The following is a 263,312-nucleotide window of genomic DNA, read 5'->3' as shown; positions in this document are numbered from 1 at the left end:
GCTTAAGTTCTCCAAAAAGTTACTTTGATGATCCAGCACGATGCTTCAAAAATGCGGGATGCTTGACTTTAGCAAAGCGCTCACCTGTGAGCAAGAAACTGGTGCTTTGCTCCCTCCAAGGAGAAGAACATTCTGGGTCTCTAAGCGTACATGGACACTTTAAAATCTGTGACTTCATTTCATGTTACACTCTGGGTTGTAGCAGGAGAAACAGGTTTAAACAGAAAACAAGGTGTAAAATTGGAAACGCTTCTTAGCTGTTACCACATTAATTAAAAAACTGAAAAAAAAACCCAAACCCATACTGCCTTTTTTTTTTTTTTCTGAAAGGAAGAAAACCACAGCCCTCATTTACACACGTGGCAAGTTGGCAGCTGAATTGACCTCGAGATTTTTAACAGTAACAATTAAGGTCTGAGGCTTATTTAATATGTTTTTACATTCCACTAACACCATGTCTAAGGGGAGAGAACAGATGCTATTTGAAAAATACATTTATTTGAGGTGTGGTTCCCCCCCTCCCTGCCCCGGTAGCGTTGTACAACCATGTGCAAGGTAAGTTCTAAGCAGTAAGCCCGATGTTCTTGGAAACAGGTAGAAGTGTTCCTATTTCTGGCCTTTTCTAACGTATTTTCATATTCATCTCTCCTGTATTGTTTATAAATCTATTGAGTAGTTAGTTCCAGTTTCTCTGGAAATCCACTACCCTGAATTTCCAGGGTTGAGATGGGTTTCACCTACTTGATTATCCCTAGTATTGCAGGAAGCACTTGCAGTTGAGATTTTAACAGTTCCTGCTGAAACCACCCTGCTTGTGGGAAGGTCGAGGGGACCAGGGAGCCATGGAGGAAGGAGGTAAGGACACTCCGCCTGGCTGTTTAACAACGAACAGACAAAAAAAACCAAACCACGCAGGACTCGCTCTCCTCTGCCTTGGTACCTGGTGCCACAAATGCTTAAGCACGTGAGAACCTTCACAGGCTTGATTAATTGAAGACCCAACTTACCCAGGGAAGCCTGCAGATACTCACGTGGGTAAAACCATTTTGCACGTGACGTTGGCCTCGGTGAAAGTGTTGGCTGTGTTGGGTGTCAGGATTCGGGACTGAGCACACAGCTCCTTCACAGACGGGACGTGTCCCTGGTACAAAGATGTATAGTCATATCACTTGGCTGTGTGTCACGTCTCAAATCCTCTCTGTCCCAAAGCCAGTGTTTTTGGTACTTTTCTGTTCCCGTTTTACAGTTTCCATGGAAAAGAACATTGAGAATGTACCCAAAATAAGAACTTGCGTATTGTAGTCAGATGTGAAATTGTTTGCAGTTTCTGTTGACTGTAAAGAGACCAGAAACTGCCTTTGGCATGACCTAAGCAGTGCTGGAAGGCACAGAGGTCTAGGGGGCCATCAGCTCCATCCCGCATGGCTCATAGTTGCCCATGGCTATTGAAGGCCATGGCTATTGAGGACGGGTGTTCAATTTCTAAATAGCATTGTTTTAAAGATATTTGTCACCTAAAATGAACTCTTTTTTTTTTTTTTTTTTTTTTAATGAGTTCCCCATAACTTCCGATTGCAAGTACTTCCATGGCTGGATGTTGAGACTGAAACAAGAAAGAAAATTGATTGCTCTCTGTCACGCTCAAGAAGAGCTTCTGAATGCTCTTGTCACCCTAGGCATGAGGTAGCTAGACAGCGCTTTTGATTTTACATCCTAAATGTAACAATGGCTTCTATTAAAGCCAAACTTCCGAGTGTGCCTGGTTTTTTACCATACATTTTCACTGTGTTCCTCAAAATTTGCTGCTGCCTAAAAATTACGCATGTGGAAGCTGAATTCTGGTGAAGAATGGAGATTGGGCTAAGCAGTGAGTCTGGGCTGACGACTGATGCTTTTATTTTCATATGGTGTGAGAATTAAAATGGTGTACAAACCTGAAAGCTTCTGGTATGTTTAAAAGACCCGAGGAAATGCAGCCTGATGACTTATTTCTGAAATTGTGAATGACTGCAGTAGGTAATTACCTCTTAAAACCACTTTACTGTTGGGGTTAAACTTTTCTTTTTTTTTGAAAGTAATGTTAAAACACATCGAACGGTAGTTTCGAATATTACTGATTCAACCCACTTCAGAATTAGTAGTGCTAACTAAGCTCGCGTATTATTTTCCTAGACTTCGTTTTATCGTTTGCATTTCTTATTCCTTTGTTGCTATTAACATGCCGATACTGGAGGTGGGCACGCGTCAGAATTTTCCTGCTGAAGCTGCCGGAAGAATTTTCTGCAAAATCACTTCTTCGAACTCCTGCTGGTTTCCCAAACAAACAATCTAGGGAAGTGGCAGCCGATTTTCGTGACTGCAGGGTGTTGCACCACCGGTAAGGCAGTCCCCATGCGGAGCGAGGGGAAGGCGGGCAGCCCTGGCCTGCTCTGCCTGGCATGGGCATTGATGGCGTTCTGTGGAAACTCCTTCGGCTTTTTCTACAGCTCTATCTTTGGGACAAAAGAGCTGTTTTGCTTGTTCCCCTGCCCCTAGGCGTGTTTCTACCAGCTGCCTGGGATCTCCCTCCCTTCGAAGGCCAATTTACTTTCTGGTGGGCAGCACAATATTGGTTTCAAAAATTATTGTGTGTATATACATTTGCTATTCGAAAAGGTGGTTTGTTACCGGAGTTTTCATGGAAGACAGTGCGAGGCACCTCCAGGATGGGTGTTATGAGGACCACTGCTCGGCTTCTGCAAGGAAACGGGGATGTGTGAGCCCATTCCCGTCGGCTGGCCGCTCTGGGCGCGTGGTGACGGAGCCCTGCCACAGCCCCTCCAGCCCCGAGGTACGCGACGCAGGTGGAGGCATCCTCGCCACGGGCCGCACGAGGTGCCTTCAGGTGGGTGACCAGCGGTTGGCCACAGGTCGCGGGGCAAGGAAGGGCCTGAAAAAGCAGGGAGCGACCAGTTTTTCTGCCGTTGAAAATTTCATACAGACATTTAACTTTGTACATCGGCTTTCTCAGCCCCGGCTGCTCCTGACGCAGCCCATGGCCATGGAGCCAGCATCCCAGATTCTGACCTCAGCAGGTGACAGCAGATAAAATCTTCACAACAGGCCCTTAGTGCCCTGCTTTACTCTCTTACAAATTGGGCATTGATGATCATTTTTCACATCCAAATGATCCAAATAGACTTTGAGTCCTGACTGGGTTATTTGTGCAGAACTTTAAAACCAATGAGATTACCTGGTGAATGTTAAACGCCGTTCCCTGTCAAAATACAGCCTCAGCATCTCCTCCGACCACGGATGATGCAGGGGTTGGCTGCACACAGGCAGACTAACTCTCAAGGTTACTGTGTCACCCAGTGAGCTGTTGCCTTAAATTTCAGCTGACGGCACTTTATGTACAGGAGACAGCAAGGAATTGAAGCATGTACTGACCACAGGGAGACTCAACGCCAGCTGTTTGGAAGATAAAAAAGACGAGAAGTCACAGCTCACCTGAGCCGGAAAAGCGGGGCTGGAGCTTCCCTTCAGGTGCCAGGCAAAAAATCTACCTTGAGTAAAAATTGGGTTTTTATAATAAGAAAGCTCTACGCAGCGAGCCCCACCCTTGGAGAGTGCCGTCATCACAAGCGCTGGCAGCAAAGCCGGACTGATGGGAACGAATGAACGGAGCCAAGGACTAACCAAGATGAGTTCTGTGTCTAGTGTAAAAACCTATTCCATGTTTAAGCCTGGGATTATTTTTATTTCTACTTAGAGCTAGCATACCTTATCTGAAACCCTTTGGTATTAGGAGAGGCTACTACAGAGCAGCTGGCCTGAGGGCAGCGTGGCAGTGCACAGGTGCAATCAAGGACGATATTTGCATCCATTTATATTCATGTCACAGCATGGATTCTTAATAGCCTTCCTGCCAAACCTTGCTCAATAGTCCATTTGGAGAACCTATGGATCAACTTTATTTTTAAAAGTTGGACGTCGCGCTCTGCGGTGGGAAAGTGATTGAAAAAGGTGGCCAGAGGAAAGTGCTATTTCCCATATTTATTATTTTTTTCTATTATTTCTGTACCTTCTTGCCTGCTTGTGTCATCAAGTTCAGCTATCGGCTCTGAAACTGTCACACTGTCTACGATAAAGACTAAGGAATAAAAATAAAACTATTGCTTATGGTACTTTGGCACCGAAGACCTTGTTGTGTTGTGATGCCACGGTGGGAAATGCTGCGTAATGACCAAACTTCATTTGCAAAATAAGTGTATTTTCTTGGACCGAGTGCTTTTCTGCAGACCTGCTTTGAAGAGGGCACTTCTTGGGGTGAGCTTTCAAAGGTCAATATCTTCCTGTTGAAAGCAATTCCTATGTAAAATGTTTTGCCAGCTGTCATGCTCACTTACTATCTTCAAATAATGATGAAAGAGGCTGGGTCTGTCCGTGCTGGATGCTGGATTTGGGGCTGGCCAGAGCAAGAGCACTTGCCTTACACCCCAAAAAAGTCCTGTTGAGGCAGGATAACGTTCAGCCAACTCTCGTTATTTCCCTTCTCAGTTAATAAGGAGAAAAACGGCCCCTGCTTCCTCACTTCCAGATACTTAATTTCTTTAATTTCGGCTCTGACTCCGTGTGTGCGTGTGTAGAGTTTGACGCAGGGGGTTACTGAGCGTGACTTCACATGAGCTCTCCGCGACTCAACCAAGCCGGCGGCGAGAATTGGGATGCGCAAACTATGTTTCGAGCCGCGATTTGATTCTTCTGGATTTACCCGCGGGGTTGCTACCCTGTCATCATGGGGATGCTGGTTTAGAGGGGGGTGGGCGGGTGGGGGGGCCGCAACGCGCCCCTTAGGGCGCGTTGCGGCCCCCCCACCCGCCCACCCCCCTCTAGACATCGCACCTTGCCCAGTACCCGCTATTAAGCTGGACCAGCAAATCTCCCGGGCCAGATAATCCCGTTGCAAGCTGTCCCTTCCACCCCTGGAGGGGTTTGAATTAGGTCACCCGGGTTTCCATTTGCATTTTATTTATTTATCCGGGGGGGAGGGGGGGGTGTTTTGGTTTTTTTTTTTTCCTCTGGATACACACACCCACACACACACACACACCAGTGGCATCCCTCAAGGAGGCGGGGATGGAGGCGGGGAGCGGCGGGAGCTTTAGCCCATGGCAGCGGTCTGCCCGGCGGCGGATGCCAGCGGCGACGGGGCGATGGCGAGGAGCCGGGCGGCTTACGAGTACACGGAGGCGGAGGACAAAAGCATGCGGCTGGGTTTCCTCCTCATCGCCGCCGGTTTGCTCTCCCTGCTGGGTTTGGGTTGTTGCTGGCTTCGCCCGGCGCTGCAGGAGAGGGGAGGAGGCGGCTCCGCCAACTGCACGGTGCTGGCGGTGCGGCAGCTCGGGGAGCGCTTCGCCTGCACCTTCTCCTGCGGGGCTGCCTGCCGGGGAACCGCCCGCTACCCCTGTCTCCAGGTCCTGGTCCGCACCTCCCGCTCCTCCTCCCCTGCCCTGCTCCATGAGGACGAGCGGCAGCTCCGCACCAACCCCAAGGTGAGACCCCGCGCTCACAAAGTCCGGGGTAGGCGTGGAGGGTGGGGGGGGGGGGTTAGACGTCCCGTAGGGCAAATCCTGACCCCTCGCCGCGGTGCTGGGTGCCCTTTCGCTGCCCCTCGTTGCCCTCTTTTGGGGTCCGGGTCCCCTGCAGCCGCCCTCCGTTCGGGGTGCGGGTTTTTCTCTGATGGTGGGGAACGGATGAAGTCGCGGAGCATCCCTCCGAAATGCCCCTGTGCTGTTACTCAGCAAAAAGTATATGTATATGTATAGTATATATATATAAATACTATACATGATGCATGTGTATATATATGGTGTGTGTGTATATATATAGTGTGTGTGTATAAATATATATACACGCTATATATAGTATAGTACTACACTATACTTTATAATATAGTATAGTATAACACTACAAACAGACACTCTCTCTATATATAGATATAGATATATGTATATATTTGCCCCGAACAGCCCTGGGTTATCCTTCCCCCGGGAGCGCTGCTGCCTCAGCCCCAAGGCACCCCGCGGGCGGCTCCGCTGCCGGTCCCCTGTCCCCAGTCCCCGGTCCCCTGTCCCCAGTCCCCGGTCCCGTCCGCCCCGCCGGCAGCCCCGGGACGCCGGTGGGAAGCCGGGGAGAAACTCCTGCTGCCGGCGAGGAGGTCTGTCCCCCCGAGCGGTGACAGATGCTGATGCCCTGCGTGTCCCGGAGGGTGAGGGACTTCCCGGAGCGAAGAATGGGGAGCTTCCCTGAAACGCAAGCAGAAATTTTAACGGAGCCGCTGTGGATGTGGCGCTGGGGAGAGGGCTGCACCGGAACAAGAAGTTTCCTCGGTGCTCTTTTGATTCTTGAACTTCTCCATCACCCACATGAAAACAAACTGACCAGAAGTGCCTTTAAACTTGCACCTTCTAGCAAACTAGGGTAGCCTGAAGGTAATGCGCGACTTCTGCTTTTTCTTTCTTTAAAGGCGGTTACTCTGCTTTCTCCTTTTTCAGTTCATGCTGAGTAAAGCCCATCTTGCCAGCACGCTGCCTGAGTGGAAATTTTGTTAAATAGTTTCCAGAAAATAAAAAATGCGGCAGAACCACCCCCCGCCCTTCACCCTGAAAGAACCTGAAAATTGGGAGTGTATTAGAAAAGCAAATTTCAGCTCTTTGATTCAACCGAGATGTGGATGTAGCTCAGCGCCAAGGGTCACCCTAAGTGTGAGGCAGGGGTCTGGGGTGCAGGGCCAGGGGAAAGACCCAGGGATGCAGTGCCACACTTGCGTGTCCAGTTTGGGATGTGCAGCCTCATATCTCCGCAGTCATCGTTACACCAGCGTGGAGCAGCCCCTTGGAAGGTGGATTAAGTTGCAAGCTCAGTGTTTGCAGTTTGCTTCTCCCCCCCGCCCCCCCCCCCCCCCCCCCCTTGGCAGCTTGTGGGCTCAGAAGGGTTGCTGGGGCAAAAATTAGCAAAGCGAAAAGCAGGATAATAAGTCAGACAGGATTTGGATTAAATTGTTGGCACCACTCAGAAGCAATAGCGATGAAGCTGCAGTGCTGGATGCTGCCTGACAGCGAAGCGAATGAAACCTTGGCCTGTGAGGGACCTTTGCAAACTTCACCTTTCCCTGGGGGTGCTGCTGGCAGGCTCCCCACGGAGAGGGCTGTGGTTATGGAGAGGGGCACCATGAGCACCCAGTTGTCCGAGCACCAGCGCTTCTCTAAACCTCTCTCTGTCTTCGGGTGGGCTGGGGGTAGTTGGTGAAATGCCCTTTGGAGGTGGGGCAAAGGTGCTGTGTTGCTGCAGAGGGTGCAGCACGGCTGTGGCTGTCCCTGGGCATGGCCTGATGTCCCCGTTCTGGCCATCTCCAGCAGGGATGAGAGGTGGGAGGTGGGTTGCGAGCCGGGCCACCAGCACACCTGGGCTTGGCAACTTTTGCAGCATCCTCAGTTTCAGCAGAGGCTTTCAACTGCAGCGTCTCTCTGAGTAGTTAGAGTTTTTTGTTTTTACTTCTTGATCCTGGAATTCTACAAGTCTGGGTGGGAAGTGGAGGATTGTACCTGCCCTGGGGCTGGATTGCAGTTTCTGCAGGGAGGCACCCAGATCTTCAGCAGCAATGGCCCTAAATGTCACTCAGAAGCCTATTTTAATTTAGTAATTGATAAGGAAACACCTTATTAATTGTGTGTTGGCAGCAGGTTGGACTCGCACGCTCTTGCAAATATAATCTGTTTTCTCGGGCTTGCACCTTCTGTCTCTAGGTGTGGGCTGTTTACCCGGGGATATCGATTGCTGGTGACTGAATCTGTTTTACCAAATGAGACCAAGCAGAAAGGATGTAATTTTATTTTTTTGATGTAACTGCATTCTCTGGTGGTAATTGAATTTAACTAAGTAGAAAACAACATAGAAAAAAGTGCACTCCAATTATTTTCCTTACCTTAAGGAGCTTATGTAAAACCAACACAAAATAAGAAGAAAAGTTGTTTGGGTCTCATTAGGAAAACGTACTCTTTTAAGTATGTTTTAATGAAGTACGTATAGCTGTCGCTTCGGTTTTCCCTTTTCCCCCTAGTTTAATGTCTGTGAGCTGAGCAGTTATACTCTCCTTTTAATTTTTGTATTAAAGTCTCACCGCCTTTAAAAGCTTTGGGGATTTTATGCTGTAACAGGTTAGTCATAGCAACGGAGTAGGAATCTGCTGGGTCTAATGCTCGGGATCCAGTATGTATTTATGAATGAACACTTAGGGAGCCGTTTAACCCTTCCTGTTTCCACCACCTTCTCGCAGCACACTTCCTTGTGGTCATGCAATTAGACGTACAACACGTTAATCAGTGCCGACTAACTGGAAGGAAAAAAAAAAAGAACAATTTTGTTTTGAATATTCTTAAAATTTTACGTACTGTCTAGCCGCTTCTCTGTGTGGGGTAGCAATTCTTCCTGTAAATCAATAGTACGGAAAAGGCATACTTCAGGCTCCTTACACCGTGAAACAATACTGAATCAGCTGGCAGCTTCATTCTGCCCCCAAAATCCCCAGTGTATTGGACTAAAAATATTCTACTTTCTGTAGTAGAGCGGGCTGGCATATAAACATATCGGCAGCTACGAATCCGTCTGTTCTAGCGAGGTTTAGCTGCAGGAAAAAGAAATTTATTTTTGTTTCTCTCGTGTTTCCTAAGATAATCACATCATTGTACAGCCCAGGATTCATTTGAGCTCTTAAAAGATTATATAGCTGGGTCAGAGTTAATCCAGAAATGTATATATAAAGCACCGGGCATGATGACATTTGGGTTCAGTCTGAGTGATTTGTGGGTTTCTTTTTTTTTTTCTTTAATTGTTGTCTCAGAGGAAGAAATTTCAGCAGAGGGATGGTAGCCTTTCTTCAGCTGCCTTGATAGCAATAATAATCTCTGAGATAAGGTTTAAGGGGGATTAATTCCCAATTTGTCACTATCATTCTGGCCATCGAGTGCGTCGGCGGCACATAGAGCCAGCACGGGGACCAGGCTACAGGTTTGGTTGGGTAAAATGAGAGCGGAGTATGTCAGCTGCTAAAAAGATCTGCTTTCTGGCTTTTTAGACTTTTCCCTTTCTATGCTTAAAGTTAAGTGCAGGGCTCTTTTGATGAAGAAACTTTTAGGGGAGTGACTGGTGATCCTGATGTTAGCAGCTGTGTAGCAGGACCTGGTTGTCCCCCTCCCTGTCCCCGGGCAGAGGTGCAGAGCATCCAGCCGCTGCTCCTTGTCGGCGCTCTGCATCCCGCAGGTGTTCCTGATGCACTTCTTTCTGTAACCACTCAGCCTGATGAGATGATGTACGGTTACCCCGTCTCTGCACTTGTAAATAGAATTGGTTTTGGGGTTTGGACTCTCTTAAATACGATCAACAACAGAGGAAGTTTAATACCCAACCCTACAATAATTTTGGGATGGTTTGGTGCATCTGGTGAAGCATCAGATCTGTGTTCAGGGTGGTGCCCATGACGGGCAGACTCTGCAGAGGCTGTCTAGCGATTCCTCTGGAAGCAGCCCCAGGTGCCGTGGATGAACCCCACCACCCTCCCGTCTCACCTGGGGCACCCCTCGCTGCCTTGAGCCTCTGTGAGGGGTGGTGGGTTTGGCCACTCCCGGTGGGTTTCTCCTTGCTGACGGATGCAGTTGGAAACCAGACATGATGCTCAGCTCCAGCTCCCTCAGTACAGTCAGCTGGGAGGGGGGCATATTTTGTACTGACCGAGCGAGTCCCCCTGCTCATCTCCTGCCACCCTGCTCGGGATGGTTGTGGCAGTGCGTCCTCCCTTCCAGGACATGAAAATAACCGAGTAATGTGAGGAGATGCTCCCATACAAAGTTTGGAGAAGCTCATACATTGCTTGGTGTGGTGGGTTAACCCTGGCTGGATACCAGGTGCCCACCAAAGCCGCTCTGTCACTCCCCCTCCTTCAGCTGGGCAGGGGAGAGAAAATATAATGAAAGGCTCATGCATTGACATAAGGACAAGGAGACCACTCACCAACTACCGTCATGGGCGAACCAGACTCAACTTAGGGAAATTAATTTGATTGATTGCCAATCAAATCAGAGAAGGGTCGTGAGAAATAAAACCAAACCTTAAAACACCTTCCCCCCACCCCTCCCTTCTTCCCGGGCTCAACTTCACTCCTGAAGTCTCTGCCTCCTCCCCCTGAGCCACGCAGGGGGACGGGGAATGTGGAATGCGGTCAGTTCATCACATGTTGTCTCAGCTGCTCCTTCCTTCTCAGACTCTTCCCCTGCTCCACCATGACGTCCCTTCCACAGGAGACAGTCCTCCATGAACTTCTTCAACATGGGTCCTTCCCATGGGCTGCAGTCCTTCACGAACTGGTCCAACGTGGGTCGCTTCCACAGGGTGCAGTCCTTCAGGAACAGACTGCTCCGACATGGTGTCCTCCATGGTCTGCAGGTGGATATCTGCTCCACCATTAACATCCGTGGGTTGCAGGGGGACAGCCTGCCTCACCATGGTCTTCACCATGGGCTGCAGGAGAATCTTTGCTCCGGTGCCTGGAGCACCTTCTCCCCCTCCTTCTTCACCAAGCTTGGTGTCTGTAGAATTGTTGCTGTCATATTCTCACTCTTCTCCTCCAGCTACTGTGTCCCAGCAGCTTTTTCCCCTTCTTAAATATGTTATCCCAGAGGCTCTACTGTTGTCGCTGATGGGCTCAGTCTTGGCCAGCAGTGAGTCCCTCTCAGGGCTGGCTGGCATTGGTTCTGTTGGACATAGGAGAAGCTTCTAGCAGCTTCTCACAGAAGCCACTCCTGTAGCCCTCCTCCAGCTACTGAAACGTTGCCATGCAAACACAATACACTTGGAGATCAGGAGTCGGCAATTGGTGGCTTTAGTGGTGCGTTGTACTTTTGCAATGATACTTATCTATAGTGTCCTTTCCACTCCTTCATTTCATCACAAGCTTCCCAACCTGCACAGCACACCATGTGGGGGCTCTCTGCCGTGCCAAGCGAATGATATGTGCTGTGTCCCATAGTTCACCAGCAGCCAGGAGGACTGTCTTTGACAAGCTGCTTGGAGACTGAGGCTGGAGACTTGCTTCATAGTGCCATTGGTGTGTCTTCTGATGGGCTGACTCGCTTCTACTTTGGGCCCTTACGTCTGTTTGCGTTTGAGACTTTCTTGGTCTCATCTTGTAGACTGTGTCTTCCAGCCTTCAGACAGCTTGCCTCAGAGCCTACCAAGTCTGGCTTCCTTTTCATAAAAATGTAACTGAAGAAGGCAAGAATTCATCTTTGAAAAGCACACGATGCAACCTGGAAGCTAAACCATGGTCAAGAGTTCACACCTCTGTCCATTCTCTGTGATATGGAAGAATACCTGCTCTGATGAAGTGTTCAGAAGGACCGGGAATCTTCCCAGGCATCTGCAGAGACACTGGAGTACAAGAATCCAGCAGCAAACACAGATACAAATCGTACAAAATCTTGGTGGAAAGGTATATTAGCTGACATTTTTACTGAATTGAATCCTGAGTCACCTATCCAAACACCGGCTTTGATTGAAGGGGGAATATTATTAGCCTAATACTGATTTTGAGCTGTGTAATTGAGACTGTATTTGCGTTACATAATAATTTTATCATTGCTATGACATAGCGTAGGAGGTGCGATTATGGCACCAAGTATCAATAGATCCGCTGAAAAGGCCTCCGCTCCATTAAATTTATGCTGAGTGTCTAATCTTAAGTGCTATTCTCCAACTTCATTGTAACTTTTTTAAGAAAAAAACATCAAAGAAATATAGAATGGGACCCTTCCACTGAAAATGGATGTTGCTGCACGAGCTGTAATTGAGCACAAGACGTCCTAGCTTGCTCTCAAACACTTGGCATTTGTGTATGTTTTCATGGTAGGATTTCATGCTGTGTCTTGTGGGGGAGGACTGCAGAATTAACCTTTCAGAAACTGCCTGTTGCCAAAGGGGGAGGTCATTTCAGGCTCATACATCAACTGACAGCAGCGAAAGTTGCCAGGTTGTGATTCCCTTTTATCCGTGTGCTGACTGTGCTTTGGAGGGCGATAGAGCTGATCAAGCAAAGTCCCCAAGAAGTGCGCCTGGGATGCTGACAAAAGAGACATCCACTACCTACATGGATCAGAAGGGGCCAAAATGAACATCGGGTCAGTGGGAACTGTGCTGGCATCCTGGAGAGGCAGTCAAGCTCCAGTGTTCGTGCAGCAGGTGATAAGTCCACATTGGAGTTGGACTTTGTGCGTTCACTGTGGCTCAAGGCCTTCATGATGTTGAGGACATGATTCAGGGTGACCCTTGGGATTCATATGATGATGATTTTGGCTTGGGCAGGGACCTCTCCTCTCTTCAAGACTGTTAATCCTTGACAGGCTCAAGCAATGTGGTCCCACAGATTTATGGCAAGCTCCTGTGTGTCTCCTTTGTGTTTTCCACATGAAGATATGCAAATGAATCCATCTTGTTTTCTGTCAGCTGTCATTGGGATTACTTACGTAAAGAGTCGTGTGAAGTTTGAGTTATGGAGAGTATATTCACTGCTTTCCCCAACTTCCAGGTGTCCCTCCCACAGGTGCTGGCAGTTCTCCCATACACTGTCTTGCCTTGGCATGGGGAAAGATGGACATGTTGATCAGGGAAGCTGTCTGTAGAGCCCTTTACATCTTCCAAATCAAGCAAAATCCCTGACCTGAAAAACTCCACTTTTAATAGCTTCCATTGAGCTAAAAGAGTAGGGACTGATGTAAAAAATTGCGAAGTCCTCTGTGATGGAGCTGTCCTTGGAGACTTACAGCCTTCTACTTGTCTGTTCAGATGGACATGTCTTGGGAAAAGAGATCTCTGCAGTTGTTTCTAAGCCTGAAACTCAGGGTGGGGATTAACAATGGGTCACCAGGTTGTGAATTTTGTGAAGGATTCACGTAATATCTGGGGGAGGTAGAAGGTCTCTGAAGGATCTGGAGAAAGTTTGGTCAGCAGAGTAGTGGTAGGGTGGTCACACTTTCACAGCAGAGGACAAGAGTAGGCTCAGCCATCAGGAAGAAGGATTTCAGAGGAAGCTGTGTACTGGAGCTGATACCACAGGAAAAGGAGTTCTCAAGATCACTGAGGAAATTTAGGCAGAAGAATGTATGGTGGTACCTGGTTGTTTTGTCTAGGTCTGCATTTTGTGTGCTGGCAAAATAGTGATTGGTTTGGGGGACTCTGAGTAAAGCCTATCTAATTCTGCTCTCTTGTATCCCCGTATGGCAAGAGTGTACCTAAAAGTTGGGGGCTTGAGGAAGAGCAAGGTGTAGATTACAGTCAGACGTAGGTAGTGAGAGAGATTGCCAGCAGTGCTGACAGAAGTGGTCAGGTTTAACACGATCAGGCCAATAAAACCCTGAGATTTCTCCCATCCCCCTGCAATGGCAAAGGTTCAAGCTGTTGTACGGTGGAGATGGGTTTGTAGGTCTGTACAGGTTGGGTATAGCATTCAGTAGGCCCCTGAAACCTCACCAGATAGAGAGGGAGAGGAAGCGCTCACCAGGCACAGTGAGTCACGGTGGTCTTTATTTTCAGGTTAGAGAGGGTATCTCTCTCCTTCTTGTTATTGCCTTCAGGATATTGTGAAGAAACTCATGTTGTGGTCATATGTGTGGATCCCCTTAGGGGCTTCCCACGCCCTGCACCTCCTGCTTCCTCATCCTGCCTAAGTAGGAGGCTTTAGCTACCTTCACAGTCACTTTTTTCTGCTTGCAGCTCCCAGTTTTAAAGGAATTAAAAATCTGTGTGTGCACCTTGAGCCTTGCTGTCCATGCATCCTCCCGCGTAAAAAGCCTTTGTGTTATTCAAGGATCAGTTAAGCTGTGTTACTCAGTTTGGTTCAGTATCTCCTGTAATGATCTCCTGTAACGATCTCCTGTAACGATCTCCCATATGGACGCCTGGTGACAAACGGAGGGATTGTGCTTGGACACTGAGATCTTGATACTGCCAACACTGGGTTCAGTGGACTATTTGTTTTATCTTGTTTAGCTCCCCGTGGCTGGGAGGGAAGGGCGGTATGTCAAAGACGAGACTTGGAACAAAGTTGTGTGCACTGTGTGTGACCCAGAGTGGGGTCTCTGAGAGGCCAGTCCCAAGTGCGCCGAGCTGGGGGAGGGATTTCCCTTGATCAATTTGGGCTTTGAAGCAGATGTCTGGGCGAGATCTGCAGATAGCTCAGCTGCACACTCAACTCTTGTTGACTTCTCTACAGCAGAAGCAGATGCTGAACCTTTCTGCTGAAGTGGGGCTTTGAACTTTCTCTGCTCGTTTCCCCGTGTTGTAACAGCGGAAGAATACTTGTCTTTTGTCAAGGGAAATCAGCTAGGTATCACATAGCCCATCATCCAGGAAAGCTTGCTGGAATATTTTGGTTATTTGGTGCTAAACAGAATTTGTGATTATGTGCTTCACTGAAAATAGGAAGTAATTCAAATCCAAACCATGCAGCTGGCTAGGAATACGTCAAAATGAAAATGTCATTTTTACATTCATCATGCAAAACCCCAAGGTATTATGTGGCAGGTTGGTTTGATAATGGAACAAAACATGATAAAGCCTTTATTTTGTTTCTGAATGCTGGCATATTCTTTTCCAGTACCTGCAGGGAGTAACTAGCAATTCAAGTGAAGTTCAGCTAACTTTTCTTTTTTGTTTCTTTGAACCTTGTACTTACGCTTTTTTGCCCATTTCAGTCACATTGGTATCATGAGGAAAATGCGGAGGAAGTAATGCCCCGTGTTCTTGAGTGCAGAAGTAACTCTGTTTTGCAACGTGTGTTGGCAGTGTTCGTACATCCCACCCTGCGCAAGAGACGATCAGGAGAACTCTGAGAATGTCACGTACAAGCAGAAATACTGGAAAGAGAAAGTGGGTTCGCAACCATTTACGTGCTATTTTAACCAGCACTTGAGGTGAGTAATCTACATTTGCATAGGCAGAAGTGCTTATGCATCTGTTTACCAGCTGTCCGTTGGTTCTGTTTGAAAATGTATATAAACGCATGCATATGTGTATACACACACACTCAGATAGTGATGTGGTTTATCACACGGAGTTTAGTGCAGAACTTTGCAAAACAACTCCATTGATGAAAAGCTACATAGAAAGCAGAGAAGCGTTTTTACCGCTTGAAGTAAAAATATAAAACTCTGAGGAAAGTTTCCCTTAAAACATGTCATTTTAAGGCAAAAAGCATCTTGGCTTTTAACACTCAGATGGAAAATTTATGGCTTGGATATTAGCGTTCCTTCCCTCTGTGGAAGAGAAATCCTACTGTGTTCATGAGGGGCTGGAAGAAAAGGGGAGATCAGTAAATAGTACAAACCAACTCAAGAATTGTGTTCATGGAGGATTAATGAATCAGATACGTGTAATAAATGCTCACAGAACTGCCAGTTTTCGTACGTGCTTGCGGAGTAGAAAGTTGTAACTTAAAGCATCTCCTCTTCTGTTTCGATTCTTACTTTGACTTCCGATGTCAATGCGACTTATGCGTGTATAAGGGTGACGTGTGGTTTTCTTCCTTCAGTAAATGGGAAGAGGAGGGTGACTTTTTGCCTGTCTCTTTCTGATGATGATGTGCTGGGAAATAAAAAGTGGTGTGGCGGCAGCATCTTACTGTTACCACAGTGTGCAGGCTCCCTGGGAGGACTTGGAAGAACAGCAATGATTGGGATGATGGGTCCATGTAGACAGGGAGGCGGAAAGGGAATATTTAAGATCTCCAGATGAGCCAAGGTTTATATTCCAATTCTGGAGGCATGTGACACTAGCTTAATTTGATCAGCATGAGTAATTTTGGTAGAGCTAGGGAGACTGCTCTTGGTTGCTAAGTTAAGCACTCAAATGAATGCCACATTGGGAACTAAAGGAGGAGGTTGGTCCTACTCCACCAGCACCTGGAAGTTAAATAGATGAGGGACACCTAGGCGGGAATAGCTTGGTGCTTGCTAGTACAATTCATGCCTCAGTGCGAGAGTGTTGGCTTCAGATATTTAAGCTTATTAAGACACACAGGAGGAAAATGGATGCCAGTGTGTACTTGGAGGAACCAGGGAGCTGAAGGAGGGTGGCAGGCAGAGACATGCCCAGCTCTCTTGTCGGTGGCCCACTGAATGCCTTGGGGGTTTCAAGTTTGTCTTAGGCTGGCTATGATTGTTGTCCCCTCCCTGGAGAAACCATAGATCTAGTGGGAGTGCCCAGGATGACAGCTTGTTGTCCCTGGTTAACTCTTTGCACAGGGAAACCACCAATGCTTTGTAGCAAAAACTAGTTGTTTCTTATAGTGGGGATGGAAACATTGTCTACAGCATGCAGGAGTTAAAACTTAGGGCACCCTGTGCAGTGACATCAGACCTGGCAGGGACCTTCTTGCTCCACAAGGTGCCAATGCTTGTGTCTGCTAACCAGAAGCTGCGTGATGATATTGGCTTCTCTGGGCACGCAGGTGCTGCCAGTTCCCCACGCTGCCGAGACCTGGGACCTGCAGCAGCCACTGCCGGAGTGAGCAGGATAGTCAGAAACATGGGATCTTCTGCAGGAGACTTCACAGCTGGGATTCATCTGAGCTGGGGTGGACAAATGCTGTGAAAGTCAGCTTTTATAGTCAGTGGAGAGAAATAGGAGCCTTTTATCTTACCCCAAAATAAACACCTAATACAGGTCAGATGCCCAGAGATGTTTATTTCTCGCCTGTAAAGGAGCTTATGGTGATCTGATCGGGTGCAGGCACCTAGGTGGTAGGTGTCCAGAGTTAGGTGAGCTGGTTTGCACATCACATCTGTAGGTGAAGAAAAGGCAAAATTTTCTGAGGCTACATACTGCCTAGGGTCTGCCATTTTTGTAGGTTGACGCTGAGGAACTGTGCAGCATTTGGGCAAGGATTTTTCCTTACAGTTGCTGCATCCTATACTGTTAAATGTTCTTGCCAAATGCAACGGCTGTCTTGAAATGCTGCCTTTTGCTGATCACACAACAATTTATATACAGCAGAAGAGAGACTCACTGCCAGAGATACTTAAAGATAGTCTAAGCTGAAATGTGTACACCATCTATTTTCTTCTGGAGATAGGAATAAGCTTTGAGAGATGAGTTTTGCTGACTAGGAATGTGCTTGCTTAGGTATACTTTTAGAGCTATGATGACTAAACTGCTTGTGAAGCAGTAAGAAAACACACAAACTGAGGAAAAAATCTGTTAACTTCAAAACAGAAGTGTGCATATTTTCTGTCGGTATTTTTTAAACTGTGTGGATGAGCCAACTCTTCTGTGTCAGTCTGTATAAAACACATAGAATATAGTGGTAGATTCCTCGGGGGGCTAGTACTTGCAATATTAATACTGTCTCTTTTGAAATGGCAGAATAAAATTCTAGGTATATATCTAGGCAAGGAGTGGACATCGTCTCCTCTTCATCAAACTTACTTTAGCACCATTGTCAGAATTGTTGCTGCACGCAGAGCGCACTGTTAGGTGACACGTCCCTTCAGTCTGGTGATGCACGTTTCAACAGGCTGCTTTGAAAAGCAGAAGTGATGCCGCTTGTACAGCTCAAACTTATACAAAATGGGTAAGAAGCAGACTTAGCAGTTTCCTTCGTTCTCTGTTAATATAAATAGAGGCCCAGCACAACTAGCCATCTGACATTTATCTTAGGGCACCAAAGCATATCTTAGGTTGGAGCTCAGCACTTTACTGAAAAGCGAGGTTTTGCTTTTCCACTGTAGGTGCGTACCTTTAGTGTCTCACTCTTCTCTGGCTAGCCTTGGGCCAAGTGGTGCAAGCTGCATGGGAAAGTTGCTTTTCCCGACCTCTGGTGAAGGTGCCTGTTTGTTGGCACGATGATACTCTGGTCTGTAGGGAGCCCTGCCCAGCAGAAACCAACCCGCAGTGTTTCAGAGCACAAAATAAATGGAAAATTCAGGTAAAGTTCTCAGGCTGTTGCCAAAGGTTTGGGAAGGTGCTGAGGTCTAGTGCTTCAGTTTTCATCCAACTCACACCAAGTGTCCCAGGGAGTCTGTAGTCACAAACACACGCAAACAAGGGTCACAGCTGCATGCCCTGAAGTGGGAGGCCTGCGGGAACGGGTGGGATGGGGGACATCCTGTTGCTTTATTTCTTCGTGTTCCAGGTCTCACTGGCATCAACAACAAGAACAAAGAGAAACCAAAATCTACGTCAGCTCAGACCCCTCAGTCTCATGCCATGCAGAGATAGGTAGAGCAACATATCTCACTTTATTTCTCATTAGTGGCTCGTTTATGTGGCATTATTGCTTTTTAGCTCTGGGTTTGTCCAGTACGGCAAGAATGCTCTGGGGTTCCTTTGCTGCAGCGCAGCAGATGAGCCAGCCAGGCTTTATACTTCTCTGTGTTTGCTGCAGGATGCTGTACACAAATTCACCTGGGATTTGAAGAGCAGACACTGTCTGGTGATCAGTGACCCCCTGTACGGTGTTGGGGTACCCTGCAGGCCATTTATCTGGGAGTAATCCTCTGCAGAAGCCAAGGGTGCTCAGGTAGTAGGGCTGCTCATTCATAAATGGTGGAAGAGAAATATCGGTTTGCTCTGGTAATTCACAAAGTTTTCTAAATTAATTCCCTCTGGTCCCCCGAAGATATTGTTGCTATTTCCTATCCTTTCTGTTAGGATAGCACTGCCCCTGCGTGCAGCCGTCCAGCTGAGGATCTCTGTCTCTTGAAACAATAGGGGAAAAAAAATACTGATGAGTGCTTTTCATAGTGAAGGGATGTGAATAATTGTGGGGAAAATAAGCGTATGCAGATTGTAAACATCTTTAAATCCAGATCATTTGAATACAAAAAGCTATTTGTAAGGTTTCCCTGTCCCATGCCCCCGCCTCTGCCAGCTTTCGCTGTGTCACATAAATTGCACAATGTGGTGCACAAGTGATGACTGGAATGTTTACATGCCTGTAACTCTTTGGTCCTACATGACTTCCTGGTAACCCTTGCACTGCAATTCTTACCATGATGCTCAGTAATTGCTCCGAAGGCTCTGATGGAGGCCTGCTTTATCCCATGTCTCTTTGAACTGCTTGGCAGCGCCTAACAGGGATGTGTTGTGTAATGCAACAACTAATCCAGTTACCCCTGGTCAGAGCCCCACGAGGCTCCAGCCCTGAGCTCAAAGTCCTGCTAAAAATAAGTACTGGTTTCACCTTTTAGCAATGAAAACACAATAGTTCCCTCCTTGTCTGTTCAGTGAAAGGGAAAGGTATGTGTTCAGAGTTAAGGTAGAGACTTCTTTAAGGCTTCTTTTTAGTTTGTTTGTTCTTCTTTCGCTGTGGGGCTGCTGCTGGGCAGTGGTGGTGGTGGTGCACAGTGGCCATCACCATTTGCAGCAGAACCAGGTCTCGATGCCTGACCAGGGCTTGAAAGTATTCAGTATTTTTTTCCCCCTTTTCCCCCACTAGGTCTCTCTTTTGCCCCTGCCACTGTTTTGTGCACGGATAACTGGTGTTAGGCGTTTGGGTGCATCCCCTCGAGAGGCTTTGCATTTACTGGAGAGCTGAATGGCAGCATCGCTAGAAACAAGAGATGGTCTGTAACCGAGCTCAGGGGGTAGCTCATCCCCTAAACAGATGCTGTCAACGTGATGGATAACAAACAGCCTGGAAGGAGTGAAATACAGCCTCTGTAGGCTAACCTGTTAGTTAATCACTAATGACTTTGCTGTATTTAATTCATCTGACTAATTCTGACTCTAACTCCCTCTATCTCCTCCTAATTTTTCCCCAGTCTTTAGTTTAGGACCTTGCAGATCTCCCATGAAATACCTATGGTTTTTAGCCTGTCACAGATCACCTGAGAACAAATACAAACATGTTTATTCTTCAGGTTTTTAGCTAGACGGCCTCCCAGGCCCTCACTCACACTGCCCACCATGACAGTCCCTGGCTGGCAAGCCAGGACTTGTAAGTCTAGCTTGCAAGATACCCGTCTTGTGCCTTCCTACCCCTCTTTCCAAGGAACAAGTGGAAACCTGGGGATGAGCCCAGTTACCTCATTTGCAGGGCACAGAATATGGGTCCATGATGAACCCCCAAGCCCCTGCGGTTACCTCTGCACTTCTCCTGCAGAGCTGCAATGCCGTCAGGGCTGCAACGTTCCTCCTGCAGAGGACATTTGGCTGCCCGGCCCCCACTCCTCAGGCTGCTCTTACCATGGACTTACAAGTCCAGTATAACTCATGTGCCGCTGGGGTGTTTTTCCTGCTCAGGGGTGTTTTTCCTGCTCAGGGGTGTTTTCCTCTGCCTGGATGGTCCTTTTTGGGTTGCATTGGCCAGCTCGGTTGCATGGGCTCCCTGCCAGCACCAGCCCTGGGCTACGGCAGCAGGGCAGAGAACTCAGGGTCTCATGCACATCGTGAGGCTGCAGCAGGGCTGATTTTCCCTCCTTGCTTTGGAAGCTGTTATTTGCCATTGTTTGCAATCTCAGCACCAAAAAGCAGATGTAAAAGGAGTTTTCTTGTAAAAGAAAATAGTAAACATTTTCTTTTTCAATAACGCTTCTTCAGGTATTTCCCTCTGCTGTAAAAGCAGCATCTCAGTGGGACCCTCTGCTGCCATTACACCCTCTAGGCTGTTTTCCAGAGCGCTTTCCGTAACTGCTGTCAGCTCCAGTGATGGATCTGCAGGGAAGGGCTCCTCAACAGGGCACTGCCAAGCCCAGGCTCCCGTCCTCCACTGCCTCCTCCCGCTGCCCCAGCACTCCCCAGTGCTCTCCCCTGCGCCCTGCAACATCTCTGTGCAGGTCAGCAGATGCAGGAAAGAGGAGCTGGTCCTGATGGGAGAGGGAGGAAATCGTATGGATGCAAAGAAATGGCATTACACGCTGCCAAAGTTGATCTTTATAAGTTTCCGTGGGCTGTTACAGGCAGATAACCAGGACGTTGCCATACAGGAGTGTGCCGTCTGCCATCAGCGCTGTCTGCATTTATTGGCTTTTCTCATTCAGTCCTGGGGTCCAGCAGTGCTTATCTTATTTGGGATAAGATAAACACCAGCTGAAAGCACAGTAGCTCTTCCAGAATAACCACAGTGATTAAACCAAGTAGAAGCAAGGCTGACATTCTTCCCACCACTTTTTGGCACCCAGAGTCACTACTGAGAGGCTACATCCTGGAGGGTCCCTGAGCTCTCCTGTGTGCCGGGTCACCCTTCAGGAGTTCTTCTCCCTCCCCTTGACTAAAGAAGGGCATTTAATGTCTTAAATGGGGTGCCAATAGTCATTTAATGACATCTGAGGGGAGGACCCAGTCACAACTTGATACATTGTCTGAAGAGGTGCTGCAAGCAGCTGACAGTGCAGCTGCAGTTGCACACCTTCTGCCATGTAGGAATTACACAGGGATTTTTGCTGTAGCTAAGAATAGCGGTAATATCCATCGGAACCCAGACCTCATCCTGAGGCTTCATTAAATACCTCTGTAAGTCTTTGACTCTGTTCCAAAAGGGAAACTCTCTTAAATTACTAAGTTGCAAGAGTTACAGTCACACCTATAATGAGTGTTTGGCATCCGTCGCTGCTGCCTTTGGTGCAGATGTTTTCCAAAATATCTAAGGTTCGATAAAAGAATATCTTGCTCTCCTCAACCATACTTTCTTTTCTTTAACTGAATCAAATTTTCTGCTTTCTTCGCTTGCCCCTTATTTTTGAAATCTTTGATTAGTATCCATTTTAAAAAAATACTTAAAAATCACTGGTAAGCTGAGAGCTGCGAGGACTGAATGCTGCCTACTTATGGCCTCCTTGCCATTTAGCACTCTGTTATTCACAGAAGATGATACAGTAAATATGAGGGAAGCAGTATTATACCTCCTGTGAAAGGATTTTTCTGTTTAGGTGCTGTCATTTGTATGGCATAGACTGGTGGGTTTGTGCCCATAAAGTTAATATTATTTTATTCAATTTATGGTCTCCACATGTGCCTGATTATGTGGCTGGAGGATTTTGGTTGAGCAGACTTCACGTGTTCCACTATTGAGTACACCTGGGTTTCTTTTGATCATTTTTTATGTTGCTGAGTTTCAATTTTTATATAGCTGAGCTGCTCATAATCAAAGTCTTATTCTGCTCCTTACTACACAAATATAGAGAGACAGGTGATTCTGGCACCGGGGACTTACAGACTGGCACGGCACAGAGGAAGCTCCACACAACAGTTCTGGGGGATGTCGTGGGCGGAGTGAATAACTTCACTTGTAAGAGAGTAGTGAAATGTTTATTAACATAAAACAGTGATTTAACAAAGTTAGTAGTGAATGCGACAGTGTTTTACGAGATTCGATGCCAGGGTACACTTGATTATTTACTGCATAGAGGCCAGGGTCAGACAAGCTCTCAGGGAGACCCTCCCGTTGAGTCACGAGGTTCGGAAAGGACTCCCTTGCTTTCTAAACTCCTTCTCAGAGAGGAGTCTAGGTGCGGCTGGATCCAATCCTAGTCCCAGACTTGGTCAACGGTTTATGTCTAAAGCGCAATCAATCCTTGTATCACTTAGCTAAGATTTCAAAGTTTAGCATGCTATTAGTCACTTACCGAGAATCTGCTGCGGCAAGGAATCTCTCAACCTCGAGGAGAAGGACCTTAAGCGAGCATCCCCACTCAAGGGGAGACCCTGTCGTGCAGCCTGCTGCCGTGCAGGAGAGCTCAAAGGTCTCTTGGGCTGTCCGCTATTTATGGAGTAAGGGAATTGACCTAAAGTCATATTCGCATGGGAACAAGATACCTAGGTTCCCACTCCAGACAGTGTTTTGGTTATGTTGCCAGCCATCTCCCACAGTTCAAGTGCAACTCATAACAACTCCTGCTGATGGCCATGGCTTGAGCAGGAGCGGGGGGGGGGGGGAAGGGGAGAGCACACCGCCACAGGGGAGAGACCCGCAAATGCAAATGAGAGTGCAATTAAAAGCGAGGATCAGGTGTAGCCTGGCGGTCTGGCTCCACCTACTCCGTAAAGTGGATAAAACCCTGTAGATTAGCAGGTATCTCTGTTAACTAACTTCTCAGTGAAGGAAAAAAGAGTGTCTTCTTGTTTCCCCTGCAGGGAATATTTTCTTAGTGCTTCTTTCTGATCAGGACCAAGCTTTGGGGGAGAGACAGCACAGTCATCGCACAGGTATCTGTTCCCATGTGCACCATCTTAGGAGAGCTTGACAACCTGGCTGGATGAGCCTGGGTTGCCAGGATTTTAGGCTGTGAGGCTTGTTGCTCCAAGGAGTGTTGGGTAGCATTGATGAAGCAATGTGGGATGGGAGTGTTCAACGTGAATGAGGACCAATATGAGTCAGGACTATATATATTTTCCTAATTAGAGAAAGTTCTGTTTCCTTCCTTTGCAGACAGTTTTCCAGAGACTCTGTGCCTCTGGCTGTAGATGGGAAAGCAGCAGCAAAGTGCAAATTCCATGAGACTGATTTATTAACTCTGTTAAACTACAGGGAGAGCGGAAAGATACAGAGACGAGGAAAGCCTGCCATCAGATTTCCCAACCAACTTCCCAGACTTGGAGCAGGCAGATGGACACCTGATCTTTCAGGCACAAGGCATGGCTGAATTTCCAAGCCTCTTGAGATGCCTCCTCCTTGCTATTCTCCTTCTGCCTCTGTTTCCCTTTGGAAATGCATAAATTCATTACAGACCCGGCTGTGATTGTGCGTTAGATGATGCTGTTGGTGGAGACACTGGAGGTCAGATCTTCAGGGGAGGCTCCCCAAAGTGTCACTGTAGGAGCGTACTCAAGTCCACTGAGCAGCTGGTGTTTGCAGTACCAAATCGCAGCTTATTGCTGAAGTAGCTTCTGCTGGGAAGAAGCTGAATCAGGAGCCTCTGGTATGTAGGGGCCAGACAGGAGTGCTCCTGGGGGTAGGTTTTGTGCAGACCCCTGCTTGCTGGTGGAGGGGTTAGCCAGCTGGGTTAGCCTGGGCCACCAGCAGTGCAGCACTTAGGACCTGGACTGGGTCTCCATCCAGATCCAGACCACAGCCAGGGCTTCATCAGGAGCCTCCATGTAGCCCCATGGACACATCAAGGCTCGAAGCTAAAAGGGAAGTTTAATTGCATTTTAAATGCATTGCGCGGTGTCTGATGCCATGTGAGGTAGATATGTATAACTGTTGCCTTGGATTATGTTTTCATTGGAGTAGTTTTTCAATCCACAGTGTGATATTGTATCTCTCATGGCTATTTATGATGATCATAACCCCTGGAAGATCTAAAGTAACGATGCTTTTTTTATTTTTTTTTTTTTTCTGAACGAGCCTCTTAGCCTGTAAAAGCTGCAAGTGGAAAGGCCTCACAGCCTGCTATGAGTGCTGGTGATAGATGGGCAAAGCAGTGAATGAAATTGCCCACTTAATCATTTTCTAATGCTGTTGCAAATAAAACATATTGTTTCCAAGGCAGATGCTTTCCACTTATGATGAATTGATGATGTCAAGTTGCTTTATATTTTCATTGATGATGTCAAGTTGCTTTATATTTTCTCCCTCTTCTGTTCCTCCTCTTCACAGGCCAGATGACGTGATGCTGAAGCGCACCCATGATGAGACAGTCCTCTTGCACTGCTTCCTCTGGCCTCTGGTTACATTCCTGGTCGGAGTCCTCATCGTGGTCCTGACCATCTGTGCCAAGAGCTTGGCTGTCAGGGCAGAGGCAATAAAAAAGAAGAAGCATTTGTAAATGGCAAGGCTGCTGATGGAAAAAAAACACCTGCAAGAAGGTCTCAAGTGGGGCAACTCAACACACCTGCAGGTCTGCGGGGCACCCAGCTGCGCCTCCTTCCAGTGTCTCATCTGGCAGTGGAGTTGCTCTTGCCTCAGGATTATTCTTGGGGAATGCCCCCATGAGGTGTCAGCTAATTGCTTCTTCTGCTATGACAGTAAATAAGTATATTCTACCAAAAAAAAAAAAATAATCTACACTGCACCAAATATCCTGTGCGCTGTTAGTCCTGAGCAACAGCTACCCAGGTCCCAGTGGTATTAAGAGACAGTTTATAAAACCCCCTGATGTTGCTCATATCATCTCCACAAAGTGATCTTTAGTATTGTTTAATATTAAATATTTAAAATATTTACTTTATGATAGACTGTGTTTCCAAAATAATAAAGTTTGGTTGCTTGGGTTTTTTTTTAACCTTTGTTTTGTTTGTGGTTTTTGTTTATTTTTTTTAAGAAAAAAGCTTTAAGACAAAAATAACTGTGCTGGTTTTGTTTTTTTTCACTGTGTAGAGCTTCATTTTGAAATTCAAACTCTAACTTCTGTCTAGACAAAATCCTTCATCATCACCTGTTCATTGTGAAGAAATGTAGAAATCTGTCAGAAATACACCTCCAAAAAACGAATCAGTTATCGGAAAAGGTGATTAAATACTGGACCTAAATTTATTGCCTCGGTGGTATTCAGTCCCTAGTTTTTCTTGTCCCCTCTCAGTTACCCTCTTCACCAAAATGCTCTCAAGAGGAAGGATTTGGAGTCGTTTTATACGAATGTGTTTTACACGAATGTGTTTTACCAGTGATTTCCCCAAATAATGGAGTGTCTGAGCGCTTGCCAAGGGGAGCCTGTGGGCTGTGGTGTGATGGATGTCATTGGGCTCCAGGGATGGCTGGAGAAGGACATCAACTGTTAGCAGGGCTGTGGGTGTTTGCTGCTGAACTCGCCATCCCAGTCACACCAGCTCCGGGCAGGGTCCCTCCAAGGGGATGCTCCAGAAAACACAAGGCAGAGTGGGCACAGTGTCTTGCTGGGTGGCCTCTTTCTCCTTGTCCCAGCTCCTTGCTGTGTGCAATGAGAATACTGGCCCTAGCCTTCAACTCGATCAGGTTGCTCAGAGTCCCATCCAACCTGACCTTGAATGTTTCCAGGGATGGAAACCACCTCTCTGGGCAACCTGTTCCAGTATTTCACCACCCTCATCGTAAAAAAACCTGGCCTTGGAGCACAGTTTCCCAGAGCATATCCACTGTGAGCTGTAGTCAGGGGGTGAGACCAGAGAAGCTTTGTGGCACCCGTCCTCGCCTCCGAAGGGCTGCACGCCCCTGGGACCAGCTGTGCGGCTTTGCAGGGCTGGCACACAGCAGAGAAGAGAAGCCACGTGGCTCAGTCAGGAAAGTGAGTCCCTCAGCGTGTGATTACTGGCACAGCATTTTAATCTACATTAACAATTCTGCAATTCTAACCATACTGTTCATTGTACTAATCTCTGATATTCTTAGTATTATGTTTAAATACCTTGTGTTTCGTTGTGCTTTTAACACATAGGAGAGGTATTTCTTCAGAATGTGAAAAATGCTAGATTTGAAAGCCTGAAAGCTTTGTTGGCATAAGCCACAGTGACAAACCTGCTTCTATTGCCCAGTCTCCATCTCAGATTAATTGTATTGTGTGCTTATGAATTGATTTCCATACGGCTTGTTATTTTGTAAACTTGTGTGTGTTGTGGTGCCCAGTGATGAGGGTCGTTCCCCACTCCTCTGCTTACTTCCTATATGACTTTTGGAGAGTCCTCTGGTCCCAGTTGACACTGGGATAGCAGTTCCTTTGGAGGAAGTTAAGGAAATCTGTTTGTGGAGGTAGGACCTTGATGCTTCTTGGCTAGTTACTCTGTATGAAAGATCTGATTAATGTTGGTTGCACATGTTCAAGCACTTCCAGTTTTGTGGGTGAAAAAATGCTGCTTGCATGAAAAATTCCCAATTCTCTGTGTTAAACCTCACCCCTTTGGAGGTGCCTGTTGTCAGGATCACACAGGTACCCTCTGTCTCAACCCCCCGAAAAGGACAGCACTGGGTATATTGGATGAAGAGAGGTAGTGACTTCTCAGCCTGTCAAATGAAAGCTGGCCAGCTTCTGGAAGTGCTGTCCTGCAAAGGACACAGCATTTGGTTTCACTCGTGTCTCACTGCTGTGGCCTCGCTTGCGTCCTCTGTGATTCTCTTGCCTTGGCAACCCACAGGACTATTGCACATGTGCATCTGGTTTTGGGGAGTTGATGACTATATTTTATATATATATAAAAATATATATATTATTTTTTCACACTCTGTAAATCATAGAAAGCTGCTGCAGTGGGGTGGTTTCGTTGTCTGGGTAAGGTGGTGGCAAGTTCCCCTCATCTATTTCACCTTGGTAGCTTCTTATAGGTAAGGGGAATAACCCTGGTTTTCTGCATATGTACATCCTTTGTTTTCCCAAGGGAGAAGGAAATAGGCGGTGACACAGATTCATCATGGATTTTTTTAAGCCAGTAGCTTGGGGCTCACAAATCCAGATTAACGAAATCCTCTCTAGCTTTTCTCCAGAAGCTTTTGTGACTGAATTGTGCAGCTGGTTTTCCGAGCAAAACGCAAGAAGCACATTGAGTTGATGCAGCTCGCTTGATCAGCAATCATATCTTTAAATCTGTTAGAAATGCTGTTTGCAAAAGCCTTTGGAAGCAAGTAATGGTTACGGAGATGATATGAAATCATCTTGCAGAGAGATTAACATCCCAAGTTAAACGTCTAAATTGGTGTGCAAAGACAGACAGTAAGTACCTCCCTGGCTTGGCAGTGTGTGATGCCGAGGGGGAAAAAAAAAATCCTAAAATTCACTCTTCTGTCCCAGCCTCCACCTTGCTGATTTAGAAATGTCTTTCTAATCCCCACAGTCGATCGTGGAAGCTGGGGATTTCCTTCTAGCGGATTATTCACTGATTTCCCCCTTGGCTTTGTGGATTTCCAGTTTTTGCGGCATATTCTCTGAAGCGTATTTGCAGCCAAAGCGGCTGCAATTTCCAGACCCATCTGCAGAGTCCATTTTTGCATTTTATTCAATATTTATGTACTATTGGTTTGAGGAATTTTGTTCCATCATGCTGTCGGCTGCTCCGCTTCAGTAAAACCTGCCTTCTCTTTCATGTAGTGCAATTAAGTCATTTTGTTTATACAGTATCTTTCTCTCTTAGCTTCTTAGGCTCATTTTAAAAGTTGAAGTAACTGGACCATTTTTTGTTGCACCTTTCCTGCTTTGTGTGTTTCTGTTGTTGCAGGAACTCACAATGCATTGGAATATTTAGCTACTGAATTAGGAAGTTAATTCAATGCCATGAGGAATGTCATGGGGGTATCCAGGGGCATTTTAAAAAGTCATTACCCATTATTTCTGGTGTAAACATCACCTTTTGACACAGGTCCAGCATAGTCTGCTGGATTTGAAGGACTATTGTCACCTGGGCTTTTCAGTAAGCGTCACAAAATGCAAGCTGGGAGACGTGGTGGAGAGGTAGTGCAGGTCGGAGTTTCCAAATTCGCACTTCCAGGTGTGTTTTGAGGGATTTGTCCTAGATCAGAGCAAAGACATCTGCAAGGAGTGAGAGCGCAAAGCTCTCCATGCATCCTTCACTTGGGCTCAGCCCCGCGGCTGCTGCCCGCAGGGTTTTCCCGGCTGCCGGTCACCTCCGGGAGCCCTCCACTCCCGAGCCAGGGCTGCAGTGTCATCCCCACAGGAGCAGGGATGTCTACAGACAGCCATCAGGCATCTCGTCTCATTTCACGCCCTACATGAAAGGATCCATTGAGTATGTGTTATCCCGTCGGAGTCCAGCTGGGAAATGTGAAAGGGGAAACACTGGTTAATGTTTAAAACCCCGTCATAGGTAAGGATTAAGTAACCTTAAGGAAGCACCTAGGGGTTTGCTAAGGGTTTAGACCTCACTTGAAAAATTAAACCAATTTTAAATTGGGCAGTCGAGCCCTGTGTGGGTCTGGTATGATGGCGAGACAGTGTGGATTGCCTGTTAACTGAAGGAACGTGCTGCGCAAACATCTTTGCTCAGCATTGCAAATACGGGAGGTGCCGGCTGAGCCTGTGCTTCTGCAAGCTTTAGCCTAAATGGCCAGAAGTTATCTTGAAGCCAAGAATAAACACGTGAAAGAGGAGACACCTAGAAGAGTGTTTGATAAGAAAAGAAAAAAACTCAGGCCATGGCTTATATTGAAGTAATCAGATGAAAGGAAGCACGGCAGAATTCTTAATTATGAAGCCTATTGTATCATGTGAATATTTTCTTGCAGTCCCTGACAGAAATCCTGTAGCTGGAGTTATCGAAAAATCAGCTTATTTCTGTGTGTGATTTCTTCGAGAATCAAAAGCTGCATTTTTTTTTTTTTAATTTTTTTTTCCTCCCTCAGCATCGAGCAGCTGCTATTCCTCCATTAACTTTCAATCAGAAACCAACCCCTTCCCTTTCTGGCATCTTAAGAGGTTGCTTCACTGATCTGTCAAGCTAACAATCTTTGTTGCAGAAAGCATGAGCGGGAAAACCTCCGAGGGAATATGTATGCAATTAATCATACTGCCTTGTCAGGTCACAGACCCACTGAATGAATCAACCCCAAAGTTTGATATTTGAGAGGCTGTGCAATTTTCTTTTTGGTTTGAGATGTTAGCACGAATGCTGTCATTACTTGCACTGCGTTGGATTCGCAGCTCTTTGGTGGTCTAATGCCTGTAAGTCTCGCAAGCCAAGAAATTGCTTTGCATGCATTGGATGCATGGCTGGAGATGCAATAAGAAGAGAAAGAATAGCCCATTAAATTACATAGCCCTAATTTGGATGTAAAATTCTAATATAAAATATGTTGGCGTAGCTGTAAAATTACGTACACACCTTCAATACACAAACAATTTCCAAACAGCACGTACAGCAATCAGCCTGAAATAACTCTCCCAGAAATCCAGTAAAAGTTACTTAAATCTCCTTTGATATTGCATTGAAAAAAAAAAAAAAGCATTCTGCCTGTAATTTAATTTAATGAGCTAATGCAGTGTCAAACATTACCTTACATAACATAACTTTTTCATAACTTTTCATCTAACACAAGGTTTATCTCTTTATTTATTTGCATGCCAATTGCCATTCACTAAAAGCAGTTGGAAAAAATCAACTATTAAGCTCTTCCCTATAACTGCTTGCTCAGCAACTGACAGCAACTGATGGTTTCTGGACAAAACACTTCAACTATTTGGACCCCATACAGCAGGATCAATTAAAAAAGAGATACGAGCAGCTAACGTTTTGTTTCAAAAGCCCCAAAGAGCCAACTTTTAGGACATTTCCATTCCCTCACTGTGGGATTAGGACAAATGAAGCGTTCAGATAAGGAGCAATTTCTGATCGTACCTATCAGAGCGACACCTGCCGAGGTCGGAGGCAGCATCATCTCTGGAATGTAATATTTGGTGTTTCCTGGAGGCCTGGATAGCCCGAACCCTGCCGGGGTGTGAGGCGAGAGTACGACCCAGGACCATCACAGAGAGCGCTCCCACCTAAGGGCAAATGCGAAATGTTGGAAGGGGCAACCAGTGAAACCTTTTGTGGAATTAAAAGGGCTGAACTATCTTTTCCTGCACTATTCCTCTGAAAAATAATGCTTGAGATGATTAAAAATTAAATGCAAAACTGTCAGGAAGTCTGGTTTTAGGCAGGGGGAGACTAGTTTGGAAGGACTGGACACACAGCAGTCAGTCCATCTAAATGGCAGGTAACCTAGATCCTAACCATTTTTTTTCTGAAAAATCATGAAAAATCGGTCTGATACCAGAGGAAAAAAAATTATATGGGAATTCTGAAGTTAGCTAGCGTCTCTTGCTTTTGATAGATTAATTTCCCATCCTTATCGAAAATAGAGAGCATATGCTATGAATCTACAAGTGTCCAGACAAGTGAATCACAGGCAGTAAATGATTCTGGTGTATTTAAAGCAAATGGTGTCCTGTGAACTTTGCTGCTTTTTTACAGCCAAACTGGAGACTAATGGAGACATATACGGGAAGCAATACACTGTAGGAAGCATTTTAAATAATGCCTCGAGATCTTATTAAAAAAAATTAATTCAGATCAGGCTGGCAACAAGCGAGGGGAGATTGAAAATGGGCTGAAGAACTGTCAACACAAAGCAATAATGAACAGCGAGATACCGAGCGCAGGTGTAGAGCGAGGTGTCTTGGTAGGTTTATTCATGATATGAAATGGCAAGGTAAAGGGCAAATTAATTGAATTTTTAAAAATATGCCAGATTAGGAGGTTTGAGAGCTCCAGTTTGATGGGCAGGTGATTCAACAGCAAATATGAGGAACTAAGAATATTAGTGGAAGAATAAAATGTCTTTTCTATTCCTGAAAAAATACAAGGTAATAAATGAGGACTGAAGGGACAGAGCAAATATAATGTTTGGTGGGAAGAAATGTCTTGGCAAGCAAAAATGTGACTGTAAAGCCTTCAGATAGATGCTAGACAGCACGCTGGTGTGATCACTGCTAGCTAACCTCGGCTTTGATGGCATTTAGGTGGTGTTTCGGGCTGAAACCGTAGCCGTTTCTTCAGTAGCTGTCACTTAATGACTTCTTGGGGGAATGTGGGGGTACCACCTCGTGGTTTTTAGTCTTTTTGTCTTAACCTATTTGTTTAATCTGTTTTGCTCAGGGCAAAGTGTATTTCCCATTCTTTTTACATTGAAATTTCTGGGTAGTTTAGACCATTGTTGCATGGGATTTTTGCAGCAATTTGAGCAGTTTCTGGTGCCTGAAGCTGCATGTTGAGGACAGAATGGGGGAAATGGAGCTGAAGCCATCGCCGCTGGGCTCTGCTGGCTTCAAGTCCATCATTGCAGCACCAGGACCATCACACTGACTTTTCTTTCCAAAAAGCGATGTGTTTGTGCTGCAAATTCGTGCATGGCTGCAGAACCCCTGCCTAAATGCATCCCCGGGGGAAGGAGTTTGCATGGCTTGATGCAGCAGGCAGGACATTGCCGGGGCTGGACATCTCAAAATTCACTAGTGTAAATGTCAACGGGTTTGAAGTTAGGTTGGTTTTTCCTCCAGAGATATTTTGGGCATAAAACACAGTCATGCACACAAATTACTTGACAGTAACCTGGTTTCCTCGCTTACAGGAGGTGCATGCATGCCCAAGGAGTTCTTGCCATACAAAGTGAGCAAAATTAAAGATTTAGGCAAAACCCTATATTTCAACACAGTTTTTAATGACCTGCTCTTCAAATTATGTCTTGACCTATCTTGAAACTTTGTGGGAATTATTTCTTTTTGCCCATAATTCCTGTACAGATTTACAGCCCATTTGGTAGCAATAGGGCAGCTACTGTATGGGTGCACAGTGGAAACTCGTTGCAGCGCTGTGTCTCCAAGATGGATTGGGAGTTGTTCCTTCCTTCCATCCTGCTATTGGAGTGACACACATACTCTTTGATTTCACTCTGTTGTTTCCTTCTTAAGTACCCGTTCTCCAGGCACACAAATACATATGTATTGCACGATAAAGGTTTACCAAACTCATCATTATTCTGTATTCATGCACATTGAGCTGTCTCTCTCAGTAATTAGCTTTATAATGATCGAAGACATTCTGTACCAAGTTGCATTCCTCTTCATTTTATTGTTCGTCTATCACTCCTGTCTAATGCTTCTTATGTTGCATTTTCAAGGTTGCTTTTATTGATAACCCAAACAAAAAGGCACAATAAAAGTGAAAAGCCAAATTGATTAGTTTTATATTTATTTCGCAAAGACATATTAAAATTAACTTCTTTTTTGTGATGTACATTCTGTGCTTTGCTAAATAACCTTGAAGACTGTGTTGCCAAGTCAAGCATTGCTATTAGCAGTACTCACTATGCAGCTCAAAAATGTTCTGATAATTTGGCCCTCTCCATTTGAACACTACCTATTATCCCCTGTGAAATCTGAAAAACCCAAGTAAGAAATGCTGCAGCTTTTCTGACAACGAAGGGTTTGCTTCCCCTTTCAAGACAGTACATTTCTGGCAAATGTACAGTATTAAAATCTGCTCCATCCTCAGGTGAGGAAGAAGAGGGCTGGCAGCATGATTATTTTTAATAGCATCTTTCAAACAGGGATTTTAATTGGACTGTAGGTCTCTCCACATCCAGGGGAAGCAAGAATTTCTTTTACCGGCAGCTGAACTGCTACCTGCAGAGGTTAGGTGTTATGCACAAGGTTGGACAGTGAAACAGAGACGGATACGAAATACAGGGATCCTGGTTCCTCAGTCCCTACCCCAGCTGCCAGCCCAGTTCCTCCTGCTTTGCTGAAAACATCCGCAGAAAGATGCAGGCATTTCTGCACATCAGCAGCCCCATTAAGTGTTAATAATGCTCTGGGGGAGCCAGCTCTGCAGGCCTGGATGTGTGATTGCAAGTGACGGTGTTTGCTTCTGCTTCCACCACAAGCGATGGATTCTAGTTTGGTGATGAAGCAGCAGTTGGCCGTGCTAGCTGGGGATGGTACTCACACATCCGAAGGAAGGGAGACAGCTTTTCCTTCCCTTCCTCCCTTCCCCAGTCGCTTTATCCCTTACTGTTCCTCTGAACAATGCCCTCGCAGTTTGATCTAATTTTCTTTGAACTGCAGGCACTGCATAACTCATACTTTTGCCTGTTATTGCTTCCCTAAACATCTGCCGTTATTTATCTGGATGGTTTAAACTCTTTATGTTCAATTTATTAGTCTCCCTGAGAATTACCTCCAGCTTTGTGTGGAAATATACTCAGCGGTGGAAACAGCTGCCAGCCGTAGGGCCCCTCTAGCTCCTCTTGTGATGGTTTCCATTACAAGGCGATCTCCAGCACTGTTTCAGAGGGTGGGATTTGATGACCACGTTATTTTCCTGGAAAGAGGCAGCAACCCCATTCAACACAAGCTAGCACAATCTCTTTTACCATCTAAGTTTTGAGTGAAGATATTTTTAATGTGCATCCAGAGGCAGATGCCATTGGCAAACCCCTTTCCTTGGCTATGCTGCCAAAAGAGCTCCCCTTCTCCTTTTCTGCTGGGCTTGCAGCAGCCAGGAGGCAACAGTGGGGTCCCACCACATGGTACTTTGCCAGCAGGTCTGAGGACATGGCAATCATGCTGCCAGCAGCTGTGGCACCTGGTCCTCACCAAGCCCTGACCCATCAAATTCATGCCACGGTCTTAAAAGTAAAGCAAGGAGGAGAGGGGAATGGACTTATAGCATCACATAAATTAATTAATGATCCGCTCTTTTTTGTGTCATTCTCCTTTAATTTTTAGCCTACTGCTAGGCTAAACTCGTGCTCCAAGATCCCCATCTTGCCCAAATCCCATATTTCCTACCACTGACGTTTACCAGGAGCCATGGTCAGGTCATACCAACTTGTGTGGCAAATTAGACCAGACACAATGTTCGGTGAAAAGCTTGATTTTAATACTTAATTGTGAGTTTCAAGTTGGAGGCTGGAGGGCCATTCATTTCTTCTGGTTAAAGGCCATTGCACAAGCAGTCTTTGAAGTTCAATTACTTCAAGGCCCATATACCACCCAAATCTGTCTGTGTCTCCACTGTAAGGTTTAAAATGCACCACTGTTTTCTATAGCATCTTGCATGCCATCTGTTTTCCAAATCACTTTCCTCAGCTGCATAATTTAATTACTGAGATAAGAACTAGAGGGGGGAGGATATGGAGGTGTAGGTAAGGGAAATTTGTGAAGTCTCTGCACTAAATTCTCCTTTTCAGTGTGTGGGTACTAGAAGATGTAAAGTGGCATTTCAGGAGCAAAGGGGACCTGGTCACACTAACAAGACCCTCAGCTTCCCCATTTCCCTGGAGGAGGCCCATGCAGGGAACAAAATCCCACCACACTGGGCTTTCATACACTTGGCGTAACACAGGGTATGAACCAATATCCACCCTCCCGCTGCCCAGAGCTTTTCTTTCTCTTTCTCTGGTCCCCTTTTCTTCAAGGCTGGTTCCCAGCCATCGGTCATACTTGCACCTATGGGAAAGCCAGGGTTAGACTCACTTTTTTTAAAATCCATCATTCCTGTTCTTCACAGGTGGAGGTGGCAGGCTGGGGACTGAGCTGGGTTTGAGCTTTGTTTTCTTGGGCGCAGCCTGGTGGGACTTGTGAGGGGCAGGTCAGGCTCTGCCGGAGTGGCTGGGCTAAGGGAGTGGGGAAAGATCCGAGAAGCAAAAAGAACGATGTCTGACAACCTATGCCTCGCCAGTCTGCGGCAGCATGAAAACCTCAGACGCTCTCTCCTGCAACAGACTGGGGAGATTAAAAATAACCATTTGTTTTTGTTGATGACAAGGTAATTTTAACACAGATCACTTCCCCGCTCTGTTGTGCCGAGTGGCAACAAGCAGAGGGATGTGGGAATGAGTGGGCAGCACAGGGGCTGGAAAGGAAGAGGCGGGCGAGAGCTACTTCCTCAGGGACAACAGCAGCTTGCACAGACGATTCAAGTAGGTTTTTCCCTGGTGAGGCTGAGTGGGGAAGGAGGAATGGGTCCCACCTCAGCATAAGGACCTCCTGGGCAAGGTGCACATGCTCCTGCTTGCACTGCATGGTCTCGATGGCTCAGCCCCCTCCTCAGAGCACAGCCATGTCTGGCCCCTGTGATCGCACTTTTTGGTCCTTCACAGGCTTTTCTCTCATCTGGTCTCAGACAGCGTGTGAGATGAATGTGTTTTCCCTAGACAAGAACAGTAGAAGTTCACTCACCGTATTTTCTGTCTTTTCTCCTTTTTCTCTGATGGACTCAGTACAACAGGATGTTTAGGTCTAATCCCACCAAAGCAAACAGAAACCCATGCTGAAGAACACTGCCAAGTCAAGCATCTGAAATTTTCCTACCCACCCTGGTTCATCAACCACAACATACTTGACATCAGCTCTTCCTTTTGCGTTTTCCTTCCTCCATTTTTGCCATTGAAATTCCAGGCATCTTAAAGACCACCACCACCCTGGGATCTGCTGGAGAGGGCTGGGGCAGTTGCTTGTTCACCAGAATGTTTACAGAAAATTTGTGACAGCCTGACTGGATCTAATTGCCATGATGTGTAAGAAACAGGCTCCTCGGATATTTTTAGTGCTTTCCAACCTTTCTAGCAGAGATCTGTAGGGCATTAATTAATTCCAGTTGTCTGCCAGTTCATTCTCTCAAAGTCGGGCTCTCACAAATAATTTGGCTCCAGGTGTCTTTTAGATCCAGTGATAAGATAACAGGATGCTGGCATTTATCATACGTGGTGTCTTAAGCATATTTTTTCCGATCTTTTTGATACTTTGGGCATTGTATACCTCTTTATTGCCTTTACAAGTACCCATCTTTTTCTCCTAGTGTTTTCATCTCTGCTACTTTAGTCATTGACGGGCAGGAGAAATGCCCCCAATTAACACGTGGACCTTTCTGTAGCTGTCCTTTATTTGCATAATATTTTCTTCCCTAGCCAAGCTGCATGCAGCATTCTGACCACCTTCACTTTGCTCTCTGCATCCAATTATTTTTACCCAGTGTTTTTTACAGTGTAGCTCAGCTACATACCGAATCTATTTGGGTAGCTTTACTATGTGCCATCTGGTCTGTGTTTGATTTTTCCAGGAAGTTTGGGCTTTCTTATCCATAATGCCACTAGTCTCTTTTTTAATTTCAGGATTCTTTGCTCTCTGTGGGATGGAAAACAAAATTGAAAGGCATTCTTTCTGTGCTGGCTGTGCTAGAGTCTCAAACTTGGTCCAGGCAAAAATGAGATGCATTTGTGCCATGTATCCAATGGGAGCAGGAGACACCTTGGGATTACAGTGGGAACAGATAGTTCTCAGAACTTCTTATAATAAGTTTGCAAAGTGGAAACAATTTTCATAATGTTGCATCTTCCAGCAGAGGTGTGGCAACACAACCAAATGGATTCGCAGAGATCTCGCAGAGCTGCCAGGGTCCGAAGCCCCTGAGGACGCTCCAGGACCACCCCCGTTGAGTAGGGTGAAGCAGCTCAACTCCTAGTCCATCCCCAAGTGTGACCAGGATAGAGGGACAGTAAGCAGTTAATTTAATCCCATGAATGTCTACATTAGGCACTGTAGAAGTCCACTAAGACAACTGCTTTGTCAATTTAAGTGCTTTCTGGGTCTTTGATGAGAGACAGACACTTCTTCTGATCCCTTCTGGCTGCCTGGGGATAAGCAGTCCTAAGGCGTGATTACCCCAGACAGACATCTCTCTGCTGGAAGTGTTTGTGTGTGGTCTAATGGAAACACTCCCAGTGTTTGCTCTTTCTCCACACCCAGTGAGCTTCTCCAGAAGGTACTTCAGAGCTGAGATGCCAGAGGTGGCTGCCACAACAGGTCTGAGGAGGTGGAGAGAGCCAGGGTTAGGCGGCTTGGTCAGTGTCTCTTGAGTGCAGCCTGTATATGGCTCATGTAACTCAATGGTGTCTCAGTGCCTGGCTCCCACGTTGATCATTTCTGAGCTGATGGAAATGCTACAGCTCCACTAGAAGCGGGGACAAGGACTTAATAAATGTATTTTGTTCTCCACAAGAAGGAAGGACTTCACCAAAGCCAAATTTATGCTCCTGATAACCCACCAAACAGTTTTTATGGAGATGTCATATTAGCCCTACCATCAGCTTTCTTCTGTCCAGGTTTTGGACCTACACAGGAGGGTGCACTTGGGCATCACTTGGCAAAACATGTCTATTTTTAAGGCCTGGTGCAAACTAGCCCAACCAAGACAAGTATGTAGAAAAAGCTTCCCTGAGAGGCAGCAGGTGAAACAAGGCTGCTGTGATACACTTCCCCGCAGGACTGGCTCACTCAGCTCACCCCTTTCTGCCTCTGCCCCATCTTTTAGAGAGGACATTGCCTCTTCTTGAGCAATGGGTGAAGATTTGTGGGGGCGGAAATACCTGGGTTTGGGCCCCTTCTTGTCTTGAGAGAACTCAGATTACCATTCTCAGGTGGCACCTAATCACCAGGTTGTGTGGCCTCACCATGACGGGGAGAGCAGGAAAACTCTGACTTCTACCCTCAGCAAGAGGTAGCTGCTCCGGCTGCTCTCCGCTATTGATTTGGCGCATAAGCAGGCCTGGGTGCTTGAACACCAAAGACAAGCAAGGACACGGCATGTAATTTGGCAGGGATTTTGGCATGAGCGCGGGGAAGGCTGTGTACAAAAATGTCTGGCCCAGTCGCCGCACCGCTTGCCAGCAACGCTCGGTGCCCGGCATTCAGCTGCTGCACAAGGCCATGGCTGTCACGCTCTTGGCCTAGCTCTTGGCGTCCATCTCATGCTCTGGGCCCTCTGGAGCGTGCAGCCTGGGGACGGGGGCATCTGGCAGGGTGGTGTGCCCCCATGGGAGGGGAGGCAGTGGTCCCACAGCACTGCTGGCTGGCCGAGCTTGTGAGTCCCCATCATGTGCCTCTGTAGTCACCCCCATGTGCCACGGCCCCACAGCTCAGGGATGGAAGGCCTCAGCACGGAGAGATGAAACCTGGTGGTGTTGAGCACCAGCTGACTTCCTCATAGTTTCCTCTCTCTTTGACCCGTGAAGCTGTGTGCGCCCATCTGGAGTATCTCTGGGGGCCAGGACAAGCTTCTGCCACCCTTTCCAGCTAGGAATTTGAGTCAGGAGGGGTGGGTAGGGCAGCCTGCAACTGGGCTCAACTTGGACCCTCCTCGTGCTGATGGTGCCTGGTCAGTGACAGCCCTCAGGGGCTTTAGCCTCTTTTGGGGGCCGCAGGACCTCTGCAACAGCAAAGCTGAAGGTACTAAGGCAGCGTTTTGCCTGGAGACTTCAAGACTTTGAGGTCTGCAAGAAGCTTTGCCCTCTTGGACCTTGGTGCCTCTACGCCTGCTTGGTGCTGCTGACTACTCCAAGCTTCTGGGAGCAGGGGCCATCCCTCGTCCCAAGTAAAGCCACTTGTTCTGGCAAGGTTTCACATGCATGATGCAAATGAGTCAGCATCTAACTTTGGTATAAAGGTGTCAGGCACCTGCAGGAGCCAGAACCCAAAATGCGAGGCACACAGAATCACAGAATGGCAGGGGTTGGAAGGGACCTGTGGAGACCATCTAGTCCAACTCCCCTGCCAGAGCAGGGTCACCTAGAGCAGGTTGGGCAGGAACACATCCAGGCAGGTTTTGAGTATCTCCAGAGAAGGAGGCTCCACAACTTCTCTGGGCAGCCTGTTCCAGTGCTCTGTCACCCTCACAGTAAAGGAGTTTTTCCTCATGTTCAGATAGAACTTTCTGTGTTCCAGTTTGTGCCTGTTGCTCCCTTGTTCTGTCACTGGGCACCACTGAAAAGAGTCTGACCCCACCCTCTTGACATCCATCCTTTAGATATTTATAAGCATTGATAAGATCCCCTCTCAGTCTTCACTTCTGCAGACTAAACAGACCCAGGTGTCTCAGCCTTTCCTCATAAGGGAGTTGCTCCAGTCCCTTGATCACCTTCATAGCCCTCAGCTGGACTCTCTCAGGAGTTCCTTGTCTTTCTTGAACCAGGGAGCCCAGAGCTGGACACAGTGCTCCAGGTGTGACCTCACCAGGGCAGAGTAGAGGGGGAGGATGACCTCCCTTGACCTGCTGGCCACACTCTTTTTAATGCACTTCAGGAGACCATTGGCCTTCTTGACCACAAGGGCACATTGCTGGTCCTGCAGATACAAGCAGTGATGAAGGGCTGTTTGTGTTCAGAGACCCTCACCTGCCAATGCTGCTGGGTCCTGCTCTGCCCTGGGCACTCCTGGACGTGCACACCCAGCGTGGCTGCACACCCAGCAAGCAAAGACAGTGCCCACGGCCGCTGCATGATGAAAACCAGCAGATCAATTCAAAGGGGTGTCCATCAGCAGCTCAATAATCGATACAGGCCAGCCGTGGTGGTGACCATGGCATTCCTGCCACCTCCCTCCCAGCAATCAGGCGGCCATGCATGGCCTGTTGGCAGCCGCTGCAGAGCACATCCCCCAGCCACATGCATCACTGACCCCGAGAACAGGAAAAGTGGGTCTGGCTTTTGCAGCTCCTCCAAAACATGACATTTTCCACAAATTAATTGGAATGCTGTTTTGTTTCTCTCTCTCTCTCTTTTTTTTCCTTCTTCTGTTGTTGCTGGGGTTTTTTTGCACAGGTCAGGACTGGTACCATATATGACTGATGTGCAAAGTCTTGGTTAATAACACTTGAAATTTTCACTTGTGGTATTTGCTGACATACTGGTATTGCCACGTCGCGCCTGCCATAGGATGTCTGACACCAGCAGCTATTTCTAGGGCTTAGGAAACCAGCTGATAGCGAAAAAGGGGACTGGCAGAAAACGGAAATTATTATCTAGCACTGGTATAGGAAATGACTTACCAGACAAATCAGCCAGGTCACAGGTATGAAGCCCAGGTACAAATCATGACCATTGTATAAAAATAACAAGGTTAAAAACTTGCTTCTAGCAATATCTTAACAGGAACCAACCACCCTGTTCTTGCTAAACTAGAAGAGAACCCTCTGTGTTGCAGTTTCCATGCTGTACTTTGTAAAAGCCTTTGTATTTCTTCTTGCCTGCAATGCTGGCCATGTTTCTCCTGTGTGGAGATATTAACTGCACATTACTTCATATTTATTACTGCTCTTTTGTGTCTGTGTTGGCTTCAGGACAGAGTATGGCTCAGAGGTAAGTTTTTATATTGCAAAGAGAAAAATCTAACAACTCCCTCAGCCTTCAGTACACGTCCCCTCAGCAAATAGCTCACAGTAGAAAATATAAGCTAATAAATCATTCTTTTAAATAAACAGCATTAACTTGTCCTAAAAACTTCTGATGACAAATAAGGAATAATTGAGACACAGAGCGTTGGCAATAAGAACGCTACTGCCAAGCACCCTGAACCCACAGGAATGCTAATGGTTTTTAAGCATTGTGGAGAGCAGGAGGGGAAGAAATATATTTGTTAAAAAGCACAGTTCACATCCTCGGGTGGTAGGCAGTGACGGAGCTCCAGCGCGGTGTTAATTGGTACAACTGCCTGGCAAAACGTCTCTAAAATAACAGGCACTCACGTTCAGGATGCGCTGTTGTTTCAAATACAGATTTTATAAGCCAGACAGTTATTTGGTTTATTAAAGGAGGAGGGCAGAGAACCGAGGAGGTGAAGAGAACCACGGTATCTTTCCGCATGGGCACTAATCTGGCCAGCAGGCAACAGCAGAGCCCCTTTTCCCCCAACAGGCTGAGGCTTCTGATGAATTTAATGTTCTCTGAAGACCGTCTCACTTGAAATCAAACTCACTTCTGACCTTTTCTCTGAGCAGCAGGACAACAAAATCCATAATGCAAAGGCAGTCAAACAGAAGATTTTTTCCAAAGGAATGTTTTATTCATGAACTATTTATAAAAATGTGTAAAATACACTCAAATATATTTGATTTGTTGACTGTCGCTAAAAATATAAAAATATAGTTAACAAATGCATAAATTAAATTGACAATAGTGGCACAATTCTGTGTTCACCCAGTGTTTGTTAGGAACACAAATATAAGTAATTATATAGCATATGAGAATGGAATATGTGCTGAAGATGTTTTTCAGACACTTTACTCCAGGCACTGGCAAAGAATTTATGGCGAGCCACATTTCAAAATTGTGGAGTTTTTCACTATAAGATACTGCCCTGCTGTAGAGCAATATATATTTAGCTACTTGACGTTACTTACACTATTTCTTTAGCTTTCAAATAAACCAAGAACCAACTGAATCATCATGCATATCAATCTACCAGCATCATTGACACTGTATGTGCCCAAATTCCACACTATTTGCTAAATTTAGCCAGTCCCTGGTCTCCAGTATTTCCTGCCAGTCTTAAAAACCAAATCCCAGTCTGAACCAGCTGTTGATCTGTGAGGTCATTGATAACAGACCAGTTTGGCCATAGTGGTGCTACCAACAGGTCAGGAGTTTGTCAGCCTGAGAGGGACAGCTGAGGGCAGGGCCTCCACAGCGAGCTGCTAAAGTACGGGAGCACACATTCATCTTCTACTCAAAGTTGCAGCCTTTACTCTGGACCACGGGCCCCAGAGCTCCCAGCTCCACAGCCTGCACGTCTGTGATAGGGCCATCAGGGAAGCGGTTGTCATCTTATGTTGCATTATATTCACACAAACTGCACATCTGAAGTATATTGCAGGAAATCTGAATAAAATGTAAGCACCTGCCATGCCACCGCTTGGTAGTGAAGCTGTGGCTGCAGTAGGCTCTATCTCTGAATGTCGGATCGTTTCTCCCATCTGTGGCCCTGGGGGAGATGCTAATAAAGTGATTAGGTGGTGATTGTTCTCATCCCTCCAGCCCATGTATGAACTCCCAGGCTGAGGAGCACGCCTAAGTGCTCATGTACTCCTATCGGTCTACTATTTTTTTGCTTTCAAAGTCAGAGCGTAAATAACTGTGTACAATACAAAATATAAACTTAAAGCTCACACGTTTTCTTTTCTCTGTTCTACAACTGAAAGGAAATTCATAGTATACCATGGCATAAAATAATACTTCTGGCAATTTTAGGCACGTATATAAGCTGTATAAATAACCATAGCAGCAGAGAAAAAAATGTATAAAGTTGCACTTTTATGACATCTTCACAGTATGCCTATTTCTCTCACCCACTTTTGTGTTCCATTAGTAACAAAAAATATCATTTATCAACTCCAGCTATGCAAAATCTTTTTTTTTCCTACAATCGGTAGTGGATCTTGTAATTGTATTGCACAGATTAAAAAAAAAAAAAACATTTATTACAATTTTTTCATTATTAAATATCTTTCAATACAAAAATTTGAATTAACCTAAAAGCCCAACCCTGCAAGTGCTTCAGAAGTGGAATGGTATTCTTCAGGCAAGCATTCCAGTTGACTTTCATGAAAGTGGTCAGGTAGCTTTGTGGACAATGCAGAGATTCACAGGACTGGGCTCCAAGTGTGCAAATCTTAGCTTATGGATCAGCGACAACACTAGCCTTGCTTTATAACATTATTATTGGGAAACACCAAGAAGGGAATTCTGAACACCATTCGTGGACATTCAAAAGAGAAACATCCTCTTCAGCGAAGGATGTCTTTTTCCTTAAGAGTTCTCTTTGCTCCTTCAAGTCCGTTCTCGTTACAATAACAATTTCCCATCAGTCCTGTTATTCAGCTTAGAGGCACAGTAAATATAATTAATTATACTGATAAGTAGGTGTCTTATATTAATGAAATGCTACATAGATACTTTTTACTTATTCTCAGTGGATTTACACTGGTTTCATACGACTAGAATTGGCTAGAAAGCAGAACCAGAGCAATAATGTGTGTGTACAGTCTCATGCGTGACCTAGCTAGGCAGAGATGTAAAGCTGCTCAACAGCGTCGTGCCAGAGTGTTTAAGGTCATCTGTCATGTTATTAAGTGATGAGGAGGAAGAGGCTTATGAACTGTGTTCATTATCAGCTGAGAGAAAAGATGAAAATAGCTGTCCGCTACGACATCATCATTTTGGGTGCGGATTTGTGAGCTCTGTAGGTGCAGAGGAGGGAGCCGAGAAACAATGTTAAAATGAAGAGCAGAACGATGTGTGTCTTTCTGAAAATGATGAACAACTTGCATACATAGTAAACAATCAGACTTTTGCCCTCAGACCGTATATTACTGAGTGAGTTCCATTTCCCTCAGCATAAAAAATGACACAGTGATATATAGCGTGAGATAATTTATAGGGTACATATGGTACATCTTCACAGCATAATTGTACTGCTGGTAACTAACATGGTGATCTTCACTCCTCAGCCACCGCTGCAAAAAGAAAGGACTAAATGCAGCGCACGTAACGCAAGGGCAATTTTCATGATGCCCTAAGTTCAGCTGTTATTAGCAGGGTCAATGATCGACCTAAAGCTGCCACGCTTGTTTGTCCTTGCTTGCTAACCTAGAGTCTGTCTAGCAAAGGAAACAGAGAAAAAAGGGGCCTGCAGAAAATGCGCGCATTTCTTTGTGGTTTTGCTTAGATTTCCCTCTGCGAAAGTGGCTCCCACTAAAATGCTGCTTCTTCAGATCACCACTAAGGGTGGTGAATCTTGAGGTTTGCGTGGGGCCAAAGAGGATGTACAAGAGGAAGGAGCCGTATCTTCATACAGAGACACCTCAAAGGTTAACCAAGCTTATGTGTTCTGAGCATCTGTGAAAGCTGATATGAAGGGTGGCTTCTGAGGCAGGCAAGGATATTTGGTCAAGAAGGCTGAGACTCCAAATAGAGTAAGAAGGAAGAGGGACTATCAGGCTCTTTCCTTTTCTCTAGGAAAACCAGAGTGACATGGCTGTGCATAGTCCTGCTGGTTCAGCTGTGGAACAATTAAAGAAAACTATGTCAGAGTTGCCTTGCAGGTTTCTTCAGCCATCACCGGGAAGCTGTTCCTACTGCAAGGAGGGTGCAGCTCCAATAACTCATGGTGAAATCATAGTCGTCTTGGCCCAGGGCCACAGCAGTTCCTCACTTAGGCACTTAGGTGTATTGGCTGGTTCTCTGGAGGTATTCAGAATTATTTATTTCTCTTCAAAATAAAAGTGGAATTTAGGCACTTGCTTTCAGCAGCAGGCTGTTTTCTCTAGGTAAAGTATGGGTAGATATATAAAAGGAGAACTATCGAGCCCTTCTTTTTGTGATGGAGAAGGCCTCTTCTCTATTTGTTTGAAGAGCATTTTATAAAGACAAAGAATAGCTGAACAGAAGTGTTCAAATCAGTCCCTTGAATGAGAAACCTCTTTGCAGAGGAGAGAGGATGTGCCTAATCCGCTTGGCTGGGCAGGATACCTGGTGAGTGCTCTTCGATTGTACTTCTTGCTAATCACTAAATGCTTTTGAGTCATCCGATGATTAGCAGAGCCCTGCCAGCCTACATCCCCTGGTTTACTGATGAGCCTTTTTCTGTTCCAGCTGCCCTTGTGGCGGTGACATCAGGCAACATCTAAGTGGAGCAGTCTTTCTACATGGACATGCTGGGCCATGCTTTCCCTTTATGAAAGCAAGAGGCATTCGAAGGAGTTCAATCCTTAGGCCAAGGCAGCTACGCTGCTAGCAGCTTAAGGCCGAAGCCAGTTGTGTAAACTTTATATGTCTTTATTTCAATATGTTAATAATCCATTTTTTTAGCTGTCGTGGTACAGCATTGTTTTTAATGAGCTATGGAAGTTGCCACATCTCACATCCTTACAGGTCTGTTAACCTGAATGTCTGAGGCGTTTCCTTGAACACCTTTCTCATTATAATTGTACGGAAGCGAAAATGCACAGACACAGCCTGTGGTCTGATTCTGCTCTCTTAAACCAGTGTAAAGAAATCAGGATGTGACCTGTCTCCCCTCAAGGCATGTAGAGGGAGGAAAAGGTCTGCTAGACTTCACTGCAGCGTGTGTTGTTTGATATTTTTCTACTATGTCACATTAGACTGAAACAGTTGCTTCTAGTGAGGTGGACCCTGTTTTGCTTGGCTGTTGATGAGTTCTGTAAAAAGTATGTCATTGTGTTATGGGTTATACCCATTTTCTTCAGATCACAAACAGTAAGTTTAAAGTGTAGAGTAGCATTGTAATTCCTATACAGGACTACTGTTCCCTTGCTTAATAGTAGCTTATTTCATCTCACAAACACTGAACTAGTTTAAAAAAAAATAAAAAATGAGGTTCTTATAGGATTTTTCCTGCGTGTTACCTGCCAATACATAACCTGCCCCAAACGCAGCAGTCCTGTTAGCCATACAATTTAAAATAGTTTATGTAGAACAGTTCATAAAAACTGTGCTAAGAAAAAAATAGTATTATCTGAAGCTTAATATTAATATAAACAATATAGAAAAAATACATATTTACATAATGCCAAAATACAATTATATACATTAATATCTATTACACTTAAATTATATATCTTTTTAAAAAAATCACCAGACCAATAAATTATACACAGTCTCAATAGAAAGGTCTGGTGCCTTTCTAGTGCATGTAATACATACGTTAAAAAACCCAAACAAACCCCCTAGTTAACAAATGTGGTCACAAAAGCAGTTGTCTGTAACATTCTTAGTGCCTTGAATAAACAGCATCTGAAAGCAAGGAAAACTGGGATTAGAAAAAATAAAACAACCCAGGTGGCTTCACATTCAGCTCTGCCAGCTGACTACAGTGCTCTGAAAGGTGGCTGTGTGACAGCAGCGCTGGCTGGTGACTGATGCGACAGCTAAAGAGCAGATCCCACCTCTGCTTTTGCTAGCACACCCAATCTGTGGGACTGGTTATTTCAGTCCTTGGCCTCCTCCAAGCCTGCTCTACCTGTTGATGACAACTCTGATTTCTACGGGCCAGATCAAGAAAATTATTTTGATCTCTCATCGTATAATCTCAATTCCAAATGTCCAAATTTGAGGAGCTACCGAGATCCTGCTGTCTGACTCTGAAAACTTCTACAGCCCTTAGGAATGAGCTCTACCAGGACCATACAGGCCACCTTTGCTTACAGCTTCTCCAGACTGGTCCTCCAGCCGTGAGAACAGGAGGTGAAGGGCAGTGCTACTGCTAGATTTACTACTCCTGCAATTCTTTTCCCCAAAGGACTGGATACAGGCTAGGAAAAAGAGCCTACAAGGATAGAGAGTTGAAGGAGAAAGAAAGGGCACAGCCTTGGACACCTACATTAGCCAGTCAAGGCAGATGGGAAGTCTCCTAAGGCCGCTTATATGATCAACAGCAAATGAGGGAGATTCAGGAGAGAAACTGAACTCCACGAATGACAGAAGAGCCCAGTGAGCCCAGCCAGTGGCCTCAGTGTGGTGTAAACACTGGTGAAGGTAAAGGAAGGAGCCAATATCATGATAGGGAAGGGGTTCAGTTTCCCCAGCAGCATAGGAATCATGAAGTGTGAGAGAAGGGACAGCATGAAGGTAAGGCAGGTGCAGGAAGAGACGTTATAATGGCTACTAATGGAGGAAATAAAGATGCAATTGCAAGAGTGACAAGAGCAGAGGAGAGAAGAAATTAAGGTCCACGAAGGGAACAAATATTGATGGCAAGGGATAGCACAATTTCCCCCCGTCAATTACATTGTCAATGAGCCTTTGAAACGCGTTACAATTTGATAAACTTGCACTGACCTCTGTGATACTCTGGATTCACATTTTCATATATTGGAAACAAGGGATTTTCTTGTTCACTGCGAAGTTTTCTGGCTCTTAAGACATCTCTCACACATTGATGTAGATACACATACTGACACTGCAAAAGAAATTTTTTTCAAGTCACTCTGGGAAATTTTGTAATTTAATTTTCTGTATTGTGAAAAATCATTACAGGCTAACTCCGACATACAAAATCAAGGGTGGTGTTAAAAATGAAAATATACTTCTAGAATTAATCTCCATTTCACACTAGTAAAACAGTAAACTTCTGTGATCGCTTGCTTTTAGAAATGTTACCAGTAAAACGTAAATGAACATAATATGTTTTGACAGATCACGCCATGAGTGAAAGCTCTATCAACTATAAGGCATAATTTGACAAGACGCTGTGTTGGATGGTTACTACTTCTGAATGCTTTGGTATAAAGTCTGGGTAATAGAATTAGCAGGTACAGGGAAGCACGCAAACAAACAATTTCCTGAGTTCTGTTCTGAAAAGAAATATTTTCCATAAAATTTTATCACTATATATAGATATTTTATAGCACTCTGATGCACCCAGATTTTCTGACAAAAGCAGCATTTATTTGATGCAGTATATGTTATAAGATTGCTTCTGATTATGCAGCAAATGACAGACTGTCTTTTCTGAAGAGTGCCTTTCATAGAAAGGCGCTAAGATGACATTCACAGTCAAAGTAGGCAGGGTCAGCATGTTATTGACTATTTATCAAACTACCTTGATAGACTAGATTGTTAAATCCCCATGCTTTGCTGCTCTTTGTGGTTTATGACATGAGTCATTATCGTTTTTTTGATTACATTAGCGTAGCACGGTACCCCCAAATTAGGCTGAGCATCTTTATATATCAAGGTGTACCTTTTCAATATTACTTTATCTCAAAGACATAATTTCTCCAATAAGCATATACATTTTCTCCCCGCACATTTATCTACTTGTTTTTCACAAGAGTCATTGCTCTGCATTTTTCTCAGTGCTCCGGCTCTGGGAAAGTGAGGATGCCTGCCGTTATGCACATATAGCTGCTGTCTCTGCGGAGAAATCCTGCACCCCACCCACCAGTTTGGTGGAAAGTTGGCCAAGGCATGGAGACTTCCTTTGGCAGAGACCGTTTGGGACTGAAATGGTAGACAGGTTCTCTGCCAGTCTTACAGCTGCCGTGCTGAGCCCATTGCCTTTTGAGCTGGTGGACACAGTTTTCTACTACTCCCCTTCATGTCTCCAGCTGCAGTTTCTTGTCTTAAACAGCTTTCAGCCAAGTCTGAAGCAGGGGCAGCATTTTGTTGCTGCTGTTTTACTATGACTGCGTAATGTTGAGCAGGACGGTGCTGTGACCTTTGGCTGGAGCATGTCATTGCAAACAGTCCTATCTGCTGGCCTGTGCTCCCCAGTGGGATCTGGCTTCCACCACATCAACAGATGGGGACCTAGCATTTATCTCAACCCCCGAACAGATTGTGGAAGCCAAGACAACGATAATACAATGATAATACCAGGAACTAGGGTCCTCACACACATCAAATGGAGTTTGTGGAGATGATCTTTTCTTCCCCCTCTCCCCACCTCCTCTACTTTTTCTTAAAAGATGTGTAAGAATTACTTCATAATTCACAGCTCATTGAAAACTTTGAATCATCAAAAAACTCCAGGATAAATTTACTTCATTTTTCTTGCAGGAGGATGAGAGATTATCTTGCTTTTGTTCTAAGCTACCTTGATGAAAGACAGTTCCAAATCAGAAACCATATACAGATGCAACTGACAGTTCAGATTAATAAGGCTTGCTGAGAACACAGCAGCTCAGTGGCTGTGCACTGACACAGCTACACGGTCAGTCTACAAGCATGTTACAGCTCAAGTGGGGTGAGCACGTGTGAGCTGCACAAGCTTTCTGTCAACCTGTCTCTGGGACGCTGCTTGTGAACTCTTTCAGGGGCAGGACTGGTTACAAGAGGGATCTGGGTAAGCCTTGATCCACTGCTGGTTTGGGGCAGAAGTGCATGTAGTGCTGGTAGTGGCATAGTGGAGTGCTTCTCACTATTGCTGTAGGTATTTTGCTTGGGTCTGGCTGCCTTTTGACTTAGATGTCATGTCAAGCTTGTGCCAAAGGTGGGCTTTGTATCACACAGCTTTAGTTGTCCATAAGCCTGGTGCCAAATTTAGATTCTTGAGGCAGTTGGCTCCAATTAGGGAAAAAGAGCCACCCCCCTGAAAGCCTGTCTGCCTTCGCTGGCTACGGCTGACGGGAATGTAGAAGATGAGGTGGATCTGTTTCCCCTCCAACAAGAGGTCTTCTGTGACTAAGATAGTTCCAGGAAATCTCTCTTTTGCATTCCCAGCTAAGCCTCTCCTTATACCCATGTGTGACTTTTACATCTATCAGGAAGCTCAGTCATTGATATTTCTGTTTCCAAATTACAGCAGAGACCTCCATTAGTATCAAGCTACAGGCAGACACATCAAACCCGTTCTGATTCCTCTATTAACAGTTCACAGGGAAAATGTAAAGACTGCCTCCACAACTCACTTTTATTAAATCAGCTCCTAAGTGTTTAGCTGCTATTAGTGTAAAGTGATTCTCTTGCAGTTTTAAAAGCACAGAAAGAAATCCCAAACACGTACGTTTTCTGCACTTTGAGAATAAATGTACTCGCTTTTGCACGGTATGTTAGGAGAATGCTGATCAACTTTCCAATACCATTAATGAAAATGGACAGAGCAGCTCAATAAAAAATGAACTGCAAAGCCACAAGGTCACAGTGCCTAGAGTTTTAAAATTGTACATCTGATTTTCTCTGTCCTCCATTTCTTCTCCCTTTTATGTCGAGCTATCTGTCTGGTTTAGGTTTGTCTTCCAAGCTGATCCTTGAAGGACCTATCTCTCCTCAAAGCTCACTTACTGGACATTTCATTAACACAACAATGTGCTGTTAAGTGTCTGCTGCATAACACTGCTGGGGCGATTGTGGGCCAGTGCCAAAAGAAGAAATCTACAGGAAGCACAGCTACCACCTGTTTTGGTTTGGACCTTCTATATGAGAGCCAATGGAAACAATCCTGAACTAGAAATTCTCCCAGAACTAAAATATATCTAACTAGTATTTTACAGTGGAGTAACTGTGAAGTGCTTTGAGAGCCTTAAGACGAGAGACTAATTAATTTATACTGCAGCTGGTGTTGCTGTATTGTCGGCTATCCAAAACTTACCTCTGTCTGAACCATGTGAACCCGGTGAAGCCTTAGATCATGCACTGCTGCATAAATGTCGACAGTGTCCTTTGAATCCAGCTGCTGTAGAATTCGATCCAGTGCAATGAATGTGCCAGTCCTGCCAACACCAGCACTGGAGAAGAAAACCACCCAAAAGATTTAAAAGGAGATGGATCAAAGCATTCACTATCTTCATGCGATACTTTTGTAAAGTCCAGATCTCTAAGGCGAGAAGCTCATTGTTTGCATGGCATCTCTGGGACTTCAAACACTTTATAGTGAAATTTGTTTAGGAAGGAGGAAAGGATAGTGATGGTACAGGTATCTCTGCTACTGCCCATACTGCTTTTTGCTTTGGACTAATTCAGTCATTGAGATACACTGAGGCTCTGCACCTGACTGTAACTTCTAAACTCCTCTGTCTAGGGGTGAACCAGTAGGCTTGCTTCTAAAAGATCGGTTGACTTGTGCCTTGTGAAAGGGCAGGGTAAGGCAAACTATCCCAGGGTCCTCATAGCTGAAATGCTGGGAGGTGGGGTTTGGAGGAGGCCGGGAAAAGGAAAGTTGACCTGCTAGTGATACAGTAGATAGACGTCTAACATGTTGCAGCAGCACATGATGTACAGGCAGACACAGGCGGTGTCATGCAAGATACATGCCTCAGCCCATATAAAGGGTGGAGGGGTCATATACTGCATTCAGGTAGTACCAGTGACCATATGGCTTTATCGGAAGATACTCAAACACCACACCGCACTCTCTCTCTCACTCGGTAACCCCATGGCCTGCTGCAGCTGGCCAGGGGATCACAGATTAGGCAGTCCAGTTTTGCCTTTCTACATGTTGTAGGGTGTGGATCACGGAGTAGAGGAAAAACTGCAGCCCTACAGCTGCCAGAGATGGCACAACAGCAGAAGAACATGAGAAGAGAGTAAACAAAGGCAGTCTCGGTCAGAATAGGGGGAAAGATGGCTCTGCCAGCTAGTCTCAACATCCATATGCAGCCAGATTCACCCCTGGGCATATCTTATCTTTTCAAAACACCCTTTGCTGATCCAGATGTTGGGCCACAACAGCAGCACACAGGCAATTTAAAAATGCAAAAGCATGTGAACAGTGGCAGCTGCTGACAGCTTTAGTGCTGTCCAGTGGTCCCACAAGAGACGCAGTGGTTCCCTGAAAATCATTTTCAGTGTATCTCCAGGGTGAGGTTGTGAGCAAGTGCACGTGCCTTGGGAAGGCTGCTCTGATGTATCCTGAGACTTAAGCCCATCAGCTATCTCTCTCAGGTTCTGTGACTGCCCGTGGCCTAACGGGGATGAACATTTTGGATTTTCCCAAGGGTACGCACAAAGGCTCTGTGCCACTGATGTTTTGCTGCTGCACACACCTGCAGTGCACGATAGTTGGTCCTGTGTCTGGGGTCCTGTTGATATAATCCCTTACAGTTCTGACAAACTGGATCAGGGACTGGGTGGTCTCTGGCACGCCATGATCTGGCCACACAGTGTAGTGGAAGTGACGAATGAGCCTTGTTGAGTCAAGCTGCTCTTCCTGTCAGGATACAAAAGTGTGGGTCATCAGAACAGACGAGAGAGGAGGGGACACAAACAACGTGCACCTTCAGAGCAAATGCTACTGCTGCCACCAGAGATGGGCTGGGCATGATGCAACCGTGCTACAGCAGAAGAAACCGTCCTAATTTAGCTTTGCAGTTGTTTTTGAGCCAATTAATTACCAAAAAAAAAAAAAAAAGATGAACACAAACATACACTGCAGATTTTAAACTCCCGTATTGTCCATTCTGGGAGCACTGATTCAGAAAGCATCTCAACGATCAGGTCTCCGTAGTACAAGGAATCTTGGTCAAGGGGCCAGTAGTGATCACACTTCACCTGCAGGGACACAGAAAAAGAGAGATTTAGTGTCAGTAATAGCTTCAGACCTCCTGTGCCTGAGGATGAAGGAAGAACTGCAGCAGCTGAATTCAGAGAGTGATGCCACCCCCTGCTGTGTCAGCTCAACAAACAGGGCCTGGGATGGGAACGGGATAGGATGAGGCTGGGAAGTGGAAGTTCTCATAATACGCATTTGGGATGGGGGGAATGGGAAGTCCTGATGCCCTCTTCTGGATGCCGCAACATTTTCTGCGCCAACATTTCTCAGAGCTCTGCTTGGATGACAGCTAGGCCTACAGTGCCCACTTCCCCACCTCTTGCTGAGACATGACAGTGGGGTCCCACTCAGAGCCAGTGAGGTGCAGGAGGAGACACGTGGCTGCCTGTCCTGCATCCGCTTTCACCATCTCCTCAAGAAAAAATGGTAAGCTGAAAGGAAATATCCCCACCCCCCCCCAATATGTTCCACTAGATGATCACTACTTCAAGTTGGGTGCAGGATGTGGTCATACTTGGGGAAGTGGATTGTTGGGACAGCTAAATAACCTACCTATGCTTGCAACCAGTGAGTGCGTGAGCAGTCACTTTGCTTACTGCATCAGGGTTTATGCATCAGAGAAAATTCCATGTGTTTAATGATCAACATTTGCTCTCTAGAGCCTATATTTAAAGCAGTAGTTGATTTGAGTTGATAAATAGGCATTTTTTGCTAGTGTTTGTCTTCTACATGCTTAAGGGGATTATATTAGTACTCGCGAGCAAAGTGAAGGGTTAGAGACCAGAAGCACTGAGCTCTGTTCCTAACTCTAGCCTTGACGTGCTCCATGATCTTGGGATGGTCACTGCATTCTCACTTCTCAGCCTTAATCTGTCTCCAGTCTTTAGATTATAACTCTTGTCTCTTACTGTACATCTCCTTGACTGAGGCCTTTGGCATGCAAATAATAAACATAAACTTTTAATAGATGTCAAAACAGTTATTAATAATAAAGAAGAGTCACTGCTCACCCGGCCTTTCTCAACACACTGGGTTACCATGACAATATTGTGAACATTTTGCTCCCATGCCATCTTCCAGAACTCATCTTTGGTACCAGGCAAAGGGCCCTGAGTCGCTATGTATTCCCTGCGGAAATTATTGCCCTGCAAGCAGAGAGAACTCCATTAGTTTCCATAAAGGGAGAAAAAGAAAAAGATCGTCTAGCAACTGAACAAGCCATGGGGTTGCATCTAGGGCTCTGCAGCAACAATGCCCTTGCTGGGACAATAGTTTTGAGAGCTAAATTGTTGTCTTGGACCTGGAAGCAGAAGGCTGGCTGGAGCAGAGGGAAGGAAGAGACTGTGGCAGTGTATCTAAATACTGTTTCTGTTGTGGCAGTTTCTTTGTTCTATTGTGTTCAGCACAGTCTCAAGCAATTTTGGATCTACTAGAGGTTTTTGTTTTATTTACTGTTTTTAATAAATTAGATGAATTCTGGCTTGAAATCTGGATTGCTAAAGCCACTGCTATTATCAATCCTAACTCTTTGGCAAAGGGCATTATTGTAATCTCAGCCAGTTTCACCATCATGCAAGGTGCCAACACTGTCAGGATGAGCTACAGCTCCACAATGAGGATGCCACCTGCAGTGATAGCTACAGTTGTTGTGGACACTGTATGAAATCAGTGACCTTTAAAAATGTGTCCTTGGACAATTAGGCGTGCTATCTTACATAACTATAGCAATCCAAGAAAGTGTCCTTAAGTGCTGGCTAAATCACTCACAGTTAACTTAATGGCAGTCAGACACAGCCTTTCAGCACACCCACAAAATGAGCTCTCAGACATTTAGCTCAAGTGAATAAATGAAGGGGGAGGGGAGCCTTAGGCATCCAGCTTTATATTCAGTTTTAGATGAAGGACAAATTACCACTGGAGGGAGGACTGTAAAACACCATCCTTGAGTCACTTACTGGTATGTAGCTTGCATTAATATAGTCTGAGCAAGGGTCATCATCCACATTGGAAAGCTTCACTCTTGATGTATCATCTAGGAAGAAATTGATTACAAGAGGCTTACGGCTAGGTCTTAATTTTCAATCCCTCTCCCATTTGCAGAAATGCATTTGTGAAAGGACTGGCAGCATTATTACAAGGATTTTATATGGAGGGCTAATTTAGAGGAATAACTGTTTATATTTGTATGCTCTCTTTCACCTACGAGTGCTGTGGAGTGTTCCAAAGACTAGGAGATGGACGGATGAGAAGGAAGCAGTGAATATCCAAAAATTCCTCTTCTGAGTTGCATAGGATTTGTTATGGCAACAAAAGAATCACAAGAGCATCCTCCTCTGATCCTGTCAGCAGTGTGCTGTACTGGAGAGCAGCTCAGTTAGTCCTGAGCTAACATGTGTGAGCAGGCCAACCCCCTTTCCGAGGGCCAGTGGCATCTCCAGCACTACAGAGTGGTACAGAGTGCCTAAGCCACCAGGTCACTGATTTGTGAGATAATGCCATGTTGGATCTCAGTCAGGCATTTTCTTGTACATCGTGGGCATGCTCCCCAGCCCAGCACGGCAGGCAGAACACAGGAGACACTGTGAGGCTGTGCTCCAAGCGCACGCCGCACTCAGCAGCAGGGCAGCATGTGGAGCAGCGAGTCATGTGGCGTTCCTCCCCGAGGCACAGCGTGAGTTACCTCCCAAACTGGCAGAGAGGAGATTAAAGGGGGCAACTCTCAATGAGAGGTCTTGCTTCAGGAGAAGGGAGCTAACCTCACGTGTGTCTCACCATGCAGAACCACACTGGCGCTAGATTGCATAGTAGGTTTGCCATGTCCTCTGAAGAAGTAAGATTTGGCACGGCTGTCAAAAAGCACTCAATGGATGACACCCTATATGTAAACAAGCCCACTGTTATTTCTACTATCCTTATTATCAGCAGTGACTGAATGCTGGGAATAGCTGGAGCTTTTTCTCTCCAGACTGAATGCTAGTCATTACATCTCTAGAGTGAAATGAAATTACTGGCCTGTGTGAAACCATCCAGGGCCATACATCATCTGCCTCCAAGCACCAGAACCTGAGCTGGCAGAGGTATTTCATCTCTGACAGGAAGGAGGGAAGGGATTGGCTGCACTCTCTTTTCCACTAGGCTTGCTGAAAAAAGTGAAAAATAGCTGCTGTGATGTAATTTTACACAACCAAACCTAAAACTCACAGGGCAATATATTATTGTATCGATTCTTCCCTCTGTTCTCTGGCAGAAGTGCTATGTCACATGCCTGGTTTCGACCCACATCTTTTAAGTCCTGCAAAAAAAGGTAGGAATAAAATGTGAGGTGGAAATAATTAAAGGACGTGACAACACAGGGGGATGCAGTGCTTATCAGCTCTCAAAGGCCACCGACAGAGAATGGATGTTTTCTTACAAGAACAAACTGAAATTAAACAGTTAATCATACTGGTTTAAAGTAAGCACAAGGCCGGCAGGTGCTTTCCATGCTTTATGACACAGATGTCCCACACAAATGAATGCTCCTGACCTCAGCCAGATAGGTATCAGCAGAGGATGACAACCAGAAGATGCTATGCCAAATTAAGAGCTGCTTTCTGCATTAGCTCAAGTGGAGTTCAGGTGAGACTCTCAAACTTATCTGGATTTGTGTGAATAAGACAAACAAATACAGGCCTTTCTAACGCATTAACACATCGATTCAGCCAGCCCGCCCTTTCATAAAGCAAATCCTTTGCCTAGATTAAGATCCCACCTCATACTCCTTGGACAGGAGGTAGTTGGAGTCTGCTTGAAGTTTGGTGAAGTGTGCTTCAAAATGACTGACTTTGATCGGACTAAAATATTCAACAGGAGGAAGAAAATCACAGGATGAATCACAGTCATAATTTATCCAGTTGGTTATCAAGAAGCTTTTTTAGGTATTAATTTTTTCTTTTTACCTGGAAGTTCTCCGGTTCCTAGAAATGATTTCAAAAAGAAAAAGAAACACTTCATCAGTGAGTGACCAGATGTGACTGTTCATCCATGATGCCATATTAAAACAGTACTCTTAGAAACAAAACTTTTGATTTTACCCTTTTTGCCCCAAGTTCAGATGGACTGAGAGTGGCCTGTCCCTGCGAATGCTCAGCCTTGCTGTAGATCTTTCGTGGCCGTTGCTGGAATAAAAAGGAAGGTATTCTGTTTTACCATCACGTTCTGATACTGATAAGAGCTACCAATAACCTAACTTACATTATTAAGTTGGTAAAAAGGAATTTAAGAAAGTCTGTTTGGATTTGTGGCTCTGATCATGTGAAGTTCCTCTTAGTTGTGGCACAGAGTTTTCTTGTATTTTGGTTTGGTAATAGTGATGCGGAGTGTACGCCTGTGCACAGGCAGTAAGATATTTGTCTTGCTCTGAAACACTCACAACCCAGCCTATCATTAAGGAGGGTGTCCTATGTTAAATTGCTTGATTCTCTATAAGCAGAGAGGAACGTGAAGGTAGATTTTTCAGACTCTGCAGACCAGGCCTCTGGGAGATACCTAGTTTCATTGGAGGAGTAAGTGGCAGCCCCACAGTGGGCTTTGGGAAAGCCGCAGCCCCTTTCATCCTTCCATTGCCATCTCCTCCAATATACCTCCCTTAAAGAACATTTTCTCTTTATGTATGATAAGGGAAAACCATAGTGGTACTTGCAGTCCTGCTGGCTATATAACTCACAACAAGAAACCACGCTCTATCTGAAGTTTATCTACATCAAAAAAATGCAATGAGATGTGCAAGGTGGAAAACACACGAATCTGCACTCCATTCATGCTCTACATGTCACTATGTACCGAGACAGTTAGAAGTGCACAAGTCTATACATGCAAAAGCAGACTTTATTTACTATTGCCACTGATTTATGCCTCTTTTTTTGGAAGGCATAAAGAGGAATACACTGAATTTGTTCATAGAGCATAAGAATAGCTTTGCAAAAGGGTAAATCCATTCTGGCTAAAAGCTACGACTAGTCAGAAAACAAGTTTTTTTCAATGTGAAATTCTGGCATCTGAAAAGCAAATTCAAAATAAAATAAACCTAATCTTGTATCAGGAATAAATCAGGAATAATCTTGTATCAAGAACTGAATTTCAGATTTTTAGTTTCCCATATAATGTTGAAATTTTTTTATTTCAGAAACCACAAGGAATTTCACACCAATAATGTCATATCTCTTTCAGTCACGCAAAATGGTTTAAATGCATAATGCTTCTCTCAAAGTTGAGCAAAGTATTTCACTTTTTAAAAACATATTTAAACTTCATTATTTAAGATTCATCTATAATGTGAAATACACAACTATGACAAAAAAAAAAGAAGTAACATTTGAACTAATCTTTTGGACACTGAGGTAATGTCACACCTTAAGATTTTTGAACTGAAATGATAAAGTCTAAATGAACAGTTTCAAGAGCTTCCCACCTACAATACAGATGAAATTAATTTGAAACATTTCATTTTTGACAAAAGACATTCAGTTTGAATGATAAACCAGTTTTTCAGAAATACTCAGATTCCTACTGAAAACTAAGAGCTACAGGGACCTTCTATGACATAATTCTGACTACCATCAGTAGGTATTTGAATCAAGAATATATACATCTCTTAAAATGTAAGTCATTAGTTCTATACTTAGTGCATACAGATGTTGGGGGACGTAGATTTTACCTGTTGAATAGTTCAGTGCATTCCACCAATTTTACAGTTACACTTTAAATATTGTATTACTTAAATGAATATAATTTGACCTGACTTCAGTGACAGAGACTGATAAAGGGACTCAACTTACCTGACTTTTTGTCTGCAGACAAATAAAGCAGTAACAGCCACCAACATCACAATCAGAAACAAGCCAGCACTCACACCTTCAATAACTCCAAACAGAGGCTCTAGAAACAAAACAGTGTATTTATGTATCTTGAGGAAAAGATATGAAGAATCAAAGAATCAATATCGTTCAGGGGATATGTCATTATAAGCTAAAGAAAATGGTTAAATGCCAGGAAATGTAAGGCATTTAAACACTTAGCTAAAACCTGGCCTTGGTTTTCTGCCCTTATTTTTTCCAAATGTTATGCAAAATCTTTCACTCCCAACCACAGCAAAAGAAAGCACAGCCCCGTTACATGGGAGTTTGATGCTCTTGCACTTTGAACTTTTCTTGGTGGTAGCTTCACTGAGAGTTCACCCTTTCCTCTACCGTCAGCAGCTCCATCAAGCAGTCCTCCGAATTTTCAAAGCCATGGCTCCAGCCTCGTTTCACAGCAGCCCTCAGGCCATACACAACAATCTGGTTTTGTTCCACTCCTTGCAAATAGTTCTATATACTGGAGCATTCTGAGGCATAATATATAATCACGTGCTACAGTCATTGAAAAACAAGCCTGAAACTAACCTGCCTCTGTAGTGATAGGTAAAGAGAAGAAGGTGTCTGCAAAGAGAGGTTTAGGGAGTTCCTTTGGGTCTTCACTGAAGAGCTGGGTAAAAGCCCGTATGCTGATCCTAAAAAAACAGCACTGTTAGAGCTCATCAGATATTCAGAACCAACAGCAGAAAAGTAAGAACTCATTTGCCCCTTAGAGACAACTAAACCCTTTCCACTGACCATAGAGAGTTCTTAATGCAGGCGCCTGAGTTAAATCCTACAGCGGGGAGAGCCCAGTGAGTACAGATGGAGGCTCTGGGGTACCCCGGCAGAGGTAACGGATGGGGCTCTGGCTGCTGGCACACACAGCCTCGCCATGCCTGAAGGCAGGACTAGCAGAAGCTGCAGCGGGGAGAGGACTCAGAAATGCTTCTCAGTGGGGAGATATTGTCCCTCCTCACGGCCAGATGGGGCTGTGCTAATGGAGAAACGTTCAGTCCTCTTGGTTCTCCCGGTAAGGTGGGTATTTCCCAGACTGCATTTTTGGGAAACATGCCCTAATGAGAGCAGACTGTGGTAGATGAAGAAGCTGAGAGGCGTGATGTGCACTGCCTGGCACGTGCCTTCTGTCCATGTGTCTGGCCGGTGAGCAGCTTGCAGACTTCTTGGGAGAGTGTTTGCCTGCAGGAGGAGGGTGACTGAGCTGCGCTGGAGCTTGGTCTCACAGCCTGCCTAACTGCGGAGCCTGGTCTTGGCAGTCGCCCTCATCCACACCCTACAGCTAACCCTGACCTAGGTCTGGAGCCTGGGGATGGTGCCACAGGTTAGGATAACCTCCAGGTCTTTCTAACTTGTTCCAAAGAACTGGTGTGGGTCAGTGGTGTCAAACAGACTAAGTGAAGTGTGCTTGCCTTCTCCTGTTATGTATTCTTCTGACTTAGCTGATGGTCTTAAGTCATCTTAAGAAAGATCTGGCAGCTCTACGAGAGCTCCCCATCAAGTCGAGGGAACTAAATCAGCCTATTCACTGCACTGAGTTTTGTGCATAATTAACTGTACCATTCCCATGCTAGTGAAGGACTGGTTCATACCTACGGAATGGGGGCATGGATAAAGCTTTTATAAATTCACAGTGAAACAACAGGACATTGTACAACGCAGTTATTAACCTACAGAAGCTCAACTGTATCAGGCATCCAGACTGCACCATGCCTAATAATGTGACAGAGCAAACCAACAACACAAATCTAACCTATAAGCAGTCCGAGGCTTTAAAGGTCCATCGCAGAATTTATGCTGATCTGGATCACACCTTCCTCCTAGATTTTCCATTTCTCCTCCAAGCTTAATGTCAAAGCTTTTATAGTCGCTGTCAGGGTTTTCAGCACATCTACTGGCAAAATAATTTGTCTGGTAGATGCGTATAGAGTCGTTTTGTTTGTACTCCAGGTAGGAAGGTAATGGGTGCTGCTCATCAGGCTTCGGTCCTTCACTACCTACATCATGTGCAGAGAAAGACAGAAGGTTTACATACCACAGTCATTAATGCAATGCAATTTATAAGTTCAAGCTGTTGACAGACACATTCTTATCCAACTTTCCAGCATTTCTTTGAGGCTGCACAGGTTACCTTGTGAATGCAAAGCTACAGTGGTTAGGGTGCCTGGTTTCTAGTACCAATCTTGCTATGACTTTTCTGGGGAACTTCAGACAGATTTCCTCACAAGACCTTAGTGCAACTTTTCCAGATATGATGCTGCAATAGGCATACACACGTTGAATTCAATGCTATGAGATTTTTTCCTGTGCTGTTGGTGGGAATCTCTGTGATCCATAATCCTGCATCCTACCACCAGCTATTTCAAAATGCAAGTATAAAAATAATATAAATCCACACACTGACAAGTCTTCTGTATAGAGAGAAAAGCTGCAATAAGAAATGACAGGAGTCCCCTGAATGGAAACTCACGATAAAGTGAGTGTAAAAGGCTCAGGTAGGCAAAACCATGGCAATGAGCAGTCCCTTTCTCAAAGAGCTTTATAATCTGCATAAACAGAGTAGACAGTGGAAATATTATCTGTGCTTTTTTTTCCCCTAAGGGCTGATGGACAGAAAGATTAAGAAACTTTCTCAGGGGTCACAAAATATGTCCTGGCATGCAAGTAAATGAAGCCACTTCTAAAAACAAGGTATTAATTGTTGAAACATCCATCTGTTTTGTCACATATAGGTCAACTGCAGAAAGGGAAGTTTACATGCAAGCTAAAAGAGCAATTTCTATTCTATTTCACAGTACTGCATGCAAAGTTATTTTCTTCAGTAAGCAAACACCACCTGGGAGATGCTGCCTTTGCCTTCTCAGCATGGCTTACTGAGGTTCTCCAAAAGACTTGCCTTAGTGTTCTCACCTAACATTTAAACTACCTTTTGAGATCTGTGCACAGCAAGGCAGTTTCTTCTGTGTCCACTGCCAATGGCATCCAACATAAGTCTCCTACTGTGCAAATTTCCTGAACATACATGAGACCATTAACCTAAAGTACAGAAGCTAACTACTGCTTCTGGCTCTGCAGTTCCTACTGACCCTCTGAGGAGAAGACTGAGTTCCTAAGTCCTCAGGCTAGGGAGCAGGTATAGATCCAAAACCTCAATGGAACTTAGCCACTAGATGAGGAGAAGCTCCTTTGCTGTGTAGTGATGCAGGTGTACCTCCCAGTGTAACTCCTGTAGGCTACAGAGAGAATGGTATTAAATCATGACACTTACCATCAGCCTCTCTCACAACCACAGTAAAGTACTTCACAGCTCCATTAGTATCACTAAACCAGCTGCAGTTAAAAGTAAAGTTGATGGAGGATTTGGTAATCAGCACCTCTTTTTTGTTCACCCGTATGTCTGGAGGTGGCTGAGGGGGACCTAAGTAATTAAAAAAAAAAAGAAAAAAAAAAAGAGAAAAGCATTATCTGTGTATTTGCTGTGAGCTAGACCTAGTAAGGGAAATGCAATTCTTAATAAAGCTCAGCTGACTGGACCCAAGTCTCTGATTCTATTCTCTTTGCAATCAAGAAAGTGTCTTCACCTCCCACAGGGAAACTGCCAAAGGATGAAACAAGCCAGCAGTGAATTAACTGTAATAACAGTGGCAGCTCCTCAGTAGGAATTCCTGCAGAAGCCCACATGGAAATGTATTAAAGTCTTGCTAAAATCTACGAAATCAGAAATTGTAGCTGCTAAAAATGACACAGGTTTAAGCCACGTATTTGGAGGTCACGTAGCACACTCACTACAGGAGGTTACCTATTTTAAACATCTAAATTTCTGCTTCCTTTTCCAGAGGAACAGCCCTGAGTCAGCCAGATGCAGCATTCAACTATAGAGTACCATCTTCCAGACTGACTGCAGAATTTCTTTAGGAAATATTCTTCATATGATAGAAAGCTATATCTCAGTGACACAGCAGAACTAAACTGGAAAGCGAAGTACACAGGGAAAAACCTTCAGAGAACCAGTGCAGCAAAAGTGGGGATTTTAAGGATCTACATCGTTGAATCTTTTAAAAAACTGTATTACTGCAACTATATTGCATTCACCCTATTTTGACAACCAGATTACCAGTGCCACACACTGGCAATTGTGGAGTTCAGAACTCCTTTTGCTGTCTAACCAACACAATCTATTGCTTATTCCTGCTCAATGCCTCCCTTCACAGCAACTCGGAATTCCACTTACGGTCGATCATTGTGATGGTGCTGTCTTCAACTACTTCACTCGTCATGTCTGCAGAATGCACCTTGATGGACACCAGGTATCGCTTGTGGGGAACGAGAGTCATGATATTAAGCAGAGATTTGTCCTTTTCTATCCTTTTAGAAAACTCCACTTCGCGGGTGTCCAGTTTTTTGCATTCAACGCTATACCCATCAAAGTCAGAATCAGGAGGAGTCCAGGAACACGCAATGGCAGTAGAGGTCTGGGGCCGACAATGAAGGCTTTGTATCTTGTCTGGTTCTAGAGGAATGTTGAGAAGTTGAAGCTCAGTGGGAAAAGGGACAGGCACCCTACACTCCCTGCTCACCCTATGGCCCCTAGATTCTGCATCAACCATTTGATCAGAGCAGGAGGCTGGGAGACAGAACTCTCACCTCTTCTGCAAAAGGGCTGTGTAACTCATTTTAGCCATCTGAAATCGGATCTAGTGACATCAGCCTCACCAGGTTTGTGAAGCTTTGGTAATTAATTGTGAAAACAAGCAAACAAAACTACTTGCTGAAGCCTTAAGAACAGCAACACTGGAAAGCAACACTGAATTTCTAGAACTCTCTTACAACTTTTTTGGAGGTTACATGCAGTCAACAGTATCAGTCAGTTCTGATACTGTCATCTCACGACTGATCTGCTTTCCTGAGTAGCATGTGGTGTGTCCATATTAGTAAAGCATACCACAGAAGTATGCTTTAACCACGTAATATTGGAGCACCATTCATAACATGTGACGTAACAAGGATGGGATTTCACTTTCAGATGGCAGACATCTACAATTAAGTGATTAAATACAGGTGACAGAGGTAGCTATGCTCTCATTTTAATGAATATGCTGAAGGAAGTCTAAAGAGTTATTCAGCTTACTAAACACAGATGTCAATTTGAAGCTGAATCCCACCTCAAGTGACACGAGGGTGTGCCAAGTCTCAGTTATTTTTATGATTCCAGATCACTTTTTCAAATCAGCCTGCTGCTGAGGTTGCTAGAGACAGTTAGAGATGATACGGATCCACAGACACAGAGAGAAACCCAGAGCGGTGGAACACACTGATTCCAGTTTCAAATCTAGTACAGCAGGGTTTAATTCATCCTTCCTGTCTGATTGTTCAGAAACATTTTGATTATTTCAGTATCCTACTGTCAGAGAAGTATGGATATCCAGACCTATTTTACCCCTGAAACTGATTGATTCAGGCTCTGCAACCAACCAAACAGCCCCACTCTGGATGTGAAGATTGCAAATGTATGTCCATTTTCAATCTTTAAACAGTTGACCTTGCGCACAGCAATGGCTTAGAGTCTAGCTGAATTCTTTGCCAGTCATTCATTAATTTACTAATGGAAATTACTGACTGTGAAAGGAATTGGTAAGATTTAACAGTTCTGCATCTTCTGCAGCTGAGTGTCAGGGTGCAATGGAAATCGTTACTTACTTGTTCTGACACTTGCAGCCTGTGACTGACTGTATGTCTTCCAGCTGTCGCCACTGACCGTTCTGACACTGAACTCATAGAGTCTTCCTGGTCGCAGGCCGTAGATGATACGTACTTTTGATTTGCTGCTGCTGTAGGGATTGAATACTGTGAGGGGATCTTTTGGAAGCCATTGCAACTCGAAATCGTCATAGTCTGTCCAGTCTGGAGGACCCAGCCAAGTGATTGATAAAGAAGTATTTGCAACATCGGTAAACGATACAGCATTAGGAGGGCTGGGTGCTACACAGAAAGGGGGGGGAGGGGAAGAAGAAAAAAAAGAGATTCTTAACAAATTTTTACACAAATAAGATGAAACATGAGCTATTTTCTTCATGCATCACGAAGTGGTTTACATTATCCTGTGTGCACAGCCAGTTACTGCATCTGTGCTGATGGTGGTGCCTTTCACAGACATTACATATTCCTGAGCCTTTGAAAGAAACACAGTGCTGAACAAAATCACACTCTATTGGTTTAATACCCTTAGGGATATCATTTATCTTTACACCTTCAGTGACTCTTATAATAAATCCTCCCTCAGAATAAGCCTGTTACGTAGTTGTAAAGTAATATGAATTCTGACAGATGGGACTAAACAAAAATCCCAAAGCTTTTGTGTCTTTTACCTGTTCTTCCTTCAGCGTTTGCTGTGTTGGTCAGGTCACCACTGTGAGTCACCACAACCAGAGTGTACTTTCTGCCAGGAACAAGCCCCTGGAAATGCCACTCTTTCAGGTCTTTCCTGTGCCATGTTTCTTTCTGTGTCCCATTTGGGTTGTAAAGATTCAGCTCATAGAAGTCAACATCTCCTGCTGCTGGACTCCAGGTGAACCACAGACTGTCTGTCATGTTTCGGTTGGATGCCTTGAGACCAACAACTGGGGCTGGTACTGAAAAAAAGAGGATGGGTATTACATTGTGTAGAAGGTTGTTAGGGTAAGAAGCAACGACGTCAAGCAGACCTTATATTTATCGCACAATGACGGCCACATAACAACCTAGAAAGCCACCACAGCTGGCCAAAAAGCCAGAAAGCATCAGGAAGCATATCTCAGTAGTTTGCTTTCTTATTTTGAACTGACGTTGTCCCCAAAAGCAGCTGAAATGTTCATAATAGACAGTTTTGCAAACGTCAAGCAGCTTTTTCCCACTCAGTGTCTGGAAACATCCAATTCTGAGGTAGCTGAAGAAAGTGCACCACTATCCAGAGGCAGTGGTATACAGAGGTTACTATATGGTGCCTCAGAGGATACAGAAAGGTTTCACAGAGTGTCAGAGCCGCTGGAGCTGCTTAGGAAACTGCTTCCCATACACAGCTGAACAAACATGGAGCTGCAGCCAGAGCTCCCCGTGGGAAACAAGTTTTATTTCACTGGTAGATTGTCTACCCCATTAACCCCACTTGCTTTGCTTTTTTGTCTTTTCCACTCATAGACAAACATTGCTTTTAGGATGGGAGGCAGCTGTTTCCTTTAAGGATTATGCAGCATACATTGGGATGTTCTTCTCCTGACCTGAGGACCTAGGAACTATTGCTTCATTTTTCCTCTTGTAAACACATCATTCAGAATTTACCTTCTTTTTCTAATGCTTTTCATGTATAAGATCCAATTTTGATATTTCTAACAGTTGCTCTAATCTAACATGAGTACCAGACCAGCTCATTGGTGTCCCTCATTAGCACTACACTAGAGACATGATTTTCTTAGATGTTCTTGCCTGTTCTTCCAAAGACAGACGACTCATTAGTGAGATCCCCGCTGTGGGTAACAATCACCATTCGATACATCCTGCCTTGACGGAGGTTCTGGAATGAACATTTCTGGAGGTGCTGCTCTCCTGAAATCCTGTCATGAAGGGATTTGTCTGGGTTGTATAGGAAGATGTCATATGAATCAAGCTCCCCTTGCGAGGTGGTCCAGCTGAAGGACAGTCGGTCAGTGGTGTTCTCTGTGACCTTCAGATTTGTGACAGCTGCTGGAACTGAAAAGAAGAATAAATGCAAGAGTAAATATCAAAATGTCTAGCCACTAAGCTGAACCTTTAATAAAGCAAGAACTCATGACTGGAATACATTTCAATTAAGCCACAAGTAGCTAAGTACTGTCAACAGCAACTTTCAGAAGCAAGGGGAAAGCATTTATGAGGTGCTGCTGAGTGTCTCCAATACAATGTTTGTATTTCTCAGCCGGCCTGGTTCTCCAGCCTGTGCTCACACAGAACTGTCCATTAGTTTCTACACAAAGCATTAATTGAGTAAAGACTGCAAGACTTGGCTCTAAGTTTAGAGGTGTGTATTCACATCAAATCCTGCACTAAAGAGATTTAAGACTGTGAACTGAAAACTTGATGACAATAAAGCATTCATGTAACTCCATAACAGACAGACTGAGGGAAGCATTCAGCACTTTGGTTTAAAATGCTTATTATGAACCATGGCCACATTATTATGCTAACAAATTTCAGATTCACATACCGAGCACAAAACAGGAAAAATGATGCATAAATATCTGGAGTCTATCCTTACTGGAATCATTCCAGAATCAAGATACAAAGATGATTCATGTATTTAATGATATCTGACTGTGGGAGCTATAAATAAACCAAGATGTTCTAATTACCTGTTCGGCCAACAGTTTCTGCTCGTTTACTGAAGAGCCCGCCACTGACTGTCAAAACTTGTATTTTATACTTCTTGCCGGCTAATAAATCTTCAAATCTGTGCTGTTTGGCAGTAGCTGGCTCTGATTTGTTGCTCAGGAGGATTCCTTGCTCATTCAAGAGCAGAATGTCGTATCTTTCAGCTACACCAGGAGCTTTCTGCCAGGTTACTAACAAGGAATGACTGCTGTAAGCATGATGGGCTAATAGGTCCTGGACCGAGGCTGGAACTAGAAGCAACAATTAAAGGCAGAATGTTACCAGGTGAAATATGGACCATTCAATACACAACTGTGAATACAGTAATTAATAGAGAATACCTTTATATATTTGCATATTGGCTTGTGGGAAAAGGGATATCTGTGCATGTGTTTGCACAAGCAAATAATTCCTAGACATAAATACAGTCAGATTAAGTTGCAGAGCCTCACGGAGAGCTGAACTGGCCATGGAGAAGCAAGAAATATAAATACATTGTCATGAAAAGAGGGAGAAGGAGAGTAAGATGAACTGACCGAAAAAGTTGAGAAAGGCATGTGGAAAAGAACTGAAAAATAAAGAAGTGGTAAATTGGTGCAAAGTAGTGGCACAGAATAGAAAACGTTAGCTAGGAGCTAAAAGTCAAGGCCACAGCAAACACATGCAGGTGCTAAAGGGAGAGGACGGATTAAAAACAAGGTATTCCACTGTTTGTGTACCCTGACATGCAGGTTACTGGGCCAATACGTTGTCTAACAAGCCTTGACCATGCAATGGGCTCTGCTAGAACACAGTATTTGACTACATGGAGCCTTGCAGATGTATGTGTTGTATGGGTACAGGCACAGGGCTGGGGAGGGTGGTAATTGCATTTGTCACATAAAAGCACACTTTGGGCTGGGACCTGAATTCCAACACATTTACCCAGTAAAGCTACTCACATGACAGATCTCACTGGCATTAACAGAGCCATGCCTAAGTGTTTGCAAGAGGACCCATGCTCTTTGAGATAAAACCTTCTTGTGAGACTGGGTCTTCCCCTACCCAATGGTATGTTCATAAACATTATTAAAAAGGGTCATAAGACGCAATGCGACTTGCTCCTTGTCTCAGAAGAAACGTACTTGTTCTCCCAAAAGCTGCTAAGCTGTTGTGCAAGGTGCCACTGTTAGATTGCACCACCACCCGGTACTGCTCCCCAGCTTCCAACTTGTGAAACATGTGCTCAGAGACGTGTTTGGAGACACTCTGGGAATCAAGCTGATGGTTTTGCTGAAATATAGTCACTGTGTAGGAATCCACATCTCCACCTCCAGGAGTCCAGCTCACTTTCAGGCTGTTTGTCAGGCCATTAGGTGACACATGAATGTTTCTGACTGCACTTGGAACTGGAAAAAAAAGGAACACAAAGGCACCCGCTCACAAATTTCCTGTTTGAATCAGACCTTTTAATTCCTACTTTTTTTATGGTGACAGCAAATGATTCAAAGGACAAAGAGCATTTACATGTACAAGTAACTTCACTTATGGGTAAACACAAGTAAAGCTGAAGACATTTGTGTAGGATTGTGCCATTTTAGAAAAGTAATTCTATGTGTTTACAAGAAGAAAAGTAAAGAAAATCTAAGTCAAACGGAAAAAAAAGTTGTGAGTTCTTTTACCTGGATAACCTCCCTCTTCTCCAAATGATGCTTTGGAAACACCTCAGAAAATCAAAGCTCTTTATGTATACTTACTTAGTAGACATTTTGCAGTCTTAATCTCACCCATTCATCTCAGGCGTAAAATAGCTTAAGTGATTTAGCTAGAGATACTAAGCAAACAACTGGCATGCATGGGGATAACAGAAACCCAAACACTGACATCTCAATACCATTCCTATGCAACAAATCAAATTATCTGCCAATAATCAAATATTGGTGCCTGTGACATTTGTTTATTAAGCACAGATCGAGTTGGCTGAAGTACTACTGTGATTTTCAATGAGATCTGCTGTCTTTGTGCCAGTGTTGCAGGAGCTCAAACAAGATCATGGTTCTCCCTTGATTTTTCTGCCCCTCATTTTTTCCTATAGAGAAGACTCAACACATTTTTAAATACCACATTATTTCTTACTTGTCAGGCCTTCTATGAAAGTAGCACGTTGTGCATCTCCACTGATTGTCAAGACAAGAATTTTGTATAGACGTCCTGGAGTCAGAGCTGTGAACCAATACTCCTCAACCGTGTTCCCAAGGAAAATGGGTGGGAAGATCTTCATATCATTGAAGAGGAGCTGAATCTCGTATTTATCAACATCCCCCTCAGCCTTTGACCAAGTTACCTGCAGATCTTCTGTGCTCCTGTTACTAAGAGTCAGTTCCTTCACTGACTCTGGCACTAAAGAGGTGAGAAGAAAGATAGGAAACTTCTCAGTACTTATTACCACATCACAGCAAAAAGATAACAGCTCTGAAGCCATGCTCCTCAGCAAAAACTTTTCATTCAGTTCCCGAGGAAAAGCAGTAGATTGCACTTATTTGCAAGGGTTGCTGTTTGTGGTTTGCACCATATCTAACATTGGAAAGTCCTATTTCAGAACAGGGAGTCGACAATGTATCAGCATAAAAATAATAAACAAATAATAACCGAGCCTGCAGGGAGTTTGCATAGCCAACAAAAATTGACTAGGATCTGCATGTACAACAAATGAGGTGTGAAGAGGCCTCAGGTAGTGGAGACCTGAGGCGAGCTGTCTGTGACGCAGCACCACACTGCGCAGTTCCCAACTCCTGCCAGACACAGGTCAGTTGTTTTCGCCCAGCGCTACAACTGTGTTAATAAACTTGGTTTCTTAGCATGGCTCATTAGCTTACATGCAGTGCCAGGTGAAGACAGGCAGATTGCATCCAGATCCCTGCTGGCTCACAACTAGCCACCTTACCACTCTGCCCCATGCTCTCCAACTCCAGTTCTCGGAGTAATTTGAGTAGAGTGAGTTCTAGCCTCTCTTCTTCCTTGTACATTTCCATGACCAGAAAAAAAAAAATGTGTCTTGCACATTCTGGCCTAGCTTAAGCCTAAACACTAAGCTGATCTGGGAATCTGTACAATTCTGGTTTTCCATTTTCCATGTTTCAAGATTCAGCTTTCCAAGCTCACAGTACAGGTCTCTTCTTTTACTTTCTATATGTCTGTAACTTTAACATTGGTCATAAACTAAATACTGCTTTCCATATTTAGAATGAAACACATTTGAAGAGTCACAGTCAACATTCTATGTTCAAATCATGCTAGATTTTTGAGCCCAGGTAAACAGAAAAAAATCCTGGAGTGTCTCAGGATGTTTCCAGGGTGTTTACTTACTTGTTCTGCCATAGACTCTTTCACTAGTTTCATATTTCCCACTCCTTGTGCTGACCGTGACACTGTACTGCCTCCCTGGGACCAGATTAGTGAACACACATTCATTTTCATCCTTTGGGACACTTTTTGTTTGGATGAAATCATTGTTGTTCTTGATGATCACTTCATAATTATCAAAATATCCAGAGGCATGTAACCAGGACACCTTCAAGTAGTCACTTCTGGCTGAATTGCTGACAGTAAGTCCCTGAACACTTGAAGGGACTGAAAGAAAAAAACACAACTAAAGATTCAGAAAGCAATAACTTCCTGAAGTAACAGGAGTTTCTGTAGTGGACTATATTTGTGGTAATTACCACTTTTCTGAGGAAGTTGCAAAAAGACCGCAATGTGGATTTAAGCAATACCCTACCCTCTAAAATAGTAACTGCAGTTTCCAGGCTGCTTTATGTCATATGACAATAGTTTGCCTTTCCAATTTTTGGACTTTCAGAACTTGGTCAGTTTTGCTTATAGCAGCGAGTTCCACAGGTTCACACTAGTCCTGAATTTGCTTCTCCTCATTTAAATGTCTGTCCCTCGGATTTTCACTTACATCATGAGAAGAGTAAAATTGCACTAACTTGATACTACTCATTTATCAAGTGCAAAGTCTCCAGCTTTTCAGTCTTTGAGGAAGTTTTAAAAAGTTTTCCATCATTATTGCCACCCTTCTTTGAAATTTCTCTATTCCTGTTATAATCTCCTTGAACACTGCATGACCAAAACCATAGACATGGGTGTTACGTGACTAAAAAGAACAGAAATGGATGTTACTCATTTATGCGACAACTTACTAATATTTTAGGAGTTAGCTCCTACCCCATTCTTTCAGTGTTTGAGTAATTCTTTTTGGATGCTCTGCAGGATATACTTGAAGAGACAAGTAGAGGGGTTAAGGGCAGGAAAATGCATTTGAGTCAAAAGGGATACCTGATTTCTGCTCACTCACAAGGATTGATACATGACTTTTATGCATGCTGAAGTAATTTTGTATGACATAAAGCAGCAGTTGGGGCATAAGAATAAGTCTGTATATTTTATGGTTTGACCCTTCAACCCCTGCTCACCCATCCCAGTTTGGTCAGGCATTGATAGTTCATTGACAATGGCTATACAAAATGGTTACGGCAACTGGATTCGCTCAGAGGCTCTCTTTACCTGTTCGTTCCTGGCTGAAGGAATAATTTTCATACTTCCCACTCTTCGTGGTTATCATCACATTGTAAAGCGTCCCAGGAGTAAGGCTGCTGAAGGAGCATTCACTGAAGGATTTGGAAATGGTGAGAGTCTGAACAATCTTGTCATCGTGAGAGAGTGTTACCAAATAACTGTCTACATCTCCAGAAGCTGGCAGCCAAGAGACACTGAGGTAGTCACTGCGACCTGAGTTATTTACTGTTACTCCAGTCACGCTGGAAGGAACTGTGCAACAAAGAGGAAAAACCAGAAGAGCTTTAACTAGCCAATTCCTACTGTTGTGAGAATGTCTGGAATGCCATCCTGCAAAATAAGCAGCCTGGGATGCCTGAGAAGCTCTGCACTGACTCCACTCAGCAGTAGTCATCTGCTTTTTGGAATACAATGAAGGAAGCTGTCTTCGGTGGAACCATCCCAGCACTTCTAAAATCCCAGAAGATGAGTTATGCTCTCAAGTTGCCATTCATCAGCAATAGCAATAACTACTGAGGCTTGTACGAAGCTGAGGCTCACAGAAGGATGTGTTTCATTCACAATGAGTTCTCTGACGCCTAGTGGCCAAAACACGAATGCAATTTGTTTTTCAAGCCAGCAAGGTGAGCTCAAAGGCTCCACACTGCCAGAGCTACCATCACTCAGGTACAGAATTATTAGGGTTATTACAGGGGCAGACCTTAATCATAATTAACTGCCACATTTTCACTGGACTCTGATGCACTGAAATGACTTATGTCAGTAAAAAGGCTGCCCATCAGCTGTCAGAGTCAAAATATTAGAAGATTTTACAAAATATGCCTATGTACTTTAAGCCTTTTAGAGTTATTCTTTGCCAATTGTTTTTCTTTTTTCTTTCTCTTTTTTTTTTTACCTGAAAATAGTTGTTTTCAAGGAGAACACTGGTGCAAACTGCAGAATGCCTGGCCTTTGCCAAATCCACATAAAAGGTGAAATTGCAATGTCTTGTGAATTTTTCCCTCTATTCAAATATCCAAAGGACTGGTATTACATCTCATGAGTCGTTAAACTTAGAGAATCTGCTGCAATAGTAAATCCTGTCCTGTGCAATATAGAAGGGCCTCATAACGAGTAACTAACCCTGGTGGGCATTCTTTGATGTTGGATTGGAGAAAAAGAATGGATCATGAGAGACTGAGACACAAATTCATCCCACCACCTTTAGGCAGCTACTTTGCACACCTAAGTAAGGAGCAATCACCCTGTGCTGCCATCTAGTCAATGGAACAAGAAAGTCCCTTCCAAAGAGTGATGCGCTCACCACAGCTGCGCATCACTCTCGGGGCATATCTTTGTCTTCACTACAGAGTGATCCTGCTGTACAGAGTTCCTATGAATGCACAGCAGTTAGCTCCCTAAAGCTATGTTAACATCAATCTGGACCCACAGTGTGCCTGAGGTCACACGCAGGAATTATATGGCTGAAACTCCTGTATTTCTGAATTCTCAGTCCAGTGGCTTAATCACAAGACCATTCTTTTTAATAAATTCAGCTTTTAGGAACTGACAAAAGACATGCTGGAGTATTTCCTTTTTACCTGTCCTCCCCTCTGCGATCGTTTGCCTTGAAGATATCCCCCCGCTGACAGTGGTGACAACAACTGAATAGAGTCCTCCAGGTTTCAGGGGATAGAAGTGGTATCTGTTGGTTTCACTGGGAACAGTCTCGTTTTTAATGACAACATTCTCGTGAATCAGTAGCACTTGGTACGAGTCTACATCTCCCAGCGCTCTTGTCCAGTTGGTGAACAAGCTGTTGGTTGATCCCTGACTTGCCACAGTCAGACCAGTCACTTGGGCTGGCACTGCAAAGAAAATTGTCATAATGTTACTGAGGAGAAACAGAACAAAACAAAACAAAATGCCCCAAATAACCCAAGTTTAGTCACACTGAGGAAGTGCATCAAAACAACATTCCAATTTGCAGCCAGACTCAACAGGACTAAAAATAATCTAACTGTGGACTGCTTCCTGTCTGATGGGATGTGGGCTATGGGAAACTATCTAAGGCACTGAAAGGTCTTTCGGGCTTTAGCACAGCTTTTCTCAGTCAGAACAAAATGATTCAAGATCAGTGAATGGGAAGAGATGGCATTTTATAAATACCATTAAACAAAAGCCATCAATTTAGGAAATCACTTGGGTTTTCAATAACTATTTCAAATATAGTCTGCGTTTTCCATTCTCCCTTTCCTCTCCTATTCCCCAGCTCTCATTCCTATTAAATGGCAAACTAGTTTAATAAACACCTCAGGCACCGTCATCTATACCTCAGAGAAGTGTCAGACCCTTTAATTTTGGGGGTAACTGAGATGGATGAGTTTGGTTCTACTTTTTATGTCAGAAGACCTGCAGGATACTAATTTTTCTGCCATGATTTTACCCAAAATCCTTTTTTTTTTTTTTAATTTGACAATATTTGTTCAGAGAAAGGGAATACAGTTACTTCTTTCTAAGTATTTCTGCTTACATGACCAAGCACAGATGAAATCAAGAAACACTCTAACCTTACAAAATGTGACCGCAAGCTTCATCTCTTGTTTTTGCAAAACTATGTTTGCAAAAACTATGTGGTTTTGCACACATAGTACTGGATTAGCAATCATTAACAGACACTAGAAAATTAGGCACATAGCTGAAAAAAAATGTACCGTTGATAAAAAAAAGAATCAAAAATCCCACCTGTTCTATAATTCTGTCATAACATAGCAAGCTCCAACAAGGCACTGAGCTGTGCTAAAGGCACTTTTAGTGATACCTCAGGCTTCACTAGAAGCTGACCAACCTGGGATGCATCCAAGACCTATTTCTGTCACATTTACAGCAATATTTTGCAGGCCTAGTAAGCTCTCCTATTGCAAAGAAGATTCAGAGGTTTGGAATGCTTATTAAGACCCACATTCAAATTCACTGATGTTTGTTCTTTATCACTTTGAATGTAATGCTGGCATACTACTCCAGCCTGATGTGTTCTCAAGCACTGATTCATACTAGCGAAGCGTGATGCTGTAACCTTTATGCCTGAATAGGCCTCCTAAAGGGGCATAAGGCAGAAGGAAGTGAAATCCCAGCTATCTAATCACATAGCAGAGACATGAAAGTGTAAGTCAAACTTTTCAGGCCTTGGAAGCAGTTACAACATTTAAGTAAGGACCACTATCAAGCCATAGGCATGATTAGATTCTAACACTGGCAGCTTGTTTTCCCCTGTGCTGTGCCACACCAGAGCTGCATTTTAAGACTTTGCTTGCACTGGAGATTGCGTAAGTCAAGCAACACATATGGTTTAAAACTTGCACACGTGTGCAAAATTAGCACCCTGCAGGGGGTGGGAATGGGACCTTCCTTGTGTCACAATCATCATCCTAAGTAACAGATACAGATGCTGGAATCAGAAGAGCAGAGAAATTCAAAATAAATTTTGAAGGTCACATATGTTTTGTGTCTGTCAACCTTGGAATGTTCCCCCTAAAGCAACATTTTCCTGTGTGGTTGTTGTTTCCCTTTTTTTTTTTTTCCCCAGATGATGAATGCTTTGAATCAAGGAAGTGACCTTCCTGATGATACTCAGCGAAAATTGTTCTTATATGGAATCTTGTGCTAATGTAGATTGATCAGACGTGACATAATATTTCAGAAAACTGTTTTGCCGGGAATTACATATCCATTTCCCCAAAACCTTAACTAAATACTGTAAGATAACTGACAGTCAGAAATGACAGACTCAGAAACATAACCTTTCTATTGAGGAAACATACGTAAATTCAAGACTTTTGAGATTTAGACACTGAGTTCATTCAGTTCACTACAAAGCAAAGAAAGTTGTTAATGGTTAACAGAAGTAAAGATTAAAGTAGTTTGACAGGATGATACCTGTTCTTCCTTCCACTGAAGTCCAGTTGCTTAAAATCCCACTAATGGTAGTGATGGTAGCTGTATATTTTCTTCCAGGTACCAAGTCAGTGAAAGTGAATTCCTTAGCTTCTTTTGCAAGCCCTTTTTTAATGACAGTAAGATCCCTGTCTCCCAGTGAAACCACATAGCTGTCCCATTCCGCAACAGGGGTCACCCACATGACGCTAAGTGAAGATTCGTTAGCATGCTTCACACGGAGCTGGAGAACAGGCTCTGGAGCTGTAAAGGTACACAAATATCACAATGAGAACACGACTTTGTAGTGAACTCTCAAGCTGCTGTAAGGAATCTGCTCTGTAAGACAGAAACGTGACAGCAACAGAGTATGTGTAATCAAGAGGAGATTCTTTACCTTTCTCTAGGAAGCCAAACTTACAAATCTAGTATTTGTGCTGCTCTTCCAGGAAAGGGCTGTAGCAGCAGATTTCAGCAATGCATTATGGCCGTAATGCTCAGGTTTAAACTTACATCAGGATATATGTTTTAGTACGAATGGAAATGCAGTGAAGTCAGTGAGCTTTCTCTTGAACTGTGTGTGCTAAACAGGGATATAAAACATTTGTACCATAAAACAGATCTACGCCAATTTAGCTATAACAAACAAGGACGCAAATTATAGGGTCAGAGTGACATTGATTTTGCACTGGTTCGTATCTCAGTCGAGTTGGGAGACACTCCAAACTCACAGTGGTATAAAAAAAAGAATCTGATCAGTGAATTTCTGTGTGTGTTCATGTGTGTGTGTGTGCATGCATGCGCACAGAGGGCATCTGTCACCTAACGTAGTCCCTTGATCTGATTTTGTCCCTGTTACATTGAAATACAACTCACTTTCCAAGACTGTGTGTTTATGTAAGAGAAAATTAGGTCAGAATAGGGCCTAATACCTACGCTTCATAACAGGTACATTATGTACCCGACTGTGGGTCAAACACACTTGTGATGCACCCACTGTTAGATATTATTTTTTGGACCATGTTCTAACTGCTTAATGGCGTCAATTAAAAGTAACACCATAAACTTAAATTATTTGTAATGTACATCAAAGTAAGCAAGACGAGAATGTGCCTTGCGCTGATCAAGTTGGCTAGAAGTTAGAGAAAGCTTAATTTCTGGAGCTTTTACTGGTCTTGCCATTGTGCAAAATTAACAAAACAAAGCCCTCAAGGAATGACAGGTAGGGGTGTAGCAGGAAAGGCGGGCACAAGGAAGGATGAGGATAAAGTAGGGTGGCCCTTTCTTATCTCACATTCTCCAGTGAGATAAGGCTCAGGATTGAGCCTTGCCTGATACTCCTCCTCCAAGTCTTCTTTTCCTCTGAATTGCACTTATTTTGCATTCCTAGAGCAGAACCATTAACAATTCCATTGCAATTATTTTTTAAGTTTAAAGCAATCAGATGTGGCTTTGAGTGACATGCTGCAAAACAATTCCACTTGCGTTCCTGCAGCATATATGGATTTCCTTTGGAAAGGCTGACTTGAACAGACTAACCTCATTTTCTTTCCAGAGCGCAGGAGCAAGAACTGGGATGTTATGGAACAGCCACACCAACACACACCTCAGCCAGCTTTGGTTAACACCGTTGATACTCTTTACGCAGGCTGGCAAGGAAACCAGTTTGCCACTGAAAATACTGATGAACAACACAGGAGGATCCATATTGCTCTCTTTAAGAACTATATAGGGCGCCTACAATCAGCTACAGAATATAACAGTGAAATGTTGTACATGAGGTGTAATGCCTCAGTCATGACAGAATGGTGATACAATTGCCAAAACTTTCACTAACAAAAAATTTACCACAAAAATAACCCTGAAAATTTTCACAGAGCTGCTAAAAATAATTATTCCCGTTGTTTGCAAGGGAGATCCTTTTTACTGTCTTACTAGTGAAACTCACGCGTGGATTCCCGACTACTCTTCCTTTCTCATTGTCCCCAGAGCCCAGCTGAACATTTCGCACTTCCACGCTTCCCGGAGGAGCCCGCTGACCTGTTCTCCCCGTGCAGCTGCTCTTGCTCTGCAAATCGCCACTCTCCACAAGGACATCCACGCCGTACTGCCTCCCCGGGATGAGGCCCACGTCGTGGACGAGGTACTCCGTGGTGTCCTTCTCCAGGCTGGCGTTGAGCACCAGGGCCGAGCGGTTCCAGAGCAGCAGGCGGTACCTCTCCCAGTCTCCCGCAGGGGGCAGCCAGGTCACTCGCAGGGACCTCAGCCACCCGCCGCCACCGGCCTTCAGCTCAGAAACCTTCTGGGGAGCTGAAATGCAGAGACAGCCAGAGTCATTCTGAAGTGGGGTATTTCTGGCAAAACCTGTCTCGCAGCACAGCTATTGCAGAAGTGCCTGGATCAGTTCGAGCAAGGTGAGGTATCTTGTTACAAAGGTTGGGCGTTCATTTTTACCCTTCCCCACACAAACCACTCCCCTTTTCACTGTTGGTTTCTGACATCAGAAATGGGGAACCCTTCCTAGGGCAGGCAAAATCTCCCCCATGCACTTCTCGGGTGCATCTTGCAGTTTTCGGTTAGCTTCCCAGCTTTTTCCTGGACTTAAGTTCACTTAGAAACTGCCAATCAGTTTCTCAAAGCTAAGAGCAAAACCTCAGCCGCTATGGGCCAAATTCTGGTCTCAGCAGCAGAAATGCAAAATCTGATGGCTTTCTCCACAAAGGCCTTGTATGTCCTTGTCCCTCCCAGCTGTAAGGCACCAGGGCTCAAACTGAGGTTGATTAAAGCATCCACTCAGTCCTGTCCTGCACTTCAAGGATCCTGAATTTACATGCTCAACCTTCCCACCTACTCCTGCAGGTCACACTGGACCACTGAAGCTTTTCTGATTTTCATAGAATAATTAAACATCAACCACACCAAGCAGAGATTGGAAGACAGATGCAGACCCTTAGGTTAGGATACTTATAACTCAGTGTTAAGACACTCTATGGGAGATCAGCATTGTAGCCCTGAGACCACCAGCAAGTATGAACTGTAAGGCTAGAACCGTGTTCTCATGTTTTCTCTGGCTTAGTTAATATTTAATTGGTCAGCACTCAGCAAAGGATTGAGAGATTTCTACCAGCACCACAAAATACCAGTTTCACTTCCCACAGGCATAGCTGGGTATCAAACCTATGTCTCCCTCATGCCAGTCAATATAAGAGATGTGTTTCAATGGTGAGTCAGTGGATAAATGCACACAGTGTTTTGTTAGGAAACACAGATGTTCTTACATCATAACAGATAAAGTTAGACTGGCTGGAGCTCATTACACCCTTATGTGCAAAGTTTCAGTCCCTGAGATGCCCATATTCCTTGCCACAACATTCCTCGGCAGGTTCTGCTGCCGTAGGCACCCTCTCAATACACAGTGATGTAGATTATGTTCTTGGGCACCCGTCTCTCTCTACGAGTTACAGGGGGATCCTAGGAGTCTAACCCCTTCAGCATCTGTAGACCTGACAGCCTGGATTTAGAAATTCATCTTTAGGCCACAAAGCTTCTGCTGAAGTGACTCGGTTTTCAAAGCTCTTGGTATCTATGGAAAAGTCAAGGGAAGGAATTGCACATGATCAGCATCCTTGGAAATTGGACTTCTAGATCCCCAGCTTTGAAAGAACTGGGTCTAGGTCACAAATTTGGGGATCAGTGGTTTGAGTGAGGGCCTGAAGCTCTTCTTTCAGATGGAAATGGTAATCTTAAAGGTCTTTAATGGTAGGCTAGACAAACAAAAAAAAACCCCACATACGTAACCAGTCCAGCTTTGTACTTACTGGACCCGGAAGGCTTGTCAGGTCTCTTACAGCCTGCACTGAGAATGGGGCAGCAGCTAGATATGTCAAGGATGTGCCTTTCACGTGAGAGGTTTAGTTGCAGATGATGAATAGTCTCTAAAATAAATACTCTGCTCTCTCTCTCTCACACACACACGTTTTACACTTTTTGGCTCCGAGTCTACTAACAATTTATGTATGTATTCTTCACCCACTTATATATTTTTTCCCATCTAAATTTGTCCTGGGCTAGGCTGCTGTGGAGAAGATGACATGCCTTTGTGGCCAGTAGTGCTGTGGGAGAATCATGCCAGGATTTTTCAGGTTCAGAACTCATACAAGAGATACTTGGAAGAAAATTCTACTTCTGAAAGAAGATAAACAAAACATAACCCATCTCTACCCAGGCTGCCACGTGCCTGCCTTAATCCATGCTGTTGGTAGTAAAGAAATCCGAGACCTAATCTTTTCCTATTTGTAGATTTGTGTCTGAAGCAAGGGATAATATCAGACCTTGCAAAATTACTTAAAAATCCGTTAACAATTTGACTACATGCAGACTTCCCCATAATGTAACTCATTTTATATACTGTGCTGAGTTGAATTCAAGATAATAAAGTTGGTCAGAAGTGGAGTAGTGTGGAACAGTTTTGTAACAGACTCACCCAACTATAAGGTCCAAAATGCATTATTGTTTCCTGCTCCCAAGCTATGCGGGAGCTGCTTTTGGCTGCCAGATTAACTGTTGCCAGAGAGTCAGGAAGGGGTACTCCCGGAACAATATTGTGCTCTTTATCTTATTTTGCCTGGAATCCAAATCACTTTGTCTCCTACAATGATTTTCTACAAGGCCAGCGTAGGCAAAAATAGCATCGGTTACAACGTTCTTGCTGAAGCAGAAGACTTACATGTCCTGCCAGTTGCCATCCGATCAGTAAACAGTTCACCACTGATTGTGCGGGCAGTAACCTGATAAAGACGTCCTGGAGTTAGCTTGTCAAAGTGAGTCTCTGTGACCGGTGGCTGTAGAGTTTTGACTTCTTTAACTGATCCAAGATGAGACACAGTGATATTATAGAAATTGAGGTTTCCCGAAGGTCTTCTCCACTTAACTTTTAAAGTATCTAAGCTGTCATCGTTAGTCACCGTCAAATCTAAGACTTCAGCTGGGGCTAAAAAAAGAAAATGAGAAAGAGAATGAAGTACTTCCAACACAGAACATGTAAGACCTGTTGCCTCCAAACTGCAGTAGTTAAGTTTTGCTTTTAAAATGGTTATATGAGATGGAGTATGAATGACTGTGCCTGAACAGTGAAAGGGCAAAGCCTGGTCACAGTGAAACTGAACTCGGCCCTGCTTAAGATATTCTGCTGCTGAGAGAGACGCCCCTCATGGTGACCACTCTCACTTCAGAGAGTAGAAAATCTGTTAGCCATGTCTGCACTCACGCTGGTCATTTTGACTGTAGAACAGACCAGGCACATGACTATAAAACAGACCAGGCACAGAACAGAGATGCCTGTGTACATTTTGGTAGAATAAACATTATAGCATCATTGGAGCTACGCCTGATTTACACCTGTGTAGATGGGATTGGAATCACACTCCTTTATTCAAATGCTCCACCAAAAGAAAAGCATAGCCACCTCTAATATCTTCATTTTTCAGGCTTGGGACATGCTAGGTACTGAAACGCAGGACCATGCTGCAAGCTAGATGGAGTGCTTTTATGTTGCGAGAAAATGTGAGATTTAAAATTTTTGCACCCCACAACAGGAAGAAAAAAAAAATCTGAAGAAATAAAATGAGTATAATCCCCAGAACAGCCAGTGCCAGGTGACAACAGCACTCATCCGTGTGCCCTAGACATCACAATATTGTTCATTTGATATTAAAATATGTTTACATGGTAAGAATTGTGTAGAATAAACTGCACCTTACGCTTACCAGAAATTAAGGAAAGCCAAGGCATGACCTTGTTTTTGCTTACATGAGTGTTTTAACCACTGGGCTTTAGTAGGATGTCATCTTTTTCTCTCTGACCACAGAACTCTATTCTGAAAAACCTTCCTGAAAAAAACCTTCATTTCAAAAGCTCTGGTTTTGCGAATCAGTACCTCTCAGGGAAAAAATAAAACAAAAACAACATTCAATTTTAAAGTTCTTAACCTACTCTACATTTTTTTTTCATTTCCTTTTCAGAAGTGCAGCCATTTTGCAATCCAGAGAAAAAAAGACATAAAAAATATTTTTTTTGCAAAACTCACAAGCTCTACACCTCCCATTCAGCTAAGTAAGAATCAATGGAGTTAAACTGTCTTTAGTACTGTGAAATAACCAGGCTACACGCTGCCTCAATTCACTGAACAAGTCAGATGAACCCCTTTCACAGGCCTGAGGTGATACCAGGGCACTGGGGCTCAGACTGTTAACACCTAACTGTACATGTTTAACGGAGCTGCCTACATTAAGCAGCGCAGCTAATTTAGCTGCAGGCACCCTAAAAGCTAATGTAGTTGCGAACTTCGCTGCAATGGTAACTCAGGGAACCAAACAAACTTATGGTGTCTCTAACTCCCTCTACAGCCTTTGGAGAGCAATACCTGCCAAGGGTAATTCAGCCACTGAAGTCTGGCAATACGAATTGGAACACGAATCATTTATTATTCTGAAATATGTCCTGTAATATTATTAGATTATGGCCTTAGCTTGTTGTTCTATTGTGACGAATTCTGAAATCATACCTGTCCTGACAGTTTGAAAACTGTTGCTCTCCAATCCTGCAGCCTGGGTTATGATAGAGAGGTTATACACGTGGCCTGCTGTAAGTCCTGAAAAAGTGTAGGAGGTCAAAGGGTCTTCTTGGTGAATCTCATGAACTGGGGAGTGGTTATCCAGCAACACCAGCCTGTAACAATCCACGTGCCCAGAGCCAGGAGACCATGAAGCATGAATACTGTCTGTCGTGACACTGAGCTGAATATTTTTCACCGGGGATGGCACTGTTGGAATAAAAACCACATGCTTGAGGCCTAATGGTTTCTCCACAATTTCAGCAATTTTGAACACATGTACTTCTGAAGTATGTTGAGTTTCTTTAGGGTTGGTGAAAATCCAACCCCAAATTTATGTCCAAAGACATCATAATGACATTGCTAAGAAGCAAACAACTCTTTAAGTTAGACATTCATGCTTTATTTATTTCTATGTATAATCAGTAGATACTTACGTATATATATCTTCCCAGGTAGAAGAATGATATATATTTGTTAATTTCAAAATGCAGAACTGCAAAATACTGTAAGTGGTTTTACTTAGATGAACTACAGTAAAAGTCCTACCGGTAGATCCACTTATGTGAAGTTCCGGGGTACTCTTATTTCCAGCAACTGCGCTGAGGACAACGTTGTATTTATTCCCAGGGATGAGACTGGAGAAAGTGGTTTCTGTTTTTGAAATTCTTCCTGGTATGGAGACTTCTTGTATCTTTTTATTATCATGATCAAATAATACAAGGTTATACAAGTCCACCTTTCCTGAGGAAGGATCCCACTGAACCTGTAAGCTTGTGAGTGTAGTTTTTTCCTTATTAATTTCAAAATGAGGTGGTGGTAAGGGATCTGTAGTTAAACAAAAAAACAAAACAAAACAAAACAGAAAACATAATCTATTATTTGTTGCATTGGGATTGTCTGAAGTTTTACACAGCAGCACGAAAAAACTTCCAAAACTCTCCCTTTATATCATCCTGTTGCCAGCGCTTTTCAAAGTCTTTTTCTTTACGTTTATAAACACTGTATCGCTGAAACGTGTCTACAAGAGCGTCCTGCAGAATTCAGAAATGCTACTTCTGTATGTACGTGTACACACTCACTCACGCACACGTGGGGAAAAACACTTCCAGTTGTGGATGTATATAACAAGCTTGGAAATCTGCTGATAGTAAAACTGTAGCAACTTTAATAAGAAACAGCAAACATGAAAATGCAGCAAATTACACTCAATGCCCCAGTGTAATGTAGCTTTATAGATACAAGGGTACCAGTGGCTTTCATTTCCTAGCACTCACACTAAACACTTTATCACTAATGGGCACGAGCATTTACACAATTTTAAGGGCAACAATCCTTTGTTTTTAGTATTGACTTCAACCACTTAAAACAGATTCTGATAGAATATGCTTCTGCTCGGCTGTAGTATTGCTCATGTAAATTTAAAAAACCCCAAACACTACATTGGATAAACTTTTAGGAACTATATTTAATTGGGACTATTTCTCTGAGAAACTCTCAGTGTTCATTATGTTGTTTATTAAGGAGCTGTCAAGTAAAATCTCCTGTAAAATACAGTAACTCTAAAGGGATGGCAAACATTGACCAAAACAAGGCTCTGGCTGCTCGTATTCTCCAAGTGTATTTCATCACTCACAAGACTTCATGCAAATCAAAAGAAATATATTACATGTTGGTGTACTAAGGTATTGACATTTATGTCTCCCAATAAGGTTAAGCAATTGCGTATTAGAAAGGTATCATAAAACAACCCAAAGCAGCAAAATCAAGCATTCACAAGTCGGGGAGTTAAAGAATAAAGGTTTCCTAACAATTTAACAACTAGATTTGGCTTCCACATGAGTACAGTCTGTGCTGCTCTTGCCTAGCATCAGACAGGGAGTGTATGGTGCATCCAGGCTGAGAATCGAGGTCTCCATATGAACGGTGCCTTAAACACAGAAGAATAAAAGCATTTTTCCAATGCAGTCATTGCTGCCTGGTTCCCTGAACCAGGCAGTCAAAAGAACCTGAGATCATGTAATTAAAAACTGCACTGCAAAGGCTGAAAGGACAAAATCGAACCTACCCCCACCCTACAAATACAGTGGTAGGAGTATCATGGGGCTAGTTCTTCAAAGCCTGGATGGTGCAGAGGGTTTAACTGCTTCTTATAAAGCTCTGCTGAGAACATACTGGTGCCAGGTTTTGGTGCTATGCTCTGTCAATTAACTATATTAGGAATTTCAAGGGAAATCAAAAAGCTGTATGGATGTGGTCTGGGCAACCGGTTCTAGGTAGCGCTACTTGAGCAGAGGGCTTGGACTAGATGACCTCCAGAGGTCTCTTCTAACCTCAACCAGTCTGTGACTCTGCGGCTCCGAAAAATACTGTGTCCCTTTGAACCCAGGTCTTTGCCCAATTTCAGATTACTGCTTTGGACCACAGAGACGCTAGTGCTCTTCAGAAAAAGAGACAAAAGCTAAATTAACAAAATCACTAAATAAAAATAACTATCTCCTTTTCTTGACCTCTTTCTTTAAGGCCAAACTAACTCTGCTTAAATATGAAAAAAAAAAAAAGAAAAAAATTAAAACTCAAGTCAAAGACCAAGTACATCAAACTTCAGGCCAAATAGTTAAAACTTCACCCAGTTACAGCAATTGAGACAGGAGGTTTTAATGAAAAGTGTCAGGAAATCTTAACAATAGGCTTGACTACCAGCTCCACCTATAATATATACTAAGCCACGAAAGACTATTATGCTGGCAAAAGTGAATAGTGGGGGTATAAACTTGTTCCTTGAAGGCAATTGTTCTAATCAGAAAGGTCAAACTTTGGGAGTCAGAAATAAATTCCAGCACTATATATGGTCAGATGCACAGGCAGCTAAAAAAGTTTTAATTTGACTGATATCAAGGCAACAGTCATAATAACTATCGAGAAGTTTAACTTTCTCTCTGACAAAGTTAGGATAAAGTTGACTGCTTGTTAGTCCTGCAAAAGTAATCAACATAGTAATCCACATTATTTGCCAAATTCTACAAAAGAAGACACCTCCTAGATTTTTAGAAGTGCTTATACTGTCCTGGGCAATCTGTCTTCTAAGGTACATTAGCAAAGAAAAGAGTTGCGTGCCTAGAAGGTGAAGTTCAGAAAATCAGACTTTATCTAATCTATCTGGTCCAGAAAACAAAACACTCAGTGCTTTGTACATCCGCTAGAACAAAGGAACAATGAGATTGGGAAGTGCCTGGGCTGAAAGAGCCCTGGATGGAAACAAACACTTAAAAAGCCATTTACATTGTTATACAAGTCTCTGCTGGCAACGATACAACGCTGATATATCACAGAAATAAAATATGTTCACAAAGGTATTTTTATACCATTTCATACTATATGAATTGATGTCCCCTGGTCTACAAAGGAGTCTTCCAGAAGACTTAAGGTTTTTTTAATTATATTGCACCCCCATTTTCACTTTGTGTGCATAGCTGCTATAGATACATTTTATAGAAATGATAGATATGGTTACCACCAATCCCAATGACATGACTCCCGAATACAGTCTGTAAGCACAGAAACACCCCTGCCTTACGCAGGAGAAAAAAAAATAACTGATATACGGCCCCAGGATTGAGTAACGGGGAATTCCTGACTTGCAGTCTCAGCCATCATCCTACCAAATCATCCAGTTTTCTCCTAGTTTTCCCTTTTCATAAAACAGTAACATACTTTACAAGGACTTTTCTGAAGATTAAGTAAAGAGGGTTGATTTCATTGTTCTTATTAAATACAAATATTAATTTCTTTGGGATGATACGCAACCTAGAAAATCTTTAAAACAGGCTTAATGGTTATTTGCATTCTTCTTGTACTCTGCCTTTTGAGACAATGAGCATAACCATTACGTAGTTATGGATTATAGGATTATACAGCATACAGTCAGAGCCATGTCACAGTAGTTCTTCCTACAGATACCTAATAAATCAGATTTGTCCCAAATAATTTGAAATTTACAGGAGTGAACACATGGCCAAGCCATGCTTCTGGCATTTACAGTTCCATATTACAATGGAAAAAATATCAGACTGTGTCTTAGAAGGCAGAATTTTTAATCTCTTTTCATTCAAATATTTAGCAGTTTTCCTGACAAAAATCTATTTACCTGTTAGTTCTCTCAGTACAGGTGGCTTCAATTAGGGCATAACAAAACACATCACTGCAATATTTTTGTAGAAAACAATGTTGAATATGGCATTTATAAGCCTATTTTAGAAGATATATTTGAAAGCAGGGGAATCGCCAAGTTGTTTTTCATGGCTCTCAAGACCAATATTTCACAAATGAATTTCAATTCTGAATTGAAATTAATAAATTTAACTGTAATTTAAGATCTGTTCATATACTATTGTTTTTAACTAGAATTTTAATTAAAGACCTACTCAGTCACTGAAAATACACCACTGAAATACACAGTTATGCTGGTGCACAGACATTTGGAGAACCGAGAACTTAAAAAGTATTTTATCTGAAATCAAGAAAGATACTACCCTATTGTCTTTTGTCATCGAGTAGCTCTCAGGCACAGTAATAGTTTTACTGAGCACACTAAAGTAGATAACATGAAGGATCGACAGGTGCATGTGTTACCCCAACTTTACGATGCCAAGCATCCTGAGTAGTTGTATGGTTTTATGTGATGTTTTAAGTATATATACTCAAAAACCACAACAAATGGCAAGTATTAATCAGAAATAAATATGCAGACTTGTGCCTACTAACGTCTCTAATCTCAGGTTTGCAGTGGAAAATGTATCCGTAGCTCAGAGCTGATAAAAGGCGTTATCAGCTTTTTTCTTCATTTCCTATTCTACCAAAATAGCACAACTGCCAACACTGTATGCGTGCTTGCATGCCCGTGTATACCTGGATTATACAGTGCATATGTGATTGTATTTTCCATCATTCTGGAGGACGTATTTCAGTTCTGCTCTAGAGGATTAAATACTTGCCATTTTAAATTGATAACTCATAGATCAAAATTCCTTGAGTAGAGAGAAATAACAGACTCCACCTTGGTGGACTAGTGTGGATTACTGTACGAGTATTCCATACCTTAGTAGATTTTAGATCTATTCATACACAAATGAAATAGAACCTGCTTCTCTACTCAAAGATTCACGAAGGGTCTTGTGTTACTGGAGAGTTTCTGCGGTCTTGGTGAGCTGCGTACTTACTCTATTGGAATATCAAACTTGCAAACACCGTAGACTTAACTCATTGTCATTACTATGATTTTTACGTGAAATTAAATACTCCAAAGGTCAAATTAAGTTAGGGATTTGGTCCTCTCCAAGCCTTCAGATTACAACTGCAACTACGGTACACATTATTGATCGCTTTCACCCTAAGTCCTTAATCAGAACAGATCACACTCAAAGTCTAACAAAATATTTTGTATTTTATGGGCTTAGCTACTCCAGCACTTTGTATAAGAAACATGATGAAAAGTGAACTCGGAACAGGAGCAAGTACATGAAAATTTCAACAGGATCGAATATGACCAAAAGTTAAAGTTTCTGAACTAGGTATATAAACAAATCTGAGACTTTCTCGTGTACACTTATTGCATCAAGACGATACAGATGTTCAAAACCTCATTTTGCAAAAGTAAACATGTGAGATGGGATTCCTCTCATTTAACCTCAACCATCTAAACTTCAGGTGCCTGGTTTAACCTAGGCTCTTTGTATAGTCAGGGGAGAAAGCTGGGCACCTCCAAAGGACAGCTTAGCCCATCTTTCTTAGACAAAGGACTCAGGAAGGGAACCTCTCTGAGCACCATGGTCAGACATCATATTTTTAGACAGCCCATGATAGCTCAGTTCCGCTACCATTCAAATCGGTGGGAATTTTGTTTACAATACGGCTGAAAATATTGCTCATACTTCCATATTCACAGGATAGTTTCCAGGATCACATGCCTACGGACATTCAGGCTCGGTAGATCGTAAAACAAAACTACTGACATCAAGTTACAAAGGAACAGGTGAAAAAGAGTTTCCAGAAAGCTGGTTTAAAATGCTGCCCCTAGTGGAACCGTACAGAGGAATAATCCTCCCTCATTCTGCATTGAAATGCACAGTATTGACAGTACAACATGGCTTGTTGACAGGCATAACAAACCCTGTTATGTTCTTTAGAAAAAAATAAATTGACAAGTTTTGGAGCTAATTATGTATTTTAAACATGATCAAGCAATGCAATGGATGTAATTGAATCAAGGGAATAGAGGAACCACGGAGCAATCTGAGTAGGTGTCTGTAGGAAACCTCCATGGTTCCTCTATTCTTATTTCACGCTTTTGACTGATCTCTGATATCCAAACATAAACCTCACTTCAACTATGGTCCACTAATTTGTAGTATTTCAGCTTAAACTTCAATCGGTCTTTTCACTCTGACATCTGCTACATAATATGACTATAATCAGCAGTTGCTTCCAATCACTTTTATCATCTTACAGTCTTGCAAAATCTATTTACTGGTTAAAAAAAAAGTCATAAATGACAAGTTCCTGTCTAAATGATTATGCATTAATCAAAATGCGGTCTAAAGTGGTATCTTTTTCTCTACTTCGACATAAGTGTTCAATAATAGATCTCTACTATCCTGCAACGATGGTGATTTATACCTGTCATTCTGATAACGGTTGATTTATTCCTTCAATTTTCAAATTAAAAGTCATCAATATTAAAAACAGTTCTCATGATGTATGACGCTGATTTAAATCACTGTCTGCCTAGAAACCATTGCTCATTTTTACCAAGTGACATGACTTGAGCTTACCTTACAGCTATCACACCAGCAGACTTGTCACTAGACTTTTTTTAACTTGAATTACCAAAGCAAACTAATAGAGGGTATTTAATGCATCTGTACAGTTAATGCAGGTAAAAGGGTCTGACAGTAAACAATGTCTCTGAACCGGTAATTGTTAAGTATTTGGCTGTTTCAATCTTCAACACTAATACTGCAAAATACCTCTCCAAAGCTAAGACTTTAGGAGCAAATCAGGGAGGCATTTCATGATGGACCTCATTTAAGACATCTCTGTTTTGAGTCTTGTGTTACCACCAGTCAGACATTGGACAATACTATATTTCATCATCTTTAAGAAAACGCTAATACAGGTAGAAAGAGTCCAATTCTGCCACGGCAGCCAGTGGCTCTATGTTGTTCATTGCTGTGAAATGCCCAGTTGTTCACATGCACACACAAACACGCAGGCAGAAAGCGGGCTTTCCTTGGCAGCAACCTGGCAGGCTGTTGGAACACTTTTACAGCCAGTCATGGATGTGACACTGTGAGCGCTCGCATGCAACTGCACATCGTAACACCTCACTGGTTGTATTCAAGGAAAACGTACAAGCAAGAAGCTTCAGCCTTACTTTCTGACTTTTAGACTCTGGTTAGACAGAATAAAAGTATAGAAATGGGCTGAAACAGTAAACCGTGCTTGAACAGGATCTACCTGCCATTAAATAGATTGCATTTTAAACACAGTAAATAAGCTGTCACCTGAGGAACTACAAAGCCAATAGGTTTGCATGAGCATAAAGGATGTTACAGGCTACTACTTCTTAAAGCATTCTGCTGGATGGCAGCCGAAGGGGTTGAGGAGCGGCAGAAACGTGCTCCCAGCACCGACCTGCTGTCTCTGCACAGCACCGTCTCCTTTCCAGCCTGCTGGCTTAACTTTAGGCAGTGATTATGCCCGGCAGCGGGGTAAAGACACCTCAAGCGCCGGAGAGCTACGTTCAGCAAGCACTGTAGGTTTACAGTAACTGTAAATACGTCGCCCCCCTCCTCTTACAGCCGGCCGAACCCGGGGGGACGGGAAGGAGAAGCCCGGCGTCCCTTCCCGGCCCCCGAGCACCTGCGGCGCCGCGCTGCGCCCCTACCTGTCTGCAGGGAGATGTTGACCGCCTCCCCGCCGTCCAGCGGCTCGATGCGGAGGTGGTACCAGGTGCCGGCCTGCAGGCCCCGCAGGCTGCAGCCGTAGGAGCCGTTGCCCGCGGGGGCGGGCTGGCAGCCGGCCGCCTCCCCGTCCTCGGAGCGCCCGCTCAGGCTGAAGTTGCAGGCGCGGCCGGCGGCGTCCCACCGCAGCCGCAGGCTCTGCCCGGCCACCCGCCGCTCCGTCAGGTTGGCGATGCATCCCGGTCCCGCCGCCTCCCCCGGAGCGGCCTGCGGAGAGAGAGAGAGAGAGAGAGAGACAGCGGGGAGAGTTCGGGGAGAGCCGCCGGGCAGCGCCGGCGTTCTCCCTGGGTTCGCCTCCCCGACCCCCGGCCCCGCTTCGCGCGGTGCCGGTGCGGGGCAAACCCGGCCTGTGCCCACCCCCTCGGGCTCGGCTGGGACCTGCGAGGGGCGACCCCCGCACCTATTCCCCCCCCCCCCTTTCCCCGGCACAGCTCACCTTGGTCAGGGCCAACGCCGTCCACAAGGCGAATCCCGCTCCATAGCTCAGCATCGCCGATAGTTTTTAACCCCGAAAACCCTCGCGGGGAGGGGAAGAGGGGAAGGGAGGCGGCGGGGTGGGGTGGGGTGGGGTGGGGTGGGGGGGCGATGAAGAAGCGAAGTGGCCGCGGCGGGTCCCGGGGGCCCCCCCCGCTCCCCGGCCCGGGCTCCCCGCGGCGGCGGCCGAGCCCTCTGCCGGGCCGCCCGCTTGCTGCATGCGATCGGGGCTTACCCCGGCCGCCTTCGCCGCCTCCCGGCCACCGGGGTGGGGTGGGATGGGATGGGGTGTGTGTGTATCGGGGTGGGGGGGCGGTGGTGGTGGTGTGGGGGGGGGGGGTTGCCCGTCGCCCGCCCGCCCGCCCGCGGTTGAGGAGGAGCGGAGGAGGCGGGGGAGGCGGCGGCCGCCGCTTCCCAGGCTGCCATTCTGACCCGGGCTGACTCTGCCGGAGCCCTTCCCGCCGACTTCCGCAATCAAGAGGCGATTTCCTCGCCCCTTCTTGCGGGCGGTGAAGCCCGGCCAACCCCCCCGCGCCTCCTCCGGGACCCGCCGCCCGCCGCCGCCCCCCGCGCCCCCCGGACGGGGGGCGCGGGGGGCGGCGGCGGGCGGCGGGTCCCGGGATGCCGTCCCTCGCTCCTTGTGGGTCCCACCTTCCTCCCAGCTCCTCTCCCACCCCACATCCCTTCCTTCCTCTCCGCTTCCTCCCCGGGGCTTCTTTCCCCGCGTTCCTCCTGGCTCTTGGGGGGGCCCTTTGCCCCCTCAGGTGATGCCGTTGTGGGACGCCGGCTGCACCTCGCTCGATGCCGCCTTGCCTTGCCTTCATGGCCACCTCTCCTCACCTGTCACCCCATCTCCTGGCCCACCCTCCTCTTGGCCTCAGCCATCCTTAAACCACCATTCCAACTCCCGTGTCCCAAGCGCAGACGTTTTTAGGGGTTAGATGCAGACCACCGAGGCCTCCATCCTCTCCCTGCGGCACCGCGACCGGAGGTATTGCGGCAAGAAGACTCCCAGCAGAGCCCGATGCCGAGCTGCTGCCCGCAGCAGACGGAGTAGAAGCCCGTCTGTCAGCGGCCAAGTTATCTCAGCGTTCTGTTTTGTTCCGCATCGGCTTGTGTCCTTGAAACAATTCCTTCCCGCATCCCCTGAATAACTCCCAAGCTAAAATTACACACGCCATGGAAAGCAAGAAAGTCACCCTGTTTTCAGGCTGCCCCAAACGAGCTGCGCGCAACTCCGAATTCGGCCGCAGCTGCTGCACAGCTCTCCATCTCTGTCATGCGTGTCCGTTCCCTTCTTGTTTATGTTTAAGCTCCTTAAAACTCACGTATATGTGTATGTGGGTTGGCGTAAGGGAGAAGAAACATAGCCAGAAGGGTTTTGGACCTTCAGATATCCAAACAGACAATAAACTAGAGGCCGTGGGGTAAATTTGAGATTGGATACAGGGGAGGAATTTGACTTTTCTTCAACGGGAATGGCACTTCTCTGCATCTTTCTGTACTGCATGATGCGTGTGGGATTTTAACTTTTAAAAGCAGCACCCCAAGCAAATTCACCATTTCCATTTTACTTTTGCCCCATTTTAGGGAGAAAAAGGTGCTGCCTTTTAGGGGAGCTGCTGCTGTAAGATTTTTCTGTGCATCAGCCTGTCAAACAAGACACAAATGTTTGAAAAACCTTAGCTCCCATTCTTCAGAAACTGAAGGTCTGAGCGCTCGTGGGTGGTACCTGCACCTGTGGAAAGCTTCATCTCTCCCCGTGGAGATCCATGCCTGGTCCTAGGGACATGGAGCTGAAAGTGTTGGGTTTTACTCTGCGAAGCTTGGGATGATTAATAACTTTATGAACATCACCTTAAATGATGATATTGGTTATTATGCCATTCTCGTAAGAATTGCAGAACAAGTTCTCCCTTGGAAGAGATGTTTTACGTACTTCAGACAAAAGGAGGGACCGTGCCCCAGAGAGCTAGTACCATTAACAAATGAACCATTGATGGAAAACATGATGTGTGTGTGTGTGTATTAGACCTAAACTGGGACTAAAATGACATAGGTGTCTTGTAATCAGTTCAAGGTCAGAGAGTTTGACAGTGTAAATTCATCTTTAGATGATCATGCTTTTTGGACCTAATGGCATAAACCACACCAATATTTTTCCAGCACTGGAGAAGAGCAAATCTGAAGGTTTATCGGGATGTTTGAATTACTTCAAACCCCTCTCTGAAAATGGCAATATGTGGAGTAACCTGCCTTTTCTTGGAAAGTGGAGCTCACATTGTAAGGATTTTTGAAAACATCCATAATCCGAATTTGCAGGGAAGATATAATTCAGATATATAGGTGTAAATTAGTTAAGTAAATGTAATATGTGAAAGGAACCCAACAGTGCAAACTTTTAAAATTCAGGAAAGGAATTGAACCTACAAAGTAAAATTTGAAGACCCTTGGCAATGTCTGTCTGTCTCTTCCAGCTAACAGAAGATAATGTGTGGAGAAAAGGGATGCTGCTCCTTCTCAGCGTTGCCCATAATTTAGAAGTTCCCACTTTATTTCTCTTATTCTTGCTATTGTAAAATCTTTGAAACTACTCTGCTATAATAGTAGGAAAATACCAGTCTATTAAGGGTTTTGAGACTTCCTTCTGCACATTATCCAGCACAAAGCTGCTGTAAGGGCAAGGTCTGACACAGACGTCTGTGCCAGCACTGGAATAAAACAGGAGGGGTCCACAATTCACTGGTGACAAGATATTTATATAGAATAGCCAACATGATATGAATAATTATTTCCAGATTGGTATTGAATAAATGGGCTTTTAGCAAATCGGCAGTCACACAGCCTTTAACGCTTACCGATCTGTGTGGCAAGCCAAGAAATTAATTAAAAAAGAAAAAAAAAGAAAAAAAAAAAGGACTGGAAGTGAGTTTTGGGAGTGGCCGGATGTGTCTCTAATAGCAGGCTCCAAAGTCCCTTTCAGACACTTTCCCAAGGTTTCCTGAGTTCTTTTTTTTTTAACACCAGCCTCTCTCTCTGTCTCTCTAATCAAGAGGAAATGGGCTTTGCATAGCTTTTGTCATGGCTTGAAAGTGCAAGCTGCAGTTTTACTTGAAATCCAAGGCTGCCCTAAACTAAACATTTTGTTCGATTGAAGTGTCACCGTTGCGTGCCCCCCCCCCCCCCCCCAAATGGGTATGCTCACAGCCAAATAACATCAAGGCTTTACTTCTACAAAGAAGAGGACCTAGCCTGGGCAGATGCAGTTCATAGGAGGTATCGTCTCCCAAACAGCACTCAGCGCTTACTTAGTCTAGTCGATGTGTTTTCAAAGTATCACTTTAAATCCGGTTAATCCTTTAAACGTCCCTGCTAGTTTGACTAAAATGTTTTTAACTCCACTCTAAAGACAGGGAAACTGAGAGATGGAGGCCAAAGATGTTAAGTTTGCGTGTCTAAATTGGTGTATCTAGATTCAAATGTCCAGACCCGTCTGGAGGCTCTAAGGCACAGATATTAATGATTTTTTTTTTTTCATGGATACGCTTAGAGTGCTTATCACCCAGGATTCTGGTTGGAAAGCTTTGACCTAAGCAACTTGCTCAGCACGGCTTATGTGAATCAGGAGGTGAACTGGGGTAGGAACGCAGGAGGCAGTAGCTTCAGTTCAAAAGGTGCCATTTCTCTAGCACTGTTGGGATTATTCAGGAGGAGTGCTGTTGGCAGTTTGGATAATACTATATTATATAGGACATTTCCATTTGGAGACTGGAATTCTCTGCAGGAGGTATGCATTTGGACAGAGGGCATGGGGAAATTAGCTCAGCCTGCCTGCACCAAGGCAGAATAATCCTATTTTAAAAGAACCGTCTCCATCAGCCGTGGAACAGGATGCAGTGCATCCATCATCAGCTCAGGCCCTTTCCTTCAGCAGCACCAGAACAGCAGTGTCAGGGTCTGTAAACCTTCGAGCTGGTTATTTGGGTCAACATAGTCCTGGGTGACACTACTTCTCCTTTCTCCCTGTCTCTACTGATGTTGTTCATACCAGATTGTACAGATTGCTCTGTCCACAGCCCTCCCAAATACAAAACACATTTCTTAGTCTCATCCAGAGTAACATTGACACCCAATGTAGTAACTGAAACAATATGTTTGCCTGCCCCAATATACTGAATGCAGTGTGGTCTCCTGGACAAGAAGCCACAGGGAATTTAGGGATTTTCAGTTCTAAACCGCTGTTGATGTCGATGCAGTGACCAATAATGTCCTGCATGCTTTATTGTACGCTTTTTGCCGATGACGATTCCAGATTTGCTCTCAAATCACTTAACTGTGCCTTGCCCACACACAGAAAAAAAAAAAGAGAGTGGAAACTGATGCGGCGGTACTGAATGCCCACTGTCAGCTGCACCTATGGATGGGGCTGGCATCCCCGTTCCCCTCCCCTGCCAGGGCTGTTTGTGGTTGGAGAGAGCAGAGATCAAGAAGCGGCTGCGTGTCTCCACTCTGCCTATCGGTCAGTAGATAAGCTCACCAGGGTCAAGGACAGGGTTCCTTGTAAGGTAAGTTAAAGCATTCAGATTTCACTTGCTTTAATCTGCCAACCATGTATGTAATTTCAGGACTCAATTATCCTAAATAAGGTCATAAACCATATTGTGATTCTTAGAGAGTAATTAGAGCTAGACCCTCATGTCGTGCAACAAACGGATGGCAGAGCCTAAGTCAGAGAGCAGACACCCAGGCTCCTGTAGCTTCTCCCACATCCATGAGCTTTCCACTGCTCCTCAAGTATCCTGAGCATTTCCCTCATGCCGAGAGATTTTCCCAATGCATTGTGCACACCAGGACTGGGCTGTACAGAAGAGGCAGAGTTTTTCTGCAGCTGTGCTTCTAGGAAAGGGCACTATCAGCATGAAGAAAGTATCCCGCCAAAATAAAGAACAAAGCTTAGTCCTGTAGCTGTTTTTTTTCAGTTCACAGAACATCCACCTGTAATAGCTATCAGGCTCCACAGAGTGGAGCAGGCTTAATAAAAATCAATCAATAATTCTTCTGCCTTACCTCTTCTGTAGCGCTAGAGTATTGAAGAGTAGTTGCTGGAATCCAGGCTTTCTCTGTTACTGCAGATTTCAAGTCAAAGTAAAGGTTTTCAATGAGATTTTTACTGAAGTGCTCAGTCACATTTCTGATGAACATCTCTGTGCTACTCTTCAGCAGATTTTCAGGCCCAGAGGTAACAGCGTTTAAAGGGGGGGATGTAGTTCTAGTACTCCATATGGCAGTGTCTGCATCTTGGAGATCTAAGACAAATAAAGGAAAGTAATTAAAAGCGGCTCTACATTTTTATAAACAATTCTTTAGATGCCAATAAATGTGGCTGATGTGACTCCTAAGTAGTTTAAGTGCGCCTGTCAGTTCTATAGGTTTCTGTTTTCAGTGCAAACTTGCATTTTGCATCAATACCAAAGTTTGTGCAAAACAAAAGCAGAAAAAAATTAATTTCCCTGAACATTCATACCATATTTTTAAATACAGTCCATCAGTGATTCTGAAGTGAAGAGAAAGATTGTACTTTGTCATTAACAGCACAATGTTTTCACTCATAGCTTTTTCACTTGCTGAGTCTATCAAACAGCACACAGTTTCAGCTTTATATGGCCAACCCCACTCCCTTTATAAGTACATGGGCCAGATTCTCATCTGCTTTTTGTTGGTGTAGGTTCAAAATATGGCTTTGTTCAAGATAATTTGTTCAAGATAATTTTTTTGTTCAAGATAATATTTGTTCAAGGTAAGTTCCTTGTGCCCACATGGGACATTCCTCTTGCATTTTTAAATCAGTCCCATGCAGAGACCACAATAACCCCTGACTGCTCCCTTTCCAAGGTTCAGCTAACAATCGTATCAGTTAACTGAAGTGTCTGCAAATATAATGGTGGATTTGCTTTTTTAGTCACGTATCCTTCAGAGAACGCCAAAGTTGCAATTAGAGCGCAGGAAAGATTTTACTACACATTTTTCCTCCACATTTTCATGGCTCTTCCTCCCCATTGGTATGTATTTAATATCCTTTCTTTGTGGCTGTGAGGGCAGGGTTCAAGCTGTTGTGGCCTCTACATCTGGTAGCATCACATTTCAGGCAAAGTGATTGGAATTACTCACTGGCCCCTTCTCCTCACAAAAAGCTGCCCTGCCATTGCTGGAGCGCAGCTCGTGTGCGTTGGCTCAACGCCCAAGACACTTTGTCTGTCCTTGAACTGGGGTCTCCAGCATGACAGAACCTTGTTTTGCTGCTGAGCCACTGGGCTGGTTGCCATTTGTAACAACTTTAGTTCACAAACCCTCTAAAAAAAAAATAATGTAATGACTGGGTTAAATTGCAGCAGAAGCTTCCAAATGTAATTACTTGGTGCGCAATTATGATGTCTTAGCCGGCCAACGTGTGATTACTTTTTACCCAAAGGATCAGTGGGTGAGTTTCTATGAAGTCAACATGATGGGTTTTTTCAGTACATGTAAATATATATGTTAATATGTTTATATAAAGAAACTTGCAGTACTGTCACTTGCATCCAGAACAAAAAGTGAGATTGTAAACCCTTGTAAGTGACACCGTCATGCAAGCGTTTCCTGTGCCCAACAGCCCAGTGCGTTCACCTGGTACACAGTTGAAGTTGGAGGTTGAAAAGGATTTGTTTGCTGGAATGGGTTGATACCCAGATTAAACATTTTCCCTCCTTTTATCTAACTGTGCTTCTCTGGGAATAAAAATCTTCAAGTCTCCACTTAATTGCAAAAAATATTGATCAAATATTTTTCCAAATCGAGGCACTGAAAACAGTACTACAGATCGAATTCTGCTCTCTCTTATACCCGTGCAGAGGGTTTCGTCAATCCCTCAGGTCTGGTCCAACACTGCACCATCACCTTCATGCTGCTGCGTTTGCAGAATCCCCTGCAGAGCGCCTACGGTGCCGAGTCTGCTGTGATCCTACCTCACGTACCTTCATGGCCCCCACCAAAAGGACAGGGAAGAGTCTGGCAGGGGCGGCCCTGTTCTCAAGCTGTCGTCAGCTGCTGAAATAAACCCATCAGCTGACACAAGTGCAGCCTCAGCCTAAATTCCATGTCAGTCATTGTTCCTGCAGATCTCCCATTAGTCGGGGGTCTCTGAAAGTCTGCAGTAGGCAACTAGAAAGGCAACTAGAAGCCCAAAGGACTTGGAAAGAATTAGGCCTGCTGGCTCTCTGCCTCTGAGATATCTCCAAGTTCAGCAGGGAGTAGCTTACTGATAGAAAGACGGCTAAACAAAAGTACATCTGAGTGGTCAGCAGCTGCTTGGGAAAAAAGGCCACTCAATTGGGTTCCTAAATATAGATTTACACACCCAACAAAAACACATTAAAAAAAAAATCTTGGATTTATTTACAGACAAATAGCAGCAATTCCAACAGGAAGACGTTTGCGTTCCAGTGCAATTGTGCTTCAGGAAAGCTGCTGCTCCATAAAAGGGAAGCTGGTGCCGCCAGCGACATTTACGGGACTCGGCAGCCAGGGGAAAACCAGCATTCCTGGTGCGGGAGCGGAGGGGAGAGCTCGACTCTCCTGGAAGCAAAACGCTTGGTCCTCAGCAACGTTCCACCAGCCCGAGGAGGTACCATGAACAAGTGCTTGGTCACTGCACAACCCGACTCCTATTTTTAAGCTCAGGGCTACCCTGGGTTTCCAGTTAAAGGATCTTTCCCAGCAAAGACTGACAACAGTCTCTTACCTGTAACCTACGGGTGGAAATGGCTTGTGCTAAGCACTATGCCACACCGGAACTTCGGATATACGTAACAGGACTTCCCATGTATGCTACATTGGACTGACTAATAGGGTTCATATCTGCCCTCACTTCAAGAAAATCGGGATCCAGGTTTACGTTCTTTTTCTAAGGAAAGTCACTATGGTCCCAGCATAAGGACCCTCATAGCCCTTCTTTAATAGCAGGCACTTATAAAAGAAAACTGCATATTATAAGACCCAAGCAAACAGATTTATACACAACTTGAGCTCCAAATTTTTAAACCAGAAAAAACTCACCTCCCATCTGGACATCAGTAAAGTACACAGAAATCCCAACAGTGGGATTTTTCAGAAGTGTTTAGCATTGTTCTAGCAGTCTCTTTGGAAATCAGTCATTAAACCGTTCATGGGAACAGAACTGCAGCACTGACACTGACGCTGATCACTAGTGGCTGAATGATATACAGCGTGTGAACATACCATTGTAATCATCAGTAGCACACCCAGGAGAAATTATGGCATTCTGACTAAGCGCATATTTCATCCATGGGGTGTCCTGCAGACTGCATCCATCTGCACAGCAGCAGGCTGCCTACAAGGAAAGGAAATCCATACGTTTTGCATGTAGGATGAGTACGAGTGCTGGTTAGCTGTCGAGTACTGAGAACTCCACAGTGCTGCCTTCAGACTCAGACGAGCCGGCATGGTGCAGCTTTCTGCAATAGCTTGCACCGTATCTATCTACCTACCTATTAAAGCACAGTTTCAGAAAACTAAGGCTGAATTGCTAATGAAACAGAAAGGAATCAGATATCTATTGTATAAGAAGAAATACTCCGTAAGACTACCTCTAACTCGCTGACAGTAAGACTTGAAACTGGAAGGAGTCGTTTTAAGATCTCTGCATGTGCAGGACAAAATGAATTGTCTTTTTAGCTGTCTAACTACTTGTAAATAGACTGCAAAAACAAAGACTCTATTTTAAAAACATAATTCAGATTTCTGTTGTACGTAGGAGTGTGACAGAAGAACAAAATCCACTAAATGTCCTTTCTTTGCCATTCAATGTAGTCCTTTTAAAAACTGCAAAATCTATGCCACTTGAAAAAACGTCACCTTCTTTATCTGAAATGCTGTAAAGTTAGCAATGTTTGTATCTCATGTCAGAGAGGTCAAATGTCTACAAACTCCAGACTAATCCTGAGCTGCTCTTTTTCTTGCTTGTTTTTGAACTTTCAGCACCAGTCCTAGCAGAACATCCCAGATAACTATAGTGATAATATCATCGGTTTATCAGCCCTATTTCTGACACTCTGGATAGCCCCAGCTCACCCCGAAGTGGATTTTTGGTCACTGAAAGGTATCTAGACTCCATTAACTCCATGGATTACATCTTTACTGAAGAAAGCTCAGAACAGGAGCTACTATGTAGACACCTAGGACCTGGTTCAATTGCCTAAACATAGTTACCTAGCGTAATCTGAACTGCCCTACGGCATCGGAGGCATCTGCTCAGGGCTCTCATAGCACCTATGGGACACTGGGTCAGCTATGTCTTTCTGGGTAGGCAGACAGAGGTCAGGTGGGATGACCCAGAGCATCTCAAATGGCAAAAAGCACCTATGTTGACACAACTGAAATAAGCCCTTCCTTCAGTCCCCTACATTTAGATATGTAGAAGCTGAAACCCACTCCAGCTTCTACACAGAGATCCATACAAACAAAAAGGGAGAGAACGTAATCGTGAATATTACCAGTACAGTTGTCTGGAACTGGCACTTGCAGCAGAAGATGAAATAATAAAGCAGGACTTGCCATCCTCCTGGTTGCTCTGGGAAGCTGTTCATATCATTCCATTTTTTCCCTATGAAAGTAGCTGAGCTGATTTTGTTCTATACTCTCTGCGCTGTGGCTTACTGAGACTTTGAAAATTTATGAGAACAAAAGATCTAGGCTACACTGCAGATTTTTCCATTTCTTTTTACCAAATGTAAGAACACATTTATCTTTGTGCTTCCAACAGTGTGCTATTGGATTGTGTACAAGGTCTTGTAATTATGTCCAAGGATCTGACATTTGATGCCTTTCATTTTCCAGGTGGAGCTGAGCAACAGTTGTCAGCCATTTATAGCTTTGACCAAACAAAGAAGATTCAAGTAGGTTTTGGTATTTCATGGGTTCACACAGATGTTAAGAAACTCTTTTACTTACAAAGTCCTATAAAATAATAATTCAGGGAGATAAAAATTTGTTTGAGTGAATTTTTTTTAGGAAAAAAGTTTTGGGTCAACTTGAAGGTGGAATGAAAATATTCTCACTGTTCTAATTTTTCCTGGAGAAATTTGTAAAGGTTACACACACACAAATCCAACCTGTTGTGAACTTACGGATGGATTGTTGCAGTCATTACAAACGCTAAAGGCATGGAAAAATTAAAGCCTGGAGATAGTAACGTGATTGCTTTCCCAAGAGTGCCAAGAAGATGCACGTGTCTTCCTTTACCCTGTTCTGCAGTTGTTACTGCTGGTCCAGTGGTTCGGAGCGCGCTCTGAGTCTCTTCCACCCGCCATCTCACCCACTGAAGTGTCAGCAGTGGGATGTGAACTCAGTAAGCTCAGGCTCTGATATGAAGAAGGCAAACTAGAAATGGGATAAGGGGAAGAGAGATGCGCACAGGAAAGAGAATATAGAGGCCCAGAAACTGGGGTAGAAAAGGAGGAAGGACTGTGGAGGTAACAGTTTGAACATCGAACGGCACATCAGGCTTTGGCTCATACATAGTATCTGATATTTTGTCTATTTTAGACTGCAAACAAAACAAGAGATAAAAAGACGCTATTTGAATTCCTTGTCCAACTTGTTTTATATCTTTGTAGATCCCACTATGGTTCTTAAGTATTTGGCAATAACGGTAAGTAATAAAAACACTCTCCTCCACAAAATCAGCTACTCTCTTGAATGGGGCTTTGCCTTGATATCCACAGTTCTAGGGTTTTGCAGCTACAATTCCTTCAGGAAATGTCCCTACTATGTATGATATGGTAGGAGAGAAATGCAATGCAGAGCACCATATTACAAAACAGTTGATGTCACCTTCTGCATCCAGACCGCTCTACAGGCTGTGTGACAGCCTCTAGATCTCAGTGAATAACTGCAGGATACAGCTTGGACTTGTGTCTCCCTATTTGAAGTCATTCTCCACTGAGTGAACAATTGTTGGTCTGCAATGGTTTTGAGGTTTGTTGGTAATATTCGAGGTGCCACATAGCATTACCTCTGTTCTTAATTGGATATTTTATTGAAAGTAACCTACCCAGACCAAAAGAAGCTTTTAAGAATTGCTTACACAACTCAGAAGTGACATCAGTGTTAGTGGGTCAGCATTAGCAGTGCTCTGGGTGCTTTCCAAACATACAAGAGGAGATGAGGTTTGCTCTGCAATTGTTACTTGGATGCAACAATTTTTGCTCTTTTCAGTTGTCCAGCCTTCTATCCCTTCACTTCCCCCATGTTTTCCTCCTCCCTGTTTCCATTCCCGTCCCTTGTCCTGGGTCCTGTGCTTAGAGAAGCTCTGACCCAGCAGACGCTTAGTGAAAAGAAGACCTCATCACTATACAGACTATTCCTCTCTCCGCCCAGAATCTCCTCATGAATTTGATGAGAACTGAAGCCTCACCATCTCAAGGGAGATTGATACCTCGTGTCCCTTCTTCATGTTAGCTGTTTCAGCCAGAGGCCAGATTCAATCACAGCTTTGTGTGAGAAAGACTGTCTGCTGTCAGACTTAAAGTGATCCCTGACGGAACAGAGGTGTGGTACATATTTAAACTGATCCTGATTTCCACGAAGAGTCATTTAGGTCAGGATTGTAGCAAAAAAATGTACATCCAAACACATCTCAGATGGCTGATTTGAAATACAAATCCAAACCCAGACTTTATCCAGGCTCAGAAAAATCATACTTGGCACTTGAGTTAGGTCCAGAATAAAAGGTAGTTGCAGCTGTTGGGTTTGGAGCTTGTACTATATCTGGGCTGATAAGATGTTTGGGATGCAATTCAGTGAGTCACTCCTTTGCCAAAATATAACTATTTTTATGAGTACTATGAAAACAAAGGGTAAATTATATCAAAATATGGTGTTAGTAAGGAGTAGAAAAACAGCCATTTTAGCTCCAAAGACTTTGCTCAGTTTTTACTATCTTAGCTAAATATAGACTGAATATGTTATTTTAGGCTGATCCATTGCTGCTTTCACTGAAAGCAGACAGATGTTCTTGGAAAACGAATTTTATGCATTCAACATTGAAAATTTTGACATGCATATGGATGTCAAGACCAGCATTGTGAGCATTAGATTTTGTTCTTGTACTACTACTTATTATTATTATTGTTGTTGTTGTTATTATTATTATTATTAGAAAATTAATCTCTTTGCACTACTTCAACTCTTTATGAGTTTCTTATATATCTAGAATTCTTAGTTAGCTATTGAGGAGTATAATGTCCTGTTGATTTCTTAGCAGAGCTTCCCAGAGCTGTCAAAAAGGAGATAACAGACACAGTGAGACTCTTAAAGTGGATCTACAGGCCTGCCTATGGAGAAAATTTCAAGAAAATTAAGGTAAATTCATTAAAGGACTGAGCACAGTAAATAGGTGAGAAGGTGCTTTAATACCCCATGATAACTGTCTTAGTACTCATTGGTCTTAAATTGCTTCTCCTCTGAGGATGATCAAGAAAAGGATGGAAGGTTACTTTAACTTTGTTAGGCCACGCTTCATCCAGCTATCTAAAGAAAATAACACTGCCTGCGTACCTCATCTTAATTTTTCATGGTGTCTTCGAATAAGCAAGCCATACTCACCCTATACACAGGACTTCAAACAATTTTTCCTTTTTAATCCCTAAAATATATGGGAGGGCTGGAATGGCATCTTGGCCACTTTTCCATTCCTTGAATCTGCAAGCTGTCCTGTCAGACCTCCACTCAGGTGAGTAGTCCTGCTGCTGTGAGTAGAGTTCTGCAAGTGCAGATTTGCTGAAAAAAATGGTACTTTGCCTTACAATGAATGGGTGCTTAGAACGGTTAGAAAGAACACGGATTTGTTTTAAACACTCTGAAAAGTTGGCCATGTGCAAAAGTATTGGGTCATAAACCATTTTTTTAAAATCCTGTGAAGACAAGAATAAATTGTGTGTTCCCCAATAAAAAGCTTAACTCTGCAGGTTGTTCTTATTTACCATGACGAACTGCTTAATAGTGCGCAAGAAGAATTTCAACAGTACTGTCAGGAAGGATTGACAACAGGATATCAAGGACAGTGTTATTAAGCAGCACTCAAACTGTTCTACCTTCCTTTTGCTATGGATATGGAAACGTATAACCACAGAGGTATATCAACACATCTATGAGTATGTGCACAGGCCCACGTACCTCAAACTGCTATTGCAAGAATTTCTGAGATTTTTGATTCAGTTCATTATCTTGAGGATTTTGAGTGTTCTCATATATATTGCATCTAAGTGCGAAGTGACACCGTGTAAACACGTGAATGTGTAAGCCATGTCTGTTCTAATCATGGATTTGGATTAATCAGAGAAATAATTGTGCAAGTGTTTGATTTTCAGATGTCTTCTTGCTCTTGACAGATTGAATCTGGATTTGTATGATAAAATGAATGGGGAGGAGAAGGACTGTTATACATCCATTATTTTTTAAAAGTACTAGGAATTAGTACCCACGATTCTGTTTAAAAGTGAAAAAGGAAATGAGACAAGATTGGGAGTGGAGAAAAGGAGAGACATCCTGAAAATATAAAATGGCTTAAAAGCCCCACCAGTTGTGAGAACGACAGCACTCATCTCATCTGTTCTTTTTATGGTTCTTTAAACTACTTTCAACTATGACAAACATTTTTCTATATGAATAAAATATCATAATTTTTAACATTTAAGTTAGCATAAAAGAGACATTTTTGTTACGAAAACTTTCAGGATACTTCCCTGAAGGAGTAGCTCACCTTGCTTTGAGCACAGATTTACATAAACAGGTTTTCCCGTCTCGCTGGCTTCTAGCTGCATCCAAGTATGAAGGTATTTCTTACTCTGCTTGGCCATTACCTTCTGACCTTGCTTTGTGAGAAAGAGAGAGCTGTTGGCCACCTTCAGGAGCCCATCCTCCTCCTGGCAAGTCCACCTGACTGCCTGGGGACAATCAACGATGATGCTGCGAGATGACAGGGCAGAGCGTGTAGAGATGCTCAGGCACTGGGCGGATTTCACATGGAGGAGCCTGTCATCTGCCGTCCACTGCCACTGCTGGTTGAGGTTGGTCATATTGCACTTTTCCATAATGACTCCTCTCTTTTCTGAAAGACACTGCTGTTTCTGGACATGGATAATCAGAAACCCTTCTGGAAGAGGAAAATTCCAGAAAAATGCAATAGATTACACACGGTTATTTAACAAAAAGCAAATTCTTGATGATTTAAAGTATATCAGCAAATAAATCTCGCTTCCCACTTTCTATGTGTTGAACTTTTCATGAACTTTCCATGTGTTGAACCTATTTTAAAAAAACCCAAATGGACAACCCACATGATACAAGTACTGGTAATGCAAAGAGTGAGAACGCAAAAAGCAAACTTCTGTGGCAAAGGTCACCTTGACCTTCATGACATACAAGAATGAAAAAAATTAAACTGGATATGAAAGGAATCCAAGAACTATTGACTTTAAATACCAATTCTAAATACCCCACTTCCCCTGCTTGAAAGCATACACACATCTACACAAGCTCTCAGTCTTTTTCATGGTTTATGACACAGTCTTTTTACAATATAATTTACAGCATGGAAATTGTTTTACTAAAACTCCTAGTGTTTCTGAAGAAAACATATAAGAGGATATTCCCAAATCTGTGTGTCTCTGAGTGCCTGTGCCGTTACAGGAATGGAGGCTCTTTACTGATAGGAAGTACATCTGTTTTACTGGATTTACTCCAATGCCTCTAGCTGTTAGTTTTGTGACCATCCTAATTCACATTAGATGAGCTCTTTGTGCCACCACACTTAAAGATCAACACCAAACGCTCAAGCTAGGAGAACTACAATGCATTCATCAAAAAACCCTGAAGTTACTAAAGCAAAATCCGTACTTGTTACAGAACACAGAACTGGATATTTCAAATGCAGCCTCCCTGCCACATCTTGTTTACGTTTTTCTCTTTTTATAATCTCAGTTACTCAAACATTTCCAGCCTTGCTAGTTACAAAGTGCTAAATGCAACATGTATATTTATTTCCCTTGACTGAGGTTTGTCATCCCCCTGTTTTTACAGATCTGGGTATCTTCTAACTAAGCATCACAGAAAGCTCCTGGCTCTGGGAGTTTCACAGAGTAGAATAAAAAATAGGAATCTCCCCTTCGAAGAGCTTGTCCCAAAGCTCAGCTCCCGGATTGTCTACCAGGAGATCTTCTTAAAAACAGAAGAGGTATCTACAGCATAGAAGAAGACAGTTTATTTTCATTTGGAAAGAAATCTAAACAGAACGGGCTACGTTGGCCCTGCCCCCCATTCCTCTTGTATGAACCCAAGAGAAGAAGTGACTCGGTTTTTGTAAGTCGCCAGCTGCCCCAGAGGGCTCTGCTCGGCGTCAGAAAGAGCAATACAGCAGAGGGGAAGTGGGGAGAGACACTTACCTGAGAATGTCAAGGCAAGACAGGTAGAAACCAGGACGTGAAATAAAGAATCCATTTTGCCTCTAGCAACTCCCCATGCTTCTCTTAAAAAAACCCACCTCAGATAAGTGAAGCGAAGGCTAGGAAGGAAATGTGCCTTCACAGGGGGAAAAAGTCAGTGACGAGCACTTCCTTCTATTCAATTGTTTTGGGGAGTTTTACACCACTTTGTCCTTTCATATGATTCTTCAGAGTTTACAAGTTGCTTTATTTTGGAAAAATACAAGCAAAAGAGAGAGAGGTTTTTAAACACCCGGGTAACTAAAAGAGATGACATTGAATCTCTTTAGACTAGAAGTCTAATAAAAAGGTTTTATACTTTTGTGTAATTTGCTGCCTGTGAAATCTTACAACCTGCAGGTGATTTGGATGGGGCTGAAGAAGTATATACTGTATTATCCAGGGAACAAACACACATTTTTTGGTAAGTGTACATAATCAAGCAAAATCTCCATATTGATACTTCTAACTCCGCAAGTTCTAAAAGCCAAGTGGAGAGGGGGAGGCAAGGGGAAGAGGAGGAGGAAAAATCTCTTAAGTCTGCACTGGGTCTTACACGAACTCCCCCCGAGGGATCAAGTGATGCTGGTTTTGCCTTCCCATCAGGTGATCCACCTTGCTCCATGTCAGTGGGAGATTGCCCATGTCCTCTGGATTGGCTCTCCAGTGGTCTGAAGCCATGGTGGTGGCTAACCAAACTGTGCTAGGCTGTGCCTGTTTATGGGGGTACAAGAGCGTGTGGTGCATTAACTGATCTAAGCAAGAACAGAGACTTCAGTAAATATTTTATATCAACTGTAATTTATTAGCAGTATGAAGCAAAGTCAACATCACTGCATTAAAAACTCATTATACCCTGTAAACAGACCTCCCAGTGCTGTAAGTCATAATGCCAACTTTGCATTTCTCTTAAAAACAAACTCTTGCTGAATGTTAAAGGAAACAGTCATAGCAGCATTTTCTTTCTTGTATAACCTGTTGTGGAACAGTTCATATCACTAAAGGCGTCCACCTCTTACTGAAAGAGATAGAGCAGATAAACAACATAAGCAAAAAATCCCATATTAATAAAAGACAGACAAATATTTAAAATCCTTACCATTTAATATATGCTACAAAGTTTCTTTTAAAAGTAAAATGACTTACACAATTTACAAATACACTGGATCTGGGTCTGTAGCAGAAGCATGTTCTAAGACAATCAACAGTACAGGGTAAATACATACACACTGAATAACAGACATTGTGCCCTGCAGCTGCTCTGTAAGACCTACAGTAAATACACATTTAATAGTTAATAGTAGGAAGAACATATATTTCCATATAAAATATTAACTGCTTTTGAATATTTTCAAAACCAAGACTTTTGATTTTTTTATTATCTCATCTTTTTTTCTAATCCATAATTGAACACTTGCAATTTTAGCAGCAAGAATATTATGTGGCCAAGAAACAAGCTCACCACATAATCAGTAATAGCACTTTACAGTACAGTTGACAGTCCATTCACAAGACAGTTTGCAAACGTTAAAGCATTTATACACTTGATAAACATTTCTTCTGTGGAAGTTCCAATGTCCATCCAACTGCAGCAGTAGCACATACATACATTCCATATGGCAGATATCAGTATTACAGAATTAAACCCACCTTTAGATATATACGTGAAATCCATTTGTTGTTTCAATACGGTACCTTCTTTATAGATCATTTTTGGGAAGCTCACAATACATTCATATACAGTAAGGGTCCAGCAATCTCTACACTTTTGCCAAACCATCCACAATCCTTTCAGAAGTTGGCCTCAAAGCCGCTCTTCCCACTGCAGTAAACTCCTTGAAGAAGCTGCTGGTAGGTAATGAAATAAATTACCTCAAGAGACTGACATTCGATTTTACCCTCCGTGGCTTCACTGGACAGCTTCTGCAGAAAGTCTGCTTTCATACAGACTCAGTGCATGGTGCACAAATTCATACTGTTCGCTGGTCTGAACCATTCCACCTCTGAAAAGGAAACACATCGGAACGAAATGTTGTTTCGTAAGAACGCAACAACCTCCAGCCCCTGCCAACCCCATGACCACCAGACAATACAAGCCCTTTTCTCAAGTTTTGACTTAGAGTTTGCTTGAGTAAGTGGGAGAGTTGCCTGAGGAGAAGTACTTTCTTCATAACTTACACCATTCAGCACATGCCCAGCATGAACCACCATTCCCAATTCCGTCAGGGTAAGAAGGAGAGAGGAAAACATCTAGCATCTATGTTAGTAAAACATACATTTCAAATTCAACACATCCATAGAGAATTTTGCTCGGTCATTCAGGCAAGGAAGGCCAGACACACGGATGCAGCATTACTATTGATGGAGCAAGGCAGTATTCAGAATTTGGCCTTTCGTTTTTGTCCTTTACTAAAAATGTAACCTTTGGTGACCCTCACATCGCCTGTGCGGCGAACAGCTCTTCCTGTCCTCTTTCTAACGCCTACAGTGCATCCTGTCTGAACAGCAGCCACCTAAGAAATTTTACAGCAGTGACTCATTTCAGCACCAACAATACAGAAGGGTTTAACTTGACCATAAAAAGGACTAGTTACAGACAGCTTGGATTAGATCCCTACATTTAATATATTCACCTGATAACAACCCCTTTTTCAGGTCTAAGTATGAGGATCAAATCCCACATCTCCAGTGCCAATTGCATTGGTAGGGAGGGGATGATGTCCTACAGGAGACAGGTGTGATATTTAGTAAAAGTGGGATCATTCAGCTCTAAAATTAAACTGAGCCTCTTTCTGACAGTACTAAGGTCTTCCAGGTCTCACTTCTCACGGAGTGAAGCCTTAAATTTACTTAATTCCACTTTTAATACCTCATCTGCCAGGGTACTCAAAGCTGCCTACTCTGCTTCTAGAACCAAGCCCTAGTTCATCCTCAGCATTACCTTTGGGGGGATGAAAGAGTAAATGGCCATAGCGGGAAGGAAGACGTTAAGATATGCATTGTATTTGGCTTCAGCTAGATCTTCATTTAAACAAATTCATGAGGGATTTGGATCCAGAGCAATGCCAAAGACAGGTATCTTACAGGAGAAGGTCTGACAAACCCCCACGTGATCCCTTCAAACACCCTAGCAACAAAGGGGTCTACTGATATACAAAGCTATATGAAAAATGGTAAAACTGCCTCAACAAGTATTGTCCTTCAGTATTAGAGAATGTTATCCACAACCATAAGGCCCTTTAAGTTTCCTCAGTGATACTGGATCGTTAAATGGCTGTGGCAGGAAAAACATAATTAAAATAATACCTACTTCTTTAAGCAAGCGATCAGCTCTCTGTGCTCCTCCAGTGAGCTCAGGCAACTGTAGAACACCTTTTAGTGAGCTGCATGCCTATTATGATATGCTATTCCTAGGAACCAAATCACAGGTCCTTAAACGGTCCCATCCGGTGCAAAATGCAGCAGCCTCTTAGCTTTGCCAACAAAGACATCCACAAATTCATAACTCTTGGCTGCCTGCTGCCTTCAGCTGCTCTCCTCTGTCCCTGTCCCCTGCCTGTAGATCCAGCGAGACTCTAAAGGTGACGGGAGGGCTTTGCTCTGGTCCTCTGTGCTGCTTAGCCTCCTTCCTTCCTCCTCGCTGCTGCGTCCTGCCCTGCCCACGCAACCCCTTCCCAGCCAGCTTCCCTCCCTGTCTTCCCCATCAATGTCCCCCCAAGATGTGCTCTGAGGGAGTGCATTTCCCAGGTTAGATCTGCTGTGTGGAAGGGGTGGAGGAAGGGAACGTATCCAGGGAGAAGGACTTGGCAGGAAGGGCAGGTTAAAACAAATCTGGCTGCACTAGGCTGTTTGTGGGGTTTATCCTTGCTCCTTCCTCTTCGGTGATGAACACAAAATCCCCTAGAAAGCAGGTATAAGCCTGGCTGGGGCTGAGCCCAGTGCTACCACATTTGGCCTGTGCTCGCAAGCACAACCAAGATGTTACGGTACTTCTGAACTTTGTGTGGGCAAACGAGTGCTCGTCCCTGTCTGCTTAGGGGCAGTAATATAATATATTGTATAATATTGTATAATAGCCTTGTCAGTGCTATTATACAAGGGATTCACAGAACCACAGCATCACAGAATGGTTTGGGTTGGAAGGGACTTTTAGAGATCATCTAATCCAACCCCCCTGGCCGTGGGCAGGGACATCTTTCACTAGATCAGGCTGCTCAGAGCCCTGTCCAACCTCACCTTGAATGTTTCCAGGAATGGGGCATCCACAACTTCCTTGGACAACCTGTTCCAGTGCCTCACCACCCTCATGGTAAAAAATTTCTTCCTTATATCTAGTCTAAATCGTACCTCTTTCAGTTTAAAACCATTAGCCCTTGTCCTGTCGCAAGAGGGCCTACTAAAATGTTTGTCTCTGTCTTTCCTGTAGGCCCCCTTTAAGTACTGAAAGGCCCCAATAAGGTCTCCCCCGAGCCTTCTCTTCTCCAGGCTGAGCAACCCCAACTTTCTCATCCTGTCCTCATAGGAGAGGTGCTCCAGCCCTCAGATCATTTCTGTAACCCTCCTCTGGACCTGCTCCAACAGGTCCATTTTCTTCTTATGCTGGGGGCTCCAGAGCTGGACACAGTACTCCAGATGGGGTCTCACCAGGGTGGAGTAGAGGGGCAGAATCATCTCCCTTGAACTGCTGGCCATGCTGCTTCTTCTGCAGCCCAGGATACAATTGGCTTTCTGGGCTGTGAGCACACGTTGCTGGCTCATGTCCAATTTTTCATCTACTGATAATCCCCAAGTCCTCCTCCCCTTTGTTCTTGGGCAAGGCTCACGTTTAATAGCAAGGAATTATCTGTGACCCAAAAACATCAGTTTGTGCAAAAGGCTGCATGGAAGAGCGTTTCAGGAGGAAATCTCCTCAAGGAGGGGAGGTTTCCTCTTCCACATCCCTAGTGCCCAGAAGGGATGTACCCACAGCTACGGCACCTCTGGGCGTGCAGCCTTCGTCCTCTGCCAGCCCATACTGCCAGCTCCTCTGTGAGCTGCTGGGGCCTCTGCTTCTTTGGGGCTGTCTGGGGTTGTGCTTGGAAAAAACAGCCCCTGGCACTCTTAGGGCTTGGGGACTGTGACCAGCAGCCACGGGGAAGGGAAAGGTCCTTTACCCTGCCCTCTGGCTTGCTGCTAGTGCAGCTGGATGCAGTCTGCTCCAGAATGAATGTGATGCAGGGTTTGAGATTTTTTTTTGAACCTAAAGTGATTAGTCAAAACACTTAAACAATGAATTGACGCACACTGGAAACTCTTTTCATCCTGTCTGAGGAGCCAAGAGCAAAGTTATCGGACGTCATTCCAAGAATGTGCCTTTAAGGTTAAGAATGTGCAAAGTTTCTTGATATCACAGTAAGTCTTGAAGATGCCTCACATCAAACATTTCCTGTTTCTGTTGCAAAACATAAAAAATGAACTGGGAAAAAAAGTAAGCTGAGCAGACCTGTGGGTCTATCTTTCTATGAATCCACACCGAGCATGGCTGTATCTCCATCCCGGGTCAAGATTTTGAATGGATGGTTATTTCCTCATGTTAACTCAGCACAGATGATTACTGCCAGATCTGTTCACCCCTAAACTTACGCTGAACAGCTAAGCAGAAAGGGGTATCTGGACATGCCTTACCTGGGAACAGCTCTCCCCTGTCTCATTCCCTGCTAGAGCTCTATTTTAAATTCTGTTTCCAGAGGAGCTACGTAGGCAGTTAATTAAAGTATTTTTCAGCATAACTCTTTGCCACCATCTGCAATTTGTCTGGATGCTTGTTCAGTTCTCACTGAGTGTGCTGGGCAATGGGAATGTTTTGGTAAATCACTACAGCATCACGGTGAGCCCCTCAAACGCAGCTCTTCTCTATTCTCCTATTGCTCAATTCACTTTGGTAGAAATGTGGCCACGGACCCATCTGACAAAAAGTTCACACATAAGTGGATACCATCGAGTGTGTTTGTTCCATCAGTAGGTCTGCGTTTGGATGGTGCAGCTCTGAGCATGAGCAAGCCTGCTTGGGATCCTAGCGGAGATGAGGTATCAGAAATGAAACGATTCAGTGTACCTCTTGGGCAGGTGTCTGGCCCCTAGGTGGTTAGATAAAACGACCCTTTTATGATAAACTCTCTTTTTTCTGTTTTGTGAGGGCAAATCTTACGTACAAAGAATAAATTGGAGCTCAGCTGCTGGCCTGTATCACGAGGAAGACAGCCTCATCTCTGTTGCTGCTCTGCTCCTGGTTGTACCCCATTGCTAATGTTGGCCAGGCCGGTAACTGAAGTGCAACACAGCTGTGGCCAGAGGCAGCTCTTGCAGCCACACCTAGTGGGATGTTTAGTTCATTTTTCCAGCTTGATGCCACATGTAATGAGCCCACCTCACACGCCATCTACCAATAACCACCACGTCAGGAGACCGGGTCATCAGGGCCAGCTGGTCTCGTGGAGTTTTGTCCATATAGCACTGATGCTTGTCCATTTTATGAACCTGCAATCTGGTTGGGCTGACAGCGGCTACCATAGCCTTAGGGGTGCTAAGCTCTGCCTTAACAATCCTTGCTATAAACTGACTGCCAGGTGAGTGAGATCCATTCCACAATATGGCCAATTGGAAAAGGGAAAGAAAAGGAGCTTTTGGTTACTGATTTTTGCCCAGAAAAATGACTTTAAAAATTAAAACACAGATATACTTTTTGTCTCAGGCAATGCCTGAGAATATGAAGAGCTGAGGTGCCTTAAGCAAGATCTCTGGAGTCTATTTATATAATCTGAAACTCAAAAAACTACAGAAACGTGCAAATCACAAGACTTAAGAATTTTTATAAGCTTTGTGTCACTGAGATTGCTGTTATGAATGTTTCTATTTGGGTCAGATTTTCATTCTCTTTCCAAGTTTATCTTGGATATTAATACATATAAGAAAGTTCATTGGTCAGATACACTCAATGAAATTGTGTTGTCAGTTATAAAGCTGAAATATGGATTATTTTTTCTACGTCTGAAATAATGACATAAAAATGGTGTAGCTGAAACCAGAGTTTGCTTCCACTTCTCTACAGTGGAGTGTAAAAGCAATAAGAAAAAGATTATCTTATAATAGAAATACTAAAATAGGGGAGAGCACTACAAACCTTTTTCAATAAGATGAACAGATAATCAGAACAGAGTGTTGGAAATTTGGAGTTGATAATTTAAAACAGAGTAAGCGTTTTTCCCTCAGCTCTTCCATCTTTTTTGTTGCTGAGATTTTTAGGTCAGGAACTCCCCTTGGAGAATTTTACACTCTAAGTGGCTCGTGTTGCCCTGTGAGGATCACATTGCAATTTCTGTATGATGAAGGCGCGTGGGAGGGGAAGGCAGAGGAGGTGATCCATACACGCAGTCAGCTATATGGATTCTGGTCCTTTGTTGTTCCAGTACCTTTCAGAGCTCTTCAGAACACAAAAATCCTGCATTGTCCCTTCAACCCGAGCTCTTTTTCAGCATTTGCACCCTTATGGGTTGTTTCCATTTAAAGAAGAAATGCACGTCAGAAGCAGTTAATATACTTGCAAGGAAATTATACGATCTGGTACCTACAGCAGGAGAGGAATGAAACTTCTCTATTCTTGGTGCGACCCTGTTTATTTACTTTATACAAAATCCTGTTTCCCCAAGCAGAATAAGAAAGAAAAGTACAACCAAACCAGCAGCTTCCATTGTGCACAATACCCACATCCTCCTTTCCAACACAAATCTCTCTTCAGCCATGGTTTCACAAAACAAAGCACTCTGCAACAATGCTGGCTTACAGCGTTCCTGCTCCCAAGCTGTGAATTCAATCAGGGAATTGATCTGACTTAAGAAAATTCTGCAAAAAATGCCTTGCTATTTTCTTAAGCTGGGCAAGTTTGCCAACCCAATTCAAAAGGACCCCCAGCACAGCTGAGGAAATAGCAACAGCACCAGATTTGGCTCTCTCCTCTGCATAAAGAAACTACACACTGAGTGAGCCTGGATGTCCCTGTCAATCCAGGCTCAAAGACAATCCCTTGCCTCCAGATTGCCCCGTCTCTCTTGTGTCCTAGTGGGATGCCGCAGACAGCAGAAAGCTCCAGGAGAGGAAAAGAGGAGCGCCAAGTGCCCAGCAACTGCAGGGTTGCCATCTCAGGAGAATTTCATTCAGTGGAGTCTCACCCAGTTTCACCCAGAAAACAATATTCCTTACTCAGAATCTAAATACAAATGTTACTTTGAATATTCAGCAAATGCTGTCATAAGGGTCAGCAAAAGTGATGGCAGCCAATTCATGTAAAGAAACATTCAACTGTGAAAAGGTTTTCAGAATCATTACTGAACCATTACCGATCATTACTGAATCATTTCAGTAATGATTTCAGAATCATTGTCTGATTTTCAGAATCATTAACCGACTTATGGTACTTCTGGAACTCACCGATCCACTCGTAGCTGGCAGACAATGCTCAATGCATCTACAACTCCCTCTTCCTTCAACTGCTGACAACCAATGGCCGTGGCAATAAAACATCCAGTTCTTCCTATACCAGCACTGAAAAGAAGGCAAAATTTAATAGGAGAATGGAGTTCACAGATCAAACTGGAAAACACTAAAATAATATGAAAACATAGAATAGAATATGAAATCATGAATAGATACGAAAACGCTAAAAATACAAACCACAGAAGTGCTAGAACCCACAGTTCTTGGGTGCATGACTAGCAAGGGTAACTTCTCAGCTCACTTTCTTAGATAGAAATGAAAGGGTGCACCGTTCTAGCAGTCCAGTTGTTGTGGGTAATTTGTGAGGCTTACACGTTTCCAGTTTGCACACAAGTGTATGGTAAGAAAACCAATCCCAATTAGTACCACAACGTCCAAATATTCTCTGGCACAGTCCAAGCAAACGAAAGAGATACACACTGAGCTGGGGGAAAAGCCCACCTAGAGGCAAAAGTCAGCGGGGCTTTATGTTTGAAGCCCTCAAAGTATACAGGGGTTTTGCTAACCATACCTCTAACCGTGAAGGTAAAAAGGACCTACAACCGTGCTGATGAAGTTAACCCCCTCTCCTGTGATTCTGCTGGAGGGAGAAGGATTTGGTGCCGTAACTCCCCAGGTTTTCCTGACGCCTGGTTGGAAACAGCCATTTTGGCATTATTTTCACTCCTTGGGCATCCAACACTTTTGAGAATCTCTGACCCACTCTGTTTCTTGCTGAAGTAATGTGGAATTCAGTGCAGCTCAACCCTGTTGTGCTGCATGGCAGGAAAATGTGAGAAAAATAGTTAAAACATGAAGTCAGGGGTCGAGATCTCCATGCCTGGCTTTATAGTAAACACTTAACCCTCTGGTGCCTTGCTTTCTTCATTTCTGCAATGGGTATGAATGCTACCTGCCTCATAAGAGCACTGCAAGAGTTATTTAAATTAACGCCAGGAAGAATCCGTTGAGTGTCTCAGATGGAAGCTTGATATGTCTGACTGCAAAGTGTTACCAGGAGTATGTCCATTTGCTACAGCTGAAACAAATCACAGTCTACTCACCATGGAATGAAAGATAGGAGTGCTTTAGAAACTCAAGAGCCCTCCCATCTGGAAGTGAAAATGTCCAAGAGGACTCAGCAAAACTAAATATATGAGGATGTCTAAGCCAACCGTGAGGGGATAATGAGATGTAAAACTGGCAGCATAAGAAAGGATCGAGTGAGATGAAGATCCTGCATTGATAGCCTGTCTCTTTGGACATCAATAACTATGGGATAAAATGTATCCAAAAGCAGAAGGACATAGTTCATAAGGAGGGGTTTGGAGAAAGCAGTCTAATGCATACCCCCCTTCTCTTCTTCAAATATTTTGAAACCCCTGAAAGTGGGGCTAACAAGTTTAAACAATTCAGATGTAAGTGAAGTTGGCTACAATGAAGGGTTCTTTTTTTCCCTTTTTTTGAGGGTGGATTAAGTGTTCTTGGACACGTTCTTCATATGTATTAAACAAAGATTAGGGTTTTCTAATGTATTTTCTTCCTCAGTTCAGGCGTGCCAGTCCTCTCCTATTACATAGCTTTATTTCAGATAGTGAGAGATAAAAATGACATTGTTCTTCGCTTGCCTGACATTTCTTTCCTGGTATATCTGCAAAATATGGAGAGCTGCTTACTTTGAAATATTTTCAAGCACCCAAACATGTTCTATATATACATTTCTGTTATATATAATCTTTCTAATTTTCCCTTCTTTTTTAGGAGTGTAAGGTGTAGTAGCTCATTTGTAATGACTGTGGTCTGTTAATTGGGAGTGTGAAATATTGGACTGTTACGATTTCGGGATTAAGAGAGGCAGGCAGTATGCTTTTTATAGAACACGTTTATGCACTAGTTGATGAGGAAAGAAAAGCAAAAATTTCCAGCAATAACTTTAACAGTGTCAAGTTACTGAGCATGAAAATTTTATCCCTTATTCTCATTTAAGAAACTCTTACAAGTCCTCCAATATGCCAAATTGCTGGTTCTTCTGGGATGTAGAAAACGGCATTGTGGTCCAGATTCTCAGGCAATTTGGTTTCACTGACTAAAGGGGGATAAATTAGTTTTACATTTGCAGAATATAATTCCGTGCTCTAATTCTTCCTTATTGATTCAATTTAAATAAAAAGCCCTTTTCCCTCTATATTTGAAATCTCTAATTAAAACTTGTATTTGATCCCAAACCACCTAGTTGCCATTAAACCCAAACTTATTTTGATGTCCTAACTACACATCCAAAGGCCAGATTAAGGAGATATTTTTCATATTTACCCATGCTTTCAATGAGTGACATGAGAGAGGAAACACATGCCTTTCCAGTGAATGCCACTATAAAGTTTGGTATGAATTTAAAACTTTCCTTCTTTTGGAAATCTGTGTCCTTGGTGTACGTGTGTAATCAGATCTGATGATTTCAAGGACCAAAACAAATGTTCACTCTTTCTCCTATTCTTTTGCAGAATAGGAACTACTTAGCTAAAATAAGTCAAGTCCTTCTTATATCCTGAATGGGCTCATCACTGAAGTGTGTAAGAAAGACAGCACCCTGTGCTTACAGGCTACAAGAAGACACGTACAATAAACTGAATTGCTTTTTTTCCACTTGTGTCACATTAAGAAATTATTAAAGCACTTCTGCTTCAGATTAAGGATCATTGTTTGAGTGTCCACTGTAATGCTCCTCTGGAAATAACTGAGAATTGTGCATTTGTATCTGAGGTCCAAATTTAAAAGTGCGCACAGGCTCTCTAAGACCTGGATGACCGCAACTGCAACTCAAATTAAAAGGGAAAAAATTATCTGACTATGAAATGGAGTGTGAGTTTACCCGTTTTGTAGACCATACTGTAGTGAGCATATAGATAGCTGAGTTATCACTGAAGAACTATTAATTTTAATCACAGCTGAGATGATATCTGGGTCTTTAATCATGAATAAACTCCAGTTCATAATAACACACTTTGCTGTCATATTATTCACCCCCAAAAGACACCCCGTTCTTCTGAAGACCTTCATTACTGAAGATCCTTACTGGAAAAATGGGACTCTCAATAGCCATCCACAGATTTGTGGATTACTTAGGGAAACTACAATTCCTGATATAAACAGCTGCATAAAATTTGGGAAAGTTCCTTATTCATCACATTCTGATTTTGCAAAATGTCGGGTGGTTCAAATCTGTCTTCTATTTCTCTAAATCTCCAAAGTATGGAGTTGAAAAGAAGTGGTTCAATATGAAAAGTTCTGGTTTTGATGTACTTCTAGGAAAAAAAAAAGTATTAACCCAACTGTAAGAGATGTATCATCACAGTTATGAGACAAAGCAGGTAAGGAAACATTGATTTTAATTTTTTTTTTTTCTGTTTTGCTTCACGTACTTCTTTACACCAATATAATGAGTCCAGTACTACTTCCTACTACTTCAACTGCAACATGTGGCAATGAATCAATATAAAGCAATAAAATGGAATTTAATTAGAATGATTAGAAGGACATTCTCTGGTTCATTGTAATTTCTGTGAATAACACCCTGCTCTTGAGTACTGAATAACACTTTGCTCTTGAGTATCAAACCAACTGCCTTTATGAAAATGTTCACAAATTTTAGTACTGATGTGTTTTGCTCTCCAAATTTGTACCTGATGCCTGCTGTTCAAAATGGACTTACTTTACAACATTTTAGCCAACCAGTCACAGGGCATTGCATCTGACTTAGACACGTAATTATGCAACAAGACTAAAAAGAAAGCAAATAATGAATAAGAAACAGAAAATAAATACTTTTTCCAGCTGGTCTTTCAAAAACAGAGTTCATTAGCAGAAATGGAGAATGGTTCAGAAACAATTTGCTAGCAACAAGGGAGTTCTCTCAAATCCTCAAATATGAACTGAAAAAGCCAATTAGCTTGAAGAGGATCTGGGGAATTTTACTCTTCCCCAGATACATTCTTTGTTTAGGAGGAGGACTGTCGGATGCGATTTGCTGTGGCCTTGCTTTGGGCAGGCATTTAAGAGCAGGATTGCGAGTTACCTGCAGTGCACAATGACAGGCCCTCTGCCAGGTGATTCCACCCTGTCCTCTTCTACGTCCAGCATGAGCTGAAGCAGAGGCTGAGCGCTGTCGGGGGTTTTGTGGTCCGGCCAGGATGTGTACCAGTAGTGTTTCACACTTCGGGACTGACTCCCTTGCTGAAAATAACATGAAGATTTTATATGCACGCTTGTGGTGAACAATTCTTTTTATTTCTCTCAATGTTATGGTAAAAAGACAGTAAAAATGTTAAGAGAGACTTAACAATTTTTGTTTTATTAGACTCGGAGGATGCAATTGCAGGGGAACAGCCATGCTTCCAGGGACACGGTTGCAAGAAGGGTTTGTGCGCCTGAAAACTCAGCTGTTGTTTCAGCTATGTACGTTCTGCTCCGTCCACCCGACTACTAACTTCCTGACCGTGTGGTCAACCGGGAATTTTCAGAGGTCTGTGTTAGGTCAGTAAAAAGATCTAGAGAGACTAACTTGACATAGGCTTCTGAATCTCTAAATTATTATGTATATTCGCTACCATTTAAGGATATTATCATAAGGGTCTGGTACTAAAACTGCAAGAGGATTTAAGTTAAAAGTGCAGAAGAACTGCCCTCTAGATTAATCAAATGTCCCAGTTTGTCCAGTTATTCTCTCCAACAGAGGCTTCTACCACTTACTTCAACAAGCCAAGGGGCTAAATATGGGCTACAGTAATTTGTGTTGGATGATATGACTTCTGCCCACTTCTCACTGCCTCGGCCGAAACACCAAACAAATTTTCCCAATTCATTATTTATTGTAATGCTCTGTGAGGAGCAGCAGATGATGCAATCCGATAGCACATAAGTGTAATATGGGGAGTAACTTAGAAGAGGAGCATCTGCCTTATTTTGCACAGTTACTGTTTAGTCAGAACCATGAAAGCATGAAGCTTTCCTTAATGTACTCCTTATATTTTTAGCTTCTCAAATGGGCTATAGATGCACTCAGCACGCAACATGAGCAGCATATTTTCTCAGAATGATGCTATGCTAGCTCTTTCATTAACTAGAATCCCTTTACGTCGCCTTGGCAATGCTAAACAGGCCTCAAAGCAAATGTAATTCAAGAGAGTGAAACTTGCACTCTTTTTGAAGCCTTTTTTATTGCCAGTGTGATACAAAGCAGCAATACAATAAGCGTTCCAGTGCTTTGGTCTCAATCATACCTTGCAGCTGTGAGCTTCATAGCTCAGTTACTCCTCCTGTAAAAATGTATGCCCTTTAAAAAAAAAACACTTTAACTTCACTTAACATTAAAAAAATAAAGCATTCGGAACAATGCTTCTCAGATGCAGATTGTTACCTTTATTGTAAGCTGACGGACAGTATAGTTCTCGCATTCTTGCACACTGTTAACAAGGACTTCAACCTTCCCATAGATTCCTCTTTTTTCTGGCCAATAGAGCACACATTTCTGGAAAGCAAACATCAGAGGTCATCAACAAACTGGATCCTGGAGCCATATTCATATCTAATTTTTACACAGGATGTATTTGTCTGGAAAGTTCAGAACAACTGAACCGAGGTGTTACTCACGTCAGAAGCATTCCTAAATAAGATACTGTAGGCCTCCTAAGGAATGACAGAGGCCTGATTTTCAGAATATGAGTTTTTCAAATATGGATCTCTATCATTGAACACTTTGAACAGCTGTTTATATTCTTCTCAATGAAGTTCAGTTAAAGGAATTATTTTACACATTAAAATGTAAAGATTTTTCTTCTAGAACATTTTTTAATTCATAGAATTAAATTTATAAAGTTTGCTCTTTAGAAATGGGATTTCCTTCTGAGCAAGACATTTAGAAACCTGTCCTCACAAAACTTTGTCCTCTTTACTCTCCTGAGCCCTGATACAACAAAGCATGTAAATATGCCCTTAGTTCTTACTGAATTCAATGGGAGTTAATGTACATGTTAAAGTATTTTGCAGAATCCAAGTTGTCTACTATATAACTTACTGGAAATTAATGTTAAAAAGACCCACCAGTCTTGCTACAGCTACACAAAATTATATATAGAATTCTTAATAAATCAGTACTATATCAGCAATGTAGGTGACAAGCATTTACTAAAAAGAAGATGAAGAAATACTATTTACAATATGAACCATTTTGTTTTTCCCCTGCAACAGTTTGCTTATCTTCAAGTAAACTGCAACTTCATATTAATTTCCATAAAGGTATCTCTATAGTCTACCTGAAAGCAAACATCCCTATTGTAGAAACACGTTTCTAAAAATAGATGCTTATTACCTTAAAAGCATAAGGTGTTAGAAAGCCACAATTTCTGAAATAATGCTGGCCCATCTGAACTGTTCATTAAATAAAAAACCCTCTAACAATTAAAGAAAGCCTTCTTTTTAATATCCAATACACAGGTTAAAAAAAAATGACACTGAGAGAGCAGACAGTTCTACATTAATAGGAATCCCAGAAAGACCTTGTTTGTGTTTTCTCACAAATGCTTGCTGAAGAAACTGGTACATATTTAGACAGTAGCCTACATTATGCAGCAAAATGTAACAATCACTTTAATATAATTAATTGCCATAAAGCATAACTCCCAGTAAATACTGCTAAAACTGATCCAGAGAAAAATATCAGTGAAATGCAAAGCTTTACCACCAGGTGTGATCTTTAAGCTGCTACTCTACTTGATAACCCGATTGAACTGAATAATCTCTGTTGTATAAAAACTTTTCTAAAAATAGATGCTCATTACCTTAAGAGTGTAAGGTGTGTGAAAGCCACATTTTCTGAAACAATGCTGGCCAATCTGACTGGTTTCGTTCAAATCCTGTCTTTTGCAGAATTACTCGAACATCCTAAATTTGCTCTGTCCCCGAAGACATCAAGAATGGCAATAAAATACTCAGAAATTTGTACGAAAAAAAGTGTTCACAAGTTCCACAGTCCCCCCATGTGACACATATAGGGACTATCATCTGCCAGATCTGCAATTCATGCCCCTCCCTGGGAGTGTAGTTTTCAGTGCTAATATGGGAAAAAGAAAAGTCTAAATACACAATTGTACCCTGACAATCAACAATAGTTGAGTCAACCCCTGAGACTCCTTGATAAATGCAAGCATGCGACACTCACTACAAAGCCTCCAGGCACTCCAGAAGAGTGTTTTTCTTGACTCTTTCCCAGAACTGGAATTGGCAACTTGCTCTGGGTGGACAATGAAATGGGGCTGTTCATTAAAATAACTTTCATTTAACAGTCTGTCTACATTTAGTGAGATACAATGGATTATTTTTAACACAGTCTCCTTGCATCTTTTTAAAATACCGTTTGTTACTGCTTTAAAAAATAGCCTTGCAAGTAGGGCTGGGATCAGCTGGTTCAGGCACTTCTAAGAAGACAGATATTTGGGGAAATTAGCATGTTTTTGGAAGTTAATTGTAATAAAGGAACAAAGATGAAGATGGGAGGGATAAACATATCAGACATACAAAAAAAAATATAGAAAATCCCAGGAGCATCACCAAAAAAGAATAAATTGCCTCAAGCTACTGCTTGAACCTTAGAGAAAATTCCACTGGTCTCACGTAGGTAAGTTCAAAAGGCAAACACAATGGTTAAGAAGGTGCTCTCTAGCCTCATGCCTGTAATCAGTAAAAGCTTATCGCCTACTGTATATATCAGAAAGAAGGAAGAAACCACTTGTTCTTATCATCCTGTAGTCCTCCACCTCCAGTCTTTGTGCTGGTCCTGATTCTGTTCCTTGCTGCTCTTTCAGGCCGCATAGTTTCCCTTTCAGCATACTCGTACATTACAGCACTTTCTAAATAGGTCACATATTTTGTGAGCTTGGGATTGGATGTAAAATCGTCTATGTAGTCAGCAAACATAAAACAGCTATGAGCAGGATTTTTTAAAAGATGTTTAAGCTCAAAAAAAAAAGAAAAAAAGAAAAAAAAGAAATCGTAACCAACTTGCATGGCAGCCAAAAGCTTGGGAATCTTCTTACTTTCATGTGGAAAACCTCATGTTCCTGCCATCTTTCAGATTCCCCCCTCGGATTAATTTCCATTGGTTAGCTTTTTGCTAAAAATGATTATTTATTTCTGATCTGGTCCCTGACCCTTTTTTAAAAAACAAAACAAAACAACACAACATTCCCTGACCCGAACAGGAAGTTTATACAAGAAACAGCATCTCGCATGACCTCTAATTGATTTCAGCCTTTGTCCTTCCCCCTGTGACAGGGCTGCAGGCTGAGGCTCTCTCCATCCCCTGTCCTGTCTCCTTGCGCTCCCCATCCCGTGCCCGCCAGGTGCCAGGCTTCATGGGACCGCTCCTGAGGTGGGTCTCCATGACTGCGTAGGGTCCGGCGCTGCCTCGGACTGGGGCTGGCACCTGCTGTTTGCTGCGGTCGGTCTGCGCTCAGGAGCACAGGTTATTTTAACTTGCCAGAAGTGTTCCTCTTGCAGCCTGGTCCCCCAGTTCTGCCGAATGGAGGAAGGCGCTCTCAGCTGAGGGGTTATTTACCTGCTTTACTTTGTCTGGATTTGGACCCTGAACAAAATTAGTTTAACAATTCTCAAGTATTTGTCCAGTTGCTTTACTTCAGCTCCTCTTCTTGTTTATTTTTCCATATAGCCACGCTAACAAATTTACACATTAAATGTCCCAATAACCAGGCTGAGACACAACAGTAATGAATAATTATAACAAAGCTTCAGTTCCAGAACCCCTTTTTACTCCTGCCTATTTACAGTCACTATATATACAGTCACTATTTACCTATTTACAGTCACTACTAACTCAAGCATGAGAGGTATACTTTAAGAGGGCTTGCAGGATTTTCCTTCATATACTAAAATCCTCAAAGTTAGGACCAAATCTTCTTAAGTTTTTCCAAAACCTAAGACATATCTGTGGTGCCAATTACTAGTAAGTAATCTTCAAAGAAGCTTATGTGAATTCTGTAAAAGGCAGGATTTCCGAATTCCAAAACCTACGTTGCTATGTGTAGATAAGGGTGCCTACAGACCGAGGGAAAAAATGTTACGTGAAAAATAATGTGAGCTTTAAACAGTGAGTTAACAAGATTGTCCTAGATAATTACTGACAACAAGATTTATATTATCTGAGTTGAATAAACACACATTGTTTAATCCATCTGTCAGTACTAGTTCTTTCTTCTTGCAGAACACTGCACAATATTCTTTATTTATGCTTTCCAAAAGATGTTCCCTGGTTAACAGGTAACGTTGCTAGTAAATTTTGAAGGCAAACTAAATGCATATTATCTGTGGAGTACATAACATAACCAGGAAAACCAGCTGATACAACTGAATTCTATAAACTTCTCTACAAAATTATACAGAAGTCTATAAAATTCTTACACTCCACATATTTGTCTAATTTCCATTGCTCAGTTGTCTCGACTAAACTCAGTAATATATGAAATTTAGATGTGCCTTCCGGATAAAGCTTTGTAAGATTGTGTCCTAAAATAGTACTACAGAGTTAGAGATGGTCACCTCCAGTGGGTGATTTATTTCATTCTCTTAGAGTGGGATGGATCACCCTCTGGAAGTGACTACTGCTCTTCTGTGACCAGGGAGGGCACCTAGATCACTAGATGAGATGTGTTTTTCCTCATATTAGCCCAAAAATTATAGCCTAGAGTGACAAATTTCTCATTATTTATTCAGGCAGAAGCTCCTTTGCTGTGGACTCTCCTTGCACAGGTAGATTTCCAATCTGTTCAGACACTTGTGTAATTTTGAGGACAGGATTTACAGATTCTGCTTAAAATACTCAGAGCACTCATAGTTCCTTCAGCATTATTCTTGCTTATAAATCAATCTCCTTTTTTTTTTAACAGAGTTCAAAATGAAAAGGAAAGAAAATCCAATAATTTAATGTTCCACTTTTTTTCATACAGCTGAAATCAGTATTTTGCTCAGCATTTTACTTTCATATTATATCTTCATCCATCTTACAAATACTGTTACCACAGTGTCTTCATCTTTTTTTCATTTGATGGAAGGAAGTAACTCTATAGAAACCTTTGTTTATCATCATTTCACACAATTCCTATTGTTATTGCAAATTCATCACATCTGATGATGTGAATATACTGACTATACTGAACTAGGACACTAATAATTTTACTTACACTAAATAAATGAATTCATTGTTGAGATTAAGGTTTGTCATGTGTCTCTCATTTGACAGCCCCTCATTATACATCACTTTATACATTAGAGTACATTATAGCTCAAATGGAGGCTAACTGATGTTATACCAACTGGAACGGGGCCTATACCTGAGAGTTAGGTATGGGGGTTTATTTGTGCAGGTACGGATGTGGATCAGTGGATGAATACACTTTCAAGTATGCAGGTATTTGTATGTGTGTATACACTGCGGACGTGCCTCCCTGAAAACAACGGAAACAGAGCAGAACACAGCAGAGAAGAAAAAATATCAAGTGCTATTTTGCTAAATAACATCTGCTCTTGCCTTCTCTACAGAGAGAAAATACTTTAACAGTGAAGTTAATATGCTGAGCATAGCCACTAGCTAAGCTGTTTTCTTTTCAATAGCAAGCAAGGTTTCAGGAGGAACCGGCTGACGGTGGGAGAGTTCCTAAGGTTTCTAGACAGGCAGGACGGCTTGTGCAAACACAGCCTCTCTATATAGCCTGGGAACGATTTGAGATTCCCCACCCTTTCTATTAGGAGGAAATTACCACTGCCAGGCCACAACAATGCGGATAAACACCAGTGCCTAGAGCCTGCGTAACTCAGGTAAACACAGGGCTTCCTGACACGATGGAAACCACTGGGCACTTCTTTCAAGTCATTCTTCTTACACGGTGTCAGATGTGAGTGTTTAAACAGTCAGCACTTCCTCAGTGAAATACTTGTTCTTTCGGCCAATTAGGCTGGGGTAAGTTTTCTACATTTTCAGGAATAATCTTTTTAATGTAGGCTTCTGGACACTTGGTTGAACAGTCTAGTGTAAAATGGCACCTGGATTGGAAATATGTCTTGGGATATTTTACAAGACCAACCTACTGTTTACATACAGCTTTCTTAAAATACACTGGATTTTAAGTTTCATGTTAGAAGCCCAAACTCACGGTGACAAAGAGCCAAGCAGCAGCCAAGGGCAAAAGAAAGAAGAGTACATCTACTGAGTCCTTATTTAAATGGACCAGTGAGTTTGAGCCCTGAGAAGGCACTCAGGATCTTGATCTTGGCCCCTTGATGGCTCAGACTTTGCCTGAATAAACTCTGTTTCTCTATTATCACACGTATCTGAGTTTGAAGAGCAGGGTGTGAGTGGAGCAGGAGCAGTATGGCCCTGGTGCTCACCCGGCAAGGTGCTGAGACGCGGCTGAGGCACCTACCTGGAGTTGGGAATTGCTATCAAGTCTAGCAGTTTGGACTCAAGAAAAAAGCCAAACTCCTTTATGTCTGTTTCTCTCTTGTCCACAAGCCCTGTAAATCACTTCTTTAACATTCAGTCTCCCAGAACAGAGCTTTGTGTTGGCCCTCTGCATGGGAGAGTCATTTTCATTCCTAGTGCCTGGAAGTCACAAATATGGACTCTGGCACTATCAAGGAAAGCCTGGCAACAATTTATACGAATACTAAATAAAGCCATTAAAGATGTAATTGGGAATTGATCCAAAAGTCACAGAATGTGTAACAGGCAATTAGATGACCATTAGCAATTAAAATGCAATTGTCATCTCCACTTGGTACTAAGGTAAAGAGCCATGTAGTTGCATTCTGTCTAAGTCCCTCCATGGTATTGGCATTTGGGAACCCAAACTGTATTTCTGGGATATCTGAAGATCTGTAATATCTGGAATGGATTCAAAACCTGCCGTTATAGCAAAGTGCAAACTTCAACCATGTCAGGAAACCTCTAATCAAAACACTAACCATCTATTCTTTACATACCAGAAAGTAACAAGAAGTACAGAGGTGATCAACAGATATATGAGCTGTTTCTTAAAAAATTATGAACCCAACAGCACAGATCTAGAAAATGGAATTCCTTTTTTCTTTTGTTAATACATCTCTTATGATTGCTATGCAACTGAAGTTGGTATATTTGGCTACCCCAGCATTGCTTTTCACATTGCCCATTACCAGAGTATTTAAGAGCCAGTTATGTGCTACCTTCCTTCTATATCTGCTAAGGTTCTTTCTACAGTATGAAGACACAGGAATAATTTCTCAGGTTGGCTAGTTGTCATACCTCATTTTTTTCTTTCAGCTTTGTGATCATAACAATGACAGGGCTGTCTTCTTGCCAAACCATCTGCCAGAAATCATTCACGGTATTAATCATGGGTCCCTGAGTTGCAATGAAAGCCTTCTCTTTACCTCCATATCCCTGGTTTAGAGACAGACACAAAACCATTTACTTTAAATTCATGTGGTGGACCAAAATTGCAGGTGACTGTTTTAAAAGAGCAGAAAAAAGAATCTGGAATTAAAAAAAAAAAAAAAGAAAAAAAAAGTTATTTAAATTGAAAGCAGTTATGACTAACAGTAGAGCAGATCAGAAATTTTTCAGTAGAACAGTTTTTCCTCTGGAAACTACTCATTCAATGGACTGAAATGGTCCTGAAAATACATCAATCCCTCTCAAATTTCCCTGCTTACTTGGCTTCTCCTAGCTTACTCTGTTCTTCAAGTTGTTGGGGCTTTCCATCATCCAGTGGTACTTTAATCCATGATTTATGTTGCTGCAGTGTTTACAAGATAGTTTACAATAAACAAGCTACAGAAAAAAAATGAGAACTATAAAACTGGATTCTATGAAGATTCATGACAGGAAAAGAGATTTAAAATACATGAAGGCTTGTGGAGTAAAAGACACTGCTATGCATCTTTGCTAAGGGAGAAGTGCCTTTATGAAACCTTATAAGAGGGACAGTATATCAGTATAGGGAGTCCCAAGACACACAAGTGTACAGGAGGTCAAAGAAAGGTCAGGCAAACAGCAGGGAAGCAGAGGAAAGGGAAAGGCAAGAAGAAATGGGAAAAACAAGAGATTGCCTTCTTATTTTTCAGGTGAGAAGGAGAACTTGTGAGTTTGTGCAGTGACAGGGTGCCCAACAGTAACGCAGGTCAGGTGATCCTGGCAATGTCTGAAGGGGATGAGTGAATGGAGAACAGCTGGAGGTGGTGCAGGAGCCTTTAGCCATGGGCCTTCCTTTTGGGTGCCTTTCTTCCTGACAGCTGTTACTCACTGCATGAACCAACAGGATAGATCCTCAGCTGGTATAAACAGTCCTCCTACTTACCAACTCACCAATCTGCCTGAACACGCTTTGTCCAAGACAGGTCTGTTGGGATCTCACCAAGCATGATGTTGCATGTATGGATGTGAAATTTCATTTTGTTGCTGGGTTGTATTTTTTCTGCAGTTGCTAACAATTCAACTGGTGTTAGCAACAGGAGAAATCACTGTATGTTGGCCTGAAGGGTGGTGGCAGAGGGAAAAGGGAGGGCTCAAAACATGGCCTAGCTACTGGAAGAGTTGTTCTCCAAAGAGAACCACTCTACTTAGTTACACGACGACGTCTTTCATAAACCCTCTGACAGTACAGGATGTAAAGTGAGGCAGGGGCCATGGGGGGTGTGTATGTATATATTCATGTACTGTTACTTAAATAAGCAACGTTGTTGTAGAGCTCTGGGGCCAAATTTCAGTTGCGCTATTACATTTATGCCAGCTGAGGATCTGGTACGTAACTCTAATCAAAACATTTAATTGTGCAGGTTGAGCACTACACTCCTAAAATATGACTGAAGTAGTTTCTTAGTAGTCTTGTCAGTATATGCTGTGCCATAAATTCAAGAAGGCTCTGTGTGTGTCACGGAGGACTACAACATAGCTGACACTTAGAAATAATGCTTTCCAACAGGGTTTGTGCTGGTAAAGTCTTTGTATCACGTAACCATTCTATATAGGGAGTAAAATGTGAACAAGTGCGTGTGCTGGTGCACGTGTGCAATTTAACACATCTGTTTATACTGCTTTTCACACACTTATTACAGTATTTAATTTATATAAATATAATATATATAATTTATTTTATTAATTAATTGATTTCAGGACTACCAATTGATATAGTTATGCATGACAATAATCCACCACCATTGAACTTGTTTTGTGGATAATATGACTCCAAGGATCAACCATACAGGTTATATTGCTGTTGACTCTGATCTTCTCTTTACCAAAATACTGGTATCTCTGTCACTGTTAAAAGGTAACCCTCTTTTCCTTCCTATGAGGCCGTGGGACAATATTAAATGGTAAACACTGAAGTAAACAAATTGTAATGCGTGTGTTTCTTAATGTTTTTTATAAACTATTTGATAAATTGTTTTCTTGTTGCAACCATTTTAGTACATTCATGGCTATATGGTCTTTGTTACAAACAGCTCATGAAACTATTTCTATCACATCAATGTAGATAAAAAGATTAGGGATTATCAATAAAGATGAGCAGTAATAAAATGAGTGGCACCTTGGCAAAATCAGCTATTCATGTGGAAAATCAAATATTGTCTCAAAAGCACATGAAGAGTGTACATTTACTTACCCTAATGTAGTTAGCATTTATGTAGGTACTCAAGGAGTCAGATGGACTTTTTGGTTTCAAATACACTCTGCTTAGAGGATCTAAGAGCACAAGGAAGATGGAAATTGGAAAGAAAACCCATCATTAGAAGATTTCTCTAGAGAATCAAAGACTAGCTGAAGAAAATAATCAACTGTTATTCGGGATTGTCAAGCAACGAAAGCATTATGCATCAAATTCTTCCCTCCACAAAGGATTATCACGTGTAACTGAGGTACGCCTCTACTGCACAATGCTGGGCTGTGTACAAGTATCTTGGCACGCTGCGGGCATTGAAGCAACACTATCAGGTCCAGGCAATGTTCAGCAAGGTCTAGTCTGCCTGTCCACAGTATCAAGCGGACCTGCCTAGACTGTCTCTGAAACCTGTGTCATATCGTTGTACAATGCTCGATAATGACACTCAGTCCTTTGGATTCAGCTTTGATATCTTTGCCTGAAGTTGTACTGTTCCAATGACTACAGTTGGACTTAAATTAAGAAAAGCTTCCTCTGCCTAGGATGAAATCAGCTATATGTTTTTATACCAATTTAAGTTCACTGTAATGGGTCTGGACTAGGTAATCCATATCCTTCCCTTCAGTCCTGTGTTCTCATCAGACACAATTGGTGATGATTCATGTGTACTAGACTGGAGACACAATGCCAAAATACAGGAATATTTTCCTTCACTCTCTTCTTTCCTTCACTGTCTTGGATGATCTAGAACAGAGTCGGGGCCAGTTCTTTTGAGTACAGAGCTGGGGATTACTAAATCCTTCCTGCGAAGGAAGTTTTTGCTTGCTCATGTGTGGTGATGTGATCCCCCATGTATTATTACCCTTTTCGAATTAAAGCCAGTAAATTCTCAATTACACGGTGTAACAGAAAGGGGTAAGGAGAAGGGAAGTGAGGTGCCTATGTTGTGGCTGTCTAGGGGCACTCTTTGTCTTCACACCTTTTCTGAAAAAATATTCTACTTTTAACAAAATGATATGGAAATATTTCTGTACTGATAAATATAATCTTTTATTCTGGCATTTTGCTTGAATAATTAATTAGAATCAGCAGGTTTTTGACAGTATATGGTTTCGAAATAGTCTCTGCTTTGCTGAGTGCAATCTAGGCAATATGTTCAAAGATACATATGTGGATGCTGAACTGGACAGTGGTAAAAAAACATTATTTATTATGTAGCCTTGCTGTTTACACAAGAAATATATAATTGATGTACTTCTGCTGTAGCAAAACCTAGTATTTTCAGAGTTGCTTTTGGATTTCTTTTGTGACTTTTCATCCTGTTCCTAAGAACAAGATAAAACTTTTGCAAATCAAAGGAAGAGGAGGGATCATCCCAAACATACTTTATGTCCTTTTCCTACTGGAGGTCACAGGAGTGTCTTGGACAGGAGTGGAGCCTTTGCAGGACCCAGGCTGGTGTTTTGAAAGTATGTTTCTTAAAATGTGCAAATGAATGCATGACTCCTAGTTCAAAGTCTGGGCATGGAAGTCTTGTCCTCTGCCTTAATAGCACAACATGAACTCTAGTTAGCTCGTGTTAAAATCTCTTTGTACTAGCTTTCCCAACTTCTTTACTTTGAGCTTTTTTCCCCCCTTAACAATATGAGGACAGGAAACCTCTCATTCCTTTTCAGCACAGAGCGATTATTAGCCATTTCCACAAATGCCTCAGGCTACGTGGCCTTAAAAAAACACCCGCTTCCTCTAGCTCACACAATGCCTCTGATTCTGGTGTAGCTTGACCCCTACCTTAAAAAACCTCTTCCAAGCAGACTCAACATCCAGTTTAATTACCACGTCTTGAGATAAATCCCTCTGTTACTAAGGAGCAGATAAATCAGTTGTACAGTTTCTGAGACCTCCTTCCAACTCCAATCAACGAAACAAACACTGCTTCCGAATGGGAATCTTTTATAAATTAACAGTCCTGATCAGTTATGAAATAGGTAAATGCTGTAAACTCAGCTCTGAAAGGAGGAAAACTTGAGTGCCGCTGCCACTAAGCAATCATCAGACACAAATGGAAGTAATTAGCTTCCTCCTGAATGACAAACACCTTGCAGGTATTAATCTTTTCCTCAAGGATGGCAAAGTCTGAGAGTCAAGCTACAGCAGAAAGACACAGATGGTGGCTGCAAGGCTGAATTCACCAATGTTTGTAAAGCATCTTGAAACACAGCAGAGCTGTTAAGCACTTATAATTACTAATAAAAAATCTCTCCTACAATTTTGACTGAGGCAAAATTACTGCTGTTTTCTTCCATGTATCTAGGAAGTCTGGAATTACTCTCCTGTTAGAGTAAAGCAGCTTCCTCTAACTCCATCTTTAACAAATTAATATTGTCCTGAAATTACCAGGCTGGAGGAATAGGAGGGTGTTATAAAGGCTGTAGCTGGCCCTCATGAGACTGCCCAGTGCAGGGAAGAAGTGGGCTGTATGGTGGCACTGCTGGACAGCCTCCCGCACTGCCATCGATGCTGGCAGTTCATCCACTCCATGAACACCACTTCGTCATGAAGACCCAGGGCTTTGTCCCATTGCAAAGGCTGTATTCATTGTACAGTGGGTACAACTTCCATTTCGACTGCTACTATGTTCTGAATTCTTTCGGGCATGGGTATGTTTGCATTTGCAGCGTTTCTAAGATAAGTCATTTGTTACTCCTAGTCCAGTCCTAGTTGCCTTACCAACAGCAGGACTGAAATAGTGTGAGAGGGGCTTAAGGTATTTCTGTTTTGTCAGCAGGAAAGGAAGATGAAAATTTTGTGAGGCAGACTGCCCTCACACTTGCAGCCCAAAAGATCATAAATCTTTCAGATATTGAAACATTTTGAAATTCATGCACCTCTATTTTGCCTGGTTTTGCCTGCAGTCTATAAATGAATTACGGATACCGGTATTATTTGGTAATCATTGTAACACAGGACGAGGAAGAATCACACCAGACTGCATTCCCAGTCTCTGCCAGGTGGAAAATAGGCTATTAGACTTGCAAATAGTACAACTGCCTCAAAACACCTCATGTATAAAACACCGGTAAACTATGCATCATTTTTTAATCTCATCTGAATAATTCCTGGCACTTCCAATACAATCCAGGATTTCTCAATGGAAAATTTAACAGATTTCTCATGGTGAGTGCTTCTGCATTTTAAAACATGCTTCAGCATTACAAAATAAAGTTTCATTCATGCAAAGGGAATCTTTCTTATGTACTAAAAATAAGGTCTGCCTAATATCCATTCACATTTTTAACTATGCAGTCTAACATAGATCAATTGTTATAATACTGGGAATGTACAAATATTATAGATGTTATGATACTGGTGACCATGACTAGGACACATTTTGGCGACACACATGAATATACAAAAATGCTTTGATGAACCCATGTTGAATTCCGCTAAGATTAAATCTGCCCTTCTGCTTTGTAAATATGATTTTTTTCTCTTTAGTCTTTGAAAGCCAGTTGGTGATCCTGCTGCCTTCACTAGGGAGCAGGACTGCAGCAAATCTGACTGTTTGTAGCCAAGACTGTGATGCAAGGGAGCTTGAAAATTCTCAACATCAAGAAAACGGTTTTCCTATATTTGTCTATAAGCTTGCATAATTAAGTGCTTTGTTCATATGATTGAGATTTAACTTTCCCCTTGTGTTTAGCTGGAGTGCCAGGGCCAGTTTTAGTGTAAGCACTTCAAGCAACAGCTTGTGGATTTGTGGGGCTGACCTGACAAGTGCTTTCTACCTTCATGTTACTGTGAATCTGCTGTTCTGCCACCAGTGTTTTCATGTAGGCTTTTGCCCTGAGGGTACTCTTCAGGAAGGGATAAGGAATGACATCCAGGTACCTTGGATGTGTTGCACACACCAAGATACCCACAGCATAGTGTTAAGCCACTTGCTCCTTTGTAAGCAAGAGCCCACACATGCTTTGAAGCACCACAGGAATTCTGCTTCTGGTTTGAGGTGGAAAAGTGAGATAGGAAGGGGAAAAGACACTGGGCTTTGAAGCCGAGGTCCTGCTGCGGGGACATGTAGCGGGGGCTGCAGGAGAGAAGCAGCCAAAGGTGAAGATGTGGAGTAAGAGGATGAGGAGTGAGCAGCAGGGCTGGTGTTTTGCCACAAGGATGTGGCTGTGGTGAGAGACTGGGAGGTGTGTGTGCAGGATTGGGAACCTGCTCAGAGAGTGTGGGAAACGCTGTAGGTGGATGGCAGAGGGAATGCAGCTGAAGATCCGGAGTGCGGTTTAACAGGACCCGGGGGTGGGGTTGCAGTCAGGGGAGGGATGGAGAAACAGTGATTTTAAGGAACTGTTTAGCCACTTGTCTCTGATCCCACACTGTCCCCTATTTGTTGTATTAGCATATTATTATAAAGCAAATGACACTTAAAGAGGCATCCTAATGTTTGCATGAGAGCGTTGGCTATGTTATACTGCAACTGAAACATCTTTCCTCGAAATGTAACATTTCCTGCACTTTATAGTTTTCCATTTAGAATAATTTTCATTAGGCGTTCATTTTATTTCACGTGAGTGTGGCTGGCTGGGTAGTATCTCTTAACATGAACATGCCCTCATGCACCCTGTCACAAAATTATCTCTTAGAAAACGAGAACATCCTCCACAGCGCAGAGGGTGGAGCTGGCAGGACTGGGCATTTTTAGGTGATAATCCATTAGCTCAAACGTCACTTGTCACCACAGGTGCCCCGATTCAGGGGACGCACCCAGCGCTGGGAATGGAAAAGCTGATGCGGGCGTACGAAGCAGCGGGTTGATATCATCTCAGCAGGAAACCAGGAAGGCTGTTCTATTTAATCACTCAAATCGTTTCCAAACCCTCTCGAACTGGGTGTGGGGTGTGCGAGTATTTATTATGAGCATGTGCCTCAATCCTCAAAATATCTTCTTTGAAACAGCCTGGTGCTAACGCACAACAGGCCTTTTGATTTCTGTCAAAGCTGGTTACAAAGTGCCTGTCAGTGAGTAGCTGTGGTGCACACCGGCAGCGTGCTTGGACTGGAAATGTGCCTCAGAGTTAGCGGCACGTCCCAGCTAACTGGAGGTGAAAACACAAAGGCATGCTGGTTCTCAAAGCTCATCAGCATCAACCACGGCCCAGCTGTCGCGTCCCGATTCAAAACACATGCTGCAGTGAAATAGGACTCAACGCATTTGCAAGGCATTGCTGACGGCGAACCCAGTGGTGGCTGGGGAAGCTGGGATGCGAGATGCTATGGGAAGGGAGAACTCCTTCCAAAAATCCGCCTGTCAGGCAGAGGGAGGGTTGGCGGTATCCTGGCTCCACTGCAGCTGATGGCAAAAGTCCTGCTGTCGTCAAAGGGGTCAGGATTTCACCCTCCATGTACATCCTGTTGACACTGGGCCAGACTCCAAGGGACGCTGAATTTTCTGATTACTTGGTATATAACTTGCATTCAGTTCCTTATTTTCTTTAATTACCTTCAACATTCCCCCACTGCGCTCAGCTGCACACAGCTATTGGTTGCAATAGATGAACTAACCTTGAAGTCAATGGGAATTTTAGTGGGGGCTGAAGGGAAGCGAGGACTCCACACAAGTTTCTTTCCCAGCTATGTATCGCGTTTCTGAGACTAATCTAGTGGCTGAAGGCCATCAGTTTTCATTAATTTGACTGCAAGGCCTTTGTATGATGTGAACAAACTACAATGTGCTCAGGCTTGCTGAGAGAAATCTTGTCATTTAAAGTGTGTGAATTTGCATGACTAACATATAACATAGGCCTGCAAGGACATTATAGAGATGATTAGAGAACAAATTTCTAGTTGATAGGATATGCTCTCATTTTAAAAGTATTCTTCATTCCAAACCTAAGCAAAGGGATGTGTTTACATTTTTCTGTGGGAGTGTTCTCCAACATTTTGAATCGCTGAACTTTTTCACTTTGGTGATGTCAAAATTTATAAAAACTCAACTATTCACGTCTATATTTAGTGCAATGTTAAAACTTCTGCAACCTATTTTGAAATTGAACACAAACCAAAATGATTAATAAAGGAGAAATGGAATATCTCATTATCCCCCAACAAATGTTAGGAAAATAGTTGCTTTTCAGAGAAACATGTATTTTGAAGGAAAACTATTCCACTGAAAAGTTTTCAATCACCTCTAATTATAACAAAGCAATGGCTACTTGGCAGAAATAAAGAATTTGGGCCAACAAAAATACAGAAGCAGTATAGCAAAGCAGTAACAAGTTTACAGCGACGATGAGGACACACTGAGTAAGGACGGTTTGCTTACTAATGTGAACAGATTTCCACGAAGCCAATTGGTGCATGGAGAAGAAAAAAAAAACCACCAGAGGACTTAAAGATGGAAGTCCACTACAAGAACAGATAGGCTGAACTTGCTTTTTTTAGTCTGGGACACTTATTGTTGGACAGGATCCCAACTAGCTTGAGCCAAACAGAGGGAATTCAGTGACTGCAAGAAGGTGTGGGCTGTGACGGAGGCAGCAGTCTTGATCTTCTCGTCCTCCAGATCGGGGGAGCAACTGCGAGGCATGTCAGACCTCTCTCTACCCATAGAATCATAGAACCATAGGGCTGGAAGGGACCTCTGGAGATCATCTAGTCCAACCCCCTGCCAGAGCAGGGTCACCTTAGAGCAGGTTGCACAGGAACGCATCCAGGTGGGTTTTGAATGTCTCCAGAGATGGAGACTCCAATCTGCCTGAGCTGTCCTCCAGAGAAAACCAGCGTGCACCCAGGTTGTATTTCAGTACATAGTTGGGATGCTGCCAAAGTGTGTACCTACTAAGGCATCCAGCGAGAGTTCTGCATTTGCCAGTCCTACAGCACTGGGCTTTTGTTGTCTTTCTACATGGCCTATAAATACACTTAGGAATAGGTACACAATGATCAAAGCTAAAGACAGCTAGATTTTCACAGCAATACGTTCTCAAAGCAGGACTAAATGTCATAGTAGGAAACCATGGGCTAACTCACTTACTTGGCAAAATTGTTTTATAGCGGTTTTTAGTTCCATGACTCGGGATGTCAATTTCTTTGGGATCCACAAAATTCATTGGTATTTCCTATAAAAAATAAATTAAATCATATTGGTGTTTCCAAAGGAGCCATGCAGGAAATTATCACCAGAAGGCCATCTGCTGTTACACAACTGTCTTTTGACATCAAAGTTATTAAGAAAAAAAGTGGTTCCCACCTCAAGCCTGTCAACACCCTTCCTTTAATAAACACAGGGAGGTGCATATCGAAGGGGTAACTTCCAAGGAACACTTCTGATGAATTATTAAAAGCAAAGTTTTTACAGGATTAGGAGAGAGGTTAAAATGCACAATAGTTCTAGAAAAGTGGAGTTGAAGACTGCAGTGCTGTAGCAGAAAAGAGCAACATTTTACATAATTGGTGGAGGAACTTTCAAAATAATTAAATATTAATAGACAGCATTTTTTTTTTTTAAATTTTGTGCAAAGTCCTTAACAATGTCAGTCAAAGACCTCACTTGCTTTTTATAGAAACTACTAGAATGAAGTGCCTTAGCCTTTTGCATTCAGTGACTGAAATGTAACAAAAATCTGAAGCAATATTTCTCTTGATTCTCATTTTGATCTTTTAGTGACTGATCCACATTGTCTTCTTTGAATATGCAGTTGTGCAAGTAACTAATGTGACAGTTTGCTTGAAGTTCCAAAAACGTACAAATGATAAACTTCTGATCAACTTAAAATTACTGTTTTTCAAATTGTTTGTCAGGATGAAAAGTAAAAATCCTCCAACTTTTAACTGAACAAAATGTTTCTATTGGTCTAAGGAAGGGGAGAATAATTTTGATTTTGAGGTCCTGAAACATTGTTAGTGTTCTTACAGTTGAATAAAAACAACTCTTTGAAAATGGCAAGATGAAACAAGTGGGGTTTGCTTTTCTTTTTTATCCTGATTGTGGGGGATGTTTTAGCAACCAAAACAATCTGGCAAAATCACATTAAAAATGCTTCAGTTGACTCAAATCTTTTTTTTTTGCTGAATTGTTTTGGCCACAATTATTTAAATTATCTTAGGGCAAGCTGGAATGTGACCTTCAGTAAACTAATAGTTCTACTTAAAAGCACAGTCATTACTAGAGACTTGAAAACTTCATTGCTAGCCTGGGATGTTTATCCAAAGAGACAGCGGCATATTAATAATTGCCTCTTACAGACACATAGGAACATGAAGAGGCACAAAAGGAGGTTCCTACCTTATTCAGAGCAAACCTCCTTTGACTTGCACCACTGGAAAATTTACTTAAGGATTTTCCTCCAAAATGAGCTGTTTCCTAACTCCCCAGGCGCAGGTGTCCCCAAGGACTTTGGCACAGACGAGATGCGTGGCCACTGTCCTGCAGACCCAAGCTCTGATTCTGCCCAGCATGACTGGCTGCTGTGGGATTTTTTTAGAGCAACAGGGACGAGGATCCTAAGAGCTTGCCAAGGATGCACCCAACAGCAGATCTTCACATGGGTTCACCAAGCAGGGAAGCTACCCTTTTACTTTTCTGGTTGAAGAGAAGCCAAATTCAAGTAAAATTTAGATGGGTCATAATGAATTGCTTTGATTCTTTTCTGCTTCCCAACTTGGCTTCTGAACAACTTACTAGATGAGGCTGCAACTTTTCTGTTGGTTTTTATTTGTCTTCCTTCTCTGCCTTACGCCCATGTGTTTAGTGGACCTTCTTTATTCTTCCTCTCTCCCTCAGTCAGTTTCTTCCTCGATCTCTTCCTTGCTCTTCGGCTGACTCCTCAAAAGAATGACTCGCTGCCTCTCATTTCAGGCCAGCCAAAGTGTTGCTGCTAAGATACACCTTCCTTGCAGGTACTTCACCCAAGCCTTTTTCAGCTCCCTATACTGCCATCCATATGATGCCTGCACTAAGCCCAGGAACTTCTCACTTGTAAGACTCCATTCCTGCATAAACTTCATCCCCATTCCTTCAGGTCAAACCGTCTCACCTCTGTCCTGCTTCTGATGCCCCTTCCTCCTCCATGGAACTACAAAATGAGCTCCACACGCCTCTCATTGCCACCTCTGACTTTCACCCCTTCCCAGTGGTGACCTCTGTGAGACTCTTCCCCTTGCCCCTTGGGCTCTGAATTGTCCGAACTGGCCCTGGTACAGGCTAGTGGCTGACCTAGAGCTTCCCTGGCTCAGCTCTGTCTTAGTATAAGCACCATCAGTGCATGGCTTCTGAGAGGTTTCCCTGCTGAATTGTATACAAACTGAGAGTGCGCAGTGCATTAAGCTGGTGTTTAATGTGATCTACATCTGTCATCTGCAGAGACTGGAAAAAGATGTGTGAGGAGGAATCCTCTGCCTGCACAACAAGAGACGGTGGTCAGTGGGGCTCTTCCAGCTGCCTGCCTGACTCCCTCTTGATGCCTGCTGAAACTTTGAAATAGTTCATCAGTTGGCGAGTTACTGACAGACGCAGAAATGCCACCGAGTTGAAAACAGAAATGCATTTCTCTGAGCCAACAAGGTCAATTAATAATATTAATCACTTACATCCTGTAAACACTTTCTAGTCAGTGGGCTCCTCCCAGTAATAAGTACTTGTGGGGCCAAGGGCACAGACAGAAATCTGACAATGCACCATGGATCACAGCCACAGACAAGTCACTTATTCTGAAACTGGCTGTGAAAAGCAAGAGATTATTCCAGAAAAAAAATCATGATATTATGGACAAAACATTCCTGCTAATCTGAGGGAAAATAAGCCCAGCAGATTGCAAATAGCACGAACATGTGCAAATTAGCATACAAAGTCTGTAGCTACATAGGCAACATATATAGATTTGCTTTATTAAACACATTTATATCTTATACATAATTAAATAATTACAAATAATGTATAAGCTGAACTCATTCATGTGCTCAGTTGCATGCATACAATTATAGATGTATGTCCATATATGCCTTTGTTCACGGGCTATTTCACCTCTCTGGGCGATATCCTTATAATTATCATAGAATCATAGAATAGTTTGGATTGGAACGGACATTTTAAGGTCATCTAGTCCAAACCGCCTGCAATGAGCAGGGACATCTTCAACTAGATGAAGTTGCTCAGAGCCCTGTCCAACCTGACCTTGAACGTTTCCAGGAATGGGCCATCTGCCACCTCTCTGGGCAACCTGTAACAGTCTTTCACCACCCTTATTGTAAAAAATGTCTTCCTTATACCTAGTCTAAATCTTCCTTCTTTCAGTTTAAAACCATTAGCCCTTGTCCTATCACAACAGGCCATGCTAAAAAGTTTGTCCCCATCTTTCTGATAAGCCCCTTTTAAGTCCTGAAAAGCCACAATAAGGTCTCCCCGGAGCCTTCTCTTCTCCAGGCTGAGCAACTCCAACTCTCTCAGCCTGACTTCATAGGAGAGGTGCTTCAATCCCCTGATCATTTTTGTGGGCGTCCTCTGGACCCGCTCCAACAGGTCTTTCCTGTGCTGAGGGCTCTAGAGCTGCATGCAGTTCTCCAGGTGGGGTCTCACCAGGGCGGAGTAGAGGGGCAGAATCACCTTTCTCGACCTGCTGGCCACGCTTCTTTTAATGCAGCCCAGGATACGGTTGGCCTTCTGGGCTGCGAGCGCACATTGTCGGCTCATGTCCAGCTTTTCATTCACTAGTACCCCCAAGTCCTTCTTGGCAGAGCTGCTCTCAATCCCTTCATCCCCCAGACTGTATTGGTACTGGGCGTTGCCCCGACCCAGGTGCAGAACCCTGCACTTGGCCTTGTTGAACCTCACAAGGTTCACAAAAGCCCAATTAACAAGCTTGACCAGGTCCCTCTGGATGGCAGCCCATCCTCAGGTTTGTAAACCGTATCACTCAGCTTGGTGTCATCCACAAACTTGCTGAGGGTGCACTCAATCCCACTGTCATTGATAAAGATATTAAACAGTACCGGTCCCAATATGGACCCCTCAGGGACACCACTTGTCATCGATCTCCAACTGGATGTTGAGCTGTTGACCACTACCCTCTGGATGCAACGATACAACCCATTCCTCATCCACCGAATAGTCCACCCATCAAATCCATATCTCTCCAATATAGAGGGAAGGATGTTGTAGGGGACCATGTTAAAGGCCTTACAGAAGTCCAGATAGACGACATCCGTAGCTCTTCCCTTGTCCACTCATGTAGCCACTCCATCATAGAAGGCCATTAGGTTGGTCAGGCAGGATTTACCCTCAGTGAAGCCATGCTGGCTGTTTCAAATCACCTCCCTGTCCTCCATGTGCCTTAGTATAGCTTCAGGGAGGATCTGTTTCATGATCTTCCCAGGCACAAAGGTGAAGCTGACAGGAAGTTAGTTCCCAGGGTCCTCTTTTCTACCCTTTTTAAAAATGGGTCCAATGTTTCCCTTTTTACAATCACTGGGGACTTCACCTGACTGCCATGACTTTTCAAATATCATGGACAGCAGCTTAGCAACTACATCAGCCAGTTCCCTCACGACTCTTGCATCTCATCAGGTCCCATAGACTTCTGAATGTTCGGGTTCCACAGGTGGTCACAAACATGATCTTCTCCTATAGTGAGGCAGTCTCCTCCCTCAGTTCCTGTCTTGTGGTCCATCCACTTGAGAGGTGTGGGAAGAGAGGTTGCCAGTGAAGACTGAGGCAAAATATCTGTCTAAAATACTTGTAGAAGCCCTTCTTATTATTCTTTTTGTCCCTTGCCAAGTTCAGCTCCAGAAGTGCCTTGGTCTTCCTGACCCCATCCCTACAGAACCGGGCAGCGTCCCTGTACTCTCCCAGGATACCTGTCCCTGCTTCCACTGCCTGTGCATTTCCTTCTTGCCCTTTAGTTTGACCAGCAGGTTTCGACTCAGCCATGCTGGTCTCTTGCCCTCGTTTCCTCATTTCTTACACCTGGGGACTGAGAGCTCTTGGACTCTATGGAAAGTGTCCTTAATGATCTGCCAGCTGTGTTCTGCTCCCTTGTCCCTGAGGGCAGTTTCCCAGGGGATCCTATTGACTAACTCCTTGAAGAGCTGGAATTTTGCTTTCCTAAAATTCTGGGTCCTGATTTTACTTTTCACCTAACCCATATCCCTCAGGACTGCGAACTCCACCAGTGCGTGATCACTATAGCCCAAGTTGCCTCCAGTCTTGATGTCACTGATTAGCTCACTTGCATTGGTGACCATTAGGTCCAGTATCGCAGCCCCTCTGGTAGGGCTGTCTATGACCTGGCTTAAGATGTTATCCTCAATGCACTCCAGGAATTTCCTGGGTTGCCTACAGCTCACTGTGCTACTTTTCCAGCAGATGTTGGGGTGATTGAAGTCCCCAGGCAGGATGAGAGCCTGGGAGTGTGATGCCTCCTGTAGCTGTAGAAGAAGGCTTCGTCAATAGGCTCCCCTTGATAGGGTGGCCTGTAGTAGACAGCAACCACAAGGCCGCTTCTGTTGCCTCGGTCTCTAATTCTTACCCATAAGCTTTCAACCTGCTCGTGGCTATTCTTCAGAGAGCAACGCCTCTGCCCCTCCTTCCTCACCTGTCCCTTCTGAACAGCCTGTAGCCACCGATAGCCACACTCCAGTCATGGGATTCGTCCCATCAGCTTTCAGTAATGGCAACTATGTCGTAATAACAGCTAATAACAGCTATTCTGGCTCACGTTAGCCTTTAAATACTACAACTGTTCATACACTCGAAGAGAAACGATTTGAGTCTCTGAAAGCATTCAAGAAAATGTGGCAAAATTTAGGCAAATTCGGCCAGATATTCATTATACCCATCCCACCATTTTTATGAGAACCAAATTTTATAGATTTAACAATCCAGCATTTTCCCATGCAGGACTGTATTTTCTGACATTCCAGTGTTTCAGGAATAATTGATTTTTCTGTTCTATTACCAGTTTCAGACATTCTGTCTTTTGAACAGTAGCAGCTCAGGCTACTAAAGAAGTATATGCTGGGCAATTTATGCTTCTTCCTCCTTGCAAATCAGGTATATTCTCCCAAGTAAAATTAGCCAACCGTTTTTTCAGCATAAAAAAAAAAAAGGAAAATAGCTCTTTTTTCTTAATAAATCTTATGGAAAAATATTTTGATGGTAACTTACCATTTTTTACAATAAAAAATAAAGTTAATACCCCCTTAATTGTTAATAAAAAAATTAAATGTTAATGAAAGAACTAAAAATAACCCAAAACTGCTCATGTTTCAGTTTTCCATGGAAAACTTTGAACATTTATCCACTTTTTTTACACTTAGAAGGTTTTCATGGGAACTAATAACTTTAGTCTCAAGAAGACTGTCTTATTTTATTTCTTTAGCTAGTTAAAACAAGCTGAGTGAGAGGAACAAGTGAGGGTTATACCTGCGTTCTTTGCATGCCTCAAGTTCCTACTAAAGCTATTATGTGTAGCAAGGAAGATATTAAACAGATCATGTTCAACAGCTTCATCTTAAAACACATTTTAAAAAATGGGTTAAAAATGGAATAGACAAGTCATGATCTTTTCACTACGGTTCTGTGAAAACACTGAATGGCCAAAGTCATGTTGTGCCACCCTGAGGGACAAATAAAATGTGAGTCGCTGTTGCCCCAAAGCCATGCAACAATGCTGTGCGAGAGGATTTGGGTAAGCAGGATTCTATGAAGGTGCCAAGTTGTCTGTACAAACTGACTCCCAGCATGGGCGGTTTAAGAACGATGAAGTTATTTCTTCTAGCTTTCCTGCCTAAGCAGCAGAATGGCAGAGAACCAATGGCATAACTGGTAACTTCCTATAGCAGTTGGTAGCAAGGCATCTGAGGGAACTAGAATGGGACAAGCTTTCCTTTGTATTGCACCGGTCACCTGATACTGTTCTTTTAGCATGAAAAACCATGAATAATCACCCCTTCTCCTTCCTATCATGATTTTATAGGCTTCTGCTAGAGCCCCTTACAGTCCCTTTTCTAGGCAGAAGAGTCCTTGTCTAGTCTATTTAGCATCTTCTGATACAGAAGCTGCTCTGGTCTGGGATTATGTTCGCCATACTTCTGTATGCGCTTCAAGATGGAAAGATCAGAGCAGCATGCAGTTGTGAAAGCAATATAGATTATTCCCCAGTGCATTGCATTTATTTACATATTTATTGTCTTCTTTCTTTATTATAATTTCTTCCAGTTTCTCTGATTTAGATATCGGATTTCTAGGCCTGCAGTTCTCTGGATCTCTTCTGGAGCCCTTCTGAAGAACTCCTGTTACCTCTGGCCCTCTGATTCCTCAACTGTTGAGGCCCTAATGCTAGGTTACACCTGCCCAGTAAATACGTCAATAATTGCATATATGAACTCCTTTAGGATTCCTGGGTAAATAGTAGTTTATTCTAGTGGTCAGCTTTTATTGACTTTATTGATTTGTTCAAGAATCTCTTCTATTAACACTTGAATATCAGACAGATTCTCCAGTGACCTGTTTGAATCTACTCCTGACACAGAGGAAGGAAATTCCCTAAGTTCTTCTATGGTCAACACAGATGCAAATAGTGCAGTCACTTCTCTCCTATTGCTTCAACTTCTCCAAATCCCTTTTCTACCCTTCTGATCATCTGTTGATCCTTGCACTCTTTGGTAAGCTTTGTGCTTTTGATCTATTTAAAAATGAAGTTAGGATTTTTTTTTCTTTAATTCAAAACCTTTTTTGGCCTGCCTTATTCAGCTTTCACATTCAACTGGCTTCAGTTTATGCTCTGTTCTGTTTCCCTTGTGAAGAGTGTCTCCTTATTTCTGATAGCCTCTTTCATCTGGCTACTTTGCAACACCAGTCTTTTTCAGGTCTTAAAGTAATACGTAATAATGTGTTTTCCCTGACTGAGTTTTTCTGCTCTGACTTGTTTCTACCTGGCCACTGTCTTCGTTTTAGATTCTTACCCTTTTTAGTATTAAATTGTAGGACATTTCAGTTTTTTTGGTCTTGAGTATATTAGGCTTGCTGTATGGAGTGTTTGTTAAAGATATTTTGGACCGACTGACTGTGGGTGTCCCTGTCTGCTCCAAAAAATCATTTATAGTGACTAAAAATTTAATCTTCAAATTGCAACCATACATGATCTTTACATGGGAATAAACAAAATCTCTAATTATTACTGTGTTTTCTGTCATTGTAGCCTTTATGATCTCTTTAAAACTGTCAGTGTTACAGTCCTGGCTGTTTGTACTGTAGCTCTAATATGACATTTATCCCATCTATGAATGGGACTTCAAACCGAGAGGAATCTGTATTATCCATGGATATAACTGACATACTTATCTGTCTTTAGTGCATAAACATAAAACACCACCTTGAAACTATCTAATCTGCCCTTTGGAAATGATTTGTACCTTGACGTTAAAGTGTTGACAAATTACCTTTCCCCCCCAGTTTCTGTTGTGCCAATTATGTCAAAAATCCTCATTTAAAGGTTGTTGTTAAACTCACCATGAATTCTGTTTGAAGTAAATGAGAACACGCAACTGCATCTCGAAGCTGCTGCCGTGTCAGGACGCGGCCGGCTGACTGTAGGTATTCCATCGCTACTTTTTCTCGTGGGGTTGGCACAGAGACGAAAGGTTCAACGCTTCCCAAACTGCTCATGTCCAAAGTCAGTGAGACATTGGATCCTCGTCTGTGTTAGAAAATAATTAAAACAGTTATAGCAGATCTGCATTACTCTAAGTCCCATACTCATGCAGCTGATCCTGAGTTACTTATGCACCCTGACTTTCTTTATAGGCACTGGGAGATTTGGGCATGCAAAGACTGCAAGACTGGTTTCACTGGAAACACCGGGTGGCCAGAAAACCAAGATTTTACATATCGTCCTACCTGTTGAATCTAACAACCGATGCTGCAGGAACAACGTGCTAGGGAGCAACTATTTGGATTATTCTTAGAAATAGAAACTGCTCCCTATATGCTGCTTAATCTTTATGGATGTCAAATGTGAAACGGATATCTTAGTAAGGAAGAAATGTTTCACAGAAAAAAAAGGGGATATATTTCTAACTGATACAGACAATTACCTGGAAATAAATTCACAGTTGTGTCAGTTATATGTTTAAGAATCTGCTCAAATTAAATATACCGAATGGAGGGGAAAAATGTGATAAAATCAGCAGAAATAAGGGGACCACCAAGACAGTGGACAATGTCTCATGTTAGGTAGGAGAGAAGGGAGAAGCAATAAACCACAATAAATGAGCTGCATCCCAGGAGAAGGAATGGTCACAGATGTAGAGGAGTTATTCGGAAACGCCAAACACCTCTTGCAGGACAATCGAATTCATCAACATTTCACATTTCTACAGGAAAATGAAATTGGATTCAGCAACACCTTTGAGCCATGAAAATACAAATAAAGCACACTGTGTGCTTGGTATAAGCGCTACTTTTTTTGTTGCTTTCTCAAAACAACACTTAAGAAAACTGTCTTTTTTCATAGTTTCAACTCATCGATCAAATGTTATCTACTCGACCCTTAACTTTAGGCATATTGATTGCAATAAATCCATGCTTGGTGAACTGTGATGACTAAACACATATTTGTAGGCATCAATCAAAGTTTTTGTGTTTACTAATCAGAAATCAGTACTATAGGATGCAGCTGTCTGAACTGGGCTACGGATGCCCAGCTCAGTATAAACGTCTCTAACATTTACCAAGGAGCTATGCACATATAGAGATATGACAATGCAAGTTTCATTCCTACCTCTGCACATTATCATCTCTCCATTAATGTACACTTGCAGGGGAGTTCTTTAAGCTCTTAGTTGCTCTGCCGTGCTTGGATATATACAACCACAACATAAGACCTCTGTCTCAAGTTTCTCCTAATAGTCATCCTGCCAGATCAGAATACAGCTCTACACCTTGCCTATTTTTAAAATCACATATGCCAGTGATTAACCATGTACTGGCTAATGAATTATCCGGTGACTCCAGTTTTCCCGCTAGAATTCTGCATGGTTGGGTGCATTTTTCATCAGCTCCCGACGGGTGAGTGTGACTCCTCACCGGTCTGGACACTGGGATGTTGTTAAGATACAATTGTCCTTTTTACAGTAATATCACATATTGTTACAAATATCATACAGACATCATCAGAGAGTATCTGTGAGGTAAGTGCTGTTAGTATTGGGGGACTTATTTCCTCTAGTCTACAGAAAAAGTTGCTTAATACTTGCTTTTTACTACCCGTTCATTATTTAGGTATTTGTATGCACACATATTTGAGCAAAATACTTGTCTTTTCAGACCTTGTGACTCCTTACTTAGTGTTGGTGCTGCTGTTCTGTTTTTTTATCTTCTGCAGAAGTAGAATAAGTACTCTTAGGGTTTATTGCTTTCTTCTTTGTAACCATATGAATGTAACACTTTTTTTTTGTTCTGACGCAACTTTGATGCACTTCCGTTCCTCGTATACACGTCAGCAGGTCCTTCAGTGATTTTATTTTAAATTAAACCATTTCTATCATGTCAGTCTGCATGAATAGAAATGACTTCAGTCGCTCACCCGTCGCTTAGCAAAACACAAAGCAACAATGGCCAAGAGACAAGACCACCTGGTGGAATCGGTGAATCTCACATTGTACCATCGTGTCCATAAGCTTATTTCAGCTGAGGTGATGGGTGGGTGAAAGCAAGAGCTCTGCTGCCCAGGCCCGCAGATGGTAACAGTGAGTCAGCGACAGAAGCAGAGGTGGGAGAGGCAAGAAGGAGCCAAGGTGGCTGCAGGCAGCTGGCTGCCTCCAGGGGTAGATGGGGACAATTTCTGTTGGCAGAGGGAAGTAGGTGGGGCATGATTCTGATAATTTTACTAGGAGGTAGGCAGAAGTGAAGTAGCATCTTGAGCAAAATGACTAGTAACTGATATATGCGTAGGCTCCCAGTGGTGCTCTCTGGCTCGCTACACACCCTGCATCGCACCGAAGCCCCCGTCGGCGGTACCAGTGCTCATGCCCAAATCCAGAGCCATGACAGCCTGGGACGTGGGCACGCTGCGAGCTGGCCGCGGTGGCCACTCTCTGACCGACACTGCAGGAGGATCCTGGCTCACGTACCCATCCCAGCTCCCCAGGGACTGCCCCCGCTTGTGGGGGAAGCCAGTCCCTCAGCTCTGCACTGCTTCTCAAGGAAAACATCCTGTCAGAACGCTTTCTCACAAAAATACTCCTGCAAAAGCACCTCTTCTGACCACAACTAGCAATTTATTCCGTGGAAAAAAGCAGTCCCTCAAACAGGTGGCTCTGAGGGCGTGTATCACAAGCCCAATCTTTTGAAAGCAATCCAGAAATCCACAGAAGAGGTGTGTAATGAACCTCTCCAAAACCGTTTAGGCTACCTTTGGTTGAGAAATGGGTAGCAGTTTAGACCCAGACATACTTCTGGGAGCTCTACTGAGATTTCCTAATATAGAGGAAAAGTATTTGCATTGTTCAATAACAAAGTACAGTGAAAATGTTAATATTTTCTTTGGCTTTTACATTGTTATAACTGACAGTCTTGGCAAAAAGGCTACTTCCTTTTTAACAACAACAAAAAATATACCTGATCTAATTATAACTTTGACTTTTCATCTTTTACCATTTATGGGGATTATTAACGAACGCTGATGTTGAGAATCAAATAACTTACCCTGGAAAGAAGAAATAGTTTTTAGTTGCATATTTAACACATTGAAAGCCACACATTGAATAAAAACTGAATATAGGTCAGAAAATAATTACCTAAGGTACAGCCATCTTTTTAGAAAGTCCATGAGAGGATATACAATAGATAATAGCTGTAAAGGTAATTCCCCCATAAAAATGGGCATCTCAAGGAACACTTTTGAAGAAGTATGCTTCAGTTAATAAAAAGATTTTAATAATGTTTACACTAGCAATACTGTTGCTAATATTAACATTAATCATGCAGACTGATTTATTGCATTCAAGACCATGCTGAGGAATAGGGCTGAAAATGGGACATATTGCCTTGTCTTGAAAGATGAGGAAGGACCTGCACCCATCATACGCTTGTATGTCCTAAGCTTAGTCTCAGGTCCTGCTCTGGGCTCCTTGGTTTCCCTGTGTTCCTCCAACAGTTAAATTCTTCACTTTCTGTAGAAAAGAGTAGAAAGCAAGAATTCACTTCTTTTTTACTACCTGGGTGGAAAGAGGTTAGGTAGTGAGCCCGTCTTTTCCCATCTTACTGGAGCAACTGCACAAGGCTGGCCACAGAGCAACAAGGAGGTACCGCCAAAAACAAAGCCCTTTTTTAGTAACTATCCCTTGTCTCCAATAGGTTTTGAATAAAGAAATCACAATCAGACCAGTGGCACTTCAGGTCAGACAACTCATTTTTCTTGGATTTATGTATCTCCTGACTACACACAGGTATCTTTCCATTTCAAATTAGAGTGATGGAGCCATACACACGGGTTTTCCCATATTTCTGAATATTTACAACCCTTTTTTACTTTCTAAATAACTTTATATTCTTTATGTTCCTCATGTTAATAGTCTGGGCCAAATTAGAGGACACTTTGTTATGATACACCTCCCCCAGCACCCCCTTGAGGTTGTGTCTTGATGGGGAAGAGCATCATGGGAGGAATCTGAGAAATTGTAAACATTCATGACAATATTATAGAATCATAGAATAGTTTGGGTTGGAAGGAGTCTTTAAAGGTCATCTAGTCCAACCTCCTCTGCAATAAGCAGGGACATCTCCAACTAGATCAGGTTGCTCAGAGCCCCGTCCAACCTGACCTTGAACGTTTCCAGGGATGGGTCATCTACCACCTCTCTGGGCAACCTGTTCCAGTCTTTCACCACCCTCATGGTAAAAGATTTCTTCTCTGTATCTTGGCTAAATCTACCCTTTTTTAGTTTAAAGCCATTGCCCCTTGTCCTACTGCAAAAGGCTCTGCTAAAAATTTTGTCCCCATCTTTCCTGTAGGCCCCCTTTGGTTACTGAAAGGCCGCAAAAAGGTCTCCCCAGAGCCTTCTCTTCTCCAGACTGAACAACCCCAACTCTCTCAGCCTGTCCTCATAGGAGAGGTGTTCCAGCCCTCTGATCATTTTTGTGGCCCTCCTCTGGGCTCGCTCCAAGAGGTCCATGTCCTTCTTGTGCTGAGGGCTCCAGAGCTGGACACCACATTACACATTACATTAAAAGCAGCATGAGACTAACTCTTCTGAAGTTTCACCAGCTGGGACAGCCACTTCATCACTAGGTATGTGAATAAGTGCAATCAGGAAACCACTTGTGTCTGTGTATTGTCTAGTATCCCAGAGGGGGGTCTTACTAACATACTCACAGCCCTCTTTTCAATTGGGTAATAGGAACAAGTCCACTGATGAGAATCCATTGGAGTATTTTTAATAATACATTTATAGAAGCAGATTTTATTACAGACCATGATAAAAAAAAAAAAAAGAAGAAAGATTAATTCAATGTTTGTTTGAAAACTCTGAAAAGGAAGCTCCACCTGTCCATCTCGGAGGGCCACCATGTTACTAAAGCCTATTAATCATTAGCAAGGTCATTTCCAGGTCTTCCCTGACCCTAAAATTAATCCATAGCTGGTGATTATGAAAATCCAATTACCTGACACGTTTTCCCAGTTGTTTATTTAAGCTGGGTAATTTCTTTAAATACACATTCCCATGTTTATTCAGCACTCCTGAAAAATGCAACGCCCAGATTCCCGGTCCTTGGCTTTTCATTCTCTCTAGTGGTTTTGGAAGCGGCGGTGACAGCTGCTGCCCTCCAAGAGCCATTGCCCTCCGACCCCGGTGTTGCAGACGCGGGAGGCGCTTCCTTCTGCGCCCTCGGTCCTCCCTCCCTGTGCCGAGTTTCTGCGCAGCCGAGGCGGGAGCTGTGTCAGCCGTGCAGGTGGAAGGAAGCCATTAATTAGCGGGAAGAGCGGCGCTGGCTGTGGCTGCTGGGGAGGGAGTTTGCTTTGGGTCCTCAGACCCGCTCGTACCTGGGGACGCTCCACAGGGCGACTCTCCCCGGGTTTTACTGCAGGGATGTCACGAAAAACACCGCGATTCCCCTGTGCGTTTTATTTCTCTAGTGGTCACAGGCTCGGTCTAGAGCATGGGTCCTGATTCTCTTCCCTTGCTGGTCCATCCCATCAGCAAATGCGCTGAATTCAGTTGGGTTTTGCACTGCTGCAATTGTACTGGGAGAGCACAATTAGGCACGCGGTTTCCACCACTTACTACCTTACCGGTGCCAGAGTTCACCTGCTTATCCAGTTTTATGTTTTAGTAGAGTAATTCAAAGGAAAAAAATACAAATTTGTAAAAAAGGACAATGTAAAAAATACAGGTCTCAGCTATCCTGCTGCTTTTAGCAAAATAGCTAGGAGAAGACACGGACATGTACATGAACAGATGTGATACGTCAAGCTGCGGTGGGGTGTGAAAAGCACAGTAATCAGAAAAGGACATACTGTTGTTGTTATTAATCCTGTATTTTGATATAAAATAAATAAAAATAGGATACTGCATAACTCCCATTGACTTCATCAAGAAAAACCAGTGTTGAAAATAGAAAAAGCAGAAAAGCAGAAATACAGAGGGATTAAAAAAATCTTTGCGAAGGACTGAACATACTGCTATTTTCTTTCAGCCTTGGGCAAACAGTAATTCAGATCTTCTAATATATGACTGAGACATTTCTTCACAAATCCAGATTTATAATATCCATTGCAGTCAGTCCTCAGAAGGTTAAGAGATGACTCTCATTTGAAGTGAAACATAATTTGATCGATTTTCAAGTAACATTCATAGTATTGTTAAATGGTTGCTTCTAACAAGCGTAAGAACAGCTCGTGTATTTTTCACAAATGCTTATGTATGATTCTTGCTCTGTACATGCTAGCCTAAAATATGTGTTACCTTGTACTGCTTGTATTACTGGATGTCTTGGGAAAGCAGGGCTGAATGAGAATATGGTTGCATTAATGGGTATGGGTATTAATGGGTAACCTCTTGGGTTTTTTCTGAGCATCAGCATACTATCTCAAACAAGTCTTCTAAGCATGTGGTAGAACTCCATTATTGACCACTCAAACTTGAAAAAAGAAAATTCATTTTTTTCCTAGGTCTACATTCTGTTCTTGGAAACATAGAGCTCGTAAGTTCCGTTTTTCACACATATTAGAGAATACTCTTATGGAAAACCCCCCAAGTCCTGATAATACACAATACCTGTTAATGTAATTATCCTCTTATTTACTCCTACTTTCAAAGGTCAACCAATATAATCAGTAATAGTCTGAGAAAATAATGAGTAACAAATTAATTAGCTAACTATTTGCACTAATTATTAGGTACTTATTGCATATAATGTACTTTTTATTTTTACACTGCTAGGTGCCCTATAAAGCATTGTTACACAGATGCTATGTTTGGCAGATCCGTGATGAAAACTCGGTTTAGCAAATGATCTCTGCTTTGCTTGCTGACAATTTCGGGTTGCAGTTGGTTTTCACTTGAACAACTACTGCAGCTTTTAGGATCTCTCTCAGACCTGGAGTTACTGATACTTTTAAACAAACTAAACCTACATCACACCCAAACTGAAGTACTCAAAAATCAGAAGCTGCGATCAACCAACAAATAAGGCTGAAGAAGAATTAGAGTTAGAAGTAGAACTAAAACCCCAGGTTCCCTAAATCTGTCACTTCTCAAGCTACCTGAAGTCATTTGGCAATCAATTGTCATAGATACTCTTCTCTAAAGGAAATTGCTCTTCAACTGATTTCAAGACTCAGTATCATTTATGTCAATCATTTACTTAAAAAAAAAAAGCAGAGGAATACAAACTGATTTTGATAGCAAATAAATATAAAATGACTGATTTACTTTGCACTAATGCATAATCTAAATTCATACAGCCCAATACCTTGAAGGACCTGTTCCACTCCACTCATTTTGCAGCAACTTCACTGCTGCAGTGAAAATAAAAAAATGAAAATAAAAAACTGCAGGATCAGAGTTCCACCTTCAGCACTTTCACGTGCAGATGGTCAAAACTTGGTCTTCCCCCCTCTCCTGCTATCCCCTGACACACCAGTGCTACTTAACACACCAGAAGTTACCTACTGACCTCCCATCATGCTTAGGAACAGTGGACCGCACTATTTCTATGGGGTCCCCGCCTCATTTCCAAAGCCTCTGATTTTTCCTCTCCAGAGAAAAGATCCTGCACAGATAGGTAGATATTAGCCCAATGTTTCCACAAGCATGCTTAGCAATTCAGTCGTTTTAATATTACTGGTATTATATCTCTACTCTGCCTCACGGTCATCTGCAGCCAAGATGAATCCTGTAGTCATTTGAGTGGGCAGCCTGACCTCACCAACTAGAGGACCTCATTTACAGTGCAGAGGGGTACAACACTGAAGCTAATACCTATCATCAGAAAGCCATAGATGGAAGGTATTTAAGCTCAGTACTATAGGGGAGGCAATAGGATGAAGTATGCTGATCTTAAGCATCTTCTTGGAAACAACATCTGCCATTTCTGCTCATGTTTGCTCTATCACATGGCTCTTCTCACAGTATTCCACCGTTGCATTATTATTTTTTCCCACTTATTTGTCACTTGAAAAACTGATGCTTCCTGACTCTCACTCTGAGGAGGGGGGTTTGGAAATGATGACAGCAAGCTGTGTGCCTACTGAAAGGAGAAGAGGAGGAATATATGGCTGCTGTGAGGCAGGACTTCCAATCCTCTGCAGCTTCCTAGCTACAAGAAACTTCCTGGCAGCACCTGGCAGCATCCTCCAGCTCTCTCTGAGTCCATAGAAACTGATCAGGAACCTCAGCTATAAAGTTTAAATAGCTTTTCTGGAATGTGGAGGCACTTGGTGTTCTCTCCAGAGGGTCTGATCTTGTTCCCACAGCCACGAGCGAGAGCAGGCCAATACCTCTAGCACTAAATTGCAAACTATTCTCAGGATCTACTCGCAGCTCAGCATGTCAAAATGAACTGAGGAAACGGTTTTGACAAGTACTTCTGGACTAAGTTTTAAGCAATCAGTATCTGGTTAGGACAGGAATGGCTCAATATCCTGTAGAGGAAAACAGCTGACATGAGAGTAGTTTCAACTTTCCCTCTTTTAATCACGCTTTCTAATGTACTGCCAATTCACTCCTGTTCTGCCCTCGATAAGGCTACGCCGCTCAGCTACGGGAACTGACTGTTCAAAAATGCAAAGCTTATACAACCTCCCATCTTTTCCTGTAGATTATTTCTACAATCAAATTGCGTTTTGTCACGCAAACTTCTCTCTCCAATAAAATTTGAATGGTAACATAAAGCTCCATTTCTGATTCATATTCACATATACATGTTTTCAGCATGAGTGAAAACCGAGTTAAATGTTCAGAAGTAAAAATAAATGAAGATGTTAATTTGTTGTGCTTATTTGAGTTGTTTTTTCAAAGAGCTGAATAAATGTTTACTAATGTATGGTTAATTTACTTTAGATGGTAGAGCTTTAATTGAATGCAGTCCTGTTTATTGCTATTATTATCTGTTTGCATTGCAGCATTGCTCTGTTTCGTACTGGAGGCCTCATTGCACAAACATACTGGATGACCTGTTCTCTCTCCAATTAATGCACACGCTAATTTAAACCAAGCTACAATGAATATAAACAAAAGGGATTAAAAGACTAGGGAAAGAGAAAAGAGAATGGAGAGGAATAACAATTAGCTGCTAGGGCTGCACAGATTAAACAAATGCACAATTTAACGAGCTCAGATAATGCATTTATTTAAGGTAAACCAACAAGAACTGTTAAAAAATCCTATGTATTCTGTCTGCTGTATCTTTTGCTTGAAAATTTGAAAAAAAAGTCAATTTGCAAAATATTTTTTGTCAGACATATGAGTTGCCCCCTCTATCACTTCAGTTCATAAGTACCTCTGTGATGCCTGGGATGAGCTGTAGCCAGGCACCATCACTTCCCATTTAGATCTCTTGTCCAGGCGCAAAGCCTGATTACTTTTCCCAGCACATGCAAGGCACACTTTTTGCTGGGGACTACAGCATGCCCGGAGGGTGCTTGCCTGCAGTATTCAGAGAACTGTAGCCTATCTAAGCAAACTGATCTAATAAATGAGAACGGAGAGGTACAACACTACAGTAATCACTTCTAGGGAGTTTTTTTTTAAGACTGCTTAACTGGGATTTTTTGCTGTTTAGTTGGTCAGCCCTAAGGTAACCAAATAAATAACAGACTGATCTTAGTTTTTTCAGCTTTTAGAAGAAACAAAGAGTTTGTGTTTTGTTTTTCATAACAGGAGCGTTATCAATAAGTGAATTTAGCTTCATGTATTCCATACTAATTAATCTCTTAAGCACAAACTCTACCTCCATCCTGCACCTGCTGCTCATTCAAGGAATATATTCTATAACCCTTAACTCCAAACAAGCAAATATATAAATCTATTCACGCATTAATGTCCTTCAATACTCTTTTGAGGCTTTAACCAAAACCAGCTGACCTGGAAAAAGACATGGGTAGGAGTATTCTCAATGTAAATGGGCAGAATCTTCAGACAGTATCAGTAAAAGAAAATTATTTTTTATTGTGACTTGAAGACTAATCAGTACAATGAGTTCTTTCCTGGTGAGTTTGCCATTTGGGAAAGACAGGAAGGAACATCTGGGAAAAGAGGCGTTTACTACACCCTGTCAACCTTAAGATAATAAAAAAGCACATTTCTTGTTTATTTGACTTGGTCTTCATTATCTTTAAACTACTGCAAGTGTCACACAGAAGATTTCTAACCGGACAAATGAATTGTTAGCGCACTTTGAAGAAATTACTGAACAGCAGCAGTTCCTGAAGAATGTAAAAGCTCCAGACCCACACCATTGCGCAACAGAGCTGCGCCATCTATGGACATTCCTAAAGGCAGCCGGCCAGACCGCTCCACTCAGTCACACAGTGGACAAAGTGTCTAAGGCTGCCTGTACAGACCAAAAATCCTTTTAGCTCACACACTTTGGAAAGCACAAGCTCATTTCCAGAGTGACTTATGTGCTTAAGTTATACTATGAGTTGATGGGATTTAGGCTCTTAGAGACAGGAACCATATATGCGCACTTAGATCTGCCATTTCGGAAGTTTCCAAAGCTGACACCTAAGCTAGGTATATAAACCTTTCTCTCTTCCCGATTCACTTTAGTAGTCTGGCTTTCCAGCCTTGCTTTCACTGGGAAGGCTTGCTCAAACAAATATATTAATGTGCAAAGTGCCTGGATTCCCTTTGAAAATGAAATTCAGGGAATCCACTTAGGCTTGCCATTTGAAATGCAGCAATGCTTGAAGGCTTTTAAAAGACAGCTGTAAGTGTCTGCAATACCCAGGTGTACTTTATCTTGCACTTTGAAGATTAGATAGACCTTTAAAAGAGGTATTGCCAAGTCCCATTTAGAGCTGAGTGGCTGATGAGGAACAGAACAGGTAAGTAAGTGACCTGGAGCTCCTTTCTACAGAGCTCAGCAGATCCCTTGAAGGACACTGCCTGCCTTCATCAGAGATGTTCCTCTAGGGGAGTGCATAGGCTGGGCTCTAGAGAAGGCAAATGCATCTGTACCTGTGTCCAGAGATGAAGGCATGGGCCAGAGTGAAGGCTTTCTGGACCTACTCTTCCTCATACACGCCACCAATGAGTCAGTACAGACTGGAAATTTCAGAGTGAAATAATCAGAATTGCTTCAGATTCATAGTTCTGTATTAGCAAAGGATTCATGGCATTAAGAAACCTAAATCACCCAATTTAAATTCACTTTTATGAATTTGAATAGAGGAGGGAAATGTGAGGACTCTGATAAAAGCAGTGTTCCTCTAAATGCATGTTGCACTATGAAATAAAGAGAAAAGAGAAGTCTTATCTGAAAGATAAACCAAACTCCCTCGAGCCCCACCTCCGCCCCATTTGTCTCAGTACAAATGCTCTCAACACACAGGGCTCCATACAGCTAATGATTTAACACGGGTTAGATTAACATACATTGAAGGAAGTGATGTAGAAATATGAACGCAAATTTGGTGTACTAGGTAAGACCAAAGGTTGGCCAGTATCCTGTTTTAAGCAATGGCCGGCAAGAGGAGGTTTAGGGAAAGAACACAAGAACAAAGCAAGCAGGAATTACTGTTTACTTAATTAACACTGTTACTTATTTTTAGTATGCCCTCCAGCTTCTGGCAATCTGTAGTTTAGGAACATCCTAAACCAAAGGTTGCTTTCACATCTTTGTGTCTGGCGTCTTCTCTTCTGTGATTTTTTTTCCTTCAGACAGCTTGCTTAGCCCACCGTAGGACCTCTGCACTGTCCCAGGACAATGAACTCCGGAGATGGGAGCCAGGCAATAGTGAACACTAGACATGGGGACTGGAGGGGTATTTAGGACATCTACATTTGGGAAAATCCTTGTGATGAAGCATAAAACATTTATTTTATTCTAATCTTAACAGTAAATTGCAAATGCATTCTCTGTAGCCAGAGGATTACCTTTGGGATTAATTACAATACCAGCTTTCTGCTTTTCACAATGCCTTCTTCTTTCGCAAACCTATTCAGTATTGTGCTCTAGGGGCCAAATTCTCTTCCCAGATACCTCTATAAATCCACTGAGGCAAAACAAGCTAAACAGAGTCTAAAGTGAAACAAGACCATGCAAATTGGATTTATTAGCTGTTGTGTACTTTCCTGCTGTTCTGATTGTCTTCCTTCATTTGTTGTAAGGCTACGCTGTTCCGTCCACTATCAAATCCAGGGAAAGGAGCTGAAAGCCTCTGGACTATGCAGCAGTCCTCCGGTGGAATTTGCTACAACTCAGGAAGGATTTGAGACATCTCAAAGACAGGAGATGCGGCTTCCAGGGGGACGGTGGGAAGCGGAAGGTCAGGCTCAGCTGCCTCCTGCTCAGCACCGGCCCCATCTCTCGCTGGCAGCATGGCTTTCCAGGGAGCTGCTATTGGTCATCTCGAAGCATCAGGACCGAGTTCCCTAGAGAAACATTGTACTTAACGACATTTTTCTGTGTGGGAATTATATACAGAACTTCCCCTTCTGATGCCTATCGCATATTTGAGCGGTTATTTGAAGTCACTGTGTTCTGTTTTGCTCCTGTTATCAAATCACAGTATTAACATAACAGGGATAATTATAGGTACCATAAATTAATAACAACAATACACGCAGTTTGTTAAGCATCAACAGTATATTCTTTGATAGGGAACATAACGGAAGTCCCTGGCCCAGAAAGAAATATCACTGTCATAGCTTCTTACAGACTCCACCGGTTAGAAAACTGAACGAAGAGTTCAAGGGTCCAGGTATTTTAGGAAGATAGGGCATTGATTTGCAATATCATCTTGGATCAGTCACGTGCCTTACTATGAAAATAATAGAAAGAGCTTCTGAAATATGCTGGCCATACTCACCAAAGCTTCAAAGTCAAACCAAACTGATGCACCAACTTGAATACGATGGTATCAAAGCAGACAAACAACTCTAGCAAGAACCTGCCTGAAATGTCAGTGTCACATGAAATCAGCTACTGGCTCTGGGCAGTATTTCTTGGGCTGAGCCATCCTCATAGCATACTCTGGGCATCCTCGTCTCTGCCATGATGCTATTGCTTCTCCATTTCCTGAGGCTTGCCCAAGTGTCTGTGCTCATCTACTACCTTGTCTAATGCTTAGATTGTAATTTTTTTGGATAGAGGATAATTTCATTTGTGTGCATATCAGAGCCTTGCACAGAGGGATCCTGATCTGTGACTGAGGCTCTCAGGTACTATGTTAACAAAAATGCTAAAGAGAATTTCCCACAAGAGCCGAGAAATAGCCTGACCCACAGATGTACACGCAGTATTCTTTGAGGAAAGAAGTGTCCAAGGCCAGGCTGGACGTGGCTTTGAGCAGCCTGGTCTAGTGGGAGGTGTCCCTGCCCATGGCAGGGGGGTTGGAACTAGATGATCTTTAAGGTCCCTTCTAATGCGAACCATTCTATGATTCTATGATTCTATTTGCAAATAAAGGGCATTTCTGCTAGCTAGCAATGTTAAGCTTTCTGTACATACTAGCTCTGACTATGCGAGAGATCTCTGCTGAATTTCCAGAACTGTTTTTTTCCAAAAAGTAGCAGTATAATTAATCAACTGTCATAATTTATAAGTGTTCTCTTGACAATGCACAGAAATAAAATGAATTATGATTGCATTCAAAGAAGAGATTCATGTCCTGGAATATTAACTGATGGCTACAATATAAGCTAGATGCTTACTAAGTATTGTCCAGTACATGGCTTCCTGCAATTCAAAGGTATACTTAGATATTTTATATTGCAGTTTTGGAGGTGCTTTGATGTTTTTCTTTTCTTTCTTTAACTGCATTCTGTGTCTGTTCCTAACATTTTAAATTAAGGGGAACTGAGCTAAATTCAGCTTTAAGCTACCCTGCAGAACAGTTGACCAGAAGGAATGGCAGTATCACTGAGAAATACACGCCAAAAAAGGATAGATTTAGACTAGATACAAAGAAGAAATTTTTTACCATGAGGGTGGTGAAATGCTGGAACAGGTTGCCCAGAGAGGTAGTAGATGTGCCATCCCTGGAAGCATTCAAGGTCAGGTTGGACGGGGCTCTGAGCAACCTGATCTAGTTGAAGATGTCCCTGCACGTTGCAGGGGGGTTGGACTAGATGACCTTTAAAGGTCCCTTCCAGCCAAAACTATTCTGTGATTCTATGATTCAAAACAAGAGGAAAAGTGAATATTTCTGGTTTAATTTGAGGCATTGGCCTTTTTCAGACACTAGTAGGTGCATTCAAGAGGACTTGTATTAAGTCCCCAAATCTAAAAAAGCAACCTTTCCTGTAAATTTGAAAACCCTGTATATCCATTAGGGATGCTCCCTTCTACATCAGTTGTTTATTTTACGGAAATCAGTACCTGTGGGTTCTAATCAAAGACTCATCAGATGAAATGTACCTCATCCTGTTTATAACACAATCTCAAAACGAAACTGGTTCTCTTCTACCTCTCTTTATCCCTTAGCACAGCATTTCCAACCTGCTGATGTGAAAAGGCAATGTATATGGTTGTAAATGTCACAGATGGACACATCCTGCTATGGGCTGAGCTGAGTTACTCGGAGCATTCGAGTTCAGCTAATGTGCTTCTCCTCACATTACCACATGTCCCACCCTGCCTGCACATTAGGACAGCTGGTGAAGCAGTCACAGAAACCCTGCCTGGGATGGTCGACCACAGAAACGAAGCAAAGGCAGACAGAAGCTGAGGAAATCCGTCACTGAAAAGCTGCGTCGGAGTTCAACCCTCTGACCAAACAGCGCTTAAAAACCCAAACCCGCTGCTGGACAAGACAAGGGGATTACTCACACATCTCAAATTACTCAACAATGGCTCATCTGATCCTAGGCCTGAGAATCATTTAAATATTAACATGGATATTTCCCCTTGGTTTCTCGTGCCGTGCGTTGCTTTTCAAAAGATCAGCTGGACGAATCACTGCAAAACCACCAAAACTGTCTACCAGATGGCGGCCACTGATTAATTTGTCTTAACTTAAGCCAAAAAGGAAGAAAATGCGATGGGTGGAGCAGTAAAGACAAGCACAATCAACATCCGACCAAACAGGGTTTCCTGTCACCTTGGGAACGACACTGATTGGCACTGCGGTTTCCTGTGTACAAGCTAAAACCAGTAGCAACTGGAGTAACAAGAATAAACGCCAGATAAGAGACCTGGGAATACAATAAAATTATTACAAAATTCCTGACTAAACCTCCCAAGACTGTAAAGGTGAAAGCAAGGGTAGGCATGGGCTGTGTGCTAACCTGAGCTCTCCCCGGCATCTGAGAGGACCACGAAATTGCACCAGACAAGGGTGGGCTAATTTGCCTGAATTATCCACTCCCAGAAATGAATGTCACGTGCTTTGTAGAGCTTTTAGTTCTTTGCAAGAGGAAAAAAAAGGGATGTGGGACAATTTAAAGCAGAGATGGAGCTCGGAGAGGAAACATAGCATCTACCCATGCTAATCTGAAGTAATTTGCAAGAGGTGCTGGAGACACAGGGCAACGGATTGTGGGTGTAAATTTGGGCGATGCTACATAGTTATTTGCATCTATTTATTTAGATTGTAACTAACTCCCACAGAATTTTGCTTCAAAGAGCTCTAAACTACAACCAAAACACCTGCTAAACCAGCCAGGAGTCAAATAGTTAAAATATGGCTTTTAAAGGGTCTTTGTTAGGCTGGTGCCTGAGTTCACTTCCCCTCCAGAGAAAGGGGACAATTCACATTCCTGCCCTCTTCCTACACTGCAGATAAGCAAAGACGTCTGCAATGGGTTGGACAGAACAGACGTTTGTGCAACTCAGAGGTCCAGCGCTTGCAAAAATAGTGACTGTGCACTAAGAGAAACGTTGCACAAATGCAAGTTGGAGGTAAAGCATTGTTCTCTCTCTAGTCAAGAATCCATATACTAAAACAAGCCTCTCGGGCACTGAGCAGGAGACTCTCAGAGCCGGATCCCACTTCATGTTCCCTGTTACTTAAACCAGTTTCTCCCACCTCGCTAGCCCAAGGTTTTCACTCTTGCCCTTACCCTGTCACCCAGAGTGCAGGTGCCAGCAGCCACGGTGTGGCCTTCTGGCTAGTTGAGATGGCCCGAGGAGGAGGGAAGCCACGACGTCAGGCTGTGGGGAGACCCTGCACCGAAGGGAGCATTACTAAAAGGCACAGCCCATAAGAAGCTGCCCATGACCAGGACTGCTCCCCTCACGTCGGCTGCTAGCCTAGCTGAGCGCTTTTTCAGGAGCAAGCTACATCTAGAAAAAGAAATTAAACGGTGCCAGGAAACAATCCCAGGCACTGAAACTCGGTAATCGATACCACTACGTTTCATGCCTTGCAGCTCTGGCTTGTTTTTAGTCTTTGCCAACAAGAGCGCTCCAAAGCAATTCACTGGCACAGTTTGGGAACCAGCACATGCACAAAGCATTCCCAGAAGGCAGTCTGCATCCAGCCCCCGCTTTTTTGGAGGTAAAGGGAGCTTGGCAGTAGGTACACAAAGTAATCTCTGCTAGCTGGCCGCAGTGCAGTAAGTGTTTCTGGGGGTATTGAATTCATAAGTGCATCTTGCAGACCAGGAAAAAACACGGCCGAGAGGTCTGCCAAATGAGAGAAATGCATTTTCAGGTCCTTCAGAAAGTGGTGTGGGGTTTTTTTGGTTGTTGTTTTGGGGTTTTTTGTTTGTTTGTTTGTTTGTTTTTACTGTATACATTCAGTCTCCTTAAATGCACAAGTAGTAGCACATAGGACCTTTCCTGTACTTCAGGTTAAGGTTCTCATCTTTGCTACGTCTCCTGAGATGGACACACCAGCCAGCCAGACTCTATGCAGTGGTCAGGAGTGCGGCTGGAGGAGGTTTATGTGGCAGGTCCAAAGTGCTCTTCTAGTGAGTCGGTGGCAAAGACAGACCGGAGCACAAAAATTCCTGCCTCCCACCTCAAACTCGGTTTACTGGTCCCTGCACTTTGCAAATTCCTTCTGATAGGATATTGCCGTAAAATTGTTCTCCAGCTAGTAGTTTTGTGCTGGCACATAGCTGTGCTTTGAACAATTACACTGACATTTTCCTGAAAACAATCCCTAGGATTTAAATTAAGAATGCAGAAAGCATATTCAGCTCCACACAATAGGGTAAATTTATCCTCCAAATCTATGCAAAGCTAGTATATTTTAGCCAGGAAATTCAAGGCCCCTTCCTGTAAATATATTAAGTTCCCATGCTTGTGTCATAAACTACAAAACCTGGCATGTTTACAGTAGTCCAACTGCAAGGTGCTACCCTCTGAGCATTACTTGAAATGATTACTCACAATGGACGGTTTTGTATAAAGATAACAGATCAGCAACACCATAATTACATTTGCAGCAACCGTGCTCTGTGATCTAAAAATCAGAACAGAACCAGAGAGAATTGTTGGAAATTTTTCTCATCTAGTAGAGCAGAGATTTGGTTGAACAGTGATATCCCGAAATGCAGCTGCCATTATGTCAATGAAGCAAAGAGCACATCAGGTTTTTTACTATGTTTCTAACATTTCTTACAAGGTTGAACTAGGGCATTTATTTGGTATAAAGTATTGTCACAATAATGATGCCTTTTAATGGATATTGTTTTTCTAACACCAGGAAAAAAGGTATTACAGTTGGTGTCTATCATCCACAGCATTTGTCATTCAGATGGCAATTGACAGGGCACAGAAATAATTTAGGTGGCCAGAACAATAGTTTAATTTGCATGTCTATGCACAATAACTAATAAAAGGGATTAGTTATCAATATTAACATCATAGGAATTTTCTTCTGCCTCCAAACTTGAAGCCCAAACTGTCCATGATTTTCGCTGTAAAGGTGTCAAATAAGAGATGTTTCTGAGGAAGGATGCCAAAAGCAGACAGAAGACAGTAATTGCTGTCATTACTTGTGTGACTAGAAGTGTGAGTACCTCTTGCTAATACTTTCCTGCTTCAAGCTTTATCTTTTTTGGCAGTGAGTTCCACAGGCTACTATGGGTTATCTGAATACATTTTTTAAAAATATTTTTTAAATGTATTGCCTGTATTTTCTATCAGAATATCTCTTTTTCTCATGTTACAAGGAAGTGGATAGAGGTGAGCATTTAGCAGCTTTTTAATGCACGTTATTTTAACTTTTATTTCATTATACTTACAGTAAGCTATACTCACTGAATGTCCACTGAGTACTTATTAGAACTGGAGAAAAGAATTCTGCTGCCAATTTACAGGTATGGGAAGAGAAATCTTCATGGTAAGAGAAATCTCACTGGTTACGGCCTATTACCCGTGGCATAGGGTTTTTATAGTATTGCTCTGCTTTGTGGGAAAAAGTAACATCACACACTGGTCAAGCCAAGATTCAGCGCTCTCTGTTGTTTGAAGGCAGTTACACTTGACATTGATCTAGGTGATTTTCCCCTTACTATTCTCTATTCTGATGCCTACTGATTTTCTCTAGAGGTTGCAGGCTCGGTTGCACACTTACCAGAGAAACCTGCACAGTGTATGGCTGAACCATGTCAGTGAGCTGCCTTCTCCCCTCCGGTTTTGCTGACACTGCCGTTGCCTGCCTTCCCTTTCATAGGGTGTCTTCTGCTTGCCTGTGTCGCAGCAGTGCTTCCGTACCATTGCAGAATTCTTTTATTTCCCATTTAAAAATATTTTACTATTTCGCTTATCTACCAGGTTTTTGCTCTATTTGCCAAACTATTTTTTCTATTATGTTGTCCACTCTCTTGTATTTATTTGCAGGGAAAAAAAAATGGCACCAAGCACATGTAAAATGTTACTTGGTCTGAATGAGAGTCTTACATGCCCCTAGCATCTCCCTTTTAGACAGAATAATATTCCAATGAGTATGTAACAGACTGAGAAAACAAAGTGTTGTGATTTTTCCCACTGATTATTTAGATGTAATAGCCACAGTTTTAGGTCTTTGTGGCTGGGATGGAATACAAATGCTTGAGAAGACTTTCCAAAGCACTGTTTGTGTTTTTTAACACACAGAGTAGAAGAGCCATTTTACACATTTTCTTTTCTTCCATGTACTTTTGCATGCTAGGTAGTAACTAAATGGAACAAAACAGTATACTGTGCACTAGTTACTTGAAATACAGTTGTCCTAGTCGCAAATAATATCCAACCTAAGCCTCACAGTGGTCGTGGCTGGGAAAAAAGTAAATCCAGTTGTAAAACAAGCAAATACTTCGCTGGTGTGGTAACTTAGTTATACTTATATCCCCACCATGCTTGTGTTTTAACAACTCACTGCTTATTCTAAGAATTTTCAATGCTTGACATGTCAGAATGAAATTTAAAATATCACATCCCACTTCACTGGATTCTGATTTTGGCTAAGACCGTTCATATCAAGATGAATTTTGGGCCAGCAAAATAAAGTGAAGCCTTACTCTGCTGAAGGAAAAAGTATATATTATTCATATAAACCTATAAAAGCCTAACTATGAAAATAAGCCCTGATGCAATATTCATGGATTGCATAGGGAAAAGGATCATTTCCATCCTAAATTCAGGTGTCGGTGCTATGATATTGTGACTGTTCATCACTGAAGACACCCACAGGAGAATAACATTAACTCTCCTGCTCCTTCGGTCAGTAACAATGCTGTGTGGGTTTCCGATGGAGAAGGTCTTGCTGCAAAGGAGCAGCAGTTGTGAAAACACCAGAAGAAAGTAACTTTGAAACATTCAGCACGGAACAACCCGTAGGATGGCAGGAGGCTCTGAAGACAGCCTTTCACTTGCCTGCCCCAGCATCTGTCGTTAATTGTAATAGGAAAGGGTCAGTGCCTTTTTGTCCAACAGCCCTCTCACCTCCACACCTGCCGGTCCATCCTCCACTCTTGGCCACCACTGCTCCATCCCCTCCCCAACCACACGCCGCACACGGGCACACATCCCTGATCAGCATCCAGGGCGATAACTCGCTTCCTGAGGCCGCTGGACCACCTTCCCTCCTCCAAGAGCTACAGCCAAAGAGGAGAAGACGCAGGCCACCCCGACGCCAGCTCTGGAGGCTGCGGGCACTGCCGCCCCCCTGCTCAAGGTGTCACCCCTAGCTGTCACCTCTAGGTGTCAGCCTCCCCGCGCCCGGAATGGCTCACGACGGCGTTCAGCGAGGCACCGAGCACCCTGCGTGTCACACGCGAACCCCCCGCGGCGTTCCACGCGTTTGCTAGTGCAAACGTACATAGAAATAGATGAGTAAGAGCCTTTCCAGCGACGCAGCGGAAAATGTACGCGGACTTGGCTCTAGTATTCAGAAGCACAATACGTTCTAAGAAGCTGGACAAATTCCTAAAAAAAATTTTGACCCACGGACAGTTGTCCATTAACAATTTGTCTGCCTCTGTCCCAGCCAGCGCTATTCCTATTAAGAATGGAAAGGTTCAAAGAGCCAGATGCTGATACGGTGCTTTGTGAAAACTCAGTTCCACCATATTTTTGCATTTAGGTGTGCTCCTCAAAGCAACACCTAGTGTGCAGAGCCGGGAGAGCTGGAGAGGTGGGCATCATCCAACTTTTCTGCCCCATCCTTCAGTGATACTGCCACAAACTTCCCATCTAGATGGCTAACCACAATGGTTGGCTCATTCCCTGCTTTGGCCCATGGTCCATTGGTTTCTCTTTGAAAAGATACAGTTTGCTCTGTGTCATACCAGGCATTTCATGAGTATGGATCGCACTTAAGGCATCAAACCAGGGAGTCTGCATAGTTAGAAAATACTGCTCAGAAACCGCTGTCAAGCCATCTGGCCAAAGGAATCTCTATGTTAAGTTTGTCAAGGAACCCACATATTCACAGTAGCCTGCCAAGAGCTTCTTCCCCTGGCAGACACCAAAATCAGGGTAGCAGACATTATTGAATGGGTGCCCCCAGGCTGTGGCTATGAGCAGGAGGCAACCTCCAGGCTTGATCCCATACTCCTGAAAAAGGGCTCCATACTCACAGAAAAAGGGCTGCAAGCAGACTGTTTTGTGCACAGTGTGCTGCTTGCAGTGCGCAGCCCCATGCTGTAAATTCCACCACTCCCTTGTGTAATGAGGGTGGCCCAAGGTTGCCCAGTGCAAGGTTGTTGTGAGGCAGAAAGGTGAAGAGTGGTTTTAAACTGTCCACATACCTGGTCATTAGATGATGTCTGAGGCAAAATGTGTTCCTGCATTATTACTTTTTGCCTCTAATGCTTCTGTGTGTCAAAATGTGTGTCAATTTGTTCATCGTACAGGATATAGTAAATAAATAAGAAATATATATATAATAATAACTGCTTGTATCAGAGGGAGAGTAAACAACCGTTCCCTAAAATTCTCTCCTTCACGTCCCCAGACCTTTGTATCACTGAGCTTGAAATAAACTTAAACCACCATTTCTTAGAAGTGGACTTGGCCTGATGAAATCTAACTGTGTTAAACATGACAAAAAGAACTGAAAGAACTGCAGAATGGGACGTTATCACAATTGCATTCACTTTTTCACAATGGCCTGTTATTTCTCTTTTACAGTAGAAACAGAAAAGCCCGGTTTATTTGATCAAATGTCAGGTTTAGTTTCCTCTTTGTATCTCAGCTCTCCATTTTGACACATCTGACTCAGAACTTTGTCCTTCCAGAGGAGGAAATTTGGTTTTAGAATATTAAATGCTGAGTTCCTATCTGCAGTAGTGGAAATTAAGATCCTAGATTAATAGTTTTTATTTTCTTTGTTCGAGCAATGGAAAAATTTCTTCCCCAGTCCTTAAGTACAAACTCCCTCTACAAATTTCTTCACCCCAATCCCTCTCAACTATTACATATACTATGTTAGATACTAGGTATTATAAACTAGCTATGGGATCCCCATGCTCATGTGCTTTATTTTTAGGGTCTTGTGTAATTAGAGCAACTATCAAAACGTATTTACTTTCTTCCTCCATTCCTTATATTTTTAGCTGCAATAATATCACTACATGTTTTATGGCAGCTCTGCCTTTCAGCATCTTTTACTCGTGGAAGAATGAATCCCCCTCCCTTAGCTCTGTCCGTGCCTCACAAAGCCATTGATAAAATCTCTGTCATTGAAATCCCGTGGTTCAAGCTCAATCAGGGTTACTGCTCAAGTCGGAGAGCCCTCACAGACAGGGCTCCGCTTGGTCTCCGTTTCATTCTGATTTCCCCGTCATATCTGCGTGGCGTCTGTTCTTTCATTTATTGTCTGTGCCAGGGTAGGAGAGTTCAGTTGCACGGCTGCAAGCTACGTTAGTTATTCAGAGCACTGATGCTTTATGAAAGCAGCCTGCAGCCATCAGGCAAGAAATTATATAGGTTTCTAAGAAAGGAGAGACAGATGTCAGCGTGCATTCTTCTGTGGGAAGAATATCTAGTTTTATAAAAGGGGCACTGGCCCAGTTTTTGAAAGGTAGAATGAGCGGCAAGGTTTGGTGCCCAAGTATTTCTGAGGAGCTGCACACAAGGGTCAGTTTCATTACTAATCACTTCTTTCTCTTTTTTGTAAAGCCTATAGACCTTGGATTGTATCCCAACCACCATGAAAAGCTGGATTTAAGAAGAAAAATTATCTAAAGGTGATAATGGAAACGCTGCATGAGATTGGGAAATGCACTCAGTCGGTGTAAGTATTTCTTCATTCTAAGTTTCCCATGTGCTAGGGACTCCCTGACAATGAGAACATCTTTTGCTGACAAAACATAACCAGCCCTTGTGCCCTCTGCCAGGATCTCCAGGATCAAACCACGCAAAAATCAATGGAAAATGAAAAATTATTTCTTTGGAGTAATTGTTGGAAAGGGGAAAAAACAAATTACCAAAAGAATTTCAGTACTGCAGTTAATCTCAGCCCAAACTTCTGGACCTTTGCTCATATGAAAAGAAAAGGAAAGGAAAGAATACCCATGAGACAGATGTTAACACACCAAAATCCCACTTCTCAGATGTCTGTATGACGAGTCATTCATCAACAGAAGAGAGACATATGAAATCATGCAGCATGAGGATAGCAAAGCAGAATAAATCCTGAACATGCTGGGCACCATCTTACCTTTCCTGGAGCCCCACAGGTTTCATTCTGAAAGGAGACGGACTGGCACACAGGGGAGGTTTGAGCTCAGGAACACATTGGCCTTGAGGGTCCACTACAACATTGACAACCTTTGGAGCCTGTTCAGGCTGGACCATGCTGTTGGTGGTCTTATATTCAGACTGAGCTGTCGGCAGGGGAAGGGGCGAGAGGTGGATCTCTTGCTTCTTTTCCTTCTCTTGTCTCAGTGACAACTGGATCTTCTCCTTTAATCTGTACAGAACCTACAGAAATAAAAAGGAAAGCCTGATCTCAATTCCCTGGTAAACAAGGCAAGGCAAGTATCACAAATGCTGGATAAGATTGCTATACGTGGCTTTCATTCCTAGAAGGTAAGCCACAAGTTGTGTTACACAGCGTTTCCCACAACAGGGTAAATATTTTCATTACATAAACCACAGTGCGTCCACGTGGGCGGTAGAGATTTTAACAGTTCTCATTGTGAGCCAGTAATTATTTGTAATACCAGCAGTTGTATTATTAAAGGGGCAAATAACATAGAATGGAAAATAGTTAACTGTGAAGAAGGAAATACTGATAAATAGAGTAATTGTAGAAAAATTTGGAAGAATTTTAACACAAGAGAGACAATGGCACAAAATAAAATAGATGGTTACGATATATCCAGGTACATGTCTCTAATTATACCAGCCTCGATTAGTTTTAGAGCAGATGTTCTTAAAAGCTCTTAGTCATTTTACATGGAGCTGATGGTTGAACAGAGTAACCTAGTAGGCTGCTTTTGTAATGGTAGGCAAGAATATCCCTCAATATCCTCAGAGAAAAATAACCTGTTCTGGAATAAAGCTGAAGCAACGCGTGGCCTATGAAGCTATTTAAGTATCTGTTCAGAAAAGTGTGTTTTACGCTTACCAAGACATTGATGTCTGAACATACTTTAATAGCAGGATTCTCTGTCCACCTACTGCTTATGAACTTGGATGTCAGATATCTGCAGCAAAAGCATTTCAGAAGTTGTACTGATCCTCTTCCACCGAACTCCACACTGCCATTGCTGTACGCAGGCTTGGCGAGGGCCGGCAGGTAGTGTGTGCTCAGTAACATCTCTCCAGAGGAACCTGTGTTACACCTATTTAACACACCTTATCTCTCTTCAGAGGACTGCAAAAAACGATTCTGCATCGTGGTTGTGGCATTTTCAAAATGCGCCTTACAACCTATGAAACTTATGAGAATTACTATCATAAGTATTGTGTGCGGAGGTGGGTGAAAGGCACTTACACAGCTTTTTGAAGGTGTCTGCAGATATTCTTATACCTTCTACTCTGCTCATGTGTTGCCGTAAAGCATTTGAATTGAATCCTGGTTTGCAAAGCCATAAAGACAAAGCCTAGACCAAAGCATTTTTCTGCTGCAAGTCAGAGGCTCTTTGACAGCCGTTGCCCTGCTAGCACCACATAAATATCTATCACTCCATAGCTTTCCAGTGAAGACTGGATATATCTGATGGGTTTGTTTTTTCAAGGATTAGCATTAGAGGTTTAGCTGGGAACTGACCTAATGTCATTAGCAATACACCCATTAAACAAGGCTTAGCTACATAAACCATCTGTTCATTCAGAAAGAGTTTAGAATTAGATTGCATGGATAAGATAATCTGCTCTTTGCCATTATTTTTCAGAATAAACTGCCCTACTGTGAAGCAAGGACAGAGCTATCAGTAACGATAAAACAGGAGCTTGAAATATTTTAACCCTCTTTTCCTTCAGTGATTGCTTTGGTCTTATTTGTTTCTGGTAACCCACAGATATACAACTCAGACATTCACAGGCATGACAATGTTAACCATACCTTCTTGTCACTGACATATTTTGACATAGTTTCGTTCCTTGGAGACTCAGGAAATGATGGGTTTGGGTTAAAAAAACTTGGACAAGTATTATTTCATATCCTTTTTAATACTCTATTATTAGAGACTAGGAAAAAAAGACAGCCTGCCACCAGCAGAAGTTGAAAAAAAGCTAAAGAAAGAACCACATTTGATCTAAGAGCTAACACGCTTTCCTCAGAAAGCGTGGTCAGGGCCATCTATTTTTTAACAAATTCCAGGTGAAAGACAAGCAAACAGAAATGGCCAAAAAGGCAGGGGTCAACCCAATCAGCAAGCTCTGCAAAGGGAACAACTTAGTTGTACTTATATTTCAAATCAGTTTAAACACATCGTGGATGGAAACAGCTATGAAGCCCCTAAATTAGGAAAACTGGGATTTTACTGATACCTCAGAAGATTCAGATTCATTGTGCCTCAATCAAGAGGCACTGAACAACATGAAGTACTATTTTCCAGGAGTCACAGGGTGGGTTATCTGTATTTTTTTCATGTATTAAGCCTAAGGTTAGAGCCACAATCCAAAAGGAACACAACTCTTCTTTCTGACTCCTCTTTTACTGAGCCTAGATGGAAGAATGACAAGGTGCTGACAGCATGACATTCACTCCTTATATCTCTGCTCAGATTTCTGCAAAGGAAAGCTGACATGTTAGGTGCTAGCTTGGCCAGTACCTCCTACCTACCCATTCAAAATACCAGTGGAAACTGCTTTTATTCATCTTCAGAGATTGACAGGAAATCCCAATGAGATAACTATGTCTCCAGAACAAACATCTTGGCAATGGTTATGTGGAGCAGTGATACAAAAACTCATCTGCCTAAAGACATTTAGGACACCCAAGACTGTATAGTAAAACAGAAACCATGGAAATTAAGACAGTTCACCCTAATGATCAACATGCGTGTGAGGCTGTGTGTGTATCTCTGCATGAGCAGAGCTGTTGTGCGTGTGTATACATGAGAAGAAGACTGACTAATAAAATTTACCCCAGACCCTGGGGAAGGGATGAAAGAACAAAAACGGGAGAGGTGTTAGTCACATTGTTTGATGCATTACTGGGAGCCATTTCGATACCATGATTTGAACACAATATAAAAAGTTCTACAGAAGCAGAATAAAAGAATTCAGACAATCTAGGACTAGTTTATACTAAAACCCTCTAACTTCAAATTGGCTTAAACACTCTTGCAGTATGATTAAAATATGTACTGCTAATTTTGCTTTAAATCTTTAAAGTGGGAAAAGCTGAATTTGCTAGGCTGATATTAGTTCATGGTACATATTCTGCTATCAAAGTGCTTTCAGAAGTCCTGCACCATTTTATGAATCCTGAAACTTGTAAGTTTAATAACAAGTGATAGGTCATGTGAAAATTGGATGCTGAAATGCATTTTTTTGTTATTCAATATTCTTCTTGTTAAAGAAATACCAAAACACAATCACGAAGATGAAAAAATATTTATCATTTAAAGACCTATCTCCCCAAAACATCAAACAATTGTTCATAATTCATAAAACAACCAAGACAGTGGTAAAAATTTAGATCTTCACAATTTGTTGACAAGGCAAAGTTCATGGAACCATAGATTCATAGAATAGTTTGGGGTGGAAGGGACCTTTAAAGATCACCTAGTCCAACCCCGCTGCCATAAGCAGGGACATCTTTCACAGGTCAGGTTGCTCAAGGTTCATGTCTTTCATTATTTTAAATGAAAAAAAATCCTACTTGTTGATTCATTTTTTTTAGTGGGAAAAAGCAAAACATTTAGAGAACCCTCTTACCACAACTAGCTACAAATATTTCATAATCCGAAAGTGATTTTTTCAGGCTACTCAATGGATACTTATACATACATATTAAAAAAAAAAAGATATGCAAACATGTGGGTTTATTAAAATAGGCAAAATTAGTAAGAAATATAATAGCAAATAGTTTAACCCATTGTCAAATTGTGTTATTTATTAAATTTGGTGATGACTCAATTATTTCTCTATCTGTGTAAAATAAAAAATACGGAGAACTGTTCACACATAGGAGCATTAAAAATATTTGTTCTTACTTAGCACTTTGCTTGCCATACTTTATAAACAATGTATGATGATCCCAGTGGAAGTGAGTCCATGGTTGGGCCCACTGAAGGGGACAGCAATGAGCTGTGTGTTGGCTTCCACATATGATGAATCCCTCCTGGGATCCAAGAGGTTCTCATACCACCACAATGAGGGCTAGCTGAGTAAATACAGAGAACATCCTCAAAGGTACAATTTACGAGTCTGAATTTAGCTCTTGTCCTGCTGATCTCACCATTTAGTAATACTCTGCACTGTAGATTTTTATGTATAGAGGCCAGATATTTGTTAAATTCCAACAAAGCATTAAGAAGCCTAAAAGCTGTTAATGCACAGTGCGCGCTCTGCACACAGGGAAGCATCATGATTTGTAAAACCCAGTTAAAAGACAAGCCTGCATGTTTTACAATTTCTGTAGAACAAAGCGCTGACACTGACAATTCAGCTGCTTTACACTGAGCACTGTTGATGATCACAATCATCACTTAAACTACTTCCTACTTCACACTCTAAAGGACACTTCCAAGTCTTCTACAGATGCAGGCTAAGCTTTCTGCTTTTGGACTTTTTAAACTACAAATGACCACCTATGGACAAAGAGGTGCCTACCCTGTAACTTTAAAAAAGAGGACTCGTTTTGGCTGTCTGATATGGTCACTACAGGCAAAGGCACTTTGGATCGGCTTTGACACCTTACGCTAAACCTGAATGGTCTGATAGATAGCAATGGCTGAATTTGAAATACTGAATTCCTAGTTTTCATAAATCTGCCACTCTGTCACATGTAAAGTGGGATGAAAAACAATGTGTGCTGCTTGTTAGCCTTTTAGATTGCGCATACTCCATGTATCAGCAGGTCAAGGCAAAATTTGAGACAGTGTCCATTTACATGGTCTAAACAGCAGCACACATAAGATGTAGGTTGGACCTGGGTGGGGACAGAAAGGGGAATGCCTGCAAAAAAGACCAGGGAGTTCAAGGCGTTTGCTAGTCTTTACCTCTTCCCTAACTCCAGATCAGCTATATCCAAACTATTCCTGGCAGACGCTTGTGTAAAACCTTAATGGATGAAAACTACCAAGCTTCCCCAAGCAATGCACTCCAGGATGTAGTGACCCTTCTGATAACTAAGTTCCTAATGAGTCAGCCAAATCACCCTTTCAAAAAAACCTGCTTCATTTCCCATCCGCAGTGGAGAAAGTATTATCTTCTTCCTTACCACAGCCTTTGAAAACTTTCCATGTTTGAGAACTATCATGTTTCTCCTTTTTTCTCTTCTTTTCTTTGTCATAAATAAACCAAATTATTCCATGCCTTCTCTATCTCAGATTACTCTTGTATCTCCTCCCTACTGTAACTTGCTCCCATTTTCCACAAGAGACCACATAGCATGAGAAAGACACAACACTATAACCAAATAACTACCAGAGCCAAGTCAAATGCAGACCTTAGAGATCATATATCCTCATTTATACATCCCAGGACAAGAACTGTAATTTTCGCAACAACGTGATGTTACTCATTTACTTCAGTGTGTGCTCTGCGGTACTGCTGGAACCTTTCCTGCGGAACGGTTGCTTTGCCATGTATTTCCTACATTGTATTGATGCACACAATTAGAGTTCTTGTCCCTGCTGAGCAGCATTCTTGTTACTTCCCATCTTTTCTCCAGCAGCTTAAGAATATTGTAAGTTCTGATACTGTCCTCCACGATGTTTGCAATTCCCAATGCCATCTATGCATTCCAAATAATTAAAATATTGTGCAGTACCAGGACAAGGACTGACAGCATTTTCTATACCCTTCCAGTTAAACAGTCAGTAATGACTAAAATACCTGCTTTTCTAAAGTAAAAAGTTTGAGTAAAAGTTATTACTTCTAGAGTTACCCTGCTATTTTTGAATGAGATGGCATGGAGAAATGGAGATGAATAGGAAGTAAAAGTTACATAAAGCAACAATTTTTTGTGAGAGAAAAAATGCTTTTCAAATCTTAGGGAGACTTTAAAAGCTTAAATAAGACTTTGTTATAAATGTGATCGTTTATTAATATCTTCAGTTTAAACATTCTTTCCATCTTAAGGTTGGAAGTGGGAAATCCATCTAGGTTAAAGAAAACTAAATGTATTTGAAAGCAAAATATCTTAAAAGACTCCAAGATACTATGTGTTCATAAATGCTGAGAATGCCACAGGAATCAGTAAACCCTTATATGTACGCACCACAGAAGAAATATATAATTCAGAGAAGGAAAACATGTGAGATACAACAATGGAAAAAAAAATGCAAAAATTACCCTATGAAAGCCAGTGGTGGTGGAGTGTTGTTCATCTTCTGTGTGTCCCTTGCACATCTCATATTCAGCGTATTAGAAGTATGCCTAATGCCCTTAAACCTGGCCACGGACCTCATACAATGTGAATGGCAAAATTATTAAAAAATATAATCACTCCTTCGTGTACTTACTAGTGATTTCAGTTTAAAATTTGTATATTCTATACATCAATACTGACACACACTCTCACAACTGTGCATTGACAATATTTTATCAATTGTTGTTGATTGTGGTGTTGTTTTTACTATCCAATAAAACTGAAATACAGGCAGCTAATGCGACTTCAGGGATCTTGGGACCTTAGTAAGAAGGTTGAGAAGTCATCACTCGCGTCACTGCACAGTTACTCTGTGGATTTAAGAGACCATTATTTATTTCTTCAGCCTCCTTCTAGTTACATTCTTCAGTTGGACTCAAAATACACCAAGAAATGGGGGTCTTGAAAATTTGGCTTCACAGCATTGTGAACGTGACCAACTCTTACCTTGTAGCTGAGTTTTTAATAGCTTTAAGAAAACACCTCTCATAAAGAATGTGTGACTCTACCCTTCAGACAGAGAAAAGCATGAAGTAAAGAAAAGCAAAAAAAAGGTAAAAAGGAAACTTACCATTAAACAAGTTACTAGAATGACAAAGATGCTGAGAAATATGACAACCGCGTAAAATCCTTCTTTGCTCCAGATTTTGTCTGCTTCACGCTGGCCTTGCAAAACATTTTTCTTTTTTTAAGCAATAAAACAGAAAGAGGAAGAGAAAAAAAGTTACACAGCAGCGTGCGCAGATTAAATAGCTCTCGTCAGACATTAATCACCCTCCTCAGCTTTGTCACAGTTCACATTCCACAGTCTATGGCACTCTGAACGCTACTATTTGCATACCCACCTCGGCTACGCACCCCGCCTGCACACTGTGTGTCCCTAAAGTGTGACACAGGGGTCCTAACGCTACGTGAGATGATCCGAGACCTTCTCAGTGGCTGCTGAGATAACCCTCCAGCAGGAGCCATGGGCCGGTTTGAAGGTAAGCAAACAAGACCCGAGGTCTTTCTTGGAAACCACCTGGCTCAGCAGGCAAAAGGGCAGCGCTCTCGCGTGGGCTGAGGGAACCGCTCGCCCTGCCTCTTTCTCCCCAGGGCTTATCTCCCGCCCCAGCACCCCACGCACCAGCCTCGGGACTATTTACACTTGACATGGGAGCGAAGAGCAGGTGAGGCGCCGATTTGCCTTCGTGAGCCGGGAAGCCCTGACACCATCACCTTTAGAGTACACGCACACATACATGTGCATACATAACACATTCTGATTATGCTGAAAGTAATCTCATTATCTGTCTATCTATAATTCTGATTATGCTTAAAGTAATCTCGTTATCGTTGGGTTCCTGCTGATAGTACATTTCTAAAACAGCTGTGCACACTGAAATTTCTAGAACTCCTGGGGAACTCCTGGGGTTTATGAAATAATAATAATTGTACAAGCATTGATTTTTGGCTTTATTGCAGTGTGGGGACTTGTTTGGGGTACTAAATTACCAGAATTTCACTATGTTTCCAAACAGAGATCTGACAGTAGAAACAGGGTTACACGTACTCTCAGTCTATCTGCTATATACTATTTAGAGTAAGGTATGTCATTTTGTGTTTCTGTGACCGCAGTTCAGTAGACATTGCTCTCCCAATTTTCAGCTACTTGCTTTTCTTTTCTTAATTGTGTATTTTCGGTACAGTTTGCAGACTGAGTAAAAATGACTTTCTTAAATTCTGGTTTCCACTGTAAATGTTCAAGGTCTTGGTGTTTCCCTTTCGCTGAAATTCCCTAATGGCTTTAATTAAACTTTTCGTTTAACGAGTGAGTTGTCTTCCCATCTCAAGGTGGTCTTTTTTCCTCTTTGGGGACATTGTGTAAGAGAACTGGGAGTTTTCCACAGAGGAAAGATTTCCGCCATTTAAAGATGAGCAGCTGCTCACTGGAGCTGTGTAACTGCAGGGATCCTGTAGCACTTTACACGCCCCAAAGGCTGATTAACCAGCGATTAGCCTGCCCTTTTGAACAGTTAATATATCAAGCAAACTCCTTGGGTGCATCAGCCTCCCAAACATAGAAAGTCCTGATGACGTTGAATTCATGTGGACAGGCTTGCTGAGGAGGAGGAGAGCACGGCCTGAGGAAGAGAGGGCAAGCTGACAGAAACCTGCTGCATGTTGGATCCCGATATAGTTTTCACGGTCCTCCTTTCAGCACAGGCTTGTGGGCTGCTTGCTTTGAAAAGGGCCAGGACAACGCAGATAAAAGTCAGTGCAGATGCGAGACGATTCACAGATCATACTGCCACAAAAATACAAACATTTAGAGAAGTCTTTGGTAGCATGGTTAATTTACAGAGACTTCCTGAAAAAATTGCATGTGTATGACTAGGAGTTGACTGCTTTAGAACTGAAAGCATAATAAAGAAGAGTTTTCTTTGCAAGTCGTAGCCCTAGGGACCAGAATGGTCCCCATTCTGCTACACTGTAGAAACAGACCTTGTAAAATTAGTGTGTGTGTGTGTAATCACGCAGTGTTTCATGATCTGGGCTTAAAAGGATTGCAGGTAGTGACAGTTTAACAAGGTTTCTAAGTGCCAGTCTTGCATTTAGTGAGCAACTTAAAAACCAGGGCTTTCAAAGATAAGTTGGAAAACTTGCCAAATATTTCTGCAAAAAATTGTTCCTGGACGTATTCAAACAGCATTGCCACTCTAACGGGGTGCAGCTCTCCCCGCAATCTGCTACCTCAGCGCAGCAAGGTTATTCTGCTGTGCTCACAGCACAGGGCTCGGGTCCCAATACTGGCTCCGAGCCCAAATCTGCAGCTGCTCCACACTCGGGACTGCTCCTGTTGAGCTCCATGGGAATCCCACAGCGACAGCAGCAGCTGCAGCTCTGGCCCATTAGCTATAAACCAAGTGTTTGACCCTGGGTGGGTTACCTGATGGCTTTCCGGTGTTTCAGGTGTCTCAGGAGGAAATCTAGATAAAAAGCAGGAGTTGAAGGAGAATTGGCCGTGCTGACCTTTTGTAAGTGAGTATATGGGGTTTTTTTCTTCACTGAAAGAACAAAAAAAGTAGACGAAGAGCTAATAGGATTTTTTGACTCAATGGGTGAGAGACTTCAACTAACTGTAATTCATTAGTGTCACAAAACTTTTAAAATATTTTACAATAGACTTTGTATACATAACTGAGTCTAAGAGAATTAATCTCTATGATGTCTGTCTAATGGTACGTATGTTTAGGATATGTCTTTCCCTGATTTGTCTTTCTAAGGATAAAGTTCAAAGAATATCAACAAATGCTTTAAAAAGGGTAAAAAAATGTATGCCACAACTTAGACATAACTGACACACCATTTTGAGACACTTTAGTAGTACCTTCACCTAACCAAGGAAATCTTTGCCCTGGATCTAACTTCAGGACAGCAGAATCATTGTTTAAGCTGCTCCCTAGTGACAGAAGAGGCTGTGACCTACAGTCACTGAGTCATCTCACGCCCACCATGATAAGGAATTGCTTTCTGAAAGGACAGTGCTGCCCATTCAGAACTTTGTTCCTCAGTCTGGGAGAACTGATAAGAGGGACGGCAACTGCCATGCTCACTACAAATTGTTGACGCCCAGGAAACAAGCCCGCAGGATGGCCAAATGCTAGAGAAAAAAGCAAAAAAGAGAGGACTTCTGTCCACGACCATGGGCAATGAGCCTCCTGCATGGAGGAACACCAGTCAATTGATGTTCTCACTCATTCTCAATTCTCTCACTTCGTTGGGAACCTTTTCCTGCCTGAGAATCCACTAACACTTTTGTATAGTTTTTGAGGAGTGGGAATGTACCACTGCCATCAGAGAGCAGGAAGATAAACTCAAACTAAGCTACAAAAAGCCACAACTGATAAAGGCAGGGGAATACCAGAGCAGGTAGGATGGCAGGGGAGTTCCAGTAGCTCAGGCACCATCAGGTCCCAGAGCAAACCTGGCTGCAGGGAGGAAGGCTCATCATCACGTACATCATCAAGAGTATCAGCCCCCAGTGTTTGATTCCATTCCCTAAGGAGTCTCCACAATCAGGTGAGTCATTCAGGCACAATTAGCCAGGTTAATTTAAACAGTTTAAATTCAGCATAATTCAAGGTGGGGAAGAATCAATATATTGTTAATCCCATTCTTTCGCTAACCTTACTGAAGAGTGCCTGCACAGGTATCTGCTTTGCTCTGAACTGGAACAAATGTGTTCAGAAAAATCATTTTTTATAAACTTTTTTTTTTAATTAAAAAAGACATTAAAAATCCACTCTGGCCATTCTGGTCTTATTATGGAATACTAGTGGATTATTTCTACAAACAAGTAAAATGAGCAGCCCGCTCATAATAACAAGAGACGTTGACCTGAAATAGTCACTGTAAAAACTGTGACTGAAAGATCCTGCCAAGGTATCAGGAGCTGCCAGGAAAGGTAAGTCTTCATTGGAAAATAGCTGAATTTGTAGATTGGGTCAGTTAACCCCATTTAGTTCCTTGGGCTGAAACACTAATGAAAGCATGGCACGCTGTAGTTCTGAGCTCAGAGGAAAGCTTACAGGGAGCTGGGGATCAAACTTAAGATGAAAAAGGGTTCACTGAAGTTCACCCTGAGTTGCTTTGTTTTTTTCTGCTGTTTTAACTATGTTAGCTAAGGCAGGTTAGGAAAGTCTGCCAAGAAATCACTTCGACCCCCGGTGAAAACATGCAGGAACGTGGGTGACCTTTCAGACTCCAGGACACAGGATAATAGCCACTTAGCATCTCCCATGACAAAGCCTCCCCAAAGGCTCTACCTTACACGCATGTGCAATAAAATGTTGTGATTTCACGCCAAATCTGGCAGGCCTGCAGGGCTCCTGTCTCTGTTGCGGTGGGTGCTCTGGGTGCGCCCGTGCAGGTGTAACGCCACGTCTGCCTTGCCTGATCACAGGAGCATGTCCTTGTGCTCTGCTTTGTTCCCGGGTGCCTCTGTCGGTCTAGGTATTTGTAATTTCTAAGCTATTGGTTTTGATCACTTGTCCTTACAATGACTTACAGTTTCTGTATGCTTTAACTGCATGATTGCTTCCTTTGATTTCTTCTCTAAGAAGTTAATATCACACGCTTCAAAGGCAACCAAGAGAAGCCTTGTGCAAGGAGGCTGTAATGCTACATTTTGGGATTGCATAATTTTGGCATGAACTCTGGAAATTTCTCCTTTAGTGCTATATTTCCTAGCTGGCAGTAAGCGTATCTCTCAAACAACAGTAACCCTTATTTTACGTACTGTAACTTCAGTTATTTTTGTCATTCTAAACCACTTCAAGTTCTCTTCTACTCTACTAAACTCTGAAATCCAGTACTATTTTCTTCTTTTCTCTGAGCACAAGTTAAAGACATTAGGAAGTCAGGATTCCCACAACATAGTAACATGGACTGCTCCATGGAAGTCTGCTCCTGGCCCTGACACACATCATGGAGCAGAACACAATCCTAAATTCCACTTCAGACACAAACTTTAGACCATAATGAAAGAGCAAATGCTACAACTACAATGGGCCATTGGAAGAGAAAGGACATATGGAAGGTATTGCTATTTCCCTGGATCCCTGAAACGGCAACAACTCCATTAAATTAAACTTTCACATTCCCACAGGTGCATATCCCGTTCTACACCAGGCAGCAAAGGACTCCAGTGGTTCCTACAGCAAAGGCATATAGGGAATCTGCTCTTTCGGTTGTTGCAGAGTAAGAAACTAGGACATGAATTTTCAGATGGACAATTTAATTGAAAATAGATCATCAGTGATTAATGCATCAGCAGATGTGAACTAGAAAATTATTACTGGAATTAATGGAAATGTAGTCCCAGTCACGTATATCCACTGAGACTTTTGCTGTTCATGGTATCGCACGAGCTGAGACTTTAAGCAGAGACCTTCAGTTTTCCACGCGGGTTTTCCTACATACTCTTGGTAAAGTTTCTTAGGACAGGGGAATCTCCCCCACCACTAACCCTCTACAGCTGGGGGTCTAGTTTAAGCTAAGACTTCAACTTAAAGACTTAGAAAAAGTCAACTAAGCAATCTCAGGAGAGGTATGTCAGAGGTGGGATGAACTGCCTGCTGAACATATCTTTCTTTCTGTTTACTTTAGAGAGAGTCAGTAGACTTTCAAGCCTTAGGCAGCTCATACCGAAATAGGCAGCTAAAAAAGGAGACAAATTCCAGCCCTAACACCTCTGTGTCAGCCACCCACCTTGAAAGATGCGGATAATGCTTCCATTCTGCACTGATACACTGATAGTGCACATACGATACTGGTTGTGAAGCATTCAGACTTTCTGGTGGAAAAGTGTACAATTTATTAGCTCATGATTTAATTAGGATTAAGGAATACACACACACAATGGGTAAAATAATGTTTCAAAGCTATGCAAAGCTTTGTATAACTGTATCTTCCTTCAAAGGTTTGCCTGTTTTGATTTTCTTTGCTGTTACTTTGCTTGGCACAATTTGTTCTTAGAGCAAGCTGAGAGAAGAGTAAACAACTGGTTAGTAGCTGAGCAAGTGAAGATTATATGTTGTTGTCTTTTAGCTGCTGTTTTCTGTAAAGTCTTACACATGTAAACAATTTATTGAGATCCAAAAGGAATACCTATTAGTGAAAAGCTGCATGATTTTTTCAGGATCAGGGCCTTAGCTATATAATCTGCTAGCAACTGAAATGTTAAAAATAATCTCTTGTTTCTCCAACAGTATTAGGAGTTTGAGCCTGCAAAACTTTCATTCTAATATCATTTTCTAAATGATTCTGGTTGTCTACTTATTTTTTTTTTCCAGAGAGAAAATTCAAATATCTGAGCACTCCAGATTATTGAAATGTATCTAATTCAAGATGAGATCTTGAGTTCAGCGCTGCGTTTTTTTCCAGCATCTCCTCATAGCTTGGTGACATTTCTGCATTCATCTATTATTCATGTATGTTCTTGTCCAATGTCTACCTGAAGTGTTATTTGTAACTGATGTGCTTGGAACAGATAATTGCATCTATCACAACCGTCAATATGCTTCAGTAACAAAGGGAATTCCGACCTAAAGGAAGCTTAGCTCAGGTGGCTGATGGGCAATATAAAGACCTCATAAGACGTTTGGACAGCACTGCTTGGCTTCGTTTTGTATTAGAACAGCTAAAACATGAGAATCCACTCAGTTTCATAGTGGCAGGCTGCTGTAGTAGAGCATGTAAAATTGCGTTAAACTGGCCTTGGTTTTATATTTCATTTTTTGTACCAAAGGCATCTTCCAGATTCTTAAACAGAGTTAGAATCTCTTCTAATCAGTAGAAATACAGGTCAACATAACAGCCAGTACTAACTCAGCAGTGGCTCAAACATAGGTTTGGATGTAAAAAAACCAGGAACTCTTTACCCATACGGGGAAACAGCTCATCAGAACCTCTTCTTTTCTTCCACCTTTTTGGACATAGACATCTCCTCTGTCAAAATGTGAGATTCTGTGGAAAATGCTGATTCTTGATAACATGTTTGAAGTTATTTGGAGCACACACTGAATTCTGAGGGTCTTTACATGTAGGTAAGGGCTTCTAAAACACTACATAAAATGCAATGTGATGTGACCGCATCTATGAGCTCAGTGATTTACTTTCCTAAAGGCTTTAAGGCCTTCACTCTTTTTCATTTGCCTTGCGTAGCTTAAGTGGTCAGCCCAGAATTAGATGTCCATCTCACTGGTAATGTCTGGGACACTGTGGAGATGGCAGTGCAGTCTCTGCTTTGAAATAGATTTTTTTTTTTCCCCAAAAATGGATGTAGTCATACAAATAATAGCTACAAGTTTTATTTTTGCCCTCTTTTTGGAGCAGGTAAACAAAATAAATCTCTCACTTCTCCTGAGAACAGAAAGAAGCAAGGGTACAACGTACAAATTCAGTTTTTCAAAATCATGCCAGACACAAGTTACATCGGTAGCAATGCTCACACCTGACATCTGCATTTCATTTATCTCTACTGAAATTGTTATACCTGCCAACCTGCAATAATAGACCAAAAAGTCCTTGGTCCCTCTTCCTTTAAGGCAATTGATGCATGCTTAGGATCTAAACTCTGATTTCAATGGTAGCACAGCTGCATGAGGAGAACCTGGATATTAATGCTTGAATAGCCTAATGAAGCACTATTAAAGTAATTTAACAGGGCTAGCTCTATAATTGCCTTATAGCAGTAATGCCATCTTAGCTTACACATTTCCTGCCTCGTGCTCGAAAACCTCAGCCTGAAAACTATCAGGGATGCAATAACTGCCTAATCTGTAACAAACTACAGGTCAGAACATTGATAACCAACCTCAGGGGAGACCTCTGTTATTCCGAACTGGGATAAACTCTGATGCAAAATGTTGATATTAAGGGAACGCAGTACTTCTTCAGATGGGAGTGCCTCAGAAACTCCTGGCTTTCTGTTCAGTGGGGACACAAACAGTTCCACACAGTTCTTCTTCCCCTAGGAAAATAAAAAAAAATGCAGAATCATAGGAAGGGTTGGAGATTAGATAATCTCTGCTGTCTACAGATTGTAACTATAAATCCAAAAACAAGAGTATGGAATATAAAGGCTTCAACCTGCTTTGTGAGGAGAGTATACCTATTCCCTGACTTCTTAAATCCCAGTTGACTGTTCAAGACAATACAAATACCATACGTGGGCACGTGTGCTTCATCTCTCTCATTATTGACAAGGTACCATCTTCCTGAGTCTAGTACCATTAAACAAGACAGGTCAATGTAACATGGTGACGGGAGGAGGCACGGGATGGGGTCAAGGGCAAAGCGCCAACAGGAATTTTAGCAGATAGTTCATCTGATCTGAGCTGAAACGCAGCCCTGGTTTAGAAGGTGGTCCTTAAACAGGAATGCTTAGTATAATGCTGTGGTATTTCAGCGCTACTTTCTTAACCCTTGTCAAGACATAGCAGACACATACCACAATGAAGTATAAAGTCCTTTTCATCAACTGCAATGCAACTGCTTAAAATGGCACAACAAAATGAAAGGACCAGAAACGTTTTTTTTACATTTAGCAGGTAAATTGAGAATGCCTACTCTCCCCTCTATTAATTCCTGCCTTGGTGTCTTTGATGTAGTCCTGGTAGCCCAAGGGGTGCTGTATTAGAGATGTCAATGATGCTCACTCTGTCTCAAGGGAGCAAAAGGACAGACTTGTTCCTCTGCTAGTGATAGACTAGAACAGTGCTGATGTCTGGACAGGGTGGGGAAACCCTGGGTTTCCCAGGGCTATGGCCAACTTAGCCGAGGCTGTAATGTAGAGTCCAGACCTAGGGGGTTCCACACACACAAGGTAAACATGAAGCAACTACCCGCCTTGCTGCCTGAGCAGGCAAAAACCTCACCAGTCTGTTTATTTGCTATTCATCGTTATGGGATGGGAGAGAACAGTTCAAACCGTCATAATCCTGATTTCCCCTGCCTCCTTCCCCTCACCTTGAATGTGCGTCATAATCTTTACTGAAGTGAAGAGAGACATCTTTTGCTATTCTTAAAATATCTAGTTTTGCATTCAGAAGTAGAGCTGCACAGAAAGGGATGCTTTCAAACATGTTTACCCTTGTCATGTTTTAGGCCCTCTGTGGTCTCACATGTGCTGCCGGTTCATCTGCTCGGTAAGATTGGAAAGTACATTGGCTAGCGGTGGGACTGGGCGTTTTTCAGTGGGACTATTCAGATCAGCAGGGTAACAAGGAGTGAAAACAGACCCACAGGTCTGGAGCATCAGTTCAAGGCAGAGACTTTTGTCAAGCTGAAGAAGCTGATTTGAGGCTGCGGTCCTACTTGGTCTCTGACATGGGTAGGTGGCTGGTTCTGGGTGTAGGTGGCAGGCACAAGGCAAGGCTTGGTGTGGATGCGGCATTCCCAGTGCTTCGTGCCTCCTCTCTTTAGGAGTTCCTCTGCCCATTAAAAGGCCTTTATGGGAGGAGGATTTACTGGAAAGGTTAAGGTGACACTGGAAATGCCCAGTTAACATTTCCTGGCACACTATGTGTTGTTACATGTAACAGGCTAGCAGGCCCTCTGCTCTCCCTGTGCCCAACCACATCCTGGCTGCTGGGCTCCTGATCACTTCTGAGAGCTGCTCACTTGGGAGGGAGTCAGCTTACCTCATTTCAGCCATCTAAACTACCTCCAAAGTCAACGGAGAGAGACTGGCATCTCTAGAGAATGATTTAATCCATCCTAAAATAATCGGACTCTCAATGCCTCTCCTCCTCCAGTTACCCTTCTCTGTATTACTTTTCCAGGGAGCCTCGATGAGTAGCTTAGACGAGGCTGAAGTGAGGTGAGATGAATTTTGATGTGCCCTGCTTGCTTGCCAACACTCTGCATGAGAGGAGCTGTCTCATGTTAGAAGGATGCAGAGTGGGAATAATGCCTCCTAAGAAATATTTTTCTTCCTTGCGAATTCTGACTGCATGTAACTTTTAGAGCAAATAGGGCGAAAGTTTGCTTTCTTGTATCACTTAAATATTAACTCATAGCAGACTTTTACAGATGTTGAGAAGACTAATTAATTAACGGTACCTATGTATTCTGAGCTATATTCATGTGCAAAATGACATCACCTCTTCCCTTAGAACACAAATGAGAGGACAAAGGGAAAAGCTATGGAGCCAGTAGGAAGAGAAATGGCATATTTCTTCTGCTCAGTTACATAATTTCCGCACAGCATAGTAAGAAAGCTACTAAGTGACTTACTTTGCTGAAATACACAACACAAATTTTGGAACATTTCTTCTTGTGCTTTTCTCTGAATATGTCTTTCAACCTTTCATTCTGGTTAATGCAGGGGACAAAGGAGATTTAGCATCACTTGTCACGAATGAGTGACATCCCTGGCGAACATGAAAAGGGCTGCATTGCGTTCCTGTTGATATTTTCCACTGTACTTCTTGTGTGATCCTTTCTCACAGAGGCATTATTTGAAGGAGTTTTATAATCCTTTTTGATGTATATAATCCTATCAAGCTATCAAGGCAGGAAATATTTTTATGCTGAACCTGTCAGGTTTCTTCCCTAATATTCAACCTGCATGTAGAATAAAAGAAAATAACTTTTCTTCCCTCTGCAATGCAAGTTGAATGCCAGCAATACACATGTGATGTTGGGTTTTTTTGCTTCATGGTAAAACTGTCATAAAAAGACAACAGTGTTAATAATGTATGCTCTTAACCATACACAGAAAACCATACAATGACAATTGCTTTTAAAAAGTCTTTGTTGGTAGAAGCAAATTTGTCGTCATCTTTTGCAAATATGATATCATAGTCTACAAGATCATTTCTGAGCACAGACTGTTATAGATGAATAGCAAAACATGAATATTAATTGTGAGAAGTCATTTAATTTACTAATGGAAAGTCTGAGGATAAATTGTGAAGATGCCTTTGAAAGGCAGAATCACATGTATTTTTTGAGCAATATTCAACCTTTGAGAAAAAAAAACACGGATAAGTGTTTCTTAATGAATGTCATGTAGAACTGCATTGGAATGAAAACTGAAGGATAAGCAATCTGCTTATGAATAGGACACAAAAGAGATTTATCTGACAATTTTTCTCTAGACTGTAACTGACAATGGTTTCCTTTCAAAAGAAAATTTAAAGCATTTTGTAATGGAGATCTATTTTTCTGTAGTGCAGTTACAAAAAGTATCGGAAAAAAGTATTTTTCTGTCCTATTTTATTGCACTTTTCCATAGTGACAGGAAAATAAATTTAAGAGAATGCAAAATAAACAGGCACATTTTATTATAGACAGCCCTTTGGTACTTACAATGAGTCTGTTGATATGAACTTGCTGAGGTAACAGTCCCAGTGCTGCTGCCACTCCTTGGCGAAATATCCGAAGTAATGTGATATTCAGCTTGTTTACATCCATTTGCAGTGTCTGAAAAACAAAACCAGTTCAAATGAACTCCGTGTTCAACACATTCAGTTCTCAAGATGACTGATCTCTGGGACTCTTCGGTAATTGTTTCTTTCCCAGAACGATAATTCGTGCAATCTACTTACATCGCAACAAAGAATAAGTCCAAAGGAAAATTTAAGATTCTTAAATGCTGCTCGTTAGCAAAGTACCACCTTTACTCAACTACATTCAAAATAGGTTCCAGGCGGTTTTGGCTAAATTCCTTGGACAAGTCACAGCGTTCAAGAGAGCACAATTACTACATTAAAAATGAAAGTCAAGCATTAAACTTCAATTCACTTTTAAAAAATTAGATGTTGGATTTACACAATGAAGATTTGCTTTGAATATTATCTTAGCATTTCTCCCTGCAGGTGAAGAATGAGTCATACATAGTGAAATTATACAATTTTAATTTTGATTAGCGGTTTCTGAGATCAAAAAAGAAACATTCTGGAAACATTCCACATGCTTGAATTTCCTAAAACTTCCTCATGTGAGTCAGAGAACACTATAATTCTCAGCAGAGATCAACTATATCACTGAAGCATTTTCTTTCTCTGTGTTTGAAGCACAGTGAAATTTAAATGTTTCCTCAAGTTCAAGTCCTTCCCGTGAAGTCAGTGGAATTTTACGCAGAAAACAACTTCAGTTCAAATTTTTGGTTTCCAAAAAGATCCAGATATGGGGTCTTCATGTGACGCCTGGTGGCCTATACTCCCTTGTGGTACTCTGGGGTCCCTTTCTTTGTTCCTATATCCCCTTTAAACACAATATGTAGCAGAGAAGAGAGGGAAGTGGAGTATGTCAGATGGTCTCAGAAGGCTTCCAATGTTTCTGGCACCTTCTGACTTAGGAAGTTAGTAAGTTCTGACTGACCCAGTTGACTTGAGCTGAAAAAGATTTTTTATTTTATACTTCCTATTTAGAGCTATAGGGCAGCTTGCTGCTCTGAAGAGCCAAGCAAATATTCTTCCCTCCTAAACAGAGCTGCATAAAGAGAACTAAACAGCCATGGGTCAGACATCACATTGGGAATATGGTTATGGTCTAGAAAGAAAGGCAACTTTTTTCTCAAAGAAAAAACAGCATCACACGTTTTGACTGTTGTTCTTTATTTATCAGTATTTACAAGTTAGGATGTAAAACCATAAAATTTTTGCTTTCCTTTTCCACTGTCAATTTGATTTTTCCGTCAGTACTGAGTGTTTTTCTTTTTTTTTTTCTCTTTTTTTTTTACACTAGTGGGATTGCCAGGTCTTGATGCATCAACTGAGATCTGCTCTTATCACATGGTTGAGCTTTAATTCAGCTGGAAGTATTATAGGATTTTTCAACTTAAATTACCCTTGCTACCCTGGCATTTTCAAAATGCAAAATCTTCTTCTCTTTGCTTCTTCTTGAATTAGACAGACATCGTGAGTGGTTACAAAACTGCTCCAGCTTTGTCACTGAAACAGAGAAATGTCTTGAGAGGGGAGATATGGAGATCTAACAGACCTTAGCACCATTTCTTCTGTTCCCTAGACTGGCTCACTCTGGCCACAGCACACCTGGGCGATACAGCAGATGAGAACTGGTTTGGAGCTGTGAAGCCATCACAACACTGAAAGTCGACAGCCTGGTCTGAGGATCCTGGGTAAATGAGAAAGGGAGCTGTTGTTGAAATAGGAAGGCTGTCGTGAGGGTCCCTAGAGATCCATCGGGATGGTATAAAGAGCATGAAACTGCTTGTCTAAGTCAGTGACCCTGAGTTATGGGGATAATGCTAACCATTGTTACTGAGCAAAATTAGCAGGCATAAAATCAAAATACATTCACTTAAACATACTTGAGCCAGGGATCAGATCACATTAATAGAGATGTTGTTAAATAGTGTGTTAAGAACTCACTGATAAAGACACAGAAATGAAACGGACAGAAAAAATATCTGTCTTCAGATGAAATAGAAGATCTTAAAGAGCCTATAAAGAGGTAATAAATTCTTGCAGATTTAGTATGCTGGGATTGCGGTTCATCATATCCAGGGACCATAAAATGTGGTGAAGCTCCATTATCTTCAGGGGTCACATTTTCTTCTACCAGGTCTGAATTTGGTCCACCGTGTCCTATAACAAATATTCATAAAAGGCTTCACAGTGTGCGTGTGTCTCTGTAACAGCTATATTGTCTTTGGTGTTTCCGGAGGAAGCCTGAAGACCACAGCACGCACTCTGTCAGTCTGGCGTCAGCCTCCTTAGAAGGCTCACCTGGCCTTGCAGCTGGAGATTTCAGGACCCTTTTAGGAAACCTCCTAGAGTGGGTGGGAAGAAATTTGTCCCCAAGCCACATCTCAGGGTTCTTCTTGTGCAGCGATAAATTTTTTTTTTTGTGGCTATTCATCAAAAAAACCCCAAGAAGTGTCTGAGGAAGAAATAGCTACATTTTTTATAAGAACTGTGCCTTGCTGTCCATTGAAGGGATCTGCTTCTCAATTGCTGGTGTTAGTGTGAAGGCAATTAAAGCAAAAAATAAGTAAGAGTAACACCAGGCAGCACAAGAGAGTGCATTTGGCTCTTCCCACCAAAAAGAAAGTTAGCAATCCAGAATCTGCCAGTTTACGAATGGGATTTCTAACTCAATCAGTGAAATAAATGCTCAATGGGATCCCAAGAGCACCTGCTTTAGAGTGAGCAGCACATCAGAAATGTGCTCTGTGCTCTCTATTACCCCCTTGTTTGTACTGGATTCATAAAAGCATAAAGCAGGAGTGGAGCAGACTGGAGACGCTTCAGTATCCTGTGGCCAACTGTGGATGCTTATGGAAAATGATAGGAATAGGGCAAGATTATACTCTTTTCCCAAGTTTCTTCTGACAAGATCCAGGCTAATTTATGCCTACTTAGCACAAAGAGGCAATGGGTCTCCTAAATTACATGAATGTTATCATACGATAACCCATACTGACACTATCAATGTCTGGGATGAAGGTAACACTTGGGGGCATTATGTTCTCAACTCTGGCCTGTGCCCTACTGGAGGTGACTGAAATTTAAGTCGGACATGAGGGTCTGGTACAAAATTGTCTTTCTGCAAATTCCTAACTATGGTAATTTTTGTTGAGAAAAGTTAGTCAGTGAGAAAAAAAAAAACACAAAAAAAAAACAAAGGAAAAAGAAAGAAGGAAGATAGAGAAGAGAAAGAAAAAATAGTCGTGACTATTCCTACCAGTAGAAAATTTCTAAAACATTATTGAAATTGTAATATTTTAATATTCATGTGCCATTCTGATGGCATGCCTACATACTGTGTTGACTATAGTCCATAAACTTAAGAGAGTGATAATGGATGAACTACAAATGCAACAATACCTGTACATTAGACAAACAATATAAACTGTCATTAAGAGAATCACTCCTAGAATGGAAACCTGTCCAGCCATTTACAGTTTATAATTACACAGACAAAATCATTATGTATTCAAACACCCTCTGCAATAAAATGTGAAATTAACCCCTGTAAAGTAAATCCATAGCAATAAATAAAACAAAGCATTAGCATAGATACACAAGTTATGTCTTACTGTGTTCCTCTAGTTGCTCCTTTTGCTTTGGAAAAGAAAGGGCTGAAGCATCCCAGTTAGACAGTGCTAACCATTTACCCTTTGCTCATCTGCAGTGTTTATCATGGATTGCAACCTACTCCCCAAGGAGTTTACAATTTTGAATCCGCTACCGCTGTTAGCAATAGTGACTTGTTGAGCCTAGAGGCGAACACCCTGGACGACTCATTTCCCTGAGCAATTACCAACCTGGATACTGCAACTGTAGCGACAGTTTCTAGGTTTGTCTGATCCAAGCAAAACAGGTAGTTTGAAGGGAAGGAGTTTTCTGCTGGTAGTAGAAAATTTGGAAAGACAGTGTTCCAGAAAAGGAAACTCATCACAGAAAAACACCAAAGACTATTCACAACTGAGATCCTATGGGGCCTTTATGATAAAGATTTTCATGTTAAATAAAAAAAAATCAAACAACATGAAAGGATGAATGTATAACACAGTTTCTGAAATAATATTTTTAGGATATTAGAATAAATTATAATTTGGAAAGTCAAGTTCTGCCTCTCAAGAAAAACTGAGATGCCTCCCTTTCTTATCTTTCCCTTATCCTTTCTGCAATGAGCCTCAAATATACCATTCCTTTCCTATACAATGGTTACTTCCCTCTAAACTCCTCCTGACACTACCACCAAGGGTGTTTTCTCAAACCTCCAGCTAACCTGAATATACAGGAAGAAAAATAATCAAGGATGAAGAAGGTTAAATGTTGAAGTATAAGTCTTCACAATACTTTTATGAACAAAGACTAAAAGTCAATCAGCAAATTATACATACTAGGAATTTTACATACTTAAGGGCCATTGGGTAGCAAGTTCTATTTTGTGCTAAAACCAAAGACAGGCAACTCTAAAAAATAAAAATAATCACCCCTATTTACTCAGGCCAAACAAAAGAGAAAGCTCAGACAAGCTTGAAAAGACTCAGAGATGTCTTACCTGCCTATGCTCCACTTATTTATTTATCTTTTAGGAAAGTCATCAAAAATGTTATAAAATGCTTTTTGTGCTAAAGGGACTTTGGCGCTGGGCTGCGGGTCCCTCCACCTGAGCACCCTGCTCTACCACCTGCAGAGTGGCAGTGTCTACAGTTAATTAGTGTCTCCGTGTTTCATCGTGCCACCCTCATCAGACAGCCTCAGCCGTGCAACAAAAAAAGGATGTACCTGTCAGGAGCGAAGGTGAAAGTGTTGGAGTTCTATATGTACAGCTTGGGTGTAGGACTACAAAATATCTGGCAACAAATTGTGAAAATACCGCATTTTTCCTTTTCTTCCCCTAAAACACATTAGATTTGCCTTCCTGTTGCCATGCAATGACTTGAGGTCGCAGCTGCACTGGACATCAGGTTAGCCCCCTTGGCTGGTTCAGGTGGCCTAACACACATCCACAGAAGATTTTGGATTTTATAATATTCTATGTCTCATGGCTCACAGCAGGTTTAGCATCTCATGTAGTCCAACAATTCCATGGGAGACAGCGTGTCCTCAGCTTCCGATGCAGGTCAGCATTATGCAACTAGAACAAAGCATTTTGCCATGATGAGCCACTGAAGGCACTTCGTCCTAAATCAAACCAGTGTCTGCTATTTTCTTCAAGAGGAGAAACCTGCCCTTCTATGAAGTCCACATTAAACTTTGAATTATGTCTGTAAACCAAGATAAAATTCTCATGAGTAAAAAATCAATTATTCTTGGTGATTAATTAAAGGAGTTTCATGTTTCTGTGTATTACCAGTTGCCTGCAGTGACCTACTCAACCTTTCATACATAATATATTTCAGCTAAAACACAATGTGACTAGAAATATAAATCTTGGGACATTTACATACTTCTAAGGTCAGAGAGCGATTACTGAAAAATTGTGAGGGAGAGTCTTGGCTATTCTACAAAAGTGTAGTGAAAATCACCTGAAATAGTAGAAAAATTACAGGCATATGTTTCAATTTACAAGGACCAGTGAAAAGCATTGAGAAATGCTCTGGACCTGGAACATGCTTCTGTTTAAGTCACCCATTTTCTAATGAGGAGACACCAAGTCTGCAGAATACTGCCAAACAGTTCCACATTTCACATGTAGCCTGTGAAAATTTAAGTGTGCTTGTCCAAAGAGTATTTGGGTGATGAGGAAAAGAACTCTAAATTTGTGCTGTATAAACATTAAGAAAAAGTGATAGGAATGGGATACTTGGATTGCTTCAGTCCTGCTAAATCCAGGGAAGTTTTGTATATTTGGATGCTGCTTTTCAAGATGTGACATTGCACAACTTCACTCACATTTTTGCTAGAAAAGAAAACCCCACACCTTTTATGCAAAATCTTTGTTTAAAGTAAGCATAGTATTTCCTCGATTTATGCATTTCTCATATAGCATTAAAGAACAATTTTGACTCTTGATCAATTTTTCATGAAAGCATATGCATTTAAATATTTATGCATCTTACGAGCTCTCTGAGAGAAATCAAAGACACAAGTAACACTAATGGGAACTGTAGGGTTAATCTAATTAGTTAAGGCCTCTGTATGGTCTCCCCCCATACTGATTTTTAAGTGAACGTTCATTAAAATATGAGAAAATCAAAATTTATAAAAGGAAGCAGTCTTTCACACACTTCAATTAATCCACAGCCCTTTTTACCACAGGAAGTTGCTGAGGCCAAAAAACAGAACAAGAGGCAGAAAAAGGGATGAATGCTTAGACGGATGTTGAAAGTCACTAATGTACCTGAAAACTGTACAGAAGAGATACTACAAACCTTGTCATACAGTTGAAGTCAAGCCTTGAATTACCAGAAACCAAGACGAACCCTAGTGCAATGAAAAGATAAGTTTGTCAGTCTGCTATTGAAAGGATTGAGTGATGGCCATTGTCCTGGACTAGATACTGGGTTTCATGCAAGTCCTGTTTGCGCATGTATGTACCAACTAAGGATGATCCTAGAGATTGCTGCATCACAGAGGATGAAGAGGCCATACCAGGTGTTGAGGTGAGACCAGGGCACTCCACTGGCATCCACAGTTCAGACAGGCAAAGCTACTCTGGAGGTGGGTGGGCGATATGACTAAACGGATTTGTCTCAGCTATGTGACAGATTTACACTTATTTTTTTCAGGGAGAAGAACTAATTTCTCAAATGAGATCAGCTGATTTGGGGCTGATTTGAACAATTCTGTAGGAAGCACCAACACAAGAGTGAGAAACGCTCCATCTGTGAGGTCTGGCTTTTGTCCAAGATTCCCTCACTGAGCTTTTACATGCACTTGGGCAGTGAGTCAGTCAGCTATAGAAAGACTCTATGACCTTCATGGATGATTAAAGTGTATGAGAATGCATTCAGCCTATTAAGGATAAGGTTTGTTAATGCCTGTCTTCAAGAGGCACACTTTGATTTCTATGAGTCCTATGTTTTGCATTAATCTCTGAGCTTGCCAGTCTCCTAGGAAAGATAAGGGTCAGCTCTTTCAGTGTCATTTGACACCATTGTGTCACAAGATAATGTAGACTTACTGATCACATCTAATGAGAAAACACAGAATAGTCTTCTATCCTTCTTCTGAAGGAAATCTCAGAAGGTAGTTCATTTCATTCTCCTGGCTTCTGGGTCATTCCTGTATCACAACATGGTGGGGTGACAGTCTGAGAGTGTGGGTTAGACTGTCCTCTCAAGGTTCATTGTACGTATTTCTCCTTTTCCTTTACCTCTTTCCTATGGTATCATTAATGCATTAATCATGTATTATATATTTTGGATGTCAGAAAGCATTTATAGCTTCCAAACACCTAATGTGCTATAGATTGTGTGAGACTACCATCCCACAGCCCCACCTCAGTAGGGGAATAACCTTATACAGAGCCCACTATAGTTAACAGGACTTTTTCTGAGTCAGAGGGTTGTAGAATCCCATATCCTAACTGTCCATGGGATGCATGCTTGTTATAGCTGAGGGGGTGTAAGATAGAGGAAGGAGAGGTTATCTATTGTCCATGAAACACAAGTTCAACGCAGACTTGTCATTAAATAATACCAGTCCCAGGAGGTCTCTGTACTGTGGGACCCCTTGGGAAGGGAGAAGGAGAGGGGCAGGAGGCTGCAGTAGTTCTGTTGGACTTCATGGCTGATTTTTGAGAGCTTCTTTGGGACAGAGGGAACTTTCTGCTTCACCGTCTTGTGGAACTTAAGTACTTAGTGACGGAAGGAGACAATTTTCTCCTGCATATGGAAGTATATTATTCCTTTTTAAAAAACTGATTGCAATGATACTACGTCTATTTTAAAGAGTCCTAAGCTGGGAACATTTGCACTTTGATTACGAGAAGGGATGAAAGGCTGAAACTTTGCCGTGCCTCTGGCCTCAGCAATTCTGCCACAGTTAATCTGCCACGGTTCTAGGTCTATAAAATGGGGACAATAGTATTTGACTGTTTCACAGGATTTTAGTAAGAAGATGGGGGACAGATATATAGGATGGAACTTTTCAAGTTCTTTCACAGATAATTTTAACGTTCCCCCAAAAGTTAATTCCTGTCTTTTTTTAATTTGATGCTGCATTTCTTCAAGGACTGGGATTTACTTCATCACAAAGTATTTCAGTTTCCTTAAAATAAGAGCTAAAGTTCACATCAAAGCTCTGATAGTTTTCTAGGCTCTTTCCTTCCTCCATCCACCTCTCCGTCCCCTCCTCCCTTATGGTAGACAGTTGAAAAGGGTAAGATGATGGAAAAGCACAAGACAATACAGAGAGGTGGAAACACAAGGAGAGCTGGAAGAGCTCAGCTGAACATGATTTCAACCTTTTTGTTCTTTGAGGGTCATGTATAATGAGCTCCATAAAATTGTCCTATTTGTCCTTATTCAATATTAGCAAAAAAATTATTCCTTCCATTACAAAAGAAATGCATGCTGCTATTATATCCGGTACAACTTTTGTGCACAGCATGATTGTACCAGTCACATCCTATTTCATCACCCCAAAGCCAGCTGTAATCCTCAGAACAAACAGACCCTTTTGAGCCTGTTCAGCACAGCGCTTTATAAGTCATGTGTTTCTTCTGTCCAATTATTAAATTTCTAGGTAGAGACAGCATGAAGCTCAAAATGCCAACGAACCAGGATTGTTTCTCCTTGCTCCCTTTGTAAAACCCTCATTTCAGCTAGTTTTATGTTTCAAACAATTCTTAGTTACTGAACTTTAAATTCCGGTTACGACTTTGTAAAGTGGTCCTCAATACATCAAAATGCCTTCAAGAAAAATTACAGACAAAAAAACCCACCCCAAAATCATCCTTTTCTTTTTATCTTCAGAATTTTAAATTTACTTTATACAGACATATGTATATATGTGTGTGTATGTATGTATGTAACCTTACAAACTAATGAAGAACAAAACTAGAAACCTAAGACAATACAGCAACTTCCACATCTTTCAGGAACTCCCACTGACTTGCTCTCCTTAGTAACCTTTCTCTGTGCTTTGAAAATTAAAGTAGGATTTCAGTACTGCTGTCGTCTATCTTTCACATGCATTTATTTTCAGAGACAATTTTTATCGCTAGTTTCATATGAGTAAAATCTGCCTGAACACACACAATGGGAATGCTGTAGAAAGAGGCAAACGCTTTCCTTTTTTTCACATAATCATAGCTCCCTGCAGTTCCTGGGCGCATGAAGAAGAAAATTTGAAATACATCTGGAAAAAAAAAAAAAAGTCTTAAAATACATTTGGCTCAACCGGAATCAGGTTATTTACGTGGAAGACTGATCTTGTGTGATTCCTGATTGTAGCCTGTGTCTGCATTGTTTGTCCACCACAGCCAAGGCTTTCAAAGTAAGAAGCGATTCTTATACCTCGGCTCTTGAGAGATCAGGTTCCTGTTTTCAGGAAACAAATGTTCACCAACAAGGGCTCTTTAGTGTGACACAATTCACCAGTATGATCTGGATCTTCATCTGCTTTCAACCTTTTGGCCTACTGAAGTTTTTTATAGCTATTATCATCCATAATCACAAATTATTGGAATAAAACCTGTATCACTGACTTCCCCCTGCTTAATTTAGGACTCCAAATCCATATAAACCAAGTGCAGACAATACAATGCACCCTTGTAATTTCTGCCTTATGTTCTTTTAACTATTATGAACTTGAAACAAAGTTAGCAAAATCCTTGGGGACCTGTGTTTTTTCTTAGACAAAACTTGCACGACTTTGGGTTTTATCCTGTCATGGATTCATGTGACTAGATATGTGCCTCAAAGTTTTATCAAAACCATTAATGATTGGTTTGATTTGACAATGAATGGTAATGATTTGACAGGATGAGAGAGTTGGGGTTGTTCAGCCTGGAGAAGAGAAGGCTCCAGGGACACCTTATGGGAGCCTTCTAGTACCTAAAGGGGGCCTACGGGAAGGATGGGGAAGGACTCTTTAACAGGGAGTGTAGCAATGGGACAAAGGGTAATGGTTTTAAACTAAAAAAGGGTGGATTTAGATTAGATATTAGGAAGAAACTCTTTACTGTGAGGGTGGTGAGACACTGGAACAGGTTGCCCAGAGAAGCTGTGGATGCCCCATCCCTGGAAGTGTTCGAGATCAGGCTGGATGGGGCTTTGAGCAGCCTGGTCTAGTTGGAGGTGTCTCTGCCCATGGCAGGGGGGTTGGAAATGGGTGATCTTTAAGGTCCCTTCCAACCTAAACCATTCTATGATTCTATGATTGTTTGTGAATCCTATAAGCTCAGAAACTGGAAAGCAGGTGAAAAGATAATATCATGATTTTGGCAACTGTCTCAGGATCTTTGACCTCCTGAAGCTGCTAATACTGACGGTATTTCAGAGACTATGAAGTACAAATTCCCCTTCTCCTAAGCAGCTGGACAGATGAAAGATTTTCCTCTTCTGTCTAGTACTGAAGAGAGAAGGCACAGCTTAAGGGAAAACACTAATACGAAATCTCACCAAAGATTTAAGGAGTGTTTTACCTCAATGATTCCTGTTAAGGTTAATAACAATATTGTAATTTTGACCAGCAGCTCAAGATTTGGGTTTCTGTCTTTGGAAACGTGACACACATACTGTGTACCAAATGTCCTAATGCAGAGAAAGTTTTCAGATTCAGCCATTAGAGAAGAAGTTTTTGAAAATGGCTTTCTTTAGAGATGACTCCACTTGGGAGGTCAAAGATGAAGAAGCTGTGCTGCTTTGTAATATAGGATATTAATGCTCTAAAATGACTTGGAGGCAAAGCCTAATTCATGGATCTTCAATTTCTCTCTTTCATGTTTAGGATCAGAAGAGTATTCTGTGTTCATTTTTTTCAAACAGGCAACACAGCTGTCAAAGCCTACCTCAGATGCTTAGAATGAGAAAAATGCATTTTTCCCCCTTTCATACTCAGAATTGATCACCCTTAAAAGAGAATATTAAAAACTGTTTGCATGCAGTTCTCATTCTCACACATACACAAAAGCAAAATAATTCATCAATCTTTCAGTGAGAAATAGCAATTGCAAATTTGGAGGGTGAGGTTTCCGTTTCCTTTTTTTTTTTCTTTCTTATTTTTTAACAATATTCTTTAAACATACAAGAAGTAATCTTCCAGATTTCCCCAAGTGACCACAAACAGTGGCATTTGTGTTTGGGAGGTACTGCTCCTCTGTATGAATGCAGCGAGTGCATCTTTATGCACATCTCCTGGCTCTTTCCTGAACTCTGGAAACCCATGAGATTCCCAGTCATTCTGGGGCTGCTGCTCTGTGCAGGCTGGAAGAAAGTTTGGGAAGAAATACTCAACTTCTCAGAAACCGAGTGTATGGTTCCAATCCAGCGCAATATCTGTGTTATACCTGTCATATCAAAACACAAGTCCTGCAAATGATGTCAAGAAGGCTCGCAGACTTCATAAAAAAACCAAGACACCTACTTTATTTGCCAGAAAAGAGACACAGCGATAGCATCTATGCCTGTTAATAAAAAGCTGTATGCCTTCTATCTCAGCTGGTATACGGCTAAAACTCAGAACATAAATTTATCAGTGGAAGTGTGTCTACTTAAATGAGTTCAGAAGTTAAGTGTAAAAGCAAAACAAACCAAAAAGCTAAAAAGCCTCAAGAAAAGTGGAGGAGCATGATTTAAATTTGTATATTTATATGTTATACTTTTTTGACAGCATAGTGCAGAGAAAGACAGGAATTTCATTGGAGACTGTGGTTATTGTCTGACTTTTATACACGATGTCTAATAGGACCAACTGATTTTTAGCTTATTTTGAGAAAATATCTCAATGATCTATCATTTACAACATCTTGTTCCATTTAGCCATGATAAGACAGAAATCCATTTTGCAAAGTGTCCCAACCAGCAAATGCTTCTGAGAAGAAAATCCACTGACATTATCCCACTGAAATTCATATGACTACTTGGGAGACACAGGCTGTCCCCGCGGCAGCGCTGCACCCAGCTGAACACAGACGTGCCTGGCCTGCGTGACTACTGCTCAGCACGCAGGGGCAAACTAAATGAACCCCATCAGTGCCGGACTAAACATATACCATAGTCTCTAAGATGCAGATGTGAATTTACTGGAGAGGTTGAAAGAGCTATATCTCCCACACTACTCTCACTTTTCAATTCCTTGCTGCGTTTCCCTTCTCTTTACACAGTGCTGGCAAATCACATATTATGGACTGCTCTCATGTCCCATCTCTCACTCATCCAAAGACAGAGAAGCCACACTATTGTGCAGCAGTTGAATCTGTATATTATATCCATTCACCGCCTCTCTTGTCAGCCCTGCACAGCACAGCCACAATCACACAACTCAACACAAGGGCATAGTCCCACCACATGACCCAGCAGGATGGCCAGAGGCGTACAGCAAAGGGGCTCAGCCCCGTTTCTACCATAACATTGCTATTGTGGCTTTGCGTACTGCAACAGCAAGTTCAGCTTCACCAGAACAAGCTGGATCAGTTGTGCAAGGGCAATACAGTTGCTCTATATATGTGCTTACAGGATTTCTGGACACCCAGAAACCATCATTACCATTTGACCAAGGCAGCAGGGTAGCGTGTTACCTCAATGAAAAACGTGGTGGGTTACCACTAGTGTGGTAGTTGGTTGCCAGGGTCATTAGGGTTGGCAGGGTGCATCCTTAGTCTGTCAACTAATCCCTCCTCTGCCTTTTTTCTCAGTTAGAACTAAACCCAACAAACTTGCCTTTTCAACTTCATCATTAGATTTTGTCTACAGTACTGGAGGAATGCTTGTTTCACTAGCTGAAACAAAGCTGAACAAAAATAATGGATGGTAAAATGGAAAAACCCCACGCTGGGATGAACAAAGAAACCTAAGGTTAACTAAATGGCTTTTACAGCTTCTCATTTCTGTGACCTTTTTCCCCATTAAACATACCATTCCCAGAAAACCTTTCAGAAATTGCACAATTAAATGACTGAAGGGAAAAGAGGAAAATAAAATTTTAAAAAATAATCAAAACTACCATTTTCTAAAGAAATCTGAGTGTTTTAAGCAAAGGAAAGAGCAACAGGAAGGTAAACATTCTTAAATTTTCTCTGTCGTTGTAGCAAAAAGGTTTTCACAATGTGATTTTTTTTTTCAGTTGTGATTTTTCCACAAATTGGTACTGCAAGAAAAAGACAGAAATAAAATCAGTGAAACTGAATGTCGTAACTGAGACCCCTTTGCCCTCAATTCTTTATCTACCTCTTGTCACAGGACATGGGAATATATAAGGGAGAATTCTTTGTTCAACTCCATAAACATATGCTTCATGTTTGTCACGTTAGATAAAACCTACTTAGTAAAATTCTTCTGTGTCTACACACAAGCCATTTTATCCTCCCATCAACACAGCCTGCTGTATTAAACAGACCTATGTCTGTCTCTCAAGAACGTTCTGGTAACTCTTATTTTTCTGAGAGCTGATCAGCCTCTGCTGAAAGGAAAGCAAATCCCTTCACTGCCAGTTATTCTTGCAGGTATTTAACCAGTCCCAGACCTCCTGAGGTGCATTCCCCTGGGAGAACACTGCTGGTGGGCAGCGGCTCTTCCTGTGTCCTACTAGAAACGGACTGTACAAAAGGCATGCTTTCACCATCATTACAGATGTGTGCAAACAGGCACATAAAGTTATGTTATGCAAGTGAGGCAAAGAGCAGGATCTGCGTTCAACTCTGTGTTCAACAAGAGCTCACCAACCCCCTGGAAGTCCGGAGCAGCTCCTGCCGAATTACTCGGTATGCATTTCCTGAGAGGTATTTTAGACAGCTGCAACACTGATCTAACCAACAGCATGAGTTTGTAATAGACGGCATTGCACTCATTTGTATTAACATCTTTCCATATGGTAATTTTATTTCTTCCCTTACTATTGCATACATCATATTTACTGGGTCAGGTCTTTTTTGCCAGGCAGGTATAACATGGTCCAGGGTGGTGTCTCCTCTGCTACGTGCAGAATTGCTTGTATTCTTCCTAAACAATTTCAAACACACGGGGAGGGTTTATGACATGCTGGGTGACAGGGAGAGCAAGGATGTAAGGAGAAAGAACACTCTAGACATAAATAATAATTCTCAGCTAACATCTGTAGTTCTTTTGATGTGGGCATACCAAAGGATCTAAGAATGGGGATTAAGAATATTCATTAGTTCTGAAGAATTGGAAGTGCATCACGGCAAAGTGCTTATCTTACAAACATGAAGAAGGTATATAATGTCAATGCTTTAAGTAAAACCAAAGATTTGGACACCCAACACAGAATTCTGGCCAACGGCCCTCGCTATCTCATTTTCCAGGGCTTGGCGTTATTCTTTATAATTTAAGTCAGACAATTGTAGTGTTCTAACCCTAACAAAGATCCAGAATTTTAAGATTTACATAGATTTTAAAGTGCAGAAACAGAGGACTTCCCATATATATTTACAAAGAGCACTGAATCTGAGTTATTTTCATGTACTTCATCCTGAGTTCTTTTTATGTACTTCATCATGTATGTTCTTTTCTGTTTGAAGCCTGTATTATATACCATTAAATATTCTCCTGTTTCATTAAGAACAATTTTTGCAGTTAATTGACATCATAATATATTACATAACTAATATGCAAAATACAAGACAAGCATTAAAATTATTTGCATAACCTGAATAAGATGGGAACTTTGTCATGTCAGCTGAATAGTGTCTTTTTTTATCTAATATGATTTGAAAACATATTTATGACTCATCAGTCTTTTAAAGTTAGACTGTGATTAGAGATTCTGAACTCTAATCTTGCAACTAACTGTGAAGTTCCTAAATTTTATTGTAATTCTGTATTCTGTCTCTTCTCTTCTGTCTTTTGCACTTATAGTTCACATACAGATTAGACAGATCATAGAGCAGCTCACAAATGAGAAAAATGCATTTGCAAAAATATTTTGCAAAACGCAATGAATAAATAATGATTTCTTTCTATTTTGTAGGAGTCTAAATAGACTTAATCTTCTACTTGAACACCATTCTGCAATTTATGTAAGTCAAAAATCCAAATCTTCATTCAGTGACTCAAACCTTTTTAATTTTAATATTTTGGGGATGACTTAGTAAAAGAAAGTGGAATATACACCTACATAAGAAAACTGAGAAATTCTGCCATTTAAAGATGTTTCTTACAAAACTTTTGTGCAAGAAACAAGCTGCTAGTTGACAGTCTCTATATCCTTATGGAAGATGACTATTTAGATATATGAAGGCCATATCCTTAAGATATTTATGCATATCTGTGTATTCAAATTCCAAGTACAATAGAACACATGTACAGCTTTAATTATTAGTAGAGCATGTGGTTGTTTACTTTAGACTGAACAAGTATTACATCTGAATGTGGAGAGAAGCAGCAGTGCCATTCTCAGTTCAGAGCTGAGATAATGGGAGGGTAGATGGTGAGAACTGGTACTAAGAAGCAATAACAAAGTGGCTTAGAAATTTGGGAAAGCAGAAGAAGAAATGGGAATTCAGAATTAATGTTATCAATCCAGTTTGCTTCCCCAGTGGGAGTTCTACACTCATCTTTTCTTCCAACGTTCGAATTTCATTAAATAAACTTGATTAAGAGGATAATTTCACACCATTAGTGATATTTGCACTTTTGTAGTGCCATTAGTTTTGTCTTCCTGGATACGAGTTCCTTCTCTATAAAAAGGTTGTAAATCAGGGTTTCCTAAAGAGCCTCGTAATGAATGTGGCCTCAGGCTGGGGCTGCCCATCCATCCACAGTGCAACACCAGTGGCGGGCTGCTCTGCATTCCGAAAACAGTGACCGTGGCAGTGACAGTGCTACCCCAGCTTAAGGCTCTTGTCTCACATATCCCACAGATCTGGAAAAGCTGGTCTGCCCATGACAGCTCCAACTTGCAAATGGTTCTGCTGAGAATGGCCACAATTAAAAAGCCCCTTCAGGAGAGACAAATACTTTGTGAGCTACAAATACGCTCTGGACTTCTAGGAATGCCTGCTGAACTGCTTTCAAATCCAGAGAGTGCTGACATCTAGACATTCCCCATTTATGAAAACCTAAAGTGCTTCCTCATGAGGAAAATTGCAAAGCCTGTGAAAAGACTAGAAATAGAATAATAGAAATGATGTTTCTGTGAAGAAGGCTAATTTTTATCCCTTTAGATAACCATGTAAATACTGAAACAGGAAAAACAAAAAGTCTACATGAACCGCTGGCACTAGCAAAAGGAAGAAAAACTATCAATGGATATCTAGGGCCAGTAGACTTAAGTCTATTAAAGTTTTTTTGCTTAAATATCAACAGGGATACACATTGAGTTGGCAACATTTTCATAATGAGAGAAAAAAGAAAGAAGGAAACACTTCTAGAGATTTTTTGGAGGGATAAGAAATCAAGGTGTGATAGTAATGTGATATATATTGTATATATTCCATTCCAGAAGTAATCACACTGGCTGCTGAAAGAGCAAGTAGAAAGCTAAGCCTGTAAATGTGCTGGAACAGATGACCTCTTTCAGAAAGTTGCTCCTAGCTCTGTGCTGGTCAACATCCTTACTAAAGGCCTGTTGAGCCACACAGAGTCATACAGAAGCTTGAAGATAACACAGAAGATTGAAGGTAACTCAAGAGTCAGGGAACACGGGAAAAACAATAAGGTAGGTCAGATGCATCGGGTGATTCAGGTGAAGTTTGTCTGAACATCGTATACTTAATAGGGCTAAACTCAAATCTTGGAAAAGCATATGTAGTTTACCTGCAAAGAAATATATTTTTAGGAGTGACTCAGAAAGTGAGTCAAGGTTCATATCTGATAACCAAGTGAACAGATACTCCCAGGACAACATGCAGGCTAAGGTTAGGTTAATACAATCCCTACTCAACCTCTGAACCATCTGGAAGCTGTATAGCCACGTCAGAGAGGTGGTAAAATTCAGTTATTATATCTTGTATCTTGGTAATCAACAGAGAGAACTACATGCAGGCTGTTATTTTCTACTCCTTTTCAGTTCATTAATGTCTCTCTCATGCTGGTGATCAGGAGCATGACCATGACCAGGCACACACATCCACAGGCACACAGCTTCTATGGGACATGGTGATTTTGTAACTCTCCAGCTGCTTCCAGTTCTGTAAACACTTATTGACTTTGTTTCTGCTAATGAGCTGAGACTTACCAGGTGACACAAAACACCTGAGGGGCAACCTGCACAGACTGCAATTAACTCTTGGTTCCTGTTTCTGTTATTTAATTAGCAACATCAATTTTGAACACTACACACGCCAATCACAGAAAATACAGGCAATTACTAACGGTCATCAAACCCTATTTTCTAAATTACGTGCCAAAGATAAATGATTGTAAAGTACAAAAATAATGTAAGCAAAACATTTTTTTATCCTGTGTCTCTGCTGGATAAGCCAAACAGTTCCTCACATTAAATGATAATTTCTACTTCCGTCTAGGGTCAGCGGACACAAATAACAATCTAATAAAATTGTTCTCCTCTGTGGAAGTCTCAGAATGTGTTTTCCTACAGAACAACGTAAAGATGCAGAGAGTGTATAGAGAAATGAACCAGAAGTGAGTTAGGCCTCCGGAGCACTATTTCCGGGTTTTGCCACTCTGAGCAGATGCTCACTGAAGAGGGTGAGGTGTTCAATGGCTACTCAAGGCTTTAATATCCCTGTTTTACTTCGGATCCTGTTTCACCTGCCTGCAACTAATGGGTGCCTCACAGTCCCTGGTTCAGAGCTTTTTCGGCACAGTTCCTAAATGCATAACCCTGAATAGCGAAGTGAAGTGAATATCTATGCCAGGAAAATGCTCCCCTTTCAATCATGTAACATAGAAAGCCTAGGAGCCGGGTCTATGCCTACAGGACTATGCTGCCTTCTATGTCATCAAAATGAGGAAAACTGGATTTCTTAGGTTAGCTCCTGACCTTACACCTTACAGAGGCTAGACACTGTAAATCAGCAAGTGCTCCAGGTTTCTGTTGAGCCTGAAGTGAGGCAAAGCTGGGGGAGAAGTGCAGATGCCTTTGGCAGTGGCAGAGGTTTGATTCAGCTCTAGGATTCTGCTGAACCGGAAAAACTACAGCTGTGAATGAAAGGGATCCTTATTCCTGCTGAACTCCAAATACACGAAGAGCTGTGATCTGGGACCCACTGCTCTTGACACAAGCACCAAAGTCAACAGTACTTCACCTCTGTGAAGTCAATGGCTCCAAAGCAGTTGCTGGAACTTCATGAGACCTCCTGGAAAGGGATTGCCTAGCCTGGAGAAGAGAAGGTACAGGAGGGAGCCTGACAATGCATATAAATATCCGAAGGGAGGGAGTAAAGAAGTCAGTGCTAGGCTCTTCTTGGTGGTGCCCAGTGACAAGACAGGAGGCAATAGGCACAAAATGAAACACAGGAGGTTTCATTTACAGTTACATACAAGGAAACACTTTTTTACCATGAAAGTGTTTAAACACTGGCACAGGTTGCCCAGAGGAGTCTCCATCCTAGGAGTTATTCAGAACCCAAATGGAGAAGGTCCTGAGCAACCTGCAGGTCTGAGGGACCTTACTTTGGGCAAGGGGCTGGACTACATGATCGCCAGAGGCCCATTCCCGTCTCAACCATTTTATGATAAGAAATCAAACACAACATTAAAAATTATCCACAACCAGTGGTTTTGTTCTGTGCATTGTACCTGCACTGCAGACTTACAGCAACTTCTCTCCTAGAATAAAAATTTGGAAGTAATTCTATAAGGGGAAATGACACAGACTTTTTCCAAAGGGAAAAAGTAAAATCAGTAAAGTAAGAAAGTTTAACAAATGTTGCTTTCTTTCAGTAAGAAAGTCTCTGGCTTGCTCTTTAAGTGTTTGATCCAGATCACTTTCCCAAAGGTACAGGGTTGATGACAATAAAACAATGAGGAACTTACTTTTGTATCTAATATTAAACAGCTGTGTTTATGAATAAGCACAGGGCACAGACCTGCCAAGAACAAGAGTGGCATTTTGCAATCATTTTCCAGAGCAGCTGTTATGAACGTTCAAGGAATTTGAGTGCTCCTATTAACTTCCACAAAATTATTCACATATTCAGCATTATGCTTCAACATTTTGCTGCCTTGCTGTTTATTAGCCTTTGCGTTTTATAGAACACTTACAATAGGATCACGGATGGTGCATGGTATACAACAACGGCCCCCATCACTATTCACAAATCTGTTATGCATGTAACACTTTAAGTAGGAAGGCACCTCCTTCACATCACTTCACAGCATGAAATTTTCTGAAATATGTATTCTATTTCATGCTTAGTTGTGCATAAATTGGCATAAAATCTTAAAATAGCTCTCATGAAATAAAATTAAAACGTTACTTATACTGTGCCAGCGCTTACATTTTACAACTGAAGCACACGGCCCTGCTGGTTCTGACCAAGTATCCAGCTCTCCCAATGCTGTGTATCACGCACAGCCATAAGTAGACAAGAAGGCAAGAGTAAGAACAGGGCAAGCATACGAAACCTTTACCCTGCTACTAATGTGGTGTCAAACCACTTTTGGCTTTGGGTATTTTCTGAGCCTACTGCAGTTTGCCATAATAATAACCTTCAACAGATTTCTCTTCAAAGTTCCTTCTGTGAACCTGAGTAAACTTCTTGCACCCACAGCAGCACTGGGTAAGGTCTACTGCTCACCTTCTTCACCTGATCTGAACCTAGCTCCTTCGCAGATGGAGGAAGCTGTCATGAGAATTGGAGGCAACATCACAGTGCAGCCATTCCCATGACGTGAGCCGGGGCACTGAGTGCACAGGTTAGGCTACAGAGCTGCTCTGGGCTGGGCTAGCACTACAAAATTCTGAAACCCTCCAGAAACCTCACAACATGCTCTGACATTATTTGCTCCACATGCTCTATTGTGCTTCAAGTAAGTTTTCTTCATCTGGTTTCAAAAAACACTTTTACAATTAACTAGTATTGCAATATTTCATATTTTATTTTCTATGTGCTTTCTTTTAGGATTATTTCTCAACAATAAAAGCATTTTGTTGATGAATTCATTATTGTCATAAACAGTTGCAAAATTCTGACATTTATTTCAAAAGAGAAATTTTGTCATGTGTAAGAGGTTCTAAACAGCTTGAAGAAAGCCACTTAAAACTCTCTTTCTCTTTAGAAAGTGGTGATAATTAAATAAATTATGTAAGCAGGAGTTTGCAGTTACTGAACTCAGTAGCAGTGCCCCCAGTAGCTTCTGTGATACAGGTTTCAGCCCTAGATTTTGCATCATTCATTAGGAGCATAGCAGGAGAGCATATGGAAGCTGCAGGAAGGCTATCTCCTTAAGTTGATATTAAAAACTCCTCTTTTTACCCCTTAGAACTTGTTAGAGATCAAAACACTCTGAAGAAGCTGTCAGATTGGGATAAACTTCTGAACCTAAATATGACTTGAAGTTTACTTAGTTTCCTGCCTTCTACCTGCCCAGTGTTTCTAATGCAGGGCCACAAAGGCGCCAGGTAAGTACACGGTTTCAGACAGATTTTATGCTCAATCATTTCGGACCATAATCCTTTCCCTCTATAGTTTATGGAATATGAGACCCAGGTTGCCAAAGGCAATAGTTAAAGCTGGTGCTTGTTCTAATTCAGTCATTACACTAGCATTAACTCTACTTTGTTTCAACAGAATTACTATAATTGCAAGCCAGGACAGTAGCAGATTATTATTTTTTTTTTGGCCTTCTGTAAAGGACACATTTAGACATGCAGATATTTTAGACAAAGGATGAAGTGTCGCATAGGATGTGGTTTGAAGACAAGAACTCTCTACATAATGACATATGATAAAAGCTATCCCCTTTTTTGGGAGCTACAGCTTACTTTTCCTCGCCCCCTCACCAGCTGTTATTCTCCTCTATGTGAAATGCATCCAGATCACTTCAGTTATACAAAAAAAACCCCAACAAAACAAATCAAGTTAAGAATACAGCAATTCAATCATATGACAACCTGATGTCCAGAAAAACAGTCACTTTAGTTATTCAGCTGATCAAGTCAAACATCACATTATTAGAATTTGATTAGCAGCCATTGCAGAGATTGAGAAATGGCACAATGGAGTGGAAAATCTCAGCTAGGAAACAACGACAGAGCTGTAGCTTGTGATGTTGCCTATTCTTCCCCTCCACGTCCTTCACAGCCTCTTATGGCATAAGAAAAAAGATGTCTTTCAAAAGTACTTTTCTGTATATTTAGAATAATTTGAAAATTACCCATGCACTGACTTTGAATGCACAAAGTCCTTAGAAAAGGATACAAAAATTTCATGTACAATTTAGTTACCCACATTTTCGCATAACTGCAAACTATTTCAGAGAGATAAAGCTGACAACAACCCCATGTCCACAATGACATGGTGTCTGCAGTATCAGGGCCTGATAAAAATTTGGTCAGTTATTCGATACTGAATGAATAAACTTTACATGATGTAAAATAAAATATAAGACCATTAAATGATTTCCATTCACCAGGGCTGAGGCCTACAGAGTACTTCGCCTAGTATGAAACATGGGGAGTTGGCAACAGGAATTTATCAGTGTAACATTGCTTTGATTACTGTGGGAAATCACTCTTGTGCTTTAAGCTCATAGAAAAATACTCATAACTATATCAACATCTTTGCAAAAATAGCACCAAAAGAGCTGTATAAAATGTATATTATCTTGTTCCACATAAATAAAAAGCAGGATAACAATCTCTGTTTTGATTGTGTACGGTAACAGCTCTCCACTGTTAGCATGTATCTTTGTTATGGACTTATTATCACTTAACTCCTACTGCTCGGCTGTCTCTGTGTATAAGGTACACAGAACATATACTAACAAATTAATCTCTGTAACAAATGTGTTTTTACCATCTGTCAATATCTTGGTGGGAGAAAATCAAGGTTTCAGAGAGACAAGCTTCAGAAAATGATGCCCAAGGACACTTAATCAATAACTTGCCTCCAATCTGTGGCAATAATTAAGCAATAATCATTATTCAAAAGCCTTCATGCAGGCAATCAACACTAAATAACAATTTACGTTCTAAAAATGTAACCACCTTCCTAACCTGGACGAGCACCAGCTGAACAGCGTGCTTGTTTCCACTGAAAGATTCTGGCAATAACAGACACATCGTGGCTCTGGAAAAAAAAAGGTTCAAAATATGGCATATGACGCTGATGGGCTCTGAAAAATGGGCTCTAGAGAACTTGTGGTCTGGGGCGGTGGGGTGGTGCGCTTGTGTTGTTACTACTCTACACGGTCTACTCTGCCCCTCTTCTGCAGAGAGACCACTGATCTCCTGCCTGGGCTGGTGGAACAGGACTTACAACCCACTCACATGTGGTGCAAAGATGGACTTCTGGGCCATCAAGAAAAACATGGAGGAAGGCAGGTTTGCAGTAGGACGCTGGGCGATCAATTCAGTAGCTGAAACACAGGACCTTGTCCTATTCACTGCTTTCTATCAGGAGGGTTAAATACAGGCAGCTATGAAAACATACTAATTTCAGCATTTAAATCTCGCAGAGCCTGAAAAAAACAGTGATCAATATCTCCTGGACAAAAATCACCATTCAAAAATCTTTATTATTAGTGAATAAGTCAAACATAGGCATATAAACGTATATAAACATGTAAACAAAGTGTGTTCAAATAGCACACCAGGAGAGTGTATTCAAGACCTGACTACACCTGATGGATTTGGATGCCCCTAAGCATGTCCGCAGCGGGCTCTGCAGCTTGTTGCAAAACCCCTATATAAGAGGGAGGCAGCTGGCAGATCTAGGTGCATGTTATACTTCCTGGCCGTTCCTGGGACTGACACACAAATGCAGTCCAAAACGACTATATGGAAAACCATAGTAAATTGCACATAGTGATTAACCACGTGAATCTAAATATAATCAATGTGTTACAATATTTCTCCCACCCAAAGCAGGCTTTAAAATATTCAAGTAATTTACTGGTATATCAGCACTTTTTTGAGTAGCTCTCTACACATAATGAATATTTGAACTACCAGTGAACTTTTAAAAAGATACAGAGAGGGTGTTCATGGGTGCCATTATTTTATTTTAACAATTAATACCTTGAGCAGTTGATTGAATCATAAAATAAGAATTGGACAGGGAGAGGAGTTGAGACGTTCTTTTTTTAGCGGTTGTACAGACCTTCCACAGTTAAATTAACATGACTGATGCAGGGTGAGGAAAGGAAAGACAAGGGAAATTATTAAAAGAGTAAGAGGTAAAGATTTGGTTTAATGATATAAAAATGAAATATGGAACTCCTGAGATGCCTTGTTTTTGTAAAACCACAAGGCGTGGGAGGAAAGTGATTTGTGGCAAAAAGTTTGTGCCTTACTGTATCTCCTGACAAGACAAGAGCCTGTGATTCACAGAGATAATGGTGAGTACCTTTCATCTAAAAGGATGTCTAAGTACATTACAAACTGACTTACAAACTGTACACAGTATTAATTATACACAATGCTGCCATTTATCACAGAAATTCAGCCATCAGTGGGAGAAACAGAACAAGTAATGAAGGCAAGAAATACAGAGTATGTGCTCTATCACCCCCACAGACCCATGCTGTATGGTTTCCAGTGAATCTTCCTCTTTTTCTAATGGTCATGGTGAATAATGACCTGCAATAAAGGCAGGCAGTTTGAGTTCTACAAGACGGAGCTCAGTAGGCCTGAGAGCTGCCCTCTTTTGTGACACATTACGTGTAATAAAAGACAAAATGTTTTGCCACATCCCCCCATTTTGCTTGGCTGCCACTGAATAACGGATGCCTGCTGCTACTGATACCATGAGAGCAGTTATCCTTCCTGCTCAGGTGGAAGAGGCGAGCATTTTGGAGCTCAATATTTCTGCTTCAGCCTTTGCCAACTGTGGGGTTGCAGAAATACGCAATTCTCTCATCTTTCTGTCAAACTGCATAAATGAAGCAAAACTACAAATTTTGCCTTCCCACTGAAAAAAGGAACCAAAAAAAGCATTTCGTACTAACTGACATTTTCCATTTGGCAATTCACTTTTGGGCACTTACATCAAAAATAAAGACAATGAAAAGTTAGACGTGGTCAATGTTTTCACCTATGCTGAAAGAGCAATGCAGTCAGAAGTCTCCTGTGGGAAATGCAAGATGTAAGGCCCACCATTCTGCCGCGCTTGTGGCTGGGGGAGCTAATTGTCATCTCTAGGGTCCCACGAGAAAGTGACACCCACAGGGTCAGTTAGCAACCGTGGTGAAGGAAATCCCGATTTCTCTTTCAGAAACTCCTCCATTTTCTATAAAGCACATTTAGTGAGTAAGTAGTAGGAAAAGATAGTCTAGCCTGGTGGGTAGGACCACAACAGCGCTTGAATGCTACAGCTGCTGTTCTAGTAAATCTCTGATTGGCTCACATTGGATAAAAAATTGTCAAGGGAAGACAATGACAGAAAGCATCTAATGCAGAAAAGCAGACAGTCCAGAAACTAAGTTCAAAATCCCCTGAAGATGAGGAAGGGTGTCCATACCCTGGGAAGTATTCTAGAGACTCAGCTTCTGCATAGTGGGGATTTTCTGGGTCCTCTTCTTTGCCCTTTCCACCAGTTTGTTTTTTCAGTCAAAGCTACTTACTGAATTAGACCTGAATGTGAACTCTCTTTGGGATGACTTTTTTTGTGACAAATTTATTGCTTAGCAAAAATATTTGAGAGCGCTTTACTGATTCTGTCTCATTTTGAAGTGGGTTAAAACCAAATCCATCCAAAAGAAAACTAATTCCTGGACATCCATATTAGCCTTAGCAATGCCGATATAGCTAAGAATTTGTCCTCTCATTACCACTTTGTCCTGTGAAATGTGAACTGGTCAGGAGAAAATGGGAACACACAGATTTTTGTTTCTCCACTAAACACTTCCTCATCCAGAGGAGTCTTTCTGAAACCTGCTGGCAGAAGAATGCATTTCCATAAATTAATCAGACTAACAGGCCCTAATTTAAATACTATATTCTAGAACACAAATCAGTTTTATATTACTAGGACTGAACTTTCACAAAAAGAGGAAAGATGCATTTTGAAACTAACTTTTGCTATGAACTTTCTACTTCAGTTTAAGATACTGCTGCTAACTTGTATAATCCCTGCAGGTGAAACCAGAGGATGAAAGTAAAACGTCTCTGAATAAATCCTGGAGCTGGAATATATTGAGTTCTGCACTGCTACTTGACTTTCACAGTTAATTATTCCTGTTATTATCTCAGCAAGAAATGTTCTTTTATATATGTGTGCTACTTTTATCTATTATCTTAATTGCCTGGCTCACTTTAATTATTAGCCTGGGAAATTCTGGGGATGTCAAAGAGTCTCTTAGAACAGTGACTGTGCTAAAAGACCAAGATTTCCTTAGCTGTCAGTGCGTTAAAACCACTTCCTGCAATTATTCCATCACTTTTCACTTTGTTTTTAAAAATATGCTTTCTGGACTTACAAGGTCAAGAATAATCCTCCTCAAACATGAATGAATCATGCAGAGCTGTCTTCCTGAGCTTTGCAAACAGTCTCTACTATTTCTTTAGGAAGCATGAACTGCTACATGTGTCTTTCTAGGACATTGTCTGAAAATGTCATTGTTGATACCATTAAGCACTGCTAAAATTTTTACTTTCTTGCTAATCTACTTAAGCCAACAAGCCCATATTCCTGCATGCATTTGAGATGCCAAAACCTATTCTGCTTCGTAGCTGACCCATAACCTCCCAGGAAACTGTATACAACAGTCTCGAATTTCTCCATATAAAAATGAGAATGACTTAAACAGAAAGAAATGTCAAATGAAAACAACAGAGCTGGAACTGTGATGATCAAGGTCAAGGGAGGTCATTCTCCCCCTCTACTCTGCACTGGTGAGGCCACAACTGGAATACTGTGTCCAGTTCCGGGCTCCCCAGTTGAAGAGAGACAGGGAACTACTGGAGAGAGTCCAGCGCAGGGCAACAAAGATGACTGAGGGACTGGAGCACCTCCCTTATGAGGAAAGGCCGAGAGAGCTGGGACTCTTTAACCTGCAGAAGAGAAGGCTGAGGGGAGACCTTATTAATGTTTACAAGTATCTAAAGGGTGGGTTTAAGGAGGATGGAGCCAGACTCTTTTGGGTGGTTCCCAGTAACAGGATGAGGGGTAACGGGCACAAGCTGGAACATAGGAAGTTCCAATCAAATGAGAAAAAACTTCTTTACTGTGAGGGTGACAGAGCACTGGAACAGGCTGCCCAGGGAGGCTGTGGAGTCCTCTTCTCTGGAGACTTTCAAGACCAGCCTGGATACAGTCCTAAGTAACGTGCTCTAGGCAATCCTTCTTTAGCAGGGGAGTTGGACTACGTGATCTCTAGAGGTCCCTTCCAACTCTGAAAATTCCATGATTCCGTGATCATTTCATCCTTATTCAAGAAAAATGAACCTTAAAAAGTCCAGAGGAACAGCTACAGAGTGGTCTGCTTGCTGTTGTAATGAAGATGCAGAACCCAGCCTTGCCACTGGCTTGCCACACAGTATCTGCCACTTTGATAACATTGAGTTTGAAAGATGGAAAAAAAAAGAAAGAAAAAAAAAAAAAAGACCACCCTTTCCTCCAAGATTTGTTTAAAATCTGCTCATGCCACTTGGCCACATCTTCGGGTGGTGAAAGTGGACATGGAGCCATTGATCAGGGTTTGCTGATTTACACTGCCAGGGGATTTATCGTTCTTCAGTCATGCCAAAGCACAGACCATCTCAGTGCCCCATGCTGCGTCTCTCCCTCATCTAGACTCTAAAAACTAGCTTTAGGTCAGTGAGCGAAGGCACTTGTTTTCCTTTGTTCTGGACATCTTCATAATCAAATCTATTAGTGCTGATTTAATAAAAGGCTTAAAAAAGATCAGGCAGAGCTCCAAAGGAACAGGTGAAAGATTTCACAAGTATGTTACGTTCAAACATGGGTCCTTAAAAAACTGATTTTCATGGTAATCTTTCTGACAAACAGACACAAGCTATAGATTTTCTAACTAGACTCTGCTAAGGTCAAGGATTCACCTTATGAGAGGATGACAAAGGAGCTGTGGTGTTCCTCGAGCAGCAATAAAGAGAAGAGAATTAGGCAAACAAAGCAGAAAGTATAGATCTGTTAAAAATCTAGAACCAAAGCTGCCTGAATTCAGTCAGATCTTTCCTTTCACACTGGTGGATTTGGGGTAGGCTTGTACTAAGTAAGCAAACATGACAGTAGGAAAACTGCTATTTCTCTGCCAGAGAAAAAGCTAAAAAGCTATTTCACAAGGTGACATTTACTTCTGTCAAAGTTCTTCACTGTGCATCTCCTCTCTGGTCTGTTCCCAATAGCTTTAGACATCCCTCCTTTTTCGAATGCAAGCCGCTGTCACAACCTGCCACATCTGCAGGCCACTTCCTGGGGGTGAGGGGATTGCTTATTGGCAGCTGTGATGTTAGGATCTAAATCACTTTTGCATAAGCCTCCTAAAGTCTATTAGTTTATGAACTATTGAATAAGTAACAGCCCGCTGGTGGACGATATTATGCCACATGTCCTCAGATAGCCTAATGGGGTCAATTGCATGCAGTGATTTCAGAGATAACATATAAATCAGATATGTAACTTTTTAATTTTATTTTATTTCAGACTATTTCTAGACTATTTTAGTTTAGACTATTTCTAGAGTCTTTTCTTTAATACCCTTAACAGTGATCTAATAAAAACAGTGTCCCTGAGAACAAAAGGACACTTTTACTTACGAGAGAGCAAGCAGAAACTCAGAACGTCTTGCTAGAATGCAGATTTGATTAAAACCCCACAGAGGATGCTGTTATGAAAGGAACATATACCAGACAGGCTCAATTTCGTAATAAACTGAGAGGAAAAAACAGAGGAGTGATTTTTCAATTAGTTTCAGAATCAGTTTGGAAGCTCTCTAGTAGTGGAAAAGAACCTCTCAATTACATCGATATGACACTGAACTATACTGAAATGATAAACAGCTACAAGCAGCTGCCTGAAAATAGATGTACCTGTTTGGACATTGGGCTAGATTTGTAGCGAGTGTAATTTCTCTGAAGTCAGTAGTGCTATACCAGCCATATATTTCATTCATCATGTTTTACCATCTACACTTCAATTTTTGGAATAATCAGACATATTGTGCGTGGTGGGCATATGGTGTAGTTGCAAACCAGAAGATCTGCCCTGAAACTATTTTTGGTTGTTTCCCTCTCTCCTGTCACAAAACCAGAAATCTGTAACAACAAATACTGTAACTGAATGGCTGTGTCTTCTGTTATGCTATGCTGAAGTACCCAGGGATATTAATTCAGTACACACAATAAAAATCCTGTTCAGCATTTTTCATGACACTAGATGGTAGCGGCAGTGCATGAAAAAGTTCTCTCTATAGTCCTGAGCAGGAAGATATAAGACTGGAAAAAGAGCACAAGCACTCGTCTAGTATTTACTTTACACTGGCAAAAAGTAGAAGAGTGGATTTTTTTAACCCCTTTCTAACATAAACCAGTAAATTATCCCTACTAATTATTTACAACCATCAGAAGTGAAAGCTTTCCATGAATCCTCCCTGTATCTTTCTGTTTGCATTTAAGAAGAAGGATAATATATCAGTTCTTCTAAACATGACATCTAAATAAGTATGTCATTGCCAGCCTCTCACTGGCAATAACAGTTTCCAAAATCCCCGAGTGTATCATAGCACTGCTCTTCTGCTTAAGACAGGGTATTGTCTTATGAAACACAAAACCCTGTCCCTGTCAGGGAGAAACTTAACCGCTCCCTCTCCTTATCTCTAGCTATGATGATCCCTGCTCTTCCAGATTTACCTAATATTTTAATGACAGGAGGAAACATCATTGCCCTGTGCATTCTCTCTCCCCTGTCTGCTGCGTAATTGTATCTTTCCCTGCAACTGGGAGACAAAAGTACCTCTGTGCCAATTAGTTTTTCAGGCCTTTTTAGGTAAGGGAATCAAGCCTAATTGAAACACACTGTGACAGCTGGGTTGCTTGCAAGTCATGTCAACACTAAAGAAGATGTGAGGTAACCGATCGGTTATCCAGCGGGCATTGCCCATTATTGAACATACAGAGAGACACTCTAGTAGTAAATGTATTTCCATGAAGCATCTCGTCATAGCTTTTCAGAGCTTGGCAAAGTAACTATTCTTTGCTGGTAATGCAAATGTGTGTTAGAGCATTTATCCATACTATTTATTTTACTAAAGAGCCCTAGGAAATAAACTATTCGCATAAAAATAATTCTGTCATTGCTAGGAAGGTATCACTGTTAAAAGTTCCTTGCCTTAAAAATGTTTTCTCACAACTCTTGACTGATGCAAATCTAGAGAGTCCTTGGAAAGGCTTAAATCCTTCCTTTATACTCTCAGTAGGAATCAGGTTTATAAACTACTGTTATAATAAAAATCAAATCACTTTTTGAAGGAGAAGCAGTTTAAGGCCACTCTGTCAGAGCTGGAAGATGTTGTGAAGGGTAACCACAACCTGGTTTTCATCAACATATCATTTTTTGCTCACCATCACCTCAAACATGATATAATTACAGTTGAGTGCCAGATGTTTCTTTCTCCGTGGGATCACCTCTCCCATTACTGACAGCAGCCTAACCGACAACTTATGGACACTAGTTCATTTGTATTCTCCTCTGCTTTTTGAAGTTCTGGGAGAGCCAGAATGCCACAAGCAAGTCAGGAAATGGGCATCCTCACTTAAAGGAAGGTTTCTTTCTGTCTACACTTTCAGGCATAGCATGAATTATGTGCCAAAGCAGAAAAGCTGATGACTTCTTTGCTTCTCCACTTTCCAGCTTATCCTGTATCATCAGAGGTGTTCCTATTACTCATTTAAACATCAGGTCTGCAAGACTAGAATAACTGATACTTTTGCCGTCAAGCAGAGCTCATTTCATTTATTTTAGTCTCTGCTAATACCTGTGCCCTTCTCATTACTGCCCACATTCTCTCCAGGCTGGTAGGAGGATCGCCCTAGTCAGATGGGAGATATTGACCTATATCTTGTCATGAATTCAGTCTCTCACCAGAGACTTGCTCTGCCATAAGAGAAAAGGGAATTCATTCACTAATGCAGGAAGCATTAGCATGTGCAGTTATATCATCTACAGAGAATGAACTTCATTAACACAACCAATACAGAACCACAAAACCTTTAAAGACCATCTGAGCTCCCTTTTTTTTTTTCTATGAAACATTACCATTGATTTACTTTCCCAGATGTACTCCTTGTTAGAGTCTGATGGCCAGCTTAAGTGTTTTATAAGAGGAAGAAAAATCTCAGGTTTTATTTCTCTGAGGAAAACATTTATTTGCAGGTTTTTTTCCATGACTTTTTCCTGTCTCTAATAATATCACAGCACTTATAATAAAGAAGGATGTCTGTCCTATATCACCTCATGAGTAAGACGTTATGCAGTTAAGAATTAACTATTAATGAAAGTGAAGATTCAAGCTTTATTTGCTCTTTTCCTTTCTGTTTCTGTGTAGTTATGCTAAATTTAGTAATGAGTGAGAACAGCTCAGCTTCTGCTGAGAGGCCAAGACAACTTTTTAGATGTATGCAATACATGTTTTTCTGCTAAAGCAGAGAGGTTCAAGTAATAATGTTATGTGCCCACTTGGACTTTCTTTTCTCAGCAGGTAATATAACTCTTGCACCTTTCAATAGCTTCATAAAAAATTAAGCCATTTTGCAGAAATATTTCCCCCAGTTCACTGGACAACTGAGCGGGAAGAAGAATACATAAAAACACAGACATTGTTTCAAGGTGATTCTTCATGTAGACCTCCTTGACTGTCTTGTTTTCACATAGCTTTAGGATATACACATACTTACATGGGAACGCTGAAGTAATTCATATGACAGATGCTTACCAAATTGCTACAAAAATAGTATACAGATAACACAGTGTAGGAAAACACTTTTTAATAGGATGATAGACAACATTTGGTGGAAAGGTCACACAGTCCAGTCATGACATGATTTGGGAGGATACTGGAAGATTTCCTAGTGATTTTCTATGGAATATATGGCAAAAATGGAAAGGCAGTACATGGTGGTATAACACGGCAGTATAAGGCCTGAAGAAGATCCAAAATGAAGGATGTCTTTGAACAGAAATCTAGATTAAAATCTTTACAGTTAAGCAGCTTTTTCACAGGGGTAAATGGGGAAGACTGAAGACTGGATTTCTTTAACATGGCCTCCTGTGGTGTCAGAGGAGGAAGCAGCAAATTTCCTCAGAAAAGGTCCTTTGGAGAGAAAACAGGAGGGACCCAATGAATGACCTTTGGAAAAGGATGATGTGGGTGGACTGGCAACCTCCATTTATCTACTGGTCTCTGTCAGCTCTCAGTCTGCATGGTGAAGTGGAAGGTCAAGAAATTTAGTATTAATCATAGAGAAGCAGTATATTTGAGTCACACGAATAAATCCGAAATGAGTAGAAAAGAGAAAGGAAATGAGGCAGTGTAAAAAACATAAGATAACATGTAACATGGGAAGGAAATGATAGAAAAGGACTGTAAAGAAGTGACCTCTAGTCACCAATGAGTAATGCAAAAACTACTAAATTCATACCACCCAATCTTCAGTAAAGAAGCCAAACAAGAAATCTCATGTTCCTGAAGTGGTAATTTTGGTGGTTTGGGTTTTCTTCCTTCTGTTACTTCCTACCCAGCACTACCCCATAGCTTCTTTCCTGCAATAGCTGCCCCAACATCAGTTCTCACCTTACACATAACCTCTCACGCCAGCCTTCTATCCCAGTACTGAGACAACTCAATGAGAGTTTGACCGCCTCAAACACCAGTGGAAGGATTAACTGCTGAATAAAATCCTGAAGGTGCAAGAGATGAGCGCACCTTACAGGAAAGTAACTGTACGCCATTAATACCATCAGGACATTTGCCACTGAATCCAGAGAGTAATGAAACAAGTCCTATAAAAATGAGATTTGCAAACACACTTCTTTTACGGAACAGTTTGTCCCATATCACAGGGAAGCTTCATCTCTGGCAGATTTACAGTTATGAAATTTTTCTGTGACCTTTTACTCTGTCTCTTTACATTACAAATAAATGTTAACATCCTATTAATTTGGATCAGTCTGGCCTTCCTAGCCAATATTCTCCTAATGTATTTAAAAGTTTCTAAGATGACACAAGGTGGGTGGCTTTCTTTGCTCTGAAACGGTCTGTTTTTCAAATAATTATTCACTCTGATTCATCATTTTGCAGCCTACCAATGAGATAAGCATATGTTGCCTGTAACTGTTTACTTAGCTTTATCACAGGTAAGAAGGACAACAACCAGCAATAAGTGAACAAATATTTGCAAGCTATGGTTACTGCATAGGAGTTCATGATCACAGCCAGGAAGCCATATGAACTTTAAACAGATAAAGGCATGATAGTCGAGATTATATATTAATAGAACTAAATTACAGACTGAGCTGTTAACTTCATTCAGAATATGCTGGGAAATTCTAAGCATATTTTCCATAGAGATATCTGCAATATACCCCAAATATTTTTTTTAAAAAAACAAAGAAATTAATTGGTTTCCAAGAAATATTTTCATTAGAATTTTTAGTTTTTGCTAAACTTTCTGCAAAGAACAACTGGTATTCCTGAGTGAGGTTACATTTAAAAGAATAGTTTGACACATCCTGCAGAATGAAAACTGCACACCGATGTTACTAGCTTTAGAGCTAGTTTAGCTACTGGCCAAAAGATTTTGCTATGTTTTTGTCCTAGTTTTGCTCAAAAAGCAACCTAAGAACTTGGTCAAATCTCCCCGACAGAGTAAGTTATTAGAAAAGGTTGTCTCAGTGGAGTACATTGCTTTAGCAGGTTCCCCCCCCCAAAATTATCTAAACTCTTTAACATTGTAAAGACATAATGCTTTATTCAGAATGAAAAGTTTATGTTTCCACCAACTTTAAGTCTGAGAAACACTAATAAATTTATCTTTAATGACCTATTGAGAGACCTGAGTCATCAATACCTGCATACTACCTATACAAAGATAAAAGACGGTATTGAATGAGAAAACTCTTAAAAAAAAAATCTACAAAATCTCTTCCTTATGCCAAATAATTCACAGTTTTTTTACAACATACCAATGATATCTACAAGACCAGAGCAACCTTTTGCCCCTCACTGCCTTCCAGAAGGCTAGAAAAATATCTGTATGCTTTTTGAGCATATCTGTCCGTATCAGCTCTGTTGCCGCTGCCGATTCTGTGGAATTAGTGCAGCAAGGATAATACAGTTCAATAGCCCTGGTTCAAAAGCCTTCATATTTTCAGATTACTCTGTTCCATTCCACGTGATTTAATGCATGGAGGATAACACAAAGGCCTTGGGGAACTATCCTGTCTCTTTAGTGCTTGTGTGATACTGTAATGCTAATGGCAGTCACATGTGCGCATCCAGGGAAGAATACACCATGGTTTTTAATACGATAAACCAAGAGCAACCTAGAAACAACTTAGTTTTTACTTCAGTGCAAATCTGTAGTTTACATTTGAAGCATAGAAACAGTGACGGATTTTTTAAAAATCACTACTCTGAGCATTGTGGTTGTAAAATTCTCTACCCCAAAATAATTGGGGTGTTTGAAATCTGATTTGACAGACTTGCTGTAGGAAAATTAAGTTTATTAAACATTTTAGAGGCTTGTACCGTAACAACTATACCTAAGCATGATATATATCGACTGTATAAAACATATACATATTATTTTTATATATATATATATATAAAAAATATGTATAGATATACATACATACATATTATATGGGGAATTACCTAGAACAGGACAATTAGGTGCTGTTTTGTGCCAGGACACTTTATGCCACTTTGAGGAAAATGTGCTGGCAAACCACATAAATGGGAAACGGCTTTGGAGAACAGTTTCAAAATGGATGATACCACTGAATGATACCATGCACACACACACGTGCACATATGCCTGCATACAAGAGACAGAACATACTAAATATTGGCCATATTGCATTGAATGATCACCTCTTTTCCCTACAATGCTGAAAATTTTACTTTTCATAATTCCAGCATGCACATAGATACCTGGGGTTTTTGTACAAACTGATCTTTTTTAATTATTCTATTCCATCCGAAAGTGACTATGCTGTAAATCCGATCTACATACACATGCGTAGTTAGAATTAGAAAGACACTGCTTGCTCTAGAAGCCTTAGATATGTTTTGTATAATTTGCAAGATAGAGGAACTCTAAAGTAGAGAACACATTGTGTGAAGACTAGCTTTGATTCAAATTCTTTTATCCAGTTACCAAGGCAAGGCTGGGAGTTAAACAAGATAACGTGACTTCCTCTGTTTCTGAGGGAATTCTTCTCTCTGAAAGATATAATTATTTTTAATTGAATCCATTTTTAAGTTCTTACCATGCTGTTAGAAAATTCAAAACAGGATCACAAGGCCGTTAACAAAAATTTCAAAATTCATAATGAGAAGGTCTGCAAATATGAAAAATGTAAGTATGTTTTTTTGTTAAATCACAAACGTCTTTCCACTGCAAACTTCTCGCTCAAGAGAGATTGATCTGAATCATTCACGTGAAGCCACCCTGCAGAGCAATTCCCCAAGTACACAATCTGCCAGTGCACGTTCCTCAGAGGCCACGCACCAGTCCTTGACTGTAACTGCAGAACACTGCCTTCTTGTCTGTAAAACCTCACGCTTACACTGACCTTCTTCACCTCAGTACTGCCACTGCAATGAAGTAGGGTTGACAGTATGGCAGATACAATAAACAGTTCTTGGGAAAGGCAGAAACTTCTAGGAGCAGTTGGGAGACCTAGAACTTCACTAATCTCTCCACAACAGACTCCGCAAGATAGGCTATAATTTACAGTGTTTTTTCTTGTAGCTTGCTTTCTTTCTTTCATTTGGGAAAGCATACAAAGACTAATATTTGAAAGTTTGATACAGACGACAATATTTTCTTCCTAATGGAGATTTAATTTTTCTTCTTTAACTGTACATCTTCCACAGACAATATCATTTGAGCAGCTGAGGAGCCTGGAGAAAAGGAGGCTGAGGGGAGACCTTATCGCTCTCTACAGCTACCTGAAGAGAGGTTGTAGCGAGGTGGGGGTCGGTCTCTTCTCCCAAGTAACAGGTGATAGGACAGGAGGAAATGGCCTCGAGTTACACCAGGGGAGGTTTAGATTGGATACGAGGAAAAAATTTCTCCAGCAAAAGGGTTGTCAAACATTGGAAGAGGCTGCCCAGGGAAGTGGTTGAGTCAAGATCCCTGGAGGGATTTAAAAGGCGTGTGTAGATGTAGTGCTGAGGGACATGGTTTAGTGGTGGACTTGGCAGCACTATGATAACGGTTGGACTTCATGGTCTTAAAGGTCCTTCCCAATCTAAATGATTCTATGATTCTATGATTCCATCAAATAAGGGACAATTCACAACAATGCAAATGAAATCTAGAAATTCCTTTTCCCAGAAGATTTAGCTGATGGAGCTGGTGATCTACAGACTGTTGGCATTGGCATTTATAAGCTCTCAGAACTGCAACTTGGTGCCTGGCAGCTTGGGGATGCTTCTCAGATCACTGCAAACGGAACAGCTCCTAAGCTTTTCCACATCATGATTCTAATCTACAAGAACAAAAAAAGCCGGCAGCCCCAGAAGAGCTGGATCATATATTCTGTCTGAATTTTTTCCCATTGAAAAATAACCTGGTCTTATTTTTTACCAAAGAAAACAACATTTGAATGGTTTTAATATGAAATTTATAAGTGAAAAAAAACCCAACCCAAACCAAACACATTGGCAAACTTGATCTTATTCCAGTTGGAATTCTACATTGATTTCATTTTGGAAAACAAAAACTATGATACATCTTTTTCCCCCCTCTAATTCTTCATCCCCAGTCCAAGTTTTTTGCCATCAACTGGAATAGAAGAAATTATTTCCAGCTTTGCTATTTATTTTCATTTCCTTTCCAGTTTTCCTATTTTTCTCTTTGTGCTTTGTATTTTTTTCTTACTGCTTATTTAACTTACCCGAATTGTTTCAAGTTTTTAAGAATTACAGAATATAAAATGCAAGAAAGATAAATAAAAAACAACCCTGAAAAAAACACAGGTACAATTAATTCTACTGAACTACAGTTCAGCAAAAGAGAAAATAAGAAGAAACAGTAAAATTGGGGGGGGGTGGTTGAAAACTAAGATAAAGTGAATTTTGATCTAACAAATGTATATAATTTTCTGTAGAATATCCACAATGTTGGACAAAAATACAAGAAAAAATTTCAAGGTTTTCCTTTAAAAAGGAAAACAAAAAAGAAAAAAGGAGCGACATACAGGAGTTTAAAAGCATGCCCCATTACCTTTATAATTAATATCCTTTGTGAGAGAATTGTTACAATTTATAATCACCAAAGTTTCTCTGGTTTGAGATGATTATCTGCAGTGCTAACAACCAACCTCTGCAAAATAATGGAAGACATGTAATAGTATGAATCGGGTCTTACCAATCATCTCTTTCTCATAGCCTTCTCTTTCCCAAGAAAACATATTGGAGATGGTGAGAGCTTTCTGAAATCAAGATGCTAAGGACAAGGAGAAGGATTTCCTTGCCTGTGTAAGACTACAAGAAATAAGCTTTGACCTCCCTGATCTGCCTTGTTAGCTGTAGTAGAATTCAGTGCTGAACAGTCTCTTATTCCAACAGCTTTAAACTGAGCACCATGCATTAATCATGAATTTTAAATTTTGACTGGCAGAACTGAAAAATTAACTTGTTAAAAGCAGATGGCAGCCTGTAATTTCATGCCCTGCTTTTGCCTTACCTGCAACATCTGCATGCAGCACCTCCTCTGCAAATTAAGCCTTTCACTCAAAAAAATAATAAACATATTTATAGTCTAATTCAGTTTTACCAATAGCTTCACTAAAATGCTTTTCTTAAATTGTCATAGAAGCAAATGTAGATTTGTTTCTATATGAGGCATATCTCAGCAGGTCAGATTTTTATGGTTCTATTAATGCTATGTTTTCTGTAAGAGATGCATTCATAACAAATGATCTATCTTCATAAAGTAAAGCCAGATCCAACGTACTGAATGCATTACCTGTGACATAATGCTGACAAATCTGCATTGCGATTTTCATTTTAAGTGTACAGCTTTAAGGGGATATCCTGCATACAAAATTTCTATTCTTCAGATCTTCTACAGTACCTAGTGTTACAAGAAATGAGTTTCCTAGAACTCGGATTTTAATGCAAACTGTGTGCATTTTCATTCAAATCTACACACACTGAAATAACTTCTAGAAGTTTGCAGTGAAAACCAGCCTATGCTTTTAGCTGTGGACTAAGAATGATCTGATTTCAGATAATACAGAACTAGGAAACACCTACCATATTTTTTTATCAAGTTTCTTGCTATTGAACTCAGCCATGTCATATAAATCCATTGTAAACTGAAACTATAAGAGCCCAGAAAGCTAAGCGATTCAATCAATACCTGTTCTCCACAAAACTCAGGGAGTACAGATTTTCGTTGCTGCTAGTGTGAGAAAATGAACTTTGGAAGCGCCTTTTCAGATATATTTGTATACTGTTTTTAATTTTTTGAAGGGTTTTTCCTTTTAAAGTCATTACTGTTGTGTTTGAAAAACTCACAAAGTGTTAATGGATCTATATTTGCAGCTGCCTCTGTTTGTGGCAAAATCAAATAATATCCTGACTGAATGGAGGGGAAACCAAGGCATAAACAGCCAGGTCATGCATAAAATCATAGAATCGTAGAATTGCTGAGGTTGGAAGGGACCTTTAAGATCATCAAGTCCAACCATTAACCTACCCTGACAAAAACCACTGCTAAACCATGTCCCAAAGTACCACATCTACCCTTTTTTTAAACACCTCCAGGGATGGTGAATCCACCACCTCCCTGGGCAGCCTATTCCAATGTTTAGTAACCCTTTCAGTGAAAAAAATGTTTCCTAATATCCAATCTAAACCTCCCCTGACATAACTTGAACCCGTTTCCTCTTGTCCTATCACTTGTCACCAGGGAGAAGAGGTCAGCCCCCATCTCTCTACAACCTCCTTTCAGGTAGTTGTAGAGGGTGATAAGGTCTCCCCTCAGCCTCCTCTTCTCCAGGCTAAACAACCCCAGCTCCCTCAGTCATTCCTCATAAGGTTTGTCCTCCAGACCCCTCACCAGCTTTGTAGCACTTCTCTGGACACGCTCCAACACCTCCATGTCCTTCTTGTAGCGAGGGGCCCAAAACTGAACACAGTACTTGAGGTGGGGCCTCACCAATGCCGAGTACAGGGGGATGATCACTTCCCTAGTCCTGCTGGCCACGCTATTCCTGATACAGGCTAGGATGCTGTTGGGCTTCTTGGACAGCTGGGCACACTGCTGGCTCATATTCAGCCGGCTATCAACCAACACCCCCAGGTCCTTTTCTGCTGGGCAGTTTTCGAGCCACTCCGCCCTAATCCTGTAGCGCTGCATGGGGTTGTTGTGACCCAAGTGCAGGACCCGGCACTTGGCCTTGTTGAACCTCATACCATTGGCCTCAGCCCATCGGTCCAGCCTGTCCAGATCCCTCTGCAGAGCCAACCTACCCTCAAGCAGATCAACACGCCCGCCCAGTTTAGTGTCATCTGCGAACTTACTGAGGGTGCATTCGACCCCCTCATCCAGATCATTGATAAAGATATTAAAGAGAACCGGCCCCAGCACCAAGCCCTGGGGGACACCAGTTGTGACCGGACACCAACTGGATTTAACTCCATTTACCACCACTCTCTGGGCACGGCCATCCAGCCAGTTTTTTACCCAGCGAAGAGTACACCTGTCCAGGCCATGAGCAGCCAGTTTCTCCAGGAGAATGCTGTGGGAAATGGTGTCAAAAGCTTTGCAAAAATCCAGGTAGACAACATCCACAGCCTTTCCCTCATCCACTAAGTGGGTCACCTTATCATAGAAGGATATTAGGTTTGATAGGCATGACCTGCCTTTCACAAACCCACGCTGACTGGGCCTGATCACCCTGTTCTCCTGCATGTGCCGTGTAATGGCACTGAGGAGGATCTGTTCCATGACCTTCCCAGGCACCAAGGTCAGACTGACTGGCATATAGTTCCCTGGATCCTCCTTCCGGCCCTTCTTGTGGATGGGTGTCACATTTGCCAACCTCCAGTCAGCTGGGACCTCCCCGGTTATCCAGGACTGCTCATAAATGATGCAAAGTGGCCTGGCGAGCACCTCCGCCAGCTCTTTCAATACCCTTGGGTGGATCCCATCCGGCCCCATAGATTTGTGCACCTCCAGGTGCTGAAGCAGGTCCCTCACCATTTCCCTTTGGATTACAGGGGCTTCATTCTGCCCCTCATCCCTGTCTTCTAGCTCAGGGGTCTGGGTACTCAGGGAACAACTGGTCCTACTGCTGAAGACTGAGGCAAAGACTTCATTAAGTACCTCAGCCTTTTCCTCATCCTTGGTCACTATGTTACCAGCCCCATCTACTAGAGGACAGAGATTATCCTCAGTCCTCTTTTTATTGCTAATATATTTATAGAAACTTTTTTTGTTGTCCTTGACAACAGAAGCCAGGTTTAGTTCTAGCTGGGCTTTGGCACTCCTGATTTTTTCCCCACATAGCTTCACTACCTCTTTGTTGTCCTCTTGAGTGGCCTGCCATTCCTTCCAGAGGCCATAAATCCTCTTTTTTTCCCTAAATTGCAACACTACCTCCCTGTTTAGCCAGGCCAGTCTTTTTCCCCGACGGCTTGTCTTCCAGCACATGGGGACAGCTTGCTCCTGCGCCTTTAAGACTTCCTTCTTGAAAAACATACAGGCTTCCTGGGCTCCTTTGCCCTGGAGGACTGCTTCCCAGGGGACTTTGTCGACCAGGCTCCTGAAAAGCCCAAAGTCCACCCTCCAGCAGTCCAAGGTAGCAGTTCTGCAGACCCCCCTCCTTGCTTCTCCCAGAATCGAAAACTCTATCATTTCATGGTCACTGTTCCCGAGACAGCCTCCAACCGTCACATCCCCCACAAGACCTTCCCTGTTTACAAACAACAGATCCAGCATGGTGCTGGAGCTGGTGAATAAATGAAGATGACTGTGGGCAATGGCATGGTTTAAACCCTATTCAACATCAGAAGAAGTTTTGGGGGAGGACTCTGCTTGCTCGCTTATGCTTACCTCAGTTCTACACCCAATACAAAATGGGAGCTATTGTATCCTTATTACTTCCTTCTAGTAATTTAGGGATTAGGGATGTCATCCAAAGAAAAAAGATGTGGGTCCAATATTCTCCCTTTCATAAGGAGACTTTCAAACCACATTTCCCAAGAATAAGTGTTGTCTTAACAAGCCTGAGGTTATTCTAGGACTTCCACCATTCTTCATCCATCCTTTTGAAGCCACTTCAATGTATAGATAAGAAGCCCAGATTTTTGAAGGAAAAGATAAAGAACAAGTGTGACTGTGACTTTGCAATTAGTGACTGCTTTAGGCAGAGAAGGAAGCAAGTCCTAGATTCTGTTCCCTGTTTTTTATCCAGTAAATAGTCATACCAGTATTTGGTATTTTTTACTTAGTTACTAACAATTAGCAATTCTTTCTTAGAAAATAATAACCAAACACATACAAAAAGTACTCATTTTTAATTTATGAGCAATAAAGCAACATCTCCCACAGGGTACCGCATCTCATTTTATGCTGAAGCTCCTGAGCAGAATTTCATTCCATCTTTTAATGTTTAATACATTTCAGAGAATTAAAAATGAGTTTTCCTCTTATTCATGATCATTAATAAACATATACTGTTTAGCATATATATATATAAGGCAACAACATTGATATTCAGTTTATGACAGAGATCTTATTTTGCTGTTTTATTCTCTCATGTCTCAGAAGATATTTGGTGGCATCATTCACACTTGTGTTGAAGAACCAGAAGAAAACAGGTTTTATGGCCACATTGTCCCTTCCTGTAAGGAATAAAGTGTCCGCAGATGCCACCTGCTGAGTCATGGCATTTTGGGGTGCAGTGTAGAGCAACCTGAATACCTTCCTGAAATCTACATGTTCACACAGCTATGGCTACTATGCTGTGATGGCCACACTGCTTCCAATACCTGGTCTGCCTCATTTACAGATAGTTCTTTGCAGTATGCACCATAAACGTGTCCTTCTTTGCTCTGGCTTTACTCTGGCTTCTAAGGAGGCTGTGATCAAACCAGCAAGTGAATGCTCAGGAGAACGATCTTTCTATAGGCTGAAAATATGGAGATGCTTGGCTAAAATGTCTAAGAGTGTGGTAGACTCTTAAATATGAGCGCACCTTGACAGATTTATAATTGTAGTCAGAAGAAATGTGTGTTGGGAAGCCTCCCTGCTCCAAAGGCAGCAGGCTCCAGAGCAGAGCTCTGACCATCTCAGAAGAATATTGTTCTCCCAACCTCCTCCCCAAAACCGCATCAAACAAAGTGTTTGACATGGCCGTGGTTAGACAAGTAAACTACTGTTCTCCCACGTGCCACCCTCTCTGGTACCACTTCTGTGGTATTTCTTTCTGTATTTCACCTCTATTATTGTAGCATGAGGAGCACAACCAAAAGGCAGAGGTTGAAATTGAAGTATGTGGGAGTTCAGCTTGAATGAGTGCTACAAGATTAGACAGATGCACTTTTGTTTTATTTCATGTTATTATGTGATATGGCAAGTCATAGAAAGAAAAGCAATTAAAGAACCAGGAACATTTTGTTCATTTCAGCTACTCTGCTGAAGGAAAGGTTTTTCCTGGATCTTTGCCTTTGTGGCCTTTGTGAATATATTACATCTATTCTGGACTTGCAATCCAAATGTTATGAGAAATAACTAATATGGTAAGTTAGGAGAATTGCCTTTTTCATTGTGTAAACAGCCTTCAAGCACTGTTTTGCAAAACTTGTGCACAAATGCTCTAAAATACCAAGATGCTATTTAATAGACTTAATATTATTTGTCGTTGATGGAGCACAGCCAAATGTAAACAGATTAGTTCACTGAAAATCGGGCGTCAGGTTTGTCCTTGAAAAAGCATACCATGACTGCTATTAGCCCTTATGGGAAGAAAGGACAAGACAAGAAATGAAGGATAGCTGCATTCTGCACAGCTCTAGTGGTCTGAAGACTCTGGCAGGGACCTCTCAGGCAGAGCTCAGTGTCACACTGACCAACAAGTACCACAGCTATCAGAAAGGTATTCTGGCACCACAGATACAATCCCAACCAGCTACTCAAAACAAACAAACAAAAAAGTAGCTATCCATGCTCACTGAAATCTGAGAGCTTCAAGACAACATACTCTTGGTCATATTCATAAGACTCGAAATGACAACATATAAGCAGCCAGGGCTGGTTCAGTCCCTTCTGTGTTCCTTGTTCATCTGCTGTGCTGCAAAACCACGCTCACTGCTGGCCTGTGGCTTTCATTTTCTTATGTACTGAGGTCTCAGTCCTGTCTAGGCAGAAACTACCAACTTAAGCCTTTGCTTTTATCACCACACTAGAAATGAACGCAGTACCATTTCCTGTGCAGCTATTTCTCTGAGGTGCATTCAGTTAGAGCAAGTGTCCGTCCCTCAGCAAGCTTCCCAAGTCCCTTCCAAGCTTTCCTCAGCCTCTTCCCAAGCAGGCTCCCTTCCCTCAGTAAGACACAGGCAAACAGATGCCTCAGCATTTGAGCAGATCCCCAGAGACACAAACTAGATGTGGCTAGAACTTGGGACAGAAACTTCTATGGGTCCAAAGTATGCACGGGAATTTTTCCTACACCTACATATCGTGATCCACACCAAGGTAACAGAAAAAACATACAGACACGGGGGTACACTAAAAGCATGACAGAAAAGAATTAAAGAAATAATAGTACATATATTTTCCAAGTTCTTTTTTCCATTGTAAGAGCATTATACAGATAACGGAGTTGCTGAATTGTTTCAGTTTTTGTAGTCGTGCTTTGACTTTATAATAGCACATAAACTACTGTTAACCAAACATATATGGCTAATTGTTATTTAAAACAATTCCCCTACTGCCTATATTTTTCCCTCACTTTAAAAATCCACTGTCAACTCTCCTCATAAAGCTCTACCAGATTAAAGACAGGTGTTACACTCACTGTCAGTAAACACAATTCTAAGACGTTACAGTAAGAGGATTTTAACTACTCTAAAAAGAGCGTTATGGAAGAAATTTTATTAAAAAAATGCCATTGCTGACCGAAACGTACCCATGTTTGTATGATATAAACTTTATAGAAGATTAGCACAAGTATTGTAATATTTCATAACTACCATCATTGTAGAATTAAATCAGTCATAGATTGGTCTGTAAACTGAAATTTAGCTCATTACAAGCACAAGATGTAATGAACATTTTCAAGTAACTACAGACAAGAGCCCTTTTATTGCAGCATTAGCAACATACTGCTAAAATAGAGCTAAGTCACAACTTGATTATTATACTTTTGCCTATTTTATACATTTCCTTCTAGGTTTAAGCAAAAGTCTATTTAGAAATTACAAGTACTTACGTAATCAGACTTCATTACTGCCTTTACAGCAGCTCCTGTACATTCCTACATTCAAACTAAGGAAGTCATGCAAAAAATTGTGTTGTCTACTTCTTATTCAGCCAATGCCTTTCCCCAACACATGCAAGCAGTTTAAGAAACGTGGTACTTTATGAGATTAAAGAGCTAGAGATAATCCAGGAAACTGAAATAAAGTAACAGGATTAAGTTGTATAGTTAGCTCAGTTGACTGAAAGAAATTTAGTTCACTCTGTTGGGCTAAAACGCACATAGAACCTTTTACTTTCACTAAACATTCTTCACGAAAGCTTCTTTACATTAATATCATGGTACATCACAAACTGAAAATATTGTAATAAAAAATAAATATATTTAGAAAAAAGGTTTAAAAAATAAATTATTTCTGTATTGGTCTATGGATTTGAAAATCGGAGTAGCATTTTCTAATACTCAGACTTGGAATAACCTTTTATGCCTTGCTTACTGGGCTGTGGCAGTAAACATTTTTGTTATTATTTTGTTTGATAGCTGTTTGAGAGACAATACTGCCTTATGGAAACAGAAAACTTTGCAACCAAAAAATCAAAAGAAAACACTTAACTTTCCACGCAATATGCCATTTTGAAATACATACACACACATACACATAAATACAAGATATGTTTTTATGTAATAAATATAAAGCGTTAGTTGGTATCTTAATTTAGGAAGGGTAAGCTTTTAGCACATTCACCAAGATAAGGATATCTGCTGCTTTCAAAAGTGGCTTATTTTCTCCAAATTAGTTAAGAAATTTGTTCTTTCCAACTCCCTTCCTGCCTCCTTTGGCTCCCACTGATTTCCCCTTACTTAATCAAGCTTACAGTGCTTAGACACCAGACGGCAGTCATCTTATTAAGACAGAGTTCCTACTGATGAATCAATCTATGTATCTAATATGAAAACTTACATAAGTGCTCACCAATCAGGAAAGTCACATGCATATACTAAAAGACAGAATCACAAACACGTTGAAAAACAACAGAAACTGTATCGTTTGCTCTATCATCATTATCAGAAGGCACTTTTAATGGGCACTAAACATTTACCTGCTTTTAATAAGGATTTTTTAGGTACCATTTAATTTTTTAAAAATGCAGAAGACAAAAGAAATGCCCATAAATAAATTCATACCCATTCAACAGAAAATCTTCAAGGCTCTCCATCTTGCAAAACTTTGTAATTATGGTTAAAAAGCAACAAATTGGTTATAAAACCACTATTAAAACCAAAGATTCTAAGCAAGTAATACATTGCCAAACACAGAAACATCTGGAGAGTCACAACCAAAACTATAGAATCCCATTCTCTCCACACTTTTAAGTTAACTTATCAGGACTGAATAGATGCATTCTTGCGAATATGCACTGGCATAATTCCATAAAACAGGACTACTCTTGAGAATAAATGGATGGCTCCTGTTCGAGGTGGGATTTCCACACGTGTGTATTGCTTAGCAGGTGCGCAAGGATTAGCTCTGCAGACCTGTAGTTTGTCCATGCTAATCTGTTTGGATTCCTGCAAAAACACCTCAGGCCCAAAGCAGGGTCTACACGACAGCTCCCAAGACATCTTAGATCAGCTTAGGGATGCCAACAGTGCAGAGTGCTTAAGTCTACTGAGTGTGTCTCCCAGGCCCTCCTAATACAAATGTCTTGTGCCCTTCCCACCCAGTCTTACCCAAGGAGCCCTCTTTGATTCCTGTCATCGTCCACCAGCTCCTTCTAGCAAAATGGAGAGGAAAAAATGACCCGGGGCAGCCAATGGTGCACTAGGCATGTGGCCTGTCCCAAGAGATGTACCTCCTTTGTACCCCAAAGGAGGCCACTCCAAGCCAAAGTGCTGCTCCCTGCCTATGTGTGTCTGTACCTCAGCATGCCAGCTGTCAGCAGTGCTAGCCCCTCTGCAGAGATGGAGTAGGAGGCCAGGCAGCCCCTGTGGTTAGCTGGACCCTGGCCACGTGTAGTAGCTGTCAAGATATACACACAGATAGGGAAAGTCTGCAGAGCTTGTGAGGACTGCACATCACCAACCTGGGCTATGCCACGGTGGCACTGACATAGAAAACAAAAGGAAGGCTTGGACATGGGTCCTGTGACCAGGTGGCCTGCCACCACTGATTGCTGGCTTCCTCTCCAAGGATAGTCACCAATGTAGACCTGCCAGAGTGAACGCCTGGGGTGAGATCTCTGAGTCATGCCAGGGCCTTGCTCCCAGCAGGGATTCAGATGTTTTTCTGGCATCTTAGTCATCCCAGGAAAAAGGAGGACAAGGTGTCCTGCCTGCATCATGGCATCGCTAAAAAAAAATCAGGCTGTGTCTTCGAATTGGCTGCAATGCTTAAGGGCACACATGTTGGCAGACCTGCCGAATTCCCACCGTGGGTATGGTCACGCATATGGTTATCTACAGATTTGAGGGCAGTAGCCTAAGTCCCCACTCTAGAAGAGATACAGTCCTGCTGTAGCCCCTAAGCATGCATGGATGTCTGATAGCCAAGCATTTGGATGCAGCACACTGCATGGCAAGCTAAGGGCAGCAGAAACAATATACCCTGCATGAATGCAGGCACCATGACTAGAATCTGCTCCAATAGCTACCAAAGTTAAAAGCAATCTCCTTCAATTCACTAGTCCTGTCAGTTCTAGTAACTTAGTCTTTTATAGACAGATAGGTAGATGAGAACATATTGATTGATAATATTTATATGACTAATTATATTTACATACATAAATTTATACACATTACAAATTTCTACCATGCAACGCGTGATAAAGACAGACTGTTTCCCACGAGAAGGAAAAGCACACAAAACTGAGATGGCAAATAGAAACTTAATGGTGAATTCCTGTAATTTATTTTCATAACTACAGCTCTCAAATACTGTTAATGTAATTGCCATTTATTCATGATCTTATTACACTGTGGTTAACAGAGACTTGGGAAATACATACACTGTGTGTAAATTGCCTTTAATAAAAGCAATTAGACAGTTGAATGAATATTGTTCATTACCACCTATGAGTACAGGGACATCTGGTGGACGATATTGTCATTTGATATTTTTTTCTATGTATTTTCTATGTATTAGACATTTTCCTCCAAAACTCCACAGAGTAAAAATACAATCTATTCAATGGCCTACACTTAAGAGATACTGCATATTTTTATATTGTAGGAGACCTTTGACACGTACACCTTACGATAAATTAATCTTAAATGAATATCTACTTCAACTGAGGTAACTTTTTTTATTGTCTTTGAGCAGACATTTAGTTTCTTTTAGTCACAACTCATGTGGCAAACGTGAACCTTTTCCAAGTAAAAATATATTTTTTCTATAACACTTTAGCAAAAATCGCAAAATTATCTTTGACTTCAAAGTATATTTTGGTCCCTAGTTTAAATGGGATTTTCAGAAATCATTTATATCATCATTTAATTACAGGTCTGTAATTACATGGCTGTAGATGCTTCACAATAATCTCCACAGCACCTGGAATCCAGAAGTCTGTGGAGCATTGCAAAAGCAAGGCAACCCTATACCAGCAGCAGCAATATTCTCTAGTTCGTTATTCCTAGCTTATCACAAGCAAATAGGTTTAGAAATACCCAAAGTGAGCCACAGTAGTAACCTGCCATGAATAAAAGAAATAATAATAATAAAAAAACCACCCAGACCAAACCATCTGACTAAAACCAGAGCTGAGAACACCTGCCCCACTGTCACAATATATGGTGAGACAATGCACATTACAGATCAAGAAAATATCTGCATATCCACAACATTGTCAGAGATCTGGTAGCAGAAAGGCCCTGGGCAAAAAAGGAGTGTGTACAGCAGAGGGGAAGACTATCAAGGGAACCAAAAAAGAAGTGTGGGCTATGAAATATGTAAAAATGTAGAGGAAAAAGAAATCAGTAAAATGGTTTGAGGCTACAAGACTAAAGGAAGGAGCAGAAGACAAAGGGAAAAATAAAGACAAAGGTAAAGGTGACTAAAAAACAAAGGCAAGCCAAAATCCTGGTAGTAGCCTGGGGTAAGAGGTAGCACTGAAGAGATGCAAAAAGGAGTGTAGAAGAGTAGAGCATGAGAAGTTGTGAGGAGATGACACCAAGTTGGGGGGTAGTGTCGATCTGCTTGAGGGTAGGATGGCTCTACAGAGGGATCTGGACAGGCTGGATCCATGGACCGAGGCCAATGGTATGAGGTTCAACAAGGCCAAGTGCCAGGTCCTGCACTTGCGTCACAACAACCCCATGCAGTGCTACAGGCTTGGGGAAGAGTGGCTGGAAAGCTGCCTGGTGGAAAAGGACCTGGCTGAACATGAGTCAGCAGTGTGCCCAGGTGGCCAAGAAGGCCAATAGCATTCTGCTTTGTATCAGAAATAGTGTGGCCAGCAGGACTAGGAAAGAGATTGTCCCCCTGTACTCGGCACTGGTGAGGCCCCACCTCAAATACTGTGTTAAGTTTTGGGCCCCTCATCACAAGAGAGACATTGAGGTACTGGAGCACATCTAAAGAAGGGTAACGAAGCTGGTGAGGGGTCTAGAGCACAAGCCTTATGAGGAGAGGCTGAGGGAACTGAGGTTGTTTAGCTTGGGGAAAAGGAGGCTGAGGGGAGACCTTATCACTCTCTACAGTTACCTGAAAGGAGACTGTAGCAAGGTGGGGGTCGGTCTCTTCTCCCAAGTAACAGGTGATAGGACAAGAGGAAATGGCCTCAAGCTGCACCAGGGGAGGTTTAGATTGGATATGAGGAAAAATTTCTTCAGCAAAAGGTTTGTGAAGCATTGGAAGAGGCTGCCCAGGGAAGTGGTTGAGTCACCATCCTTGGAGGTATTTAAAAGACATGTAGATGTAGCGCTGAGAGACATGGTTTAGAGGTGGACTTGGCAGCGCTAGGTTAACAGTTGGCCTCAATGATCTCAAAGATCTTTTCCAACATAAATGATTCTATGATTCTAAAAAGGGATGAGGACACACGCAGAAGTGTGCAGAAGACCAATGCAGCACGCCAAGGAGAAAAGCAGAGCTTCACTTCCAGAAGCTATATGGGGGCATGATCGAGGAAGGTGAATGTGCTATTTGAAGTATTTTTCCATGTTCGAATTCATTATGAAAGATTTTGGGTAAAATTAGATATTTGCCCTATCATAATCTGAAACACAAACATATGTTAAAAGAAAAAGACAAGACAAGGGTTGGTTGAAGAAAGGACTAAAGGATTTATATGACTTGCACACAGGAGAGTCTGAGATGGAGTAGATGAAAGAACAGAATCATTAGGGTTTGAATGGATGGTGAGACAAATGTCTTAAGTAGGCACTGCAGACTAGGTATTTGGGGGGCAATAACTCCATCAAACTTATTACAGGAATGAAAGAGAAGGATAAAAAAGGGTAGAGAATACCACATGGTAAGCACTGAATGGTTTCCCAAAACAGAAAAGGATGGAAAAAAAAGGAAGGATGTATGAAAACTGCAGCAATGTTCTTCTGAATCAATGCTTTTGAATACGTTACATGCCTGATTAAATGGAGAGAAATACAAGTTTTATACTGGGCAATATAAAACTTACCAAGCAGCTAGGACTCTTATTCTCATAAGTTTCACATCAATTCACATCAGTAGTATTAGGTTGTAAGTACCAGTAGAAAATATAATTCAGGAAAGAACGAACAATGCAGAAGTAACGTAGTGAAAGTTTGGCTGAAATAATTGTCTAGTCGACATTATGGTTTTAACTAAATGACTCCCAATTATACATGGAGAATTTTTAAAAGGCTTCCATGGATAATAAGTGATCTTTCCAAACAGAGAATAACGGAGTGTGCTAGATTCACTGCACTAAAGTTTTATTCATTCCTTTCTGCTTATGTAACCTGTCTGGTATTGCCTCTGAAAACCAAGTTCTGCCTTCCTGCTTTACCAGATAAAGCACATGGACTGCATGTGTTCTTATCTCCCTGTACAGAAATACTTGTCTGCATTTTTACTTTATAGTGTTCCCTTCAACTTTTTTCTCCAGCAAGGATGGAGAAACTCCCTATCTAGGTTGTATGAGGAACTCAGTATAACCTTATCAGGATAATGTGTTGAGACTCGTGCCGATACAGCACATCCTGATTTTGTACAGGCTGTTAGCGAAAGAACAGCTAAGAATAGCTTTCTCCAGCTTCTGTCCCCAGAATTTCTTCTCAAAACTGAGTGTCTTATACTGCTGAAAAATAATATATTGCTGATAACCTCACTAAGGGCCAACCTGCTCAAGATCTGAAGAAGATTGATTTGCTTCAAAACAAGCAAAGATCTGTGGTTAGAGCTTTATATTGGCTATGGGAGACCTCAGCTCAAGTCCCTGATCTTGAGATATATGCTTCAGAATAAAGAATTATTGCTTTGTCCTCCATATGCCACATGATTAATTGAATGACTAGACTTCTAGACAAATCTTTTTCCACCAACACCACAGATTCCACTCAGTCCAAATAATTAAATAAAAATTGATCTGTAAAGGAGAACAAAGTATTTCAGTGTCTAAAAGAGACTTGGCCTTCTGGAACTCACATATATCAAAGGCAACCTCAAGTGCATGGAAAACACCCTCTGCATAAGCCTGTCTCAGATACATTCTAAAATTTAAACAAAGACACCAAATAACCTGACTCAGATGATCTAACTACTTTCCTCATTGTAAGTCTTGGCTACTACCAAGATGTAGCAAAAGAGGCACTTGAACCTGAGCATCCATTGCAGCTCTATGCCTTGAGCTCCAAGATCTTGGTCGTTTTGTGATGCATAACTCATTTCCTTCTTGCCTCCCAACTAAAGTGTCTAATTAGTTCCATTTTATCCCAGTTAATTTTTTTTTACCTCAAAAATTTACATCAAACCTCAAAATTCTTTAAGAAGAAACTTTGTATTTGGGATACCTCTGCTTTTGACTTGGCTTTTGACTCAGAAAACTTAGTTTCAGTGGCTCTTGATCAGCCTCCTGTACAGCAAAATTGCTACAAGGAATGGGTGATCCATTCCATAACTCATAAGCTGTTAGAGAGCTAGTTGGCAGCTGATGTGATATCAAAATGAAGGTATTTTTGTATTGCATCAACCTCAAAGTAATTTTGAAAGAAGTTCACAATTAGAAACAAGGGAAAGAAAAAGAAAGCCAAAGATAGAGGCAGAGTCAGTCAGCCTCCAGGCAGAATAAGATTTAAGAATGCAAAGATGTAGCTTATATGTTAAAGTAGATGAGCCAAGAAAATAAATTACGATGTATTGGAGCCAAAGATTATAGTCAACGCCTTTCTATTACAACTGAAGAAACTATGATAGCAATGGATGGATAGGGTTATAACAACATTAAGACAACAAAAAAAAAGCTAGCAGCCTTTGCCAAATTTATACAACTGTGTTTGGCAAAAGCTGGGATCACTGGGACTGGCAACACACAAGACATTAATGAGGCCACAGCGATTGAACAATCCTTTCAAGCAGCAGATACACGTTTCTGAAGTATTTAATTTCTTCAGTGATTGATCAAAAGAGATGAATATGCAGCATGCCAAAAGCACTGGATTCTTCGTTTAAAGTCTCTTACCTTTAATGAAAAAAATGTATAGGGCTGTGCTCATAACTGATGAGGACTTGTCAACTGGCAGCCCATGAGTCAAACAGGGCATGCAAGGAAATTTTGGCTAGCCCCTAGGAAAGCCTACAGCTGTAAGCCAAGGCAGTTTTACAGTCCACTGAAAGATAATGGTAGAAAGCAAAAGTGAACTTTATATGGGCCAAGCAAAAGCACTGCCAACCACTGAACACACCTGGCTGGCCAGCCAAACAAATTGGTAGCATTACAGGAGAAGAAAGATCAATTACCTGAGAATGAGAGAAAAAGTTTGACTGTGGGTAGAGCAGTTGGGAATATCTCAGTCTGGCCTAGAAACACATTCCCTGGCCTAAAAATACAGTCACTGCTCTGTTGCCCTTGGATTTCTGTTTAATAGCACATGGAGACATCAAAGCTGCCCTTAAGCAGTGGTACCTCAGAGTCAGGAGGATACCACAACTCAGGGCTGACACTGACGGTCCTCATGTTCTGTAACACATTCCCCAGCACTGGAACTCCAAGGGACTTTTTGGTTAGTCATGGCCAGCGCTGTGCACTGATGTTAGGACTTGGCTAGCAAGCCCTGATAGATGTGAGCTAACTCTGTGCCCAGTACATCTACATCGTGATCTTACTATGTTATATTGTTTCTTTATCAGGTTTTTTTTTTCCGTTATCCACAACATCCCTTAGTCCCTCACTTTGAATAATGGAGAATTAATTATAAAAACATCCCACTCTAACTCTTGGACAGAAATAAATATGATCCCTGAAAATAAGCTGCCTGTCTCCACTTTTCTTAGCGTATTTACCACCACCACAAAGATGTGGTCTTCATACTGAATAATATCATTGTCAGACTGAATCTTTTATATGTTTGGAACCAATATTGCAAATCCAGCTATTTGTTAAAATTTTTAAGTTATTTTACTGAAACAACAATTTGACATAGACATGTACCTCTTTGACAAAGTAAACTTGTAGCTTAAGCCTCACATTAATTCCAGCATGTATTTTATGCCCTCATTTTATAAGACAGTGCTCCAAAATGTTTATTTTGGCCATCTTCTTAATGAGATTAGATTCCAGTGAGGAAAGGACTAGAGGTGATAAAAAGAGAGTTTCAAATAGTGTGTTTAAATACAAAAAAAGTGAAAAGAAAAAAAGAAAAAGGTATTTTCTGCAGTGTTCCCTTGTCTCTACTGGTAAGAAGGACTGTGCATAGAATGAACTGCCTAACACAGGTCCTCTAAATTTCTGCATTTGAAAGAGGAAACAAGCTCACTCTCCATTACTGTAAGAATAGCCTTCTTACTTTTGTTACTGTACCATGCAGCAGTTTGAAGCATTTGGAATTGTTCAGACAAGACAATACCTAATTCTATAAACATAATAGTATCCCATCATACTTGCTGAGCAAGTTAAAGTAGAACACAAATGATTTTCATTGTCCAGAGGAAGATAGTAATTAAAATAGAAAAAATATGACTATAGTAGTACTGGTCTGCAAGTATTTTTAATGTATCAGGCCCGCAGCCTTCTAAAATTAATTAATGCTTTAATGAAAGTTGTCTGCTATCTGACTAACAAATTTAGTTTTTCTAATATCCAGCTATCCTAGCTTTCAATTAAGACTCAAAGAGCCAAGAACTGATGAGAACGGACATCATAAATGATTTATGGATGTCCTACTTTTGTGTATGGTACATTTGTTATTCTACTTAATGCATCCATATGGTTTTCTAATTCATTCATAACTGCAAGCCTCACATTACAGTTATTTCATTAAACATTATATCCATTTTCAGGCAGATTCTTAGGAAGCACATTTAACAATTAAAGCTACAATCGAATTTTTGATTTAGGTTATGGATTTCAAATTATCGATCTATTTAATTATTGTCCTATTACCTATTTCTAGAGAGGTCAGCTGTTGTTGGGTTGTTGTTTTTTGGGTTTTTTTTCCACAATTTTCCTGATCAACATTCAATAGCTTTCTTGCTATTTCATGATCAAGGTGGTATTTTAAATTTGCGGTTAATGTTTCTTTATTCTCCCAAGTCCCATCAATAGTCTCTCGTTCCAACCACAAAAGTATGTATACAGCTCATCAGAGAGGTCTTCCTACAGCTAATAATCACCTGCCTTCCTCCCACCCCAGACATTCTTTAACACAGTATTTCTACCAGGGTCAACCTAGAAACCCTTAAAACTAAGTTTCTGTCACAGCAGGCAATGCACAAAGTGTAACTAGTGTAGCTATCGTCAAACAAAAAAGAGTGGAAGAAAGAGAGTATTTTTAATTTTCAGGTTAATTTCTATTGCCTGTATACGCTTTTACTGTGGCTAACTGGGCAGAGCCTCAGCATCCTGTAGCACCATTCCAGAGAAAGCTTATGACAGAAGTTTTGGGGACAACGTCTGCTTCACGCTTATTTTTCATTGTCACTTTAAGACAAGTAACATGATTTCCACAGTGTTTTAGCTTTATTTTCCTAAAGAATGCAAAGACTCTGAGAGGGCAGTATTTAAGGTCATTTTTGCACTAACACAAAACATTTGTGTTTTAATGACCTCTTAGCTCAGAAGACTGCATGCACTACTATAGAACTACATGCTACAGTACCTGAAATTAAACGGTTATAACATGAAATCATTTTTATTACATGAAATTGGAATATATCTATTTGTAAAGGTTAGCCTCCAGAGCTGTGTTCTTAATTAGACAATATATTATGTATTGCACGAAGAAAGCATATCAGCAACAATTTGGCTAAACAGTGCAAAAAGATGTGTGTGTTGCCAGAACACCACAGGACTGTAACAGAAGTGATCCTTATTTCTTTCAGTGTGTTTTCAAAAAGAAAACAAGATTAGAAAACTAGTACAATTAGTACCAGCAAAAAGATAACCTCTTATTCTGAAAACACCAACAGGAAAATGGGAAAAAAAATGGAATTAAATTCAAACAATGACATCGTGTAAATCAGCTAAAATTTACTTTAGCATATTGTAAATGTAAAAATCTTGATTTATATTGTCATTGATTTCTACGCTACAGTTTATTACACAATGACCATTCCCAAGGAGAATGCACATCCTCAGCCAAATCTGTACAAAGCAGACATTCCACTGTTATTCTCCAACAGCTAATAAAGGCTGAAATGTAAATCTGTTTCAATTCATGTTTGAATAAACATAGATATAACATATGCTGTCAACCACTTTTCTACACTACTCAACGCTGTTCTATTAGCAGTCTTGACGTATACCCACAATACTTTTCATGATGCTTCTGCCACATACTCGATTCAAAGCGCCGTATCCACTAGAAGTATTTTCCACCAGTTTATTGTGGTGCAGAGCCAAATAAGAATTAGCTCCACTACAAATTGTCAGTCACGACTGACCTTCAAAGGAGGGACAGCGAAACGTTACTTAAATGCTTTTAGCAACAACAACACAGACAGACAAAGACTATGTACTCTCCGCTTACTTCCCTGAGTTATTCCCCTTTCCATGACCCATTTCAATACTGAGGTGACTGAAAAAACATCATTCAGTTGACAGCTACATGATCACTTTCAAACTCCAATATCCTCCTAGCCTATGCATTTCATTTCAGAATTCAGTATTTATTTTTTGCAAAAGAGATGCCGGAGTGCAGTAATACTTGATCTACGAAGCATTGTTAAACGTGTGCTCAAAAATGCATCTTCTGCTGCCTAATAATGTTTCTCTGTTTCAAAACGTCACTGTGTTTTAAAAATATCACATATTAATGTAGCGATGATATAAAAAAAATATTATTTTTCTTTTTCAAAAGGAATTTGTATAAGGCTTGATATTTAAGGGGTTACATACAAGAACACATTATGAGACATCTATTGGGGAACTTTATAGAAGCTGTCATTTTTCCTAACGGTGTCAGAAGTGAAGAACCAAAAGGATTATTCCAGAGGCTGAATTGCCAGATCCAACAAAACACTGACTGATAAGGAAACACATGCTGTCTTGCTGTCTTTTTATCTGAGTGCCCTTTATCTGCCTTTTAAATGTTACTGTAGGGGACTTGGGTTTTCACAAAGATAGCTCTCTGAAGGTGCTGAAAGAATTTTAAAAAAAAAAAGTCCTTCCTCAGTCTTTATTCCTGAACATTATCAATAAAACATATAGATTTGCTGTGGGAAGTAGTCACTGGTTTGTTTATTGACAGGTCTCATGACCCCAGTAGGGCCATTTTGTTCATTTAGGATTTTGGACGCCAACCATGTGGGATTCCAGTGAAGGCACCTGGAACTCTGCGTGCCAGGAAAATTTTCTCTTTGCTTAGTCAAATTTAGGCAGTAATAGGTTTCAGCTCACTTGTAAAAGGAAAACAAAACATTGATACCGGTATAACGATCTCCTGAACTCCTGCTGAAATACAAGCCCGTCTGTACTGTTGAGGGTAATGGAGTGAGTGCAGCTCCAGCCGGTAGGGACAGGAAGGCTGCCTCCAAAGCTGAATGCTGAAACACCCAAAGTGCAGTTTGGGCATTGGGATAAAGAAGCCAAACAAAGAGCAGGGATGGAAAATCCACTGTTGTCCAAATCTCTGGGTCTTTTCTCCTAGAATTCAGTACAGCATGGCACAGAAATGGCACAGAAACCTATTTCAATCAGAGGAATAAATGGTGTCATGTAAGTAATAAGGAGGCAGCAGGGGGGCTTGTTTGTTTGTGGGTTTTTTTCCCTTATTTCAGAGACCAAATCAAAACACATACAAGAAATTTGTACTCGATCAGCCCAAGATCAACACTTTTCCAAATTTTCAGTTGGCATTTTGGGTCAAACAAATGATTTCATCTGTGAGTATGAGGCAAGTGTTACTCCGCACCTCTTAGCTCAGTGACTAGATCATATGAAATAAGACAAACTCAGGTTCAGTTTCCTTCTCTACCTCCTTTGGAGCAAGGATTTGAGCCAGTTCTCCCACATTTGGATATACAGCCTTTCTCTCACATTTGAGTTCTCCTGAACCTCCAAGATATCTTGAAAATGCTGAAGCGAAAGTGAACATCTTTGATTTGGCTGCAACTGTGGCTGAGTTCAATCCAATTTCACTGAAAATCTCTGTTTTGCAAAAAAAAAAAAAAAAAAAATATTATCAATTTATAAAGATCTTCCTGTAGCACAAAACCCAGCAATTTGAAGAATGGAAAAGCATAGGCAGATTCCTTTCTGCTACACACAAGTATCTACTTTACAGCTGGGACTGGTCAGTTACAGGAACATACAGCTGAAAGAAGTATGGAACAGCTGACGCCTACTTTCTTACAGATGAACCGCCCAACGCTGTCAATGAAACTTTAGCTTTTAATTTAAAAACGTATAGCATGCCTGCTCCTGATATGCAGTTTTCATTTAAACTGTGCAGCTTATGAAGAAAACTAAATGACTTCAAGAAACGTCTCCCCTTCACTAAAAAATGCAGGAAAAGAAAAACTTTGAGGATCTGCGTAATTTGTGAAAGATATGACTAGCTTTCCTGCAAGTTTAGCATCCCACTGAATGTGACAGAAAATAACCCCAAAGTTGCCGTCAGTAAACTAATCCATTAAAGCACTGGGTTGCTGAATATCCCACTAACATTCTTTTAACATTTTTCAAGTCAGATGACAAAAAAGTGCCTTGAGGAGGTTTTAGTGGATGTTACAACCTAATGCAATCTTTCCTGTTTTCCACAAAGACTGACAGCAAACACGATGCCATGATAATGGTTCAGCATGCAATTACTCCTGCTGAAGTGCACAGAAGGAAGCAGAAAGCAAATGAGGCCAAATAATGCAGATTCTCCATATTTCTTTGTGCAAACAAAATCCAGAATGACAGAGCTGCAGGCTACTAGGTCTATTTGCAAGGCTTGCTGCAGATATATTATGCCTAGTATAATTACTTGAGAAAGGACTAAGATTATGGGGATCATCTATGTCATAATAGAAGGTGGACTTAAGTTCAGAAGCCAAATACTGTGAACACCTGGTGTTTGGTGTCATGATGTAAAGTGTAACGGGACACAACAGTGAATATAACAATCATGCTACGGATCCTGACTAATATGGCACACTGTTGTAATATGCGACTAACATTTAGAGTTTGTTAGCAATTCGGCACTGTAATTATAAGAAGGTCTTAAAACTTCGCTGTCTATCAGCATGGCACTTGTCCTCTGTTGTTCCAAGCATCAGACAAACACATGACCTGGAAATGGAGAGGGACACAGCTGATACCTTCCTGGATTTTGAGATCTTATTCCTCAGAAGGCTCCTTTGACAAGTCACTGCAGAGACATGATTTTCTTCTCGTGCCTCCTCTGCCTGGCCCAGTGCCAATCCCTCTCTCAGTCTGGCAATAACAGATGTTAAGTGACATCTGACTTTTTGTTACGTTTCATAGACACTTAGCTTGGCTGTTTGCCTCAGCACTGACTGAGCTGCCACTTTATGGACTACTTGTTCTCCTCACTCGTAACAATTTTTTTTTGCCATGTTCTCACCCCATTATGTAGCTTAATATACTTTCAAAGGTATTTTGACCACCTCTTCACAAGGCTTACAGAGGGAATGAGCGTGGGGTAGTTTTACTGAACGAGAAGAGCAGGATTATGGAAAAACAGCCAGTCAATGGAGTGGACAGCTGGGGAAAGCTGTAACAGGTTATTAGTGAAAAAACATTATCAGAGCATCTTCTCTTTTTGGGATTCTCAGAAAGCCATTTAGCTTCTGGTACACAGAATAACCACACGCAGCTTGATGCTGTGACACCGAGAGCTCTCTGTATCCTACTCATCTCATTCAGTAAAACTCTAGGACTTAGCCTTGAAAAAGAGGGCATCTTATATCACCATTAATACCAATGAGAAGAAACATGTATTTTCCATTTAAAGAAAAGTAAAAAGCAAATTCCACTGACATTGTTCCATTTTTATGAAAAGAAAACTATAGTAAATGTCTCCACAAAAATGTACCTATGGGGAAAATAGTTTTTTGGACTGAAAGTGATTGGAAGGATTGAATGCCACCACCTTTTTATCAAGCTCTCCTCATACAATTCTTCTTATGGCACTCCAACAACCCCAGTCGGTAAAGTTATTTTGTAGTCTGATTCCCTTTGTTTGGCTGATCCTTAAAAGGATAAAGCAAGACTTCCATCAAAAGTAAGTCTTGAGTGGATACATGAAGAGGAGAGAGTAGGACATTCTGTGTGTTACTGGACATTTCATGTGGAAGCCATGCCTTCACAGAAAGTACAAAGAGTTAGAAAAATAGACATTTCCAGCAGAAAAAAAAGTGGTGTGAATAATGAAATAAAATATAGGAAAAAATAAGGTAGATGAGTTCTGGGTCTTGACACTGGTATTTAAACCTGATGCATCAGGAAATGAGGAGCTGGTGGAGGAATAAACTTATATGTGTAAGGCCATGTCAGTAAGAAAGCAAGAGATGCATCTTCTCTGAGTATGTAGTATAAGCAAAGTTAGACGAGAGGATATAGCAGTATTTGTGGGATGAGTTTGACATAAGTGTAAAAGCCGTTCTGCTATGGTTTCACAGCCTCATGCTATTCAGCTACTCAAAGTCACCCAGAAGCAGCCCACCTACTTGAACTGTGCCTAGTTTTGGAAAAGATTTCCACATTATTTCAATATAAAAATGTGTTGTTCAAGCTGGGATCTGCTCCAGATTAAGATGGCACTAAATGTACATATCTCTGTGTGTGTGAATATATATAAATATGTAAGTAGTCAGTTTGCAGTTGGTGCTTAAGCACCCACTGCCACCAATAGAAATATTGTCACTACAGCCATTTGGGCTAAGGGAGATACTCAGCTCACCCTGAAGTAGACATCCAGGCTATGTTCCACTGGTAGATTAAATGCATCTGGTACTGTTCTCTGGCAGAAAGCTGATGTGGAAATGGCCTGTGTCAGTACTAATCTCCAAAACAGGATGACTACATCCAGTCTGACTATTGAATATCGTTCCTGACCTATATTAACTCTCTAATCATCCAGAAATTGCTCAGAAAAGTGCTAAATAGCCTAATAGACTACCAGCAGTCTAAATTTCCACTGTCTGTACTGAAGCTTGAATACCTAGTTCACATGTAGATATCTACTTAGAGACACAAGTATTCATGTGCTTTATTCTCCCACTGAATCCTCTCTCCAAGCACTAGCACCTGAAGCTCTTCCTTGTGCTCTTCAGTGTGCTTGAAGGTAGATGGTTCAAACACTGGTGATAAAATAGATGTAATGGTATGGCAGAGCATAGCTCTGAGGCACTCAGCCTTACACAAAATGTCATGGAAAAGGCAAAGAGAAGCTCTCTGCGGCTGACTATGAATCTTATGTCCTATTGACATTAGCTGAGAGAAAATCTAATTAAATCAACTCACTTCAGTAACGCTCATGTAAACCAAATAAAACTGAAGAGATGTACTGAATTTTAGGCTACTGTATGGTGCTCTGACCTTTCTAAGCAACAGAAATAGAGACAGATTTCCACATTTATGTAAGAAGGTGTATAGTAGTAGCGAGGTGTGAAAGGGAAAATCTTCATATATTGAGCAAGTTTATTACCTCCATTTTTCTGAAACACTTCACAGGATACAAGAGAAAAAAGCATCTGAGGAGCTTGGTCCAATCTTAGTACAACACATTTGCGTGCCTCAGAGAGACTTTGAACAGACCAAACTATATCAGGTTACAAAGGATGATGCTTTAGCACCTCCATGAGGTGATACTTTAGACCTAGTCTGAGCTGTAACCTTTACAACAAGTCCTTCTGCTTTACACTCAAGTTCAGCCCTAACTATATATATATATATGTATGTATGTTTGGGTTTCTTAACAAGTGTGCTAGACAGCAACATTTTTAATCACAAGTGGTTATCTGCAGACCGTTTCTGTTTTCCATGTACTGCCTTGACCTTGGTGGTGCTCACATTCAGTATTGGAAAGACTTGGAATAAACGCAAATAAACATTTGGAGAACTTGTTCATTTCACTACTAACTCTCTAATATGTTCGATGAGTGTATAGTTTCGGAGATCCAAAATAAACCCATACAAATAGAAAACTCAAGTATTACAAAAAATTATGTAATTCCGTATGTTAACGAAGCAATTTGCAGATGAGTTGGTCTCACGTCATTTAGAGAAATAGCTAAACAGAGCATATGGTTAAGCACTAAGGCATTTATAGAACAGTCAAAATGCTTCTAAGAGCGCTGGATTGTCTTCCCTCAACAATGTGCACTGAACACACACAAGACAGGAACTTAATACTGGGTAACGTGATGGAAAGCCTTCAGTTACATAAAACTCACTCCCAGAAAATTAATGTCTCCTTTTCCTACCTTAGGCAAACAAGCACTACAATATCCCCAGGTTCAGTAAAATTACTTCTTAACATGCGTTCTTTATCGACAGACACAAAACATCACTTTTTGACACAAAACCTGCAGAATTCTTGGCTTTGCAGCACTCTGCTGTGAATTGGCAACATTTTGCTTGTCAGATGGTCTAGTCCTTAGCACAAAGTGTAACCTTGTAATAGTTCTACATTAGGCATCCATTCACCCTACCTTTCCACCTCGATCATGTGAAAATGGACTTCAAGTCACTGAAATTAGATTGAATCCAGTTTCCTCCTCTCTGCAGAGCTGCAACAGCGTTGATTTATTTAAAAAAATAACCCCCGTTGCTGGCTTTCCTACTAAATCACAATGTGCACTAGCCATGTAACTGGATTACAGGAAGCATTAACACTAGCAATTGCCCTTTCAAGTTGAGCAACCAACAACATTGCTAAAGGCTAGAACAAAAAGGGTCAGCCGGGGCAAAACAACAAATGTTGCTGCTTGCCCTATATGATAAAAACTGAAAAGCGGCAACAAGCAGTAAGTGCTAGTTCAAACAAAGAAGGAGCAATATACGTGCATTCAAAACAAAAGAGACTCCCTTGGCAATGACATTAACGTTACAATCTACTTAATGCAAAATTCAAGAGGAGGAAACAAAACGTTGAAGTGCAGAGATCTGGAAGGAGCAAGGCTGTGCTTGGATTGGGGCAACCACCCTGCTGTGGGACAGCTGCCCTTTGGAGGAAGACACCTTCAAAACTTACTGTGGGCATACTCCAGTGAGATGTCTGACCCTCAGCACTTCAGCTTTAAAAACACATGCTTCCCCAAAGGCTTTTTCAGAAAGGATGACATTAAAAAAAAAAAAAACCAAAAAACAAAAACACTGTCCTTCAACAAATCCAGACATAGCTGAAGATCCCAAACAACAAACAGCTTTCATGTCATGATTAGCTCACGCTGTCATTCCCCTCCCTTAAAGCACATATGGTTCTCAGCCTGAACAGAAGGCTTCGGAGCAGCAGCTCCATCCTAGAAACGCAGAAGCAAAGCTTCAGACCGAGGTCACTTAATGAGAACTTAATGTAGATTTAATAGATCTTTTTTTATGTGACTGCCAATGGAAAATCTGCCTCATTTAGCTTTTAATGCAAGCACAGAGCCAGTCAGCTAAAACCAGGGTAGCCCCAGAATATTTTGCAGGATTCTTCCATTACAGGTTGAGGACTGTGGGTCTCCAAAGTGTACAAAGCTCTACTAAAATAACAGGCCATAGGCAACTGTATCATCTAATACAAAAATGAGGGGCCATGCATATTCTCAGTTCCTTGCACTAACAGAAAGGTTTCACCTTCACAGGAGGTGAAATAATGCTTGCTATGGAAGAGAGCAGGTACCTTTACTATGGAGTTGGCCCTCCTGGCTTAGGCTAGCTTTGGGCACAGCTTGTTTGGCATCTCCTCCTCCTGATCAGTAGCATTCAGTATTGGGACTTCATTTGCAGTTGGCATGTCCCCAGTGAAGAATGGCTGTCAGTACCTTCTTTTGCTCTGATACGGACACTTACATAAACTGAATCTAGCCATCTAACCCCAGATTAGGAGGTCTTGTTCATGTGGGATGCAACAAGTGCAGAGCACAGCTTTTTTGAAGCCTAGTCCTCTGATAGTATTTTTTAACGGTTAAAACTTTAATGTTAAACTAATAAAATTACTGCCCTCCTTCTTCTGATTATTCTTTTCTGTCTCACTAGCCTTTATTGCATTTGGTGAACTCACGAGGGCAGATCTCTAGAGGTACCAACAGCACAAGGAACTCGTACGTGATTCTGAAACGTTTCGTGTGCTAACATGCCTTAGTGTTGTTTGCTTCATCTTCTTCCCTTGTTTGTAAAGGCCATTCTCTTTTAATATAGCATCTTCTGTACAGAGTAATTTACAGAATTAGGCAAATAGCTGCTGACTGTAATTAGTCACACTGTTTCAGTTTAATCTTTATTAGTTCACTCTAATGAGCGTGTGAGCCATTACGAATGGTTGTTCTTCCCTCCAGGAAGGAGAAGGATGAGCCCAAAGCTCTTCTTCATAATCAAGCAGGGCTACCTATGGACCAGGGTGAGGAAGAGCAGTGTCTGTGCAAAGCATACGCAAACTGTGCTGTGCACTCCACAGAGGACAGACAGCTCTGTTGACAGTATGCTGCTCCCCTGGCATGAAGGGTGAAGGTGCAGCAGGGTGGCATCAGTACACAATTCCAGTGACATGCCCTCCACTGCAGGAGGGAGCAATGCCATCATTTTTCCAAGAATGGGACAGATCACACACATAGTTAACTAAAAGAGGGGGGTTCCAGAGCATACATCCCAGAAGCAGCACATACGGCTTACACCAACAAAAACATAGTTCTTTTTCTTTGCAAGAAACAGGCTTGTTTTCAAACAGCTACATAAGCATAATGGTGGATTCAGTGGAGAAACAGCAGTGAATGAATCCTTTCCGTCAGCCTTTTAAAATCCCCCTGCCTCCACTGAATTGTTTCCTGATGTACCTTTTCTTGTGCCCTATGCAGAACAAGTTTAAAATCCATCCAGCAAGGGCAGTGTAAATACCAACCAAGACAAGAGGATTGAAGGGATCTGAGGCAAGTTCTTTACCTACAGAGATGCTGTTCTGCACTGGTTCATCAGATTGCTTGTTGACCATGGCTATATGCGAGGCTATACGAATGCGAGTTCTACTAAAGTGAAAAGCTTAAAGATGTGTGGTCGTTACTTAGATTTAGATGATCAGCGAGGCAGCAGAATATGAACTTTGGATACCCCAAATTACCATCTATGTGTATATTTATCTACAGGCATATTTATTCACAAAACAACTCCAGAACTCAGAAAAAAAGGCACTTACCACAACAATCACATTAGTTGCAGGAATAGGAAGATTTTCCACCTCCAAATCTTGACCAGTCATAGCTAACAGATTGAGGGATGGGTCGTAGGCAGGTCTGGGGAAGGCTGATTTAACAATTATTGCAGGGTGCAGCTTGCTTATTTTGGTGTGGGAAGAAGAATGGAAATTTTGTTTGGAATTCTTATAACTGTCTGTATCCAGACTTTTCTCCAAACTTTGCACATGATGATAAATAAACACAGGTTTCCCATATTTTCGCTGATGAATTGCCAAAAAGTGGTCATTGTCTCCAGAAAAGCAGCCTGCAGAAAGAGAAGAATAAGTTTAGAATGTGTGTCTCATATATTCTGTAGATGGTGCTGGAAATCTGATGAGATTTTTGGGTTCAGCAAGATTTGGAAAGAATATTTGTGGAATACAAGAATTCCCTTAAAATCCCACAATGTAATTTCTATAGCAATAGCTTAACAACTCTAGAGAGAGTCTACTAAGTATGTGAAGTGTATCGCATTCTTAAACTCATTTTTTACAAGGCTTTTAAAAATGTTATTTTTACTTTCAGCCAGGATTACATTTCAAAAATGACGTGCAAGAGCAAAGCACATGCTGAGCCAAGTCCAACTTTTGTATCAGGTTCAACTCCAATAGGAAAACATATGCAGTCCACTTTCTGATTTATTTAATCAATCAGTTATACCAAAGATGAGAATTGCTTTGATCATCTTTTATATATGGTGACTTGAGGAGAAAAGGCCAAGAACCAGATCCAAAAATCAGACTTTAACATGTAAGAAAGAGAAGAAAGGTAAAGCCTGAGTCCATAATCATAATTCTGCGTTCCCTGTTCAGCTGCCATTGACTGCTTAGATCAGCAGGCCTTACAGTCCCTTGTCCCCGCTCCTGTTATGACCCAGCCTACAGCCAAGCATCGCCTGGCCAGCCAGTGGAGCACCTCGCTCTCTGTAGAGGAGATATAGGTGTGTGGATTTAGCCATACCTTGTATACCTCGGTGTTGGGCACAGGAACTCTTTTAGATTACATATTTTTAATAAACTGTGTATTAGTAAAAAATAAGTTTTATTTTGATAGCCAAAAATACTTCCTAATGATGCCTTTATAAAAGGAACCAGAACTAAAGTTTTATTTGATTTTTTTTTTTTTTTTAATAGGTGAAACCTAGTGAATCTTCAGCTCCTTGTGAAGAACAGAACAGCTACAACAGCCCAGTTCAGCTCCCAGTCTGGAACTTAGACTGTCCCTCTGAGCAGAAAAATAGGCAAGGATCAGCTCTTTTACAGATAAAAAGTAACTGAAGCTGCATTAGTCACCTCCTGGAAGAGCACTCTAAGGAACCCACTGTGGTACAAAAGGGACTTTGTGTTCTAAGAGAAGTGAACCCGGAGAGCTCACTCTGATCAGCCTGGGATTTCCTCTTCAGAAGCTGCTGGAGTTAATGGCAATGTTGCATTTGTGCACTGATCTTTAGTTTAAAAAAATAAATTAAAAAAAATCAGTGTTATTTTAATTCTCATAATTCTCATGAAGAACAGCTCAGAACCAACAACATGTTTCAATTCAGGTTGAACAAGAAATCATTTTGTTCTATTCAGACTGATTTTTGCCTCTGATTTTTTTTTTGCTTCTGTAAGCAAACCAAAATAATAAGTCATTTGCACAGCTCTACCCAGTGCCCTTAGGAGATTTCAGTGTAGGTAATTACATTCTGTTGACCTAATTTCCTCATGAAATTTCGGTTAGGAAAATCAAGGACAATACCTTATTTGTGCTATAGTATTGCTATGCATCATTGGGAAATGCATTCTCTGCCAAAAACAGGCCCATGTCAGTAGGCAGTGAAGCAATTCATAACATACATGAGCAGAAAATCAATAGGAAGAAGACAGAACACAGAATCCTGCATTTTGCAGTACATTTAGAGATCCTCCTAGTATAAAGTATGATGCTAAACCTAAAGCTACTCTTTGAAATGGTAAAAAGAAACACTGGCAATTTCCTAGACGACCACTGAGGTCACATGTGTACAGCTGTCTTCAGGTTTTGATTGGGAAGATGAGAGCAGCAGGAAAAAAAAAAAAAAAAAAAAGAGAGAGAGAGAAACCGCAGAGTATAGTCTTAAAGACAGATGAATTTCAAAGCTTGTTAAGCTTGCTGGGATCTCATTAAGCTTTGTGGGGGTTGGCTTCATTGATAAAATCCTGAGGGCTGGTCTTACCTAGCAATTGAAAGAGTTGTGTGAATGGCAAAATAAAAACAAGGAAACAGGACTTCTCATAGCCACCTCTTTGTTGAATTTATTTTCATGTCTCCTTCACAGACAACCAAAATTGATCATAGATAATAAACAGGAATGTAACTAAAGACATATTTGGTGTCTGTGGTTCCTCTTTGCTTCCTTCATTCCTACTCCTTTGTTTCTGAGAGAATCAAACCCACTGAGCTTCTCCTGAAATTCTTTATATTGCATTTCCTACCCACTTTAATATTCCAAACTCCCCTTTTATTTAATTTATTTTTACTGAAAGAAGCAAAACAAAACAAAAAAAGCTTGGCTGCTGCTGAATCTCAGTACTTTTTAACAGCAGTATCACTATTTCCCACTAAATCCCAGCAGGCTCACTTCCATTAGAATGCTAAAAATCACGTAAGTAACACAGGTCCCTGCAGCGGACTCAATATATGGTCCATCACAGCAGATTTTCAAGATGGACAACAAAATATACTTTGGTAATGGCATGTATAAATGAGAAATTAACAAGTCAAATTACACAACCTACTCTTTGCACTCACACAAATCTATATTTACCAGGTGACAGCGCAGAAATTCAAATACGTTCCAAGAAAATTACTAGGCTAAACTTGGTTTTCTGTGAAGTCCACATAGTCCCAGTAACTTCAGTAGGTTACATGCACTTACAGTGCCCCATGTGAAAAACTTCATTGACCGTAGTAGATTGTGCATAAGGCCCTAATCAAGATCAGACTTTGGCTCCCAGACTGCTACGGATGCCTCAGGTGACCCTAACAAGTAGGCCACCCTTGATACTACAGGGGAACCTAACGCTTCCTCTTAATCTGACGAAGGGGGAAATGTTTCTTCTTCACCCCGCAAGCGTCAGCTCTGAACACAAGCAGTATGCATCAATGAGACACTCAGAGAAGTAAGTCACTAGAAACACCACCATTTCTGCTACACATCACCTTTAAATATTGCCGGTCTCCAACCCTTAAGAAAGAGAAGACCAGGATTGCTGTATCAAATTCTGTACCTGTACAGAAAAGGCAAATACTCCTTTGTGGCCTCTGAGGAAACCATCAGAAGCTACAAAGAACTGAAATACCACAGTATGACAGTAAAAAGTGATTTTGGTATCTTTCAAGCTTCAGATATCCCAACATACACAGAAATTAAGAAAATGAGGCTTAGGACAAGGCTCAAAAAATAGAATTCCTAGAAGTATTTCTTCCATAAGCTTAGCAAACTTGATCCTAAAGTGAATTTTGATATTCTGCTCACACTACCCTGTTTGAACTCTACTTCAGAATGCAGTTATCCATGACTGACTTGTAATATTCACCCAATGCTGATATCACCCTTTAATGAAAATAATTTTATTCCTTCTCGTAAAATTCCCTCCTCTCAAGCGTATTTACAAAGAATTATAGTTTGTTCTGCCTTGGCATTGAGGAGAACAGACGAGATGTTCAGACTGTGTTTCCATGCTATTTCTTCTAATCAAAAAGATGCTGAATCTTCACCTATTTCTCAGCTAAGAATAGCTTTTTTTTATGTCAATGGAAAATTTTCTGTCATTATTTGTTCCAAAATGAAGAACAATCAGTGGCTACTTTCAAACCCACATCAGAACTTCTCAGCAGCAGGTTTGTATCTACCTTTGCTCCTGGAAGATAGCCTGCCCTTCCTTCATCTAGATCATTTCATGCAATAACCATTCTACCAACTGAAAGAAGAATCTGATCTAGTTAAAGATGTCCCTGCTTACTGCAGGGGGGTTGGACTAAATGACCTTTAAAGGTCCCTTCCAACCCAACACATGCTATGATTCTTATGATAACAGATCAGTAAATCACAAGAATGCTAGATAGCACGTGCTGCTGAGCCTGTCTTACACTACAAACGTTTATTACATATGCAGAAATGAAGGCCTATAACAAATAGTATATCCGATGTGAAAGATACTGTGGTCACTTTTGACTGTCCCAGTTGGCCTCTGCTTAATAGAGAAATTCCAAGATTTCTCTAGACTGTCTTGACTCCCTGAATAGTCTCAGACAGTTGACATTTTATTTTAAAGCAACCTGCCAGAAAATTGTCAGATTCCTAGTTCCCAAATACCTTCACTTTCTCTAAAATAGACAGATAAAAAACTTCAAGACAGTCAAGATCCTTTAATAAGCCAGTAACACAGTAAAACAGTTTTCTCTTTTTAAAACATAAAAATATCACAGTTTTACAGATTTTTTTTTTTATCTTACATCCTCTAGAGCCAGAAACCAGAACTTCATTCAACTGGAAAAGGAGAGTCCCAGTGGGACATAACATTCTTTTGTAAACCTGATAGGGCCAAGATAATGGTGTCTAAAGTCTTCATGTGAGTCTGGAAAAACAATTGGAGGTCATTGTCTCAAGTCTTACTATTTGTTTTAATCTGAACAAATTAGGTTCATAATAAGGCATGTTCCTGAACATTCCCATTTTCTGTACCGAGAGGTATACTGTGCATTTGCTACTTGTAAGTAGTACGGTCACCCCAAATCCATCGACAGAACTGCTATGCTACACCTGATTAGTAAGTAAAATGCACAAGTGAATATAGAGTGCATGTTTTAAAACTCACACTTAATACTATAACTAGAGCTATAACACTGAAGTCTCTTTATAGTTACAGATATCTTGGTATATTACACAGCTTGAGATTTTCATGCTAACAAGCTGGAAATTGGAGGAAAAAAGGCAGAAAATGTAGAGTTGTTTCATAAGGGAAAAACATGCTGAAACTTGACTGATTGGTTTCAAAGATAAATTTAACTCAAATGCAATTTGGGTTACAGTATTTAATGCTGTTGCTAAATAATTTCTCATTTTCAGTAAAAAGACTTACTAAACTTTGGTAATTAAATTTTGTATCCTGAGCTCCACATGCTTTTTTCCCTTCTGTTCAGCTCACCGTCCTGAAAGATGCTCTTTGTCCTATACAACCTTTCTTCACACCCTACAAACCAGCCTCAGACTTTGGACAGACTCAGTCTTTATCACCTCTTGCACAATGGTTCATCTCTTCTTGAACAGCCACCCAGAGCCACTGTGAGACGCAGATCAATGTACTTATGCAGACCATTGATCAATCATCTCCAATAATGCCAACATTCCTACCACTAGGAAATTCATTGCTTGTCTCTTTTTAGTCCATTCAGATGGAAAAAGACTCACACGCTGCAGAGCAGAGTTTGCAGTTCTCTCTTGTAGATGTTGGCCCAGAGGAAGGGGGAAAAAAACCATCTCTTAGCATCTGTGCTAAAATGCTTATTATCATGCTAGCCTTTTATGAGCATGGCTCTAACTCTCAGGAGTCCTGATGACAAAGATACTAAGGGAAATGCTAACTACTGGTAATTTCTAGACATAGGATAAACACTACTATAGGTTTAAAGACTTCTGTCTTCTCTGGGCTGTGAAGGTTGTCCCTTCTGGTGCAGGCGGCAGGACCTTCCTTTGGCAGTGACTTTAAAGGATACAAAATCTATCACTTTATGCCTGTTTCATCTATCTTACTGTGGAAAAATCCCCACCCAAAACATATCAAGAGGAGTCAACACACCTAGTAGGAAACAAAAAATGTTTTAAATTATGTTGAAAGCACAAATGAACAAAAAAAGCTGTCTTGGGGCAATATGCTTTGCATCTGTACCACCTAGTTAACAGCGTGTCTTACTGTCAGCAAAGTAGTACATCGATCAAATCTAAATCTCATTAGGATAGGCTACACACAGTCTTAGCCAAACACAAACTACTGTTCAACTTCAGCAGGGTGGACCAATCATTATTACCAATAAAATGCAGTTAAACAGTGCCTAAAATACAGCTTCACAATTTGCTGGACAACAGAACATACATTCAAGAGTGCTTTTGTGAGGCAAACCAGGCAAACCTGAAAAGGAAAAAATATGAATCCACTTGCTGGTTTGGTAGCACACACACGAAGCAACACATTGGAAGTTTTGGAACGGACAAAAGAATTCACCTGGGAAAATATTTTCCCACATATAACAGTCCTTGTAGCAGAGGGACTTGCAGGCTGTGGCTGTTTCCATCATTCAGAGAATAATGCCAAAACACAAAGCCTGGTCAGATCCTTCCTTCACACCACAGCTTCCTCTTAAGACAAAACCTGTTAGAGTAAAACAAATGAAGCTATTCCCTATCCAAAGGAAGCTGCTAGACCTACCGCTCTTATTGGGCATGCTCCTGCATAGCTTCTCACAGCCTCCTTCAGCTAGAATTTCTCAGGCCTGTAGCACTCAGTCTTGTTCATGAACAAAGAAAAAGCACACCTTACACATGTAAGTAAGGTTACATCTGAATTTACTATATATGGTGCCATGTACATATGTTAGATGCTATTTCTATGTTCTCTTTGTTAACTCCTAAACCCAATATTCTCAAGCTCCAGGTGTGCATTTTCACCTATTGCAGAGCTGTTTATAGCGTGGGGTCTTCAGTGCCAAGCCTGTGCCCCAACTCATCATCCCACGCCTGTACTCCTCTACACCACATCCTGTGCCTCCACTCTCAGTGTCTCTGCTGTTCTACCCAGCCTGTGTTACTCCTATCCGTATAAAACTAGAGTCATACGGCACAAAGATAAATGAGTAAAACAGATATAGACACTTGGTCAACTGGAGAAACTGCTGGCAGAGCTAAACCAAGTAAAACAGTCAGGTTAAGGAAAGTTCAGGCAGAGCACACCTGACAAGCCCCAGTCATGACGCCTTACAAACTCAGAACAAAGCTTACAGCTTTGTTATTAGCAAAGGCAACCCCTTATTACACGGCTACAAGGTCACAGTCTTTCAGAGGAAGGGTTCTGCGCTTTCCTAGATAGGTCCAGTAATCAAAAAGGCAGGCCTTTTGCAGCAGAGGAACAGTACACATGACATGTCAAAATTCAGAGCAAGGAACCTACACCAGGGCTAAGCAAGCATAGAACAGGGCAATTGTAAAAGTTCACAAAAATATTTTGATTTGGCCTTAACAAAAACGTTCAGAACTTTTGATCAAAACAAAAAATTCAGACAAAATCAATTCGTACAAAATGTGTGTATGTGTCCGCACAATTTGTTTTTCTGTGCGTGTTGGTGTGTGTGAGAGCGAGTGAGTGCACGTACAGGCATGTGAGAGAGTGCGAGGGCGCCCCAGAGAGGGAGGGAGTACACACGAGAGAGAGATGATGGCAAGGATTTTTTTTCCTTTTCTAATAAGCAATCTGCTGAAAATAGAAACAACTGCAAATTCATTTTTGCTGAATTTGTCCTTTTCAGTAGGAAAGAAAAAAAAAAGCTCTGACCAAAAATATCCACAGCTACAGTGAATTTGAATTAAGCATCAGTGGTATCTTTTTCAAAAAGGCACTTTGCATCTCGTTTTATGGGCCTGTTGCCTGAAATGTCAATAATGAAACTGGATACCACAGACCATTGATTTCACTAGCTCTACTCATGTGAATTGAGAAATGAGCCATTGGTCCCAAAGGCACTTAAGTATTCTGCCATACTTATGCCCTGGCACTAATGTACTGTATATTCTCACATCAGACTTTTTTTCCCAGAAGGTGTGAGAAAGTGCTGCATCAATTTGCTAATTTTGTGATTACTGTAATTTTCCAAATGAAGGTTGTGGCTAAATTTTGCTCTGCGTAACGTGGATGTAAATGTATAGTATCTCCATGCAATCTGGAGCTCCACAGAAATCCATAGCTGGCATGAAGGGAAGTCAGGTTCAGTCTTGAAGTTTTGTCTGTTTTGGGTATTTTTTGAGTAACACTGCTCTAGGAAATCACACTGAGGATTTCTGAACAGATCTTATTAAGCTTCTCCAAGTACTTATTCCGAAGCCATGCTGAAAATCCTACAGGACAACGACTGTGCTTTATGGAGTAAGAGTCCTACCACTCCTTCTAGTCCCCCACATCAAGTCTCATAACAACCCTGTGGAGGGGGGCCACCACCAGACACGGCCGCCCACTGTTATCTCATTAGCCTCCTTCTAGAGAGACAGACTCCCCCAAGAGCCCAATTCTTGGTTTTTCAGCAAGTCTCCTGCATCACTTTCCAGAGAAGCTGGAACCAGCCTTTGCTGTCTAAGATGTTTCAGTCTTCTCATAATACAACAAATGAAATTATGCAGGGATTCCAAGATCACAAACCTCAATAATTTCCTAATGGATGTACTGAACATAAACCTCTCGTAGAAGATGATGTCTTTCAAAACTATAAGTAGCGACAACTTCTACAAGTAAAAACATGACAAAAGTCTGTTTTTCCAACTAAAAACTTCCTCAAAAATATGAAGTCAGATACCAAATTATAAAACTATTTCTCCCCAACAGAACCTTCAACGAGACAGATGACTACCCTCTGATTATCCATGAGTCTACTAATAAAAGGCACAAATGTCTATTCTAGTAAAAACACCCACTCATGACCAGCAATATGTTTTCTAAAGAAGGCAATTATAAGTACCAGCTTCATTTAGATTATGTTAGTGTAATGAAGCAGAATTCCAATACATTTTTAAATCAATAGGTCCTTCACATTCACTCTGAATTTATTTAGAGGCTAGCATTATTCACTCATTGGTATGAAGTTACTGAAATGGATCTGATTGTGAATGCATTTTGTGCAGATCTCACGTCAACCCTAGAAGTACAGTCAAAAGATTTTCTTATTTTTGTGAAAGAGCTTGTGCATTTCTTAAAAAATAGGCACCCCAGCACTTAATTAGAAACCACAGTCCACTCGAGTCATTTCCAACAATGAGAATACCACACAGTGCATGTTTGACCAGGAAAGCTGAAGTACTAGTTTCTGCTCAGCAGAACTTAGTAAAATCACCTTATGGACTTTGGTAACAATTAACTGAGAAGCAGTCTAGCATATTTATAATAAATCTTTCTACACCTAGTGAATTCTACCCAATGGAGGGTTAGTTTGTGGTCAAAGAAATTTTGGTTTTGATATAAGCAATCCTCATGTTATTACAGCATTGCCCCACAAAGATAAAATGCCACTATTTCCTATCTTGAATTTAACCTGATTCAGCTGACAGGCTTAGGGAAGGATCAAGAGGTGGAGACAAGGATAAAATGAGGTAATAGAAGCCCTTAGCAAACTAGTGTAAGGCCTTTGCTCAAGAAACCATGACTTAGATGACCTGACCAAATATTCAGTTGTTAACTCTGTGCTTTTCCAGGTCCAAGCTTTGTTCGTCTTAAAAGCAAATTCTGCAAAAATGCTCTCTTAAAGAGTAAATTTTTTTCTAGCCTAGTTGATTTTCCTTGCCTATTTCCTGTGACTGGATATTTAATTAATCATATATTTAATTCTCTTCAAGAAATTTGTTAAAAAAGAAAATGAGTTGAAATAGTCAGTTAGTCGAGTAACCTGGATGATGCAAACGGCTCTAATTACAACATAGTCTAATGCGTCACTTTGTGGTTTTGCTACCACCTGCCATTCTTTTATAAGGCAAGAATGCTTCCTAGTTATCTTGGGAGACATTAGTTTTATATTGCAAGAACATGTATTAGATCATACCTACTAAAAAAGAGTATAACCTGCTCTGCCTTGCAGTCTGTCATGCAATGCGTAATACAAGTTGAAGGTTCATGCTGACCTGTAATCAGTCGCTACAGATTTAGGTCTTCATCCAACAGCAAGCTCTATATAGGTTGATTAGTTCACCTGCTGCACTCAGCAGAAGGGCCTAATTCTGTTTTCAGAGATGCACACACAAGTGTCTTTGATTTCAGCAAGCAATATACGGGTATACCAACAGCACAATTGGATTTAATTTTCTGCCTACACAGCTGTCATGCTTTATTGGAATCGGTATCTAAATCAACTTAGTAAAACAGTACCTTTTTAATCACATGAAAATTCCCAATCACATTTTTTACAAGAATATTTTCCATTTTTGTGTGAATACATACGTGGCTATTGCAACACAACCACAGCAGAATTGTCTTTCTGTAGCAAACCAGATTTGCAATATGACATGCATTACCTCTCCGTTACAAAGCACTATTTAAACACATTACAGAATGATATTTTTTTGCTGTAGCATTAGCTCAAGTAAACATAGACTTATGTTTTCCCTAAAATCTATTATCACCAACTGATATCAAGGGAGATTTTGTTAATGTCTGCCGACAGTTTCTTTAGCATTCCCTAGAAGCATGCCTCATGTATATTCAGCCTCAGAACAAAAAAGCCAAGCATTTTCCATCACATTACAAAAAAATTTACATTCAGGGTATAATTTGTGACCTAGCACTAGTGGCAAGTGGAATGCATTTTCTGGTTCCACATGAACCAAAGCTGCAAAATCACTGTCAATAATTCCTAAGTTTAGGCTATACATAAAAGATGTCCATAGTGGTAGCCTGTGTAAGACCAAATTTGCTAATTGCATCAGATGAAACAGAGAAATCTTAGGAGATTAAGCTTGCTATGTTATTTCATTGTTGTGACATCTTCAATGACTTCCAACGCGAGCAAGTTGTATGCAGCCCTGCCTTCGAGGAAGCACAGCTCTTGCGCTCAATGGGAGTCATGCCCAATATGCAAAGGTTGAATTCAGTTCCCGTCCATCCTCTCTGTTGCCTTCTCCAAAACAATTCTTTTCCAAGATTGCCCAGGGAACAAAGTAACACCATATCAACATCTATTTTCCTCTCTTTTTCTCATGAGTAGAGACGTTTTCATAATAAAGGCCAAGCTTCATTTGCAAGCATTCCCAATTACTTAATGAAACAAGTAAAACTTAGTAAGGAAAGTAAATGGCTTACTGGCAGGATATAAACACAGTTTCCATTAGTAGGATAGAAAAATGAAGGACATCAAAACTAATGCGAAGTCCACTGTTAATAGAGGAAACACTGAGATTAGAAGGCATGTTATGTCAAATAGAGGCTGTACAATAATTTTGTACACATGATCATTTTAATACATGTTGTAAAAGAACAATCTAAAAGCAGCTTAAGGCTTTTATTAAAATGGATCACGAAATGCTCCCCGTCTTTCAGTCAATAATCTCTTGCACACATGAATATAAGGCGTAACAGCATGAGCTTCCTAACTATAACTATACAGGAAAGAAGCTCCTGAGATTTTATGAAGTGTAGCTTAATATTCCAGGGCAATAAAATACCAATAACTGAGGCAAAACACTTCTCCTGACAACGGCAAATGAAAGAATGCAGTGCCTGCTTCCCGCTGTCTCCATATAAACAACTATTTTCATAACACAGCTTGTTTGGGAGGGTGGGGGGGCATACATGTTCATGCACTGTTTCCACATGAAAAGAAACATGAAGTTCAATTATCACTTTTAATGATTCTGCAACAAAACAATGCAAGTTAGTTGCATCTTAAAAAGTCTCTCCTAAAAACAACGTTCTCAAGAGCGAAAGAATCAGTACCTAGGGGGTGCATTTAATTGTTTTCCTTAATTAAGTTTCAGTGAAGTTAAAAGCAGAGTGTAACAGCCATTTTCTACTCCAGAAGTAGCTGTGCTTGCCATAAATGATAAAACAAAGAAACTCTTCAACTTTTCTAATTGAGAACTTAATTCAATTATACAGTTACCCCAGATTTTATTTCCTTCCTAAGAGTACATATACTTAAACCTGCACAGGAGGAGAGAGAGACTCTGAAAAACAAGCAGTTTTTCATGATTTAAGAGAAGCCCAAGATTTATGCCAGAAACATAAGCCGCAACCATCAGAACGAAACTGGCAGCGGAACTTCATGTACGTACCGGGGCGCTCATCGCTCACCGCATTTCTGAATGAGGCACACGTTTTGCTCGCCAAGCAGGCAGAGGATTTATCATCCCCACTACAGCCTAAACGCCTTGCTGTCGCAGCTGAAATTCCCCTTTCTTAAAAAACCTGCTGCCACGAGCAAATACAAGTCGCAACGCCTCCCCCACACCCCAAATAAATTTTAAAAAATAGGGGGGGAAAAGGAAGAAAGAGGGGTAAAGAGGCACGATTTTCTTCCGCTGCCCCAGCTCCCGGCCAGGTCCGCGCGACCAGGGGCCGGAGGGTTCGCCTGGGGCGGGCCGCTGTCCGCGGTGCTGAAAGACGCTCGCAGCGCCCGCCCGCCGGCGGCTGCTGCTACCAAGCCCCCCCGCCCCGAGACGCCTCACCCGCGCAGGGGCCGCCCCGCCACAACAGGTGCCCGCCGCCGGGCGCAAGCGGCTGCCCGCCGCCTTCTACCCCTTCCCCGCACCACGTCCGACCGTCGGCCGCCAACCCGCTCACCTGCGGCGCGGAGGTGGAGCAGGAGGTACAGCGCCCGCAGGCAGGCGGCCGCCTGCCGCATGGTGCCAGCCGCGCTGAGGCGAGGCGAGGCGAGGCGAGGCGAGCCGGGCAGCACCGCGTCCCGCTCCCTCCCTCCCCAGCCCCCGCCAGTGAGCATGCCTGGGAGCGGGCTGCGCATGCGCAGCGCCGCGCGGGGCGGGAGGGCGGTTGGAGGGGCGGTTGGCCGGGCCGTTGGACGGTTGGGCGGACGGTTGGCCTCAGCTGCCTCCTCAGCGCGGGGTGAGGCGAGGGGAGAGCCCCGGCGGCGGGAAGAAGCGGGGACCGGGGTGAGATCGCCCCCCCACCGGGAGATGGTGTTGTGGGAGGGCGGCGGGGAGCCGGTGTGTCCGGGGATGAGAGGCGAAGGGCGAGATCTCCGGTTCCAGCGAGGGAAACAGCGAGGGGGGCGGTTTCTCCCTCAGCTCCCAGCCGAAGCGGCAGCCGGGACTCGCTGCTGCAGCGAAGCGGTGTGTTTTGCATCTCCCCAGTATCGCAGCGCTGCTGAGGCTCGTCTCAGAAGATCTGGCATGTCGGGGAGGACTTGGGCGAAGTGTGGGTTTGTGCTTGCAGCGGGGGAGTCCTCCCCTTCAATGTGCTGTGAAACACGTTGTGTTGTAAAACAAGCAGTTAGCGAAAACTGCCTGATGGAAATCATGGCTGATACAGAAATAGAGTAACATTTGCTTGGGATCCGCTGAACTCCAGGCAGCGGTTCAAACCAGACTGATGCAACACCTAATCAGGCAGGAGACACTTAGGAAATTTGATTACATGGCTATCAGAGACCCACATAAAGAGGCCAAACATGAGACAGCCCTGTAACAAGATCATTTTCTACAGTTGAGTTTAATTGATCCAAAGAGCCACTGGAGGCTAACCTTGAGAGGGAGCGGCAGATGTGTCACTCGGCAAGCGA

At 42.0% G+C, this 263,312-nt stretch overlaps 3 protein-coding genes across 6 annotated transcripts; 1 reads left to right on the top strand and 2 right to left on the bottom strand.

Annotated features, from left to right (window-relative positions):
* The first annotated feature begins 5,195 nt into the window (after positions 1-5,195).
* KCNMB4 (potassium calcium-activated channel subfamily M regulatory beta subunit 4) lies at positions 5,196-24,791 on the top strand. Its single transcript, XM_054188337.1, has 3 exons — positions 5,196-5,534; positions 14,872-14,999; positions 24,623-24,791. The coding sequence occupies exons 1-3, from the start codon at positions 5,196-5,198 to the stop codon at positions 24,789-24,791; spliced, it is 636 nt and encodes a 211-aa protein (XP_054044312.1).
* Positions 24,792-41,296: 16,505 nt separating this feature from the next.
* On the bottom strand, positions 41,297-105,726 carry PTPRB (protein tyrosine phosphatase receptor type B). Of its 4 annotated transcripts, XM_054212911.1 has the most exons (34): positions 105,604-105,726; positions 103,923-104,315; positions 95,174-95,412; positions 89,557-89,839; positions 82,161-82,439; positions 81,564-81,821; positions 79,728-79,991; positions 77,042-77,311; positions 75,005-75,265; positions 72,670-72,936; positions 71,078-71,341; positions 69,878-70,141; positions 68,648-68,911; positions 67,657-67,920; positions 66,514-66,783; positions 65,612-65,875; positions 64,519-64,782; positions 63,851-64,132; positions 62,385-62,663; positions 61,422-61,571; positions 59,907-60,150; positions 58,685-58,791; positions 58,079-58,178; positions 56,336-56,419; positions 56,201-56,218; positions 56,014-56,095; positions 55,464-55,554; positions 54,218-54,294; positions 53,273-53,407; positions 52,139-52,261; positions 51,757-51,920; positions 50,364-50,499; positions 47,111-47,231; positions 41,297-46,066 (listed from the first exon to the last, which is right to left on the bottom strand). In XM_054212911.1, exons 1-34 carry the CDS (start codon positions 105,656-105,658, stop codon positions 46,044-46,046), a joined length of 6,639 nt encoding a protein of 2,212 aa, XP_054068886.1. In that variant the 5' UTR covers positions 105,659-105,726; the 3' UTR covers positions 41,297-46,043. The 4 variants fall into 4 exon arrangements, with proteins under 4 accessions (XP_054068886.1, XP_054068895.1, XP_054068905.1 ...); XM_054212920.1 differs by lacking the exon at positions 62,385-62,663; XM_054212901.1 differs by lacking the exon at positions 41,297-46,066 and having other exon boundaries at positions 46,081-47,231.
* A 180-nt stretch (positions 105,727-105,906) lies between these two features.
* Positions 105,907-249,847, bottom strand: PTPRR (protein tyrosine phosphatase receptor type R). The gene is made up of 13 exons (XM_054188887.1): positions 249,770-249,847; positions 185,813-185,926; positions 182,313-182,468; positions 174,525-174,635; positions 167,621-167,883; positions 144,367-144,553; positions 135,895-135,979; positions 128,859-128,938; positions 126,497-126,634; positions 119,564-119,674; positions 118,223-118,380; positions 114,106-114,219; positions 105,907-107,645 (listed from the first exon to the last, which is right to left on the bottom strand). Exons 1-13 carry the CDS (start codon positions 249,830-249,832, stop codon positions 107,552-107,554), a joined length of 1,674 nt encoding a protein of 557 aa, XP_054044862.1. The 5' UTR covers positions 249,833-249,847; the 3' UTR covers positions 105,907-107,551.
* Between the last annotated feature and the right edge of the window lie 13,465 nt (positions 249,848-263,312).

The sequence above is a fragment of the Rissa tridactyla genome, chromosome 1 (assembly GCF_028500815.1).
Source record: "Rissa tridactyla isolate bRisTri1 chromosome 1, bRisTri1.patW.cur.20221130, whole genome shotgun sequence".
Classification (NCBI taxonomy): Eukaryota; Metazoa; Chordata; class Aves; order Charadriiformes; family Laridae; genus Rissa; species Rissa tridactyla.
The sequence above is the reverse complement of the archived record's forward strand: the minus strand, read 5'-3'. Positions and strand labels throughout refer to the sequence as shown.

Coding starts and splice junctions, on each gene's coding strand:
- KCNMB4 (XM_054188337.1), top strand. CDS start 5,196: ATGGCGAGGAGCCGGGCGGCTTACGAGTACACGGAGGCGGAGGACAAA. Junction 5,535..14,871: donor AGCTCCGCACCAACCCCAAG/GTGAGACCCCGC, acceptor GTGTGTTGGCAG/TGTTCGTACATCCCACCCTG. Junction 15,000..24,622: donor TATTTTAACCAGCACTTGAG/GTGAGTAATCTA, acceptor TCCTCTTCACAG/GCCAGATGACGTGATGCTGA.
- PTPRB (XM_054212901.1), bottom strand. CDS start 105,658: ATGGATTCTTTATTTCACGTCCTGGTTTCTACCTGTCTTGCCTTGACA. Junction 70,142..71,077: donor CTTCAGCCAGGAACGAACAG/GTAAAGAGAGCC, acceptor TTTTTCTTTCAG/TCCCTTCAAGTGTTCAGGGA. Junction 62,664..63,850: donor GGCTGCAAGTGTCAGAACAA/GTAAGTAACGAT, acceptor ACATTCCTCTAG/AACCAGACAAGATACAAAGC.
- PTPRR (XM_054188887.1), bottom strand. CDS start 249,832: ATGACTGGTCAAGATTTGGAGGTGGAAAATCTTCCTATTCCTGCAACT. Junction 182,469..185,812: donor TTCATATCAACAGACTCATT/GTAAGTACCAAA, acceptor TTATTTTCCTAG/GGGAAGAAGAACTGTGTGGA. Junction 167,884..174,524: donor TTCTAGTAACTTGTTTAATG/GTAAGTTTCCTT, acceptor TTATTTCTGTAG/GTTCTGTACAGATTAAAGGA.